The sequence below is a fragment of the Rhynchophorus ferrugineus genome, unplaced genomic scaffold, assembly GCF_030347505.1.
Source record: "Rhynchophorus ferrugineus isolate W39M unplaced genomic scaffold, kcgeb_rfMv2 rfM5, whole genome shotgun sequence".
Classification (NCBI taxonomy): domain Eukaryota; kingdom Metazoa; phylum Arthropoda; class Insecta; order Coleoptera; family Curculionidae; genus Rhynchophorus; species Rhynchophorus ferrugineus.
In genome coordinates, this window is record NW_027472584.1 from 2,172,416 (window position 1) to 2,460,773 (window position 288,358).

Here is a 288,358-nt window from a genome sequence, read left to right on the forward strand (position 1 = left end):
AGAGGTATTGCAATTTGGCAAACGGCAACGTAATTAGCATGCCGAATAATACTTGGAATGTGACTTGGAACTAAATCCCTAATTCAAAAGACCATTTTACATTTTCGGTCTAAGTTAAAAACAGAGCTTAAAGTGAAAAACTTCGATATCCCATATCTTGAAATCTATAAGAGATAATGCAATTTAGTAAACGACAACGTAATTAGCATGCCGAATATTACTTGGTATGTGACTTGGAACGAAATCCGTAATTCTAAAGCCCATTTTACAATTTCGGTCTATGATAAAAACAGAACCTACAGTGTAAAATTTCGTTAGCCCATATCTCGGAAACTATAAGAGGTATTGCAATTTGGCAAACGGCAACGTAATTAGCATGCCGAATATTACTTGGAATGTGACTTGAAACGAAATCCGTAATTCAAAAGAAGGTTTTACACTTTCGGTCTAAGTTAAAAACAGAGCTTAAAGTGAAAAATTTCGATATCCCTTATCTTGAAAACTATAAGAGATAATGCAATTTAGTAAACGACAACGTAATTAGCATGCCGAATATTACTTGGTATTTGACTTGGAACGAAATCCGTAACTCTAAATCCCATTTTACAATTTCGGTCTAAGATAAAAACAGAACCTAGAGTGTAAAATTTCGACAGCTTATATCTCGGAGACTATAAGAGATAATGCAATTTAGTAAACGACAACGTAATTAGCATGCCGAATAATACTTGGAATGTGACTTGGAACGAAATCCGTAATTCAAAAGAAGATTTTACAATTTCGGTCTAAGATAAAAACAGAGCCTAGAGTGCAATATTTCGTTAGCCCATATCTCGGAAACTAAAAGTGGTATTGCAATTTGGCAAGCGGCAACGTAATTAGCATGCTGAATATTACTTGGAATGCGACTTGGAACCAAATCCGTAATTCAAAAGGATATTTTAAAATTTCGGTCTAAGATAAAACAGAGCCTAGAGTGTAAAATTTCGACAGCTTATATCTCGGAGACTATAGGAGATAATGCAATTTTGTAAACGACAACGTAATTAGCATGCCGAATATTACTTGGAATGCGACTTGGAACGAAATCCGTATTTCACAAGACCAGTCCACAATTTTGGCTTAAGTTAAAAACAGATCCTAGAGTGTAAAATTCTGACAGCCTGTATCTTGGAGACCATAAGAGATAATGCAATTTCGTAAACGACAACGTAAGTAGCATGCCGAATATTACTTGAAATGTGACTTGAAACGAAATCCGTAATTCAAAAGAATATTTTACAATTTCGGTCTAAGATAAAAACAGAGCCTAGGGTGTAAAATTTCGTTAGCCCATATCTCGGAAACTATAAGAGGTATTGCAATTTGGCAAACGGCAACGTAATTAGCATGCCGAATAATACTTGGAATGTGACTTGGAACTAAATCCCTAATTCAAAAGACCATTTTACATTTTCGGTCTAAGTTAAAAACAGAGCTTAAAGTGAAAAATTTCGATATCCCATATCTTGAAAACTATAAGAGATAGTGCAATTTAGTAAACGACAACGTAATTAGCATGGCTAATATTACTTGGAATGCGACTTGGAACGAAATCTGCAATTCAAAAGGCCATTTTACAATTTCGGTCTAAGATAAAAACAGAGCCTAGAGTGTAAAATTTCGACAGCTTATATCTCGGAGACTATAAGAGATAATGCAATTTAGTAAACGACAACGTAATTAGCATGCCGAATATTACTTGGTATGTGACTTGGAACGAAATCCGTAATTCAAATGCCCATTTTACAATTTCGGTCTAAGATAAAAACAGAACCTAGAGTGTAAAATTTCGACAGCTTATATCTCGGGGACTCTAAGAGATAATGCAATTTAGTAAACGACAACGTAATTAGCAGGCCGAATATTACTTGGAATGTGACTTCGAACGGAATCCGTAATTCAAAAGAAAATTTAACAATTTCGGTCTAAGTTAAAAACAGAGCTTAAAGTATAAAATTTCGGTTGACCATATATCGGAAACTTTAAGGGATAATGCAATATAGCAAATGACAATGTAAATAATATGCCGAATATTACTTGGAATGTCACTTGGAACGAAATCCGTAATTCAAAAGAAGATTTTACAATTTTGGGCTAAGTTAGAAACAGATCCTAGGGTGTAAAATTTCGACAGCCTATATCTCGGAGACTATAAGAGATAATGCAATTTAGTAAACTCCAACGTAATTAGCATGCCGAATATTACTTGGATTGTGACTTGGAACAAAATCCGTAATTCAAAAGAAGATTTTACAATTTCGGTCTTATATAAAAACAGAGTTTAGGATGTAAAATTTCGTTAGCCCATATCTTGAAAACTATAAGAGGTATTGCAATTTGGCAAACGGCAACGTAATTAGCATGCTGAATATTACTTGGAATGCGACTTGGAACCAAATCCGTAATTCAAAAGGCCATTTTACAATTTAGGTCTAAGATAAAACAGAGCCTAGAGTGTAAAATTTCGACAGCTTATATCTCGAAGACTATAAGAGATAATGCAATTTAGTAAATGACAACGTAATTGGCATGCCGAATATTATTTGGAATGCGACTTGGAACGAATTCCGTAATTCAAAAGACCATATTACAATTTTGGACTAATTTAAAAACAGAGGCTAGAGTGTAAAATTTCTACAGCTTATATCTCGGAGACTATAAGAGATAATGCAATTTAGTAAACGACAACGTAATTAGCATGCCGAATATTACTTGGAATGTCATTTGAAACGAAATCCGCAATTCACAAGACTAGTCCACAAATTTGGCCTAAGTTAAAAACAGATCCTAGAGTGTAAAATTTCGACAGCCTATATCTCGGAGACTATAAGAGATAATGCAATTTAGTAAACGACAACGTAATTAGCATGCCGAATAATACTTGGAATGTGACTTGGAACGAAATCCGTAATTCAAAAGAAGATTTTACAATTTCGGTCTAAAATAAAAACAGAGCCTAGAGTGCAAAATTTCGTTAGCCCATATCTCGGAAACTATAAGTGGTATTGCAATTTGGCAAGAGGCAACGTAATTAGCATGCTGAATATTACTTGGAATGCGACTTGGAACCAAATCCGTAATTCAAAAGGCCATTTTACAATTTCGGTCTAAGATAAAACAGAGCCTTGAGTGTAAAATTTCGACAGCTTATATCTCGGAGACTATAAGAGATAATGCAATTTAGTAAACGACAACGTAATTAACATGCCGAATATTACTTGGAATGTCACTTGGAACGAAATCCGTAATTCACAAGACCAGTCCACAATTTTGGGCTAAGTTAGATACAGATCCTAGGGTGTAAAATTTCGACAGCCTATATCTCGGAGACTATAAGAGATAATGCAATTTAGTAAACGACAACGTAATTAGCATGCCGAATATTACCTGGATTGTGATTTATAACCAAATCCGTAATTCAAAAGGCCATTTTACAATTTCGGTCTAAGATAAAACAGAGCCTAGAGTGTAAAATTTTGACCGCCTGTACCTCAGAGACTATAAGAGATAATGCAATTTAGTAAACGACAACGTAAGTAGCATGCCGAATATTACTTGGAATGTGACTTGAAACGAAATCCGTAATTCAAAAGAAGATTTTACAATTTCGGTCTAAGATAAAAACAGAGCCTAGAGTGTAAAATTTCGTTAGCCCATATATCAGAAACTATAAGAGATATTGCAATTTGGCAAACGGCAACGTAATTAGCATGCCGAATATTACTTGGAATGTGACTTGAAACGAAATCCGTAATTCAAAAGAAGATTTTACAATTTCGGTCCAAGATAAAACAGAGCCTAGAGTGTAAAATTTTGACAGCTTGTATCACGGAGACTATAAGAGATAATGCAATTTAGTAAACGACAACGTAAGTAGCATGCCGAATATTACTTGGAATGTGACTTGAAACGAAATCCGTAATTCAAAAGAAGATTTTACAATTTCGGTCTAAGATAAAAACAGAGCCTAGAGTGTAAAATTTCGTTAGCCTATATCTCGGAAACTATAAGAGGTATTGCAATTTGGCAAACGACAACGTAATTAGCATACCGAATATTACTTGGAATGTGACTTGAAACGAAATCCGTAATTCAAAAGAAGATTTTACACTTTCGGTCTAAGTTAAAAACAGAGCTTAAAGTGAAAAATTTCGATATCCCTTATCTTGAAAACTATAAGAGGTAATGCAATTTAGTAAACGACAACGTAATTAGCATGCCGAATATTAATTGGTATGCGACTTGGCACGAATTCGGCAATTCAATAGGCCATTTTGCAATTTCGGTCTAAGATAAAAACAGAGTCTAGAGAGTAAAATTTTGACAGCTTATATCTCGGAGACTATAAGAGATAATGCAATTTAGTAAACGACAACGTAATTAGTATGCCGAATATTACTTGGAATGCGACTCGGAACGAAATCCGTAATTCAATAGGCCAATTTACAATTTCGGTCTAAGATAAAAACAGAGCCTAGAGTGTAAAATTTCGACAGCTTATATCTCGGAGACTATAAGAGATAATGCAATTTAGTAAACGACAACGTAATTAGCATGCCGCATATCACTTGGAATGTCATTTGGAACTAAATCCGTAATTCACAAGACCAGTCCACAATTTTGGCCTAAGTTAAAAACCGATCCTAGAGTGTAAAATTTCGACAGCCTATATCTCGGAGACTATAAGAGATAATGCAATTTAGTAAACGACAACGTAATTAGCATGCCGAATATTACTTGGAATGTGACTTGGAACGAAATCCGTAATTCAAAAGAAGATTTTACAATTTCGGTCTAAGATAAAAACATAGCATAGTGTGTAAAATTTCGTTAGCCCATATCTCGGAAACTATAAGGGGTATTACAATTTTTCAAACGGCAGATTAATTAGCATGCCGAATATTACTTGGAATGTGACTTGGAACTAAATCCCTAATTCAAAAGACCATTTTACATTTTCGGCCTAAGTTAAAAACAGAGCCTAAAGTGAAAAATTTCGATATCCCATATCTTGAAAACTATAAGAGATATTGCAATTTAGTAAACAACAACGTAATTAGCATGCCGAATTTTACTTGGAATGCAACTTGGAACGAAATCCGTAATTCAAAAGGCCATTTTACACTTTCGGTCTAAGATAAAAACAGAGATTAGAGTGTAAAATTTCGACAGCTTATATCTCGGAAACTATAAGAGATAATGCAATTTGGCAAACGGCAACGTAATTAGCATGCTGAATATTACTTGGAATGTGACTTGGAACTAAATCCCAAATTCAAAAGACCATTTAACAATTTCGGTCTAAGTTAAAAACAGAGCTTATAGAGTAAAGTTTCGGTTGACCATATATCGGAAACCTTAAGGGATAATGCAATTTAGCAAACGACAATGTAAATAACATGACGAATATTACTTGGTAGGTGACTTTGAATGAAATCCGTAATTCAAAAGCCCATTTTACAATTTCGGTCTAAGATAAAAACAGAGCCTAGAGTGTAAAATTTCGACAGCTTATATCTCGGGGACTCTAAGAGATAATGCAATTTAGTAAACGACAACTTAATTAGCAGGCCGAATATTACTTGGAATGTGACTTGGAACGGAATCCGTAATTGAAAAGAAAATTTAACAATTTCGGTCTAAGTTAAAAACAGAGCTTAAAGTATAAAATTTCGGTTGACCATATATCGGAAACTTTAAGGGATAATGCAATTTAGCAAACGACAATGTAAATAATATGCCGAATATTACTTGGAATGTCACTTGGAACGAAATCCGTAATTCACAAGACCAGTCCACAATTTTGGGCTAAGTTAGAAACAGATCCTAGGGTGTAAAATTTCGACAGCCTATATCTCGGAGACTATAAGAGATAATGCAATTTAGTAAACGCCAACGTAATTAGCATGCCGAATATTACTTGGATTGTGACTTGGAACAAAATCCGTAATTCAAAAGAAGATTTTACAATTTCGGTCTTAGATAAAAACAGAGCCTAGCGTGTAAAATTTCGTTAGCCCATATCTTGAAAACTATAAGAGGTATTGCAATTTGGCAAACGACAACGCAATTAGCATGCTGAATATTACTTGGAATGCGACTTGGAACCAAATCCGTAATTCAAAAGGCCATTTTACAATTTAGGTCTAAGATAAAACAGAGCCTAGAGTGTAAAATTTCGACAGCTTATATCTCGGAGACTATAAGAGATAATGCAATTTAGTAAACGACAACGTAATTAGCATGCCGAATATTACTTGAAGTGTCACTTGGAACGAAATCCGTAATTCACAAGACCAGTCCACAATTTTGGGCTAAGTTAGAAACAGATCCTAGGGTGTAAAATTTCGACAGCCTATATCTCGGAGAGTATAAGAGATAATGCAATTTAGTAAACGACAACGTAATTAGCATGCCGAATATTACCTGGATTGTGATTTGGAACCAAATCCGTAATTCAAAAGGCCATTTTACAATTTTGGTCTAAGATAAAACAGAGCCTAGAGTGTAAAATTTTGACTGCCTGTATCTCAGAGACTATAAGAGATAATGCAATTTAGTAAACGACAACGTAAGTAGCATGCCGAATATTAATCGGAATGTGACTTGAAACGAAATCCGTAATTCAAAAGAAGATTTTACAATTTCGGTCTAAGATAAAAACAGAGCCTAGAGTGTAAAATTTCGTTAGCCCATATCTCGGAAACTATAAGAGATATTGCAATTTGGCAAACGGCAACGTAATTAGCATGCCGAATATTACTTGGAATGTGACGTGAAACGAAATCCGTAATTCAAAAGAAGATTTTACAATTTTGGTCTAATATAAAACAGAGCCTAGAGTGTAAAATTTTGACAGCTTTTATCTCGGAGACTATAAGAGATAATGCAATTTAGTAAACGACAACGTAAGTAGCATGTCGAATAATACTTGGAATGTGACTTGAAACGAAATCCGTAATTCAAAAGAAGATTTTACAATTTCGGTCTAAGATAAAAACATAGCCTAGTGTGTAAAATTTCGTTAGCCCATATCTCGGAAACTATAAGAGGTATTACAATTTTTCAAACGGCAGCGTAATTAGCGTGCCTAATATTACTTGGAATGTGACTTGGAACTAAATCCCTAATTCAAAAGACCATTTTACATTTTCGGTATAAGTTAAAAACATAGCCTAAAGTGAAAAATTTCGATATCCCATATCTTGAAAACTATAAGAGATATTGCAATTTAGCAAACAACAACGTAATTAGCATGCCGAATTTTACTTGGAATGCAACTTGGAACGAAATCCGTAATTCAAAAGGCCATTTTACAATTTCGGTCGAAGATAAAAACAGAGATTAGAGTGTAAAATTTCGACAGCTTATATCTCGGAAACTATAAGAGATAATGCAATTTGGCAAACGGCAACGTAATTAGCATGCTGAATATTACTTGGAATGTGACTTGGAACTAAATCCCTAATTCAAAAGACCATTTAACAATTTCGGTCTAAGTTAAAAACAGAGCTTAAAGAGTAAAGTTTCGGTTGACCATATATCGGAAACTTTAAGGGATAATGCAATTTAGCAAACGACAATGTAAATAACATGCCGAATATTTCTTGGAATGTGACTTGGAACGGAATCCCTAATTCAAAAGACCATTTTCATTTTGGGTCTAAGTTAAAAGCAGAGCTTAAAGTGAAAAATTTCGATAGCTCATATCTTGGAAAATATAAGAGATAATGCAATTTAGAAAACGACAACGTAATTACAATGCCGAATATTACTTGGAATGTGACTTGGAACGGAATACGTAATTGAAAAGAAAATTTAACAATTTCGGTCTAAGTTAAAAACAGAGCTTAAAGTATAAAATTTCGGTTGACCATATATCGGAAACTTTAAGGGATAATGCAATTTAGCAAACGACAATGTAAATAATATGCCGAATATTACTTGGAATGTCACTTGGAACGAAATCCGTAATTCACAAGACCAGTCCACAATTTTGGGCTAAGTTAGAAACAGATCCTAGGGTGTAAAATTTCGACAGCCTATATCTCGGAGACTATAAGAGATAATGCAATTTAGTAAACGCCAACGTAATTAGCATGCCGAATATTACTTGGATTGTGACTTGGAACAAAATCCGTAATTCAAAAGAAGATTTTACAATTTCGGTCTTAGATAAAAACAGAGCCTAGCGTGTAAAATTTCGTTAGCCCATATCTTGAAAACTATAAGAGGTATTGCAATTTGGCAAACGACAACGCAATTAGCATGCTGAATATTACTTGGAATGCGACTTGGAACCAAATCCGTAATTCAAAAGGCCATTTTACAATTTAGGTCTAAGATAAAACAGAGCCTAGAGTGTAAAATTTCGACAGCTTATATCTGGGAGACTATAAGAGATAATGCAATTTAGTAAACGACAACGTAATTTGCATGCCGAATATTACTTGAAGTGTCACTTGGAACGAAATCCGTAATTCACAAGACCAGTCCACAATTTTGGGCTAAGTTAGAAACAGATCCTAGGGTGTAAAATTTCGACAGCCTATATCTCGGAGAGTATAAGAGATAATGCAATTTAGTAAACAACAACGTAATTAGCATGCCGAATATTACCTGGATTGTGATTTGGAACCAAATCCGTAATTCAAAAGGCCATTTTACAATTTTGGTCTAAGTTAAAAACAGAGCCTAAAGTGAAAAATTTCGATATCCCATATCTTGAAAACTATAAGAGATATTGCAATTTAGTAAACAACAACGTAATTAGCATGCCGAATTTTACTTGGAATGCAACTTGGAACGAAATCCGTAATTCAAAAGGCCATTTTACACTTTCGGTCTAAGATAAAAACAGAGATTAGAGTGTAAAATTTCGACAGCTTATATCTCGGAAACTATAAGAGATAATGCAATTTGGCAAACGGCAACGTAATTAGCATGCTGAATATTACTTGGAATGTGACTTGGAACTAAATCCCAAATTCAAAAGACCATTTAACAATTTCGGTCTAAGTTAAAAACAGAGCTTATAGAGTAAAGTTTCGGTTGACCATATATCGGAAACCTTAAGGGATAATGCAATTTAGCAAACGACAATGTAAATAACATGCCGAATATTACTTGGTAGGTGACTTTGAATGAAATCCGTAATTCAAAAGCCCATTTTACAATTTCGGTCTAAGATAAAAACAGAGCCTAGAGTGTAAAATTTCGACAGCTTATATCTCGGGGACTCTAAGAGATAATGCAATTTAGTAAACGACAACTTAATTAGCAGGCCGAATATTACTTGGAATGTGACTTGGAACGGAATCCGTAATTGAAAAGAAAATTTAACAATTTCGGTCTAAGTTAAAAACAGAGCTTAAAGTATAAAATATCGGTTGACCATATATCGGAAACTTTAAGGGATAATGCAATTTAGCAAACGACAATGTAAATAATATGCCGAATATTACTTGGAATGTCACTTGGAACGAAATCCGTAATTCACAAGACCAGTCCACAATTTTGGGCTAAGTTAGAAACAGATCCTAGGGTGTAAAATGTCGACAGCCTATATCTCGGAGACTATAAGAGATAATGCAATTTAGTAAACGCCAACGTAATTAGCATGCCGAATATTACTTGGATTGTGACTTGGAACAAAATCCGTAATTCAAAAGAAGATTTTACAATTTCGGTCTTAGATAAAAACAGAGCCTAGCGTGTAAAATTTCGTTAGCCCATATCTTGAAAACTATAAGAGGTATTGCAATTTGGCAAACGACAACGCAATTAGCATGCTGAATATTACTTGGAATGCGACTTGGAACCAAATCCGTAATTCAAAAGGCCATTTTACAATTTAGGTCTAAGATAAAACAGAGCCTAGAGTGTAAAATTTCGACAGCTTATATCTCGGAGACTATAAGAGATAATGCAATTTAGTAAACGACAATGTAATTAGCATGCCGAATATTACTTGAAGTGTCACTTGGAACGAAATCCGTAATTCACAAGACCAGTCCACAATTTTGGGCCAAGTTAGAAACAGATCCTAGGGTGTAAAATTTCGACAGCCTATATCTCGGAGAGTATAAGAGATAATGCAATTTAGTAAACGACAACGTAATTAGCATGCCGAATATTACCTGGATTGTGATTTGGAACCAAATCCGTAATTCAAAAGGCCATTTTACATTTTTGGTCTAAGATAAAACAGAGCCTAGAGTGTAAAATTTTGACCGCCTGTATCTCAGAGACTATAAGAGATAATGCAATTTAGTAAACGACAACGTAAGTAGCATGCCGAATATTAATCGGAATGTGACTTGAAACGAAATCCGTAATTCAAAAGAAGATTTTACAATTTCGGTCTAAGATAAAAACAGAGCCTAGAGTGTAAAATTTCGTTAGCCCATATCTCGGAAACTATAAGAGATATTGCAATTTGGCAAACGGCAACGTAATTAGCATGCCGAATATTACTTGGAATGTGACGTGAAACGAAATCCGTAATTCAAAAGAAGATTTTACAATTTTGGTCTAATATAAAACAGAGCCTAGAGTGTAAAATTTTGACAGCTTTTATCTCGGAGACTATAAGAGATAATGCAATTTAGTAAACGACAACGTAAGTAGCATGTCGAATATTACTTGGAATGTGACTTGAAACGAAATCCGTAATTCAAAAGAAGATTTTACAATTTCGGTCTAAGATAAAAACATAGCCTAGTGTGTAAAATTTCGTTAGCCCATATCTCGGAAACTATAAGAGGTATTACAATTTTTCAAACGGCAGCGTAATTAGCGTGCCTAATATTACTTGGAATGTGACTTGGAACTAAATCCCTAATTCAAAAGACTATTTTACAATTTCGGTATAAGTTAAAAACATAGCCTAAAGTGAAAAATTTCGATATCCCATATCTTGAAAACTATAAGAGATATTGCAATTTATCAAACAACAACGTAATTAGCATGCCGAATTTTACTTGGAATGCAACTTGGAACGAAATCCGTAATTCAAAAGGCCATTTTACAATTTCGGTCTAAGATAAAAACAGAGATTAGAGTGTAAAATTTCGACAGCTTATATCTCGGAAACTATAAGAGATAATGCAATTTGGCAAACGGCAACGTAATTAGCATGCTGAATATTACTTGGAATGTGACTTGGAACTAAATCCCTAATTCAAAAGACCATTTAACAATTTCGGTCTAAGTTAAAAACAGAGCTTAAAGAGTAAAGTTTCGGTTGACCATATATCGGAAACTTTAAGGGATAATGCAATTTAGCAAACGACAATGTAAATAACATGCCGAATATTACTTGGAATGTGACTTGGAACGGAATCCCTAATTCAAAAGACCATTTTCATTTTGGGTCTAAGTTAAAAGCAGAGCTTAAAGTGAAAAATTTCGATAGCTCATATCTTGGAAAATATAAGAGATAATGCAATTTAGAAAACGACAACGTAATTACAATGCCGAATATTACTTGGAATGTGACTTGGAACGGAATCCGTAATTGAAAAGAAAATTTAACAATTTCGGTCTAAGTTAAAAACAGAGCTTAAAGTATAAAATTTCGGTTGACCATATATCGGAAACTTTAAGGGATAATGCAATTTAGCAAACGACAATGTAAATAATATGCCGAATATTACTTGGAATGTCACTTGGAACGAAATCCGTAATTCACAAGACCAGTCCACAATTTTGGGCTAAGTTAGAAACAGATCCTAGGGTGTAAAATTTCGACAGCCTATATCTCGGAGACTATAAGAGATAATGCAATTTAGTAAACGCCAACGTAATTAGCATGCCGAATATTACTTGGATTGTGACTTGGAACAAAATCCGTAATTCAAAAGAAGATTTTACAATTTCGGTCTTAGATAAAAACAGAGCCTAGCGTGTAAAATTTCGTTAGCCCATATCTTGAAAACTATAAGAGGTATTGCAATTTGGCAAACGACAACGCAATTAGCATGCTGAATATTACTTGGAATGCGACTTGGAACCAAATCCGTAATTCAAAAGGCCATTTTACAATTTAGGTCTAAGATAAAACAGAGCCTAGAGTGTAAAATTTCGACAGCTTATATCTCGGAGACTATAAGAGATAATGCAATTTAGTAAACGACAACGTAATTAGCATGCCGAATATTACTTGAAGTGTCACTTGGAACGAAATCCGTAATTCACAAGACCAGTCCACAATTTTGGGCTAAGTTAGAAACAGATCCTAGGGTGTAAAATTTCGACAGCCTATATCTCGGAGAGTATAAGAGATAATGCAATTTAGTAAACGACAACGTAATTAGCATGCCGAATATTACCTGGATTGTGATTTGGAACCAAATCCGTAATTCAAAAGGCCATTTTACAATTTTGGTCTAAGATAAAACAGAGCCTAGAGTGTAAAATTTTGACTGCCTGTATCTCAGAGACTATAAGAGATAATGCAATTTAGTAAACGACAACGTAAGTAGCATGCCGAATATTAATCGGAATGTGACTTGAAACGAAATCCGTAATTCAAAAGAAGATTTTACAATTTCGGTCTAAGATAAAAACAGAGCCTAGAGTGTAAAATTTCGTTAGCCCATATCTCGGGAACTATAAGAGATATTGCAATTTGGCAAACGGCAACGTAATTAGCATGCCGAATATTACTTGGAATGTGACGTGAAACGAAATCCGTAATTCAAAAGAAGATTTTACAATTTTGGTCTAATATAAAACAGAGCCTAGAGTGTAAAATTTTGACAGCTTTTATCTCGGAGACTATAAGAGATAATGCAATTTAGTAAACGACAACGTAAGTAGCATGTCGAATATTACTTGGAATGTGACTTGAAACGAAATCCGTAATTCAAAAGAAGATTTTACATTTTCGGTCTAAGATAAAAACATAGCCTAGTGTGTAAAATTTCGTTAGCCCATATCTCGGAAACTATAAGATGTATTACAATTTTTCAAACGGCAGCGTAATTAGCGTGCCTAATATTACTTGGAATGTGACTTGGAACTAAATCCCTAATTCAAAAGACCATTTTACATTTTCGGTATAAGTTAAAAACATAGCCTAAAGTGAAAAATTTCGATATCCCATATCTTGAAAACTATAAGAGATATTGCAATTTAGCAAACAACAACGTAATTAGCATGCCGAATTTTACTTGGAATGCAACTTGGAACGAAATCCGTAATTCAAAAGGCCATTTTACAATTTCGGTCTAAGATAAAAACAGAGATTAGAGTGTAAAATTTCGACAGCTTATATCTCGGAAACTATAAGAGATAATGCAATTTGGCAAACGGCAACGTAATTAGCATGCTGAATATTACTTGGAATGTGACTTGGAACTAAATCCCTAATTCAAAAGACCATTTAACAATTTCGGTCTAAGTTAAAAACAGAGCTTAAAGAGTAAAGTTTCGGTTGACCATATATCGGAAACTTTAAGGGATAATGCAATTTAGCAAACGACAATGTAAATAACATGCCGAATATTTCTTGGAATGTGACTTGGAACGGAATCCCTAATTCAAAAGACCATTTTCATTTTGGGTCTAAGTTAAAAGCAGAGCTTAAAGTGAAAAATTTCGATAGCTCATATCTTGGAAAATATAAGAGATAATGCAATTTAGAAAACGACAACGTAATTACAATGCCGAATATTACTTGGAATGTGACTTGGAACGGAATACGTAATTGAAAAGAAAATTTAACAATTTCGGTCTAAGTTAAAAACAGAGCTTAAAGTATAAAATTTCGGTTGACCATATATCGGAAACTTTAAGGGATAATGCAATTTAGCAAACGACAATGTAAATAATATGCCGAATATTACTTGGAATGTCACTTGGAACGAAATCCGTAATTCACAAGACCAGTCCACAATTTTGGGCTAAGTTAGAAACAGATCCTAGGGTGTAAAATTTCGACAGCCTATATCTCGGAGACTATAAGAGATAATGCAATTTAGTAAACGCCAACGTAATTAGCATGCCGAATATTACTTGGATTGTGACTTGGAACAAAATCCGTAATTCAAAAGAAGATTTTACAATTTCGGTCTTAGATAAAAACAGAGCCTAGCGTGTAAAATTTCGTTAGCCCATATCTTGAAAACTATAAGAGGTATTGCAATTTGGCAAACGACAACGCAATTAGCATGCTGAATATTACTTGGAATGCGACTTGGAACAAAATCCGTAATTCAAAAGGCCATTTTACAATTTAGGTCTAAGATAAAACAGAGCCTAGAGTGTAAAATTTCGACAGCTTATATCTCGGAGACTATAAGAGATAATGCAATTTAGTAAACGACAACGTAATTAGCATGCCGAATATTACTTGAAGTGTCACTTGGAACGAAATCCGTAATTCACAAGACCAGTCCACAATTTTGGGCTAAGTTAGAAACAGATCCTAGGGTGTAAAATTTCGACAGCCTATATCTCGGAGAGTATAAGAGATAATGCAATTTAGTAAACGACAACGTAATTAGCATGCCGAATATTACCTGGATTGTGATTTGGAACCAAATCCGTAATTCAAAAGGCCATTTTACAATTTTGGTCTAAGATAAAACAGAGCCTAGAGTGTAAAATTTTGACCGTCTGTATCTCAGAGACTATAAGAGATAATGCAATTTAGTAAACGACAACGTAAGTAGCATGCCGAATATTAATCGGAATGTGACTTGAAACGAAATCCGTAATTCAAAAGAAGATTTTACAATTTCGGTCTAAGATAAAAACAGAGCCTAGAGTGTAAAATTTCGTTAGCCCATATCTCGGAAACTATAAGAGATATTGCAATTTGGCAAACGGCAACGTAATTAGCATGCCGAATATTACTTGGAATGTGACGTGAAACGAAATCCGTAATTCAAAAGAAAATTTTACAATTTTGGTCTAATATAAAACAGAGCCTAGAGTGTAAAATTTTGACAGCTTTTATCTCGGAGACTATAAGAGATAATGCAATTTAGTAAACGACAACGTAAGTAGCATGTCGAATATTACTTGGAATGTGACTTGAAACGAAATCCGTAATTCAAAAGAAGATTTTACAATTTCGGTCTAAGATAAAAACATAGCCTAGTGTGTAAAATTTCGTTAACCCATATCTCGGAAACTATAAGAGGTATTACAATTTTTCAAACGGCAGCGTAATTAGCGTGCCTAATATTACTTGGAATGTGACTTGGAACTAAATCCCTAATTCAAAAGACCATTTTACATTTTCGGTATAAGTTAAAAACATAGCCTAAAGTGAAAAATTTCGATATCCCATATCTTGAAAACTATAAGAGATATTGCAATTTAGCAAACAACAACGTAATTAGCATGCCGAATTTTACTTGGAATGCAACTTGGAACGAAATCCGTAATTCAAAAGGCCATTTTACAATTTCGGTCTAAGATAAAAACAGAGATTAGAGTGTAAAATTTCGACAGCTTATATCTCGGAGACTATAAGAGATAATGCAATTTGGCAAACGGCAACGTAATTAGCATGCTGAATATTTCTTGGAATGTGACTTGGAACTAAATCCCTAATTCAAAAGACCATTTAACAATTTCGGTCTAAGTTAAAAACAGAGCTTAAAGAGTAAAGTTTCGGTTGACCATATATCGGAAACTTTAAGGGATAATGCAATTTAGCAAACGACAATGTAAATAACATGCCGAATATTACTTGGAATGTGACTTGGAACGGAATCCCTAATTCAAAAGACCATTTTCATTTTGGGTCTAAGTTAAAAGCAGAGCTTAAAGTGAAAAATTTCGATAGCTCATATCTTGGAAAATATAAGAGATAATGCAATTTAGAAAACGACAACGTAATTACCATGCCGAATATTACTTGGAGTGTGACGTGGAACGAAATTCGTAATTCACAGACCAGTCTACACATTTGACCTAAATTAAAAACAGAGATTAAAGTGTAAAACTTCGACACCCTATATCGCGGAGACTATAAGAAGTGTTGCAATTTGGCAAACGGCAACTTAAATAGCATGCCGAATATTACTTGGAATGTGACTTTTAACGAAATCCGTAATTCAATAAACCATTTTCAATTTCGGTCTAAGTTAAGGCCAGAGCTTAAAGTGTTAAATTTTCGACAGCCTATATCTCGAAGACTATAAGAGATAATGCAATTTAGTAAACGCCTATGTAATTAGCATGCCGAATATTACCTGGATTGTGACTTGGAACCAAATCCGTAATTCAAAAGGCCATTTTAAAATTTCGGTCTAAGATAAAACATAGCTAGAGTGTAAAACTTTGACAGCCTGTATCTCAGAGACTATAAGAGATAATGCAATTTAGTAAACGACAACGTAAGTAGCATGCCGAATATTACTTGGAATGTCACTTAGAACTAATTCCCTAATTCAAAAGACCATTTAACAATTTCGGTCTAAGTTAAAAACAGAGCTTAAAGTGTAAAATTTCGGTTGACCATATATCGGAAACTTTAAGGGATAATGCAATTTAGCAAACGACAATGTAAATAACATGCCGAATATAACTTGGAATGTGACTTGGAACGGAATCCTTAATTCAAAAGACCATTTTCATTTTTGGTCTAAGTTAAAAACAGAGCTTAAAGTGTAAAATTTCCGTTGACCATATATCGGAAACTTTAAGGGATAATGCAATTTAGCAAACGACAATGTAAATAACATGCCGAATATTACTTGGAGTGTGACGTGGAACGAAATCCGTAATTCACTAGACCAGTCTACACTTTTGACCTAAATTAGAAACAAAGCCTAAATTTTAAAATTTCGACAGCCTATATCTCGGAAACTATAAGAGGTATTGCAATTTAACAAGAGGGAACGTAATTAGCATGTCGATTATTACTTGGAATGTGATTTGGAACGAAATCAGTAATTCACTAGACAATTTTACAATTTCGGTCTAAGTTAAAAACTGAGCCTAAATTGTAATACTTCCATAGCCCATATATCAGAAATTATAAAAGATAATGAAATTTCGTAAATGACATTGTAATTAGCGTGCCGAATACTACTTGGAATGTGAATTGAAACAAAATCCTTAATTCACAAGACCAGTCTACAATTTCTGTCTAAGTTAAAAACAGAGCTTAAAGTGTAAAATTTCGATTGACCATATATCGGAAACTAAGAGATAATGTAATTTAGCAAACGACAAAGTAATTAGCATGACGAAAATTACTCGGAATGCGACTTGGAACGAATTCCGTAATTCAAAAGACCATTTTACAATTTCGGTTTAAGATAAAAACAGAGCAAGAATGTAAAATTTCGTTAGCCTATATCTCGGAAACTATAAAAGGTATTGCAATTTGGCAAACGGCAACGTAATTAGCATGCCGAATATAACTTGGAGTGTTACGTGGAACGCAATCCGTAATTCAAAAGACCATTTTACAATTTCGGTCTAAGTTAAAATCTGAGCCTAAATTGTAATACTTCCATAGCCCATATATTAAAAATTATAAAAGATAATGAAATTTCGTAAATGACATTGTAATTAGCATGCCGAATACTAGTAGGAATGTGAATTGAAACAAAATCCTTAATTCACAAGACCAGTCTACAATTTTGGCCTAAGATAAAAATAGAGCCTAGTGTGTAAAATTTCGTTAGCCCATATCTCGGAAACTATAAGAGATAATGCAATTTAGTAAACGACAACGTAATTAGCATGCCGAATATTACTTGATATTTGACTTGGAACGAAATCCGTAATTCTAAAGCCCATTTTACAATTTCGGTCTAAGATAAAAACAGAACCTAGAGTGTAAAATTTCGACAGCTTATATCTCGGAGACTCTAAGAGATAATGCAATTTAGTAAACGACAACGTAATTAGCATGCCGAATATTACTGGGAATGTGACTTGGAAAGGAATCCGTAATTCAAAAGAAAATTTAACAATTTCGGTCTAAGTTAAAAACAGAGCTTAAAGTGTAAAATTTCGATTGACCATATATCGGAAACTAAGAGATAATGCAATTTAGCAAACGACAACCTTATTAGCATGTCGAAAATTACTCGGAATGCGACTTGGAACGTATTCCGTAATTCAAAAGACAATTTTACAATTTCGGTCTAAGGTAAAAACAGAGCAAGAGTGTAAAACTTCGTTAGCCCATATCTCGGAAACTATAAGAGGTATTGCAATTTGGCAAACGGCAACGTAATTAGCATGCCGAATATAACTTGGAGTGTTACGTGGAACGCAATCCGTAATTCAAAAGACCGTTTTACAAATTCGGTCTAAGTTAAAAACAGAGCTTAATGTGTAAAATGTCGATTGACCATATATCGGAAACTAAGAGATAATGCAATTTAGCAAATGACAGCGTAATTAGCATGCCGAATATTATTTGGAAAGTGACTTTTAACGATATCCGTAATTCAAAAAACCATTTTAAATTTCGGTCTAAGTTAAAACCAGAGCCTAAAGTGTAAAATTTCGACAAGCTATATCTCGGAAAACTATAAGAGGTATCGCAATTTGGCAAACGCCAACTTAATTAGCATGCCGAATATTATTTGGAATGTGACTTGGAACGAAATCCCTAATTCAAAAGACCATTTTACATATTCGGTCTAAGTTAAAAACAGAGTCTAAAGTGTAAAATTTCGATAGTCCATATCACGTAAACTATAAGAGATAATGCAATTTCGTAAATGACAATGTAATTAGAATGCCCAATATTACTTGGAATGCGACTTGGAACGAATTCCGTAATTCAAAAGACCATTTTACAATTTCGGTCTGAGATAAAAACAGAGCCTAGAGTGTAAAATTTCGATATCCCATATCTCGGAAAACTATAAGATATAATGCAATTTAGTAAACGAGAACGTAATTAGCATGCCGAATATTACTTGGAATGCGACTTGGAACGAATTCCGCAATTCAAAAGGCCATTTTACAATTTCGGTCTAAGATAAAAACAGAGTCTAGAGTGTAAAATTTTGACAGCTTATATCTCGGAGACTATAAGAGATAATGCAATTTAGTAAACGCCAACGTAATTAGCATGCCGAATATTACTTGGATTGTGACTTGGAACAAAATCCGTAATTCAAAAGAAGATTTTACAATTTCGGTCTTAGATAAAAACAGAGCCTAGAGTGTAAAATTTCGTTAGCCCATATCTTGAAAACTCTAAGAGGTATTGGAATTGGGCAAACGGCAACGTAATTAGCATGCTGAATATTACTCGGAATGCGACTTGGAACCAAATCCGTAATTCAAAAGGCCATTTTACAATTTAGTTCTAAGATAAAACAGAGCCTAGAGTGTAAAATTTTGACAGCCTGTATCTCGGAGACTATAAGAGATAATGCAATTTAGTAAACGACAACGTAAGTAGGTAACTCAAAAGAAGATTTTACAATTTCAGTCTAAGATAAAAACAGAGTCTAGAGTGTAAAATTTTGACAGCTTATATCTCGGAGACCATAAGAGATAATGCAATTTAGTAAACAACAACGTAATTAGCATGCCGAATATTACTTGGTATTTGACTTGGAACGAAATCCGTAATTCTAAAGCCCATTTTACAATTTCGGTCTAAGATAAAAACAGATCCTAGAGCGTAAAATTTCGACAGCTTATATCTCGGAGACTCTAAGAGATAATGCAATTTAGTAAACGACAACGTAATTAGCATGCCGAATATTACTTGGAATGTGACTTGGAAAGGAATCCGTAATTCAAAAGAAAATTTAACAATTTCGGTCTAAGTTAAAAACAGAGCTTAAAGTGTAAAATTTCGGTTGACCATATATCGGAAACTTTAAGGGATAATGCAATTTAGCAAACGACAATGTAAATAATATGCCGAATATTACTTGGATTGTGACTTGGAACGGAATCCCTAATTCAAAAGACCATTTTCATTTTTGGTATAAGTTAAAAACAGAGCTTAAAGTGAAAAATTTCTATAGCCCATATCTTGGAAAATATAAGAGATAATGCAATTTAGAAAACGACAACGTAATTAGCATGCCGAATATTACTTGGAGTGTGACGTGGAACGAAATCAGTAATTCACTTGACAATTTTACAATTTCGGTCTAAGTTAAAAACTGAGCCTAAATTGTAATACTTCCATAGCCCATATATCAGAAATTATAAAAGATGATGAAATTTCGTAAATGACATTGTAATTAGCGTGCCGAATACTACTTGGAATGTGAATTGAAAAAAAAATCCTTAATTCACAAGACCAGTCTACAATTTCGGTCTAAGTTAAAAACAGAGCTTAAAGTGTAAAATTTCGATTGACCATATATCGGAAACTAAGAGATAATGCAATTTAGCAAACGACAACGTAATTAGCATGCCGAAAATTACTCGAAATGCGACTTTTAACGAATTCCGTAATTCAAAAGACCATTTTACAATTTCGGTCTAATATAAAAACAGAGCAAGAGTGTAAAATTTCGTTAGCCCATATCTCGGAAACTATAAGAGGTATTGCAATTTGGCAAACGGCAACGTAATTAGCATGCCGAATATAACTTGGAGTGTTACGTGGAACGCAATCCGTAATTCAAAAGACCATTTTACAATTTCGGTCTAAGAGAAAAACAGAGCAAGAGTGTAAAATTTCGTTAGCCCATATCTCGGAAACTATAAGAGGTATTGCAATTTGGCAAACGGCAACGTAATTAGCATGCCGAATATAACTTGGAGTGTTACGTGGAACGCAATCCGTAATTCAAAAGATCATTTTACAAATTCGGTCTAAGTTAAAAATAGAGCTTAATGTGTAAAATGTCGATTGACCGTATATCGGAAACTAAGAGATAATGCAATTTAGCAAATGACAACGTAATTAGCATGCCGAATATTATTTGGAATGTGACTTTTAACGATATCCGTAATTCAAAAAACCATTTTAAATTTCGGTCTAAGTTAAGACCAGAGCCTAAAGTGTAAAATTTCGACAACCTATATCTCGGAAAACTATAAGAGGTATCGCAATTTGGCAAACGGCAACTTAATTAGCATGCCGAATATTATTTGGAATGTAACTTGGAACGAAATCCCTAATTCAAAAGACCATTTTACATATTCGGTCTAAGTTAAAAACAGAGCCTAAAGTGTAAAATTTCGATAGTCCATATCACGTAAACTATAAGAGATAATGCAATTTCGTAAATGACAATGTAATTAGAATGCCCAATATTACTTGGAATGCGACTTGGAAAGGATTCCGTAATTCAAAAGACCATTTTACAATTTCGGTCTAAGATAAAAACTGAGCCTAGAGTGTAAAATTTCGATATCCCATATCTTGAAAACTATAAGAGATAATGCAATTTAGTTAACGACAGCTTAATTAACAAGCCGAATATTACTTGGAATGTGACTTTTAAAGATATCCGTAATTCAAAAAACCATTTTAAATTTCGGTCAAAGTTGAAACCAGGGATTAAAGTGTAAAATTTCGACAGCCTATATCTCGGAAAACTATAAGAGGCATCGCAATTTGGCAAACGGCAACTTAATTAGCATGCCGAATATTACTTGGAATGTGACTTGGAACGGAATCCATAATTCAAAAGACCATTTAACAATTTCGGTCTAAGTTAAAAACTGAGCCTAAATTGTAATACTTCCATAGCCCATATATCAGAAATTATAAAAGATAATGAAATTTCGTATATGACATTGAAATTAGCATGCCGAATACTACTTGAAATGTGAATTGAAACAAAATCCTTAATTCACAAGACCGGTCTATAATTTTGGCCTAAGATAAAAACAGAGCCTAGCGTGTAAAATTTCGTTAGACCATATCTCGGAAACTATAAGATATAATGCAATTTAGTAAACGACAACGTAATTAGCACGCCGAATATTACTTGGAATGTGACTTGGAAAGGAATCCGTAATTCAAAAGAAAATTTTACAATTTCGGTCTTAGATAAAAACAGAGCCTAGAGTGTAAAATTTTGACAGCTTATATCTCGGAGACTATAAGAGATAATGCAATTTAGTAAACGCCAACGTAATTAGCATGCCGAATATTACTTGGATTGTGACTTGGAACAAAATCTGTAATTCAAAAGAAGATTTTACAATTTCGGTCTTAGATAAAAACAGAGCCTAGAGTGTAAAATTTCGTTAGCCCATATCTTGAAAACTCTAAGAGGTATTGGAATTGGGCAAACGGCAACGTAATTAGCATGCTGAATATTACTCGGAATGCGACTTGGAACCAAATCCGTAATTCAAAAGGCCATTTTACAATTTAGTTCTAAGATAAAACAGAGCCTAGAGTGTAAAATTTTGACAGCCTGTATCTCGGAGACTATAAGAGATAATGCAATTTAGTAAACGACAACGTAAGTAGGTAACTCAAAAGAAGATTTTACAATTTCAGTCTAAGATAAAAACAGAGTCTAGAGTGTAAAATTTTGACAGCTTATATCTCGGAGACCATAAGAGATAATGCAATTTAGTAAACAACAACGTAATTAGCATGCCGAATATTACTTGGTATTTGACTTGGAACGAAATCCGTAATTCTAAAGCCCATTTTACAATTTCGGTCTAAGATAAAAACAGATCCTAGAGCGTAAAATTTCGACAGCTTATATCTCGGAGACTCTAAGAGATAATGCAATTTAGTAAACGACAACGTAATTAGCATGCCGAATATTACTTGGAATGTGACTTGGAAAGGAATCCGTAATTCAAAAGAAAATTTAACAATTTCGGTCTAAGTTAAAAACAGAGCTTAAAGTGTAAAATTTCGGTTGACCATATATCGGAAACTTTAAGGGATAATGCAATTTAGCAAACGACAATGTAAATAATATGCCGAATATTACTTGGAATGTGACTTGGAACGGAATCCCTAATTCAAAAGACCATTTTCATTTTTGGTATAAGTTAAAAACAGAGCTTAAAGTGAAAAATTTCGATAGCCCATATCTTGGAAAATATAAGAGATAATGCAATTTAGAAAACGACAACGTAATTAGCATGCCGAATATTACTTGGAGTGTGACGTGGAACGAAATCAGTAATTCACTTGACAATTTTACAATTTCGGTCTAAGTTAAAAACTGAGCCTAAATTGTAATACTTCCATAGCCCATATATCAGAAATTATAAAAGATGATGAAATTTCGTAAATGACATTGTAATTAGCGTGCCGAATACTACTTGGAATGTGAATTGAAAAAAAAATCCTTAATTCACAAGACCAGTCTACAATTTCGGTCTAAGTTAAAAACAGAGCTTAAAGTGTAAAATTTCGATTGACCATATATCGGAAACTAAGAGATAATGCAATTTAGCAAACGACAACGTAATTAGCATGCCGAAAATTACTCGAAATGCGACTTTTAACGAATTCCGTAATTCAAAAGACCATTTTACAATTTCGGTCTAATATAAAAACAGAGCAAGAGTGTAAAATTTCGTTAGCCCATATCTCGGAAACTATAAGAGGTATTGCAATTTGGCAAACGGCAACGTAATTAGCATGCCGAATATAACTTGGAGTGTTACGTGGAACGCAATCCGTAATTCAAAAGATCATTTTACAAATTCGGTCTAAGTTAAAAATAGAGCTTAATGTGTAAAATGTCGATTGACCGTATATCGGAAACTAAGAGATAATGCAATTTAGCAAATGACAACGTAATTAGCATGCCGAATATTATTTGGAATGTGACTTTTAACGATATCCGTAATTCAAAAAACCATTTTAAATTTCGGTCTAAGTTAAGACCAGAGCCTAAAGTGTAAAATTTCGACAACCTATATCTCGGAAAACTATAAGAGGTATCGCAATTTGGCAAACGGCAACTTAATTAGCATGCCGAATATTATTTGGAATGTGACTTGGAACGAAATCCCTAATTCAAAAGACCATTTTATATATTCGGTCTAAGTTAAAAACAGAGCCTAAAGTGTAAAATTTCGATAGTCCATATCACGTAAACTATAAGAGATAATGCAATTTCGTAAATGACAATGTAATTAGAATGCCCAATATTACTTGGAATGCGACTTGGAAAGAATTCCGTAATTCAAAAGACCATTTTACAATTTCGGTCTAAGATAAAAACTGAGCCTAGAGTGTAAAATTTCGATATCCCATATCTTGAAAACTATAAGAGATAATGCAATTTAGTTAACGACAGCTTAATTAACAAGCCGAACATTACTTGGAATGTGACTTTTAAAGATATCCGTAATTCAAAAAACCATTTTAAATTTCGGTCAAAGTTGAAACCAGGGATTAAAGTGTAAAATTTCGACAGCCTATATCTCGGAAAACTATAAGAGGCATCGCAATTTGGCAAACGGCAACTTAATTAGCATGCCGAATATTACTTGGAATGTGACTTGGAACGGAATCCATAATTCAAAAGACCATTTAACAATTTCGGTCTAAGTTAAAAACTGAGCCTAAATTGTAATACTTCCATAGCCCATATATCAGAAATTATAAAAGATAATGAAATTTCGTATATGACATTGAAATTAGCATGCCGAATACTACTTGAAATGTGAATTGAAACAAAATCCTTAATTCACAAGACCGGTCTATAATTTTGGCCTAAGATAAAAACAGAGCCTAGCGTGTAAAATTTCGTTAGACCATATCTCGGAAACTATAAGATATAATGCAATTTAGTAAACGACAACGTAATTAGCACGCCGAATATTACTTGGAATGTGACTTGGAAAGGAATCCGTAATTCAAAAGAAAATTTTACAATTTCGGTTTAAGATAAAAACAGAACCTAGAGTGTAAAATTTCGACAGCTTATATCACGTAAACTATAAGAGATAATGGAATTTAGTAAACGAGAACGTAATTAACATGCCGAATATTACTTGGAATGCGACTTTGGACGAATTCCGCAATTCAAAAGGCCATTTTACAATTTCGGTCTAAGATAAAAACAGAGTCTAGAGTGTAAAATTTTGACAGCTTATATCTCGGAGACTATAAGAGATAATGCAATTTAGTAAACGACAACGTAATTAGCATGCCGAATATTACTTGGTATTTGACTTGGAACGAAATCCGTAATTCTAAAGCCCATTTTACAATTTCGGTCTAAGATAAAAACAGAACCTAGAGTGTAGAATTTCGACAGCTTATATCACGTAAACTATAAGAGATAATGGAATTTAGTAAACGACAATGTAATTAGCACGCCGAATATTACTTGGAATGTGACTTTTAACGAAATACGTAATTCAAAAAACCATTTTCAATTTCGGTCTAAGTTAAAGCCAGAGCCTAAAGTGTTAAATTTTCGACAGCCCATATCTCGGAAACTATAAGAGGTATTGCAATTTGGCGAGCGGGAACGTAATTAGCATGCCGATTAATACTTGGAATGTGATTTGGAACGAAATCTGTAATTCACTCGTAATAATAGTAATCTGTAATTTCGGTCTAAGTTAAAAACTGAGCCTAAATTGTAATACTTCCATAGCCCATATATCAAAAATTATAAAAGATAATGAAATTTCGTAAATGACATTGTAATTAGCATGCCGAATACTAGTAGGAATGTGAATTGAAACAAAATCCTTAATTCACAAGACCAGTCTACAATTTTGGCCTAAGATGAAAATAGAGCCTAGTGTGTAAAATTTCGTTAGCCCATATCTCGGAAACTATAAGAGATAATGCAATTTAGTAAACGACAACGTAATTAGCATGCCGAATATTACTTGGAATGTGACGTGGTACGAAATCCATAATTCACAAGAACAGTCCACAATTTTGGCCTAAGTTAAAAACAGATCCTAGAGTGTAAAATTTCGACAGCCTGTATCTCGGAGACTATAAGAGATAATGCAATTTAGTAAACGACAACGTAATTAGCATGCCGAATATTACTTGGAATGTGACTTGGAGCGAAATCCCTAATTCAAAAAACCATTTTACATATTCGGTCTAAGTTAAAAACAGAGCCTAAAGTTTAAAATTTCGACAGCCTATATCTCGGAGACTATAAGGGATAATGCAATTTAGTAAACAACAACGTAATTAGCATGCCGAATATTACCTGGATTGTGACTTGGAACAAAATCCGTAATTCAAAAGAAGATTTTACAATTTCGGTCTTAGATAAAAACAGAGCCTAGAGTGTAAAATTTCGTTAGCCCATATCTCGGAAACTATAAGAGGTATTGCAATTTGGCAAGCGGCAACGTAATTAGCATGCTGAATATTACTTGGAATGCGACTTGGAACCAAATCCGTAATTCAAAAGGCCATTTTACAATTTCGGTCTAAGATAAAACAGAGCCTAGAGTGTAAAATTTTGACAGCCTGTATCTCAGAGACTATAAGAGATAATGCAATTTAGTAAACGCCAACGTAATTAGCATTCCGAATATTACTTGGAATGTGACTTGAAACGAAATCCGTAATTCAAAAGAAGATTTTACAATTTCGGTCTAAGATAAAAACAGAGCCTAGAGTGTAAAATTTCGTTAGCCCATATCTCGGAAACTATAAGAGATATTGCAATTTGGCAAACGGCAACGTAATTAGCATGCCGAATATTACTTGGAATGTGACTTGAAACGAAATCCGTAATTCAAAAGAAGATTTTACAATTTCGGTCTAAGATAAAACAGAGCCTAGAGTGTAAAATTTTGACAGCCTGTATCTCGGAGACTATAAGAGATAATGCAATTTAGTAAACGACAACGTAAGTAGGTAACACAAAAGAAGATTTTACAATTTCAGTCTAAGATAAAACAGAGCCTAGAGTGTTAAATTTTGACAGCCTGTATCTCGGAGACTATAAGAGATAATGCTATTTGGTAAACGACAACGTAAGTAGGTAACTCAAAAGAAGATTTTACAATTTCAGTCTAAGATATAAACAGAGTCTAGAGTGTAAAATTTTGACAGCTTATATCTCGGAGACCATAAGAGATAATGCAATTTAGTAAACAACAACGTAATTAGCATGCCGAATATTACTTGGTATTTGACTTGGAACGAAATCCGTAATTCTAAAGCCCATTTTACAATTTCGGTCTAAGATAAAAACAGATCCTAGAGCGTAAAATTTCGACAGCTTATATCTCGGAGACTCTAAGAGATAATGCAATTTAGTAAACGACAACGTAATTAGCATGCCGAATATTACTTGGAATGTGACTTGGAAAGGAATCCGTAATTCAAAAGAAAATTTAACAATTTCGGTCTAAGTTAAAAACTGAGCTTAAAGTGTAAAATTTCGGTTGACCATATATCGGAAACTTTAAGGGATAATGCAATTTAGCAAACGACAATGTAAATAATATGCCGAATATTACTTGGAATGTGGCTTGGAACGGAATCCCTAATTCAAAAAACCATTTTCATTTTAGGTATAAGTTAAAAACAGAGCTTAAAGTGAAAAATTTCGATAGATCATATCTTGGAAAATATAAGAGATAATGCAATTTAGTAAACGACAACGTAATTAGCATGCCGAATATTACTTGGAATGTGACTTGGAGCGAAATCCCTAATTCAATAAACCATTTTACATATTTGGTCTAAGTTAAAAACAGAGCCTAAAGTGTAAAATTTCGATAGTAGATATCATGTAAACTATAAGAGTTAATGCAATTTCGTAAATGACAATGTAATTAGCATGCCGAATATTACTTGGAATGTGACTTGGAGCGAAATCCCTAATTCAAAAAACCATTTTACATATTCGGTCTAAGTTAAAAACAGAGCCTAAAGTGTAAAATTTCGACAGCCTATATCTCGGAGACTATAAGGGATAATGCAATTTAGTAAACGACAACGTAATTAGCATGCCGAATATTACTTGGATTGTGACTTGGAACGAAATCCGTAATTCAAAAGAAAATTTAACAATTTCGGTCTAAGTTAAAAACAGAGCTTAAAGTATAAAATTTCGGTTGACCATATATCGGAAACTTTAAGGGATAATGCAGTTTAGCAAACGACAATGTAAATAATATGCCGAATATTACTTGGAATGTCACTTGGAACGAAATCCGTAATTCACAAGACCAGTATACAATTTTGGGCTGAGTTAGAAACAGATCCTAGGGTGTAAAATTTCGACAGCCTATATCTCGGAGACTATAACAGATAATGCAATTTAGTAAACGCCAACGTAATTAGCATGCCGAATATTACTTGGATTGTGACTTGGAACAAAATCCGTAATTCAAAAGAAGATTTTACAATTTCGGTCTTAGATAAAAACAGAGCCTAGAGTGTAAAATTTCGTTAGCCCATATCTTGAAAACTCTAAGAGATATTGCAATTTGGCAAACGGCAACGTAATTAGCATGCTGAATATTACTTGGAATGCGACTTGGAACCAAACCCGTAATTCAAAAGGCCATTTTACAATTTAGTTCTAAGATAAAACAGAGCCTAGAATGTAAAATTTCGACAGCTTATATCTCGGCGACTATAAGAGATAATGCAATTTAGTAAACGACAACGTAATTAGCATGTCGAATATTACTGGGAATGTCACTTGGAACGAAATCCGTAATTCACAAGACCAGTCCACAATTTTGGGCTAAGTTAGAAACAGATCCTAGAGTGTAAAATTTCGACAGCCTATATCTCGGAGACTATAAGAGATAATGCAATTTAGTAAACGACAACGTAATTAGCATGCCGAATATTACCTGGATTGTGACTTGGAACAAAATCCGTAATTCAAAAGAAGATTTTACAATTTCGGTCTTAGATAAAAACAGAGCCTAGAGTGTAAAATTTCGTTAGCCCATATCTCGGAAACTATAAGAGGTATTGCAATTTGGCAAGCGGCAACGTAATTAGCATGCTGAATATTACTTGGAATGCGACTTGGAACCAAATCCGTAATTCAAAAGGCCATTTTACAATTTCGGTCTAAGATAAAACAGAGCCTTGAGTGTAAAATTTTGACAGCCTGTATCTCAGAGACTATAAGAGATAATGCAATTTAGTAAACGACAACGTAATTAGCATGCCGAATATTACTTGGAATGTGACTTGAAACGAAATCAGTAATTCAAAAGAAGATTTAACAATTTCGGACTAAGATAAAAACAGAGCCTAGAGTGTAAAATTTCGATAGCCCATATCTCGGAAACTATAAGAGATATTGCAATTTGGCAAACGGCAACGTAATTAGCATGCCGAATATTACTTGGAATGTGACTTGAAACGAAATCCGTAATTCAAAAGAAGATTTTACAATTTCGGTCTAAGATAAAACAGAGATTAGAGTGTAAAATTTTGACAGCCTGTATCTCGGAGACTATAAGAGATAATGCAATTTAGTAAACGACAACGTAAGTAGGTAACTCAAAAGAAGATTTTACAATTTCAGTCTAAGATAAAAACAGAGTCTAGAGTGTAAAATTTTGACAGCTTATATCTCGGAGACCATAAGAGATAATGCAATTTAGTAAACATCAACGTAATTAGCATGCCGAATATTACTTGGTATTTGACTTGGAACGAAATCCGTAATTCTAAAGCCCATTTTACAATTTCGGTCTAAGATAAAAACAGATCCTAGAGCGTAAAATTTCGACAGCTTATATCTCGGAGACTCTAAGAGATAATGCAATTTAGTAAACGACAACGTAATTAGCATGCCGAATATTACTTGGAATGTGACTTGGAACGAAATCCGTAATTCAAAAGAAGATTTTACAATTTCGGTCTAAGATAAAAACATAGCATAGTGTGTAAAATTTCGTTAGCCCATATCTCGGAAACTATAAGGGGTATTACAATTTTTCAAACGGCGGATTAATTAGCATGCCGAATATTACTTGGAATGTGACTTGGAACTAAATCCCTAATTCACAAGACCAGTCCACAATTTTGGCCTAAGTTAAAAACAGAGCTCAAAGTGTAAAATTTCGGTTCACCATATATCGGAAACTTTAAGGGATAATGCAATTTAGCAAACGACAATGTAAATAATATGCCGAATATTACTTGGAATGTGACTTGGAACGGAATCCCTAATTCAAAAGACCTTTTAACAATTTCGGTTTAAGTTAAAAACAGAGCTTAACGTGAAAAATTTCGATAGCCCATATCTTGGAAACTATAAAAGGTACTGCAATTTGGCAAACGGCAACGTAATTAGCATGCCGATTATTATTTGGAATGTGACTTGGAACGAAATCCCTAATTCAAAAGACCTTTTAACAATTTCGGTTTAAGTTAAAAACAGAGCTTAAAGTGTAAAATTTCGGTTGACCATATATCGGAAAATTTAAGGGATAATGAAGTTTAGCAAACGGCAATGTAAATAGCATGCCGAATATTACTTGGAATGTCACTTGGAACGAAATCCGTAATTCAAAAGAAGATTTTACAATTTTGGCCTAAGATAAAAACAGAGCCTAGAGTGTAAAATTTCGTTAGCCCATATCTCGGAAGCTATAAGGGGTACTGCAATTTGGCAAACGACAACATAATTAGCATGCCGAATATTACTTGTAATGCGACTGGGAACGAAATCCGCAATTCAAAAGGCCATTTTACAATTTCGGTCTAAGATAAAAACAGAGCCTAGAGTGTAAAATTTCGAGAGCTTATATCTCAGAGACTCTGAGAGATAATGCAATTTAGTAAACGACAACGTAATTAGCATGCCGAATATTACTTGGAATGTGACTTGGAACGAAATCCGTAATTCAAAAGGTCATTTTACAATTTCGATCTAAGATAAAACAGAGCCTAGAGTGTAAAACTTCGACAGCTTATATCTCAGAGACTCTGAGAGATAATGCAATTTAGTAAACGACAACGTAATTAGCATGCCGAATATTACTTGGTATGCGACTTGGAACGAATTCCGTAATTCAAAAGACCATGTTACAATTTTGGTCTAATTTAAAAACAGAGCCTAGAGTGTAAAATTTCGACAGCTTATATCTCGGAGACTATAAGAGATAATGCAATTTAGTAAACGACAACGTAATTAGCATGCCGAATATTACTTGGAATGTGACTTGGAACGAAATCCGTAATTCTAAAGGTCATTTTACAATTTCGATCTAAGATAAAAACAGAGCCTAGAGTGTAAAATTTCGACAGCTTATATCTCGGAGACTATAAGAGTTAATGCAATTTAGTAAACGACAACGTAATTAGCATGCCGAATATTACTTGGAATGTGACTTGGAACGAATTCCGTAATTCAAAAGACCATATTACAATTTTGGTCTAATTTAAAAACAGAGCCTAGAGTGTAAAATTTCGACAGCTTATACCTCGGAGACTATAAGAGATAATGCAATTTAGTAAACGACAACGTAATTAGCATGCCGAAAATTACTTGGTATATGACGTAAAACGAAATCCGTAATTCACAGACCAGTCTACACTTTTGACCTAAATTAAAAACAGTGCCTAGAGTGTAAAATTTCTACAGCTTATATCTCAGAGACTCTGAGAGATAATTCAATTTAGTAAACGGCAACGTAATTAGCATGCCGAATATTACTTGGAATGCGACTTGGAACGAATTCCGTAATTCAAAAGACCATATTACAATTTTGGTCTAATTTAAAAACAGAGCCTAGAGTGTAAAATTGGATTAGCCCATATCTCGGAAACTATAAGAGGTATTGCAATTTGGCAAACGGCAACGTAATTAGCATGCTGAATATTTCTTGGAATGCGACTTGGAACCAAATCCGTAATTCAAAAGGCCATTTTACAATTTCAGTCTAAGATAAAACAGAGCCTAGAGTGTAAAATTTCGACAGCTTATATCTCGGAGACTATAAGAGATAATGCAATTTACTAAACGACAACGTAATTAGCATGCCGAATATTATTTGGTATGTGACGTAAAACGAAATCCGTAATTCACAGACCAGTCTACACTTTTGACCTAAATTAAAAACAGAGCCTAGAGTGTAAAATTTCTACAGCTTATATCTCAGAGACTCTGAGAGATAATGCAATTTAGTAAACGACAACGTAATTAGCATGCCGAATATTACTTGGAATGCGACTTGGAACGAATTCCGTAATTCAAAAGACCATATTACAATTTTGGTCTAATTTAAAAACAGAGCCTAGGGTGTAAAATTTCGACAGCCTATATCGCGGATACTATAAGAGGTATTGCATTTGGGCAAACGGCAACTTAATTAGCATGCCGTATATTACTTGGAATGCGACTTGGAACGAATTCCGTAAATCAAAAGACCATATTACAATTTTGGTCTAATTTAAAAACTGAGCCTAGAGTGTAAAATTTCGACAGCCTATATCGCGGAAACTATAAGAGGTATTGCAATTTGGCATACGGCAACTTAATTAGCATGCCGAATATTACTTGGAATGTGACTTTTAACGAAATCCGTAATTCAATAAACCATTTTCAAATTTCGGTCTAAGTTAAAGCCAGAGCTTAAAGTGTTAAATTTTCGACAGCCTATATCGCGGAAACTATAAGAGGTATTGCAATTTGGCAAACGGTAACTTAATTAGCATGCCGAATATTACTTGGAATGTGACTTGAAACGAAATCCCTAATTCAAAAGACCATTTTACATTTTCGGTCTAAGTTAAAAACAGAGCTTAAAGTGAAAAACCTCGATATCCCATACATTGAAAACTATAAGAGATAATGCAATTTAGTAAACGAAAACGTAATTAGCATGCCGAATATTACATGGAATGCGACTTGGATCGAATTCCGTAATTCAAAAGACCTTTTTACAATTTCGGTCTAAGATAAAACAGAGCCTAGAGTGTAAAATGTCGTTAGCCAATATCTCGGAATCTATAAGATGTATTGCAATTTGGCAAACGGCAACGTAATTAGCATGCCGAATATTACTTGGAATGTGACTTGGAACTAAATCCCTAATTCAAAAGACCATTTTACCTTTTCGGTCTAAGTTAAAAACAGAGCTTAAAGTGAAATATTTCGATATCCCATATCTTGAAAACAATAAGAGATAATGCAATTTAGTAAACGACAACGTAATTGGCATGCCGAATATTACTTGGAGTGCGACTTGGAACGAAATCCGTAAATCAAAAGAAGATTTTACAATTTTGGTCTAAGATAAAAACAGAGCCTAGAGTGTAAAATTTTGTTACCCCATTCTCGGAAGCTATAAGGGGTACTGCAATTTGACAAACGGCAACGTAATTAGCATGCCGAATATTACTTGGAATGTGACTTGGAACGAAATCCCTAATTCAAAAGACCTTTTAACAATTTCGGTTTAAGTTAAAAACAGAGCTAAAAGTGTAAAATTTCGATTGGCCATATATCGGAAAATTTAAGGGATAATGCAGTTTAGCAAACGGCAACGTAATTAGCATGCCGAATATTATTTGGAATATGACTTGGAACGAAATCCCTAATTCAAAAGACCTTTTAACAATTTCGGTTTAAGTTAAAAACAGAGCTTAAAGTGTAAAATTTCGGTTGACCACATATCGGAAAATTTAAGACCATATTACAATTTTGGTCTAATTTAAAAACCGAGCCTAGAGTGTAAAATTTCGACAGCCTATATCGCGGAAACTATAAGAGGTATTGCAATTTGGCAAAGGGCAACTTAATTAGCATGCCGAATATTACTTGGAATGTGACTTTTAACGAAATCCGTAATTCAATATACCATTTTCAAATTTCGGTCTAAGTTAAAGCCAGAGCTTAAAGTGTTAAATTTTCGACAGCCTATATCGCGGAAACTATAAGAGGTATTGCAATTTGGCAAACGGTAACTTAATTAGCATGCCGAATATTACTTGGAATGTGACTTGAAACGAAATCCCTAATTCAAAAGACCATTTTACATTTTCGGTCTACGTTAAAAACAGAGCTTAAAGTGAAAAACCTCGATATCCCATACATTGAAAACTATAAGAGATAATGCAATTTAGTAAACGAAAACGTAATTAGCATGCCGAATATTACTTGGAATGCGACTTGGATCGAAATCCGTAATTCAAAAGACCATTTTACAATTTCGGTCTAAGATAAAACAGAGCCTAGAGTGTAAAATGTCGTTAGCCCATATCTCGGAATCTATAAGATGTATTGCAATTTGGCAAACGGCAACGTAATTAGCATGCCGAATATTAATTGGAATGTGACTTGGAACTAAATCCCTAATTCAAAAGACCATTTTACCTTTTCGGTCTAAGTTAAAAACAGAGCTTAAAGTGAAATATTTCGATATCCCATATCTTGAAAACAGTAAGAGATAATGCAATTTATTAAACGACAACGTAATTGGCATGCCGAATATTACTTGGAGTGCGACTTGGAACGAAATCCGTAAATCAAAAGAAGATTTTACAATTTTGGTCTAAGATAAAAACAGAGCCTAGAGTGTAAAATTTCGTTAGCCCATTCTCGGAAGCTATAAGGGGTACTGCAATTTGACAAACGGCAACGTAATTAGCATGCCGAATATTACTTGGAATGTGACTTGGAACGAAATCCCTAATTCAAAAGACCTTTTAGCAATTTCGGTTTAAGTTAAAAACAGAGCTTAACGTGAAAAATTTCGATAGCCCATATCTAGGAAACTATAAGAGGTACTGCAATTTGGCAAAGGGCAACGTAATTAGCATGCCGAATATTATTTGGAATGTGACTTGGAACGAAATCCCTAATTCAAAAGACCTTTTAACAATTTCGGTTTAAGTTAAAAACAGAGCTTAAAGTGTAAAATTTCGGTTGACCATATATCGGAAAATTTAAGGGATAATGCAGTTTAGCAAACGACAATGTAAATAGCATGCCGAATATTACTTGGAATGTCACTTGGAACGAAATCCGTAAATCAAAAGAAGATTTTACAATTTTGGTCTAAGATAAAAACAGAGCCTAGAGCGTAAAATTTCGTTAGCCCATTCTCGGAAGCTATAAGGGGTACTGCAATTTGACAAACGGCAACGTAATTAGCATGCCGAATATTACTTGGAATGTGACTTGGAACGAAATCCCTAATTCAAAAGACCTTTTAACAATTTCGGTTTAAGTTAAAAACAGAGCTTAACGTGAAAAATTTCGATAGCCCATATCTTGGAAACTATAAGAGGTACTGCAATTCGGCAAACGGCAACGTAATTAGCATGCCGAATATTATTTGGAATGTGACTTAGAACGAAATCCCTAATTAAAAAAACCTTTTAACAATTTCGGTTTAAGTTAAAAACAGAGCTTAAAGTGTAAAATTTCGGTTGACCATATATCGGAAAATTTAAGGGATAATGCAGTTTAGCAAACGACAATGTAAATAGCATGCCGAATATTACTTGGAATGCCACTTGGAACGAAATCCGTAATTCAAAAGAAGGTTTTACAATTTTGGTCTAAGATAAAAACAGAGCCTAGATTGTAAAATTTCGTTAGCCCATATCTCGGAAGCTATAAGGGGTACTGCAATTTGGCAAACGACAACATAATTAGCATGCCGAATATTACTTGTAATGCGACTGGGAACGAAATCCGCAATTCAAAAGGCCATTTTACAATTTCGGTCTAAGATAAAAACAGAGCCTAGAGTGTAAAATTTCGACAGCTTATATCTCAGAGACCCTGAGAGATAATGCAATTTAGTAAACGACAACGTAATTAGCATGCCGAATATTACTTGGAATGTGACTTGGAACGAAATCCGTAATTCAAAAGGTCATTTTACAATTTCGATCTAAGATAAAAACAGAGCCTAGAGTGTAAAACTTCGACAGCTTATATCTCAGAGACTCTGAGAGATAATGCAATTTAGTAAACGACAACGTAATTAGCATGCCGAATATTACTTGGTATGCGACTTGGAACGGATTTCGTAATTCAAAAGACCATATTACAATTTTGGTCTAATTTAAAAACAGAGCCTAGAGTGTAAAATTTCGACAGCTTATATCTCGGCGACTATAAGAGATAATGCAATTTAGTAAACGACAACGTAATTAGCATGCCGAATATTACTTGGAATGTGACTTGGAACGAAATCCGTAATTCAAAAGGTCATTTTACAATTTCGATCTAAGATAAAAACAGAGCCTAGAGTGTAAAATTTCGACAGCTTATATCTCAGAGAGATAATGCAATTTAGTAAACGACAACGTAATTAGCATGCCGAATATTACTTGGTATGCGACTTGGAACGAATTCCGTGATTCAAAAGAAGATTTTACAATTTTGGTCTAAGATAAAAACAGAGCCTAGAGTGTAAAATTTCGTTAGCCCATATCTCGGAAGCTATAAGGGGTACTGCAATTTGGCAAACGGCAACGTAATTAGCATGCCGAATATTACTTGGAATGTGACTTGGAACTAAATCCCTAATTCAAAAGACCATTTTACATTTTCGGTCTAAGTTAAAAACAGAGCTTAATGTGAAAAATTTCGATATCCCATATCTTGAAAACTATAAGAGATAATGCAATTTAGTAAACGACAACATAATTAGCATGCCGAATATTACTTGGAATGCGACTGGGATCGAAATCAGCAATTCAAAAGGCCATTTTACAATTTCGGTCTAAGATAAAAACAGAGCCTAGAGTGTAAAATTTCGACAGCTTATATCTCGGAGACTCTAAGAGATAATGCAATTTAGTAAACGACAACGTAACTAGCAAGCCGAATATTACTTGGAATGTGACTTGGAACTAAATCCCTGATTCAAAAGACCATTTTACATTTTCGGTCTAAGTTAAAAACAGAGCTTAATGTGAAAAATTTCGATATCCCATATCTTGAAAACTATAAGAGATAATGCAATTTAGTAAACGACAACGTAATTAGCATGCCGAATATTACTTGGAATGTGACTTGGAACGAAATCCGTAATTCAAAAGGTCATTTTACAATTTCGATCTAAGATAAAAACAGAGCCTAGAGTGTAAAATTTCGACAGCTTATATCTCAGAAAGATAATGCAATTTAGTAAACGACAACGTAATTAGCATGCCGAATATTACTTGGTATGCGACTTGGAACGAATTCCGTGATTCAAAAGAAGATTTTACAATTTTGGTCTAAGATAAAAACAGAGCCTAGAGTGTAAAATTTCGTTAGCCCATATCTCGGAAGCTATAAGGGGTACTGCAATTTGGCAAACGGCAACGTAATTAGCATGCCGAATATTACTTGGAATGTGACTTGGAACTAAATCCCTAATTCAAAAGACCATTTTACATTTTCGGTCTAAGTTAAAAACAGAGCTTAATGTGAAAAATTTCGATATCCCATATCTTGAAAACTATAAGAGATAATGCAATTTAGTAAACGACAACATAATTAGCATGCCGAATATTACTTGGAATGCGACTGGGATCGAAATCCGCAATTCAAAAGGCCATTTTACAATTTCGGTCTAAGATAAAAACAGAGCCTAGAGTGTAAAATTTCGACAGCTTATATCTCGGAGACTCTAAGAGATAATGCAATTTAGTAAACGACAACGTAACTAGCAAGCCGAATATTACTTGGAATGTGACTTGGAACTAAATCCCTGATTCAAAAGACCATTTTACATTTTCGGTCTAAGTTAAAAACAGAGCTTAATGTGAAAAAGTTCGATATCCCATATCTTGAAAACTATAAGAGATAATGCAATTTAGTAAACGACAACATAATTAGCATGCCGAATATTACTTGGAATGCGACTGGGATCGAAATCCGCAATTCAAAAGGCCATTTTACAATTTCGGTCTAAGATAAAAACAGAACCTAGAGTGTAAAATTTCGACAGCTTATATCTCGGAGACTCTAAGAGATAATGCAATTTAGTAAACGACAACGTAACTAGCATGCCGAATATTACTTGGAATGTGACTTGGAACGAAATCCGTAATTCAAAGAAGATTTTACAATTTTGGTCTAAGATAAAAACAGAGCCTAGAGCGTAAAATTTCTTTAGCCCATATCTCGGAAGCTATAAGGGGTACTGCAATTTGGCAAACGGCAACGTAATTAGCATGCCGAATATTACTTGGAATGTGACTTGGAACTAAATCCCTAATTCAAAAGACCATTTTACATTTTCGGTCTAAGTTAAAAACAGAGCTTAATGTGAAAAATTTCGATATCCCATATCTTGAAAACTATAAGAGATAATGCAATTTAGTAAACGACAACATAATTAGCATGCCGAATATTACTTGGAATGCGACTGGGATCGAAATCCGCAATTCAAAAGGCCATTTTACAATTTCGGTCTAAGATAAAAACAGAGCCTAGAGTGTAAAATTTCGACAGCTTATATCTCGGAGACTCTAAGAGATAATGCAATTTAGTAAACGACAACGTAACTAGCAAGCCGAATATTACTTGGAATGTGACTTGGAACTAAATCCCTGATTCAAAAGACCATTTTACATTTTCGGTCTAAGTTAAAAACAGAGCTTAATGTGAAAAATTTCGATATCCCATATCTTGAAAACTATAAGAGATAATGCAATTTAGTAAACGACAACATAATTAGCATGCCGAATATTACTTGGAATGCGACTGGGATCGAAATCCGCAATTCAAAAGGCCATTTTACAATTTCGGTCTAAGATAAAAACAGAGCCTAGAGTGTAAAATTTCGACAGCTTATATCTCAGAGACTCTAAGAGATAATGCAATTTAGTAAGCGACAACGTAACTAGCAAGCCGAATATTACTTGGAATGTGACTTGGAACAAAATCCGTAATTCAAAAGAAGATTTTACAATTTCGGTCTTAGATAAAAACAGAGCCTAGAGTGTAAAATTTCATTAGCCCATATCTCGGAAACTATAAGAGGTATTGCAATTTGGCAAACGGCAACGTAATTAGCATGCTGAATATTACTTGGAAAGCGACTTGGAACCAAATCCGTAATTCAAAAGGCCATTTTACAATTTCGGTCTAAGATAAAACAGAGCCTAGAGTGTAAAATTTCGACAGCTTATATGTCGGAGACTATAAGAGATAATGCAATTTAGTAAACGACAACGTATTTAGCATGCCGAATATTACTTGGAATGTGACTTGGAACGAAATTCGTAATTCAAAAGAAGATTTTACAATTTTGGTCTAAGATAAAAACAGAGCCTAGAGTGTAAAATTTCGTTAGCTTATATCTCGGGAGCTATAAGGGGTACTGCAATTTGGTAAACGGCAACGTAATTAGCATGCCGAATATTACTTGGAATGTGACTTGGAACTAAATCCCTAATTCAAAAGACCATTTTACATTTTCGGTCTAAGTTAAAAACAGAGCTTAATGTGAAAAATTTCGATATCCCATATCTTGAAAACTATAAGAGATAATGCAATTTAGTAAACGACAACATAATTAGCATGCCGAATATTACTTGGAATGCGACTGGGATCGAAATCCGCAATTCAAAAGGCCCTTTTACAATTTCGGTCTAAGATAAAAACAGAGCCTAGAGTGTAAAATTTCGACAGCTTATATCTCGGAGACTCTAAGAGATAATGCAATTTAGTAAACGACAACGTAACTAGCAAGCCGAATATTACTTGGAATGTGACTTGGAACTAAATCCCTGATTCAAAAGACCATTTTAAATTTTCGGTCTAAGTTAAAAACAGAGCTTAATGTGAAAAATTTCGATATCCCATATCTTGAAAACTATAAGAGATAATGCAATTTAGTAAACGACAACATAATTAGCATGCCGAATATTACTTGGAATGCGACTGGGATCGAAATCCGCAATTCAAAAGGCCATTTTACAATTTCGGTCTAGGATAAAAACAGAGCCTAGAGTGTAAAATTTCGACAGCTTACATCTCGGAGACTCTAAGAGATAATGAAATTTAGTAAACGACAACGTAACTAGCAAGCCGAATATTACTTGGAATGTGACTTGGAACTAAATCCCTGATTCAAAAGACCATTTTACATTTTCGGTCTAAGTTAAAAACAGAGCTTAATGTGAAAAATTTCGATATCCCATATCTTGAAAACTATAAGAGATAATGCAATTTAGTAAACGACAACATAATTAGCATGCCGAATATTACTTGGAATGCGACTGGGATCGAAATCCGCAATTCAAAAGGCCATTTTACAATTTCGGTCTAAGATAAAAACAGAGCCTAGAGTGTAAAATTTCGACAGCTTATATCTCGGAGACTCTAAGAGATAATGCAATTTAGTAAACGACAACGTAACTAGCATGCCGAATATTACTTGGAATGTGACTTGGAACGAAATCCGTAATTCAAAAGAAGATTTTACAATTTTGGTCTAAGATAAAAACAGAGCCTAGAGTGTAAAATTTCGTTAGCCCATATCTCGGAAGCTATAAGGGGTACTGCAATTTGGCAAACGGCAACGTAATTAGCATGCCGAATATTACTTGGAATGTGACTTGGAACTAAATCCCTAATTCAAAAGACCATTTTACATTTTCGGTATAAGTTAAAAACAGAGCTTAATGTGAAAAATTTCGATATACCATATCTTGAAAACTATAAGAGATAATGCAATTTAGTAAACGACAACATAATTAGCATGCCGAATATTACTTGGAATGCGACTGGGATCGAAATCCGCAATTCAAAAGGCCATTTTACAATTTCGGTCTAAGATAAAAACAGAGCCTAGAGTGTAAAATTTCGACAGCTTATATCTCGGAGACTCTAAGAGATAATGCAATTTAGTAAACGACAACGTAACTAGCAAGCCGAATATTACTTGGAATGTGACTTGGAACTAAATCCCTGATTCAAAAGACCATTTTACATTTTCGGTCTAAGTTAAAAACAGAGCTTAATGTGAAAAATTTCGATATCCCATATCTTGAAAACTATAAGAGATAATGCAATTTAGTAAACGACAACATAATTAGCATGCCGAATATTACTTGGAATGCGACTGGGATCGAAATCCGCAATTCAAAAGGCCATTTTACAATTTCGGTCTAAGATAAAAACAGAGCCTAGAGTGTAAAATTTCGACAGCTTATATCTCGGAGACTCTAAGAGATAATGCAATTTAGTAAACGACAACGAAACTAGCAAGCCGAATATTACTTGGAATGTGACTTGGAACTAAATCCCTGATTCAAAAGACCATTTTACATTTTCGGTCTAAGTTAAAAACAGAGCTTAATGTGAAAAATTTCGATATCCCATATCTTGAAAACTATAAGAGATAATGCAATTTAGTAAACGACAACATAATTAGCATGCCGAATATTACTTGGAATGCGACTGGGATCGAAATCCGCAATTCAAAAGGCCATTTTACAATTTCGGTCTAAGATAAAAACAGAGCCTAGAGTGTAAAATTTCGACAGCTTATATCTCGGAGACTCTAAGAGATAATGCAATTTAGTAAACGACAACGAAACTAGCAAGCCGAATATTACTTGGAATGTGACTTGGAACTAAATCCCTGATTCAAAAGACCATTTTACATTTTCGGTCTAAGTTAAAAACAGAGCTTAATGTGAAAAATTTCGATATCCCATATCTTGAAAACTATAAGAGATAATGCAATTTAGTAAACGACAACATAATTAGCATGCCGAATATTACTTGGAATGCGACTGGGATCGAAATCCGCAATTCAAAAGGCCATTTTACAATTTCGGTCTAAGATAAAAACAGAGCCTAGAGTGTAAAATTTCGACAGCTTATATCTCGGAGACTCTAAGAGATAATGCAATTTAGTAAACGACAACGTAACTAGCATGCCGAATATTACTTGGAATGTGACTTGGAACGAAATCCGTAATTCAAAAGAAGATTTTACAATTTTGGTCTAAGATAAAAACAGAGCCTAGAGTGTAAAATTTCGTTAGCCCATATCTCGGAAGCTATAAGGGGTACTGCAATTTGGCAAACGGCAACGTAATTAGCATGCCGAATATTACTTGGAATGTGACTTGGAACTAAATCCCTAATTCAAAAGACCATTTTACATTTTCGGTCTAAGTTAAAAACAGAGCTTAAAGTGAAAAATTTCGATAGATCATATCTTGGAAAATATAAGAGATAATGCAATTTAGTAAACGACAACGTAATTAGCATGCCGAATATTACTTGGAATGTGACTTGGAGCGAAATCCCTAATTCAATAAACCATTTTACATATTTGGTCTAAGTTAAAAACAGAGCCTAAAGTGTAAAATTTCGATAGTAGATATCATATAAACTATAAGAGTTAATGCAATTTCGTAAATGACAATGTAATTAGCATACCGAATATTACTTGGAATGTGACTTGGAGCGAAATCCCTAATTCAAAAAACCATTTTACATATTCGGTCTAAGTTAAAAACAGAGCCTAAAGTGTAAAATTTCGACAGCCTATATCTCGGAGACTATAAGGGATAATGCAATTTAGTAAACGACAACGTAATTAGCATGCCGAATATTACTTGGATTGTGACTTGGAACGAAATCCGTAATTCAAAAGAAAATTTAACAATTTCGGTCTAAGTTAAAAACAGAGCTTAAAGTATAAAATTTCGGTTGACCATATATCGGAAACTTTAAGGGATAATGCAATTTAGCAAACGACAATGTAAATAATATGCCGAATATTACTTGGAATGTCACTTGGAACGAAATCCGTAATTCACAAGACCAGTATACAATTTTGGGCTGAGTTAGAAACAGATCCTAGGGTGTAAAATTTCGACAGCCTATATCTCGGAGACTATAAGAGATAATGCAATTTAGTAAACGCCAACGTAATTAGCATGCCGAATATTACTTGGATTGTGACTTGGAACAAAATCCGTAATTCAAAAGAAGATTTTACAATTTCGGTCTTAGATAAAAACAGAGCCTAGCGTGTAAAATTTCGTTAGCCCATATCTTGAAAACTCTAAGAGATATTGCAATTTGGCAAACGGCAACGTAATTAGCATGCTGAATATTACTTGGAATGCGACTTGGAACCAAACCCGTAATTCAAAAGGCCATTTTACAATTTAGTTCTAAGATAAAACAGAGCCTAGAATGTAAAATTTCGACAGCTTATATCTCGGCGACTATAAGAGATAATGCAATTTAGTAAACGACAACGTAATTAGCATGTCGAATATTACTGGGAATGTCACTTGGAACGAAATCCGTAATTCACAAGACCAGTCCACAATTTTGGGCTAAGTTAGAAACAGATCCTAGAGTGTAAAATTTCGACAGCCTATATCTCGGAGACTATAAGAGATAATGCAATTTAGTAAACGACAACGTAATTAGCATGCCGAATATTACCTGGATTGTGACTTGGAACAAAATCCGTAATTCAAAAGAAGATTTTACAATTTCGGTCTTAGATAAAAACAGAGCCTAGAGTGTAAAATTTCGTTAGCCCATATCTCGGAAACTATAAGAGGTATTGCAATTTGGCAAGCGGCAACGTAATTAGCATGCTGAATATTACTTGGAATGCGACTTGGAACCAAATCCGTAATTCAAAAGGCCATTTTACAATTTCGGTCTAAGATAAAACAGAGCCTTGAGTGTAAAATTTTGACAGCCTGTATCTCAGAGACTATAAGAGATAATGCAATTTAGTAAACGACAACGTAATTAGCATGCCGAATATTACTTGGAATGTGACTTGAAACGAAATCCGTAATTCAAAAGAAGATTTAACAATTTCGGACTAAGATAAAAACAGAGCCTAGAGTGTAAAATTTCGATAGCCCATATCTCGGAAACTATAAGAGATATTGCAATTTGGCAAACGGCAACGTAATTAGCATGCCGAATATTACTTGGAATGTGACTTGAAACGAAATCCGTAATTCAAAAGAAGATTTTACAATTTCGGTCTAAGATAAAACAGAGATTAGAGTGTAAAATTTTGACAGCCTGTATCTCGGAGAATATAAGAGATAATGCAATTTAGTAAACGACAACGTAAGTAGGTAACTCAAAAGAAGATCTTACAATTTCAGTCTAAGATAAAACAGAGCCTAGAGTGTAAAATTTTGACAGCCTGTATCTCGGAGACTATAAGAGATAATGCAATTTAGTAAACGACAACGTAAGTAGGTAACTCAAAAGAAGATTTTACAATTTCAGTCTAAGATAAAAACAGAGTCTAGAGTGTAAAATTTTGACAGCTTATATCTCGGAGACCATAAGAGATAATGCAATTTAGTAAACATCAACGTAATTAGCATGCCGAATATTACTTGGTATTTGACTTGGAACGAAATCCGTAATTCTAAAGCCCATTTTACAATTTCGGTCTAAGATAAAAACAGATCCTAGAGCGTAAAATTTCGACAGCTTATATCTCGGAGACTCTAAGAGATAATGCAATTTAGTAAACGACAACGTAAGTAGGTAACTCAAAAGAAGATTTTACAATTTCAGTCTAAGATAAAAACAGAGCCTAGAGTGTAAAATTTCGACAGCTTATATCTCAGAGACCCTGAGAGATAATGCAATTTAGTAAACGACAACGTAATTAGCATGCCGAATATTACTTGGAATGTGACTTGGAACGAAATCCGTAATTCAAAAGGTCATTTTACAATTTCGATCTAAGATAAAAACAGAGCCTAGAGTGTAAAACTTCGACAGCTTATATCTCAGAGACTCTGAGAGATAATGCAATTTAGTAAACGACAACGTAATTAGCATGCCGAATATTACTTGGTATGCGACTTGGAACGAATTTCGTAATTCAAAAGACCATATTACAATTTTGGTCTAATTTAAAAACAGAGCCTAGAGTTTAAAATTTCGACAGCTTATATCTCGGCGACTATAAGAGATAATGCAATTTAGTAAACGACAACGTAATTAGCATGCCGAATATTACTTGGAATGTGACTTGGAACGAAATCCGTAATTCAAAAGGTCATTTTACAATTTCGATCTAAGATAAAAACAGAGCCTAGAGTGAAAAATTTCGACAGCTTATATCTCAGAGAAATAATGCAATTTAGTAAACGACAACGTAATTAGCATGCCGAATATTACTTGGTATGCGACTTGGAACGAATTCCGTGATTCAAAAGAAGATTTTACAATTTTGGTCTAAGATAAAAACAGAACCTAGAGTGTAAAATTTCGTTAGCCCATATCTCGGAAGCTATAAGGGGTACTGCAATTTGGCAAACGGCAACGTAATTAGCATGCCGAATATTACTTGGAATGTGACTTGGAACTAAATCCCTAATTCAAAAGACCATTTTACATTTTCGGTCTAAGTTAAAAACAGAGCTTAATGTGAAAAATTTCGATATCCCATATCTTGAAAACTATAAGAGAAAATGCAATTTAGTAAACGACAACATAATTAGCATTCCGAATATTACTTGGAATGCGACTGGGATCGAAATCAGCAATTCAAAAGGCCATTTTACAATTTCGGTCTAAGATAAAAACAGAGCCTAGAGTGTAAAATTTCGACAGCTTATATCTCGGAGACTCTAAGAGATAATGCAATTTAGTAAACGACAACGTAACTAGCAAGCCGAATATTACTTGGAATGTGACTTGGAACTAAATCCCTGATTCAAAAGACCATTTTACATTTTCGGTCTAAGTTAAAAACAGAGCTTAATGTGAAAAATTTCGATATCCCATATCTTGAAAACTATAAGAGATAATGCAATTTAGTAAACGACAACGTAATTAGCATGCCGAATATTACTTGGAATGTGACTTGGAACGAAATCCGTAATTCAAAAGGTCATTTTACAATTTCGATCTAAGATAAAAACAGAGCCTAGAGTGTAAAATTTCGACAGCTTATATCTCAGAGAGATAATGCAATTTAGTAAACGACAACGTAATTAGCATGCCGAATATTACTTGGTATGCGACTTGGAACGAATTCCGTGATTCAAAAGAAGATTTTACAATTTTGGTCTAAGATAAAAACAGAGCCTAGAGTGTAAAATTTCGTTAGCCCCTATCTCGGAAGCTATAAGGGGTACTGCAATTTGGCAAACGGCAACGTAATTAGCATGCCGAATATTACTTGGAATGTGACTTGGAACTAAATCCCTAATTCAAAAGACCATTTTACATTTTCGGTCTAAGTTAAAAACAGAGCTTAATGTGAAAAATTTCGATATCCCATATCTTGAAAACTATAAGAGATAATGCAATTTAGTAAACGACGACATAATTAGCATGCCGAATATTACTTGGAATGCGACTGGGATCGAAATCCGCAATTCAAAAGGCCATTTTACAATTTCGGTCTAAGATAAAAACAGAGCCTAGAGTGTAAAATTTCGACAGCTTATATCTCGGAGACTCTAAGAGATAATGCAATTTAGTAAACGACAACGTAACTAGCAAGCCGAATATTACTTGGAATGTGACTTGGAACTAAATCCCTGATTCAAAAGACCATTAAACATTTTCGGTCTAAGTTAAAAACAGAGCTTAATGTGAAAAAGTTCGATATCCCATATCTTGAAAACTATAAGAGATAATGCAATTTAGTAAACGACAACATAATTAGCATGCCGAATATTACTTGGAATGCGACTGGGATCGAAATCCGCAATTCAAAAGGCCATTTTACAATTTCGGTCTAAGATAAAAACAGAGCCTAGAGTGTAAAATTTCGACAGCTTATATCTCGGAGACTCTAAGAGATAATGCAATTTAGTAAACGACAACGTAACTAGCATGCCGAATATTACTTGGAATGTGACTTGGAACGAAATCCGTAATTCAAAAGAAGATTTTACAATTTTGGTCTAAGATAAAAACAGAGCCTAGAGCGTAAAATTTCTTTAGCCCATATCTCGGAAGCTATAAGGGGTACTGCAATTTGGCAAACGGCAACGTAATTAGCATGCCGAATATTACTTGGAATGTGACTTGGAACTAAATCCCTAATTCAAAAGACCATTTTACATTTTCGGTCTAAGTTAAAAACAGAGCTTAATGTGAAAAATTTCGATATCCCATATCTTGAAAACTATAAGAGATAATGCAATTTAGTAAACGACAACATAATTAGCATGCCGAATATTACTTGGAATGCGACTGGGATCGAAATCCGCAATTCAAAAGGCCATTTTACAATTTCGGTCTAAGATAAAAACAGAGCCTAGAGTGTAAAATTTCGACAGCTTATATCTCGGAGACTCTAAGAGATAATGCAATTTAGTAAACGACAACGTAACTAGCAAGCCGAATATTACTTGGAATGTGACTTGGAACTAAATCCCTGATTCAAAAGACCATTTTACATTTTCGGTCTAAGTTAAAAACAGAGCTTAATGTGAAAAATTTCGATATCCCATATCTTGAAAACTATAAGAGATAATGCAATTTAGTAAACGACAACATAATTAGCATGCCGAATATTACTTGGAATGCGACTGGGATCGAAATCCGCAATTCAAAAGGCCATTTTACAATTTCGGTCTAAGATAAAAACAGAGCCTAGAGTGTAAAATTTCGACAGCTTATATCTCAGAGACTCTAAGAGATAATGCAATTTAGTAAGCGACAACGTAACTAGCAAGCCGAATATTACTTGGAATGTGACTTGGAACAAAATCCGTAATTCAAAAGAAGATTTTACAATTTCGGTCTTAGATAAAAACAGAGCCTAGAGTGTAAAATTTCATTAGCCCATATCTCGGAAACTATAAGAGGTATTGCAATTTGGCAAACGGCAACGTAATTAGCATGCTGAATATTACTTGGAAAGCGACTTGGAACCAAATCCGTAATTCAAAAGGCCATTTTACAATTTCGGTCTAAGATAAAACAGAGCCTAGAGTGTAAAATTTCGACAGCCTATATCTCGGAGACTATAAGAGATAATGCAATTTAGTAAACGACAACGTAATTAGCATGCCGAATATTACCTGGATTGTGACTTGGAACAAAATCCGTAATTCAAAAGAAGATTTTACAATTTCGGTCTTAGATAAAAACAGAGCCTAGAGTGTAAAATTTCGTTAGCCCATATCTCGGAAACTATAAGAGGTATTGCAATTTGGCAAGCGGCAACGTAATTAGCATGCTGAATATTACTTGGAATGCGACTTGGAACCAAATCCGTAATTCAAAAGGCCATTTTACAATTTCGGTCTAAGATAAAACAGAGCCTTGAGTGTAAAATGTTGACAGCCTGTATCTCAGAGACTATAAGAGATAATGCAATTTAGTAAACGACAACGTAATTAGCATGCCGAATATTACTTGGAATGTGACTTGAAACGAAATCCGTAATTCAAAAGAAGATTTAACAATTTCGGACTAAGATAAAAACAGAGCCTAGAGTGTAAAATTTCGATAGCCCATATCTCGGAAACTATAAGAGATATTGCAATTTGGCAAACGGCAACGTAATTAGCATGCCGAATATTACTTGGAATGTGACTTGAAACGAAATCCGTAATTCAAAAGAAGATTTTACAATTTCGGTCTAAGATAAAACAGAGATTAGAGTGTAAAATTTTGACAGCCTGTATCTCGGAGACTATAAGAGATAATGCAATTTAGTAAACGACAACGTAAGTAGGTAACTCAAAAGAAGATCTTACAATTTCTGTCTAAGATAAAACAGAGCCTAGAGTGTAAAATTTTGACAGCCTGTATCTCGGAGACTATAAGAGATAATGCAATTTAGTAAACGACAACGTAAGTAGGTAACTCAAAAGAAGATTTTACAATTTCAGTCTAAGATAAAAACAGAGTCTAGAGTGTAAAATTTTGACAGCTTATATCTCGGAGACCATAAGAGATAATGCAATTTAGTAAACATCAACGTAATTAGCATGCCGAATATTACTTGGTATTTGACTTGGAACGAAATCCGTAATTCTAAAGCCCATTTTACAATTTCGGTCTAAGATAAAAACAGATCCTAGAGCGTAAAATTTCGACAGCTTATATCTCGGAGACTCTAAGAGATAATGCAATTTAGTAAACGACAACGTAAGTAGGTAACTCAAAAGAAGATTTTACAATTTCAGTCTAAGATAAAAACAGAGCCTAGAGTGTAAAATTTCGACAGCTTATATCTCAGAGACCCTGAGAGATAATGCAATTTAGTAAACGACAACGTAATTAGCATGCCGAATATTACTTGGAATGTGACTTGGAACGAAATCCGTAATTCAAAAGGTCATTTTACAATTTCGATCTAAGATAAAAACAGAGCCTAGAGTGTAAAACTTCGACAGCTTATATCTCAGAGACTCTGAGAGATAATGCAATTTAGTAAACGACAACGTAATTAGCATGCCGAATATTACTTGGTATGCGACTTGGAACGAATTTCGTAATTCAAAAGACCATATTACAATTTTGGTCTAATTTAAAAACAGAGCCTAGAGTTTAAAATTTCGACAGCTTATATCTCGGCGACTATAAGAGATAATGCAATTTAGTAAACGACAACGTAATTAGCATGCCGAATATTACTTGGAATGTGACTTGGAACGAAATCCGTAATTCAAAAGGTCATTTTACAATTTCGATCTAAGATAAAAACAGAGCCTAGAGTGTAAAATTTCGACAGCTTATATCTCAGAGAAATAATGCAATTTAGTAAACGACAACGTAATTAGCATGCCGAATATTACTTGGTATGCGACTTGGAACGAATTCCGTGATTCAAAAGAAGATTTTACAATTTTGGTCTAAGATAAAAACAGAGCCTAGAGTGTAAAATTTCGTTAGCCCATATCTCGGAAGCTATAAGGGGTACTGCAATTTGGCAAACGGCAACGTAATTAGCATGCCGAATATTACTTGGAATGTGACTTGGAACTAAATCCCTAATTCAAAAGACCATTTTACATTTTCGGTCTAAGTTAAAAACAGAGCTTAATGTGAAAAATTTCGATATCCCATATCTTGAAAACTATAAGAGATAATGCAATTTAGTAAACGACAACATAATTAGCATGCCGAATATTACTTGGAATGCGACTGGGATCGAAATCAGCAATTCAAAAGGCCATTTTACAATTTCGGTCTAAGATAAAAACAGAGCCTAGAGTGTAAAATTTCGACAGCTTATATCTCGGAGACTCTAAGAGATAATGCAATTTAGTAAACGACAACGTAACTAGCAAGCCGAATATTACTTGGAATGTGACTTGGAACTAAATCCCTGATTCAAAAGACCATTTTACATTTTCGGTCTAAGTTAAAAACAGAGCTTAATGTGAAAAATTTCGATATCCCATATCTTGAAAACTATAAGAGATAATGCAATTTAGTAAACGACAACGTAATTAGCATGCCGAATATTACTTGGAATGTGACTTGGAACGAAATCCGTAATTCAAAAGGTCATTTTACAATTTCGATCTAAGATAAAAACAGAGCCTAGAGTGTAAAATTTCGACAGCTTATATCTCAGAGAGATAATGCAATTTAGTAAACGACAACGTAATTAGCATGCCGAATATTACTTGGTATGCGACTTGGAACGAATTCCGTGATTCAAAAGAAGATTTTACAATTTTGGTCTAAGATAAAAACAGAGCCTAGAGTGTAAAATTTCGTTAGCCCATATCTCGGAAGCTATAAGGGGTACTGCAATTTGGCAAACGGCAACGTAATTAGCATGCCGAATATTACTTGGAATGTGACTTGGAACTAAATCCCTAATTCAAAAGACCATTTTACATTTTCGGTCTAAGTTAAAAACAGAGCTTAATGTGAAAAATTTCGATATCCCATATCTTGAAAACTATAAGAGATAATGCAATTTAGTAAACGACGACATAATTAGCATGCCGAATATTACTTGGAATGCGACTGGGATCGAAATCCGCAATTCAAAAGGCCATTTTACAATTTCGGTCTAAGATAAAAACAGAGCCTAGAGTGTAAAATTTCGACAGCTTATATCTCGGAGACTCTAAGAGATAATGCAATTTAGTAAACGACAACGTAACTAGCAAGCCGAATATTACTTGGAATGTGACTTGGAACTAAATCCCTGATTCAAAAGACCATTTTACATTTTCGGTCTAAGTTAAAAACAGAGCTTAATGTGAAAAAGTTCGATATCCCATATCTTGAAAACTATAAGAGATAATGCAATTTAGTAAACGACAACATAATTAGCATGCCGAATATTACTTGGAATGCGACTGGGATCGAAATCCGCAATTCAAAAGGCCATTTTACAATTTCGGTCTAAGATAAAAACAGAGCCTAGAGTGTAAAATTTCGACAGCTTATATCTCGGAGACTCTAAGAGATAATGCAATTTAGTAAACGACAACGTAACTAGCATGCCGAATATTACTTGGAATGTGACTTGGAACGAAATCCGTAATTCAAAAGAAGATTTTACAATTTTGGTCTAAGATAAAAACAGAGCCTAGAGCGTAAAATTTCTTTAGCCCATATCTCGGAAGCTATAAGGGGTACTGCAATTTGGCAAACGGCAACGTAATTAGCATGCCGAATATTACTTGGAATGTGACTTGGAACTAAATCCCTAATTCAAAAGACCATTTTACATTTTCGGTCTAAGTTAAAAACAGAGCTTAATGTGAAAAATTTCGATATCCCATATCTTGAAAACTATAAGAGATAATGCAATTTAGTAAACGACAACATAATTAGCATGCCGAATATTACTTGGAATGCGACTGGGATCGAAATCCGCAATTCAAAAGGCCATTTTACAATTTCGGTCTAAGATAAAAACAGAGCCTAGAGTGTAAAATTTCGACAGCTTATATCTCGGAGACTCTAAGAGATAATGCAATTTAGTAAACGACAACGTAACTAGCAAGCCGAATATTACTTGGAATGTGACTTGGAACTAAATCCCTGATTCAAAAGACCATTTTACATTTTCGGTCTAAGTTAAAAACAGAGCTTAATGTGAAAAATTTCGATATCCCATATCTTGAAAACTATAAGAGATAATGCAATTTAGTAAACGACAACATAATTAGCATGCCGAATATTACTTGGAATGCGACTGGGATCGAAATCCGCAATTCAAAAGGCCATTTTACAATTTCGGTCTAAGATAAAAACAGAGCCTAGAGTGTAAAATTTCGACAGCTTATATCTCAGAGACTCTAAGAGATAATGCAATTTAGTAAGCGACAACGTAACTAGCAAGCCGAATATTACTTGGAATGTGACTTGGAACAAAATCCGTAATTCAAAAGAAGATTTTACAATTTCGGTCTTAGATAAAAACAGAGCCTAGAGTGTAAAATTTCATTAGCCCATATCTCGGAAACTATAAGAGGTATTGCAATTTGGCAAACGGCAACGTAATTAGCATGCTGAATATTACTTGGAAAGCGACTTGGAACCAAATCCGTAATTCAAAAGGCCATTTTACAATTTCGGTCTAAGATAAAACAGAGCCTAGAGTGTAAAATTTCGACAGCTTATATGTCGGAGACTATAAGAGATAATGCAATTTAGTAAACGACAACGTATTTAGCATGCCGAATATTACTTGGAATGTGACTTGGAACGAAATTCGTAATTCAAAAGAAGATTTTACAATTTTGGTCTAAGATAAAAACAGAGCCTAGAGTGTAAAATTTCGTTAGCCCATATCTCGGGAGCTATAAGGGGTACTGCAATTTGGTAAACGGCAACGTAATTAGCATGCCGAATATTACTTGGAATGTGACTTGGAACTAAATCCCTAATTCAAAAGACCATTTTACATTTTCGGTCTAAGTTAAAAACAGAGCTTAATGTGAAAAATTTCGATATCCCATATCTTGAAAACTATAAGAGATAATGCAATTTAGTAAACGACAACATAATTAGCATGCCGAATATTACTTGGAATGCGACTGGGATCGAAATCCGCAATTCAAAAGGCCATTTTACAATTTCGGTCTAAGATAAAAACAGAGCCTAGAGTGTAAAATTTCGACAGCTTATATCTCAGAGACTCTAAGAGATAATGCAATTTAGTAAACGACAACGTAACTAGCAAGCCGAATATTACTTGGAATGTGACTTGGAACTAAATCCCTGATTCAAAAGACCATTTTAAATTTTCGGTCTAAGTTAAAAACAGAGCTTAATGTGAAAAATTTCGATATCCCATATCTTGAAAACTATAAGAGATAATGCAATTTAGTAAACGACAACATAATTAGCATGCCGAATATTACTTGGAATGCGACTGGGATCGAAATCCGCAATTCAAAAGGCCATTTTACAATTTCGGTCTAAGATAAAAACAGAGCCTAGAGTGTAAAATTTCGACAGCTTACATCTCGGAGACTCTAAGAGATAATGAAATTTAGTAAACGACAACGTAACTAGCAAGCCGAATATTACTTGGAATGTGACTTGGAACTAAATCCCTGATTCAAAAGACCATTTTACATTTTCGGTCTAAGTTAAAAACAGAGCTTAATGTGAAAAATTTCGATATCCCATATCTTGAAAACTATAAGAGATAATGCAATTTAGTAAACGACAACATAATTAGCATGCCGAATATTACTTGGAATGCGACTGGGATCGAAATCCGCAATTCAAAAGGCCATTTTACAATTTCGGTCTAAGATAAAAACAGAGCCTAGAGTGTAAAATTTCGACAGCTTATATCTCGGAGACTCTAAGAGATAATGCAATTTAGTAAACGACAACGTAACTAGCATGCCGAATATTACTTGGAATGTGACTTGGAACGAAATCCGTAATTCAAAAGAAGATTTTACAATTTTGGTCTAAGATAAAAACAGAGCCTAGAGTGTAAAATTTCGTTAGCCCATATCTCGGAAGCTATAAGGGGTACTGCAATTTGGCAAACGGCAACGTAATTAGCATGCCGAATATTACTTGGAATGTGACTTGGAACTAAATCCCTAATTCAAAAGACCATTTTACATTTTCGGTCTAAGTTAAAAACAGAGCTTAATGTGAAAAATTTCGATATCCCATATCTTGAAAACTATAAGAGATAATGCAATTTAGTAAACGACAACGTAACTAGCAAGCCGAATATTACTTGGAATGTGACTTGGAACTAAATCCCTGATTCAAAAGACCATTTTACATTTTCGGTCTAAGTTAAAAACAGAGCTTAATGTGAAAAATTTCGATATCCCATATCTTGAAAACTATAAGAGATAATGCAATTTAGTAAACGACAACATAATTAGCATGCCGAATATTACTTGGAATGCGACTGGGATCGAAATCCGCAATTCAAAAGGCCATTTTACAATTTCGGTCTAAGATAAAAACAGAGCCTAGAGTGTAAAATTTCGACAGCTTATATCTCGGAGACTCTAAGAGATAATGCAATTTAGTAAACGACAACGAAACTAGCAAGCCGAATATTACTTGGAATGTGACTTGGAACTAAATCCCTGATTCAAAAGACCATTTTATATTTTCGGTCTAAGTTAAAAACAGAGCTTAATGTGAAAAATTTCGATATCCCATATCTTGAAAACTATAAGAGATAATGCAATTTAGTAAACGACAACATAATTAGCATGCCGAATATTACTTGGAATGCGACTGGGATCGAAATCCGCAATTCAAAAGGCCATTTTACAATTTCGGTCTAAGATAAAAACAGAGCCTAGAGTGTAAAATTTCGACAGCTTATATCTCGGAGACTCTAAGAGATAATGCAATTTAGTAAACGACAACGTAACTAGCATGCCGAATATTACTTGGAATGTGACTTGGAACGAAATCCGTAATTCAAAAGAAGATTTTACAATTTTGGTCTAAGATAAAAACAGAGCCTAGAGTGTAAAATTTCGTTAGCCCATATCTCGGAAGCTATAAGGGGTACTGCAATTTGGCAAACGGCAACGTAATTAGCATGCCGAATATTACTTGGAATGTGACTTGGAACTAAATCCCTAATTCAAAAGACCATTTTACATTTTCGGTCTAAGTTAAAAACAGAGCTTAATGTGAAAATTTTCGATATCCCATATCTTGAAAACTATAAGAGATAATGCAATTTAGTAAGCGACAACATAATTAGCATGCCGAATATTACTTGGAATGCGACTGGGATCGAAATCCGCAATTCAAAAGGCCATTTTACAATTTCGGTCTAAGATAAAAACAGAGCCTAGAGTGTAAAATTTCGACAGCTTATATCTCGGAGACTCTAAGAGATAATGCAATTTAGTAAACCACAACGTAACTAGCAAGCCGAATATTACTTGGAATGTGACTTGGAACTAAATCCCTGATTCAAAAGACCATTTTACATTTTCGGTCTAAGTTAAAAACAGAGCTTAATGTGAAAAATTTCGATATCCCATATCTTGAAAACTATAAGAGATAATGCAATTTAGTAAACGACAACATAATTAGCATGCCGAATATTACTTGGAATGCGACTGGGATCGAAATCCGCAATTCAAAAGGCCATTTTACAATTTCGGTCTAAGATAAAAACAGAGCCTAGAGTGTAAAATTTCGACAGCTTATATCTCGGAGACTCTAAGAGATAATGCAATTTAGTAAACGACAACGTAACTAGCAAGCCGAATATTACTTGGAATGTGACTTGGAACTAAATCCCTGATACAAAAGACCATTTTACATTTTCGGTCTAAGTTAAAAACAGAGCTTAATGTGAAAAATTTCGATATCCCGTATCTTGAAAACTATAAGAGATAATGCAATTTAGTAAACGACAACATAATTAGCATGCCGAATATTACTTGGAATGCGACTGGGATCGAAATCCGCAATTCAAAAGGCCATTTTACAATTTCGGTCTAAGATAAAAACAGAGCCTAGAGTGTAAAATTTCGACAGCTTATATCTCGGAGACTCTAAGAGATAATGCAATTTAGTAAACGACAACGTAACTAGCATGCCGAATATTACTTGGAATGTGACTTGGAACGAAATCCGTAATTCAAAAGAAGATTTTACAATTTTGGTCTAAGATAAAAACAGAGCCTAGAGTGTAAAATTTCGTTAGCCCATATCTCGGAAGCTATAAGGGGTACTGCAATTTGGGAAACGGCAACGTAATTAGCATGCCGAATATTACTTGGAATGTGACTTGGAACTAAATCCCTAATTCAAAAGACCATTTTACATTTTCGGTCTAAGTTAAAAACAGAGCTTAATGTGAAAAATTTCGATATCCCATATCTTGAAAACTATAAGAGATAATGCAATTTAGTAAACGACAACATAATTAGCATGCCGAATATTACTTGGAATGCGACTGGGATCGAAATCCCCAATTCAAAAGGCCATTTTACAATTTCGGTCTAAGATAAAAACAGAGCCTAGAGTGTAAAATTTCGACAGCTTATATCTCGGAGACTCTAAGAGATAATGCAATTTAGTAAACGACAACGTAACTAGCAAGCCTTTATTACTTGGAATGTGACTTGGAACTAAATCCCTGATTCAAAAGACCATTTTACATTTTCGGTCTAAGTTAAAAACAGAGCTTAATGTGATAAATTTCGATATACCATATCTTGAAAACTATAAGAGATAATGCAATTTAGTAAACGACAACATAATTAGCATGCCGATTATTACTTGGAATGCGACTGGGATCGAAATCCGCAATTCAAAAGGCCATTTTACAATTTCGGTCTAAGATAAAAACAGAGCCTAGAGTGTAAAATTTCGACAGCTTATATCTCGGAGACTCTAAGAGATAATGCAATTTAGTAAACGACAACGTAACTAGCAAGCCGAATATTACTTGGAATGTGACTTGGAACTAAATCCCTGATTCAAAAGACCATTTTACATTTTCGGTCTAAGTTAAAAACAGAGCTTAATGTGAAAAATTTCGATATCCCATATCTTGAAAACTATAAGAGATAATGCAATTTAGTAAACGACAACATAATTAGCATGCCGAATATTACTTGGAATGCGACTGGGATCGAAATCCGCAATTCAAAAGGCCATTTTACAATTTCGGTCTAAGATAAAAACAGAGCCTAGAGTGTAAAATTTCGACAGCTTATATCTCGGAGACTCTAAGAGATAATGCAATTTAGTAAACGACAACGAAACTAGCAAGCCGAATATTACTTGGAATGTGACTTGGAACTAAATCCCTGATTCAAAAGACCATTTTATATTTTCGGTCTAAGTTAAAAACAGAGCTTAATGTGAAAAATTTCGATATCCCATATCTTGAAAACTATAAGAGATAATGCAATTTAGTAAACGACAACATAATTAGCATGCCGAATATTACTTGGAATGCGACTGGGATCGCAATCCGCAATTCAAAAGGCCATTTTACAATTTCGGTCTAAGATAAAAACAGAGCCTAGAGAGTAAAATTTCGACAGCTTATATCTCGGAGACTCTAAGAGATAATGCAATTTAGTAAACGACAACGTAACTAGCATGCCGAATATTACTTGGAATGTGACTTGGAACGAAATCCGTAATTCAAAAGAAGATTTTACAATTTTGGTCTAAGATAAAAACAGAGCCTAGAGTGTAAAATTTCGTTAGCCCATATCTCGGAAGCTATAAGGGGTACTGCAATTTGGCAAACGGCAACGTAATTAGCATGCCGAATATTACTTGGAATGTGACTTGGAACTAAATCCCTAATTCAAAAGACCATTTTACATTTTCGGTCTAAGTTAAAAACAGAGCTTAATGTGAAAAATTTCGATATCCCATATCTTGAAAACTATAAGAGATAATGCAATTTAGTAAACGACAACATAATTAGCATGCCGAATATTACTTGGAATGCGACTGGGATCGAAATCCGCAATTCAAAAGGCCATTTTACAATTTCGGTCTAAGATAAAAACAGAGCCTAGAGTGTAAAATTTCGACAGCTTATATCTCGGAGACTCTAAGAGATAATGCAATTTAGTAAACGACAACGAAACTAGCAAGCCGAATATTACTTGGAATGTGACTTGGAACTAAATCCCTGATTCAAAAGACCATTTTATATTTTCGGTCTAAGTTAAAAACAGAGCTTAATGTGAAAAATTTCGATATCCCATATCTTGAAAACTATAAGAGATAATGCAATTTAGTAAACGACAACGTAACTAGCAAGCCGAATATTACTTGGAATGTGACTTGGAACTAAATCCCTGATTCAAAAGACCATTTTACATTTTCGGTCTAAGTTAAAAACAGAGCTTAATGTGAAAAATTTCGATATCCCATATCTTGAAAACTATAAGAGATAATGCAATTTAGTAAACGACAACATAATTAGCATGCCGAATATTACTTGGAATGCGACTGGGATCGAAATCCGCAATTCAAAAGGCCATTTTACAATTTCGGTCTAAGATAAAAACAGAGCCTAGAGTGTAAAATTTCGACAGCTTATATCTCGGAGACTCTAAGAGATAATGCAATTTAGTAAACGACAACGAAACTAGCAAGCCGAATATTACTTGGAATGTGACTTGGAACTAAATCCCTGATTCAAAAGACCATTTTATATTTTCGGTCTAAGTTAAAAACAGAGCTTAATGTGAAAAATTTCGATATCCCATATCTTGAAAACTATAAGAGATAATGCAATTTAGTAAACGACAACATAATTAGCATGCCGAATATTACTTGGAATGCGACTGGGATCGAAATCCGCAATTCAAAAGGCCATTTTACAATTTCGGTCTAAGATAAAAACAGAGCCTAGAGTGTAAAATTTCGACAGCTTATATCTCGGAGACTCTAAGAGATAATGCAATTTAGTAAACGACAACGTAACTAGCATGCCGAATATTACTTGGAATGTGACTTGGAACGAAATCCGTAATTCAAAAGAAGATTTTACAATTTTGGTCTAAGATAAAAACAGAGCCTAGAGTGTAAAATTTCGTTAGCCCATATCTCGGAAGCTATAAGGGGTACTGCAATTTGGCAAACGGCAACGTAATTAGCATGCCGAATATTACTTGGAATGTGACTTGGAACTAAATCCCTAATTCAAAAGACCATTTTACATTTTCGGTCTAAGTTAAAAACAGAGCTTAATGTGAAAATTTTCGATATCCCATATCTTGAAAACTATAAGAGATAATGCAATTTAGTAAGCGACAACATAATTAGCATGCCGAATATTACTTGGAATGCGACTGGGATCGAAATCCGCAATTCAAAAGGCCATTTTACAATTTCGGTCTAAGATAAAAACAGAGCCTAGAGTGTAAAATTTCGACAGCTTATATCTCGGAGACTCTAAGAGATAATGCAATTTAGTAAACCACAACGTAACTAGCAAGCCGAATATTACTTGGAATGTGACTTGGAACTAAATCCCTGATTCAAAAGACCATTTTACATTTTCGGTCTAAGTTAAAAACAGAGCTTAATGTGAAAAATTTCGATATCCCATATCTTGAAAACTATAAGAGATAATGCAATTTAGTAAACGACAACATAATTAGCATGCCGAATATTACTTGGAATGCGACTGGGATCGAAATCCGCAATTCAAAAGGCCATTTTACAATTTCGGTCTAAGATAAAAACAGAGCCTAGAGTGTAAAATTTCGACAGCTTATATCTCGGAGACTCTAAGAGATAATGCAATTTAGTAAACGACAACGTAACTAGCAAGCCGAATATTACTTGGAATGTGACTTGGAACTAAATCCCTGATACAAAAGACCATTTTACATTTTCGGTCTAAGTTAAAAACAGAGCTTAATGTGAAAAATTTCGATATCCCGTATCTTGAAAACTATAAGAGATAATGCAATTTAGTAAACGACAACATAATTAGCATGCCGAATATTACTTGGAATGCGACTGGGATCGAAATCCGCAATTCAAAAGGCCATTTTACAATTTCGGTCTAAGATAAAAACAGAGCCTAGAGTGTAAAATTTCGACAGCTTATATCTCGGAGACTCTAAGAGATAATGCAATTTAGTAAACGACAACGTAACTAGCATGCCGAATATTACTTGGAATGTGACTTGGAACGAAATCCGTAATTCAAAAGAAGATTTTACAATTTTGGTCTAAGATAAAAACAGAGCCTAGAGTGTAAAATTTCGTTAGCCCATATCTCGGAAGCTATAAGGGGTACTGCAATTTGGGAAACGGCAACGTAATTAGCATGCCGAATATTACTTGGAATGTGACTTGGAACTAAATCCCTAATTCAAAAGACCATTTTACATTTTCGGTCTAAGTTAAAAACAGAGCTTAATGTGAAAAATTTCGATATCCCATATCTTGAAAACTATAAGAGATAATGCAATTTAGTAAACGACAACATAATTAGCATGCCGAATATTACTTGGAATGCGACTGGGATCGAAATCCCCAATTCAAAAGGCCATTTTACAATTTCGGTCTAAGATAAAAACAGAGCCTAGAGTGTAAAATTTCGACAGCTTATATCTCGGAGACTCTAAGAGATAATGCAATTTAGTAAACGACAACGTAACTAGCAAGCCTTTATTACTTGGAATGTGACTTGGAACTAAATCCCTGATTCAAAAGACCATTTTACATTTTCGGTCTAAGTTAAAAACAGAGCTTAATGTGATAAATTTCGATATACCATATCTTGAAAACTATAAGAGATAATGCAATTTAGTAAACGACAACATAATTAGCATGCCGATTATTACTTGGAATGCGACTGGGATCGAAATCCGCAATTCAAAAGGCCATTTTACAATTTCGGTCTAAGATAAAAACAGAGCCTAGAGTGTAAAATTTCGACAGCTTATATCTCGGAGACTCTAAGAGATAATGCAATTTAGTAAACGACAACGTAACTAGCAAGCCGAATATTACTTGGAATGTGACTTGGAACTAAATCCCTGATTCAAAAGACCATTTTACATTTTCGGTCTAAGTTAAAAACAGAGCTTAATGTGAAAAATTTCGATATCCCATATCTTGAAAACTATAAGAGATAATGCAATTTAGTAAACGACAACATAATTAGCATGCCGAATATTACTTGGAATGCGACTGGGATCGAAATCCGCAATTCAATAGGCCATTTTACAATTTCGGTCTAAGATAAAAACAGAGCCTAGAGTGTAAAATTTCGACAGCTTATATCTCGGAGACTCTAAGAGATAATGCAATTTAGTAAACGACAACGAAACTAGCAAGCCGAATATTACTTGGAATGTGACTTGGAACTAAATCCCTGATTCAAAAGACCATTTTATATTTTCGGTCTAAGTTAAAAACAGAGCTTAATGTGAAAAATTTCGATATCCCATATCTTGAAAACTATAAGAGATAATGCAATTTAGTAAACGACAACATAATTAGCATGCCGAATATTACTTGGAATGCGACTGGGATCGCAATCCGCAATTCAAAAGGCCATTTTACAATTTCGGTCTAAGATAAAAACAGAGCCTAGAGAGTAAAATTTCGACAGCTTATATCTCGGAGACTCTAAGAGATAATGCAATTTAGTAAACGACAACGTAACTAGCATGCCGAATATTACTTGGAATGTGACTTGGAACGAAATCCGTAATTCAAAAGAAGATTTTACAATTTTGGTCTAAGATAAAAACAGAGCCTAGAGTGTAAAATTTCGTTAGCCCATATCTCGGAAGCTATAAGGGGTACTGCAATTTGGCAAACGGCAACGTAATTAGCATGCCGAATATTACTTGGAATGTGACTTGGAACTAAATCCCTAATTCAAAAGACCATTTTACATTTTCGGTCTAAGTTAAAAACAGAGCTTAATGTGAAAAATTTCGATATCCCATATCTTGAAAACTATAAGAGATAATGCAATTTAGTAAGCGACAACATAATTAGCATGCCGAATATTACTTGGAATGCGACTGGGATCGAAATCCGCAATTCAAAAGGCCATTTTACAATTTCGGTCTAAGATAAAAACAGAGCCTAGAGTGTAAAATTTCGACAGCTTATATCTCGGAGACTCTAAGAGATAATGCAATTTAGTAAACCACAACGTAACTAGCAAGCCGAATATTACTTGGAATGTGACTTGGAACTAAATCCCTGATTCAAAAGACCATTTTACATTTTCGGTCTAAGTTAAAAACAGAGCTTAATGTGAAAAATTTCGATATCCCATATCTTGAAAACTATAAGAGATAATGCAATTTAGTAAACGACAACATAATTAGCATGCCGAATATTACTTGGAATGCGACTGGGATCGAAATCCGCAATTCAAAAGGCCATTTTACAATTTCGGTCTAAGATAAAAACAGAGCCTAGAGTGTAAAATTTCGACAGCTTATATCTCGGAGACTCTAAGAGATAATGCAATTTAGTAAACGACAACGTAACTAGCAAGCCGAATATTACTTGGAATGTGACTTGGAACTAAATCCCTGATACAAAAGACCATTTTACATTTTCGGTCTAAGTTAAAAACAGAGCTTAATGTGAAAAATTTCGATATCCCGTATCTTGAAAACTATAAGAGATAATGCAATTTAGTAAACGACAACATAATTAGCATGCCGAATATTACTTGGAATGCGACTGGGATCGAAATCCGCAATTCAAAAGGCCATTTTACAATTTCGGTCTAAGATAAAAACAAAGCCTAGAGTGTAAAATTTCGACAGCTTATATCTCGGAGACTCTAAGAGATAATGCAATTTAGTAAACGACAACGTAACTAGCATGCCGAATATTACTTGGAATGTGACTTGGAACGAAATCCGTAATTCAAAAGAAGATTTTACAATTTTGGTCTAAGATAAAAACAGAGCCTAGAGTGTAAAATTTCGTTAGCCCATATCTCGGAAGCTATAAGGGGTACTGCAATTTGGGAAACGGCAACGTAATTAGCATGCCGAATATTACTTGGAATGTGACTTGGAACTAAATCCCTAATTCAAAAGACCATTTTACATTTTCGGTCTAAGTTAAAAACAGAGCTTAATGTGAAAAATTTCGATATCCCATATCTTGAAAACTATAAGAGATAATGCAATTTAGTAAACGACAACATAATTAGCATGCCGAATATTACTTGGAATGCGACTGGGATCGAAATCCCCAATTCAAAAGGCCATTTTACAATTTCGGTCTAAGATAAAAACAGAGCCTAGAGTGTAAAATTTCGACAGCTTATATCTCGGAGACTCTAAGAGATAATGCAATTTAGTAAACGACAACGTAACTAGCAAGCCTTTATTACTTGGAATGTGACTTGGAACTAAATCCCTGATTCAAAAGACCATTTTACATTTTCGGTCTAAGTTAAAAACAGAGCTTAATGTGAAAAATTTCGATATCCCATATCTTGAAAACTATAAGAGATAATGCAATTTAGTAAACGACAACATAATTAGCATGCCGAATATTACTTGGAATGCGACTGGGATCGAAATCCGCAATTCAAAAGGCCATTTTACAATTTCGGTCTAAGATAAAAACAGAGCCTAGAGTGTAAAATTTCGACAGCTTATATCTCGGAGACTCTAAGAGATAATGCAATTTAGTAAACGACAACGTAACTAGCAAGCCTTTATTACTTGGAATGTGACTTGGAACTAAATCCCTGATTCAAAAGACCATTTTACATTTTCGGTCTAAGTTAAAAACAGAGCTTAATGTGAAAAATTTCGATATCCCATATCTTGAAAACTATAAGAGTTAATGCAATTTAGTAAACGACAACATAATTAGCATGCCGAATATTACTTGGAATGCGACTGGGATCGAAATCCCCAATTCAAAAGGCCATTTTACAATTTCGGTCTAAGATAAAAACAGAGCCTAGAGTGTAAAATTTCGACAGCTTATATCTCGGAGACTCTAAGAGATAATGCAATTTAGTAAACGACAACGTAACTAGCAAGCCGAATATTACTTGGAATGTGACTTGGAACAAAATCCGTAATTCAAAAGAAGATTTTACAGTTTCGGTCTTAGATAAAAACAGAGCCTAGAGTGTAAAATTTCATTAGCCCATATCTCGGAAACTATAAGAGGTATTGCAATTTGGCAAACGGCAACGTAATTAGCATGCTGAATATTACTTGGAATGCGACTTGGAACCAAATCCGTAATTCAAAAGGCCATTTTACAATTTCGGCCTAAGATAAAACAGAGCCTAGAGTGTAAAATTTCGACAGCTTATATCTCGGAGACTATAAGAGATAATGCAATTTAGTAAACGACAACGTAATTAGCATGCCGTATATTACTTGGAATGTGACTTGGAACGAAATTCGTCATTCAAATGAAGATTTTACAATTTTGGTCTAAGATAAAAACAGAGCCTAGAGTGTAAAATTTCGTTAGCCCATATCTCGGGAGCTATAAGGGGTACTGCAATTTGGCAAACGGCAACGTAATTAGCATGCCGAATATTACTTGGAATGTGACTTGGAACTAAATCCCTAATTCAAAAGACCATTTTACCTTTTCGGTCTAAGTTAAAAACAGAGCTTAAAGTGAAATATTTCGATATCCCATATCTTGAAAACTATAAGAGATAATGCAATTTATTAAACGACAACGTAATTAGCAGGCCGAATATTACTGGGTATGTGACGTGAAACGAAATCCGTAATTCACAGACCAGTCTACACGTTTGACCTAAATTAAAAACAGAGCCTAGAATGTAAAATTTCGACAGCTTATATCTCAGAGACTCTGAGAGATAATGCAATTTAGTAAACGACAACGTAATTAGCATGCCGAATATTACTTGGAATGTGACTTGGAACGAAATCCGTAATTCAAAAGGTCATTTTACAATTTCGATCTAAGATAAAAACAGAGCCTAGGGGGTAAAATTTCGACAGCTTATATCTCAGAGACTCTTAGAGATAATGCAATTTAGTAAACGACAACGCAACTAGCAAGCCGAATATTACTTGGAATGTGACTTGGAACTAAATCCCTGATTCAAAAGACCATTTTACATTTTCGGTCTAAGTTAAAAACAGAGCTTAAAGTGAAAAATTTCGATATCCCATATCTTGAAAACTATAAGAGATAATGCAATTTATTAAACGACAACGTAATTAGCATGCCGAATATTACTCGGTATGTGACGTGAAACGAAATCCGTAATTCACAGACCAGTCTACACGTTTGACCTAAATTAAAAACAGAGCCTAGAGTGTAAAATTTCGACAGCTTATATCTCAGAGACTCTGAGAGATAATGCAATTTAGTAAACGACAACATAATTAGCATGCCGAATATTACTTGGAATGCGACTTGGAACGAATTCCGTAAATCAAAAGGCCATATTACAATTTTGGTCTAATTTAAAAACCGAGCCTAGTGTGTAAAATTTCGACAGCCTATATCGCGGAAACTATAAGAGGTATTGCAATTTGGCAAACGGCAACTTAATTAGCATGCCGAATATTACTTGGAATGTGACTTTTAACGAAATCCGTAATTCAATAAACCATTTTCAAATTTCGGTCTAAGTTAAAGCCAGAGCTTAAAGTGTTAAATTTTCTACAGCCTATATCGCGGAGACTATAAGAGATAATGCAATTTAGTAAACGCCAACGTAATTAGCATGCCGAATATTACTTGAATTGTGACTTGGAACAAAATCCGTAATTCAAAAGAAGATTTTACAATTTCGGTCTTAGATAAAAACAGAGCCTAGAGTGTAAAATTTCGTTAGCCCATATCTTGAAAACTCTAAGAGGTATTGCAATTTGGCAAACGGCAAGGTAATTAGCATGCTGAATATTACTTGGAATGCGACTTGGAACCAAATCCGTAATTCAAAAGGCCATTTTACAATTTAGTTCTAAGATAAAACAGAGCCTAGAATGTAAAATTTCGACAGCTTATATCTCGGCGACTATAAGAGATAATGCAATTTAGTAAACGACAACGTAATTAGCATGCCGAATATTACTGGGAATGTCACTTGGAACGAAATCCGTAATTCACAAGACCAGTCCACAATTTTGGGCTAAGTTAGAGACAGATCCTAGAGTGTAAAATTTCGACAGCCTATATCTCGGAGACTATAAGAGATAATGCAATTTAGTAAACGACAACGTAATTAGCATGCCGAATATTACCTGGATTGTGACTTGGAACAAAATCCGTAATTCAAAAGAAGATTTTACAATTTCGGTCTTAGATAAAAACAGAGCCTAGAGTGTAAAATTTCGTTAGCCCATATCTCGGAAACTATAAGAGGTATTGCAATTTGGCAAGCGGCAACGTAATTAGCATGCTGAATATTAATTGGAATGCGACTTGGAACCAAATCCGTAATTCAAAAGGCCATTTTACAATTTCGGTCTAAGATAAAACAGAGCCTAGAGTGTAAAATTTTGACAGCCTGTATCTCAGAGACTATAAGAGATAATGCAATTTAGTAAACGACAACGTAATTAGCATGCCGAATATTACTTGGAATGTGACTTGAAACAAAATCCGTAATTCAAAAGAAGATTTAACAATTTCGGACTAAGATAAAAACAGAGCCTAGAGTGTAAAATTTCGTTAGCCCATATCTCGGAAACTATAAGAGATATTGCAATTTGGCAAACGGCAACGTAATTAGCATGCCGAATATTACTTGGAATGTGACTTGAAACTAAATCCGTAATTCAAAAGAAGATTTTACAATTTCAGTCTAAGATAAAACAGAGCCTAGAGTGTAAAATTTTGACAGCCTGTATCTCGGAGACTATAAGAGATAATGCAATTTAGTAAACGACAACGTAAGTAGGTAACTCAAAAGAAGATTTTACAATTTCAGTCTAAGATAAAAACAGAGTCTAGAGTGTAAAATTTTGACAGCTTATATCTCGGAGACCATAAGAGATAATGCAATTTAGTAAACATCAACGTAATTAGCATGCCGAATATTACTTGGTATTTGACTTGGAACGAAATCCGTAATTCTAAAGCCCATTTTACAATTTCGGTCTAAGATAAAAACAGATCCTAGAGCGTAAAATTTCGACAGCTTATATCTCGGAGACTCTAAGAGATAATGCAATTTAGTAAACGACAACGTAATTAGCATGCCGAATATTACTTGGAATGTGACTTGGAACGAAATCCGTAATTCAAAAGAAGATTTTACAATTTCGGTCTAAGATAAAAACATAGCATAGTGTGTAAAATTTCGTTAGCCCATATCTCGGAAACTATAAGGGGTATTACAATTTTTCAAACGGCAGATTAATTAGCATGCCGAATATTACTTGGAATGTGACTTGGAACTAAATCCCTAATTCACAAGACCAGTCCACAATTTTGGCCTAAGTTAAAAACAGAGTTTAAAGTGTAAAATTTCGGTTCACCATATATCGGAAACTTTAAGGGATAATGCAATTTAGCAAACGACAATGTAAATAATATGCCGAATATTACTTGGAATGTGACTTGGAACGGAATCCCTAATTCAAAAGACCTTTTAACAATTTCGGTTTAAGTTAAAAACAGAGCTTAACGTGAAAAATTTCGATAGCCCATATCTTGGAAACTATAAGAGGTACTGCAATTTGGCAAACGGCAACGTAATTAGCATGCCGATTATTATTTGGAATGTGACTTGGAACGAAATCCCTAATTCAAAAGACCTTTTAACAATTTCGGTTTAAGTTAAAAACAGAGCTTAAAGTGTAAAATTTCGGTTGACCATATATCGGAAAATTTAAGGGATAATGAAGTTTAGCAAACGACAATGTAAATAGCATGCCGAATATTACTTGGAATGTCACTTGGAACGAAATCCGTAATTCAAAAGAAGATTTTACAATTTTGGCCTAAGATGAAAACAGAGCCTAGAGTGTAAAATTTCGTTAGCCCATATCTCGGAAGCTATAAGGGGTACTGCAATTTGGCAAACGACAACATAATTAGCATGCCGAATATTACTTGTAATGCGACTGGGAACGAAATCCGCAATTTAAAAGGCCATTTTACAATTTCGGTCTAAGATAAAACAGGGCCTAGAGTGTAAAATTTCGACAGCTTATAACTCGGAGACTATAAGAGATAATGCAATTTAGTAAACGACAACGTAATTAGCATGCCGAATATTACTTGGTATGTGACGTGAAACAAAATCCGTAATTCAAAAGAAGATTTAACAATTTCGGACTAAGATAAAAACAGAGCCTAGAGTGTAAAATTTCGTTAGCCCATATCTCGGAAACTATAAGAGGTATTGCAATTTGGCAAGCGGCAACGTAATTAGCATGCTGAATATTAATTGGAATGCGACTTGGAACCAAATCCGTAATTCAAAAGGCCATTTTACAATTTCGGTCTAAGATAAAACAGAGCCTAGAGTGTAAAATTTTGACAGCCTGTATCTCAGAGACTATAAGAGATAATGCAATTTAGTAAACGACAACGTAATTAGCATGCCGAATATTACTTGGAATGTGACTTGAAACAAAATCCGTAATTCAAAAGAAGATTTAACAATTTCGGACTAAGATAAAAACAGAGCCTAGAGTGTAAAATTTCGTTAGCCCATATCTCGGAAACTATAAGAGATATTGCAATTTGGCAAACGGCAACGTAATTAGCATGCCGAATATTACTTGGAATGTGACTTGAAACTAAATCCGTAATTCAAAAGAAGATTTTACAATTTCAGTCTAAGATAAAACAGAGCCTAGAGTGTAAAATTTTGACAGCCTGTATCTCGGAGACTATAAGAGATAATGCAATTTAGTAAACGACAACGTAAGTAGGTAACTCAAAAGAAGATTTTACAATTTCAGTCTAAGATAAAAACAGAGTCTAGAGTGTAAAATTTTGACAGCTTATATCTCGGAGACCATAAGAGATAATGCAATTTAGTAAACATCAACGTAATTAGCATGCCGAATATTACTTGGTATTTGACTTGGAACGAAATCCGTAATTCTAAAGCCCATTTTACAATTTCGGTCTAAGATAAAAACAGATCCTAGAGCGTAAAATTTCGACAGCTTATATCTCGGAGACTCTAAGAGATAATGCAATTTAGTAAACGACAACGTAATTAGCATGCCGAATATTACTTGGAATGTGACTTGGAACGAAATCCGTAATTCAAAAGAAGATTTTACAATTTCGGTCTAAGATAAAAACATAGCATAGTGTGTAAAATTTCGTTAGCCCATATCTCGGAAACTATAAGGGGTATTACAATTTTTCAAACGGCAGATTAATTAGCATGCCGAATATTACTTGGAATGTGACTTGGAACTAAATCCCTAATTCACAAGACCAGTCCACAATTTTGGCCTAAGTTAAAAACAGAGTTTAAAGTGTAAAATTTCGGTTCACCATATATCGGAAACTTTAAGGGATAATGCAATTTAGCAAACGACAATGTAAATAATATGCCGAATATTACTTGGAATGTGACTTGGAACGGAATCCCTAATTCAAAAGACCTTTTAACAATTTCGGTTTAAGTTAAAAACAGAGCTTAACGTGAAAAATTTCGATAGCCCATATCTTGGAAACTATAAGAGGTACTGCAATTTGGCAAACGGCAACGTAATTAGCATGCCGATTATTATTTGGAATGTGACTTGGAACGAAATCCCTAATTCAAAAGACCTTTTAACAATTTCGGTTTAAGTTAAAAACAGAGCTTAAAGTGTAAAATTTCGGTTGACCATATATCGGAAAATTTAAGGGATAATGAAGTTTAGCAAACGACAATGTAAATAGCATGCCGAATATTACTTGGAATGTCACTTGGAACGAAATCCGTAATTCAAAAGAAGATTTTACAATTTTGGCCTAAGATGAAAACAGAGCCTAGAGTGTAAAATTTCGTTAGCCCATATCTTGGAAGCTATAAGGGGTACTGCAATTTGGCAAACGACAACATAATTAGCATGCCGAATATTACTTGTAATGCGACTGGGAACGAAATCCGCAATTTAAAAGGCCATTTTACAATTTCGGTCTAAGATAAAACAGGGCCTAGAGTGTAAAATTTCGACAGCTTATAACTCGGAGACTATAAGAGATAATGCAATTTAGTAAACGACAACGTAATTAGCATGCCGAATATTACTTGGTATGTGACGTGAAACGAAATCTGTAATTCACAGACCAGTCTACACTTTTGACCTAAATTAAAAACAGAGCCTAGAGTGTAAAATTTCTACAGCTTATATCTCAGGGACTCTGAGAGATAATGCAATTTAGTAAACGACAACGTAATTAGCATGCCGAATATTATTTGGAATGCGACTTGGAACGAATTCCGTAATTCAATAGACCATATAACAATTTTGGTCTAATTTAAAAACAGAGCCTAGAGTGTAAAATTTCATTAGCCCATATCTCGGAAACTATAAGAGGTATTGCAATTTGGCAAACGGCAACGTAATTAGCATGCTGAATATTTCTTGGAATGCGACTTGGAACCAAATCCGTAATTCAAAAGGCCATTTTACAATTTCAGTCTAAGATAAAACAGAGCCTAGAGTGTAAAATTTCGACAGCTTATATCTCGGAGACTATAAGAGATAATGCAATTTACTAAACGACAACGTAATTAGCATGCCGAATATTATTTGGTATGTGACGTAAAACGAAATCCGTAATTCACAGACCAGTCTAAACTTTTGACCTAAATTAAAAACAGAGCCTAGCGTGTAAAATTTCTACAGCTTATATCTCAGAGACTCTGAGAGATAATGCAATTTAGTAAACGACAACGTAATTAGCATGCCGAATATTACTTGGAATGCGACTTGGAACGAATTCCGTAATTCAAAAGACCATATTACAATTTTGGTCTAATTTAAAAACAGAGCCTAGTTTGTAAAATTTCGACAGCCTATATCGCGGATACTATAAGAGGTATTGCATTTGGGCAAACGGCAACTTAATTAGCATGCCGTATATTACTTGGAATGCGACTTGGAACGAATTCCGTAAATCAAAAGACCATATTACAATTTTGGTCTAATTTAAAAACCGAGCCTAGAGTGTAAAATTTCGACAGCCTATATCGCGGAAACTATAAGAGGTATTGCAATTTGGCAAACGGCAACTTAATTAGCATGCCGAATATTACTTGGAATGTGACTTGAAACGAAATCCCTAATTCAAAAGACCATTTTACATTTTCGGTCTAAGTTAAAAACAGAGCTTAAAGTGAAAAACCTCGATATCCCATACATTGAAAACTATAAGAGATAATGCAATTTAGTAAACGAAAACGTAATTAGCATGCCGAATATTACATGGAATGCGACTTGGATCGAATTCCGTAATTCAAAAGACCATTTTACAATTTCGGTCTAAGATAAAACAGAGCCTAGAGTGTAAAATGTCGTTAGCCCATATCTCGGAATCTATAAGATGTATTGCAATTTGGCAAACGGCAACGTAATTAGCATGCCGAATATTACTTGGAGTGCGACTTGGAACGAAATCCGTAAATCAAAAGAAGATTTTACAATTTTGGTCTAAGATAAAAACAGAGCCTAGAGTGTAAAATTTCGGTTGACCATATATCGGAAAATTTAAGGGATAATGCAGTTTAGCAAACGACAATGTAAATAGCATGCCGAATATTACTTGGAATGTCACTTGGAACGAAATCCGTAAATCAAAAGAAGATTTTACAATTTTGGTCTAAGATAAAAACAGAGCCTAGAGAGTAAAATTTCGTTAGCCCATTCTCGGAAGCTATAAGGGGTACTGCAATTTGACAAACGGCAACGTAATTAGCATGCCGAATATTACTTGGAATGTGACTTGGAACGAAATCCCTAATTCAAAAGACCTTTTAACAATTTCGGTTTAAGTTAAAAACAGAGCTTAACGTGAAAAATTTCGATAGCCCATATCTTGGAAACTATAAGAGGTACTGCAATTTGGCAAACGGCAACGTAATTAGCATGCCGAATATTATTTGGAATGTGACTTGGAACGAAATCCCTAATTCAAAAGACCTTTTAACAATTTCGGTTTAAGTTAAAAACAGAGCTTAAAGTGTAAAATTTCGGTTGACCATATATCGGAAAATTTAAGGGATAATGCAGTTTAGCAAACGACAATGTAAATAGCATGCCGAATATTACTTGGAATGTCACTTGGAACGAAATCCGTAAATCAAAAGAAGATTTTACAATTTTGGTCTAAGATAAAAACAGAGCCTAGAGAGTAAAATTTCGTTAGCCCATTCTCGGAAGCTATAAGGGGTACTGCAATTTGACAAACGGCAACGTAATTAGCATGCCGAATATTACTTGGAATGTGACTTGGAACGAAATCCCTAATTCAAAAGACCTTTTAACAATTTCGGTTTAAGTTAAAAACAGAGCTTAACGTGAAAAATTTCGATAGCCCATATCTTGGAAACTATAAGAGGTACTGCAATTTTGCAAACGGCAACGTAATTAGCATGCCGAAGATTATTTGGAATGTGACTTGGAACGAAATCCCTAATTCAAAAGACCTTTTAACAATTTCGGTTTAAGTTAAAAACAGAGCTTAAAGTGTAAAATTTCGGTTGACCATATATCGGAAACTTTAAGACCATATTACAATTTTGGTCTAATTTAAAAACCGAGCCTAGAGTGTAAAATTTCGACAGCCTATATCGCGGAAACTATAAGAGGTATTGCAATTTGGCAAACGGCAACTTAATTAGCATGCCGAATATTACTTGGAATGTGACTTTTAACGAAATCCGTAATTCAATAAATCATTTTCAAATTTCGGTCTAAGTTAAAGCCAGAGCTTAAAGTGTTAAATTTTCGACAGCCTATATCGCGGAAACTATAAGAGGTATTGCAATTTGGAAAACGGTAACTCAATTAGCATGCCGAATATTACTTGGAATGCGACTGGGATCGAAATCCGCAATCCAAAAGGCCATTTTACAATTTCGGTCTAAGATAAAAACAGAGCCTAGAGTGTAAAATTTCGACAGCTTATATCTCGGAGACTCTAAGAGATAATGCAATTTAGTAAACGACAACGTAACTAGCAAGCCGAATATTACTTGGAATGTGACTTGGAACTAAATCCCTGATTCAAAAGACCATTTTACATTTTCGGTCTAAGTTAAAAACAGAGCTTAATGTGAAAAATTTCGATATCCCATATCTTGAAAACTATAAGAGATAATGCAATTTAGTAAACGACAACGTAACTAGCATGCCGAATATTACTTGGAATGTGACTTGGAACGAAATCCGTAATTCAAAAGAAGATTTTACAATTTTGGTCTAAGATAAAAACAGAGCCTAGAGTGTAAAATTTCGTTAGCCCATATCTCGGAAGCTATAAGGGGTACTGCAATTTGGCAAACGGCAACGTAATTGGCATGCCGAATATTACTTGGAATGTGACTTGGAACTAAATCCCTAATTCAAAAGACCATTTTACATTTTCGGTCTAAGTTAAAAACAGAGCTTAATGTGAAAAATTTCGATATCCCATATCTTGAAAACTATAAGAGATAATGCAATTTAGTAAACGACAACATAATTAGCATGCCGAATTTTACTTGGAATGCGACTGGGATCGAAATCCGCAATTCAAAAGGCCATTTTACAATTTCGGTCTAAGATAAAAACAGAGCCTAGAGTGTAAAATTTCGACAGCTTATATCTCGGAGACTCTAAGAGATAATGCAATTTAGTAAACGACAACGTAACTAGCAAGCCGAATATTACTTGGAATGTGACTTGGAACTAAATCCCTGATTCAAAAGACCATTTTACATTCTCGGTCTAAGTTAAAAACAGAGCTTAATGTGAAAAATTTCGATATCCCATATCTTGAAAACTATAGGAGATAATGCAATTTAGTAAACGACAACATAATTAGCATGCCGAATATTACTTGGAATGCGACTGGGATCGAAATCCGCAATTCAAAAGGCCATTTTACAATTTCGGCCTAAGATAAAAACAGAGCCTAGAGTGTAAAATTTCGACAGCTTATATCTCGGAGACTCTAAGAGATAGTGCAATTTAGTAAACGACAACGTAACTAGCAAGCCGAATATTACTTGGAATGTGACTTGGAACAAAATCCGTAATTCAAAAGAAGATTTTACAATTTCGGTCTTAGATAAAAACAGAGCCTAGAGTGTAAAATTTCATTAGCCCATATCTCGGAAACTATAAGAGGTATTGCAATTTGGCAAACGGCAACGTAATTAGCATGCTGAATATTACTTGGAATGCGACTTGGAACCAAATCCGTAATTCAAAAGGCCATTTTACAATTTCGGTCTAAGATAAAACAGAGCCTAGAGTGTAAAATTTCGACAGCTTATATATCGGAGACTATAAGAGATAATGCAATTTAGTAAACGACAACGTAATTAGCATGCCGAATATTACTTGGAATGTGACTTGGAACGAAATTCGTAATTCAAAAGAAGATTTTACAATTTTGGTCTAAGATAAAAACAGAGCCTAGATTGTAAAATTTCGTTAGCCCATATCTCGGGAGCTATAAGGGGTACTGCAATTTGGTAAACGGCAACGTAATTAGCATGCCGTATATTACTTGGAATGTGACTTGGAACTAAATCCCTAATTCAAAAGACCATTTTACATTTTCGGTCTAAGTTAAAAACAGAGCTTAATGTGAAAAATTTCGATATCCCATATCTTGAAAACTATAAGAGATAATGCAATTTAGTAAACGACAACATAATTAGCATGCCGAATATTACTTGGAATGCGACTGGGATCGAAATCCGCAATTCAAAAGGCCATTTTACAATTTCGGTCTAAGATAAAAACAGAGCCTAGAGTGTAAAATTTCGACAGCTTATATCTCGGAGACTCTAAGAGATAATGCAATTTAGTAAACGACAACGTAACCAGCAAGCCGAATATTACTTGGAATGTGACTTGGAACTAAATCCCTAATTCAAAAGACCATTTTACATTTTCGGTCTAAGTTAAAAACAGAGCTTAATGTGAAAAATTTCGATATCCCATATCTTGAAAACTATAAGAGATAATGCAATTTAGTAAACGACAACATAATTAGCATGCCGAATATTACTTGGAATGCGACTGGGATCGAAATCCGCAATTCAAAAGGCCATTTTACAATTTCGGTCTAAGATAAAACAGAGCCTAGAGTGTAAAATTTCGACAGCTTATATATCGGAGACTATAAGAGATAATGCAATTTAGTAAACGACAACGTAATTAGCATGCCGAATATTACTTGGAATGTGACTTGGAACGAAATTCGTAATTCAAAAGAAGATTTTACAATTTTGGTCTAAGATAAAAACAGAGCCTAGATTGTAAAATTTCGTTAGCCCATATCTCGGGAGCTATAAGGGGTACTGCAATTTGGTAAACGGCAACGTAATTAGCATGCCGTATATTACTTGGAATGTGACTTGGAACTAAATCCCTAATTCAGAAGACCATTTTACATTTTCGGTCTAAGTTAAAAACAGAGCTTAATGTGAAAAATTTCGATATCCCATATCTTGAAAACTATAAGAGATAATGCAATTTAGTAAACGACAACATAATTAGCATGCCGAATATTACTTGGAATGCGACTGGGATCGAAATCCGCAATTCAAAAGGCCATTTTACAATTTCGGTCTAAGATAAAAACAGAGCCTAGAGTGTAAAATTTCGACAGCTTATATCTCGGAGACTCTAAGAGATAATGCAATTTAGTAAACGACAACGTAACCAGCAAGCCGAATATTACTTGGAATGTGACTTGGAACTAAATCCCTGATTCAAAAGACCATTTTACATTTTCGGTCTAAATTAAAAACAGAGCTTAATGTGAAAAATTTCGATATCCCATATCTTGAAAACTATAAGAGATAATGCAATTTAGTAAACGACAACGTAACTAGCAAGCCGAATATTACTTGGAATGTGACTTGGAACAAAATCCGTAATTCAAAAGAAGATTTTACAATTTCGGTCTTAGATAAAAACAGAGCCTAGAGTGTAAAATTTCATTAGCCCATATCTCGGAAACTATAAGAGGTATTGCAATTTGGCAAACGGCAACGTAATTAGCATGCTGAATATTACTTGGAATGCGACTTGGAACCAAATCCGTAATTCAAAAGGCCATTTTACAATTTCGGTCTAAGATAAAACAGAGCCTAGAGTGTAAAATTTCGACAGCTTATATGTCGGAGACTATAAGAGATAATGCAATTTAGTAAACGACAACGTAATTAGCATGCCGAATATTACTTGGAATGTGACTTGGAACGAAATTCGTAATTCAAAAGAAGATTTTACAATTTTGGTCTAAGATAAAAACAGAGCCTAGATTGTAAAATTTCGTTAGCCCATATCTCGGGAGCTATAAGGGGTACTGCAATTTGGTAAACGGCAACGTAATTAGCATGCCGTATATTACTTGGAATGTGACTTGGAACTAAATCCCTAATTCAAAAGACCATTTTACATTTTCGGTCTAAGTTAAAAACAGAGCTTAATGTGAAAAATTTCGATATCCCATATCTTGAAAACTATAAGAGATAATGCAATTTAGTAAACGACAACATAATTAGCATGCCGAATATTACTTGGAATGCGACTGGGATCGAAATCCGCAATTCAAAAGGCCATTTTACAATTTCGGTCTAAGATAAAAACAGAGCCTAGAGTGTAAAATTTCGACAGCTTATATCTCGGAGACTCTAAGAGATAATGCAATTTAGTAAACGACAACGTAACTAGCAAGCCGAATATTACTTGGAATGTGACTTGGAACTAAATCCCTGATTCAAAAGACCATTTTACATTTTCGGTCTAAATTAAAAACAGAGCTTAATGTGAAAAATTTCGATATCCCATATCTTGAAAACTATAAGAGATAATGCAATTTAGTAAACGACAACATAATTAGCATGCCGAATATTACTTGGAATGCGACTGGGATCGAAATCCGCAATTCAAAAGGCCATTTTACAATTTCGGTCTAAGATAAAAACAGAGCCTAGAGTGTAAAATTTCGACAGCTTATATCTCGGAGACTCTAAGAGATAATGCAATTTAGTAAACGACAACGTAACTAGCAAGCCGAATATTACTTGGAATGTGACTTGGAACTGAATCCCTGATTCAAAAGACCATTTTACATTTTCGGTCTAAGTTAAAAACAGAGCTTAATGTGAAAAATTTCGATATCCCATATCTTGAAAACTATAAGAGATAATGCAATTTAGTAAACGACAACATAATTAGCATGCCGAATATTACTTGGAATGCGACTGGGATCGAAATCCGCAATTCAAAAGGCCATTTTACAATTTCGGTCTAAGATAAAAACAGAGCCTAGAGTGTAAAATTTCGACAGCTTATATCTCGGAGACTCTAAGAGATAATGCAATTTAGTAAACGACAACGTAACTAGCATGCCGAATATTACTTGGAATGTGACTTGGAACGAAATCCGTAATTCAAAAGAAGATTTTACAATTTTGGTCTAAGATAAAAACAGAGCCTAGAGTGTAAAATTTCGTTAGCCCATATCTCGGAAGCTATAAGGGGTACTGCAATTTGGCAAACGGCAACGTAATTAGCATGCCGAATATTACTTGGAATGTGACTTGGAACTAAATCCCTAATTCAAAAGACCTTTTAACAATTTCGGTTTAAGTTAAAAACAGAGCTTAAAGTGTAAAATTTCGGTTGACCATATATCGGAAAATTTAAGGGATAATGCAGTTTAGCAAACGACAATGTAAATAGCATGCCGAATATTACTTGGAATGTGACTTGGAACGAAATCCGTAATTCAAAAGAAGATTTTACAATTTTGGTCTAAGATAAAAACAGAGCCTAGAGTGTAAAATTTCGTTAGCCCATATCTCGGAAGCTATAAGGGGTACTGCAATTTGGCAAACGGCAACGTAATTAGCATGCCGAATATTACTTGGAATGTGACTTGGAACTAAATCCCTAATTCAAAAGACCATTTTACATTTTCGGTCTAAGTTAAAAACAGAGCTTAATGTGAAAAATTTCGATATCCCATATCTTGAAAACTATAACAGATAATGCAATTTAGTAAACGACAACATAATTAGCATGCCGAATATTACTTGGAATGCGACTGGGATCGAAATCCCCAATTCAAAAGGCCATTTTACAATTTCGGTCTAAGATAAAAACAGAGCCTAGAGTGTAAAATTTCGACAGCTTATATCTCGGAGACTCTAAGAGATAATGCAATTTAGTAAACGACAACGTAACTAGCAAGCCTTTATTACTTGGAATGTGACTTGGAACTAAATCCCTGGTTCAAAAGACCATTTTACATTTTCGGTCTAAGTTAAAAACAGAGCTTAATGTGAAAAATTTCGATATCCCATATCTTGAAAACTATAAGAGATAATGCAATTTAGTAAACGACAACATAATTAGCATGCCGAATATTACTTGGAATGCGACTGGGATCGAAATCCGCAATTCAAAAGGCCATTTTACAATTTCGGTCTAAGATAAAAACAGAGCCTAGAGTGTAAAATTTCGACAGCTTATATCTCGGAGACTCTAAGAGATAATGCAATTTAGTAAACGACAACGTAACTAGCAAGCCTTTATTACTTGGAATGTGACTTGGAACTAAATCCCTGATTCAAAAGACCATTTTACATTTTCGGTCTAAGTTAAAAACAGAGCTTAATGTGAAAAATTTCGATATCCCATATCTTGAAAACTATAAGAGTTAATGCAATTTAGTAAACGACAACATAATTAGCATGCCGAATATTACTTGGAATGCGACTGGGATCGAAATCCCCAATTCAAAAGGCCATTTTACAATTTCGGTCTAAGATAAAAACAGAGCCTAGAGTGTAAAATTTCGACAGCTTATATCTCGGAGACTCTAAGAGATAATGCAATTTAGTAAACGACAACGTAACTAGCAAGCCGAATATTACTTGGAATGTGACTTGGAACAAAATCCGTAATTCAAAAGAAGATTTTACAGTTTCGGTCTTAGATAAAAACAGAGCCTAGAGTGTAAAATTTCATTAGCCCATATCTCGGAAACTATAAGAGGTATTGCAATTTGGCAAACGGCAACGTAATTAGCATGCTGAATATTACTTGGAATGCGACTTGGAACCAAATCCGTAATTCAAAAGGCCATTTTACAATTTCGGCCTAAGATAAAACAGAGCCTAGAGTGTAAAATTTCGACAGCTTATATCTCGGAGACTATAAGAGATAATGCAATTTAGTAAACGACAACGTAATTAGCATGCCGTATATTACTTGGAATGTGACTTGGAACGAAATTCGTCATTCAAATGAAGATTTTACAATTTTGGTCTAAGATAAAAACAGAGCCTAGAGTGTAAAATTTCGTTAGCCCATATCTCGGGAGCTATAAGGGGTACTGCAATTTGGCAAACGGCAACGTAATTAGCATGCCGAATATTACTTGGAATGTGACTTGGAACTAAATCCCTAATTCAAAAGACCATTTTACCTTTTCGGTCTAAGTTAAAAACAGAGCTTAAAGTGAAATATTTCGATATCCCATATCTTGAAAACTATAAGAGATAATGCAATTTATTAAACGACAACGTAATTAGCATGCCGAATATTACTGGGTATGTGACGTGAAACGAAATCCGTAATTCACAGACCAGTCTACACGTTTGACCTAAATTAAAAACAGAGCCTAGAATGTAAAATTTCGACAGCTTATATCTCAGAGACTCTGAGAGATAATGCAATTTAGTAAACGACAACGTAATTAGCATGCCGAATATTACTTGGAATGTGACTTGGAACGAAATCCGTAATTCAAAAGGTCATTTTACAATTTCGATCTAAGATAAAAACAGAGCCTAGAGGGTAAAATTTCGACAGCTTATATCTCAGAGACTCTTAGAGATAATGCAATTTAGTAAACGACAACGCAACTAGCAAGCCGAATATTACTTGGAATGTGACTTGGAACTAAATCCCTGATTCAAAAGACCATTTTACATTTTCGGTCTAAGTTAAAAACAGAGCTTAAAGTGAAAAATTTCGATATCCCATATCTTAAAAACTATAAGAGATAATGCAATTTATTAAACGACAACGTAATTAGCATGCCGAATATTACTCGGTATGTGACGTGAAACGAAATCCGTAATTCACAGACCAGTCTACACGTTTGACCTAAATTAAAAACAGAGCCTAGAGTGTAAAATTTCGACAGCTTATATCTCAGAGACTCTGAGAGATAATGCAATTTAGTAAACGACAACATAATTAGCATGCCGAATATTACTTGGAATGCGACTTGGAACGAATTCCGTAAATCAAAAGACCATATTACAATTTTGGTCTAATTTAAAAACCGAGCCTAGTGTGTAAAATTTCGACAGCCTATATCGCGGAAACTATAAGAGGTATTGCAATTTGGCAAACGGCAACTTAATTAGCATGCCGAATATTACTTGGAATGTGACTTTTAACGAAATCCGTAATTCAATAAACCATTTTCAAATTTCGGTCTAAGTTAAAGCCAGAGCTTAAAGTGTTAAATTTTCTACAGCCTATATCGCGGAGACTATAAGAGATAATGCAATTTAGTAAACGCCAACGTAATTAGCATGCCGAATATTACTTGAATTGTGACTTGGAACAAAATCCGTAATTCAAAAGAAGATTTTACAATTTCGGTCTTAGATAAAAACAGAGCCTAGAGTGTAAAATTTCGTTAGCCCATATCTTGAAAACTCTAAGAGGTATTGCAATTTGGCAAACGGCAACGTAATTAGCATGCTGAATATTACTTGGAATGCGACTTGGAACCAAATCCGTAATTCAAAAGGCCATTTTACAATTTAGTTCTAAGATAAAACAGAGCCTAGAATGTAAAATTTCGACAGCTTATATCTCGGCGACTATAAGAGATAATGCAATTTAGTAAACGACAACGTAATTAGCATGCCGAATATTACTGGGAATGTCACTTGGAACGAAATCCGTAATTCACAAGACCAGTCCACAATTTTGGGCTAAGTTAGAAACAGATCCTAGAGTGTAAAATTTCGACAGCCTATATCTCGGAGACTATAAGAGATAATGCAATTTAGTAAACGACAACGTAATTAGCATGCCGAATATTACCTGGATTGTGACTTGGAACAAAATCCGTAATTCAAAAGAAGATTTTACAATTTCGGTCTTAGATAAAAACAGAGCCTAGAGTGTAAAATTTCGTTAGCCCATATCTCGGAAACTATAAGAGGTATTGCAATTTGGCAAGCGGCAACGTAATTAGCATGCTGAATATTAATTGGAATGCGACTTGGAACCAAATCCGTAATTCAAAAGGCCATTTTACAATTTCGGTCTAAGATAAAACAGAGCCTAGAGTGTAAAATTTTGACAGCCTGTATCTCAGAGACTATAAGAGATAATGCAATTTAGTAAACGACAACGTAATTAGCATGCCGAATATTACTTGGAATGTGACTTGAAACAAAATCCGTAATTCAAAAGAAGATTTAACAATTTCGGACTAAGATAAAAACAGAGCCTAGAGTGTAAAATTTCGTTAGCCCATATCTCGGAAACTATAAGAGATATTGCAATTTGGCAAACGGCAACGTAATTAGCATGCCGAATATTACTTGGAATGTGACTTGAAACTAAATCCGTAATTCAAAAGAAGATTTTACAATTTCAGTCTAAGATAAAACAGAGCCTAGAGTGTAAAATTTTGACAGCCTGTATCTCGGAGACTATAAGAGATAATGCAATTTAGTAAACGACAACGTAAGTAGGTAACTCAAAAGAAGATTTTACAATTTCAGTCTAAGATAAAAACAGAGTCTAGAGTGTAAAATTTTGACAGCTTATATCTCGGAGACCATAAGAGATAATGCAATTTAGTAAACATCAACGTAATTAGCATGCCGAATATTACTTGGTATTTGACTTGGAACGAAATCCGTAATTCTAAAGCCCATTTTACAATTTCGGTCTAAGATAAAAACAGATCCTAGAGCGTAAAATTTCGACAGCTTATATCTCGGAGACTCTAAGAGATAATGCAATTTAGTAAACGACAACGTAATTAGCATGCCGAATATTACTTGGAATGTGACTTGGAACGAAATCCGTAATTCAAAAGAAGATTTTACAATTTCGGTCTAAGATAAAAACATAGCATAGTGTGTAAAATTTCGTTAGCCCATATCTCGGAAACTATAAGGGGTATTACAATTTTTCAAACGGCAGATTAATTAGCATGCCGAATATTACTTGGAATGTGACTTGGAACTAAATCCCTAATTCACAAGACCAGTCCACAATTTTGGCCTAAGTTAAAAACAGAGTTTAAAGTGTAAAATTTCGGTTCACCATATATCGGAAACTTTAAGGGATAATGCAATTTAGCAAACGACAATGTAAATAATATGCCGAATATTACTTGGAATGTGACTTGGAACGGAATCCCTAATTCAAAAGACCTTTTAACAATTTCGGTTTAAGTTAAAAACAGAGCTTAACGTGAAAAATTTCGATAGCCCATATCTTGGAAACTATAAGAGGTACTGCAATTTGGCAAACGGCAACGTAATTAGCATGCCGATTATTATTTGGAATGTGACTTGGAACGAAATCCCTAATTCAAAAGACCTTTTAACAATTTCGGTTTAAGTTAAAAACAGAGCTTAAAGTGTAAAATTTCGGTTGACCATATATCGGAAAATTTAAGGGGTAATGAAGTTTAGCAAACGACAATGTAAATAGCATGCCGAATATTACTTGGAATGTCACTTGGAACGAAATCCGTAATTCAAAAGAAGATTTTACAATTTTGGCCTAAGATGAAAACAGAGCCTAGAGTGTAAAATTTCGTTAGCCCATATCTCGGAAGCTATAAGGGGTACTGCAATTTGGCAAACGACAACATAATTAGCATGCCGAATATTACTTGTAATGCGACTGGGAACGAAATCCGCAATTTAAAAGGCCATTTTACAATTTCGGTCTAAGATAAAACAGGGCCTAGAGTGTAAAATTTCGACAGCTTATAACTCGGAGACTATAAGAGATAATGCAATTTAGTAAACGACAACGTAATTAGCATGCCGAATATTACTTGGTATGTGACGTGAAACGAAATCCGTAATTCACAGACCAGTCTACACTTTTGACCTAAATTAAAAACAGAGCCTAGAGTGTAAAATTTCTACAGCTTATATCTCAGGGACTCTGAGAGATAATGCAATTTAGTAAACGACAACGTAATTAGCATGCCGAATATTATTTGGAATGCGACTTGGAACGAATTCCGTAATTCAATAGACCATATTACAATTTTGGTCTAATTTAAAAACCGAGCCTAGAGTGTAAAATTTCGACAGCCTATATCGCGGAAACTATAAGAGGTATTGCAATTTGGCAAACGGCAACTTAATTAGCATGCCGAATATTACTTGGAATGTGACTTGAAACGAAATCCCTAATTCAAAAGACCATTTTACATTTTCGGTCTAAGTTAAAAACAGAGCTTAAAGTGAAAAACCTCGATATCCCATACATTGAAAACTATAAGAGATAATGCAATTTAGTAAACGAAAACGTAATTAGCATGCCGAATATTACATGGAATGCGACTTGGATCGAATTCCGTAATTCAAAAGACCATTTTACAATTTCGGTCTAAGATAAAACAGAGCCTAGAGTGTAAAATGTCGTTAGCCCATATCTCGGAATCTATAAGATGTATTGCAATTTGGCAAACGGCAACGTAATTAGCATGCCGAATATTACTTGGAGTGCGACTTGGAACGAAATCCGTAAATCAAAAGAAGATTTTACAATTTTGGTCTAAGATAAAAACAGAGCCTAGAGTGTAAAATTTCGTTACCCTATTCTCGGAAGCTATAAGGGGTACTGCAATTTGACAAACGGCAACGTAATTAGCATGCCGAATATTACTTGGAATGTGACTTGGAACGAAATCCCTAATTCAAAAGACCTTTTAACAATTTCGGTTTAAGTTAAAAACAGAGCTTAACGTGAAAAATTTCGATAGCCCATATCTTGGAAACTATAAGAGGTACTGCAATTTGGCAAACGGCAACGTAATTAGCATGCCGAATATTATTTGGAATGTGACTTGGAACGAAATCCCTAATTCAAAAGACCTTTTAACAATTTCGGTTTAAGTTAAAAACAGAGCTTAAAGTGTAAAATTTCGGTTGACCATATATCGGAAAATTTAAGGGATAATGCAGTTTAGCAAACGACAATGTAAATAGCATGCCGAATATTACTTGGAATGTCACTTGGAACGAAATCCGTAAATCAAAAGAAGATTTTACAATTTTGGTCTAAGATAAAAACAGAGCCTAGAGAGTAAAATTTCGTTAGCCCATTCTCGGAAGCTATAAGGGGTACTGCAATTTGACAAACGGCAACGTAATTAGCATGCCGAATATTACTTGGAATGTGACTTGGAACGAAATCCCTAATTCAAAAGACCTTTTAACAATTTCGGTTTAAGTTAAAAACAGAGCTTAACGTGAAAAATTTCGATAGCCCATATCTTGGAAACTATAAGAGGTACTGCAATTTTGCAAACGGCAACGTAATTAGCATGCCGAAGATTATTTGGAATGTGACTTGGAACGAAATCCCTAATTCAAAAGACCTTTTAACAATTTCGGTTTAAGTTAAAAACAGAGCTTAAAGTGTAAAATTTCGGTTGACCATATATCGGAAACTTTAAGACCATATTACAATTTTGGTCTAATTTAAAAACCGAGCCTAGAGTGTAAAATTTCGACAGCCTATATCGCGGAAACTATAAGAGGTATTGCAATTTGGCAAACGGCAACTTAATTAGCATGCCGAATATTACTTGGAATGTGACTTTTAACGAAATCCGTAATTCAATAAATCATTTTCAAATTTCGGTCTAAGTTAAAGCCAGAGCTTAAAGTGTTAAATTTTCGACAGCCTATATCGCGGAAACTATAAGAGGTATTGCAATTTGGCAAACGGTAACTTAATTAGCATGCCGAATATTACTTGGAATGCGACTGGGATCGAAATCCGCAATCCAAAAGGCCATTTTACAATTTCGGTCTAAGATAAAAACAGAGCCTAGAGTGTAAAATTTCGACAGCTTATATCTCGGAGACTCTAAGAGATAATGCAATTTAGTAAACGACAACGTAACTAGCAAGCCGAATATTACTTGGAATGTGACTTGGAACTAAATCCCTGATTCAAAAGACCATTTTACATTTTCGGTCTAAGTTAAAAACAGAGCTTAATGTGAAAAATTTCGATATCCCATATCTTGAAAACTATAAGAGATAATGCAATTTAGTAAACGACAACGTAACTAGCATGCCGAATATTACTTGGAATGTGACTTGGAACGAAATCCGTAATTCAAAAGAAGATTTTACAATTTTGGTCTAAGATAAAAACAGAGCCTAGAGTGTAAAATTTCGTTAGCCCATATCTCGGAAGCTATAAGGGGTACTGCAATTTGGCAAACGGCAACGTAATTGGCATGCCGAATATTACTTGGAATGTGACTTGGAACTAAATCCCTAATTCAAAAGACCATTTTACATTTTCGGTCTAAGTTAAAAACAGAGCTTAATGTGAAAAATTTCGATATCCCATATCTTGAAAACTATAAGAGATAATGCAATTTAATAAACGACAACATAATTAGCATGCCGAATATTACTTGGAATGCGACTGGGATCGAAATCCGCAATTCAAAAGGCCATTTTACAATTTCGGTCTAAGATAAAAACAGAGCCTAGAGTGTAAAATTTCGACAGCTTATATCTCGGAGACTCTAAGAGATAATGCAATTTAGTAAACGACAACGTAACTAGCAAGCCGAATATTACTTGGAATGTGACTTGGAACTAAATCCCTGATTCAAAAGACCATTTTACATTCTCGGTCTAAGTTAAAAACAGAGCTTAATGTGAAAAATTTCGATATCCCATATCTTGAAAACTATAGGAGATAATGCAATTTAGTAAACGACAACATAATTAGCATGCCGAATATTACTTGGAATGCGACTGGGATCGAAATCCGCAATTCAAAAGGCCATTTTACAATTTCGGCCTAAGATAAAAACAGAGCCTAGAGTGTAAAATTTCGACAGCTTATATCTCGGAGACTCTAAGAGATAGTGCAATTTAGTAAACGACAACGTAACTAGCAAGCCGAATATTACTTGGAATGTGACTTGGAACAAAATCCGTAATTCAAAAGAAGATTTTACAATTTCGGTCTTAGATAAAAACAGAGCCTAGAGTGTAAAATTTCATTAGCCCATATCTCGGAAACTATAAGAGGTATTGCAATTTGGCAAACGGCAACGTAATTAGCATGCTGAATATTACTTGGAATGCGACTTGGAACCAAATCCGTAATTCAAAAGGCCATTTTACAATTTCGGTCTAAGATAAAACAGAGCCTAGAGTGTAAAATTTCGACAGCTTATATGTCGGAGACTATAAGAGATAATGCAATTTAGTAAACGACAACGTAATTAGCATGCCGAATATTACTTGGAATGTGACTTGGAACGAAATTCGTAATTCAAAAGAAGATTTTACAATTTTGGTCTAAGATAAAAACAGAGCCTAGATTGTAAAATTTCGTTAGCCCATATCTCGGGAGCTATAAGGGGTACTGCAATTTGGTAAACGGCAACGTAATTAGCATGCCGTATATTACTTGGAATGTGACTTGGAACTAAATCCCTAATTCAAAAGACCATTTTACATTTTCGGTCTAAGATAAAAACAGAGCTTAATGTGAAAAATTTCTATATCCCATATCTTGAAAACTATAAGAGATAATGCAATTTAGTAAACGACAACATAATTAGCATGCCGAATATTATTTGGAATGCGACTGGGATCGAAATCCGCAATTCAAAAGGCCATTTTACAATTTCGGTCTAAGATAAAAACAGAGCCTAGAGTGTAAAATTTCGACAGCTTATATCTCGGAGACTCTAAGAGATAATGCAATTTAGTAAACGACAACGTAACCAGCAAGCCGAATATTACTTGGAATGTGACTTGGAACTAAATCCCTGATTCAAAAGACCATTTTACATTTTCGGTCTAAATTAAAAACAGAGCTTAATGTGAAAAATTTCGATATCCCATATCTTGAAAACTATAAGAGATAATGCAATTTAGTAAACGACAACATAATTAGCATGCCGAATATTACTTGGAATGCGACTGGGATCGAAATCCGCAATTCAAAAGGCCATTTTACAATTTCGGTCTAAGATAAAAACAGAGCCTAGAGTGTAAAATTTCGACAGCTTATATCTCGGAGACTCTAAGAGATAATGCAATTTAGTAAACGACAACGTAACTAGCAAGCCGAATATTACTTGGAATGTGACTTGGAACTAAATCCCTGATTCAAAAGACCATTTTACATTCTCGGTCTAAGTTAAAAACAGAGCTTAATGTGAAAAATTTCGATATCCCATATCTTGAAAACTATAGGAGATAATGCAATTTAGTAAACGACAACATAATTAGCATGCCGAATATTACTTGGAATGCGACTGGGATCGAAATCCGCAATTCAAAAGGCCATTTTACAATTTCGGCCTAAGATAAAAACAGAGCCTAGAGTGTAAAATTTCGGCAGCTTATATCTCGGAGACTCTAAGAGATAATGCAATTTAGTAAACGACAACGTAACTAGCAAGCCGAATATTACTTGGAATGTGACTTGGAACAAAATCCGTAATTCAAAAGAAGATTTTACAATTTCGGTCTTAGATAAAAACAGAGCCTAGAGTGTAAAATTTCATTAGCCCATATCTCGGAAACTATAAGAGGTATTGCAATTTGGCAAACGGCAACGTAATTAGCATGCTGAATATTACTTGGAATGCGACTTGGAACCAAATCCGTAATTCAAAAGGCCATTTTACAATTTCGGTCTAAGATAAAACAGAGCCTAGAGTGTAAAATTTCGACAGCTTATATGTCGGAGACTATAAGAGATAATGCAATTTAGTAAACGACAACGTAATTAGCATGCCGAATATTACTTGGAATGTGACTAGGAACGAAATTCGTAATTCAAAAGAAGATTTTACAATTTTGGTCTAAGATAAAAAGAGAGCCTAGATTGTAAAATTTCGTTAGCCCATATCTCGGGAGCTATAAGGGGTACTGCAATTTGGTAAACGGCAACGTAATTAGCATGCCGTATATTACTTGGAATGTGACTTGGAACTAAATCCCTAATTCAAAAGACCATTTTACATTTTCGGTCTAAGTTAAAAACAGAGCTTAATGTGAAAAATTTCGATATCCCATATCTTGAAAACTATAAGAGATAATGCAATTTAGTAAACGACAACATAATTAGCATGCCGAATATTACTTGGAATGCGACTGGGATCGAAATCCGCAATTCAATAGGCCATTTTACAATTTCGGTCTAAGATAAAAACAGAGCCTAGAGTGTAAAATTTCGACAGCTTATATCTCGGAGACTCTAAGAGATAATGCAATTTAGTAAACGACAACGTAACTAGCAAGCCGAATATTACTTGGAATGTGACTTGGAACTAAATCCCTGATTCAAAAGACCATTTTACATTTTCGGTCTAAATTAAAAACAGAGCTTAATGTGAAAAATTTCGATATCCCATATCTTGAAAACTATAAGAGATAATGCAATTTAGTAAACGACAACATAATTAGCATGCCGAATATTACTTGGAATGCGACTGGGATCGAAATCCGCAATTCAAAAGGCCATTTTACAATTTCGGTCTAAGATAAAAACAGAGCCTAGAGTGTAAAATTTCGACAGCTTATATCTCGGAGACTCTAAGAGATAATGCAATTTAGTAAACGACAACGTAACTAGCAAGCCGAATATTACTTGGAATGTGACTTGGAACTGAATCCCTGATTCAAAAGACCATTTTACATTTTCGGTCTAAGTTAAAAACAGAGCTTAATGTGAAAAATTTCGATATCCCATATCTTGAAAACTATAAGAGATAATGCAATTTAGTAAACGACAACATAATTAGCATGCCGAATATTACTTGGAATGCGACTGGGATCGAAATCCGCAATTCAAAAGGCCATTTTACAATTTCGGTCTAAGATAAAAACAGAGCCTAGAGTGTAAAATTTCGACAGCTTATATCTCGGAGACTCTAAGAGATAATGCAATTTAGTAAACGACAACGTAACTAGCATGCCGAATATTACTTGGAATGTGACTTGGAACGAAATCCGTAATTCAAAAGAAGATTTTACAATTTTGGTCTAAGATAAAGACAGAGCCTAGAGTGTAAAAATTCGTTAGCCCATATCTCGGAAGCTATAAGGGGTACTGCAATTTGGCAAACGGCAACGTAATTAGCATGCCGAATATTACTTGGAATGTGACTTGGAACTAAATCCCTAATTCAAAAGACCTTTTAACAATTTCGGTTTAAGTTAAAAACAGAGCTTAAAGTGTAAAATTTCGGTTGACCATATATCGGAAAATTTAAGGGATAATGCAGTTTAGCAAACGACAATGTAAATAGCATGCCGAATATTACTTGGAATGTGACTTGGAACGAAATCCGTAATTCAAAAGAAGATTTTACAATTTTGGTCTAAGATAAAAACAGAGCCTAGAGTGTAAAATTTCGTTAGCCCATATCTCGGAAGCTATAAGGGGTACTGCAATTTGGCAAACGGCAACGTAATTAGCATGCCGAATATTACTTGGAATGTGACTTGGAACTAAATCCCTAATTCAAAAGACCATTTTACATTTTCGGTCTAAGTTAAAAACAGAGCTTAATGTGAAAAATTTCGATATCCCATATCTTGAAAACTATAAGAGATAATGCAATTTAGTAAACGACAACATAATTATCATGCCGAATATTACTTGGAATGCGACTGGGATCGAAATCCGCAATTCAAAAGGCCATTTTACAATTTCGGTCTAAGATAAAAACAGAGCCTAGAGTGTAAAATTTCGACAGCTTATATCTCGGAGACTCTAAGAGATAATGCAATTTAGTAAACGCCAACGTAATTGGCATGCCGAATATTACTTGGATTGTGACTTGGAACAAAATCTGTAATTCAAAAGAAGATTTTACAATTTCGGTCTTAGATAAAAAGAGAGCCTAGAGTGTAAAATTTCATTAGCGCATATCTCGGAAACTATAAGAGGTATTGCAATTTGGCAAACGGCAACGTAATTAGCATGCTGAATATTACTTGGAATGCGACTTGGAACCAAATCCGTAATTCAAAAGGCCATTTTACAATTTCGGTCTAAGATAAAACAGAGCCTAGAGTGTAAAATTTCGACAGCTTATATCTCGGAGACTATAAGAGGTAATGCAATTTAGTAAACGACAACGTAATTAGCATGCCGAATATTACTTGGAATGTGACTTGAAACAAAATCCGTAATTCAAAAGAAGATTTAACAATTTCGGACTAAGATAAAAACAGAGCCTAGAGTGTAAAATTTCGTTAGCCCATATCTCGGAAACTATAAGAGATATTGCAATTTGGCAAACGGCAACGTAATTAGCATGCCGAATATTACTTGGAATGTGACTTGAAACTAAATCCGTAATTCAAAAGAAGATTTTACAATTTCAGTCTAAGATAAAACAGAGCCTAGAGTGTAAAATTTTGACAGCCTGTATCTCGGAGACTATAAGAGATAATGCAATTTAGTAAACGACAACGTAAGTAGGTAACTCAAAAGAAGATTTTACAATTTCAGTCTAAGATAAAAACAGAGTCTAGAGTGTAAAATTTTGACAGCTTATATCTCGGAGACCATAAGAGATAATGCAATTTAGTAAACATCAACGTAATTAGCATGCCGAATATTACTTGGTATTTGACTTGGAACGAAATCTGTAATTCTAAAGCCCATTTTACAATTTCGGTCTAAGATAAAAACAGATCCTAGAGCGTAAAATTTCGACAGCTTATATCTCGGAGACTCTAAGAGATAATGCAATTTAGTAAACGACAACGTAATTAGCATGCCGAATATTACTTGGAATGTGACTTGGAACGAAATCCGTAATTCAAAAGAAGATTTTACAATTTCGGTCTAAGATAAAAACATAGCATAGTGTGTAAAATTTCGTTAGCCCATATCTCGGAAACTATAAGGGGTATTACAATTTTTCAAACGGCAGATTAATTAGCATGCCGAATATTACTTGGAATGTGACTTGGAACTAAATCCCTAATTCACAAGACCAGTCCACAATTTTGGCCTAAGTTAAAAACAGAGTTTAAAGTGTAAAATTTCGGTTCACCATATATCGGAAACTTTAAGGGATAATGCAATTTAGCAAACGACAATGTAAATAATATGCCGAATATTACTTGGAATGTGACTTGGAACGGAATCCCTAATTCAAAAGACCTTTTAACAATTTCGGTTTAAGTTAAAAACAGAGCTTAACGTGAAAAATTTCGATAGCCCATATCTTGGAAACTATAAGAGGTACTGCAATTTGGCAAACGGCAACGTAATTAGCATGCCGATTATTATTTGGAATGTGACTTGGAACGAAATCCCTAATTCAAAAGACCTTTTAACAATTTCGGTTTAAGTTAAAAACAGAGCTTAAAGTGTAAAATTTCGGTTGACCATATATCGGAAAATTTAAGGGGTAATGAAGTTTAGCAAACGACAATGTAAATAGCATGCCGAATATTACTTGGAATGTCACTTGGAACGAAATCCGTAATTCAAAAGAAGATTTTACAATTTTGGCCTAAGATGAAAACAGAGCCTAGAGTGTAAAATTTCGTTAGCCCATATCTCGGAAGCTATAAGGGGTACTGCAATTTGGCAAACGACAACATAATTAGCATGCCGAATATTACTTGTAATGCGACTGGGAACGAAATCCGCAATTTAAAAGGCCATTTTACAATTTCGGTCTAAGATAAAACAGGGCCTAGAGTGTAAAATTTCGACAGCTTATAACTCGGAGACTATAAGAGATAATGCAATTTAGTAAACGACAACGTAATTAGCATGCCGAATATTACTTGGTATGTGACGTGAAACGAAATCCGTAATTCACAGACCAGTCTACACTTTTGACCTAAATTAAAAACAGAGCCTAGAGTGTAAAATTTCTACAGCTTATATCTCAGGGACTCTGAGAGATAATGCAATTTAGTAAACGACAACGTAATTAGCATGCCGAATATTATTTGGAATGCGACTTGGAACGAATTCCGTAATTCAATAGACCATATTACAATTTTGGTCTAATTTAAAAACCGAGCCTAGAGTGTAAAATTTCGACAGCCTATATCGCGGAAACTATAAGAGGTATTGCAATTTGGCAAACGGCAACTTAATTAGCATGCCGAATATTACTTGGAATGTGACTTGAAACGAAATCCCTAATTCAAAAGACCATTTTACATTTTCGGTCTAAGTTAAAAACAGAGCTTAAAGTGAAAAACCTCGATATCCCATACATTGAAAACTATAAGAGATAATGCAATTTAGTAAACGAAAACGTAATTAGCATGCCGAATATTACATGGAATGCGACTTGGATCGAATTCCGTAATTCAAAAGACCATTTTACAATTTCGGTCTAAGATAAAACAGAGCCTAGAGTGTAAAATGTCGTTAGCCCATATCTCGGAATCTATAAGATGTATTGCAATTTGGCAAACGGCAACGTAATTAGCATGCCGAATATTACTTGGAGTGCGACTTGGAACGAAATCCGTAAATCAAAAGAAGATTTTACAATTTTGGTCTAAGATAAAAACAGAGCCTAGAGTGTAAAATTTCGTTACCCTATTCTCGGAAGCTATAAGGGGTACTGCAATTTGACAAACGGCAACGTAATTAGCATGCCGAATATTACTTGGAATGTGACTTGGAACGAAATCCCTAATTCAAAAGACCTTTTAACAATTTCGGTTTAAGTTAAAAACAGAGCTTAACGTGAAAAATTTCGATAGCCCATATCTTGGAAACTATAAGAGGTACTGCAATTTGGCAAACGGCAACGTAATTAGCATGCCGAATATTATTTGGAATGTGACTTGGAACGAAATCCCTAATTCAAAAGACCTTTTAACAATTTCGGTTTAAGTTAAAAACAGAGCTTAAAGTGTAAAATTTCGGTTGACCATATATCGGAAAATTTAAGGGATAATGCAGTTTAGCAAACGACAATGTAAATAGCATGCCGAATATTACTTGGAATGTCACTTGGAACGAAATCCGTAAATCAAAAGAAGATTTTACAATTTTGGTCTAAGATAAAAACAGAGCCTAGAGAGTAAAATTTCGTTAGCCCATTCTCGGAAGCTATAAGGGGTACTGCAATTTGACAAACGGCAACGTAATTAGCATGCCGAATATTACTTGGAATGTGACTTGGAACGAAATCCCTAATTCAAAAGACCTTTTAACAATTTCGGTTTAAGTTAAAAACAGAGCTTAACGTGAAAAATTTCGATAGCCCATATCTTGGAAACTATAAGAGGTACTGCAATTTTGCAAACGGCAACGTAATTAGCATGCCGAAGATTATTTGGAATGTGACTTGGAACGAAATCCCTAATTCAAAAGACCTTTTAACAATTTCGGTTTAAGTTAAAAACAGAGCTTAAAGTGTAAAATTTCGGTTGACCATATATCGGAAACTTTAAGACCATATTACAATTTTGGTCTAATTTAAAAACCGAGCCTAGAGTGTAAAATTTCGACAGCCTATATCGCGGAAACTATAAGAGGTATTGCAATTTGGCAAACGGCAACTTAATTAGCATGCCGAATATTACTTGGAATGTGACTTTTAACGAAATCCGTAATTCAATAAATCATTTTCAAATTTCGGTCTAAGTTAAAGCCAGAGCTTAAAGTGTTAAATTTTCGACAGCCTATATCGCGGAAACTATAAGAGGTATTGCAATTTGGCAAACGGTAACTTAATTAGCATGCCGAATATTACTTGGAATGCGACTGGGATCGAAATCCGCAATCCAAAAGGCCATTTTACAATTTCGGTCTAAGATAAAAACAGAGCCTAGAGTGTAAAATTTCGACAGCTTATATCTCGGAGACTCTAAGAGATAATGCAATTTAGTAAACGACAACGTAACTAGCAAGCCGAATATTACTTGGAATGTGACTTGGAACTAAATCCCTGATTCAAAAGACCATTTTACATTTTCGGTCTAAGTTAAAAACAGAGCTTAATGTGAAAAATTTCGATATCCCATATCTTAAAAACTATAAGAGATAATGCAATTTAGTAAACGACAACCTAACTAGCATGCCGAATATTACTTGGAATGTGACTTGGAACGAAATCCGTAATTCAAAAGAAGATTTTACAATTTTGGTCTAAGATAAAAACAGAGCCTAGAGTGTAAAATTTCGTTAGCCCATATCTCGGAAGCTATAAGGGGTACTGCAATTTGGCAAACGGCAACGTAATTGGCATGCCGAATATTACTTGGAATGTGACTTGGAACTAAATCCCTAATTCAAAAGACCATTTTACATTTTCGGTCTAAGTTAAAAACAGAGCTTAATGTGAAAAATTTCGATATCCCATATCTTGAAAACTATAAGAGATAATGCAATTTAGTAAACGACAACATAATTAGCATGCCGAATATTACTTGGAATGCGACTGGGATCGAAATCCGCAATTCAAAAGGCCATTTTACAATTTCGGTCTAAGATAAAAACAGAGCCTAGAGTGTAAAATTTCGACAGCTTATATCTCGGAGACTCTAAGAGATAATGCAATTTAGTAAACGACAACGTAACTAGCAAGCCGAATATTACTTGGAATGTGACTTGGAACTAAATCCCTGATTCAAAAGACCATTTTACATTCTCGGTCTAAGTTAAAAACAGAGCTTAATGTGAAAAATTTCGATATCCCATATCTTGAAAACTATAGGAGATAATGCAATTTAGTAAACGACAACATAATTAGCATGCCGAATATTACTTGGAATGCGACTGGGATCGAAATCCGCAATTCAAAAGGCCATTTTACAATTTCGGCCTAAGATAAAAACAGAGCCTAGAGTGTAAAATTTCGACAGCTTATATCTCGGAGACTCTAAGAGATAGTGCAATTTAGTAAACGACAACGTAACTAGCAAGCCGAATATTACTTGGAATGTGACTTGGAACAAAATCCGTAATTCAAAAGAAGATTTTACAATTTCGGTCTTAGATAAAAACAGAGCCTAGAGTGTAAAATTTCATTAGCCCATATCTCGGAAACTATAAGAGGTATTGCAATTTGGCAAACGGCAACGTAATTAGCATGCTGAATATTACTTGGAATGCGACTTGGAACCAAATCCGTAATTCAAAAGGCCATTTTACAATTTCGGTCTAAGATAAAACAGAGCCTAGAGTGTAAAATTTCGACAGCTTATATGTCGGAGACTATAAGAGATAATGCAATTTAGTAAACGACAACGTAATTAGCATGCCGAATATTACTTGGAATGTGACTTGGAACGAAATTCGTAATTCAAAAGAAGATTTTACAATTTTGGTCTAAGATAAAAACAGAGCCTAGATTGTAAAATTTCGTTAGCCCATATCTCGGGAGCTATAAGGGGTACTGCAATTTGGTAAACGGCAACGTAATTAGCATGCCGTATATTACTTGGAATGTGACTTGGAACTAAATCCCTAATTCAAAAGACCATTTTACATTTTCGGTCTAAGATAAAAACAGAGCTTAATGTGAAAAATTTCTATATCCCATATCTTGAAAACTATAAGAGATAATGCAATTTAGTAAACGACAACATAATTAGCATGCCGAATATTATTTGGAATGCGACTGGGATCGAAATCCGCAATTCAAAAGGCCATTTTACAATTTCGGTCTAAGATAAAAACAGAGCCTAGAGTGTAAAATTTCGACAGCTTATATCTCGGAGACTCTAAGAGATAATGCAATTTAGTAAACGACAACGTAACCAGCAAGCCGAATATTACTTGGAATGTGACTTGGAACTAAATCCCTGATTCAAAAGACCATTTTACATTTTCGGTCTAAATTAAAAACAGAGCTTAATGTGAAAAATTTCGATATCCCATATCTTGAAAACTATAAGAGATAATGCAATTTAGTAAACGACAACATAATTAGCATGCCGAATATTACTTGGAATGCGACTGGGATCGAAATCCGCAATTCAAAAGGCCATTTTACAATTTCGGTCTAAGATAAAACAGAGCCTAGAGTGTAAAATTTCGACAGCTTATATCTCGGAGACTCTAAGAGATAATGCAATTTAGTAAACGACAACGTAACTAGCAAGCCGAATATTACTTGGAATGTGACTTGGAACTAAATCCCTGATTCAAAAGACCATTTTACATTCTCGGTCTAAGTTAAAAACAGAGCTTAATGTGAAAAATTTCGATATCCCATATCTTGAAAACTATAGGAGATAATGCAATTTAGTAAACGACAACATAATTAGCATGCCGAATATTACTTGGAATGCGACTGGGATCGAAATCCGCAATTCAAAAGGCCATTTTACAATTTCGGCCTAAGATAAAAACAGAGCCTAGAGTGTAAAATTTCGACAGCTTATATCTCGGAGACTCTAAGAGATAATGCAATTTAGTAAACGACAACGTAACTAGCAAGCCGAATATTACTTGGAATGTGACTTGGAACAAAATCCGTAATTCAAAAGAAGATTTTACAATTTCGGTCTTAGATAAAAACAGAGCCTAGAGTGTAAAATTTCATTAGCCCATATCTCGGAAACTATAAGAGGTATTGCAATTTGGCAAACGGCAACGTAATTAGCATGCTGAATATTACTTGGAATGCGACTTGGAACCAAATCCGTAATTCAAAAGGCCATTTTACAATTTCGGTCTAAGATAAAACAGAGCCTAGAGTGTAAAATTTCGACAGCTTATATGTCGGAGACTATAAGAGATAATGCAATTTAGTAAACGACAACGTAATTAGCATGCCGAATATTACTTGGAATGTGACTAGGAACGAAATTCGTAATTCAAAAGAAGATTTTACAATTTTGGTCTAAGATAAAAACAGAGCCTAGATTGTAAAATTTCGTTAGCCCATATCTCGGGAGCTATAAGGGGTACTGCAATTTGGTAAACGGCAACGTAATTAGCATGCCGTATATTACTTGGAATGTGACTTGGAACTAAATCCCTAATTCAAAAGACCATTTTACATTTTCGGTCTAAGTTAAAAACAGAGGTTAATGTGAAAAATTTCGATATCCCATATCTTGAAAACTATAAGAGATAATGCAATTTAGTAAACGACAACATAATTAGCATGCCGAATATTACTTGGAATGCGACTGGGATCGAAATCCGCAATTCAAAAGGCCATTTTACAATTTCGGTCTAAGATAAAAACAGAGCCTAGAGTGTAAAATTTCGACAGCTTATATCTCGGAGACTCTAAGAGATAATGCAATTTAGTAAACGACAACGTAACTAGCAAGCCGAATATTACTTGGAATGTGACTTGGAACTAAATCCCTGATTCAAAAGACCATTTTACATTTTCGGTCTAAATTAAAAACAGAGCTTAATGTGAAAAATTTCGATATCCCATATCTTGAAAACTATAAGAGATAATGCAATTTAGTAAACGACAACATAATTAGCATGCCGAATATTACTTGGAATGCGACTGGGATCGAAATCCGCAATTCAAAAGGCCATTTTACAATTTCGGTCTAAGATAAAAACAGAGCCTAGAGTGTAAAATTTCGACAGCTTATATCTCGGAGACTCTAAGAGATAATGCAATTTAGTAAACGACAACGTAACTAGCAAGCCGAATATTACTTGGAATGTGACTTGGAACTGAATCCCTGATTCAAAAGACCATTTTACATTTTCGGTCTAAGTTAAAAACAGAGCTTAATGTGAAAAATTTCGATATCCCATATCTTGAAAACTATAAGAGATAATGCAATTTAGTAAACGACAACATAATTAGCATGCCGAATATTACTTGGAATGCGACTGGGATCGAAATCCGCAATTCAAAAGGCCATTTTACAATTTCGGTCTAAGATAAAAACAGAGCCTAGAGTGTAAAATTTCGACAGCTTATATCTCGGAGACTCTAAGAGATAATGCAATTTAGTAAACGACAACGTAACTAGCATGCCGAATATTACTTGGAATGTGACTTGGAACGAAATCCGTAATTCAAAAGAAGATTTTACAATTTTGGTCTAAGATAAAGACAGAGCCTAGAGTGTAAAATTTCGTTAGCCCATATCTCGGAAGCTATAAGGGGTACTGCAATTTGGCAAACGGCAACGTAATTAGCATGCCGAATATTACTTGGAATGTGACTTGGAACTAAATCCCTAATTCAAAAGACCTTTTAACAATTTCGGTTTAAGTTAAAAACAGAGCTTAAAGTGTAAAATTTCGGTTGACCATATATCGGAAAATTTAAGGGATAATGCAGTTTAGCAAACGACAATGTAAATAGCATGCCGAATATTACTTGGAATGTGACTTGGAACGAAATCCGTAATTCAAAAGAAGATTTTACAATTTTGGTCTAAGATAAAAACAGAGCCTAGAGTGTAAAATTTCGTTAGCCCATATCTCGGAAGCTATAAGGGGTACTGCAATTTGGCAAACGGCAACGTAATTAGCATGCCGAATATTACTTGGAATGTGACTTGGAACTAAATCCCTAATTCAAAAGACCATTTTACATTTTCGGTCTAAGTTAAAAACAGAGCTTAATGTGAAAAATTTCGATATCCCATATCTTGAAAACTATAAGAGATAATGCAATTTAGTAAACGACAACATAATTATCATGCCGAATATTACTTGGAATGCGACTGGGATCGAAATCCGCAATTCAAAAGGCCATTTTACAATTTCGGTCTAAGATAAAAACAGAGCCTAGAGTGTAAAATTTCGACAGCTTATATCTCGGAGACTCTAAGAGATAATGCAATTTAGTAAACGCCAACGTAATTGGCATGCCGAATATTACTTGGATTGTGACTTGGAACAAAATCTGTAATTCAAAAGAAGATTTTACAATTTCGGTCTTAGATAAAAAGAGAGCCTAGAGTGTAAAATTTCATTAGCGCATATCTCGGAAACTATAAGAGGTATTGCAATTTGGCAAACGGCAACGTAATTAGCATGCTGAATATTACTTGGAATGCGACTTGGAACCAAATCCGTAATTCAAAAGGCCATTTTACAATTTCGGTCTAAGATAAAACAGAGCCTAGAGTGTAAAATTTCGACAGCTTATATCTCGGAGACTATAAGAGGTAATGCAATTTAGTAAACGACAACGTAATTAGCATGCCGAATATTACTTGGAATGTGACTTGAAACAAAATCCGTAATTCAAAAGAAGATTTAACAATTTCGGACTAAGATAAAAACAGAGCCTAGAGTGTAAAATTTCGTTAGCCCATATCTCGGAAACTATAAGAGATATTGCAATTTGGCAAACGGCAACGTAATTAGCATGCCGAATATTACTTGGAATGTGACTTGAAACTAAATCCGTAATTCAAAAGAAGATTTTACAATTTCAGTCTAAGATAAAACAGAGCCTAGAGTGTAAAATTTTGACAGCCTGTATCTCGGAGACTATAAGAGATAATGCAATTTAGTAAACGACAACGTAAGTAGGTAACTCAAAAGAAGATTTTACAATTTCAGTCTAAGATAAAAACAGAGTCTAGAGTGTAAAATTTTGACAGCTTATATCTCGGAGACCATAAGAGATAATGCAATTTAGTAAACATCAACGTAATTAGCATGCCGAATATTACTTGGTATTTGACTTGGAACGAAATCTGTAATTCTAAAGCCCATTTTACAATTTCGGTCTAAGATAAAAACAGATCCTAGAGCGTAAAATTTCGACAGCTTATATCTCGGAGACTCTAAGAGATAATGCAATTTAGTAAACGACAACGTAATTAGCATGCCGAATATTACTTGGAATGTGACTTGGAACGAAATCCGTAATTCAAAAGAAGATTTTACAATTTCGGTCTAAGATAAAAACATAGCATAGTGTGTAAAATTTCGTTAGCCCATATCTCGGAAACTATAAGGGGTATTACAATTTTTCAAACGGCAGATTAATTAGCATGCCGAATATTACTTGGAATGTGACTTGGAACTAAATCCCTAATTCACAAGACCAGTCCACAATTTTGGCCTAAGTTAAAAACAGAGTTTAAAGTGTAAAATTTCGGTTCACCATATATCGGAAACTTTAAGGGATAATGCAATTTAGCAAACGACAATGTAAATAATATGCCGAATATTACTTGGAATGTGACTTGGAACGGAATCCCTAATTCAAAAGACCTTTTAACAATTTCGGTTTAAGTTAAAAACAGAGCTTAACGTGAAAAATTTCGATAGCCCATATCTTGGAAACTATAAGAGGTACTGCAATTTGGCAAACGGCAACGTAATTAGCATGCCGATTATTATTTGGAATGTGACTTGGAACGAAATCCCTAATTCAAAAGACCTTTTAACAATTTCGGTTTAAGTTAAAAACAGAGCTTAAAGTGTAAAATTTCGGTTGACCATATATCGGAAAATTTAAGGGGTAATGAAGTTTAGCAAACGACAATGTAAATAGCATGCCGAATATTACTTGGAATGTCACTTGGAACGAAATCCGTAATTCAAAAGAAGATTTTACAATTTTGGCCTAAGATGAAAACAGAGCCTAGAGTGTAAAATTTCGTTAGCCCATATCTCGGAAGCTATAAGGGGTACTGCAATTTGGCAAACGACAACATAATTAGCATGCCGAATATTACTTGTAATGCGACTGGGAACGAAATCCGCAATTTAAAAGGCCATTTTACAATTTCGGTCTAAGATAAAACAGGGCCTAGAGTGTAAAATTTCGACAGCTTATAACTCGGAGACTATAAGAGATAATGCAATTTAGTAAACGACAACGTAATTAGCATGCCGAATATTACTTGGTATGTGACGTGAAACGAAATCCGTAATTCACAGACCAGTCTACACTTTTGACCTAAATTAAAAACAGAGCCTAGAGTGTAAAATTTCTACAGCTTATATCTCAGGGACTCTGAGAGATAATGCAATTTAGTAAACGACAACGTAATTAGCATGCCGAATATTATTTGGAATGCGACTTGGAACGAATTCCGTAATTCAATAGACCATATTACAATTTTGGTCTAATTTAAAAACCGAGCCTAGAGTGTAAAATTTCGACAGCCTATATCGCGGAAACTATAAGAGGTATTGCAATTTGGCAAACGGCAACTTAATTAGCATGCCGAATATTACTTGGAATGTGACTTGAAACGAAATCCCTAATTCAAAAGACCATTTTACATTTTCGGTCTAAGTTAAAAACAGAGCTTAAAGTGAAAAACCTCGATATCCCATACATTGAAAACTATAAGAGATAATGCAATTTAGTAAACGAAAACGTAATTAGCATGCCGAATATTACATGGAATGCGACTTGGATCGAATTCCGTAATTCAAAAGACCATTTTACAATTTCGGTCTAAGATAAAACAGAGCCTAGAGTGTAAAATGTCGTTAGCCCATATCTCGGAATCTATAAGATGTATTGCAATTTGGCAAACGGCAACGTAATTAGCATGCCGAATATTACTTGGAGTGCGACTTGGAACGAAATCCGTAAATCAAAAGAAGATTTTACAATTTTGGTCTAAGATAAAAACAGAGCCTAGAGTGTAAAATTTCGTTACCCTATTCTCGGAAGCTATAAGGGGTACTGCAATTTGACAAACGGCAACGTAATTAGCATGCCGAATATTACTTGGAATGTGACTTGGAACGAAATCCCTAATTCAAAAGACCTTTTAACAATTTCGGTTTAAGTTAAAAACAGAGCTTAAAGTGTAAAATTTCGGTTGACCATATATCGGAAAATTTAAGGGATAATGCAGTTTAGCAAACGACAATGTAAATAGCATGCCGAATATTACTTGGAATGTCACTTGGAACGAAATCCGTAAATCTAAAGAAGATTTTACAATTTTGGTCTAAGATAAAAACAGAGCTTAACGTGAAAAATTTCGATAGCCCATATCTTGGAAACTATAAGAGGTACTGCAATTTGGCAAACGGCAACGTAATTAGCATGCCGAATATTACTTGGAATGTGACTTGGAACGAAATCCCTAATTCAAAAGACCTTTTAACAATTTCGGTTTAAGTTAAAAACAGAGCTTAAAGTGTAAAATTTCGGTTGACCATATATCGGAAAATTTAAGGGATAATGCAGTTTAGCAAACGACAATGTAAATAGCATGCCGAATATTACTTGGAATGTCACTTGGAACGAAATCCGTAAATCAAAAGAAGATTTTACAATTTTGGTCTAAGATAAAAACAGAGCCTAGAGAGTAAAATTTCGTTAGCCCATTCTCGGAAGCTATAAGGGGTACTGCAATTTGACAAATGGCAACGTAATTAGCATGCCGAATATTACTTGGAATGTGACTTGGAACGAAATCCCTAATTCAAAAGACCTTTTAACAATTTCGGTTTAAGTTAAAAACAGAGCTTAACGTGAAAAATTTCGATAGCCCATATCTTGGAAACTATAAGAGGTACTGCAATTTTGCAAACGGCAACGTAATTAGCATGCCGAAGATTATTTGGAATGTGACTTGGAACGAAATCCCTAATTCAAAAGACCTTTTAACAATTTCGGTTTAAGTTAAAAACAGAGCTTAAAGTGTAAAATTTCGGTTGACCATATATCGGAAACTTTAAGACCATATTACAATTTTGGTCTAATTTAAAAACCGAGCCTAGAGTGTAAAATTTCGACAGCCTATATCGCGGAAACTATAAGAGGTATTGCAATTTGGCAAACGGCAACTTAATTAGCATGCCGAATATTACTTGGAATGTGACTTTTAACGAAATCCGTAATTCAATAAATCATTTTCAAATTTCGGTCTAAGTTAAAGCCAGAGCTTAAAGTGTTAAATTTTCGACAGCCTATATCGCGGAAACTATAAGAGGTATTGCAATTTGGCAAACGGTAACTTAATTAGCATGCCGAATATTACTTGGAATGCGACTGGGATCGAAATCCGCAATCCAAAAGGCCATTTTACAATTTCGGTCTAAGATAAAAACAGAGCCTAGAGTGTAAAATTTCGACAGCTTATATCTCGGAGACTCTAAGAGATAATGCAATTTAGTAAACGACAACGTAACTAGCAAGCCGAATATTACTTGGAATGTGACTTGGAACTAAATCCCTGATTCAAAAGACCATTTTACATTTTCGGTCTAAGTTAAAAACAGAGCTTAATGTGAAAAATTTCGATATCCCATATCTTGAAAACTATAAGAGATAATGCAATTTAGTAAACGACAACGTAACTAGCATGCCGAATATTACTTGGAATGTGACTTGGAACGAAATCCGTAATTCAAAAGAAGATTTTACAATTTTGGTCTAAGATAAAAACAGAGCCTAGAGTGTAAAATTTCGTTAGCCCATATCTCGGAAGCTATAAGGGGTACTGCAATTTTTCAAACGGCAACGTAATTGGCATGCCGAATATTACTTGGAATGTGACTTGGAACTAAATCCCTAATTCAAAAGACCATTTTACATTTTCGGTCTAAGTTAAAAAGAGAGCTTAATGTGAAAAATTTCGATATCCCATATCTTGAAAACTATAAGAGATAATGCAATTTAGTAAACGACAACATAATTAGCATGCCGAATATTACTTGGAATGCGACTGGGATCGAAATCCGCAATTCAAAAGGCCATTTTACAATTTCGGTCTAAGATAAAAACAGAGCCTAGAGTGTAAAATTTCGACAGCTTATATCTCGGAGACTCTAAGAGATAATGCAATTTAGTAAACGACAACGTAACTAGCAAGCCGAATATTACTTGGAATGTGACTTGGAACTAAATCCCTGATTCAAAAGACCATTTTACATTCTCGGTCTAAGTTAAAAACAGAGCTTAATGTGAAAAATTTCGATATCCCATATCTTGAAAACTATAGGAGATAATGCAATTTAGTAAACGACAACATAATTAGCATGCCGAATATTACTTGGAATGCGACTGGGATCGAAATCCGCAATTCAAAAGGCCATTTTACAATTTCGGCCTAAGATAAAAACAGAGCCTAGAGTGTAAAATTTCGACAGCTTATATCTCGGAGACTCTAAGAGATAGTGCAATTTAGTAAACGACAACGTAACTAGCAAGCCGAATATTACTTGGAATGTGACTTGGAACAAAATCCGTAATTCAAAAGAAGATTTTACAATTTCGGTCTTAGATAAAAACAGAGCCTAGAGTGTAAAATTTCATTAGCCCATATCTCGGAAACTATAAGAGGTATTGCAATTTGGCAAACGGCAACGTAATTAGCATGCTGAATATTACTTGGAATGCGACTTGGAACCAAATCCGTAATTCAAAAGGCCATTTTACAATTTCGGTCTAAGATAAAACAGAGCCTAGAGTGTAAAATTTCGACAGCTTATATGTCGGAGACTATAAGAGATAATGCAATTTAGTAAACGACAACGTAATTAGCATGCCGAATATTACTTGGAATGTGACTTGGAACGAAATTCGTAATTCAAAAGAAGATTTTACAATTTTGGTCTAAGATAAAAACAGAGCCTAGATTGTAAAATTTCGTTAGCCCATATCTCGGGAGCTATAAGGGGTACTGCAATTTGGTAAACGGCAACGTAATTAGCATGCCGTATATTACTTGGAATGTGACTTGGAACTAAATCCCTAATTCAAAAGACCATTTTACATTTTCGGTCTAAGATAAAAACAGAGCTTAATGTGAAAAATTTCTATATCCCATATCTTGAAAACTATAAGAGATAATGCAATTTAGTAAACGACAACATAATTAGCATGCCGAATATTATTTGGAATGCGACTGGGATCGAAATCCGCAATTCAAAAGGCCATTTTACAATTTCGGTCTAAGATAAAAACAGAGCCTAGAGTGTAAAATTTCGACAGCTTATATCTCGGAGACTCTAAGAGATAATGCAATTTAGTAAACGACAACGTAACCAGCAAGCCGAATATTACTTGGAATGTGACTTGGAACTAAATCCCTGATTCAAAAGACCATTTTACATTTTCGGTCTAAATTAAAAACAGAGCTTAATGTGAAAAATTTCGATATCCCATATCTTGAAAACTATAAGAGATAATGCAATTTAGTAAACGACAACATAATTAGCATGCCGAATATTACTTGGAATGCGACTGGGATCGAAATCCGCAATTCAAAAGGCCATTTTACAATTTCGGTCTAAGATAAAAACAGAGCCTAGAGTGTAAAATTTCGACAGCTTATATCTCGGAGACTCTAAGAGATAATGCAATTTAGTAAACGACAACGTAACTAGCAAGCCGAATATTACTTGGAATGTGACTTGGAACTAAATCCCTGATTCAAAAGACCATTTTACATTCTCGGTCTAAGTTAAAAACAGAGCTTAATGTGAAAAATTTCGATATCCCATATCTTGAAAACTATAGGAGATAATGCAATTTAGTAAACGACAACATAATTAGCATGCCGAATATTACTTGGAATGCGACTGGGATCGAAATCCGCAATTCAAAAGGCCATTTTACAATTTCGGCCTAAGATAAAAACAGAGCCTAGAGTGTAAAATTTCGACAGCTTATATCTCGGAGACTCTAAGAGATAATGCAATTTAGTAAACGACAACGTAACTAGCAAGCCGAATATTACTTGGAATGTGACTTGGAACAAAATCCGTAATTCAAAAGAAGATTTTACAATTTCGGTCTTAGATAAAAACAGAGCCTAGAGTGTAAAATTTCATTAGCCCATATCTCGGAAACTATAAGAGGTATTGCAATTTGGCAAACGGCAACGTAATTAGCATGCTGAATATTACTTGGAATGCGACTTGGAACCAAATCCGTAATTCAAAAGGCCATTTTACAATTTCGGTCTAAGATAAAACAGAGCCTAGAGTGTAAAATTTCGACAGCTTATATGTCGGAGACTATAAGAGATAATGTAATTTAGTAAACGACAACGTAATTAGCATGCCGAATATTACTTGGAATGTGACTAGGAACGAAATTCGTAATTCAAAAGAAGATTTTACAATTTTGGTCTAAGATAAAAACAGAGCCTAGATTGTAAAATTTCGTTAGCCCATATCTCGGGAGCTATAAGGGGTACTGCAATTTGGTAAACGGCAACGTAATTAGCATGCCGTATATTACTTGGAATGTGACTTGGAACTAAATCCCTAATTCAAAAGACCATTTTACATTTTCGGTCTAAGTTAAAAACAGAGCTTAATGTGAAAAATTTCGATATCCCATATCTTGAAAACTATAAGAGATAATGCAATTTAGTAAACGACAACATAATTAGCATGCCGAATATTACTTGGAATGCGACTGGGATCGAAATCCGCAATTCAAAAGGCCATTTTACAATTTCGGTCTAAGATAAAAACAGAGCCTAGAGTGTAAAATTTCGACAGCTTATATCTCGGAGACTCTAAGAGATAATGCAATTTAGTAAACGACAACGTAACTAGCAAGCCGAATATTACTTGGAATGTGACTTGGAACTAAATCCCTGATTCAAAAGACCATTTTACATTTTCGGTCTAAATTAAAAACAGAGCTTAATGTGAAAAATTTCGATATCCCATATCTTGAAAACTATAGGAGATAATGCAATTTAGTAAACGACAACATAATTAGCATGCCGAATATTACTTGGAATGCGACTGGGATCGAAATCCGCAATTCAAAAGGCCATTTTACAATTTCGGTCTAAGATAAAAACAGAGCCTAGAGTGTAAAATTTCGACAGCTTATATCTCGGAGACTCTAAGAGATAATGCAATTTAGTAAACGACAACGTAACTAGCAAGCCGAATATTACTTGGAATGTGACTTGGAACTGAATCCCTGATTCAAAAGACCATTTTACATTTTCGGTCTAAGTTAAAAACAGAGCTTAATGTGAAAAATTTCGATATCCCATATCTTGAAAACTATAAGAGATAATGCAATTTAGTAAACGACAACATAATTAGCATGCCGAATATTACTTGGAATGCGACTGGGATCGAAATCCGCAATTCAAAAGGCCATTTTACAATTTCGGTCTAAGATAAAAACAGAGCCTAGAGTGTAAAATTTCGACAGCTTATATCTCGGAGACTCTAAGAGATAATGCAATTTAGTAAACGACAACGTAACTAGCATGCCGAATATTACTTGGAATGTGACTTGGAACGAAATCCGTAATTCAAAAGAAGATTTTACAATTTTGGTCTAAGATAAAGACAGAGCCTAGAGTGTAAAATTTCGTTAGCCCATATCTCGGAAGCTATAAGGGGTACTGCAATTTGGCAAACGGCAACGTAATTAGCATGCCGAATATTACTTGGAATGTGACTTGGAACTAAATCCCTAATTCAAAAGACCTTTTAACAATTTCGGTTTAAGTTAAAAACAGAGCTTAAAGTGTAAAATTTCGGTTGACCATATATCGGAAAATTTAAGGGATAATGCAGTTTAGCAAACGACAATGTAAATAGCATGCCGAATATTACTTGGAATGTGACTTGGAACGAAATCCGTAATTCAAAAGAAGATTTTACAATTTTGGTCTAAGATAAAAACAGAGCCTAGAGTGTAAAATTTCGTTAGCCCATATCTCGGAAGCTATAAGGGGTACTGCAATTTGGCAAACGGCAACGTAATTAGCATGCCGAATATTACTTGGAATGTGACTTGGAACTAAATCCCTAATTCAAAAGACCATTTTACATTTTCGGTCTAAGTTAAAAACAGAGCTTAATGTGAAAAATTTCGATATCCCATATCTTGAAAACTATAAGAGATAATGCAATTTAGTAAACGACAACATAATTATCATGCCGAATATTACTTGGAATGCGACTGGGATCGAAATCCGCAATTCAAAAGGCCATTTTACAATTTCGGTCTAAGATAAAAACAGAGCCTAGAGTGTAAAATTTCGACAGCATATATCTCGGAGACTCTAAGAGATAATGCAATTTAGTAAACGCCAACGTAATTGGCATGCCGAATATTGCTTGGATTGTGACTTGGAACAAAATCTGTAATTCAAAAGAAGATTTTACAATTTCGGTCTTAGATAAAAAGAGAGCCTAGAGTGTAAAATTTCATTAGCGCATATCTCGGAAACTATAAGAGGTATTGCAATTTGGCAAACGGCAACGTAATTAGCATGCTGAATATTACTTGGAATGCGACTTGGAACCAAATCCGTAATTCAAAAGGCCATTTTACAATTTCGGTCTAAGATAAAACAGAGCCTAGAGTGTAAAATTTCGACAGCTTATATCTCGGAGACTATAAGAGGTAATGCAATTTAGTAAACGACAACGTAATTAGCATGCCGAATATTACTTGGAATGTGACTTGGAACGAAATTCGTAATTCAAAAGAAGATTTTACAATTTGGTCTAAGATAAAAACAGAGCCTACAGTGTAAAATTTCGTTAGCCCATATCTCGGGAGCTATAAGGGGTACTGCAATTTGGCAAACGGCAACGTAATTAGCATGCCGAATATTACTTGGAATGTGACTTGGAACTAAATCCCTAATTCAAAAGACCATTTTACCTTTTCGGTTTAAGTTAAAAACAGAGCTTAAAGTGAAATATTTCGATATCCCATATCTTGAAAACTATAAGAGATAATGCAATTTATTAAACGACAACGTAATTAGCATGCCGAATATTACTCGGTATGTGACGTGAAACGAAATCCGTAATTCACAGACCAGTCTACACGTTTGACCTAAATTAAAAACAGAGCCTAGAATGTAAAATTTCGACAGCTTATATCTCAGAGACTCTGAGAGATAATGCAATTTAGTAAACGACAACGTAATTAGCATGCCGAATATTAATTGGAATGTGACTTGGAACGAAATCCGTAATTCAAAAGGTCATTTTACAATTTCGACCTAAGATAAAAACAGAGCCTAGAGTGTAAAATTTCGACAGCTTATATCTCAGAGACTCTTAGAGATAATGCAATTTAGTAAACGACAACGTAACTAGCAAGCCGAATATTACTTGGAATGTGACTTGGAACTAAATCCCTGATTCAAAAGACCATTTTACATTTTCGGTCTAAGTTAAAAACAGAGCTTAAAGTGAAAAATTTCGATATCCCATATCTTGAAAACTATAAGAGATAATGCAATTTATTAAACGACAACGTAATTAGCATGCCGAATATTACTCGGTATGTGACGTGAAACGAAATCCGTAATTCACAGACCAGTCTACACGTTTGACCTAAATTAAAAACAGAGCCTAGAGTGTAAAATTTCGACAGCTTATATCTCAGAGACTCTGAGAGATAATGCAATTTAGTAAACGACAACGTAATTAGCATGCCGAATATTACTTGGAATGCGACTTGGAACGAATTCCGTAAATCAAAAGACCATATTAAAATTTTGGTCTAATTTAAAAACCGAGCCTAGAGTGTAAAATTTCGACAGCCTATATCGCGGAAACTATAAGAGGTATTGCAATTTGGCAAACGGCAACTTAATTAGCATGCCGAATATTACTTGGATTGTGACTTTTAACGAAATCCCTAATTCAATAAACCATTTTCAAATTTCGGTCTAAGTTAAAGCCAGAGCTTAAAGTGTTAAATTTTCGACAGCCTATATCGCGGAAACTATAAGAGGTATTGCAATTTGGCAAACGGTAACTTAATTAGCATGCCGAATATTACTTGGAATGTGACTTGGAACGAAATCCCTAATTCAAAAGACCATTTTACATTTTCGGTCTAAGTTAAAAACAGAGCTTAAAGTGAAAAACTTCGATATCCCATACATTGAAAACTATAAGAGATAATGCAATTTAGTAAACGAAAACGTAATTAGCATGCTAAATATTTCTTGGAATGCGACTTGGAACCAAATCCGTAATTCAAAAGGCCATTTTACAATTTCAGTCTAAGATAAAACAGAGCCTAGAGTTTAAAATGTCGTTAGCCCATATCTCGGAATCTATAAGATGTATTGCAATTTGGCAAACGGCAACGTAATTAGCATGCCGAATATTACTTGGAATGTGACTTGGAACTAAATCCCTAATTCAAAAGACCATTTTACCTTTTCGGTCTAAGTTAAAAACAGAGCTTAAAGTGAAATATTTAGATATCCCATATCTTGAAAACAATAAGAGATAATGCAATTTAGTAAACGACAACGTTATTGGCATGCCGAATATTACTTGGAGTGCGACTTGGAACGAAATCCGTAAATCAAAAGAAGATTTTACAATTTTGGTCTAAGATAAAAACAGAGCCTAGAGTGTAAAATTTCGTTAGCCCATTCTCGGAAGCTATTAGGGGTACTGCAATTTGACAAACGGCAACGTAATTAGCATGCCGAATACTACTTGGAATGTGACTTGGAACGAAATCCCTAATTCAAAAGACCTTTTAACAATTTCGGTTTAAGTTAAAAACAGAGCTTAACGTGAAAAATTTCGATAGCCCATATCTTGGAAACTATAAGAGGTACTGCAATTTGGCAAACGGCAACGTAATTAGCATGCCGAATATTATTTGGAATGTGAATTGGAACGAATTCCCTAATTCAAAAGACATTTTAACAATTTCGGTTTAAGTTAAAAACAGAGCTTAAAGTGTAAAATTTCGGTTGACCATATATCGGAAAATTTAAGGGATAATGCAGTTTAGCAAACGACAATGTAAATAGCATGCCGAATATTACTTGGAATGTGACTTGGAACGAAATCCGTAATTCAAAAGGTCATTTTACAATTTCGGTCTAAGATAAAAACAGAGCCTAGAGTGTAAAACTTCGACAGCTTATATCTCAGAGACTCTGAGAGATAATGCAATTTAGTAAACGACAACGTAATTAGCATGCCGAATATTACTTGGTATGCGACTTGGAACGAATTCCGTAATTCAAAAGACCATATTACAATTTTGGTCTAATTTAAAAACAGAGCCTATAGTGTAAAATTTCGACAGTTTATATCTCGGAGACTATAAGAGATAATGCAATTTAGTAAACGACAACGTAATTAGCATGCCGAATATTACTTGGTATGTGACGTGAAACGAAATCCGTAATTCACAGACCAGTCTACACTTTTGACCTAAATTAAAAACAGAGCCTAGAGTGTAAAATTTCTACAGCTTATATCTCAGAGACTCTGAGAGATAATGCAATTTAGTAAACGACAACGTAATTAGCATGCCGAATATTACTTGGAATGCGACTTGGAACGAATTCCGTAATTCAAAAGGCCATTTTACAATTTCGGTCTAAGATAAAACAGAGCCTAGAGTGTAAAATTTCGACAGCTTATATCTCGGAGACTATAAGAGATAATGCAATTTAGTAAACGACAACGTAATTAGCATGCCGAATATTACTTGGTATGTGACGTGAAACGAAATCCGTAATTCACAGACCAGTCTACACTTTTGACCTAAATTAAAAACAGAGCCTAGAGTGTAAAATTTCTACAGCTTATATCTCAGAGACTCTGAGAGATAATGCAATTTAGTAAACGACAACGTTATTACCATGCCGAATATTATTTGGAATGCGACTTGGAACGAATTCCGTAATTCAAAAGACCATATTACAATTTTGGTCTAATTTAAAAACAGAGCTTAGAGTGTAAAATTTCATTAGCTCATATCTCGGAAACTATAAGAGGTATTGCAATTTGGCAAACGGCAACGTAATTAGCATGCTGAATATTTCTTGGAATGCGACTTGGAACCAAATCCGTAATTCAAAAGGCCATTTTACAATTTCGGTCTAAGATAAAACAGAGCATAGGGTGTAAAATTTCGACAGCTTATATCTCGGAGACTATAAGAGATAATGCAATTTAGTAAACGACAACGTAATTAGCATGCCGAATATTACTTGGTATGTGACGTGAAACGAAATCCGTAATTCACAGACCAGTCTACACTTTTGACCTAAATTAAAAACAGAGCCTAGAGTGTAAAATTTCTACAGCTTATATCTCAGAGACTCTGAGAGATAATGCAATTTAGTAAACGACAGCGTAATTAGCATGCCGAATATTACTTGGAATGCGACTTGGAACGAATTCCGTAATTCAAAAGACCATATTACAATTTTGGTCTAATTTAAAAACAGAGCCTAGGGTGTAAAATTTCGACAGCCTATATCGCGGATACTATAAGAGGTATTGCAATTGGGCAAACGGCAACTTAATTAGCATGCCCAATATTACTTGGAATGTGACTTTTAACGAAATCCGTAATTCAATAAACCATTTTCAATTTCGGTCTAATTTAAAGCCAGAGCTTAAAGTGTTAAATTTTCGACAGCCCATATCTTGGAAACTATAAGAGGTACTGCAATTTGGCAAACGGCAACGTAATTAGCATGCCGAATATTATTTGGAATGTGACTTGGAACGAAATCCGTAATTCAAAAGAAGATTTTACAACTTTGGTCTAAGATAAAAACAGAGCCTAGAGTGTAAAATTTCGACAGCTTATATCTCGGAGACCCTAAGAGATAATGCAATTTAGTAAACGCCAACGTAATTGGCATGCCGAATATTACTTGGATTGTGACTTGGAACAAAATCCGTAATTCAAAAGAAGATTTTACAATTTCGGTCTTAGATAAAAACAGAGCCTAGAGTGTAAAATTTCGACAGCTTATATCTCGGAGACTATAAGAGATAATGCAATTTAGTAAACGACAACGTAATTAGCATGCCGAATATTACTTGGAATGTGACTTGGAACGAAATTCGTAATTCAAAAGAAGATTTTACAATTTTCGTCTAAGATAAAAACAGAGCCTAGAGTGTAAACTTTCGTTAGCCCATATCTCGGGAGCTATAAGGGGTACTGCAATTTGGCAAACGGCAACGTAATTAGCATGCTGAATATTACTTGGAATGCGACTTGGAACCAAATCCGTAATTCAAAAGGCCATTTTACAATTCCGGTCTAAGATAAAACAGAGCCTAGAGTGTAAAATTTCGACAGCTTATATCTCGGAGACTATAAGAGATAATGCAATTTAGTAAACGACAACGTAATTAGCATGCCGAATATTACTTGGAATGTGACTTGGAACGAAATTCGTAATTCAAAAGAAGATTTTACAATTTTGGTCTAAGATAAAAACAGAGCCTAGAGTGTAAAATTTCGTTAGCCCATATCTCGGGAGCTATAAGGGGTACTGCAATTTGGCAAACGGCAACGTAATTAGCATGCCGAATATTACTTGGAATGTGACTTGGAACTAAATCCCTAATTCAAAAGACTATTTTACCTTTTCGGTCTAAGTTAAAAACAGAGCTTAAAGTGAAATATTTTGATATCCCATATCTTGAAAACTATAAGAGATAATGCAATTTATTGAACGACAACGTAATTAGCATGCCGAATATTACTTGGTATGTGACGTGAAACGAAATCCGTAATTCTCAGACCAGTCTACACGTTTGACCTAAATTAAAAACAGAGCCTATAATGTAAAATTTCGACAGCTTATATCTCAGAGACTCTGAGAGATAATGCAATTTAGTAAACGACAACGTAATTAGCATGCCGAATATTACTTGGAATGTGACTTGGAACGAAATCCGTAATTCAAAAGGTCATTTTACAATTTCGATCTAAGATAAAACAGAGCCTAGAGTGTAAAATTTCGACAGCTTATATCTCAGAGACTCTTAGAGATAATGCAATTTAGTAAACGACAACGTAACTAGCAAGCCGAATATTACTTGGAATGTGACTTGGAACTAAATCCCTGATTCAAAAGACCATTTTACATTTTCGGTCTAAGTTAAAAACAGAGCTTAAAGTGAAAAATTTCGATATCCCATATCTTGAAAACTATAAGAGATAATGCAATTTATTAAACGACAACGTAATTAGCATGCCGAATATTACTCGGTATGTGACGTGAAACGAAATCCGTAATTCACAGACCAGTCTACACGTTTGACCTAAATTAAAAACAGAGCCTAGAGTGTAAAATTTCGACAGCTTATATCTCAGAGACTCTGAGAGATAATGCAATTTAGTAAACGACAACGAATGCGACTTGGAACGAATTCCGTAAATCAAAAGACCATATTACAATTTTGGTCTAATTTAAAAACCGAGCCTAGAGTGTAAAATTTCGACAGCCTATATCGCGGAAACTATAAGAGGTATTGCAATTTGGCAAACGGCAACTTAATTAGCATGCCGTATATTACTTGGAATGTGACTTTTAACGAAATCCGTAATTCAATAAACCATTTTCAAATTTCGGTCTAAGTTAAAGCCAGAGCTTAAAGTGTTAAATTTTCGACAGCCTATATCGCGGAAACTATAAGAGGTATTGCAATTTGGCAAACGGTAACTTAATTAGCATGCCGAATATTACTTGGAATGTGACTTGGAACGAAATCCCTAATTCAAAAGACCATTTTACATTTTCGGTCTAAGTTAAAAACAGAGCTTAAAGTGAAAAACTTCGATATCCCATATTTGAAAACAATAAGAGATAATGCAATTTAGTAAACGACAACGTAATTGGCATGCCGAATATTACTTGGAGTGCGACTTGGAACGAAATCCGTAAATCAAAAGAAGATTTTACAATTTTGGTCTAAGATAAAAACAGAGCCTAGAGTGTAAAATTTCGTTAGCCCATATCTCGGAAGCTATAAGGGGTACTGCAATTTGACAAACGGCAACGTAATTAGCATGCCGAATATTACTTGGAATGTGACTTGAAGCGAAATCCCTAATTCAAAAGACCTTTTAACAATTTCGGTTTAAGTTAAAAACAGAGCTTAACGTGAAAAATTTCGATAGCCCATATCTTGGAAACTATAAGAGGTACTGCAATTTGGCAAACGGCAACGAAATTAGCATGCCGAATATTATTTGGAATGTGACTTGGAACGAAATCCCTAATTCAAAAGACCTTTTAACAATTTCGGTTTAAGTTAAAAACAGAGCTTAAAGTGTAAAATTTCGGTTGACCATATATCGGAAAATTTAAGGGATAATGCGGTTTAGCAAACGACAATGTAAATAGCATGCCGAATATTACTTGGAATGTGACTTGGAACGAAATCCGTAATTCAAAAGAAGATTTTACAATTTTGGTCTAAGATAAAAACAGAGCCTAGAGTGTAAAATTTCATTAGCCCATATCTCGGAAACTATAAGAGGTATTGCAATTTGGCAAACGGCAACGTAATTAGCATGCTGAATATTATTTGGAATGCGACTTGGAACCAAATCCGTAATTCAAAATGCCATTTTACAATTTCGGTCTAAGATAAAACAGAGCCTAGAGTGTAAAATTTCGACAGCTTATATCTCGGAGACTATAAGAGATAATGCAATTTAGTAAACGACAATGTAATTAGCATACCGAATATTACTTGGAATGTGACTTGGAACGAATTCCGTAATTCAAAAGACCATATTACAATTTTGGTCTAATTTAAAAACAGAGCCTAGAGTGTAAAATTTCGACAGCTTATATCTCGGAGACTATAAAAGATAATGCAATTTAGTAAACGACAACGTAATTAGCATGCCGGATATTACTTTGAATGTGACTTGGAACTAAATCCCTGATTCAAAAGACCATTTTACATTTTCGGTCTAAGTTAAAAACAGAGCTTAATGTGAAAAATTTCGATATCCCATATCTTGAAAACTATAAGAGATAATGCAATTTAGTAAACGACAACGTAATTAGCATGCCGAATATTACTTGGTATGTGACGTGAAACGAAATCCGTAATTCACAGACCAGTCTACACTTTTGACCTAAATTAAAAACAGAGCCTAGAGTGTAAAATTTCGACAGCTTATATCTCAGAGACTCTGAGAGATAATGCAATTTAGTAAACGACAACGTAATTAGCATGCCGAATATTACTTGGAATGCGACTTGGAACGAATTCCGTAATTCAAAAGACCATATTACAATTTTGGTCTAATTTAAAAACAGAGCCTAGAGTGTAAAATTTCGACAGCTTATATCTCAGAGACTCTGAGAGATAATGCAATTTAGTAAACGACAACGTAATTAGCATGCCGAATATTACTTGGAATGCGACTTGGAACGAAATCCCTAATTCAAAAGACCATTTTACACTTTCGGTCTAAGTTAAAAACAGAGCTTAAGGTGAAAAACTTCGATATCCCATACATTGAAAACTATAAGAGATAATGCAATTTAGTAAACGAAAACGTAATTATCATGCCGAATATTACTTGGAATGCGACTTGGATCGAATTCCGTAATTCAAGAGACCATTTTACAATTTCGGTCTAAGATAAAAACAGAGCCTAGAGTGTAAAATTTCGTTAGCCCATATCTCGGAATCTATAAGGTGTACTGCAATTTGGCAAACGGCAACGTAATTAGCATGCCGAATATTACTTGGAATGTGACTTGGAACTAAATCCGTAATTCAAAAGGTCATTTTACAATTTCGGTCTAAGATAAAAACAGAGCCTAGAGTGTAAAACTTCGACAGCTTATATCTCAGAGACTCTGAGAGATAATGCAATTTAGTAAACGACAACGTAATTAGCATGCCGAATATTACTTGGTATGCGACTTGGAACGAATTCCGTAATTCAAAAGACCATATTACAATTTTGGTCTAATTTAAAAACAGAGCCTATAGTGTAAAATTTCGACAGTTTATATCTCGGAGACTATAAGAGATAATGCAATTTAGTAAACGACAACGTAATTAGCATGCCGAATATTAATTGGTATGTGACGTGAAACGAAATCCGTAATTCACAGACCAGTCTACACTTTTGACCTAAATTAAAAACAGAGCCTAGAGTGTAAAATTTCTACAGCTTATATCTCAGAGACTCTGAGAGATAATGCAATTTAGTAAACGGCAACGTAATTAGCATGCCGAATATTACTTGGAATGCGACTTGGAACGAATTCCGTAATTCAAAAGGCCATTTTACAATTTCGGTCTAAGATAAAACAGAGCCTAGAGTGTAAAATTTCGACAGCTTATATCTCGGAGACTATAAGAGATAATGCAATTTAGTAAACGACAACGTAATTAGCATGCCGAATATTACTTGGTATGTGACGTGAAACGAAATCCGTAATTCACAGACCAGTCTACACTTTTGACCTAAATTAAAAACAGAGCCTAGAGTGTAAAATTTCTACAGCTTATATCTCAGAGACTCTGAGAGATAATGCAATTTAGTAAACGACAACGTCATTAGCATGCCGAATATTATTTGGAATGCGACTTGGAACGAATTCCGTAATTCAAAAGACCATATTACAATTTTGGTCTAATTTAAAAACAGAGCTTAGAGTGTAAAATTTCATTAGCTCATATCTCGGAAACTATAAGAGGTATTGCAATTAGGCAAACGGCAACGTAATTAGCATGCTGAATATTTCTTGGAATGCGACTTGGAACCAAATCCGTAATTCAAAAGGCCATTTTACAATTTCGGTCTAAGATAAAACAGAGCCTAGAGTGTAAAATTTCGACAGCTTATATCTCGGAGACTATAAGAGATAATGCAATTTAGTAAACGACAACGTAATTAGCATGCCGAATATTACTTGGTATGTGACGTGAAACGAAATCCGTAATTCACAGACCAGTCTACACTTTTGACCTAAATTAAAAACAGAGCCTAGAGTGTAAAATTTCTACAGCTTATATCTCAGAGACTCTGAGAGATAATGCAATTTAGTAAACGACAGCGTAATTAGCATGCCGAATATTACTTGGAATGCGACTTGGAACGAATTCCGTAATTCAAAAGACCATATTACAATTTTGGTCTAATTTAAAAACAGAGCCTAGGGTGTAAAATTTCGACAGCCTATATCGCGGATACTATAAGAGGTATTGCAATTGGGCAAACGGCAACTTAATTAGCATGCCCAATATTACTTGGAATGTGACTTTTAACGAAATCCGTAATTCAATAAACCATTTTCAATTTCGGTCTAATTTAAAGCCAGAGCTTAAAGTGTTAAATTTTCGACAGCCCATATCTTGGAAACTATAAGAGGTACTGCAATTTGGCAAACGGCAACGTAATTAGCATGCCGAATATTATTTGGAATGTGACTTGGAACGAAATCCGTAATTCAAAAGAAGATTTTACAATTTTGGTCTAAGATAAAAACAGAGCCTAGAGTGTAAAATTTCGACAGCTTATATCTCGGAGACCCTAAGAGATAATGCAATTTAGTAAACGCCAACGTAATTGGCATGCCGAATATTACTTGGATTGTGACTTGGAACAAAATCCGTAATTCAAAAGAAGATTTTACAATTTCGGTCTTAGATAAAAACAGAGCCTAGAGTGTAAAATTTCGACAGCTTATATCTCGGAGACTATAAGAGATAATGCAATTTAGTAAACGACAACGTAATTAGCATGCCGAATATTACTTGGAATGTGACTTGGAACGAAATTCGTAATTCAAAAGAAGATTTTACAATTTTCGTCTAAGATAAAAACAGAGCCTAGAGTGTAAACTTTCGTTAGCCCATATCTCGGGAGCTATAAGGGGTACTGCAATTTGGCAAACGGCAACGTAATTAGCATGCTGAATATTACTTGGAATGCGACTTGGAACCAAATCCGTAATTCAAAAGGCCATTTTACAATTCCGGTCTAAGATAAAACAGAGCCTAGAGTGTAAAATTTCGACAGCTTATATCTCGGAGACTATAAGAGCTAATGCAATTTAGTAAACGACAACGTAATTAGCATGCCGAATATTACTTGGAATGTGACTTGGAACGAAATTCGTAATTCAAAAGAAGATTTTACAATTTTGGTCTAAGATAAAAACAGAGCCTAGAGTGTAAAATTTCGTTAGCCCATATCTCGGGAGCTATAAGGGGTACTGCAATTTGGCAAACGGCAACGTAATTAGCATGCCGAATATTACTTGGAATGTGACTTGGAACTAAATCCCTAATTCAAAAGACTATTTTACCTTTTCGGTCTAAGTTAAAAACAGAGCTTAAAGTGAAATATTTTGATATCCCATATCTTGAAAACTATAAGAGATAATGCAATTTATTGAACGACAACGTAATTAGCATGCCGAATATTACTTGGTATGTGACGTGAAACGAAATCCGTAATTCACAGACCAGTCTACACGTTTGACCTAAATTAAAAACAGAGCCTATAATGTAAAATTTCGACAGCTTATATCTCAGAGACTCTGAGAGATAATGCAATTTAGTAAACGACAACGTAATTAGCATGCCGAATATTACTTGGAATGTGACTTGGAACGAAATCCGTAATTCAAAAGGTCATTTTACAATTTCGATCTAAGATAAAACAGAGCCTAGAGTGTAAAATTTCGACAGCTTATATCTCAGAGACTCTTAGAGATAATGCAATTTAGTAAACGACAACGTAACTAGCAAGCCGAATATTACTTGGAATGTGACTTGGAACTAAATCCCTGATTCAAAAGACCATTTTACATTTTCGGTCTAAGTTAAAAACAGAGCTTAAAGTGAAAAATTTCGATATCCCATATCTTGAAAACTATAAGAGATAATGCAATTTATTAAACGACAACGTAATTAGCATGCCGAATATTACTCGGTATGTGACGTGAAACGAAATCCGTAATTCACAGACCAGTCTACACGTTTGACCTAAATTAAAAACAGAGCCTAGAGTGTAAAATTTCGACAGCTTATATCTCAGAGACTCTGAGAGATAATGCAATTTAGTAAACGACAACGAATGCGACTTGGAACGAATTCCGTAAATCAAAAGATCATATTACAATTTTGGTCTAATTTAAAAACCGAGCCTAGAGTGTAAAATTTCGACAGCCTATATCGCGGAAACTATAAGAGGTATTGCAATTTGGCAAACGGAAACTTAATTAGCATGCCGTATATTACTTGGAATGTGACTTTTAACGAAATCCGTAATTCAATAAACCATTTTCAAATTTCGGTCTAAGTTAAAGCCAGAGTTTAAAGTGTTAAATTTTCGACAGCCTATATCGCGGAAACTATAAGAGGTATTGCAATTTGGCAAACGGTAACTTAATTAGCATGCCGAATATTACTTGGAATGTGACTTGGAACGAAATCCCTAATTCAAAAGACCATTTTACATTTTCGGTCTAAGTTAAAAACAGAGCTTAAAGTGAAAAACTTCGATATCCCATATTTGAAAACAATAAGAGATAATGCAATTTAGTAAACGACAACGTAATTGGCATGCCGAATATTACTTGGAGTGCGACTTGGAACGAAATCCGTAAATCAAAAGAAGATTTTACAATTTTGGTCTAAGATAAAAACAGAGCCTAGAGTGTAAAATTTCGTTAGCCCATATCTCGGAAGCTATAAGGGGTACTGCAATTTGACAAACGGCAACGTAATTAGCATGCCGAATATTACTTGGAATGTGACTTGAAGCGAAATCCCTAATTCAAAAGACCTTTTAACAATTTCGGTTTAAGTTAAAAACAGAGCTTAACGTGAAAAATTTCGATAGCCCATATCTTGGAAACTATAAGAGGTACTGCAATTTGGCAAACGGCAACGAAATTAGCATGCCGAATATTATTTGGAATGTGACTTGGAACGAAATCCCTAATTCAAAAGACCTTTTAACAATTTCGGTTTAAGTTAAAAACAGAGCTTAAAGTGTAAAATTTCGGTTGACCATATATCGGAAAATTTAAGGGATAATGCAGTTTAGCAAACGACAATGTAAATAGCATGCCGAATATTACTTGGAATGTGACTTGGAACGAAATCCGTAATTCAAAAGAAGATTTTACAATTTTGGTCTAAGATAAAAACAGAGCCTAGAGTGTAAAATTTCATTAGCCCATATCTCGGAAACTATAAGAGGTATTGCAATTTGGCAAACGGCAACGTAATTAGCATGCTGAATATTATTTGGAATGCGACTTGGAACCAAATCCGTAATTCAAAATGCCATTTTACAATTTCGGTCTAAGATAAAACAGAGCCTAGAGTGTAAAATTTCGACAGCTTATATCTCGGAGACTATAAGAGATAATGCAATTTAGTAAACGACAATGTAATTAGCATACCGAATATTACTTGGAATGTGACTTGGAACGAATTCCGTAATTCAAAAGACCATATTACAATTTTGGTCTAATTTAAAAACAGAGCCTAGAGTGTAAAATTTCGACAGCTTATATCTCGGAGACTATAAAAGATAATGCAATTTAGTAAACGACAACGTAATTAGCATGCCGGATATTACTTTGAATGTGACTTGGAACTAAATCCCTGATTCAAAAGACCATTTTACATTTTCGGTCTAAGTTAAAAACAGAGCTTAATGTGAAAAATTTCGATATCCCATATCTTGAAAACTATAAGAGATAATGCAATTTAGTAAACGACAACGTAATTAGCATGCCGAATATTACTTGGTATGTGACGTGAAACGAAATCCGTAATTCACAGACCAGTCTACACTTTTGACCTAAATTAAAAACAGAGCCTAGAGTGTAAAATTTCGACAGCTTATATCTCAGAGACTCTGAGAGATAATGCAATTTAGTAAACGACAACGTAATTAGCATGCCGAATATTACTTGGAATGCGACTTGGAACGAATTCCGTAATTCAAAAGACCATATTACAATTTTGGTCTAATTTAAAAACAGAGCCTAGAGTGTAAAATTTCGACAGCTTATATCTCAGAGACTCTGAGAGATAATGCAATTTAGTAAACGACAACGTAATTAGCATGCCGAATATTACTTGGAATGCGACTTGGAACGAAATCCCTAATTCAAAAGACCATTTTACACTTTCGGTCTAAGTTAAAAACAGAGCTTAAGGTGAAAAACTTCGATATCCCATACATTGAAAACTATAAGAGATAATGCAATTTAGTAAACGAAAACGTAATTATCATGCCGAATATTACTTGGAATGCGACTTGGATCGAATTCCGTAATTCAAGAGACCATTTTACAATTTCGGTCTAAGATAAAAACAGAGCCTAGAGTGTAAAATTTCGTTAGCCCATATCTCGGAATCTATAAGGTGTACTGCAATTTGGCAAACGGCAACGTAATTAGCATGCCGAATATTACTTGGAATGTGACTTGGAACTAAATCCCTAATTCAAAAGAAGATTTTCAATTTTGGTCTAAGATAAAAACAGAGCCTAGAGTGTAAAATTTCGTTAGCCCATATCTCGGAAGCTATAAGGGGTACTGCAATTTGGCAAACGGCAACGTAATTAGCATGCCGAATATTACTTGGAATGTGACTTGGAACTAAATCTCTAATTCAAAAGACCATTTAACAATTTCGGTCTAAGTTAAAAACAGAGCTTAAAGTGTAAAATTTCGGTTGACCATATATCGGAAACATTAAGGGATAATGCAATTTAGCAAACGACAATGTAAATAACATGCCGAATATTACATGGAATGTGACTTGGAACGGAATCCCTAAATCAAAGGATCATTTTAATTTTTGGTCTAAGTTAAAAACAGAGCATAAAGTGAAAAATTTCAATATCCCATATCTTGAAAACTATAAGAAATAAAGCAATTTAGTAAACGACAACGTTATTAGAATGCCGAATATTACTTGGAATGTGACTTCGAACGGAATCCCTAATTCAAAAGACCATTTTCATTTTTGGTCCAAGTTAAAAACAGAGCTTAAAGTGAAAAATTTCGATAGCTCATATCTTGGATAATATAATAGATAATGCAATTTAGAAAACGACAACGTAATTACCATGCCGAATATTACTTGGATTGTGACGTGGAACGAAATCCGTTATTCACCGACCAGTCTACACTTTTGACCTAAATTAAAAACAGAGCCTAAAGTGTAAAATTTCGATAGCCCATATCGCGGAAACTATAAGAGTTATTGCAATTTGGCAAACGGCAACTTAATTAGCATGCCTAATATTACTTGGAATGTGACTTTTAACGAAATCCGTAATTCAAAAAAGCATTTTCAATTTCGATCTAAGTTAAAGCCAGAGCTTAAAGTGTCAAATTTTCGACAGCCTATATCTCGGAGACTATAAGAGATAATGCAATTTAGTAAACCCCTACGTAATTAGCATGCCGAATATTACTTGGAATGTGACTTTTAACGATATCCGTAATTCAAAAAACCATTTTAAATTTCGGTCTAAGTTAAAACCAGAGCCTAAAGTGTAAAATTTCCACAGCCTATATCTCGGAAAACTATAAGAGATATCGCAATTTGGCAAACGGCAACTTAATTCGCATGCCGAATATTAATTGGAATGTGACTTGGAACGAAATCCCTAATTCAAAAGACCACTTTACATATACAGTCTAAGTTAAAAACAGAGCCTAAAGTGTAAAATTTCGATAGTCAATATCACGTAAACTATAAGAGGTATTGCAATTTGGCAAACGGCAATGTATTCGCATGCCGAATATTGCCTGGAATTTGACTTGGAACGAAATCCCTAATTCAAAAGACCATTTTACATATCCGATCTAAGTTAAAACCAGAGCCTAAAGTGTAATATTTCGACAGTCTATATCTCAGAAAACTATAAGAGGTATCGCAATTTGGCAAACGGCAACATGATTAGCATGCCGAATATTACTTGGAATGTGACTTGGAACGAAATCCGTAATTCACTAGACCTGTCTACACTTTTGACCTAAATTAAAAACAGAGCCTAAAGTGTAAAATTTCGACAGCCTATATCGCGGAAACTATAAGAGGTATTGTAATTTAGCAAACGGCATCTTAATTAGCATGCCGAATATTACTTGGAAAGTGATTTGGAACGAAATCAGTAATTCACTTGACAATTTTACAATTTCGGTCTAAGTTAAAAACTGAGCCTAAATTGTAATATTTCCATAGCCCATATATCAGAAATTATAAAAGATAATGAAATTTCGTAAATGACATTGTAATTAGCATGCCGAATACTATTTGGAATGTGAATTGAAACAAAATCCTTAATTCACAAGACCGGTCTACAATTTTGGCCCAAGATAAAAACAGAGCCTAGTGTGTAAAATTTCGTTAGCCTGTATCTCTGAAACTATAAGAGATAATGCAATTTAGTAAACGACAACGTAATTAGCACGCCGATTATTACTTGGAATGTGACGTGGGACGAAATCCGTAATTCACAAGACCAGTTCACAATTTTGGCCTAAGTTAAAAACAGATCCTAGAATGTAAAATTTCGACAGCCTATATCTCGGAGACTATAAGAGATAATGCAATTTAGTAAACGACAACGTAATTAGCATGCCGAATATTACTTGGAATGTGACTTGGAACGAAATCCGTAATTCAAAAGAAGATTTTACAATTTCGGTCTAAGATAGAAACAGAGCCTAGAGTGTAAAATTTCGTTAGCCCATATATCGGAAACTATAAGAGGTATTGCAATTTGGCAAACGGCAATATATTAGCATGCTCAATATCACTTGGAATGCCACTTGGAACCAAATCCGTAATTCAAAAGGAAATTTTACAATTTCGGTCTATGATAAAACAGAGCCTAGAGTGTAAAATTTTGACAGCTTATATCTCGGAGACTATAAGAGATAATGCAATTCAGTAACCGACAACGTAATTAGCATTCCGAATATTACTTGGAATGCGTCTTGGAACGAAATCCGTATTTCACAAGACCAGTCCACAATTTTGTCCTAAGTTAAAAACAGATCCTAGAGTGTAAAATTTCGACAGCCTATATCTCGGAGACTATAAGAGATAATGCAATTTAGTAAACGACAGCATAAGTAGCATGCCAAATATTACCTGGATTGTGACTTGGAACAAAATCCGTAATTCAAAAGACCATTTTACATATCCGATCTAAGTTAAAACCAGAGCCTAAAGTGTAAAATTTCGACAGTCTATATCTCAGAAAACTATAAGAGGTATCGCAATTTGGCAAACGGCAACATGATTAGCATGCCGAATATTATTTGGAATGTGACTTGGAACGAAATCCCTAATTCAAAAGACCTTTTAACAATTTCGGTTTAAGTTAAAAACAGAGCTTAAAGTGTAAAATTTCGGTTGACCATATATCGGAAAATTTAAGGGATAATGCAGTTTAGCAAACGACAATGTAAATAGCATGCCGAATATTACTTGGAATGTGACTTGGAACGAAATCCGTAATTCAAAAGAAGATTTTACAATTTTGGTCTAAGATAAAAACAGAGCCTAGAGTGTAAAATTTCATTAGCCCATATCTCGGAAACTATAAGAGGTATTGCAATTTGGCAAACGGCAACGTAATTAGCATGCTGAATATTATTTGGAATGCGACTTGGAACCAAATCCGTAATTCAAAATGCCATTTTACAATTTCGGTCTAAGATAAAACAGAGCCTAGAGTGTAAAATTTCGACAGCTTATATCTCGGAGACTATAAGAGATAATGCAATTTAGTAAACGACAATGTAATTAGCATACCGAATATTACTTGGAATGTGACTTGGAACGAATTCCGTAATTCAAAAGACCATATTACAATTTTGGTCTAATTTAAAAACAGAGCCTAGAGTGTAAAATTTCGACAGCTTATATCTCGGAGACTATAAAAGATAATGCAATTTAGTAAACGACAACGTAATTAGCATGCCGGATATTACTTTGAATGTGACTTGGAACTAAATCCCTGATTCAAAAGACCATTTTACATTTTCGGTCTAAGTTAAAAACAGAGCTTAATGTGAAAAATTTCGATATCCCATATCTTGAAAACTATAAGAGATAATGCAATTTAGTAAACGACAACGTAATTAGCATGCCGAATATTACTTGGTATGTGACGTGAAACGAAATCCGTAATTCACAGACCAGTCTACACTTTTGACCTAAATTAAAAACAGAGCCTAGAGTGTAAAATTTCGACAGCTTATATCTCAGAGACTCTGAGAGATAATGCAATTTAGTAAACGACAACGTAATTAGCATGCCGAATATTACTTGGAATGCGACTTGGAACGAATTCCGTAATTCAAAAGACCATATTACAATTTTGGTCTAATTTAAAAACAGAGCCTAGAGTGTAAAATTTCGACAGCTTATATCTCAGAGACTCTGAGAGATAATGCAATTTAGTAAACGACAACGTAATTAGCATGCCGAATATTACTTGGAATGCGACTTGGAACGAAATCCCTAATTCAAAAGACCATTTTACACTTTCGGTCTAAGTTAAAAACAGAGCTTAAGGTGAAAAACTTCGATATCCCATACATTGAAAACTATAAGAGATAATGCAATTTAGTAAACGAAAACGTAATTATCATGCCGAATATTACTTGGAATGCGACTTGGATCGAATTCCGTAATTCAAGAGACCATTTTACAATTTCGGTCTAAGATAAAAACAGAGCCTAGAGTGTAAAATTTCGTTAGCCCATATCTCGGAATCTATAAGGTGTACTGCAATTTGGCAAACGGCAACGTAATTAGCATGCCGAATATTACTTGGAATGTGACTTGGAACTAAATCCCTAATTCAAAAGAAGATTTTCAATTTTGGTCTAAGATAAAAACAGAGCCTAGAGTGTAAAATTTCGTTAGCCCATATCTCGGAAGCTATAAGGGGTACTGCAATTTGGCAAACGGCAACGTAATTAGCATGCCGAATATTACTTGGAATGTGACTTGGAACTAAATCTCTAATTCAAAAGACCATTTAACAATTTCGGTCTAAGTTAAAAACAGAGCTTAAAGTGTAAAATTTCGGTTGACCATATATCGGAAACTTTAAGGGATAATGCAATTTAGCAAACGACAATGTAAATAACATGCCGAATATTACATGGAATGTGACTTGGAACGGAATCCCTAAATCAAAGGATCATTTTAATTTTTGGTCTAAGTTAAAAACAGAGCATAAAGTGAAAAATTTCAATATCCCATATCTTGAAAACTATAAGAAATAAAGCAATTTAGTAAACGACAACGTTATTAGAATGCCGAATATTACTTGGAATGTGACTTCGAACGGAATCCCTAATTCAAAAGACCATTTTCATTTTTGGTCCAAGTTAAAAACAGAGCTTAAAGTGAAAAATTTCGATAGCTCATATCTTGGATAATATAATAGATAATGCAATTTAGAAAACGACAACGTAATTACCATGCCGAATATTACTTGGATTGTGACGTGGAACGAAATCCGTTATTCACCGACCAGTCTACACTTTTGACCTAAATTAAAAACAGAGCCTAAAGTGTAAAATTTCGATAGCCCATATCGCGGAAACTATAAGAGTTATTGCAATTTGGCAAACGGCAACTTAATTAGCATGCCTAATATTACTTGGAATGTGACTTTTAACGAAATCCGTAATTCAAAAAAGCATTTTCAATTTCGATCTAAGTTAAAGCCAGAGCTTAAAGTGTCAAATTTTCGACAGCCTATATCTCGGAGACTATAAGAGATAATGCAATTTAGTAAACCCCTACGTAATTAGCATGCCGAATATTACTTGGAATGTGACTTTTAACGATATCCGTAATTCAAAAAACCATTTTAAATTTCGGTCTAAGTTAAAACCAGAGCCTAAAGTGTAAAATTTCCACAGCCTATATCTCGGAAAACTATAAGAGATATCGCAATTTGGCAAACGGCAACTTAATTCGCATGCCGAATATTAATTGGAATGTGACTTGGAACGAAATCCCTAATTCAAAAGACCACTTTACATATACAGTCTAAGTTAAAAACAGAGCCTAAAGTGTAAAATTTCGATAGTCAATATCACGTAAACTATAAGAGGTATTGCAATTTGGCAAACGGCAATGTATTCGCATGCCGAATATTGCCTGGAATTTGACTTGGAACGAAATCCCTAATTCAAAAGACCATTTTACATATCCGATCTAAGTTAAAACCAGAGCCTAAAGTGTAATATTTCGACAGTCTATATCTCAGAAAACTATAAGAGGTATCGCAATTTGGCAAACGGCAACATGATTAGCATGCCGAATATTACTTGGAATGTGACTTGGAACGAAATCCGTAATTCACTAGACCTGTCTACACTTTTGACCTAAATTAAAAACAGAGCCTAAAGTGTAAAATTTCGACAGCCTATATCGCGGAAACTATAAGAGGTATTGTAATTTAGCAAACGGCATCTTAATTAGCATGCCGAATATTACTTGGAAAGTGATTTGGAACGAAATCAGTAATTCACTTGACAATTTTACAATTTCGGTCTAAGTTAAAAACTGAGCCTAAATTGTAATATTTCCATAGCCCATATATCAGAAATTATAAAAGATAATGAAATTTCGTAAATGACATTGTAATTAGCATGCCGAATACTATTTGGAATGTGAATTGAAACAAAATCCTTAATTCACAAGACCGGTCTACAATTTTGGCCCAAGATAAAAACAGAGCCTAGTGTGTAAAATTTCGTTAGCCTGTATCTCTGAAACTATAAGAGATAATGCAATTTAGTAAACGACAACGTAATTAGCACGCCGATTATTACTTGGAATGTGACGTGGGACGAAATCCGTAATTCACAAGACCAGTTCACAATTTTGGCCTAAGTTAAAAACAGATCCTAGAATGTAAAATTTCGACAGCCTATATCTCGGAGACTATAAGAGATAATGCAATTTAGTAAACGACAACGTAATTAGCATGCCGAATATTACTTGGAATGTGACTTGGAACGAAATCCGTAATTCAAAAGAAGATTTTACAATTTCGGTCTAAGATAGAAACAGAGCCTAGAGTGTAAAATTTCGTTAGCCCATATATCGGAAACTATAAGAGGTATTGCAATTTGGCAAACGGCAATATATTAGCATGCTCAATATCACTTGGAATGCCACTTGGAACCAAATCCGTAATTCAAAAGGAAATTTTACAATTTCGGTCTATGATAAAACAGAGCCTAGAGTGTAAAATTTTGACAGCTTATATCTCGGAGACTATAAGAGATAATGCAATTCAGTAACCGACAACGTAATTAGCATTCCGAATATTACTTGGAATGCGTCTTGGAACGAAATCCGTATTTCACAAGACCAGTCCACAATTTTGTCCTAAGTTAAAAACAGATCCTAGAGTGTAAAATTTCGACAGCCTATATCTCGGAGACTATAAGAGATAATGCAATTTAGTAAACGACAGCATAAGTAGCATGCCAAATATTACCTGGATTGTGACTTGGAACAAAATCCGTAATTCAAAAGACCATTTTACATATCCGATCTAAGTTAAAACCAGAGCCTAAAGTGTAAAATTTCGACAGTCTATATCTCAGAAAACTATAAGAGGTATCGCAATTTGGCAAACGGCAACATGATTAGCATGCCGAATATTAATTGGAATGTGACTTGGAACGAAATCCGTAATTCAAAAGAAGATTTTACAATTTCGGTCTTAGATAAAAACAGAGCCTAGAGTGTAAAATTTCGTTAGCCGATATCTCGGAAACTATAAGAGGTATTGCAATTTGGCAAAAGGCGATGTAATTAGCATGCCGAATATTACCTGGAATGTGACTTGGAAAGAAATCCCTAATTCAAAAGACCATTTTACATTTTCGGTCTAAGTTAAAAACAGCGCTTAAAGTGAAAAATTTCGATATCCCATATCCTGAAAACTATAAGAGATAATGCAAATTAGTAAACGACAACGTAATTAGCATGCCGAATATTACTTGGAATGTGACTTGGAACGAAATCCCTAATTCAAAAGACCTTTTAACAATTTCGGTTTAAGTTAAAAACAGAGCTTAACGTGAAAAATTTCGATAGCCTATATCTTGGAAACTATAAGAGGTACTGCAATTTGGCAAACGGCAACGTAATTAGCATGCCGAATATTATTTGGAATGTGACTTGGAACGAAATCCCTAATTCAAAAGACCTTTTAACTATTTCGGTTTAAGTTAAAAACAGAGCTTAAAGTGTAAAATTTCGGTTGACCATATATCGGAAAATTTAAGACCATATTACAATTTTGGTCTAATTTAAAAACCGAGCCTAGAGTGTAAAATTTCGACAGCCTATATCGCGGAAACTATAAGAGGTATTGCAATTTGGCAAACGGCAACTTAATTAGCATGCCGAATATTACTTGGAATGTGACTTTTAACGAAATCCGTAATTCAATATACCATTTTCAAATTTCGGTCTAAGTTAAAGCCAGAGCTTAAAGTGTTAAATTTTCGACAGCCTATATCGCGGAAACTATAAGAGGTATTGCAATTTGGCAAACGGTAACTTAATTAGCATGCCGAATATTACTTGGAATGTGACTTGAAACGAAATCCCTAATTCAAAAGACCATTTTACATATTCGGTCTAAGTTAAAAACAGAGCTTAAAGTGAAAAACCTCGATATCCCATACATTGAAAACTATAAGAGATAATGCAATTTAGTAAACGAAAACGTAATTAGCATGCCGAATATTACTTGGAATGCGACTTGGATCGAATTCCGTAATTCAAAAGACCATTTTACAATTTCGGTCTAAGATAAAACAGAGCCTAGAGTGTAAAATGTCGTTAGCCCATATCTCGGAATCTATAAGATGTATTGCAATTTGGCAAACGGCAACGTAATTAGCATGCCGAATATTACTTGGAATGTGACTTGGAACTAAATCCCTAATTCAAAAGACCATTTTACCTTTTCGGTCTAAGTTAAAAACAGAGCTTAAAGTGAAATATTTCGATATCCCATATCTTGAAAACAATAAGAGATAATGCAATTTATTAAACGACAACGTAATTGGCATGCCGAATATTACTTGGAGTGCGACTTGGAACGAAATCCGTAAATCAAAAGAAGATTTTACAATTTTGGTCTAAGATAAAAACAGAGCCTAGAGTGTAAAATTTCGTTAGCCCATTCTCGGAAGCTATAAGGGGTACTGCAATTTGACAAACGGCAACGTAATTAGCATGCCGAATATTACTTGGAATGTGACTTGAAACGAAATCCCTAATTCAAAAGACCTTTTAACAATGTCGGTTTAAGTTAAAAACAGAGCTTAACGTGAAAAATTTCGATAGCCCATATCTAGGAAACTATAAGAGGTACTGCAATTTGGCAAAGGGCAACGTAATTAGCATGCCGAATATTATTTGGAATGTGACTTGGAACGAAATCCCTAATTCAAAAGACCTTTTAACAATTTCGGTTTAAGTTAAAAACAGAGCTTAAAGTGTAAAATTTCGGTTGACCATATATCGGAAAATTTAAGGGATAATGCAGTTTAGCAAACGACAATGTAAATAGCATGCCGAATATTACTTGGAATGTCACTTGGAACGAAATCCGTAAATCAAAAGAAATTACGTTAGCCCATTCTCGGAAGCTATAAGGGGTACTGCAATTTGACAAACGGCAACGTAATTAGCATGCCGAATATTACTTGGAATGTGACTTGGAACGAAATCCCTAATTCAAAAGACCTTTTAACAATTTCGGTTTAAGTTAAAAACAGAGCTTAACGTGAAAAATTTCGATAGCCCATATCTTGGAAACTATAAGAGGTACTGCAATTCGGCAAACGGCAACGTAATTAGCATGCCGAATATTATTTGGAATGTGACTTAGAACGAAATCCCTAATTAAAAAGACCTTTTAACAATTTCGGTTTAAGTTAAAAACAGAGCTTAAAGTGTAAAATTTCGGTTGACCATATATCGGAAAATTTAAGGGATAATGCAGTTTAGCAAACGACAATGTAAATAGCATGCCGAATATTACTTGGAATGCCACTTGGAACGAAATCCGTAATTCAAAAGAAGGTTTTACAATTTTGGTCTAAGATAAAAACAGAGCCTAGAGTGTAAAATTTCGTTAGCCCATATCTCGGAAGCTATAAGGGGTACTGCAATTTGGCAAACGACAACATAATTAGCATGCCGAATGTTACTTGTAATGCGACTGGGAACGAAATCCGCAATTCAAAAGGCCATTTTACAATTTCGGTCTAAGATAAAAACAGAGCCTAGAGTGTAAAATTTCGACAGCTTATATCTCGGAGACTCTAAGAGATAATGCAATTTAGTAAACGACAACGTAACTAGCAAGCCGAATATTACTTGGAATGTGACTTGAAACAAAATCCGTATTTCAAAAGGTCATTTTACAATTTCGATCTAAGATAAAAACAGAGCCTAGAGTGTAAAACTTCGACAGCTTATATCTCAGAGACTCTGAGAGATAATGCAATTTAGTAAACGACAACGTAATTAGCATGCCGAATATTACTTGGTATGCGACTTGGAACGAATTTCGTAATTCAAAAGACCATATTACAATTTTGGTCTAATTTAAAAACAGAGCCTAGAGTGTAAAATTTCGACAGCTTATATCTCGGCGACTATAAGAGATAATGCAATTTAGTAAACGACAACGTAATTAGCATGCCGAATATTACTTGGAATGTGACTTGGAACGAAATCCGTAATTCAAAAGGTCATTTTACAATTTCGATCTAAGATAAAAACAGAGCCTAGAGTGTAAAATTTCGACAGCTTATATCTCAGAGAGATAATGCAATTTAGTAAACGACAACGTAATTAGCATGCCGAATATTACTTGGTATGCGACTTGGAACGAATTCCGTGATTCAAAAGAAGATTTTACAATTTTGGTCTAAGATAAAAACAGAGCCTAGAGTGTAAAATTTCGTTAGCCCATATCTCGGAAGCTATAAGGGGTACTGCAATTTGGCAAACGGCAACGTAATTAGCATGCCGAATATTACTTGGAATGTGACTTGGAACTAAATCCCAAATTCAAAAGACCATTTTACATTTTCGGTCTAAGTTAAAAACAGAGCTTAATGTGAAAAATTTCGATATCCCATATCTTGAAAACTATAAGAGATAATGCAATTTAGTAAACGACAACATAATTAGCATGCCGAATATTACTTGGAATGCGACTGGGATCGAAATCAGCAATTCAAAAGGCCATTTTACAATTTCGGTCTAAGATAAAAACAGAGCCCAGAGTGTAAAATTTCGACAGCTTATATCTCGGAGACTCTAAGAGATAATGCAATTTAGTAAACGACAACGTAACTAGCAAGCCGAATAATACTTGGAATGTGACTTGGAACTAAATCCCTGATTCAAAAGACCATTTTACATTTTCGGTCTAAGTTAAAAACAGAGCTTAATGTGAAAAATTTCGATATCCCATATCTTGAAAACTATAAGAGATAATGCAATTTAGTAAACGACAACGTAATTAGCATGCCGAATATTACTTGGAATGTGACTTGGAACGAAATCCCTAATTCAAAAGACCTTTTAACAATTTCGGTTTAAGTTAAAAACAGAGCTTAACGTGAAAAATTTCGATAGCCCATATCTAGGAAACTATAAGAGGTACTGCAATTTGGCAAAGGGCAACGTAATTAGCATGCCGAATATTATTTGGAATGTGACTTGGAACGAAATCCCTAATTCAAAAGACCTTTTAACAATTTCGGTTTAAGTTAAAAACAGAGCTTAAAGTGTAAATTTTCGGTTGACCATATATCGGAAAATTTAAGGGATAATGCAGTTTAGCAAACGACAATGTAAATAGCATGCCGAATATTACTTGGAATGTCACTTGGAACGAAATCCGTAAATCAAAAGAAGATTTTACAATTTTGGTCTAAGATAAAAACAGAGCCTAGAGTGTAAAATTTCGTTAGTCCATTCTCGGAAGCTATAAGGGGTACTGCAATTTGACAAACGGCAACGTAATTAGCATGCCGAATATTACTTGGAATGTGACTTGGAACGAAATCCCTAATTCAAAAGACCTTTTAACAATTTCGGTTTAAGTTAAAAACAGAGCTTAACGTGAAAAATTTCGATAGCCCATATCTTGGAAACTATAAGAGGTACTGCAATTCGGCAAACGGCAACGTAATTAGCATGCCGAATATTATTTGGAATGTGACTTAGAACGAAATCCCTAATTAAAAAGACCTTTTAACAATTTCGGTTTAAGTTAAAAACAGAGCTTAAAGTGTAAAATTTCGGTTGACCATATATCGGAAAATTTAAGGGATAATGCAGTTTAGCAAACGACAATGTAAATAGCATGCCGAATATTACTTGGAATGCCACTTGGAACGAAATCCGTAATTCAAAAGAAGGTTTTACAATTTTGGTCTAAGATAAAAACAGAGCCTAGAGTGTAAAATTTCGTTAGCCCATATCTCGGAAGCTATAAGGGGTACTGCAATTTGGCAAACGACAACATAATTAGCATGCCGAATATTACTTGTAATGCGACTGGGAACGAAATCCGCAATTCAAAAGGCCATTTTACAATTTCGGTCTAAGATAAAAACAGAGCCTAGAGTGTAAAATTTCGACAGCTTATATCTCGGAGACTCTAAGAGATAATGCAATTTAGTAAACGACAACGTAACTAGCAAGCCGAATATTACTTGGAATGTGACTTGGAACAAAATCCGTAATTCAAAAGGTCATTTTACAATTTCGATCTAAGATAAAAACAGAGCCTAGAGTGTAAAACTTCGACAGCTTATATCTCAGAGACTCTGAGAGATAATGCAATTTAGTAAACGACAACGTAATTAGCATGCCGAATATTACTTGGTATGCGACTTGGAACGAATTTCGTAATTCAAAAGACCATATTACAATTTTGGTCTAATTTAAAAACAGAGCCTAGAGTGTAAAATTTCGACAGTTATATCTCGGCGACTATAAGAGATAATGCAATTTAGTAAACGACAACGTAATTAGCATGCCGAATATTACTTGGAATGTGACTTGGAACGAAATCCGTAATTCAAAAGGTCATTTTACAATTTCGATCTAAGATAAAAACAGAGCCTAGAGTGTAAAATTTCGACAGCTTATATCTCAGAGAGATAATGCAATTTAGTAAACGACAACGTAATTAGCATGCCGAATATTACTTGGTATGCGACTTGGAACGAATTCCGTGATTCAAAAGAAGATTTTACAATTTTGGTCTAAGATAAAAACAGAGCCTAGAGTGTAAAATTTCGTTAGCCCATATCTCGGAAGCTATAAGGGGTACTGCAATTTGGCAAACGGCAACGTAATTAGCATGCCGAATATTACTTGGAATGTGACTTGGAACTAAATCCCAAATTCAAAAGACCATTTTACATTTTCGGTCTAAGTTAAAAACAGAGCTTAATGTGAAAAATTTCGATATCCCATATCTTGAAAACTATAAGAGATAATGCAATTTAGTAAACGACAACATAATTAGCATGCCGAATATTACTTGGAATGCGACTGGGATCGAAATCAGCAATTCAAAAGGCCATTTTACAATTTCGGTCTAAGATAAAAACAGAGCCCAGAGTGTAAAATTTCGACAGCTTATATCTCGGAGACTCTAAGAGATAATGCAATTTAGTAAACGACAACGTAACTAGCAAGCCGAATATTACTTGGAATGTGACTTGGAACTAAATCCCTGATTCAAAAGACCATTTTACATTTTCGGTCTAAGTTAAAAACAGAGCTTAATGTGAAAAATTTCGATATCCCATATCTTGAAAACTATAAGAGATAATGCAATTTAGTAAACGACAACGTAATTAGCATGCCGAATATTACTTGGAATGTGACTTGGAACGAAATCCGTAATTCAAAAGGTCATTTTACAATTTCGATCTAAGATAAAAACAGAGCCTAGAGTGTAAAACTTCGACAGCTTATATCTCAGAGACTCTGAGAGATAATGAAATTTAGTAAACGACAACGTAATTAGCATGCCGAATATTACTTGGTATGCGACTTGGAACGAATTTCGTAATTCAAAAGACCATATTACAATTTTGGTCTAATTTAAAAACAGAGCCTAGAGTGTAAAATTTCGACAGCTTATATCTCGGCGACTATAAGAGATAATGCAATTTAGTAAACGACAACGTAATTAGCATGCCGAATATTACTTGGAATGTGACTTGGAACGAAATCCGTAATTCAAAAGGTCATTTTACAATTTCGATCTAAGATAAAAACAGAGCCTAGAGTGTAAAATTTCGACAGCTTATATCTCAGAGAGATAATGCAATTTAGTAAACTACAACGTAATTAGCATGCCGAATATTACTTGGTATGCGACTTGGAACGAATTCCGTGATTCAAAAGAAGATTTTACAATTTTGGTCTAAGATAAAAACAGAGCCTAGAGTGTAAAATTTCGTTAGCCCATATCTCGGAAGCTATAAGGGGTACTGCAATTTGGCAAACGGCAACGTAATTAGCATGCCGAATATTACTTGGAATGTGACTTGGAACTAAATCCCTAATTCAAAAGACCATTTTACATTTTCGGTCTAAGTTAAAAACAGAGCTTAATGTGAAATATTTCGATATCCCATATCTTGAAAACTATAAGAGATAATGCAATTTAGTAAACGACAACATAATTAGCATGCCGAATATTACTTGGAATGCGACTGGGATCGAAATCCGCAATTAAAAAGGCCATTTTACAATTTCGGTCTAAGATAAAAACAGAGCCTAGAGTGTAAAATTTCGACAGCTTATATCTCGGAGACTCTAAGAGATAATCCAATTTAGTAAACGACAACGTAACTAGCAAGCCGAATATTACTTGGAATGTGACTTGGAACTAAATCCCTGATTCAAAAGACCATTTTACATTCTCGGTCTAAGTTAAAAACAGAGCTTAATGTGAAAAATTTCGATATCCCATATCTTGAAAACTATAGGAGATAATGCAATTTAGTAAACGACAACATAATTAGCATGCCGAATATTACTTGGAATGCGACTGGGATCGAAATCCGCAATTCAAAAGGCCATTTTACAATTTCGGTCTAAGATAAAAACAGAGCCTAGAGTGTAAAATTTCGACAGCTTATATCTCGGAGACTCTAAGAGATAATGCAATTTAGTAAACGACAACGTAACTAGCATGCCGAATATTACTTGGAATGTGACTTGGAACGAAATCCGTAATTCAAAAGAAGATTTTACAATTTTGGTCTAAGATAAAAACAGAGCCTAGAGTGTAAAATTTCTTTAGCCCATATCTCGAAAGCTATAAGGGGTACTGCAATTTGGCAAACGGCAACGTAATTAGCATGCCGAATATTACTTGGAATGTGACTTGGAACTAAATCCCTAATTCAAAAGGTCATTTTACAATTTCGATCTAAGATAAAAACAGAGCCTAGAGTGTAAAATTTCGACAGATTATATCTCAGAGAGATAATGCAATTTAGTAAACGACAACGTAATTAGCATGCCGAATATTACTTGGTATGCGACTTGGAACGAATTCCGTGATTCAAAAGAAGATTTTACAATTTTGGTCTAAGATAAAAACAGAGCCTAGAGTGTAAAATTTCGTTAGCCCATATCTCGGAAGCTATAAGGGGTACTGCAATTTCGCAAACGGCAACGTAATTAGCATGCCGAATATTACTTGGAATGTGACTTGGAACTAAATCCCAAATTCAAAAGACCATTTTACATTTTCGGTCTAAGTTAAAAACAGAGCTTAATGTGAAAAATTTCGATATCCCATATCTTGAAAACTATAAGAGATAATGCAATTTAGTAAACGACAACATAATTAGCATGCCGAATATTACTTGGAATGCGACTGGGATCGAAATCAGCAATTCAAAAGGCCATTTTACAATTTCGGTCTAAGATAAAAACAGAGCCCAGAGTGTAAAATTTCGACAGCTTATATCTCGGAGACTCTAAGAGATAATGCAATTTAGTAAACGACAACGTAACTAGCAAGCCGAATATTACTTGGAATGTGACTTGGAACTAAATCCCTGATTCAAAAGACCATTTTACATTTTCGGTCTAAGTTAAAAACAGAGCTTAATGTGAAAAATTTCGATATCCCATATCTTGAAAACTATAAGAGATAATGCAATTTAGTAAACGACAACGTAATTAGCATGCCGAATATTACTTGGAATGTGACTTGGAACGAAATCCGTAATTCAAAAGGTCATTTTACAATTTCGATCTAAGATAAAAACAGAGCCTAGAGTGTAAAACTTCGACAGCTTATATCTCAGAGACTCTGAGAGATAATGAAATTTAGTAAACGACAACGTAATTAGCATGCCGAATATTACTTGGTATGCGACTTGGAACGAATTTCGTAATTCAAAAGACCATATTACAATTTTGGTCTAATTTAAAAACAGAGCCTAGAGTGTAAAATTTCGACAGCTTATATCTCGGCGACTATAAGAGATAATGCAATTTAGTAAACGACAACGTAATTAGCATGCCGAATATTACTTGGAATGTGACTTGGAACGAAATCCGTAATTCAAAAGGTCATTTTACAATTTCGATCTAAGATAAAAACAGAGCCTAGAGTGTAAAATTTCGACAGCTTATATCTCAGAGAGATAATGCAATTTAGTAAACTACAACGTAATTAGCATGCCGAATATTACTTGGTATGCGACTTGGAACGAATTCCGTGATTCAAAAGAAGATTTTACAATTTTGGTCTAAGATAAAAACAGAGCCTAGAGTGTAAAATTTCGTTAGCCCATATCTCGGAAGCTATAAGGGGTACTGCAATTTGGCAAACGGCAACGTAATTAGCATGCCGAATATTACTTGGAATGTGACTTGGAACTAAATCCCTAATTCAAAAGACCATTTTACATTTTCGGTCTAAGTTAAAAACAGAGCTTAATGTGAAAAATTTCGATATCCCATATCTTGAAAACTATAAGAGATAATGAAATTTAGTAAACGACAACATAATTAGCATGCCGAATATTACTTGGAATGCGACTGGGATCGAAATCCGCAATTAAAAAGGCCATTTTACAATTTCGGTCTAAGATAAAAACAGAGCCTAGAGTGTAAAATTTCGACAGCTTATATCTCGGAGACTCTAAGAGATAATGCAATTTAGTAAACGACAACGTAACTAGCAAGCCGAATATTACTTGGAATGTGACTTGGAACTAAATCCCTGATTCAAAAGACCATTTTACATTTTCGGTCTAAGTTAAAAACAGAGCTTAATGTGAAAAATTTCGATATCCCATATCTTGAAAACTATAAGAGATAATGCAATTTAGTAAACGACAACATAATTAGCATGCCGAATATTACTTGGAATGCGACTGGGATCGAAATCCGCTATTCAAAAGGCCATTTTACAATTTCGGTCTAAGATAAAAACAGAGCCTAGAGTGTAAAATTTCGACAGCTTATATCTCGGAGACTCTAAGAGATAATGCAATTTAGTAAACGACAACGTAACTAGCATGCCGAATATTACTTGGAATGTGACTTGGAACGAAATCCGTAATTCAAAAGAAGATTTTACAATTTTGGTCTAAGATAAAAACAGAGCCTAGAGTGTAAAATTTCTTTAGCCCATATCTCGAAAGCTATAAGGGGTACTGCAATTTGGCAAACGGCAACGTAATTAGCATGCCGAATATTACTTGGAATGTGACTTGGAACTAAATCCCTAATTCAAAAGACCATTTTACATTTTCGGTCTAAGTTAAAAACAGAGCTTAATGTGAAAAATTTCGATATCCCATATCTTGAAAACTATAAGAGATAATGCAATTTAGTAAACGACAACATAATTAGCATGCCGAATATTACTTGGAATGCGACTGGGATCGAAATGCGCAATTCAAAAGGCCATTTTACAATTTCGGTCTAAGATAAAAACAGAGCCTAGAGTGTAAAATTTCGACAGCTTATATCTCGGAGACTCTAAGAGATAATGCAATTCAGTAAACGACAACGTAACTAGCAAGCCGAATATTACTTGGAATGTGACTTGGAACTAAATCCCTGATTCAAAAGACCATTTTACATTTTCGGTCTGAGTTAAAAACAGAGCTTAATGTGAAAAATTTCGATATCCCATATCTTGAAAACTATAAGAGATAATGCAATTTAGTAAACGACAACATAATTAGCATGCCGAATATTACTTGGAATGCGACTGGGATCGAAATCCGCAATTCAAAAGGCCATTTTACAATTTCGGTCTAAGATAAAAACAGAGCCTAGAGTGTAAAATTTCGACAGCTTATATCTCGGAGACTCTATGAGATAATGCAATTTAGTAAACGACAACGTAACTAGCAAGCCGAATATTACTTGGAATGTGACTTGGAACAAAATCCGTAATTCAAAAGAAGATTTTACAATTTCGGTCTTAGATAAAAACAGAGCCTAGAGTGTAAAATTTCATTAGCCCATATCTCGGAAACTATAAGAGGTATTGCAATTTGGCAAACGGCAACGTAATTAGCATGCTGAATATTACTTGGAAAGCGACTTGGAACCAAATCCGTAATTCAAAAGGCCATTTTACAATTTCGGTCTAAGATAAAACAGAGCCTAGAGTGTAAAATTTCGACAGCTTATATGTCGGAGACTATAAGAGATAATGCAATTTAGTAAACGACAACGTATTTAGCATGCCGAATATTACTTGGAATGTGACTTGGAACGAAATTCGTAATTCAAAAGAAGATTTTACAATTTTGGTCTAAGATAAAAACAGAGCCTAGAGTGTAAAATTTCGTTAGCCCATATCTCGGGAGCTATAAGGGGTACTGCAATTTGGTAAACGGCAACGTAATTAGCATGCCGAATATTACTTGGAATGTGACTTGGAACTAAATCCCTAATTCAAAAGACCATTTTACATTTTCGGTCTAAGTTAAAAACAGATCTTAATGTGAAAAATTTCGATATCCCATATCTTGAAAACTATAAGAGATAATGCAATTTAGTAAACGACAACATAATTAGCATGCCGAATATTACTTGGAATGCGACTGGGATCGAAATCCGCAATTCAAAAGGCCATTTTACAATTTCGGTCTAAGATAAAAACAGAGCCTAGAGTGTAAAATTTCGACAGCTTATATCTCGGAGACTCTAAGAGATAATGCAATTTAGTAAACGACAACGTAACTAGCAAGCCGAATATTACTTGGAATGTGACTTGGAACTAAATCCCTGATTCAAAAACCATTTTACATTTTCGGTCTAAGTTAAAAACAGAGCTTAATGTGAAAAATTTCGATATCCCATATCTTGAAAACTATAAGAGATAATGCAATTTAGTAAACGACAACATAATTAGCATGCCGAATATTACTTGGAATGCGACTGGGATCGAAATCCGCAATCCAAAAGGCCATTTTACAATTTCGGTCTAAGATAAAAACAGAGCCTAGAGTGTAAAATTTCGACAGCTTACATCTCGGAGACTCTAAGAGATAATGAAATTTAGTAAACGACAACGTAACTAGCAAGCCGAATATTACTTGGAATGTGACTTGGAACTAAATCCCTGATTCAAAAGACCATTTTACATTTTCGGTCTAAGTTAAAAACAGAGCTTAATGTGAAAAATTTCGATATCCCATATCTTGAAAACTATAAGAGATAATGCAATTTAGTAAACGACAACATAATTAGCATGCCGAATATTACTTGGAATGCGACTGGGATCGAAATCCGCAATTCAAAAGGCCATTTTACAATTTCGGTCTAAGATAAAAACAGAGCCTAGAGTGTAAAATTTCGACAGCTTATATCTCGGAGACTCTAAGAGATAATGCAATTTAGTAAACGACAACGTAACTAGCATGCCGAATATTACTTGGAATGTGACTTGGAACGAAATCCGTAATTCAAAAGAAGATTTTACAATTTTGGTCTAAGATAAAAACAGAGCCTAGAGTGTAAAATTTCGTTAGCCCATATCTCGGAAGCTATAAGGGGTACTGCAATTTGGCAAACGGCAACGTAATTAGCATGCCGAATATTACTTGGAATGTGACTTGGAACTAAATCCCTAATTCAAAAGACCATTTTACATTTTCGGTCTAAGTTAAAAACAGAGCTTAATGTGAAAAATTTCGATATCCCATATCTTGAAAACTATAAGAGATAATGCAATTTAGTAAACGACAACATAATTAGCATGCCGAATATTACTTGGAATGCGACTGGGATCGAAATCCGCAATTCAAAAGGCCATTTTACAATTTCGGTCTAAGATAAAAACAGAGCCTAGAGTGTAAAATTTCGACAGCTTATATCTCGGAGACTCTAAGAGATAATGCAATTTAGTAAACGACAACGTAACTAGCAAGCCTTTATTACTTGGAATGTGACTTGGAACTAAATCCCTGATTCAAAAGACCATTTTACATTTTTGGTCTAAGTTAAAAACAGAGCTTAATGTGAAAAATTTCGATATCCCATATCTTGAAAACTATAAGAGATAATGCAATTTAGTAAACGACAACATAATTAGCATGCCGAACATTACTTGGAATGCGACTGGGATCGAAATCCGCAATTCAAAAGGCCATTTTACAATTTCGGTCTAAGATAAAAACAGAGCCTAGAGTGTAAAATTTCGACAGCTTATATCTCGGAGACTCTAAGAGATAATGCAATTTAGTAAACGACAACGTAACTAGCAAGCCGAATATTACTTGGAATGTGACTTGGAACGAAATCCGTAATTCAAAAGAAGATTTTACAGTTTCGGTCTTAGATAAAAACAGAGCCTAGAGTGTAAAATTTCATTAGCCCATATCTCGGAAACTATAAGAGGTATTGCAATTTGGCAAACGGCAACGTAATTAGCATTCTGAATATTACTTGGAATGCGACTTGGAACCAAATCCGTAATTCAAAAGGCCATTTTACAATTTCGGCCTAAGATAAAACAGAGCCTAGAGTGTAAAATTTCGACAGCTTATATCTCGGAGACTATAAGAGATAATGCAATTTAGTAAACGACAACGTAATTAGCATGCCGTATATTACTTGGAACGAAATTCGTCATTCAAAAGAAGATTTTACAATTTTGGTCTAAGATAAAAACAGAGCCTAGAGTGTAAAATTTCGTTAGCCCATATCTCGGGAGCTATAAGGGGTACTGCAATTTGGCAAACGGCAACGTAATTAGCATGCCGAATATTACTTGGTATGTGACTTGGAACAAAATCCCTAATTCAAAAGACCATTTTACCTTTTCGGTCTAAGTTAAAAACAGAGCTTAAAGTGAAATATTTCGATATCCCATATCTTGAAAACTATAAGAGATAATGCAATTTATTAAACGACAACGTAATTAGCATGCCGAATATTACTGGGTATGTGACGTGAAACGAAATCCGTAATTCACAGACCAGTCTACACGTTTGACCTAAATTAAAAACAGAGCCTAGAATGTAAAATTTCGACAGCTTATATCTCAGAGACTCTGAGAGATAATGCAATTTAGTAAACGACAACGTAATTAGCATGCCGAATATTACTTGGAATGTGACTTGGAACGAAATCCGTAATTCAAAAGGTCATTTTACAATTTCGATCTAAGATAAAAACAGAGCCTAGAGTGTAAAATTTCGACAGCTTATATCTCAGAGACTCTTAGAGATAATGCAATTTAGTAAACGACAACGCAACTAGCAAGCCGAATATTACTTGGAATGTGACTTGGAACTAAATCCCTGATTCAAAAGACCATTTTACATTTTCGGTCTAAGTTAAAAACAGAGCTTAAAGTGAAAAATTTCGATATCCCATATCTTGAAAACTATAAGAGATAATGCAATTTATTAAACGACAACGTAATTAGCATGCCGAATATTACTCGGTATGTGACGTGAAACGAAATCCGTAATTCACAGACCAGTCTACACGTTTGACCTAAATTAAATACAGAGCCTAGAGTGTAAAATTTCGACAGCTTATATCTCAGAGACTCTGAGAGATAATGCAATTTAGTAAACGACAACGTAATTAGCATGCCGAATATTACTTGGAATGCGACTTGGAACGAATTCCGTAAATCAAAAGACCATATTACAATTTTGGTCTAATTTAAAAACCGAGCCTAGTGTGTAAAATTTCGACAGCCTATATCGCGGAAACTATAAGAGGTATTGCAATTTGGCAAACGGCAACTTAATTAGCATGCCGAATATTACTTGGAATGTGACTTTTAACGAAATCCGTAATTCAATAAACCATTTTCAAATTTCGGTCTAAGTTAAAGCCAGAGCTTAAAGTGTTAAATTTTCGACAGCCTATATCGCGGAGACTATAAGAGATAATGCAATTTAGTAAACGCCAACGTAATTAGCATGCCGAATATTACTTGGATTGTGACTTGGAACAAAATCCGTAATTCAAAAGAAGATTTTACAATTTCGGTCTTAGATAAAAACAGAGCCTAGAGTGTAAAATTTCGTTAGCCCATATCTTGAAAACTCTAAGAGGTATTGCAATTTGGCAAACGGCAACGTAATTAGCATGCTGAATATTACTTGGAATGCGACTTGGAACCAAATCCGTATTTCAAAAGGCCATTTTACAATTTAGTTCTAAGATAAAACAGAGCCTAGAATGTAAAATTTCGACAGCTTATATCTCGGCGACTATAAGAGATAATGCAATTTAGTAAACGACAACGTAATTAGCGTGCCGAATATTACTGGGAATGTCACTTGGAACGAAATCCGTAATTCACAAGACCAGTCCACAATTTTGGGCTAAGTTAGAAACAGATCCTAGAGTGTAAAATTTCGACAGCCTATATCTCGGAGACTATAAGAGATAATGCAATTTAGTAAACGACAACGTAATTAGCATGCCGAATATTACCTGGATTGTGACTTGGAACAAAATCCGTAATTCAAAAGAAGATTTTACAATTTCGGTCTTAGATAAAAACAGAGCCTAGAGTGTAAAATTTCGTTAGCCCATATCTCGGAAACTATAAGAGGTATTGCAATTTGGCAAGCGGCAACGTAATTAGCATGCTGAATATTACTTGGAATGCTACTTGGAACCAAATCCGTAATTCAAAAGGCCATTTTACAATTTCGGTCTAAGATAAAACAGAGCCTAGAGTGTAAAATTTTGACAGCCTGTATCTCAGAGACTATAAGAGATAATGCAATTTAGTAAACGACAACGTAATTAGCATGCCGAATATTACTTGGAATGTGACTTGAAACGAAATCCGTAATTCAAAAGAAGATTTAACAATTTCGGACTAAGATAAAAACAGAGCCTAGAGTGTAAAATTTCGTTAGCCCATATCTCGGAAACTATAAGAGATATTGCAATTTGGCAAACGGCAACGTAATTAGCATGCCGAATATTACTTGGAATGTGACTTGAAACGAAATCCGTAATTCAAAAGAAGATTTTACAATTTCGGTCTAAGATAAAACAGAGCCTAGAGTGTAAAATTTTGATAGCCTGTATCTCGGACACTATAAGAGATAATGCAATTTAGTAAACGACAACGTAAGTAGGTAACTCAAAAGAAGAACTTACAATTTCAGTCTAAGATAAAACAGAGCCTAGAGTGTAAAATTTTGACAGCCTGTATGTCGGAGACTATAAGAGATAATGCAATTTAGTAAACGACAACGTAAGTAGGTAACTCAAAAGAAGATTTTACAATTTCAGTCTAAGATAAAAACAGAGTCTAGAGTGTAAAATTTCGACAGCTTATATCTCGGAGACTCTAAGAGATAATGCAATTTAGTAAACGACAACGTAACTAGCATGCCGAATATTACTTGGAATGTGACTTGGAACTAAATCCCTGATTCAAAAGACCATTTTACATTTTCGGTCTAAGTTAAAAACAGAGCTTAATGTGAAAAATTTCGATATCCCATATCTTGAAAACTATAAGAGATAATGCAATTTAGTAAACGACAACATAATTAGCATGCCGAATATTACTTGGAATGCGACTGGGATCGAAATCCGCAATTCAAAAGGCCATTTTACAATTTCGGTCTAAGATAAAAACAGAGCCTAGAGTGTAAAATTTCGACAGCTTATATCTCGGAGACTCTAAGAGATAATGCAATTTAGTAAACGACAACGTAACTAGCATGCCGAATATTACTTGGAATGTGACTTGGAACGAAATCCGTAATTCAAAAGAAGATTTTACAATTTTGGTCTAAGATAAAAACAGAGCCTAGAGTGTAAAATTTCGTTAGCCTATATCTCGGAAGCTATAAGGGGTACTGCAATTTGGCAAACGGCAACGTAATTAGCATGCCGAATATTACTTGGAATGTGACTTGGAACTAAATCCCTAATTCAAAAGACCATTTTACATTTTCGGTCTAAGTTAAAAACAGAGCTTAATGTGAAAAATTTCGATATCCCATATCTTGAAAACTATAAGAGATAATGCAATTTAGTAAACGACAACATAATTAGCATGCCGAATATTACTTGGAATGCGACTGGGATCGAAATCCGCAATTCAAAAGGCCATTTTACAATTTCGGTCTAAGATAAAAACAGAGCCTAGAGTGTAAAATTTCGACAGCTTATATCTCGGAGACTCTAAGAGATAATGCAATTTAGTAAACGACAACGTAACTAGCAAGCCGAATATTATTTGGAATGTGACTTGGAACTAAATCCCTGATTCAAAAGACCATTTTACATTTTCGGTCTAAGTTAAAAACAGAGCTTAATGTGAAAAATTTCGATATCCCATATCTTGAAAACTATAAGAGATAATGCAATTTAGTAAACGACAACATAATTAGCATGCCGAATATTACTTGGAATGCGACTGGGATCGAAATCCGCAATTCAAAAGGCCATTTTACAATTTCGGTCTAAGATAAAAACAGAGCCTAGAGTGTAAAATTTCGACAGCTTATATCTCGGAGACTCTAAGAGATAATGCAATTTAGTAAACGACAACGTAACTAGCAAGCCGAATATTACTTGGAATGTGACTTGGAACAAAATCCGTAATTCAAAAGAAGATTTTACAGTTTCGGTCTTAGATAAAAACAGAGCCTAGAGTGTAAAATTTCATTAGCCCATATCTCGGAAACTATAAGAGGTATTGCAATTTGGCAAACGGCAACGTAATTAGCATGCTGAATATTACTTGGAATGCGACTTGGAACCAAATCCGCAATTCAAAAGGCCATTTTACAATTTCGGTCTAAGATAAAACAGAGCCTAGAGTGTAAAATTTCGACAGCTTATATGTCGGAGACTATAAGATATAATGCAATTTAGTAAACGACAACGTAATTAGCATGCCGAATATTACTTGGAATGTGACTTGGAACGAAATTCGTAATTCAAAAGAAGATTTTACAATTTTGGTCTAAGATAAAAACAGAGCCTAGATTGTAAAATTTCGTTAGCCCATATCTCGGGAGCTATAAGGGGTACTGCAATTTGGTAAACGGCTAATTCAATAGACCATTTTACATTTTCGGTCTAAGTTAAAAACAGAGCTTAATGTGAAAAATTTCGATATCCCATATCTTGAAAACTATAAGAGATAATGCAATTTAGTAAACGACAACATAATTAGCATGCCGAATATTACTTGGAATGCGACTGGGATCGAAATCCGCAATTCAAAAGGCCATTTTACAATTTCGGTCTAAGATAAAAACAGAGCCTAGAGTGAAAATTTCGACAGCTTATATCTCGGAGACTCTAAGAGATAATCCAATTTAGTAAACGACAACGTAACTAGCAAGCCGAATATTACTTGGAATGTGACTTGGAACTAAATCCCTGATTCAAAAGACCATTTTACATTTTCGGTCTAAATTAAAAACAGAGCTTAATGTGAAAAATTTCGATATCCCATATCTTGAAAACTATAAGAGATAATGCAATTTAGTAAACGACAACATAATTAGCATGCCGAATATTACTTGGAATGCGACTGGGATCGAAATCCGCAATTCAAAAGGCCATTTTACAATTTCGGTCTAAGATAAAAACAGAGCCTAGAGTGTAAAATTTCGACAGCTTATATCTCGGAGACTCTAAGAGATAATGCAATTTAGTAAACGACAACGTAACTAGCAAGCCGAATATTACTTGGAATGTGACTTGGAACTAAATCCCTGATTCAAAAGACCATTTTACATTTTCGGTCTAAGTTAAAAACAGAGCTTAATGTGAAAAATTTCGATATCCCATATCTTGAAAACTATAAGAGATAATGCAATTTAGTAAACGACAACATAATTAGCATGCCGAATATTACTTGGAATGCGACTGGGATCGAAATCCGCAATTCAAAAGGCCATTTTACAATTTCGGTCTAAGATAAAAACAGAGCCTAGAGTGTAAAATTTCGACAGCTTATATCTCGGAGACTCTAAGAGATAATGCAATTTAGTAAACGACAACGTAACTAGCATGCCGAATATTACTTGGAATGTGACTTGGAACGAAATCCGTAATTCAAAAGAAGATTTTACAATTTTGGTCTAAGATAAAAACAGAGCCTAGAGTGTAAAATTTCGTTAGCCTATATCTCGGAAGCTATAAGGGGTACTGCAATTTGGCAAACGGCAACGTAATTAGCATGCCGAATATTACTTGGAATGTGACTTGGAACTAAATCCCTAATTCAAAAGACCATTTTACATTTTCGGTCTAAGTTAAAAACAGAGCTTAATGTGAAAAATTTCGATATCCCATATCTTGAAAACTATAAGAGATAATGCAATTTAGTAAACGACAACATAATTAGCATGCCGAATATTACTTGGAATGCGACTGGGATCGAAATCCGCAATTCAAAAGGCCATTTTACAATTTCGGTCTAAGATAAAAACAGAGCCTAGAGTGTAAAATTTCGACAGCTTATATCTCGGAGACTCTAAGAGATAATGCAATTTAGTAAACGACAACGTAACTAGCAAGCCGAATATTATTTGGAATGTGACTTGGAACTAAATCCCTGATTCAAAAGACCATTTTACATTTTCGGTCTAAGTTAAAAACAGAGCTTAATGTGAAAAATTTCGATATCCCATATCTTGAAAACTATAAGAGATAATGCAATTTAGTAAACGACAACATAATTAGCATGCCGAATATTACTTGGAATGCGACTGGGATCGAAATCCGCAATTCAAAAGGCCATTTTACAATTTCGGTCTAAGATAAAAACAGAGCCTAGAGTGTAAAATTTCGACAGCTTATATCTCGGAGACTCTAAGAGATAATGCAATTTAGTAAACGACAACGTAACTAGCAAGCCGAATATTACTTGGAATGTGACTTGGAACAAAATCCGTAATTCAAAAGAAGATTTTACAGTTTCGGTCTTAGATAAAAACAGAGCCTAGAGTGTAAAATTTCATTAGCCCATATCTCGGAAACTATAAGAGGTATTGCAATTTGGCAAACGGCAACGTAATTAGCATGCTGAATATTACTTGGAATGCGACTTGGAACCAAATCCGCAATTCAAAAGGCCATTTTACAATTTCGGTCTAAGATAAAAACAGAGCCTAGAGTGTAAAATTTCGACAGCTTATATCTCGGAGACTCTAAGAGATAATGCAATTTAGTAAACGACAACGTAACTAGCAAGCCGAATATTACTTGGAATGTGACTTGGAACTAAATCCCTGATTCAAAAGACCATTTTACATTTTCGGTCTAAGTTAAAAACAGAGCTTAATGTGAATAATTTCGATATCCCATATCTTGAAAACTATAAGAGATAATGCAATTTAGTAAACGACAACATAATTAGCATGCCGAATATTACTTGGAATGTAACTTGGAACGAAATTCGTAATTCAAAAGAAGATTTTACAATTTTCGTCTAAGATAAAAACAGAGCCTAGAGTGTAAACTTTCGTTAGCCCATATCTCGGGAGCTATAAGGGGTACTGCAATTTGGCAAACGGCAACGTAATTAGCATGCTGAATATTACTTGGAATGCGACTTGGAACCAAATCCGTAATTCAAAAGGCCATTTTACAATTCCGGTCTAAGATAAAACAGAGCCTAGAGTGTAAAATTTCGACAGCTTATATCTCGAAGACTATAAGAGCTAATGCAATTTAGTAAACGACAACGTAATTAGCATGCCGAATATTACTTGGAATGTGACTTGGAACGAAATTCGTAATTCAAAAGAAGATTTTACAATTTTGGTCTAAGATAAAAACAGAGCCTAGAGTGTAAAATTTCGTTAGCCCATATCTCGGGAGCTATAAGGGGTACTGCAATTTGGCAAACGGCAACGTAATTAGCATGCCGAATATTACTTGGAATGTGACTTGGAACTAAATCCCTAATTCAAAAGACTATTTTACCTTTTCGGTCTAAGTTAAAAACAGAGCTTAAAGTGAAATATTTTGATATCCCATATCTTGAAAACTATAAGAGATAATGCAATTTATTGAACGACAACGTAATTAGCATGCCGAATATTACTTGGTATGTGACGTGAAACGAAATCCGTAATTCACAGACCAGTCTACACGTTTGACCTAAATTAAAAACAGAGCCTATAATGTAAAATTTCGACAGCTTATATCTCAGAGACTCTGAGAGATAATGCAATTTAGTAAACGACAACGTAATTAGCATGCCGAATATTACTTGGAATGTGACTTGGAACGAAATCCGTAATTCAAAAGGTCATTTTACAATTTCGATCTAAGATAAAACAGAGCCTAGAGTGTAAAATTTCGACAGCTTATATCTCAGAGACTCTTAGAGATAATGCAATTTAGTAAACGACAACGTAACTAGCAAGCCGAATATTACTTGGAATGTGACTTGGAACTAAATCCCTGATTCAAAAGACCATTTTACATTTTCGGTCTAAGTTAAAAACAGAGCTTAAAGTGAAAAATTTCGATATCCCATATCTTGAAAACTATAAGAGATAATGCAATTTATTAAACGACAACGTAATTAGCATGCCGAATATTACTCGGTATGTGACGTGAAACGAAATCCGTAATTCACAGACCAGTCTACATGTTTGACCTAAATTAAAAACAGAGCCTAGAGTGTAAAATTTCGACAGCTTATATCTCAGAGACTCTGAGAGATAATGCAATTTAGTAAACGACAACGAATGCGACTTGGAACGAATTCCGTAAATCAAAAGACCATATTACAATTTTGGTCTAATTTAAAAACCGAGCCTAGAGTGTAAAATTTCGACAGCCTATATCGCGGAAACTATAAGAGGTATTGCAATTTGGCAAACGGCAACTTAATTAGCATGCCGTATATTACTTGGAATGTGACTTTTAACGAAATCCGTAATTCAATAAACCATTTTCAAATTTCGGTCTAAGTTAAAGCCAGAGCTTAAAGTGTTAAATTTTCGACAGCCTATATCGCGGAAACTATAAGAGGTATTGCAATTTGGCAAACGGTAACTTAATTAGCATGCCGAATATTACTTGGAATGTGACTTGGAACGAAATCCCTAATTCAAAAGACCATTTTACATTTTCGGTCTAAGTTAAAAACAGAGCTTAAAGTGAAAAACTTCGATATCCCATATTTGAAAACAATAAGAGATAATGCAATTTAGTAAACGACAACGTAATTGGCATGCCGAATATTACTTGGAGTGCGACTTGGAACGAAATCCGTAAATCAAAAGAAGATTTTACAATTTTGGTCTAAGATAAAAACAGAGCCTAGAGTGTAAAATTTCGTTAGCCCATATCTCGGAAGCTATAAGGGGTACTGCAATTTGACAAACGGCAACGTAATTAGCATGCCGAATATTACTTGGAATGTGACTTGAAGCGAAATCCCTAATTCAAAAGACCTTTTAACAATTTCGGTTTAAGTTAAAAACAGAGCTTAACGTGAAAAATTTCGATAGCCCATATCTTGGAAACTATAAGAGGTACTGCAATTTGGCAAACGGCAACGAAATTAGCATGCCGAATATTATTTGGAATGTGACTTGGAACGAAATCCCTAATTCAAAAGACCTTTTAACAATTTCGGTTTAAGTTAAAAACAGAGCTTAAAGTATAAAATTTCGGTTGACCATATATCGGAAAATTTAAGGGATAATGCAGTTTAGCAAACGACAATGTAAATAGCATGCCGAATATTACTTGGAATGTGACTTGGAACGAAATCCGTAATTCAAAAGAAGATTTTACAATTTTGGTCTAAGATAAAAACAGAGCCTAGAGTGTAAAATTTCATTAGCCCATATCTCGGAAACTATAAGAGGTATTGCAATTTGGCAAACGGCAACGTAATTAGCATGCTGAATATTATTTGGAATGCGACTTGGAACCAAATCCGTAATTCAAAATGCCATTTTACAATTTCGGTCTAAGATAAAACAGAGCCTAGAGTGTAAAATTTCAACAGCTTATATCTCGGAGACTATAAGAGATAATGCAATTTAGTAAACGACAATGTAATTAGCATACCGAATATTACTTGGAATGTGACTTGGAACGAATTCCGTAATTCAAAAGACCATATTACAATTTTGGTCTAATTTAAAAACAGAGCCTAGAGTGTAAAATTTCGACAGCTTATATCTCGGAGACTATAAAAGGTAATGCAATTTAGTAAACGACAACGTAATTAGCATGCCGGATATTATTTTGAATGTGACTTGGAACTAAATCCCTGATTCAAAAGACCATTTTACATTTTCGGTCTAAGTTAAAAACAGAGCTTAATGTGAAAAATTTCGATATCCCATATCTTGAAAACTATAAGAGATAATGCAATTTAGTAAACGACAACGTAATTAGCATGCCGAATATTACTTGGTATGTGACGTGAAACGAAATCCGTAATTCACAGACCAGTCTACACTTTTGACCTAAATTAAAAACAGAGCCTAGAGTGTAAAATTTCGACAGCTTATATCTCAGAGACTCTGAGAGATAATGCAATTTAGTAAACGACAACGTAATTAGCATGCCGAATATTACTTGGAATGCGACTTGGAACGAATTCCGTAATTCAAAAGACCATATTACAATTTTGGTCTAATTTAAAAACAGAGCCTAGAGTGTAAAATTTCGACAGCTTATATCTCAGAGACTCTGAGAGATAATGCAATTTAGTAAACGACAACGTAATTAGCATGCCGAATATTACTTGGAATGCGACTTGGAACGAAATCCCTAATTCAAAAGACCATTTTACACTTTCGGTCTAAGTTAAAAACAGAGCTTAAGGTGAAAAACTTCGATATCCCATACATTGAAAACTATAAGAGATAATGCAATTTAGTAAACGAAAACGTAATTATCATGCCGAATATTACTTGGAATGCGACTTGGATCGAATTCCGTAATTCAAGAGACCATTTTACAATTTCGGTCTAAGATAAAAACAGAGCCTAGAGTGTAAAATTTCGTTAGCCCATATCTCGGGAGCTATAAGGGGTACTGCAATTTGGCAAACGGCAACGTAATTAGCATGCCGAATATTACTTGGAATGTGACTTGGAACTAAATCCCTAATTCAAAAGACTATTTTACCTTTTCGGTCTAAGTTAAAAACAGAGCTTAAAGTGAAATATTTTGATATCCCATATCTTGAAAACTATAAGAGATAATGCAATTTATTGAACGACAACGTAATTAGCATGCCGAATATTACTTGGTATGTGACGTGAAACGAAATCCGTAATTCACAGACCAGTCTACACGTTTGACCTAAATTAAAAACAGAGCCTATAATGTAAAATTTCGACAGCTTATATCTCAGAGACTCTGAGAGATAATGCAATTTAGTAAACGACAACGTAATTAGCATGCCGAATATTACTTGGAATGTGACTTGGAACGAAATCCGTAATTCAAAAGGTCATTTTACAATTTCGATCTAAGATAAAACAGAGCCTAGAGTGTAAAATTTCGACAGCTTATATCTCAGAGACTCTTAGAGATAATGCAATTTAGTAAACGACAACGTAACTAGCAAGCCGAATATTACTTGGAATGTGACTTGGAACTAAATCCCTGATTCAAAAGACCATTTTACATTTTCGGTCTAAGTTAAAAACAGAGCTTAAAGTGAAAAATTTCGATATCCCATATCTTGAAAACTATAAGAGATAATGCAATTTATTAAACGACAACGTAATTAGCATGCCGAATATTACTCGGTATGTGACGTGAAACGAAATCCGTAATTCACAGACCAGTCTACATGTTTGACCTAAATTAAAAACAGAGCCTAGAGTGTAAAATTTCGACAGCTTATATCTCAGAGACTCTGAGAGATAATGCAATTTAGTAAACGACAACGAATGCGACTTGGAACGAATTCCGTAAATCAAAAGACCATATTACAATTTTGGTCTAATTTAAAAACCGAGCCTAGAGTGTAAAATTTCGACAGCCTATATCGCGGAAACTATAAGAGGTATTGCAATTTGGCAAACGGCAACTTAATTAGCATGCCGTATATTACTTGGAATGTGACTTTTAACGAAATCCGTAATTCAATAAACCATTTTCAAATTTCGGTCTAAGTTAAAGCCAGAGCTTAAAGTGTTAAATTTTCGACAGCCTATATCGCGGAAACTATAAGAGGTATTGCAATTTGGCAAACGGTAACTTAATTAGCATGCCGAATATTACTTGGAATGTGACTTGGAACGAAATCCCTAATTCAAAAGACCATTTTACATTTTCGGTCTAAGTTAAAAACAGAGCTTAAAGTGAAAAACTTCGATATCCCATATTTGAAAACAATAAGAGATAATGCAATTTAGTAAACGACAACGTAATTGGCATGCCGAATATTACTTGGAGTGCGACTTGGAACGAAATCCGTAAATCAAAAGAAGATTTTACAATTTTGGTCTAAGATAAAAACAGAGCCTAGAGTGTAAAATTTCGTTAGCCCATATCTCGGAAGCTATAAGGGGTACTGCAATTTGACAAACGGCAACGTAATTAGCATGCCGAATATTACTTGGAATGTGACTTGAAGCGAAATCCCTAATTCAAAAGACCTTTTAACAATTTCGGTTTAAGTTAAAAACAGAGCTTAACGTGAAAAATTTCGATAGCCCATATCTTGGAAACTATAAGAGGTACTGCAATTTGGCAAACGGCAACGAAATTAGCATGCCGAATATTATTTGGAATGTGACTTGGAACGAAATCCCTAATTCAAAAGACCTTTTAACAATTTCGGTTTAAGTTAAAAACAGAGCTTAAAGTGTAAAATTTCGGTTGACCATATATCGGAAAATTTAAGGGATAATGCAGTTTAGCAAACGACAATGTAAATAGCATGCCGAATATTACTTGGAATGTGACTTGGAACGAAATCCGTAATTCAAAAGAAGATTTTACAATTTTGGTCTAAGATAAAAACAGAGCCTAGAGTGTAAAATTTCATTAGCCCATATCTCGGAAACTATAAGAGGTATTGCAATTTGGCAAACGGCAACGTAATTAGCATGCTGAATATTATTTGGAATGCGACTTGGAACCAAATCCGTAATTCAAAATGCCATTTTACAATTTCGGTCTAAGATAAAACAGAGCCTAGAGTGTAAAATTTCGACAGCTTATATCTCGGAGACTATAAGAGATAATGCAATTTAGTAAACGACAATGTAATTAGCATACCGAATATTACTTGGAATGTGACTTGGAACGAATTCCGTAATTCAAAAGACCATATTACAATTTTGGTCTAATTTAAAAACAGAGCCTAGAGTGTAAAATTTCGACAGCTTATATCTCGGAGACTATAAAAGGTAATGCAATTTAGTAAACGACAACGTAATTAGCATGCCGGATATTATTTTGAATGTGACTTGGAACTAAATCCCTGATTCAAAAGACCATTTTACATTTTCGGTCTAAGTTAAAAACAGAGCTTAATGTGAAAAATTTCGATATCCCATATCTTGAAAACTATAAGAGATAATGCAATTTAGTAAACGACAACGTAATTAGCATGCCGAATATTACTTGGTATGTGACGTGAAACGAAATCCGTAATTCACAGACCAGTCTACACTTTTGACCTAAATTAAAAACAGAGCCTAGAGTGTAAAATTTCGACAGCTTATATCTCAGAGACTCTGAGAGATAATGCAATTTAGTAAACGACAACGTAATTAGCATGCCGAATATTACTTGGAATGCGACTTGGAACGAATTCCGTAATTCAAAAGACCATATTACAATTTTGGTCTAATTTAAAAACAGAGCCTAGAGTGTAAAATTTCGACAGCTTATATCTCAGAGACTCTGAGAGATAATGCAATTTAGTAAACGACAACGTAATTAGCATGCCGAATATTACTTGGAATGCGACTTGGAACGAAATCCCTAATTCAAAAGACCATTTTACACTTTCGGTCTAAGTTAAAAACAGAGCTTAAGGTGAAAAACTTCGATATCCCATACATTGAAAACTATAAGAGATAATGCAATTTAGTAAACGAAAACGTAATTATCATGCCGAATATTACTTGGAATGCGACTTGGATCGAATTCCGTAATTCAAGAGACCATTTTACAATTTCGGTCTAAGATAAAAACAGAGCCTAGAGTGTAAAATTTCGTTAGCCCATATCTCGGAATCTATAAGGTGTACTGCAATTTGGCAAACGGCAACGTAATTAGCATGCCGAATATTACTTGGAATGTGACTTGGAACTAAATCCCTAATTCAAAAGAAGATTTTCAATTTTGGTCTAAGATAAAAACAGAGCCTAGAGTGTAAAATTTCGTTAGCCCATATCTCGGAAGCTATAAGGGGTACTGCAATTTGGCAAACGGCAACGTAATTAGCATGCCGAATATTACTTGGAATGTGACTTGGAACTAAATCTCTAATTCAAAAGACCATTTAACAATTTCGGTCTAAGTTAAAAACAGAGCTTAAAGTGTAAAATTTCGGTTGACCATATATCGGAAACTTTAAGGGATAATGCAATTTAGCAAACGACAATGTAAATAACATGCCGAATATTACATGGAATGTGACTTGGAACGGAATCCCTAAATCAAAGGATCATTTTCATTTTTGGTCTAAGTTAAAAACAGAGCATAAAGTGAAAAATTTCAATATCCCATATCTTGAAAACTATAAGAAATAAAGCAATTTAGTAAACGACAACGTTATTAGAATGCCGAATATTACTTGGAATGTGACTTGGAACGGAATCCCTAATTCAAAAGACCATTTTCATTTTTGGTCCAAGTTAAAAACAGAGCTTAAAGTGAAAAATTTCGATAGCTCATATCTTGGATAATATAATAGATAATGCAATTTAGAAAACGACAACGTAATTACCATGCCGAATATTACTTGGATTGTGACGTGGAACGAAATCCGTTATTCACCGACCAGTCTACACTTTTGACCTAAATTAAAAACAGAGCCTAAAGTGTAAAATTTCGATAGCCCATATCGCGGAAACTATAAGAGTTATTGCAATTTGGCAAACGGCAACTTAATTAGCATGCCTAATATTACTTGGAATGTGACTTTTAACGAAATCCGTAATTCAAAAAAGCATTTTCAATTTCGATCTAAGTTAAAGCCAGAGCTTAAAGTGTCAAATTTTCGACAGCCTATATCTCGGAGACTATAAGAGATAATGCAATTTAGTAAACCCCTACGTAATTAGCATGCCGAATATTACTTGGAATGTGACTTTTAACGATATCCGTAATTCAAAAAACCATTTTAAATTTCGGTCTAAGTTAAAACCAGAGCCTAAAGTGTAAAATTTCCACAGCCTATATCTCGGAAAACTATAAGAGATATCGCAATTTGGCAAACGGCAACTTAATTCGCATGCCGAATATTAATTGGAATGTGACTTGGAACGAAATCCCTAATTCAAAAGACCACTTTACATATACAGTCTAAGTTAAAAACAGAGCCTAAAGTGTAAAATTTCGATAGTCCATATCACGTAAACTATAAGAGGTATTGCAATTTGGCAAACGGCAATGAATTCGCATGCCGAATATTGCCTGGAATTTGACTTGGAACGAAATCCCTAATTCAAAAGACCATTTTACATATCCGATCTAAGTTAAAACCAGAGCCTAAAGTGTAATATTTCGACAGTCTATATCTCAGAAAACTATAGGAGGTATCGCAATTTGGCAAACGGCAACATGATTAGCATGCCGAATATTACTTGGAATGTGACTTGGAACGAAATCCGTAATTCACTAAACCTGTCTACACTTTTGACCTAAATTAAAAACAGAGCCTAAAGTGTAAAATTTCGACAGCCTATATCGCGGAAACTATAAGAGGTATTGTAATTTAGCAAACGGCATCTTAATTAGCATGCCGAATATTACTTGGAAAGTGATTTGGAACGAAATCAGTAATTCACTTGACAATTTTACAATTTCGGTCTAAGTTAAAAACTGAGCCTAAATTGTAATATTTCCATAGCCCATATATCAGAAATTATAAAAGATAATGAAATTTCGTAAATGACATTGTAATTAGCATGCCGAATACTATTTGGAATGTGAATTGAAACAAAATCCTTAATTCACAAGACCGGTCTACAATTTTGGCCCAAGATAAAAACAGAGCCTAGTGTGTAAAATTTCGTTAGCCTGTATCTCTGAAACTATAAGAGATAATGCAATTTAGTAAACGACAACGTAATTAGCACGCCGATTATTACTTGGAATGTGACGTGGGACGAAATCCGTAATTCACAAGACCAGTTCACAATTTTGGCCTAAGTTAAAAACAGATCCTAGAATGTAAAATTTCGACAGCCTATATCTCGGAGACTATAAGAGATAATGCAATTTAGTAAACGACAACGTAATTAGCATGCCGAATATTACTTGGAATGTGACTTGGAACGAAATCCGTAATTCAAAAGAAGATTTTACAATTTCGGTCTAAGATAGAAACAGAGCCTAGAGTGTAAAATTTCGTTAGCCCATATATCGGAAACTATAAGAGGTATTGCAATTTGGCAAACGGCAATATATTAGCATGCTCAATATCACTTGGAATGCCACTTGGAACCAAATCCGTAATTCAAAAGGAAATTTTACAATTTCGGTCTATGATAAAACAGAGCCTAGAGTGTAAAATTTTGACAGCTTATATCTCGGAGACTATAAGAGATAATGCAATTCAGTAACCGACAACGTAATTAGCATTCCGAATATTACTTGGAATGCGTCTTGGAACGAAATCCGTATTTCACAAGACCAGTCCACAATTTTGTCCTAAGTTAAAAACAGATCCTAGAGTGTAAAATTTCGACAGCCTATATCTCGGAGACTATAAGAGATAATGCAATTTAGTAAACGACAGCGTAAGTAGCATGCCAAATATTACCTGGATTGTGACTTGGAACAAAATCCGTAATTCAAAAGACCATTTTACATATCCGATCTAAGTTAAAACCAGAGCCTAAAGTGTAAAATTTCGACAGTCTATATCTCAGAAAACTATAAGAGGTATCGCAATTTGGCAAACGGCAACATGATTAGCATGCCGAATATTAATTGGAATGTGACTTGGAACGAAATCCGTAATTCAAAAGAAGATTTTACAATTTCGGTCTTAGATAAAAACAGAGCCTAGAGTGTAAAATTTCGTTAGCCGATATCTCGGAAACTATAAGAGGTATTGCAATTTGGCAAAAGGCGATGTAATTAGCATGCCGAATATTACCTGGAATGTGACTTGGAACGAAATCCCTAATTCAAAAGACCATTTTACATTTTCGGTCTAAGTTAAAAACAGCGCTTAAAGTGAAAAATTTCGATATCCCATATCCTGAAAACTATAAGAGATAATGCAAATTAGTAAACGACAACGTAATTAGCATGCCGAATATTACTTGGAATGTGACTTGGAACGAAATCCCTAATTCAAAAGACCTTTTAACAATTTCGGTTTAAGTTAAAAACAGAGCTTAACGTGAAAAATTTCGATAGCCTATATCTTGGAAACTATAAGAGGTACTGCAATTTGGCAAACGGCAACGTAATTAGCATGCCGAATATTATTTGGAATGTGACTTGGAACGAAATCCCTAATTCAAAAGACCTTTTAACTATTTCGGTTTAAGTTAAAAACAGAGCTTAAAGTGTAAAATTTCGGTTGACTATATATCGGAAAATTTAAGACCATATTACAATTTTGGTCTAATTTAAAAACCGAGCCTAGAGTGTAAAATTTCGACAGCCTATATCGCGGAAACTATAAGAGGTATTGCAATTTGGCAAACGGCAACTTAATTAGCATGCCGAATATTACTTGGAATGTGACTTTTAACGAAATCCGTAATTCAATATACCATTTTCAAATTTCGGTCTAAGTTAAAGCCAGAGCTTAAAGTGTTAAATTTTCGACAGCCTATATCGCGGAAACTATAAGAGGTATTGCAATTTGGCAAACGGTAACTTAATTAGCATGCCGAATATTACTTGGAATGTGACTTGAAACGAAATCCCTAATTCAAAAGACCATTTTACATTTTCGGTCTAAGTTAAAAACAGAGCTTAAAGTGAAAAACCTCGATATCCCATACATTGAAAACTATAAGAGATAATGCAATTTAGTAAACGAAAACGTAATTAGCATGCCGAATATTACTTGGAATGCGACTTGGATCGAATTCCGTAATTCAAAAGACCATTTTACAATTTCGGTCTAAGATAAAACAGAGCCTAGAGTGTAAAATGTCGTTAGCCCATATCTCGGAATCTATAAGATGTATTGCAATTTGGCAAACGGCAACGTAATTAGCATGCCGAATATTACTTGGAATGTGACTTGGAACTAAATCCCTAATTCAAAAGACCATTTTACCTTTTCGGTCTAAGTTAAAAACAGAGCTTAAAGTGAAATATTTCGATATCCCATATCTTGAAAACAATAAGAGATAATGCAATTTATTAAACGACAACGTAATTGGCATGCCGAATATTACTTGGAGTGCGACTTGGAACGAAATCCGTAAATCAAAAGAAGATTTTACAATTTTGGTCTAAGATAAAAACAGAGCCTAGAGTGTAAAATTTCGTTAGCCCATTCTCGGAAGCTATAAGGGGTACTGCAATTTGACAAACGGCAACGTAATTAGCATGCCGAATATTACTTGGAATGTGACTTGAAACGAAATCCCTAATTCAAAAGACCTTTTAACAATGTCGGTTTAAGTTAAAAACAGAGCTTAACGTGAAAAATTTCGATAGCCCATATCTAGGAAACTATAAGAGGTACTGCAATTTGGCAAAGGGCAACGTAATTAGCATGCCGAATATTATTTGGAATGTGACTTGGAACGAAATCCCTAATTCAAAAGACCTTTTAACAATTTCGGTTTAAGTTAAAAACAGAGCTTAAAGTGTAAAATTTCGGTTGACCATATATCGGAAAATTTAAGGGATAATGCAGTTTAGCAAACGACAATGTAAATAGCATGCCGAATATTACTTGGAATGTCACTTGGAACGAAATCCGTAAATCAAAAGAAGATTTTACAATTTTGGTCTAAGATAAAAACAGAGCCTAGAGTGTAAAATTACGTTAGCCCATTCTCGGAAGCTATAAGGGGTACTGCAATTTGACAAACGGCAACGTAATTAGCATGCCGAATATTACTTGGAATGTGACTTGGAACGAAATCCCTAATTCAAAAGACCTTTTAACAATTTCGGTTTAAGTTAAAAACAGAGCTTAACGTGAAAAATTTCGATAGCCCATATCTTGGAAACTATAAGAGGTACTGCAATTCGGCAAACGGCAACGTAATTAGCATGCCGAATATTATTTGGAATGCGACTTGGAACGAAATCCCTAATTAAAAAGACCTTTTAACAATTTCGGTTTAAGTTAAAAACAGAGCTTAAAGTGTAAAATTTCGGTTGACCATATATCGGAAAATTTAAGGGATAATGCAGTTTAGCAAACGACAATGTAAATAGCATGCCGAATATTACTTGGAATGCCACTTGGAACGAAATCCGTAATTCAAAAGAAGGTTTTACAATTTTGGTCTAAGATAAAAACAGAGCCTAGAGTGTAAAATTTCGTTAGCCCATATCTCGGAAGCTATAAGGGGTACTGCAATTTGGCAAACGACAACAAAATTAGCATGCCGAATGTTACTTGTAATGCGACTGGGAACGAAATCCGCAATTCAAAAGGCCATTTTACAATTTCGGTCTAAGATAAAAACAGAGCCTAGAGTGTAAAATTTCGACAGCTTATATCTCGGAGACTCTAAGAGATAATGCAATTTAGTAAACGACAACGTAACTAGCAAGCCGAATATTACTTGGAATGTGACTTGAAACAAAATCCGTAATTCAAAAGGTCATTTTACAAATTCGATCTAAGATAAAAACAGAGCCTAGAGTGTAAAACTTCGACAGCTTATATCTCAGAGACTCTGAGAGATAATGCAATTTAGTAAACGACAACGTAATTAGCATGCCTAATATTACTTGGTATGCGACTTGGAACGAATTTCGTAATTCAAAAGACCATATTACAATTTTGGTCTAATTTAAAAACAGAGCCTAGAGTGTAAAATTTCGACAGCTTATATCTCGGCGACTATAAGAGATAATGCAATTTAGTAAACGACAACGTAATTAGCATGCCGAATATTACTTGGAATGTGACTTGGAACGAAATCCGTAATTCAAAAGGTCATTTTACAATTTCGATCTAAGATAAAAACAGAGCCTAGAGTGTAAAATTTCGACAGCTTATATCTCAGAGAGATAATGCAATTTAGTAAACGACAACGTAATTAGCATGCCGAATATTACTTGGTATGCGACTTGGAACGAATTCCGTGATTCAAAAGAAGATTTTACAATTTTGGTCTAAGATAAAAACAGAGCCTAGAGTGTAAAATTTCGTTAGCCCATATCTCGGAAGCTATAAGGGGTACTGCAATTTGGCAAACGGCAACGTAATTAGCATGCCGAATATTACTTGGAATGTGACTTGGAACTAAATCCCAAATTCAAAAGACCATTTTACATTTTCGGTCTAAGTTAAAAACAGAGCTTAATGTGAAAAATTTCGATATCCCATATCTTGAAAACTATAAGAGATAATGCAATTTAGTAAACGACAACATAATTAGCATGCCGAATATTACTTGGAATGCGACTGGGATCGAAATCAGCAATTCAAAAGGCCATTTTACAATTTCGGTCTAAGATAAAAACAGAGCCCAGAGTGTAAAATTTCGACAGCTTATATCTCGGAGACTCTGAGAGATAATGCAATTTAGTAAACGACAACGTAACTAGCAAGCCGAATAATACTTGGAATGTGACTTGGAACTAAATCCTTGATTCAAAAGACCATTTTACATTTTCGGTCTAAGTTAAAAACAGAGCTTAATGTGAAAAATTTCGATGTCCCATATCTTGAAAACTATAAGAGATAATGCAATTTAGTAAACGACAACGTAATTAGCATGCCGAATATTACTTGGAATGTGACTTGGAACGAAATCCCTAATTCAAAAGACCTTTTAACAATTTCGGTTTAAGTTAAAAACAGAGCTTAACGTGAAAAATTTCGATAGCCCATATCTAGGAAACTATAAGAGGTACTGCAATTTGGCAAAGGGCAACGTAATTAGCATGCCGAATATTATTTGGAATGTGACTTGGAACGAAATCCCTAATTCAAAAGACCTTTTAACAATTTCGGTTTAAGTTAAAAACAGAGCTTAAAGTGTAAATTTTCGGTTGACCATATATCGGAAAATTTAAGGGATAATGCAGTTTAGCAAACGACAATGTAAATAGCATGCCGAATATTACTTGGAATGTCACTTGGAACGAAATCCGTAAATCAAAAGAAGATTTTACAATTTTGGTCTAAGATAAAAACAGAGCCTAGAGTGTAAAATTTCGTTAGTCCATTCTCGGAAGCTATAAGGGGTACTGCAATTTGATAAACGGCAACGTAATTAGCATGCCGAATATTACTTGGAATGTGACTTGGAACGAAATCCCTAATTCAAAAGACCTTTTAACAATTTCGGTTTAAGTTAAAAACAGAGCTTAACGTGAAAAATTTCGATAGCCCATATCTTGGAAACTATAAGAGGTACTGCAATTCGGCAAACGGCAACGTAATTAGCATGCCGAATATTATTTGGAATGTGACTTAGAACGAAATCCCTAATTAAAAAGACCTTTTAACAATTTCGGTTTAAGTTAAAAACAGAGCTTAAAGTGTAAAATTTCGGTTGACCATATATCGGAAAATTTAAGGGATAATGCAGTTTAGCAAACGACAATGTAAATAGCATGCCGAATATTACTTGGAATGCCACTTGGAACGAAATCCGTAATTCAAAAGAAGGTTTTACAATTTTGGTCTAAGATAAAAACAGAGCCTAGAGTGTAAAATTTCGTTAGCCCATATCTCGGAAGCTATAAGGGGTACTGCAATTTGGCAAACGACAACATAATTAGCATGCCGAATATTACTTGTAATGCGACTGGGAACGAAATCCGCAATTCAAAAGGCCATTTTACAATTTCGGTCTAAGATAAAAACAGAGCCTAGAGTGTAAAATTTCGACAGCTTATATCTCGGAGACTCTAAGAGATAATGCAATTTAGTAAACGACAACGTAACTAGCAAGCCGAATATTACTTGGAATGTGACTTGAAACAAAATCCGTAATTCAAAAGGTCATTTTACAATTTCGATCTAAGATAAAAACAGAGCCTAGAGTGTAAAACTTCGACAGCTTATATCTCAGAGACTCTGAGAGATAATGCAATTTAGTAAACGACAACGTAATTAGCATGCCGAATATTACTTGGTATGCGACTTGGAACGAATTTCGTAATTCAAAAGACCATATTACAATTTTGGTCTAATTTAAAAACAGAGCCTAGAGTGTAAAATTTCGACAGCTTATATCTCGGCGACTATAAGAGATAATGCAATTTAGTAAACGACAACGTAATTAGCATGCCGAATATTACTTGGAATGTGACTTGGAACGAAATCCGTAATTCAAAAGGTCATTTTACAATTTCGATCTAAGATAAAAACAGAGCCTAGAGTGTAAAATTTCGACAGCTTATATCTCAGAGAGATAATGCAATTTAGTAAACGACAACGTAATTAGCATGCCGAATATTACTTGGTATGCGACTTGGAACGAATTCCGTGATTCAAAAGAAGATTTTACAATTTTGGTCTAAGATAAAAACAGAGCCTAGAGTGTAAAATTTCGTTAGCCCATATCTCGGAAGCTATAAGGGGTACTGCAATTTGGCAAACGGCAACGTAATTAGCATGCCCAATATTACTTGGAATGTGACTTGGAACTAAATCCCAAATTCAAAAGACCATTTTACATTTTCGGTCTAAGTTAAAAACAGAGCTTAATGTGAAAAATTTCGATATCCCATATCTTGAAAACTATAAGAGATAATGCAATTTAGTAAACGACAACATAATTAGCATGCCGAATATTACTTGGAATGCGACTGGGATCGAAATCAGCAATTCAAAAGGCCATTTTACAATTTCGGTCTAAGATAAAAACAGAGCCCAGAGTGTAAAATTTCGACAGCTTATATCTCGGAGACTCTAAGAGATAATGCAATTTAGTAAACGACAACGTAACTAGTAAGCCGAATATTACTTGGAATGTGACTTGGAACTAAATCCCTGATTCAAAAGACCATTTTACATTTTCGGTCTAAGTTAAAAACAGAGCTTAATGTGAAAAATTTCGATATCCCATATCTTGAAAACTATAAGAGATAATGCAATTTAGTAAACGACAACGTAATTAGCATGCCGAATATTACTTGGAATGTGACTTGGAACGAAATCCGTAATTCAAAAGGTCATTTTACAATTTCGATCTAAGATAAAAACAGAGCCTAGAGTGTAAAACTTCGACAGCTTATATCTCAGAGACTCTGAGAGATAATGAAATTTAGTAAACGACAACGTAATTAGCATGCCGAATATTACTTGGTATGCGATTTGGAACGAATTTCGTAATTCAAAAGACCATATTACAATTTTGGTCTAATTTAAAAACAGAGCCTAGAGTGTAAAATTTCGACAGCTTATATCTCGGCGACTATAAGAGATAATGCAATTTAGTAAACGACAACGTAATTAGCATGCCGAATATTACTTGGAATGTGACTTGGAACGAAATCCGTAATTCAAAAGGTCATTTTACAATTTCGATCTAAGATAAAAACAGAGCCTAGAGTGTAAAATTTCGACAGCTTATATCTCAGAGAGATAATGCAATTTAGTAAACTACAACGTAATTAGCATGCCGAATATTACTTGGTATGCGATTTGGAACGAATTCCGTGATTCAAAAGAAGATTTTACAATTTTGGTCTAAGATAAAAACAGAGCCTAGAGTGTAAAATTTCGTTAGCCCATATCTCGGAAGCTATAAGGGGTACTGCAATTTGGCAAACGGCAACGTAATTAGCATGCCGAATATTACTTGGAATGTGACTTGGAACTAAATCCCTAATTCAAAAGACCATTTTACATTTTCGGTCTAAGTTAAAAACAGAGCTTAATGTGAAAAATTTCGATATCCCATATCTTGAAAACTATAAGAGATAATGCAATTTAGTAAACGACAACATAATTAGCATGCCGAATATTACTTGGAATGCGACTGGGATCGAAATCCGCAATTAAAAAGGCCATTTTACAATTTCGGTCTAAGATAAAAACAGAGCCTAGAGTGTAAAATTTCGACAGCTTATATCTCGGAGACTCTAAGAGATAATGCAATTTAGTAAACGACAACGTAACTAGCAAGCCGAATATTACTTGGAATGTGACTTGGAACTAAATCCCTGATTCAAAAGACCATTTTACATTTTCGGTCTAAGTTAAAAACAGAGCTTAATGTGAAAAATTTCGATATCCCATATCTTGAAAACTATAAGAGATAATGCAATTTAGTAAACGACAACATAATTAGCATGCCGAATATTACTTGGAATGCGACTGGGATCGAAATCCGCAATTCAAAAGGCCATTTTACAATTTCGGTCTAAGATAAAAACAGAGCCTAGAGTGTAAAATTTCGACAGCTTATATCTCGGAGACTCTAAGAGATAATGCAATTTAGTAAACGACAACGTAACTAGCATGCCGAATATTACTTGGAATGTGACTTGGAACGAAATCCGTAATTCAAAAGAAGATTTTACAATTTTGGTCTAAGATAAAAACAGAGCCTAGAGTGTAAAATTTCTTTAGCCCATATCTCGAAAGCTATAAGGGGTACTGCAATTTGGCAAACGGCAACGTAATTAGCATGCCGAATATTACTTGGAATGTGACTTGGAACTAAATCCCTAATTCAAAAGACCATTTTACATTTTCGGTCTAAGTTAAAAACAGAGCTTAATGTGAAAAATTTCGATATCCCATATCTTGAAAACTATAAGAGATAATGCAATTTAGTAAACGACAACATAATTAGCATGCCGAATATTACTTGGAATGCGACTGGGATCGAAATGCGCAATTCAAAAGGCCATTTTACAATTTCGGTCTAAGATAAAAACAGAGCCTAGAGTGTAAAATTTCGACAGCTTATATCTCGGAGACTCTAAGAGATAATGCAATTCAGTAAACGACAACGTAACTAGCAAGCCGAATATTACTTGGAATGTGACTTGGAACTAAATCCCTGATTCAAAAGACCATTTTACATTTTCGGTCTGAGTTAAAAACAGAGCTTAATGTGAAAAATTTCGATATCCCATATCTTGAAAACTATAAGAGATAATGCAATTTAGTAAACGACAACATAATTAGCATGCCGAATATTACTTGGAATGCGACTGGGATCGAAATCCGCAATTCAAAAGGCCATTTTACAATTTCGGTCTAAGATAAAAACAGAGCCTAGAGTGTAAAATTTCGACAGCTTATATCTCGGAGACTCTATGAGATAATGCAATTTAGTAAACGACAACGTAACTAGCAAGCCGAATATTACTTGGAATGTGACTTGGAACAAAATCCGTAATTCAAAAGAAGATTTTACAATTTCGGTCTTAGATAAAAACAGAGCCTAGAGTGTAAAATTTCATTAGCCCATATCTCGGAAACTATAAGAGGTATTGCAATTTGGCAAACGGCAACGTAATTAGCATGCTGAATATTACTTGGAAAGCGACTTGGAACCAAATCCGTAATTCAAAAGGCCATTTTACAATTTCGGTCTAAGATAAAACAGAGCCTAGAGTGTAAAATTTCGACAGCTTATATGTCGGAGACTATAAGAGATAATGCAATTTAGTAAACGACAACGTATTTAGCATGCCGAATATTACTTGGAATGTGACTTGGAACGAAATTCGTAATTCAAAAGAAGATTTTACAATTTTGGTCTAAGATAAAAACAGAGCCTAGAGTGTAAAATTTCGTTAGCCCATATCTCGGGAGCTATAAGGGGTACTGCAATTTGGTAAACGGCAACGTAATTAGCATGCCGAATATTACTTGGAATGTGACTTGGAACTAAATCCCTAATTCAAAAGACCATTTTACATTTTCGGTCTAAGTTAAAAACAGATCTTAATGTGAAAAATTTCGATATCCCATATCTTGAAAACTATAAGAGATAATGCAATTTAGTAAACGACAACATAATTAGCATGCCGAATATTACTTGGAATGCGACTGGGATCGAAATCCGCAATTCAAAAGGCCATTTTACAATTTCGGTCTAAGAAAAAACAGAGCCTAGAGTGTAAAATTTCGACAGCTTATATCTCGGAGACTCTAAGAGATAATGCAATTTAGTAAACGACAACGTAACTAGCAAGCCGAATATTACTTGGAATGTGACTTGGAACTAAATCCCTGATTCAAAAACCATTTTACATTTTCGGTCTAAGTTAAAAACAGAGCTTAATGTGAAAAATTTCGATATCCCATATCTTGAAAACTATAAGAGATAATGCAATTTAGTAAACGACAACATAATTAGCATGCCGAATATTACTTGGAATGCGACTGGGATCGAAATCCGCAATCCAAAAGGCCATTTTACAATTTCGGTCTAAGATAAAAACAGAGCCTAGAGTGTAAAATTTCGACAGCTTACATCTCGGAGACTCTAAGAGATAATGAAATTTAGTAAACGACAAACGTAACTAGCAAGCCGAATATTACTTGGAATGTGACTTGGAACTAAATCCCTGATTCAAAAGACCATTTTACATTTTCGGTCTAAGTTAAAAACAGAGCTTAATGTGAAAAATTTCGATATCCCATATCTTGAAAACTATAAGAGATAATGCAATTTAGTAAACGACAACATAATTAGCATGCCGAATATTACTTGGAATGCGACTGGGATCGAAATCCGCAATTCAAAAGGCCATTTTACAATTTCGGTCTAAGATAAAAACAGAGCCTAGAGTGTAAAATTTCGACAGCTTATATCTCGGAGACTCTAAGAGATAATGCAATTTAGTAAACGACAACGTAACTAGCATGCCGAATATTACTTGGAATGTGACTTGGAACGAAATCCGTAATTCAAAAGAAGATTTTACAATTTTGGTCTAAGATAAAAACAGAGCCTAGAGTGTAAAATTTCGTTAGCCCATATCTCGGAAGCTATAAGGGGTACTGCAATTTGGCAAACGGCAACGTAATTAGCATGCCGAATATTACTTGGAATGTGACTTGGAACTAAATCCCTAATTCAAAAGACCATTTTACATTTTCGGTCTAAGTTAAAAACAGAGCTTAATGTGAAAAATTTCGATATCCCATATCTTGAAAACTATAAGAGATAATGCAATTTAGTAAACGACAACATAATTAGCATGCCGAATATTACTTGGAATGCGACTGGGATCGAAATCCGCAATTCAAAAGGCCATTTTACAATTTCGGTCTAAGATAAAAACAGAGCCTAGAGTGTAAAATTTCGACAGCTTATATCTCGGAGACTCTAACAGATAATGCAATTTAGTAAACGACAACGTAACTAGCAAGCCGAATATTACTTGGAATGTGACTTGGAACTAAATCCCTGATTCAAAAGACCATTTTACATTTTCGGTCTAAGTTAAAAACAGAGCTTAATGTGAAAAATTTCGATATCCCATATCTTGAAAACTATAAGAGATAATGCAATTTAGTAAACGACAACGTAACTAGCAAGCCGAATATTACTTGGAATGTGACTTGGAACAAAATCCGTAATTCAAAAGGTCATTTTACAATTTCGATCTAAGATAAAAACAGAGCCTAGAGTGTAAAACTTCGACAGCTTATATCTCAGAGACTCTGAGAGATAATGCAATTTAGTAAACGACAACGTAATTAGCATGCCGAATATTACTTGGTATGCGACTTGGAACGAATTTCGTAATTCAAAAGACCATATTACAATTTTGGTCTAATTTAAAAACAGAGCCTAGAGTGTAAAATTTCGACAGCTTATATCTCGGCGACTATAAGAGATAATGCAATTTAGTAAACGACAACGTAATTAGCATGCCGAATATTACTTGGAATGTGACTTGGAACGAAATCCGTAATTCAAAAGGTCATTTTACAATTTCGATCTAAGATAAAAACAGAGCCTAGAGTGTAAAATTTCGACAGCTTATATCTCAGAGGGATAATGCAATTTAGTAAACGACAACGTAATTAGCATGCCGAATATTACTTGGTATGCGACTTGGAACGAATTCCGTGATTCAAAAGAAGATTTTACAATTTTGGTCTAAGATAAAAACAGAGCCTAGAGTGTAAAATTTCGTTAGCCCATATCTCGGAAGCTATAAAGGGTACTGCAATTTGGCAAACGGCAACGTAATTAGCATGCCGAATATTACTTGGAATGTGACTTGGAACTAAATCCCAAATTCAAAAGACCATTTTACATTTTCGGTCTAAGTTAAAAACAGAGCTTAATGTGAAAAATTTCGATATCCCATATCTTGAAAACTATAAGAGATAATGCAATTTAGTAAACGACAACATAATTAGCATGCCGAATATTACTTGGAATGCGACTGGGATCGAAATCAGCAATTCAAAAGGCCATTTTACAATTTCGGTCTAAGATAAAAACAGAGCCCAGAGTGTAAAATTTCGACAGCTTATATCTCGGAGACTCTAAGAGATAATGCAATTTAGTAAACGACAACGTAACTAGCAAGCCGAATATTACTTGGAATGTGACTTGGAACTAAATCCCTGTTTCAAAAGACCATTTTACATTTTCGGTCTAAGTTAAAAACAGAGCTTAATGTGAAAAATTTCGATATCCCATATCTTGAAAACTATAAGAGATAATGCAATTTAGTAAACGACAACGTAATTAGCATGCCGAATATTACTTGGAATGTGACTTGGAACGAAATCCGTAATTCAAAAGGTCATTTTACAATTTCGATCTAAGATAAAAACAGAGCCTAGAGTGTAAAACTTCGACAGCTTATATCTCAGAGACTCTGAGAGATAATGAAATTTAGTAAACGACAACGTAATTAGCATGCCGAATATTACTTGGTATGCGACTTGGAACGAATTTCGTAATTCAAAAGACCATATTACAATTTTGGTCTAATTTAAAAACAGAGCCTAGAGTGTAAAATTTCGACAGCTTATATCTCGGCGACTATAAGAGATAATGCAATTTAGTAAACGACAACGTAATTAGCATGCCGAATATTACTTGGAATGTGACTTGGAACGAAATCCGTAATTCAAAAGGTCATTTTACAATTTCGATCTAAGATAAAAACAGAGCCTAGAGTGTAAAATTTCGACAGCTTATATCTCAGAGAGATAATGCAATTTAGTAAACTACAACGTAATTAGCATGCCGAATATTACTTGGTATGCGACTTGGAACGAATTCCGTGATTCAAAAGAAGATTTTACAATTTTGGTCTAAGATAAAAACAGAGCCTAGAGTGTAAAATTTCGTTAGCCCATATCTCGGAAGCTATAAGGGGTACTGCAATTTGGCAAACGGCAACGTAATTAGCATGCCGAATATTACTTGGAATGTGACTTGGAACTAAATCCCTAATTCAAAAGACCATTTTACATTTTCGGTCTAAGTTAAAAACAGAGCTTAATGTGAAAAATTTCGATATCCCATATCTTGAAAACTATAAGAGATAATGCAATTTAGTAAACGACAACATAATTAGCATGCCGAATATTACTTGGAATGCGACTGGGATCGAAATCCGCAATTAAAAAGGCCATTTTACAATTTCGGTCTAAGATAAAAACAGAGCCTAGAGTGTAAAATTTCGACAGCTTATATCTCGGAGACTCTAAGAGATAATGCAATTTAGTAAACGACAACGTAACTAGCAAGCCGAATATTACTTGGAATGTGACTTGGAACTAAATCCCTGATTCAAAAGACCATTTTACATTTTCGGTCTAAGTTAAAAACAGAGCTTAATGTGAAAAATTTCGATATCCCATATCTTGAAAACTATAAGAGATAATGCAATTTAGTAAACGACAACATAATTAGCATGCCGAATATTACTTGGAATGCGACTGGGATCGAAATCCGCAATTCAAAAGGCCATTTTACAATTTCGGTCTAAGATAAAAACAGAGCCTAGAGTGTAAAATTTCGACAGCTTATATCTCGGAGACTCTAAGAGATAATGCAATTTAGTAAACGACAACGTAACTAGCATGCCGAATATTACTTGGAATGTGACTTGGAACGAAATCCGTAATTCAAAAGAAGATTTTACAATTTTGGTCTAAGATAAAAACAGAGCCTAGAGTGTAAAATTTCTTTAGCCCATATCTCGAAAGCTATAAGGGGTACTGCAATTTGGCAAACGGCAACGTAATTAGCATGCCGAATATTACTTGGAATGTGACTTGGAACTAAATCCCTAATTCAAAAGACCATTTTACATTTTCGGTCTAAGTTAAAAACAGAGCTTAATGTGAAAAATTTCGATATCCCATATCTTGAAAACTATAAGAGATAATGCAATTTAGTAAACGACAACATAATTAGCATGCCGAATATTACTTGGAATGCGACTGGGATCGAAATGCGCAATTCAAAAGGCCATTTTACAATTTCGGTCTAAGATAAAAACAGAGCCTAGAGTGTAACATTTCGACAGCTTATATCTCGGAGACTCTAAGAGATAATGCAATTCAGTAAACGACAACGTAACTAGCAAGCCGAATATTACTTGGAATGTGACTTGGAACTAAATCCCTGATTCAAAAGACCATTTCACATTTTCGGTCTGAGTTAAAAACAGAGCTTAATGTGAAAAATTTCGATATCCCATATCTTGAAAACTATAAGAGATAATGCAATTTAGTAAACGACAACATAATTAGCATGCCGAATATTACTTGGAATGCGACTGGGATCGAAATCCGCAATTCAAAAGGCCATTTTACAATTTCGGTCTAAGATAAAAACAGAGCCTAGAGTGTAAAATTTCGACAGCTTATATCTCGGAGACTCTATGAGATAATGCAATTTAGTAAACGACAACGTAACTAGCAAGCCGAATATTACTTGGAATGTGACTTGGAACAAAATCCGTAATTCAAAAGAAGATTTTACAATTTCGGTCTTAGATAAAAACAGAGCCTAGAGTGTAAAATTTCATTAGCCCATATCTCGGAAACTATAAGAGGTATTGCAATTTGGCAAACGGCAACGTAATTAGCATGCTGAATATTACTTGGAAAGCGACTTGGAACCAAATCCGTAATTCAAAAGGCCATTTTACAATTTCGGTCTAAGATAAAACAGAGCCTAGAGTGTAAAATTTCGACAGCTTATATGTCGGAGACTATAAGAGATAATGCAATTTAGTAAACGACAACGTATTTAGCATGCCGAATATTACTTGGAATGTGACTTGGAACGAAATTCGTAATTCAAAAGAAGATTTTACAATTTTGGTCTAAGATAAAAACAGAGCCTAGAGTGTAAAATTTCGTTAGCCCATATCTCGGGAGCTATAAGGGGTACTGCAATTTGGTAAACGGCAACGTAATTAGCATGCCGAATATTACTTGGAATGTGACTTGGAACTAAATCCCTAATTCAAAAGACCATTTTACATTTTCGGTCTAAGTTAAAAACAGATCTTAATGTGAAAAATTTCGATATCCCATATCTTGAAAACTATAAGAGATAATGCAATTTAGTAAACGACAACGTAACTAGCATGCCGAATATTACTTGGAATGTGACTTGGAACGAAATCCGTAATTCAAAAGAAGATTTTACAATTTTGGTCTAAGATAAAAACAGAGCCTAGAGTGTAAAATTTCGTTAGCCCATATCTCGGAAGCTATAAGGGGTACTGCAATTTGGCAAACGGCAACGTAATTAGCATGCCGAATATTACTTGGAATGTGACTTGGAACTAAATCCCTAATTCAAAAGACCATTTTACATTTTCGGTCTAAGTTAAAAACAGAGCTTAATGTGAAAAATTTCGATATCCCATATCTTGAAAACTATAAGAGATAATGCAATTTAGTAAACGACAACATAATTAGCATGCCGAATATTACTTGGAATGCGACTGGGATCGAAATCCGCAATTCAAAGGCCATTTTACAATTTCGGTCTAAGATAAAAACAGAGCCTAGAGTGTAAAATTTCGACAGCTTATATCTCGGAGACTCTAAGAGATAATGCAATTTAGTAAACGACAACGTAACTAGCAAGCCGAATATTACTTGGAATGTGACTTGGAACTAAATCCCTGATTCAAAAGACCATTTTACATTTTCGGTCTAAGTTAAAAACAGAGCTTAATGTGAAAAATTTCGATATCCCATATCTTGAAAACTATAAGAGATAATGCAATTTAGTAAACGACAACATAATTAGCATGCCGAATATTACTTGGAATGCGACTGGGATCGAAATCCGCAATTCAAAAGGCCATTTTACAATTTCGGTCTAAGATAAAAACAGAGCCTAGAGTGTAAAATTTCGACAGCTTATATCTCGGAGACTCTAAGAGATAATGCAATTTAGTAAACGACAACGTAACTAGGATGCCGAATATTACTTGGAATGTGACTTGGAACGAAATCCGTAATTCAAAAGAAGATTTTACAATTTTGGTCTAAGATAAAAACAGAGCCTAGAGTGTAAAATTTCGTTAGCCCATATCTCGGAAGCTATAAGGGGTACTGCAATTTGGCAAACGGCAACGTAATTAGCATGCCGAATATTACTTGGAATGTGACTTGGAACTAAATCCCTAATTCAAAAGACCATTTTACATTTTCGGTCTAAGTTAAAAACAGAGCTTAATGTGAAAAATTTCGATATCCCATATCTTGAAAACTATAAGAGATAATGCAATTTAGTAAACGACAACATAATTAGCATGCCGAATATTACTTGGAATGCGACTGGGATCGAAATCCGCAATTCAAAAGGCCATTTTACAATTTCGGTCTAAGATAAAAACAGAGCCTAGAGTGTAAAATTTCGACAGCTTATATCTCGGAGACTCTAAGAGATAATGCAATTTAGTAAACGACAACGTAACTAGCAAGCCTTTATTACTTGGAATGTGACTTGGAACTAAATCCCTGATTCAAAAGACCATTTTACATTTTCGGTCTAAGTTAAAAACAGAGCTTAATGTGAAAAATTTCGATATCCCATATCTTGAAAACTATAAGAGATAATGCGATTTAGTAAACGACAACATAATTAGCATGCCGAACATTACTTGGAATGCGACTGGGATCGAAATCCGCAATTCAAAAGGCCATTTTACAATTTCGGTCTAAGATAAAAACAGAGCCTAGAGTGTAAAATTTCGACAGCTTATATCTCGGAGGCTCTAAGAGATAATGCAATTTAGTAAACGACAACGTAACTAGCAAGCCGAATATTACTTGGAATGTGACTTGGAACGAAATCCGTAATTCAAAAGAAGATTTTACAGTTTCGGTCTTAGATAAAAACAGAGCCTAGAGTGTAAAATTTCATTAGCCCATATCTCGGAAACTATAAGAGGTATTGCAATTTGGCAAACGGCAACGTAATTAGCATGCTGAATATTACTTGGAATGCGACTTGGAACCAAATCCGTAATTCAAAAGGCCATTTTACAATTTCGGCCTAAGATAAAACAGAGCCTAGAGTGTAAAATTTCGACAGCTTATATCTCGGAGACTATAAGAGATAATGCAATTTAGTAAACGACAACGTAATTAGCATGCCGTATATTACTTGGAATGTGACTTGGAACGAAATTCGTCATTCAAAAGAAGATTTTACAATTTTGGTCTAAGATAAAAACAGAGCCTAGAGTGTAAAATTTCGTTAGCCCATATCTCGGGAGCTATAAGGGGTACTGCAATTTGGCAAACGGCAACGTAATTAGCATGCCGAATATTACTTGGTATGTGACTTGGAACAAAATCCCTAATTCAAAAGACCATTTTACCTTTTCGGTCTAAGTTAAAAACAGAGCTTAAAGTGAAATATTTCGATATCCCATATCTTGAAAACTATAAGAGATAATGCAATTTATTAAACGACAACGTAATTAGCATGCCGAATATTACTGGGTATGTGACGTGAAATGAAATCCGTAATTCACAGACCAGTCTACACGTTTGACCTAAATTAAAAACAGAGCCTAGAATGTAAAATTTCGACAGCTTATATCTCAGAGACTCTGAGAGATAATGCAATTTAGTAAACGACAACGTAATTAGCATGCCGAATATTACTTGGAATGTGACTTGGAACGAAATCCGTAATTCAAAAGGTCATTTTACAATTTCGATCTAAGATAAAAACAGAGCCTAGAGTGTAAAATTTCGACAGCTTATATCTCAGAGACTCTTAGAGATAATGCAATTTAGTAAACGACAACGCAACTAGCAAGCCGAATATTACTTGGAATGTGACTTGGAACTAAATCCCTGATTCAAAAGACCATTTTACATTTTCGGTCTAGGTTAAAAACAGAGCTTAAAGTGAAAAATTTCGATATCCCATATCTTGAAAACTATAAGAGATAATGCAATTTATTAAACGACAACGTAATTAGCATGCCGAATATTACTCGGTATGTGACGTGAAACGAAATCCGTAATTCACAGACCAGTCTACACGTTTGACCTAAATTAAATACAGAGCCTAGAGTGTAAAATTTCGACAGCTTATATCTCAGAGACTCTGAGAGATAATGCAATTTAGTAAACGACAACGTAATTAGCATGCCGAATATTACTTGGAATGCGACTTGGAACGAATTCAGTAAATCAAAAGACCATATTACAATTTTGGTCTAATTTAAAAACCGAGCCTAGTGTGTAAAATTTCGACAGCCTATATCGCGGAAACTATAAGAGGTATTGCAATTTGGCAAACGGCAACTTAATTAGCATGCCGAATATTACTTGGAATGTGACTTTTAACGAAATCCGTAATTCAATAAACCATTTTCAAATTTCGGTCTAAGTTAAAGCCAGAGCTTAAAGTGTTAAATTTTCGACAGCCTATATCGCGGAGACTATAAGAGATAATGCAATTTAGTAAACGCCAACGTAATTAGCATGCCGAATATTACTTGGATTGTGACTTGGAACAAAATCCGTAATTCAAAAGAAGATTTTACAATTTCGGTCTTAGATAAAAACAGAGCCTAGAGTGTAAAATTTCGTTAGCCCATATCTTGAAAACTATAAGAGGTATTGCAATTTGGCAAACGGCAACGTAATTAGCATGCTGAATATTACTTGGAATGCGACTTGGAACCAAATCCGTAATTCAAAAGGCCATTTTACAATTTAGTTCTAAGATAAAACAGAGCCTAGAATGTAAAATTTCGACAGCTTATATCTCGGCGACTATAAGAGATAATGCAATTTAGTAAACGACAACGTAATTAGCATGCCGAATATTACTGGGAATGTCACTTGGAACGAAATCCGTAATTCACAAGACCAGTCCACAATTTTGGGCTAAGTTAGAAACAGATCCTAAGGTGTAAAATTTCGACAGCCTATATCTCGGAGACTATAAGAGATAATGCAATTTAGTAAACGACAACGTAATTAGCATGCCGAATATTACCTGGATTGTGACTTGGAACAAAATCCGTAATTCAAAAGAAGATTTTACAATTTCGGTCTTAGATAAAAACAGAGCCTAGAGTGTAAAATTTCGTTAGCCCATATCTCGGAAACTATAAGAGGTATTGCAATTTGGCAAGCGGCAACGTAATTAGCATGCTGAATATTACTTGGAATGCGACTTGGAACCAAATCCGTAATTCAAAAGGCCATTTTACAATTTCGGTCTAAGATAAAACAGAGCCTAGAGTGTAAAATTTTGACAGCCTGTATCTCAGAGACTATAAGAGATAATGCAATTTAGTAAACGACAACGTAATTAGCATGCCGAATATTACTTGGAATGTGACTTGAAACGAAATCCGTAATTCAAAAGAAGATTTAACAATTTCGGACTAAGATAAAAACAGAGCCTAGAGTGTAAAATTTCGTTAGCCCATATCTCGGAAACTATAAGAGATAATGCAATTTGGCAAACGGCAACGTAATTAGCATGCCGAATATTACTTGGAATGTGACTTGAAACGAAATCCGTAATTCAAAAGAAGATTTTACAATTTCGGTCTAAGATAAAACAGAGCCTAGAGTGTAAAATTTTGATAGCCTGTATCTCGGACACTATAAGAGATAATGCAATTTAGTAAACGACAACGTAAGTAGGTAACTCAAAAGAAGATCTTACAATTTCAGTCTAAGATAAAACAGAGCCTAGAGTGTAAAATTTTGACAGCCTGTATGTCGGAGACTATAAGAGATAATGCAATTTAGTAAACGACAACGTAAGTAGGTAACTCAAAAGAAGATTTTACAATTTCAGTCTAAGATAAAAACAGAGTCTAGAGTGTAAAATTTCGACAGCTTATATCTCGGAGACTCTAAGAGATAATGCAATTTAGTAAACGACAACGTAACTAGCATGCCGAATATTACTTGGAATGTGACTTGGAACGAAATCCGTAATTCAAAAGAAGATTTTACAATTTTGGTCTAAGATAAAAACAGAGCCTAGAGTGTAAAATTTCGTTAGCCCATATCTCGGAAGCTATAAGGGGTACTGCAATTTGGCAAACGGCAACGTAATTAGCATGCCGAATATTACTTGGAATGTGACTTGGAACTAAATCCCTAATTCAAAAGACCATTTTACATTTTCGGTCTAAGTTAAAAACAGAGCTTAATGTGAAAAATTTCGATATCCCATATCTTGAAAACTATAAGAGATAATGCAATTTAGTAAACGACAACATAATTAGCATGCCGAATATTACTTGGAATGCGACTGGGATCGAAATCCGCAATTCAAAAGGCCATTTTACAATTTCGGTCTAAGATAAAAACAGAACCTAGGGTGTAAAATTTCGACAGCTTATATCTCGGAGACTCTAAGAGATAATGCAATTTAGTAAACGACAACGTAACTAGCAAGCCGAATATTACTTGGAATGTGACTTGGAACTAAATCCCTGATTCAAAAGACCATTTTACATTCTCGGTCTAAGTTAAAAACAGAGCTTAATGTGAAAAATTTCGATATCCCATATCTTGAAAACTATAAGAGATAATGCAATTTAGTAAACGACAACATAATTAGCATGCCGAATATTACTTGGAATGCGACTGGGATCGAAATCCGCAATTCGAAAGGCCATTTTACAATTTCGGCCTAAGATAAAAACAGAGCCTAGAGTGTAAAATTTCGACAGCTTATATCTCGGAGACTCTAAGAGATAATGCAATTTAGTAAACGACAACGTAACTAGCAAGCCGAATATTACTTGGAATGTGACTTGGAACAAAATCCGTAATTCAAAAGAAGATTTTACAATTTCGGTCTTAGTTAAAAACAGAGCCTAGAGTGTAAAATTTCATTAGCCCATATCTCGGAAACTATAAGAGGTATTGCAATTTGGCAAACGGCAACGTAATTAGCATGCTGAATATTACTTGGAATGCGACTTGGAACCAAATCCGTAATTCAAAAGGCCATTTTACAATTTCGGTCTAAGATAAAACAGAGCCTAGAGTGTAAAATTTCGACAGCTTATATGTCGGAGACTATAAGAGATAATGCAATTTAGTAAACGACAACGTAATTAGCATGCCGAATATTACTTGGAATGTGACTTGGAACGAAATTCGTAATTCAAAAGAAGATTTTACAATTTTGGTCTAAGATAAAAACAGAGCCTAGATTGTAAAATTTCGTTAGCCCATATCTCGGGAGCTATAAGGGGTACTGCAATTTGGTAAACGGCTAATTCAAAAGACCATTTTACATTTTCGGTCTAAGTTAAAAACAGAGCTTAATGTGAAAAATTTCGATATCCCATATCTTGAAAACTATAAGAGATAATGCAATTTAGTAAACGACAACATAATTAGCATGCCGAATATTACTTGGAATGCGACTGGGATCGAAATCCGCAATTCAAAAGGCCATTTTACAATTTCGGTCTAAGATAAAAACAGAGCCTAGAGTGAAAATTTCGACAGCTTATATCTCGGAGACTCTAAGAGATAATCCAATTTAGTAAACGACAACGTAACTAGCAAGCCGAATATTACTTGGAATGTGACTTGGAACTAAATCCCTGATTCAAAAGACCATTTTACATTTTCGGTCTAAATTAAAAACAGAGCTTAATGTGAAAAATTTCGATATCCCATATCTTGAAAACTATAAGAGATAATGCAATTTAGTAAACGACAACTTAATTAGCATGCCGAATATTACTTGGAATGCGACTGGGATCGAAATCCGCAATTCAAAAGGCCATTTTACAATTTCGGTCTAAGATAAAAACAGAGCCTAGAGTGTAAAATTTCGACAGCTTATATCTCGGAGACTCTAAGAGATAATGCAATTTAGTAAACGACAACGTAACTAGCAAGCCGAATATTACTTGGAATGTGACTTGGAACTAAATCCCTGATTCAAAAGACCATTTTACATTTTCGGTCTAAGTTAAAAACAGAGCTTAATGTGAAAAATTTCGATATCCCATATCTTGAAAACTATAAGAGATAATGCAATTTAGTAAACGACAACATAATTAGCATGCCGAATATTACTTGGAATGCGACTGGGATCGAAATCCGCAATTCAAAAGGCCATTTTACAATTTCGGTCTAAGATAAAAACAGAGCCTAGAGTGTAAAATTTCGACAGCTTATATCTCGGAGACTCTAAGAGATAATGCAATTTAGTAAACGACAACGTAACTAGCATGCCGAATATTACTTGGAATGTGACTTGGAACGAAATCCGTAATTCAAAAGAAGATTTTACAATTTTGGTCTAAGATAAAAACAGAGCCTAGAGTGTAAAGTTTCGTTAGCCTATATCTCGGAAGCTATAAGGGGTACTGCAATTTGGCAAACGGCAACGTAATTAGCATGCCGAATATTACTTGGAATGTGACTTGGAACTAAATCCCTAATTCAAAAGACCATTTTACATTTTCGGTCTAAGTTAAAAACAGAGCTTAATGTGAAAAATTTCGATATCCCATATCTTGAAAACTATAAGAGATAATGCAATTTAGTAAACGACAACATAATTAGCATGCCGAATATTACTTGGAATGCGACTGGGATCGAAATCCGCAATTCAAAAGGCCATTTTACAAATTCGGTCTAAGATAAAAACAGAGCCTAGAGTGTAAAATTTCGACAGCTTATATCTCGGAGACTCTAAGAGATAATGCAATTTAGTAAACGACAACGTAACTAGCAAGCCGAATATTACTTGGAATGTGACTTGGAACTAAATCCCTGATTCAAAAGACCATTTTACATTTTCGGTCTAAGTTAAAAACAGAGCTTAATGTGAAAAATTTCGATATCCCATATCTTGAAAACTATAAGAGATAATGCAATTTAGTAAACGACAACATAATTAGCATGCCGAATATTACTTGGAATGCGACTGGGATCGAAATCCGCAATTCAAAAGGCCATTTTACAATTTCGGTCTAAGATAAAAACAGAGCCTAGAGTGTAAAATTTCGACAGCTTATATCTCGGAGACTCTAAGAGATAATGCAATTTAGTAAACGACAACGTAACTAGCAAGCCGAATATTACTTGGAATGTGACTTGGAACAAAATCCGTAATTCAAAAGAAGATTTTACAGTTTCGGTCTTAGATAAAAACAGAGCCTAGAGTGTAAAATTTCATTAGCCCATATCTCGGAAACTATAAGAGGTATTGCAATTTGGCAAACGGCAACGTAATTAGCATGCTGAATATTACTTGGAATGCGACTTGGAACCAAATCCGCAATTCAAAAGGCCATTTTACAATTTCGGTCTAAGATAAAAACAGAGCCTAGAGTGTAAAATTTCGACAGCTTATATCTCGGAGACTCTAAGAGATAATGCAATTTAGTAAACGACAACGTAACTAGCAAGCCGAATATTACTTGGAATGTGACTTGGAACTAAATCCCTGATTCAAAAGACCATTTTACATTTTCGGTCTAAGTTAAAAACAGAGCTTAATGTGAATAATTTCGATATCCCATATCTTGAAAACTATAAGAGATAATGCAATTTAGTAAACGACAACATAATTAGCATGCCGAATATTACTTGGAATGCGACTGGGATCGAAATCCGCAATTCAAAAGGCCATTTTACAATTTCGGTCTAAGATAAAAACAGAGCCTAGAGTGTAAAATTTCGACAGCTTATATCTCGGAGACTCTAAGAGATAATGCAATTTAGTAAACGACAACGTAACTAGCAAGCCGAATATTACTTGGAATGTGACTTGGAACTAAATCCCTGATTCAAAAGACCATTTTACATTTTCGGTCTAAGTTAAAAACAGAGCTTAATGTGAATAATTTCGATATCCCATATCTTGAAAACTATAAGAGATAATGCAATTTAGTAAACGACAACGTAATTAGCATGCCGAATATTACTTGGAATGTGACTTGGAACGAAATTCGTCATTCAAAAGAAGATTTTACAATTTTGGTCTAAGATAAAAACAGAGCCTAGAGTGTAAAATTTCGTTAGCCCATATCTCGGGAGCTATAAGGGGTACTGCAATTTGGCAAACGGCAACGTAATTAGCATGCCGAATATTACTTGGAATGTGACTTGGAACTAAATCCCTAATTCAAAAGACCATTTTACCTTTTCGGTCTAAGTTAAAAACAGAGCTTAAAGTGAAATATTTCGATATCCCATATCTTGAAAACTATAAGAGATAATGCAATTTATTAAACGACAACGTAATTAGCATGCCGAATATTACTGGGTATGTGACGTGAAACGAAATCCGTAATTCACAGACCAGTCTACACGTTTGACCTAAATTAAAAACAGAGCCTAGAATGTAAAATTTCGACAGCTTATATCTCAGAGACTCTGAGAGATAATGCAATTTAGTAAACGACAACGTAATTAGCATGCCGAATATTACTTGGAATGTGACTTGGAACGAAATCCGTAATTCAAAAGGTCATTTTAGAATTTCGATCTAAGATAAAAACAGAGCCTAGAGTGTAAAATTTCGACAGCTTATATCTCAGAGACTCTTAGAGATAATGCAATTTAGTAAACGACAACGTAACTAGCAAGCCGAATATTGCTTGGGATGTGACTTGGAACTAAATCCCTGATTCAAAAGACCATTTTACATTTTCGGTCTAAGTTAAAAACAGAGCTTAAAGTGAAAAATTTCGATATCCCATATCTTGAAAACTATAAGAGATAATGCAATTTATTAAACGACAACGTAATTAGCATGCCGAATATTACTCGGTATGTGACGTGAAACGAAATCCGTAATTCACAGACCAGTCTACACGTTTGACCTAAATTAAAAACAGAGCCTAGAGTGTAAAATTTCGACAGCTTATATCTCAGAGACTCTGAGAGATAATGCAATTTAGTAAACGACAACGTAATTAGCATGCCGAATATTACTTGGAATGCGACTTGGAACGAATTCCGTAAATCAAAAGACCATATTACAATTTTGGTCTAATTTAAAAACCGTGCCTAGTGTGTAAAATTTCGACAGCCTATATCGCGGAAACTATAAGAGGTATTGCAATTTGGCAAACGGCAACTTAATTAGCATGCCGAATATTACTTGGAATGTGACTTTTAACGAAATCCGTAATTCAATAAACCATTTTCAAATTTCGGTCTAAGTTAAAGCCAGAGCTTAAAGTGTTAAATTTTCGACAGCCTATATCGCGGAAACTATAAGAGGTATTGCAATTTGGCAAACGGCAACGTAATTAGCATGCTGAATATTACTTGGAATGCGACTTGGAACCAAATCCGTAATTCAAAAGGCCATTTTACAATTTCGGTCTAAGATAAAATAGAGCCTAGAGTGTAAAATTTCGACAGCTTATATCTCAGAGACTCTAAGAGATAATGCAATTTAGTAAACGCCAACGTAATTAGCATGGCGAATATTACTTGGAATGTGACTTGGAACGAAATCCGTAATTCAAAAGGTCATTTTACAATTTCGATCTAAGATAAAAACAGAGCCTAGAGTGTAAAATTTCGACAGCTTATATCTCAGAGACTCTAAGAGATAATGCAATTTAGTAAACGCCAACGTAATTAGCATGGCGAATATTACTTGGAATGTGACTTGGAACGAATTCCGTAATTCAAAAGACCATATTACAACTTTGGTCTAATTTAAAAACAGAGCCTAGAGTGTAAAATTTCGACAGCTTATATCTCGGAGACTATAAAAGATAATGCAATTTAGTAAACGACAACGTAATTAGCATGCCAGATATTACTTTGAATGTGACTTGGAACTAAATCCCTGATTCCAAAGACCATTTTACATTTTCGGTCTAAGTTAAAAACAGAGCTTAATGTGAAAAATTTCGATATCCCATATCTTGAAAACTATAAGAGATAATGCAATTTAGTAAACGACAACGTAATTAGCATGCCGAATATTACTTGGTATGTGACGTGAAACGAAATCCGTAATTCACAGACCAGTCTACACTTTTGACCTAAATTAAAAACCGAGCCTAGAGTGTAAAATTTCGACAGCTTATATCTCAGAGACTCTGAGAGATAATGCAATTTAGTAAACGACAACGTAATTAGCATGCCGAATATTACTTGGAATGCGTCTTGGAACGAATTCCGTAATTCAAAAGACCATATTACAATTTTGGTCTAATTTAAAAACAGAGCCTAGAGTGTAAAATTTCGACAGCCTATATCGCGGATATTATAAGAGGTATTGCAAATTGGCAAACGGCAACTTAATTAGCATGCCGAATATTACTTGGAATGTGACTTGGAACGAAATCCCTAATTCAAAAGACCATTTTACACTTTCGGTCTAAGTTAAAAACAGAGCTTAAAGTGAAAAACTTCGATATCCCATACATTGAAAACTATAAGAGATAATGCAATTTAGTAAACGAAAACCTAATTATCATGCCGAATATTACTTGGAATGCGACTTGGATCGAATTCCGTAATTCAAAAGACCATTTTACAATTTCGGTCTAAGATAAAAACAGAGCCTAGAGTGTAAAATTTCGTTAGCCCATATCTCGGAATCTATAAGGTGTACTGCAATTTGGAAAACGGCAAGGTAATTAGCATGCCGAATATTACTTGGAATGTGACTTGGAACTAAATCCCTAATTCAAAAGACCATTTTACATTTTCGGTCTAAGTTAAAAACAGAGCTTAATGTGAAAAATTTCGATAGTCCATATCACGTAAAATATAAGTGATAATGCAATTTCGTAAATGACAATGTAATTAGCATGCCGAATATTACTTGGAGTGTGACGTGGAACGAAATTCGTAATTCAATAGACCAGTCTATACTTTTGACCTAAATTAAAAACAGAGCCTAAAGTGTAAAATTTCGACAGCCTATATCGCGGAAACTATAAGATGTATTGCAATTTAGTAAACGACAACGTAATTAGCATGCCGAATATTACTTGGAATGTGACTTCGAACGGAATCCGTAATTCAAAAAAAATTTAACAATTTCGGACTAAGTTAAAAACAGAGCTTAAAGTGTAAAATTTCGGTTGACCATATATCAGAAATTTTAAGGGATAATGCAATTTAGCGAACGACAATGTAAATAATATGCCGAATATTACATGGAATGTGACTTGGAACGGAATCCCTAATTCAAAAGACCATTTTCATTTTTGGTCTAAGTTAAAAACAGAGCTTAAAGTGAAAAATTTCGATAGCTCATATCTTGGATAATATAAGAGATAATGCAATTTAGAAAACGACAACGTAATTACCATGCCGAATATTTCTTGGAATGTGACGTGGAACGAAATCCGTAATTCACCGACCAGTCTACACTTTTGACCTAAATTAAAAACAGAGCCTAAAGTGTAAAATTTCGATAGCCTATATCGCGGAAACTATAAGAGTTATTGCAATTTGGCAAACGGCAACTTAATTAGCATGCCTAATATTACTTGGAATGTGACTTTTAACGAAATCCGTAATTCAAAAAACCATTTTCAATTTCGATCTTAGTTAAAGCCAGAGCTTAAAGTGTTAAATTTTCGACAGCCTATATCTCGGAGACTATAAGAGATAATGCAATTTAGTAAACCCCTACGTAATTAGCATGCCGAATATTACTTGGAATGTGACTTTTAACGATATCCGTATTTCAAAAAACCATTTTAAATTTCGATCTAAGTTAAAACCAGAGCCTAAAGTGTAAAATTTTCACAGCCTATATCTCGGAAAACTATAAGAGATATCGCAATTTGGCAAACGGCAACTTAATTAGCATGCCGAATATTAATTGGAATGTGACTTGGAACGAAATCCCTAATTCAAAAGACCATTTTACATATCCGATCTAAGTTAAAACCAGAGCCTAAAGTGTAAAATTTCGACAGTCTATATCTCAGAAAACTATAAGAGGTATCGCAATTTGGCAAACGGCAACATGATTAGCATGCCGAATATTACTTGGAATGTGACTTGGAACGAAATCCGTAATTCACTAGACCTGTCTACACTTTTGACCTAAATTAAAAGCAGAGTCTAAAGTGTAAAATTTCGACAGCCTATATCGCGGAAACTATAAGAGGTATTGTAATTTAGCAAACGGCATCTTAATTAGCATGCCGAATATTACTTGGAAAGTGATTTGGAACGAAATCAGTAATTCACTTGACAATTTTACAATTTCGGTATAAGTTAAAAACTGAGCCTAAATTGTAATATTTCCATAGCCGATATATCAGAAATTATAAAAGATAATGAAATTTCGTAAATGACATTGTAATTAGCATGCCGAATACTATTTGGAATGTGAATTGAAACAAAATCCTTAATTCACAAGACCGGTCTACAATTTTGGCCTAAGATAAAAACAGAGCCTAGTGTGTAAAATTTCGTTAGCCTGTATCTCTGAAACTATAAGAGATAATGCAATTTAGTAAACGACAACGTAATTAGCACGCCGATTATTACTTGGAATGTGACGTGGGACGAAATCCGTAATTCACAAGACCAGTTCACAATTTTTTCCTAAGTTAAAAACAGATCCTAGAATGTAAAATTTCGACAGCCTATATCTCGGAGACTATAAGAGATAATGCAATTTAGTAAACGACAACGTAATTAGCATGCCGAATATTACTTGGAATGTGACTTGGAACGAAATCCGTAATTCAAAAGAAGATTTTACAATTTCGGTCTAAGATAGAAACAGAGCCTAGAGTGTAAAATTTCGTTAACCCATATCTCGGAAACTATAAGAGGTATTGCAATTTGGCAAACAGCAATATATTAGCATGCCGAATATTACCTGGAATGTGACTTGGAACGAAATCCCTAATTCAAAAGACCATTTTGCATATCCGATCTAAGTTAAAACCAGAGCCTAAAGTGTAAAATTTCGACAATCTATATCTCAGAAAACTATAAGAGGTATCGCAATTTGGCAAACGGCAACATGATTAGCATGCCGAATATTACTTGGAATGTGACTTGGAACGAAATCCGTAATTCAAAAGAAGATTTTACAATTTCGGTCTTAGATAAAAACAGAGCCTAGAGTGTAAAATTTCGTTAGCCGATATCTCGGAAACTATAAGAGGTATTGCAATTTGGCAAACGGCGATGTAATTAGCATGCCGAATATTGCCTGGAATGTGATTTGGAACGAAATCCCTAATTCACAGACCAGTCTACACGTTTGACCTAAATTAAAAACAGAGCCTAAAGTGTAAAATTTCGACAGCTTATATCTCAGAGACTCTGAGAGATAATGCAATTTAGTGAACGACAGCGTAATTAGCATGCCGAATATTACTTGGAATGTGACTTGGAACGAAATCCGTAATTCAAAAGGTCATTTTACAATTTCGATCTAAGATAAAAACAGAGCCTAGAGTGTAAAACTTCGACAGCTTATATCTCAGAGACTCTGAGAGATAATGCAATTTAGTAAACGACAACGTAATTAGCATGCCGAATATTACTTGGTATGCGACTTGGAACGAATTCCGTAATTCAAAAGACCATATTACAATTTTGGTCTAATTTAAAAACAGAGCCTAGAGTGTAAAATTTCGACAGTTTATATCTCGGAGACTATAAGAGATAATGCAATTTAGTAAACGACAACGTAATTAGCATGCCGAATATTACTTGGAATGCGACTTGGAACGAATTCCGTAATTCAAAAGACCATATTACAATTTTGGTCTAATTTAAAAACAGAGCCTAGGGTGTAAAATTTCGACAGCCTATATCGCGGATACTATAAGAGGTGTTGCAATTGGGCAAACGGCAACTTAATTAGCATGCCCAATATTACTTGGAATGTGACTTTTAACGAAATCCGTAATTCAATAAACCATTTTCAATTTCGGTCTAATTTAAAGCCAGAGCTTAAAGTGTTAAATTTTCGACAGCCCATATCTTGGAAACTATAAGAGGTACTGCAATTTGGCAAACGGCAACGTAATTAGCATGCCGAATATTATTTGGAATGTGACTTGGAACGAAATCCCTAATTCAAAAGACCTTTTAACAATTTCGGTTTAAGTTAAAAACAGAGCTTAAAGTGTAAAATTTCGGTTGACCATATATCGGAAAATTTAAGGGATAATGCAGTTTAGCAAACGACAATGTAAATAGCATGCCGAATATTACTTGGAATGTGACTTGGAACGAAATCCGTAATTCAAAAGAAGATTTTACAATTTTGGTCTAAGATAAAAACAGAGCCTAGAGTGTAAAATTTCCTTAGCCCATATCTCGGAAGCTATAATGGGTACTGCAATTTGGCAAACGGCAACGTAATTAGCATGCCGAATATTACTTGGAATGTGACTTGGAACTAAATCCCTAATTCAAAAGACCATTTTACATTTTCGGTCTAAGTTAAAAACAGAGCTTAATGTGAAAAATTTCGATATCCCATATCTTGAAAACTATAAGAGATAATGCAATTTAGTAAACGACAACATAATTATCATGCCGAATATTACTTGGAATGCGACTGGGATCGAAATCCGCAATTCAAAAGGCCATTTTACAATTTCGGTCTAAGATAAAAACAGAGCCTAGAGTGTAAAATTTCGACAGCTTATATCTCGGAGACTCTAAGAGATAATGCAATTTACTAAACGCCAACGTAACTGGCATGCCGAATATTACTTGGATTGTGACTTGGAACAAAATCCGTAATTCAAAAGAAGATTTTACAATTTCGGTCTTAGATAAAAAGAGAGCCTAGAGTGTAAAATTTCATTAGCGCATATCTCGGAAACTATAAGAGGTATTGCAATTTGGCAAACGGCAACGTAATTAGCATGCTGAATATTACTTGGAATGCGACTTGGAACCAAATCCGTAATTCAAAAGGCCATTTTACAATTTCGGTCTAAGATAAAACAGAGCCTAGAGTGTAAAATTTCGACAGCTTATATCTCGGAGACTATAAGAGATAATGCAATTTAGTAAACGACAACGTAATTAGCATGCCGAATATTACTTGGAATGTGACTTGGAACGAAATTCGTAATTCAAAAGAAGATTTTACAATTTGGTCTAAGATAAAAACAGAGCCTAGAGTGTAAAATTTCGTTAGCCCATATCTCGGGAGCTATAAGGGGTACTGCAATTTGGCAAACGGCAACGTAATTAGCATGCCGAATATTACTTGGAATGTGACTTGGAACTAAATCCCTAATTCAAAAGACCATTTTACCTTTTCGGTTTAAGTTAAAAACAGAGCTTAAAGTGAAATATTTCGATATCCCATATCTTGAAAACTATAAGAGATAATGCAATTTATTAAACGACAACGTAATTAGCATGCCGAATATTACTCGGTATGTGACGTGAAACGAAATCCGTAATTCACAGACCAGTCTACACGTTTGACCTAAATTAAAAACAGAGCCTAGAATGTAAAATTTCGACAGCTTATATCTCAGAGACTCTGAGAGATAATGCAATTTAGTAAACGACAACGTAATTAGCATGCCGAATATTAATTGGAATGTGACGTGGAACGAAATCCGTAATTCAAAAGTTCATTTTACAATTTCGATCTAAGATAAAAACAGAGCCTAGAGTGTAAAATTTCGACAGCTTATATCTCAGAGACTCTTAGAGATAATGCAATTTAGTAAACGACAACGTAACTAGCAAGCCGAATATTACTTGGAATGTGACTTGGAACTAAATCCCTGATTCAAAAGACCATTTTACATTTTCGGTCTAAGTTAAAAACAGAGCTTAAAGTGAAAAATTTCGATATCCCATATCTTGAAAACTATAAGAGATAATGCAATTTATTAAACGACAACGTAATTAGCATGCCGAATATTACTCGGTATGTGACGTGAAACGAAATCCGTAATTCACAGACCAGTCTACACGTTTGACCTAAATTAAAAACAGAGCCTAGAGTGTAAAATTTCGACAGCTTATATCTCAGAGACTCTGAGAGATAATGCAATTTAGTAAACGACAACGTAATTAGCATGCCGAATATTACTTGGAATGCGACTTGGAACGAATTCCGTAAATCAAAAGACCATATTACAATTTTGGTCTAATTTAAAAGCCGAGCCTAGAGTGTAAAATTTCGACAGCCTATATCGCGGAAACTATAAGAGGTATTGCAATTTGGCAAACGGCAACTTAATTAGCATGCCGAATATTACTTGGATTGTGACTTTTAACGAAATCCCTAATTCAATAAACCATTTTCAAATTTCGGTCTAAGTTAAAGCCAGAGCTTAAAGTGTTAAATTTTTGACAGCCTATATCGCGGAAACTATAAGAGGTATTGCAATTTGGCAAACGGTAACTTAATTAGCATGCCGAATATTACTTGGAATGTGACTTGAAACGAAATCCCTAATTCAAAAGACCATTTTACATTTTCGGTCTAAGTTAAAAACAGAGCTTAAAGTGAAAAACTTCGATATCCCATACATTGAAAACTATAAGAGATAATGCAATTTAGTAAACGAAAACGTAATTAGCATGCTAAATATTTCTTGGAATGCGACTTGGAACCAAATCCGTAATTCAAAAGGCCATTTTACAATTTCAGTCTAAGACAAAACAGAGCCTAGGGTTTAAAATGTCGTTAGCCCATATCTCGGAATCTATAAGATGTATTGCAATTTGGCAAACGGCAACGTAATTAGCATGCCGAATATTACTTGGAATGTGACTTGGAACTAAATCCCTAATTCAAAAGACCATTTTACCTTTTCGGTCTAAGTTAAAAACAGAGCTTAAAGTGAAATATTTAGATATCCCATATCTTGAAAACAATAAGAGATAATGCAATTTAGTAAACGAAAACGTAATTAGCATGCTAAATATTTCTTGGAATGCGACTTGGAACCAAATCCGTAATTCAAAAGGCCATTTTACAATTTCAGTCTAAGACAAAACAGAGCCTAGAGTTTAAAATGTCGTTAGCCCATATCTCGGAATCTATAAGATGTATTGCAATTTGGCAAACGGCAACGTAATTAGCATGCCGAATATTACTTGGAATGCGACTTGGAACCAAATCCGTAATTCAAAAGGCCATTTTACAATTTCAGTCTAAGACAAAACAGAGCCTAGAGTTTAAAATGTCGTTAGCCCATATCTCGGAATCTATAAGATGTATTGCAATTTAGTAAACGACAACGTTATTGGCATGCCGAATATTACTTGGAGTGCGACTTGGAACGAAATCCGTAAATCAAAAGAAGATTTTACAATTTTGGTCTAAGATAAAAACAGAGCCTAGAGTGTAAAATTTCGTTAGCCCATTCTCGGAAGCTATAAGGGGTAATGCAATTTGATAAACGGCAACGTAATTAGCATGCCGAATACTACTTGGAATGTGACTTGGAACGAAATCCCTAATTCAAAAGACCTTTTAACAATTTCGGTTTAAGTTAAAAACAGAGCTTAACGTGAAAAATTTCGGTTGACCATATATCGGAAAATTTAAGGGATAATGCAGTTTAGCAAACGACAATGTAAATAGCATGCCGAATATTACTTGGAATGTCACTTGGAACGAAATTCGTAATTCAAAAGAAGATTTTACAATTTTGGTCTAAGATAAAAACAGAGCCTAGAGTGTAAAATTTCGACAGCTTATATCTCAGAGACTCTGAGAGATAATGCAATTTAGTAAACGACAACGTAATTAGCATGCCGAATATTACTTGGAATGTGACTTGGAACGAAATCCGTAATTCAAAAGGTCATTTTACAATTTCGGTCTAAGATAAAAACAGAGCCTAGAGTGTAAAACTTCGACAGCTTATATCTCAGAGACTCTGAGAGATAATGCAATTTAGTAAACGACAACGTAATTAGCATGCCGAATATTACTTGGTATGCGACTTGGAACGAATTCCGTAATTCAAAAGACCATATTACAATTTTGGTCTAATTTAAAAACAGAGCCTAGAGTGTAAAATTTCGACAGTTTATATCTCGGAGACTATAAGAGATAATGCAATTTAGTAAACGACAACGTAATTAGCATGCCGAATATTACTTGGTATGTGACGTGAAACGAAATCCGTAATTCACAGACCAGTCTACACTTTTGACCTAAATTAAAAACAGAGCCTAGAGTGTAAAATTTCTACAGCTTATATCTCAGAGACTCTGAGAGATAATGCAATTTAGTAAACGACAACGTAATTAGCATGCCGAATATTACTTGGAATGCGACTTGGAACGAATTCCGTAATTCAAAAGGCCATTTTACAATTTCGGTCTAAGATAAAACAGATCCTAGAGTGTAAAATTTCGACAGCTTATATCTCGGAGACTATAAGAGATAATGCAATTTAGTAAACGACAACGTAATTAGCATGCCGAATATTACTTGGTATGTGACGTGAAACGAAATCCGTAATTCACAGACCAGTCTACACTTTTGACCTAAATTAAAAACAGAGCCTAGAGTGTAAAATTTCTACAGCTTATATCTCAGAGACTCTGAGAGATAATGCAATTTAGTAAACGACAACGTAATTAGCATGCCGAATATTATTTGGAATGCGACTTGGAACGAATTCCGTAATTCAAAAGACCATATTACAATTTTGGTCTAATTTAAAAACAGAGCCTAGAGTGTAAAATTTCATTAGCTCATATCTCGGAAACTATAAGAGGTATTGCAATTTGGCAAACGGCAACGTAATTAGCATGCTGAATATTTCTTGGAATGGGACTTGGAACCAAATCCGTAATTCAAAAGGCCATTTTACAATTTCGGTCTAAGATAAAACAGAGCCTAGAGTGTAAAATTTCGACAGCTTATATCTCGGAGACTATAAGAGATAATGCAATTTAGTAAACGACAACGTAATTAGCATGCCGAATATTACTTGGTATGTGACGTGAAACGAAATCCGTAATTCACAGACCAGTCTACACTTTTGACCTAAATTGAAAACAGAGCCTAGAGTGTAAAATTTCTACAGCTTATATCTCAGAGACTCTGAGAGATAATGCAATTTAGTAAACGACAGCGTAATTAGCATGCCGAATATTACTTGGAATGCGACTTGGAACGAATTCCGTAATTCAAAAGACCATATTACAATTTTGGTCTAATTTAAAAACAGAGCCTAGGGTGTAAAATTTCGACAGCCTAAATCGCGGATACTATAAGAGGTATTGCAATTGGGCAAACGGCAACTTAATTAGCATGCCCAATATTACTTGGAATGTGACATTTAACGAAATCCGTAATTCAATAAACCATTTTCAATTTCGGTCTAATTTAAAGCCAGAGCTTAAAGTGTTAAATTTTCGACAGCCCATATCTTGGAAACTATAAGAGGTACTGCAATTTAGTAAACGCCAACGTAATTGGCATGCCGAATATTACTTGGATTGTGACTTGGAACAAAATCCGTAATTCAAAAGAAGATTTTACAATTTCGGTCTTAGATAAAAACAGAGCCTAGAGTGTAAAATTTCGACAGTTTATATCTCGGAGACTATAAGAGATAATGCAATTTAGTAAACGACAACGTAATTAGCATGCCGAATATTACTTGGAATGCGACTTGGAACGAAATCCGTAATTCAAAAGAAGATTTTACAATTTTCGTCTAAGATAAAAACAGAGCCTAGAGTGTAAAATTTCGTTAGCCCATATCTCGGGAGCTATAAGGGGTACTGCAATTTGGCAAACGGCAACGTAATTAGCATGCTGAATATTACTTGGAATGCGACTTGGAACCAAATCCGTAATTCAAAAGGCCATTTTACAATTCCGGTCTAAGATAAAACAGAGCCTAGAGTGTAAAATTTCGACAGCTTATATCTCGGAGACTATAAGAGATAATGCAATTTAGTAAACGACAACGTAATTAGCATGCCGAATATTACTTGGAATGTGACTTGGAACGAAATCCGTAATTCAAAAGAAGATTTTACAATTTTGGTCTAAGATAAAAACAGAGCCTAGAGTGTAAAATTTCGTTAGCCCATATCTCGGGAGCTATAAGGGGTACTGCAATTTGGCAAACGGCAACGTAATTAGCATGCCGAATATTACTTGGAATGTGACTTGGAACTAAATCCCTAATTCAAAAGACTATTTTACCTTTTCGGTCTAAGTTAAAAACAGATCTTAAAGTGAAATATTTTGATATCCCATATCTTGAAAACTATAAGAGATAATGCAATTTATTGAACGACAACGTAATTAGCATGCCGAATATTACTTGGTATGTGACGTGAAACGAAATCCGTAATTCACAGACCAGTCTACACGTTTGACCTAAATTAAAAACAGAGCCTAGAATGTAAAATTTCGACAGCTTATATCTCAGAGACTCTGAGAGATAATGCAATTTAGTAAACGACAACGTAATTAGCATGCCGAATATTACTTGGAATGTGACTTGGAACGAAATCCGTAATTCAAAAGGTCATTTTACAATTTCGATCTAAGATAAAACAGAGCCTAGAGTGTAAAATTTCGACAGCTTATATCTCAGAGACTCTTAGAGATAATGCAATTTAGTAAACGACAACGTAACTAGCAAGCCGAATATTACTTGGAATGTGACTTGGAACTAAATCCCTGATTCAAAAGACCATTTTACATTTTCGGTCTAAGTTAAAAACAGAGCTTAAAGTGAAAAATTTCGATATCCCATATCTTGAAAACTATAAGAGATAATGCAATTTATTAAACGACAACGTAATTAGCATGCCGAATATTACTCGGTATGTGACGTGAAACGAAATCCGTAATTCACAGACCAGTCTACACGTTTGACCTAAATTAAAAACAGAGCCTAGAGTGTAAAATTTCGACAGCTTATATCTCAGAGACTCTGAGAGATAATGCAATTTAGTAAACGACAACGAATGCGACTTGGAACGAATTCCGTAAATCAAAAGACCATATTACAATTTTGGTCTAATTCAAAAACCGAGCCTAGGGTGTAAAATTTCGACAGCCTATATCGCGGAAACTATAAGAGGTATTGCAATTTGGCAAACGGCAACTTAATTAGCATGCCGTATATTACTTGGAATGTGACTTTTAACAAAATCCGTAATTCAATAAACCATTTTCAAATTTCGGTCTAAGTTAAAGCCAGAGCTTAAAGTGTTAAATTTTCGACAGCCTATATCGCGGAAACTATAAGAGGTATTGCAATTTGGCAAACGGTAACTTAATTAGCATGCCGAATATTACTTGGAATGTGACTTGGAACGAAATCCCTAATTCAAAAGACCATTTTACATTTTCGGTCTAAGTTAAAAACAGAGCTTAAAGTGAAAAACTTCGATACCCCATACATTGAAAACTATAAGAGATAATGCAATTTAGTAAACGAAAACGTAATTAGCATGCCGAATATTACTTGGAATGCGACTTGGATCGAATTCCGTAATTCAAAAGACCATTTTACAATTTCGGTCTAAGATAAAACAGAGCCTAGAGTGTAAAATGTCGTTAGCCCATATCTCGGAATCTATAAGATGTATTGCAATTTGGCAAACGGCAACGTAATTAGCATGCCGAATATTACTTGGAATGTGACTTGGAACTAAATCCCTAATTCAAAAGACCATTTTACCTTTTCGGTCTAAGTTAAAAACAGAGCTTAAAGTGAAATATTTCGATATCCCATATTTGAAAACAATAAGAGATAATGCAATTTAGTAAACGACAACGTAATTGGCATGCCGAATATTACTTGGAGTGCGACTTGGAACGAAATCCGTAAATCAAAAGAAGATTTTACAATTTTGGTCTAAGATAAAAACAGAGCCTAGAGTGTAAAATTTCGTTAGCCCATATCTCGGAAGCTATAAGGGGTACTGCAATTTGACAAACGGCAACGTAATTAGCATGCCGAATATTACTTGGAATGTGACTTGGAGCGAAATCCCTAATTCAAAAGACCTTTTAACAATTTCGGTTTAAGTTAAAAACAGAGCTTAACGTGAAAAATTTCGATAGCCCATATCTTGGAAACTATAAGAGGTACTGCAATTTGGCAAACGGCAACGAAATTAGCATGCCGAATATTATTTGGAATGTGACTTGGAACGAAATCCCTAATTCAAAAGACCTTTTAACAATTTCGGTTTAAGTTAAAAACAGAGCTTAAAGTGTAAAATTTCGGTTGACCATATATCGGAAAATTTAAGGGATAATGCAGTTTAGCAAACGACAATGTAAATAGCATGCCGAATATTACTTGGAATGTGACTTTTTTTTTTATTACTCTTCGTGAGTCCACAATCTGCCCTATTGGCAATAAGTATTTCTTCTGTTTATATTATATATACATGGCATGTAGAAAATCACTTCATTAAGCAATCTTCTGTACAAAATATTATCTTAATTAATTAGACTTATTCTAATGCTTATTCTAAACTCTACATATGTCCAGTAATCAGATCAGGTGGTGTTAAACGTTTTAGTCTACGCACTTCACTATCACGTCGCATATTTAGCTGATTAGCGAGTACATTGGGATGCACTGACACTCTTTCGAAGTACTTCACACAAACACGTTGGATTACACTCGTTATAGGTTCTAGAGGAATATCGCGTTGTATCACTTTATTTGAAATATAGTACGGAGCATCAACAATGGCACGCAACACCTTATTTTGGAACCGTTGAATGATGGATATATTAGATTTGCTAGCGGTACCCCATAATTGAATTCCATATGTCCAAATGGGCTTGAGTATAGACTCATACAGCAATACCTTGTTATCTAATGATAACTTGGATTTGCGCCCAATGAGCCAATACATTTGATATAATTTTAGTCCTAGTTGTTTCCGTTTAGAGAGTATGTGCTTCTTCCAGGTTAGGCGTCGATCTAAATGCATACCAAGATATTTAACATGCTCTGCTTGGGGGAGTTGACAATGATTGATATTTACTGGTGGACATGTTTTTCTACGCAGGGTAAACGTTATATGCGTGGATTTTGATTCATTGGCTTTAATGCGCCATGTCTTCAACCATAATTGTATTTGCTCCAGGTGGGTTTGTAGGTTTATTGATGCTGTGACTGGATCTTCATGGGATGCTAAGATTGCTGTATCGTCTGCATATGTTGCCACAGTAGTTATTTTTGTGGTGGGCAGATCAGCCGTATACAGAAGATACAGTACTGGACCCAGTACACTACCTTGCGGAACTCCTGAATATATGGGATTTAATTCGGTATGTTCATCGCCTTGATTTACGATAAAATGTCTGTCAGTGAGATACGATTTTAGTAGCTGATAGTCCGGATGAGGGAGAAGTTTCTTTAGTTTAACCTGCAAGCCCGTATGCCATACTTTGTCAAAAGCCTGAGATATGTCTAAGAAAGCAGCCGAGCAATATCTTTTGGCATTTAGGTCAGCGTTTATTTGGTTTACAAGTCTATGCACTTGTTCTATAGTCCCATGCTTGTTGCGAAAGCCAAACTGATGTTCTGGAATAATTTTTCTTTTTTCTATTATATAGTTTAGTTTTTTTATGTATAATTTCTCGAAAACTTTCGAGATTATTGGTAATAAACTTATAGGTCGGTAGGAGGTCACATCTTCTGGTATTTTTCCTGGTTTAAGTATCATTAATATTTTAGCTACTTTCCAGATACTAGGGAAGTAATTAATTCGTAGCATAGCATTAAAAATATATGTTAATAGTTTTATAGCCTTTTCAGATAGTTCTTTTAAAATTTTGCCAGTAATTAAGTCATAACCAGGAGCTTTTTTAATATTAATCTCTCTCATTATTGTATGTTTAACTTTTTTGACCGTTAATATCTCGTGCGGTAAATCCATTTGAAATGGCGAATCTAGAAAGCTAGTAATTTTATTTTCGTCATCTTTATGTAGCTGAGACTGGAAAGGTTTAAAAACATTTTTTAAGTGTTTTGAGAAAATGTCGGCCTTCTCTTTATTGCTTCTCGCCCAATTATTTTCGCTTGTTTTAATAGGTGGGTTATGCTGCTGGGATCTCCTAAGCTTTTTTGTTGCTTTCCACAACGAATAGTCTGTAGCCTCAGTTGATGTCAAGTTTTCTAGGTATTCTTGAATGCCTTGGTTTTGTTCAATTTGGATTAGATCTCTCAGCTCTTTTATGGCCCTATTAAATTTTCTTTTATTCTCTTCAGTCCTTTGCTGTTGCCAATTTCGTCGTAACTTTCTTTTTTCTGCTATCTTTTTCTGTATTGTACATGATATATGTGTATTTTTTCTTGGAAATGTTTCACTGTTGGGAGTCGCGGAATATGCTGCCTCCTGTATATTTTTTGTAAGATTTATTGCTGCTATTTCTATATCCATTTCAGTTTGTAACGGTAAGTTTAGAGAGATATTTTGGTCTAAGTTTTCTCTAAATGAGGGCCAGTTAGTTCTATTATTGCACAGAGAAGGGGGTTTATCTTTGATGGTAATTTTTGAAGAAATTGTTACTATTATTGGTGAATGATCAGAAGACAGGTCGAAACATGATTCTGCCTGACACTTTTTTGGATCAATATTTTTTGTAATACAGAAATCTATTGTATCTGGTTTTTTATTTCTGTCTGAAGGCCAATATGTTGGTTCACCAGTAGAGATATGTTGTAAGTTATCTTTCCTTATGGCTTTGAGCAGTTCTCTACCTTTTGAGGTTATTATTCTTGAACCCCACATTAAATGTTTTGCATTATAATCTCCTCCTGCTATAAATCTATTACCTAGCGTACTGAAGAATTCTTGAAATTGTTCTGCCTTGTTGTTATGTTTGGGTGGGCAATAAATCGCAGAAATTGTTAATGGTCCATGGGCTTCGTCTATGGTTATACTGGTGGCTTGCAGGTAGTCTTTGCGGAATTTTTCTTTTTCGAAATGCTTTATATCATCTCGAATTATTATGGCTGTACCTCCATGTGCTTTATCATCAGGGTGATTTGTATGATAAAGCTTATATTTAGGAACTTTCAGATAATTCTTGTCCGTAAAGTGTGTTTCGGAAACCATCATAACGTCAATATTTTGTTCATTTACGAACATTTTTAGTTCCCTGGCGTGTTGTTGAAGCCCATTGGCATTCCAGACGGCGATTTTGTAGCTATTGGTTTCAGGCATTAGGCAAGTTTGCTGACGACGGTTGTGAGTAGACCAAGCATCGTACTCATTTGATCCATTAGTTTGGCCATCATATTTTCTAATCTTGAGATGTTGCTAGTTTCAGTAGGTTGAGATATTGTCTCTCGTTTTTGTGCCGAACCATTTTCAACTATTTGGGCATAAGTTATGTCTGGTTGACTTGTTCTGGTGGGTAGTGGTAGATTGGTAGTAGTGGATTGTTTTTGTTGATGCCTTTTTTCCCTTAAGGCAGGATAGAGTTTCTGCTGTAGTTGCTTGTGAACTGCGCAACCCTTGTAGTTCGCTGGATGATTTCCGTTACAGTTAACACATTTCACTTTTTCATCGCGAACTTTACGAGTACAATCTCCTGTCTTATGTTCTCCTGCACATTTTACGCATCTATATGATTTGCGACAGTAAGTCTTTGTGTGCCCGTGCGCTTGACACCTTGTGCATTGTGGTATAATTCTTTTTATATGTGGTGGTTCGCATTTAATAATATTATTTTCCAATTTGGTGATTTCATACACCGCCTTATTATTTCCATTAGGTTTTATGTCTATATAAAACATAGGCAGAGGTTTTTTTGTCGTGTGATGTCGTATATTGTGAATATTTACGACCTCGTGGCCTTTTTCAGCTAGTGCTACCTTGATGGTGTTAAAGTCCGTCCCGTGATGTAATCCTTTTAATACGAATTTAAATGTTCTCTCGGATTTTGGCCTGAATGTATGGTATTGGGTATTTCTTTCATCCAATTCTTTAATAAGAACTTTAAAGTGATCCGCTTCGAACAATTGGATTTTAATTGTTTCATAGCTCACTGTTTTAATTGTGTAGTTCGTAGTAATGGTTTTCAATAAGTCATGGATATTTTTTATTATTCCTACCTTATAGACTGTTATTGGTGGTGGTTTCGGAACAACTTTTTCAGGGCTTGGTTGTATGTTCTCTTCAATTTCTTCCGACAGGTTGCTAAAACTGTTTTTTGTCTCTATCGGTTTCTGCAACCAATAGTCACTGATTCTTGTTTGTTTCCTCGCGATTTCTTCTTCTGGACTTCTCAATCGTTTTTTGTTAATGACTGTAGTCCATTCTGATGGTGGAGTTTGCGTTATTGCTGTTTGTTCTAATCTTATATCAAAGTGTGCAGGTGATTTGGTTGAATCGCTATGGTTTGCCATTTTTTAATTTTTAATATTTTATTTAATTTACTTCCAGAGGATAAAAAAATAAAATAAATACATTGTTTATTTCACGCACTTCATTTTTCACTTACGTTATTTTAGCACTAGTTTTTTACTATAAATACTATAAATGAATTTCAAAAGGACTGTTGTAAAATAAGATGAAATAATTTTAAACACTAATAAAAATGAGATGCAGCCCTTTTGTCTGGTCACGTAAACACGTATTCACTACACTTTAGGTCCACTGAGAGACGGATAGCCGCATCTGTTATGCGTTTTTAACACTCTATTAAATAACCGTAATAAAATACTGGGTTTTTTTTAAAAAAGGTATCCTTTTATAGCTTGGACCGTATTGAAAATACGTCTTCACCCTACGAAGGTTGGAATGTGACTTGGAACGAAATCCGTAATTCAAAAGAAGATTTTACAATTTTGGTCTAAGATAAAAACAGAGCCTAGAGTGTAAAATTTCATTAGCCCATATCTCGGAAACTATAAGAGGTATTGCAATTTGGCAAACGGCAACGTAATTAGCATGCTGAATATTATTTGGAATGCGACTTGGAACCAAATCCGTAATTCAAAAGGCCATTTTACAATTTCGGTCTAAGATAAAACAGAGCCTAGAGTGTAAAATTTCGACAGCTTATATCTCGGAGACTATAAGAGATAATGCAATTTAGTAAACGACAACGTAATTAGCATACCGAATATTACTTGGAATGTGACTTGGAACGAATTCCGTAATTCAAAAGACCATATTACAATTTTGGTCTAATTTAAAAACAGAGCCTAGAGTGTAAAATTTCGACAGCTTATATCTCGGAGACTATAAAAGATAATGCAATTTAGTAAACGACAACGTAATTAGCATGCCGGATATTACTTTGAATGTGACTTGGAACTAAATCCCTGATTCAAAAGACCATTTTACATTTTCGGTCTAAGTTAAAAACAGAGCTTAATGTGAAAAATTTCGATATCCCATATCTTGAAAACTATAAGAGATAATGCAATTTAGTAAACGACAACGTAATTAGCATGCCGAATATTACTTGGTATGTGACGTGAAACGAAATCCGTAATTCACAGACCAGTCTACACTTTTGACATAAATTAAAAACAGAGCCTAGAGTGTAAAATTTCGACAGCTTATATCTCAGAGACTCTGAGAGATAATGCAATTTAGTAAACGACAACGTAATTAGCATGCCGAATATTACTTGGAATGCGACTTGGAACGAATTCCGTAATTCAAAAGACCATATTACAATTTTGGTCTAATTTAAAAACAGAGCCTAGAGTGTAAAATTTCGACAGCCTATATCGCGGATACTATAAGAGGTATTGCAATTTGGCAAACGGCAACTTAATTAGCATGCCGAATATTACTTGGAATGTGACTTGGAACGAAATCCCTAATTCAAAAGACCATTTTACACTTTCGGTCTAAGTTAAAAACAGAGCTTAAGGTGAAAAACTTCGATATCCCATACATTGAAAACTATAAGGGATAATGCAATTTAGTAAACGAAAACGTAATTATCATGCCGAATATTACTTGGAATGCGACTTGGATCGAATTCCGTAATTCAAGAGACCATTTTACAATTTCGGTCTAAGATAAAAACAGAGCCTAGAGTGTAAAATTTCGTTAGCCCATATCTCGGAATCTATAAGGTGTACTGCAATTTGGCAAACGGCAACGTAATTAGCATGCCGAATATTACTTGGAATGTGACTTGGAACTAAATCCCTAATTCAAAAGAAGATTTTCAATTTTGGTCTAAGATAAAAACAGAGCCTAGAGTGTAAAATTTCGTTAGCCCATATCTCGGAAGCTATAAGGGGTACTGCAATTTGGCAAACGGCAAGTTAATTAGCATGCCGAATATTACTTGGAATGTGACTTGGAACTAAATCTCTAATTCAAAAGACCATTTAACAATTTCGGTCTAAGTTAAAAACAGAGCTTAAAGTGTAAAATTTCGGTTGACCATATATCGGAAACTTTAAGGGATAATGCAATTTAGCAAACGACAATGTAAATAACATGCCGAATATTACATGGAATGTGACTTGGAACGGAATCCCTAAATCAAAGGATCATTTTCATTTTTGGTCTAAGTTAAAAACAGAGCATAAAGTGAAAAATTTCAATATCCCATATCTTGAAAACTATAAGAAATAAAGCAATTTAGTAAACGACAACGTTATTAGAATGCCGAATATTACTTGGAATGTGACTTGGAACGGAATCCCTAATTCAAAAGACCATTTTCATTTTTGGTCCAAGTTAAATACAGAGCTTAAAGTGAAAAATTTCGATAGCTCATATCTTGGATAATATAATAGATAATGCAATTTAGAAAACGACAACGTAATTACCATGCCGAATATTACTTGGATTGTGACGTGGAACGAAATCCGTTATTCACCGACCAGTCTACACTTTTGACCTAAATTAAAAACAGAGCCTAAAGTGTAAAATTTCGATAGCCCATATCGCGGAAACTATAAGAGTTATTGCAATTTGGCAAACGGCAACTTAATTAGTATGCCTAATATTACTTGGAATGTGACTTTTAACGAAATCCGTAATTCAAAAAAGCATTTTCAATTTCGATCTAAGTTAAAGCCAGAGCTTAAAGTGTCAAATTTTCGACAGCCTATATCTCGGAGACTATAAGAGATAATGCAATTTAGTAAACCCCTACGTAATTAACATGCCGAATATTACTTGGAATGTGACTTTTAACGATATCCGTAATTCAAAAAACCATTTTAAATTTCGGTCTAAGTTAAAACCAGAGCCTAAAGTGTAAAATTTCCACAGCCTATATCTCGGAAAACTATAAGAGGTATCGCAATTTGGCAAACGGCAACTTAATTCGCATGCCGAATATTAATTGGAATGTGACTTGGAACGAAATCCCTAATTCAAAAGACCACTTTACATATACAGTCTAAGTTAAAAACAGAGCCTAAAGTGTAAAATTTCGACAGTCTATATCTCAGAAAACTATAAGAGGTATCGCAATTTGGCAAACGGCAACATGATTAGCATGCCGAATATTAATTGGAATGTGACTTGGAACGAAATCCGTAATTCAAAAGAAGATTTTACAATTTCGGTCTTAGATAAAAACAGAGCCTAGAGTGTAAAATTTCGTTAGCCGATATCTCGGAAACTATAAGAGGTATTGCAATTTGGCAAAAGGCGATGTAATTAGCATGCCGAATATTACCTGGAATGTGACTTGGAACGAAATCCCTAATTCAAAAGACCATTTTACATTTTCGGTCTAAGTTAAAAACAGCGCTTAAAGTGAAAAATTTCGATATCCCATATCCTGAAAACTATAAGAGATAATGCAAATTAGTAAACGACAACGTAATTAGCATGCTGAATATTTCTTGGATTGCGACTTCGAACGAAATCCGTAATTTAAAAGGCCATTTTACAATTTTGGTTTAAGATAAAAACAGAGCCTAGAGTGTAAAATTTCGACAGCCTATATCTCGGAGACTATAAGAGATAATGCAATTTAGTAAATAACAACGTAATTGGCATGCCGAATATTACTTGGAATTCGACTTGGAACGAATTCCGTCATTCAAAAGACCATATTACAATTTTGGTCTAATTTAAAAACAGAGCCTGAGTGTAAAATTTCTACAGCTTATATCTCGGAGACTATAAGAGATAATGCAATTTAGTAAACGACAACGTAATTAGCATGCCGAATATTACTTGGAATATCACTTGGAACGAAATCCGTAATTAACAAGACCAGTCCACAATTTTGGCCTAAGTTAAAAACAGATCCTAGAGTGTAAAATTTCGACAGCCTATATCTCGGAGACTATAAGAGATAATGCAATTTAGTAAACGACAACGTAGTTAGCATGCCGAATATTACTTGGAACGAAATCCGTAATTCAAAAGAAGATTTTACAATATCGGTCTAAGGTAAAAACAGAGCCTAGTGTGTAAAATTTCGTTAGCCCATATCTCGGAAGCTATAAGAGGTATTACAATTTGGCAAACGGCAACGTAATTAGCATGCCGAATATTACTTGGAATGTGACTTGGAACTAAATCCCTAATTCAAAAGACCATTTTACATATTCGGTCTAAGTTAAAAACAGAGCTTAAAGTGAAAAATTTCGACATCCCATATCTTGAAAACTATAAGAGATAATGCAATTTAGTAAACGAAAACGTAATTAGCATGCCGAATTTTACTTGGAATACGACTTGGAACAAAATCCGTAATTCAAAAGGCCATTTTACAATTTCGGTCTAAGATAAAAACAGAGATAAGAGTGTAAAATTTCGACAGCTTATATCTCGGAGACTATAAGAGATATTGCAATTTGGCAAACGGCAACGTAATTAGCATGCTGAATGTTACTTGGAATGTGACTTAGAACTAAATCTATAATTCAAAAGACCATTTAACAATTTCGGTCTAAGTTAAAAACAGAGTTTAAGTGTAAAATTTCGGTTGACCATATATCGGAAACTTTAAGGGATAATGCAATTTAGCAAACGACAATGTAAATAACATGCCGAATATTACATGGAATGTGTCTTGGAGCGGAATCCCTAAATCAAAGGATCATTTTCATTTTTGGTCTAAGTTAAAAACAGAGCATAAAGCGAAAAATTTCAATATCCCATATCTTGAAAACTATAAGAAATAATGCAATTTAGTAAACGACAACGTTATTAGAATGCCGAATATTACTTGGAATGCGACTTGGAACGAAATCCGTAATTCAAAAAGCAATTTTACAATTGCGGTCTCAGATATAAACAGAGCCTAGAGTGTAAAATTTCGACAGCTTATATCTCGTAGACTATAAGAGATAATGCAATTTAATAAACAACTACGTAATGAGCATGCCGAATATTACTTGGAATGTGACTTGGAACGAAATCCGTAATTCAAAGAAGATTTTACAATTTCGGTCTAAGATAAAAACAGAGATTAGAGTGTAAAATTTCGACAGCCTATATCTCGGAGACTCTGAGAGATAATGCAATTTAGTAAACGACAACGTAATTAGCACGCCGATTATTACTTGGAATGTGACGTGGGACGAAATCCGTAATTCACAAGACTAGTCCACAATTTTGGCCTAAGTTAAAAACAGACCCTAGAATGTAAAATTTCGACAGCCTATATCTCGGAGACTATAAGGGATTATGCAATTTAGTAAACGACAACCTAATTAGCATGCCGAATATTACTTGGAATGTGACTTGGAACTAAATCCCTGATTCAAAAGACCATTTTACATTTTCGGTCTAAGTTAAAAATAGAGTTAAAGTGAAAAATTTCGATATCCCATATCTTGAAAACTATAAGAGATAATGCAATTTAGTAAATGACAACGTAATTAGCATGCCGAATATTACTTGGTATGTGACGTGGAACGAAATCCGTAATTCACAGACCAGTCTAAACTTTTGACCTAAATTAAAAACAGAGCCTAAAGTGTAAAATTTCGACAGCCTATATCGCGGAAACTATAAGAGGTATTGCAATTTGGCAAACGGCAACTTAATTAGCATGCCCAATATTACTTGGAATCTGACTTTTAACGAAATCCGTAATTCAAAAAACCATTTTCAATTTCGGTCCAAGTTAAAGCCAGAGCTTAAAGTGTTAAATTTTCGACAGCCTGTATGGCGGAAACTATAAGAGGTATTGCAATTTGGCAAACGGCAACTTAATTAGCATGCCGAATATTACTTGGAATGTGACTTGGAACGAAATCCCTAATTCAAAAGACCATTTTACCTTTTCGGTCTAAGTTAAAAACAGAGCTTAAAGTGAAATATTTCGACATCCCATATCTTGAAAACTATAAGAGATAATGCAATTTAGTAAACGAAAACGTAATTAGCATGCTGAATATTACTTGGAATGTGACTTAGAATTAAATCCCTAATTCAAAAGACCATTTAACAATTTCGGTCTAAGTTGAAAACAGAGCTTAGAGTGTAAATTTTCGACAGCTTATATCTCGGAGACTATAAGAGATAATGCAATTTGGCAAACGACTACGTAATTAGCATGCCGAATATTACTTGGAATGTGACTTGGAACGAAATCCGTAATTCAAAGAAGATTTTACAATTTCGGTCTAAGATAAAAACAGAGATTAGAGTGTAAAATTTCGACAGCTTATATCTCGGAGACTATAAGAGATAATGCAATTTGGCAAACGGCAACGTAATTAGCATGCTGAATATTACTTGGAATGTGACTTGGAACTAAATCCCTAATTCAAAAGACCATTTAACAATTTCGGTCTAAGTTAAAAACAGAGCTTAAAGTGTAAAATTTCGGTTGACCATCGGAAACCTTAAAGGATAATGCAATTTAGCAAACGACAATGTAAATAACATGCCGAATATTACTTGGAATGTTACGTGGAACGGAATCCTCAATTCAAAAGACCATTTTACAATTTCGGTCTAAGTTAAAACCAGAGCCTAATGTGTAAAATTTCGACAGCCTGTATCTCGGAAAACTATAAGAGGTATCGCAATTTGGCAAACGGCAACTTAATTAGCATGCCGAATATTATTAGAAATGTGACTTGGAACGAAATCCCTAATTCAAAAGACCATTTTACATATTCGATCTAAGATAAAAACAGAGCCTAGAGTGTAAAATTTCGAGAGCCTATATCTCAGAGACTCTGAGAGATAATGCAATTTAGTAAACGACAACGTAATTAGCATGCCGAATATTACTTGGAATGCGACTTGGAACGAATTCCGTAATTCAAAAGACCATATTACAATTTTGGTCTAATTTAAAAACAAAGCCTAGAGTGTAAATTTTCGACAGCTTATATCTCGGAGACTATAAGAGATAATGCAATTTAGTAAACTACAACGTAACTGGCATGCCGAATATTACTTGGAATGTGACTTGGAACTAAATCCCTGATTTAAAAGACCATTTTACATTTTCGGTCTAAGTTAAAAACAGAGCTTAATGTGAAAAATTTCGATATCCCATATCTTGAAAACTATAAGAGATAATGCAATTTAGTAAATGACAACGTAATTAGCATGCCGAATATTACTTGGTATGTGACGTGGAACGAAATCCGTAATTCACAGACCAGTCTACACTTTTGACCTAAATTAAAAACAGAGCCTAAAGTGTAGATTTTCGACAGCCTCTATCGCGGAAACTATAAGAGGTATTGCAATTTGGCAAGCGGCAACTTAATTAGCATGCCCAATATTACTTGGAATGTGACTTTTAACGAAATCCGTAATTCAAAAAACCATTTTCAATTTCGGTCTAAGTTAAAGCCAGAGCTTAAAGTATTAAATTTTCGACAGCCTATATCGCGGAAACTATAAGAGGTATTGCAATTTGGCAAACGGCAACTTAATTAGCATGCCGAATATTACTTGGAATGTGACTTGGAACGAAATTCCTAATTCAAAAGACCACTTTACATTTTCGGTCTAAAATAAAAACAGAGACTAGAGTGCAAAATTTCGTTAGCCCATATCTCGGAATCTATAAGAGGTATTGCAATTTGGCAAACGGCAACATAATTAGCATGCCGAATATTACTTGGAATGTGACTTGGAACTAAATCCCTAATTCAAAAAACCATTTTACCTTTTCGGTCTAAGTTAAAAACAGAGCTTAAAGTGAAATATTCCGATATCCCATATCTTGAAAACAATAAGAGATAACGCAATTTAGTAAACGACAACGTAATTAGCATGCCGAATATTACTTGGTATGTGACTTGGAACGAAATCGGTAATTCAAAAGCCCATTTTACAATTTCGGTCTAAGATAAAAACAGAACCTAGAGTGTAAAATTTCGACAGCTTATGTGTCGGAGACTCTAAGAGATAATGCAATTTAGTAAACCCAACGTAATTAGCATGCCGAATATTACTTGGATTGTTACTTGGAACAAAATCCGTAATTCAAAAGAAAATTTTACAATTTCGGTCTTAGATAAAAACAGAGCCTAGAGTGTAAAATTTCATTAGCCCATATCTCGGAGACTATAAGAGATAATGCAACTTAGGAAACGCCAACGTAATTAGCATGCCGAATATTACTTGGAATGTGACTTGGAACGAAATCCGTAATTCAAAAGGTCATTTTACAATTTCGGTCTAAGATAAAAACAGAACCTAGAGTGTAAAATTTCGACAGCTTATATGTCGGAGACTCTAAGAGATAATGCAATTTAGTAAACGCCAACGTAATTAGCATGCCGAATATTACTTGGATTGTGACTTGGAACAAAATCCGTAATTCAAAAAACCATTTTCAATTTCGGTCTAAAGTAAAGCTAGAGCTTAAAGTGTTAAATTTTCGACAGCCTATATCGCGGAAACTATAAGAGGTATTGCAATTTGGCAAACGGCAACTTAATTAGCATGCCGAATATTACTTGGAATGTGACTTGGAACGAAATCCCTAATTCAAAAGACCATTTTACATTTTCGGTCTAAGTTAAAAACAGAGCTTAAATTGAAAAACTTCGATATCCCATACATTGAAAACTATAAGGGATAAAGCAAATTAGTAAACGAAAACGTAATTAGCATGCCGAATATTACTTGGAATGCGACTTGGATCGAATTCCGTAATTCAAAAGACCATTTTACAATTTCGGTCTAAGATAAAAACAGAGCCTAGAGTGTAAAATTTCGTTAGCCCATATCTCGGAATCTATAAGAGGTATTGCAATTTGGCAAACGGCAACGTAATTAGCATGCCGAATATTTCTTGGAATGTGACTTGGAACGAAATCCGTAATTCAAAAGCCTATTTTACAACTTCGGTCTAAGATAAAAACTGAGCCTAGAGTGTAAAATTTCGACAGCTTATATCTCGGAAACTATAAGAGGTACTGCAAATTGGCAAACGGCAACGTAATTAGCATGCCGAATATTATTTGTAATATGACTTGGAACGAAATCCCTAATTCAAAAGACATTTTAACAATTTCGGTTTAAGTTAAAAACAGAGCTTAAAGTGTAAAATTTCGGTTGACCATATATCGGAAAATTTAGGGATAATGCAATTTAGCAAATGACAATGTAAATCGCATGCCGAATATTACTTGGAATGTGACTTGGAACGAAATCCGTAATTCAAAAGAAGATTTTACAATTTTGGTCTAAGATAAAAACAGAGCCTAGAGTGTAAAATTTCGTTAGCCCATATCTCGGAAGCTATAAGAGGTACTGCAATTTGGCAATCGGAAACGTAATTAGCATACCGAATATTACTTGGAGTGTGACTTGGAACGAAATCCGTAATTCAAAAGGCCATTTTACAATTGCGGTCTAAGATAAAAACAGAGCCTAGAGTGTAAAATTTCATTAGCCCATATCTCGGAAACTATAAGAGGTATTGCAATTTGGCAAACGGCAACGTAATTAGCATGCTGAATATTACTTGGAATGTGACTTGGAAAGAAATCCGTAAATCAAAAGGTCATTTTAAAATTTTGGTCTAATTTAAAAACAGAGCCTAGAGTGTAAAATTTCGACAGCTTATATCTCGGAGACTATAAGAGATAATGCTATTTAGTAAACGACAACGTAATTAGCATGCCGAATATTACTTGGAATGTGACTTGGAACTAAATCACTGATTCAAAAGACCATTTTACATTTTCGGTCTAAGTTAAAAACAGAGCTTAAAGTGAAAAATTTCGATATCCCATACATTGAAAACTATAAGTGATAATGCAATTTAGTAAACGAAAACGTAATTAGCATGCCGAATATTACTTGGCATGTGACGTGAAACGAAATCCGTAATTCACAGACCAGTCTACACTTTTAACCTAAATTAAAAGCAGAGCCTAAAGTGTTAAATTTTCGACAGCCTATATCGCGAAAACTATAAGAGGTATTGCAATTTGGCAAACGGCAACGTAATTAGCATGCCGAATATTACTTGGAATGTGACTTGGATCGAATTCCGTAATTCAAAAGACCATTTTACAATTTCGGTCTAAGATAAAAACAGAGCCTAGAGTGTAAAATTTCGTTAGCCCATATCTCGGAATCTATAAGAGGTATTGCAATTTGGCAAACGGCAACGTAATTAGCATGCCGAATATTTCTTGGAATGTGACTTGGAACGAAATCCGTAATTCAAAAGCCTATTTTACAACTTCGGTCTAAGATAAAAACTGAGCCTAGAGTGTAAAATTTCGACAGCTTATATCTCGGAGACTCTAAAAGATAATGCAATTTAGTAAGCGACAACGTAACTAGCATGCCGAATATTTCTTGGAATGTGACTTGGAACGAAATCCGTAATTAAAAAGAAGATTTTACAATTTTGGTCTAAGATAAAAACAGAGCCCAGAGTGTAAAATTTCGTTGGCCCATATCTCGGAAACTATAAGAGGTACTGCAATTTGGCAAACGGCAACGTAATTAGCATGCCGAATATTATTTGGAATGTGACTTGGAACGAAATCCCTAATTCAAAAGACCTTTTAACAATTTCGGTTTAAGTTAAAAACAGAGCTTAAAGTGTAAAATTTCGGTTGACCATATATCGCAAAATTTAAGGGATAATGCAATTTAGCAAATGACAATGTAAATAGCATGCCGAATATTACTTGGAATGTGACTTGGAACGAAATCCGTAACTCAAAAGAAGATTTTACAATTTTGGTCTAAGATGAAAACAGAGCCTAGAGTGTAAAATTTCGTTAGCCCATATCTCGGAAGCTATAAGAGGTACTGCAATTTGGCAAACGCCAACGTAATTAGCATACCGAATATTACTTGGAATGTGACTTGGAACGAAATCCGTAATCCAAAAAGCCATTTTACAATTGCGGTCTAAGATAAATACAGAGCCTAGAGTGTAAAATTTCATTAGCCCATATCTCGGAAACTATAAGAGGTATTGCAATTTGGCAAACGGCAACGTAATTAGCATGCTGAATATTACTTGGAATGCGACTTGGAACCAAATCCGTAATTCAAAAGGCCATTTCACAATTTCGGTCTAAGATAAAACAGAGCCTAGAGTGTAAAATTTCGACAGCTTATATCTCGGAGACTATAAGAGATAATGCAATTTAGTAAACGACAACGTAATTAGCATGCCGAATATTACTTGGAATGTGACTTGGAACGAAATCCGTAAATCAAAAGGTCATTTTACAATTTCGATCTAAGATAAAAACAGAGCCTACAGTGTAAAATTTTGACATCTTATATCTCAGAGACTCTGAGAGATAATGCAATTTAGTAAACGACAACGTAATTAGCATGCCGAATATTACTTGGTATGTGACATGAATCGAAATCCGTAATTCACAGACCAGTCTACACTTTTGACCTAAATTAAAAGCAGAGCCTAAAGTGTAAAATTTCGACAGCCTATATCGCGGAAACTATAAGAGGTATTGCAATTTGGCAAACGGCAACTTAATTAGCATGCCAAATATTACTTGGAATGTGACTTTTAACGAAATCCGTAATTCAAAAAACCATTTTCAATTTCAGTCTAAGTTAAAGCCAGAGCCTAAAGTGTTAAATTTTCGACAACCTATATCTCGGAAACTATAAGATGTATTGCAATTTGGCAAACGGGAACGTAATTATCTTGCCGATTGTTACTTGGAAAGTGATTTGGAACGAAATCAGTAATTCACTTGACAATTTTACAATTTCGGCCTAAGTTAAAAACTGAGCCTAAATTGTATTACTTCCATAGCCCATATATCAGAAATTATAAAAGATAATGAAATTTCGTAAATGACATTGTAACTAGCATGCCGAATACTACTTGGAATGTGAATTGAAACAAAATCCTTAATTCACAAGACCGGTCTACAATTTTGGCCTAAGAAAAAACAGAGCCTAGTGTGTAAAATTTCGTTAGCCCATATCTCTGAAACTATAAGATATAATGCAATTTAGTAAACGACAACATAATTAGCACGCCGAATATTACTTGGAATGTGACGTGGGACGAAATCCGTAATTCACAAGACCAGTCCACAATTTTGGCCTAAGTTAAAAACAGATCCTAGAGTGTAATATTTCGACAGACTATATCTCGGAGACTATAAGAAATAATGCAATTTAGTACACGACAACATAATTAACATGCCGAATATTACTTGGAATGTGACTTGGAACGAAATCCGTAATACAAAAGAAAATTTTACAATTTCGGTAAAGTTAAAGCCAGAGCCTAAAGTGTAAAATTTCGACAGCCTATATAACGGAAAACTATAAGAGGTATCGCAATTTGGCAAACGGCAACTTAATTAGCATGCCGAATATTATTTGGAATGTGACTTGGAACGAAGTCCCTAATTCAAAAGACCATTTTACATATCCGATCTAAGTTAAAAACAGAGCCTAAAGTGTAATATTTCGATAGTCCATATCACGTAAACTATAAGAGATAATGCAATTTCGTAAATGACAATGTAACTAGCATGCCGAATATTACTTGGAATGTGAATTGAAGCAAAATCCGTAATTCACAAGACCAGTCTACAATTTTGGTCTTATTTAAAAACAGAGCATAGAGTGTAAAATTTCGACAGCTTATATCTCGGAGACTATAAGAGATAATGCAATTTAGTAAACGACAGCGTAATTAGCATGCCGAATATTACTTGGAATGTCACTTGGAACGAAATCCGTAATTCACAAGACCAGTCCACAATTTTGGCCTAAGTTAGAAACAGATACTATGGTGTAAAATTTCGACAGCCTATATCTCGGAGACTATAAGAGATAATGCAATTTAGTAAACGACAACGTAAGTAGCATGCCGAATATTACATGGATTGTGACTTGGAACAAAATTCGTAATTCAAAAGAAAATTTTACAATTTCGGTCTTAGATAAAAACAGAGCCTAGAGTGTAAAATTTTGTTAGCCCATATCTCGGAAACTATAAGATGTATTGCAATTTGGCAAACTGCAACGTAATTAGCATGCTCAATATTACTTGGAATGCCACTTGGAACCAAATCCGTAATTCAAAAGGAAATTTTACAATTTCGGTCTATGATAAAACAGAGCCTAGAGTATAAAATTTCGACAGCTTATATCTCGGAGACTATAAGAGATAATGCAATTTAGTAACCGACAACGTAATTAGCATGCCGAATATTGCTTGGAATGCGTCTTGGAACGAAATCCGTATTTCACAAGACCAGTCCACAATTTTGGCCTAAGTTAAATACAGATCCTAGAGTGTAAAATTTCGACAGCCTATATCTCGGAGACTATAAGAGATAATACAATTTAGTAAACGACAACGTAATTAGCATGCCCAATATTACTTGGTATGTGACTTGGAACGAAATCCGTAATTCAAAAGCCCATTTTACAATTTCGGTCTAAGATAAAAACAGAACCTAGAGTGTAAAATTTCGACGGCTTATATCTCGGAGACTCGAAGAGATAATGCAATTTAGTAAACGCCAACGTAATTAGCATGCCGAATATTACTTGGAATGCGTCTTGGAACTAAATCCCTGATTCAAAAGACCATTTTACATTTCCGGTCTAAGTTAAAAACAGAGCTTAATGTGAAAAATTTCGATATCCCATATCTTGAAAACTATAAGAGATAATGCAATTTCGTAAATGACAATATAATTAGCATGCCGAATATTACTTGGAATGTGACGTGGAACGAAATCCGTAATTCACTAGACCAGTCTACACTTTTTAGCTTAATTGAAAACAGAGCCTAAAGTGTAAAAGGTTGACAGCCTATATCGCGAAAACTATAATAGGTATTGTAATTTAGCAAACGGCAACTTAATTAGCACGCCGAATATTACTTGGAATGTGACTTTTAACGAAATCCGTAATTCAAAAAACCATTTTCAATTTCGGTCTAAGTTAAAGCCAGACCTTAAAGTGTTAAATTTTCGACAACCTATTTCTCGGAAACTATAAAATATATTGCAATTTGTAAACGGGAACGTAATTAGCTTGCCGATTATTACTTGGAAAGTGATTTGGAACGAAATCAGTAACTCACTTGACAATTTTACAATTTCGGTCTAAGTTAAAAACTGAGCCTAAAATGTATTACTTCCATAGCCCATATATAAGAAATTATAAAAGATAATGAAATTTCGTAAATGACATTGTAACTAGCATGCCGAATACTACTTGGAATGTGAATTGAAACAAAATCCTTAATTCACAAGACCGGTCTACAATTTTGGCTTAAGATAAGACAGAGCCTAGTGTGTAAAATTTCGTTAGCCCATATCTCTGAAACTATAAGATATAATGCAATTTAGTAAACGACAGCGTAATTAGCATGCCGAATATTACTTGGAATGTCACTTGGAACGAAATCCATAATTCACAAGACCAGTACACAATTTTGCCCTAAGTTAAAAACAGACCCTAGAGTGTAAAATTTCGACAGCCTATATCTCGGAGACTATAAGAGATAATGCAATTTAGTAAACGACAACATAATTAGCATGCCGAATATTACTTGGAATGTGACTTGGAACGAAATCCGTAATACAAAAGAAGGTTTTACAATTTCGGTCTAAGATAAAAACAGAGCCTAGGGTGTAAAATTTCGACAGCCTATATCGCGGATACTATAAGAGGTATTGCAATTTGGCAAACGGCAACATAATTAGCATGCCGAATATTAATTGGAATGTGACTTGGGACGAAATCCCTAATTCAAAAGACCATTTTACATATCCGATCTAAGTTAAAAACAGAGCCTAAAGTGTAATACTTCGATAGTCCATATCACGTAAACTATAAGAGATAATGCAATTTCGTAAATGACAATGTAATTAGCATGCCGAATAATACTTGGAATGTGAATTAAAGCAAAATCCGTAATTCACAAAGCCAATCTAAAATTTTGGCCTAATTTAAAAACAGAACATGGAGTGTAAAATTTCGACAGCTTATATCTCGGTGACTATAAGAGATAATGCAATTTAGTAAACGACAACGTAATTAGCATGCCGAATATTACTTGGAATGCGACTTGGAACGAATTCCGTAATTCAATAGACCATTTTACAATTTCGGTCTAAGATAAAAACAGAGCCTAGAGTGTAAAATTTCGTTAGCCCATATCTCGGAAACTATAAGAGGTATTGCAATTTGGCAAACGGCAACGTAACTAGCATGCCGAATATTACTTGGAATGTTACGTGGAACGGAATCCGCAATTCAAAAGACCATTTTACAATTTCGGTCTAAGTTAAAACCAGAGCCTAGAGTGTAAAATTTCGTTAGCCCATATCTCGGAAACTATAAGAGGTATTGCAATTTGGCAAACGGCAACTTAATTAGCATGCCGAATATTATATGGAACGTGACTTGGAACGAAATCCCTAATTCAAAAGACCATTTTACATATCCGATCTAAGTTAAAAACAGAGCCTAAAGTGTAATATTTCGATAGTCCATATCACGTAAACTATAAGAGATAATGCAATTTCGTAAATGACAATGTAATTAGCATGCCGAATATTACTTGGAATGTGAATTAAAGCAAAATCCGTAATTCACAAGACCAGTCTACAATTTTGGTCTAATTTAAAAACAGAGCATAGAGTGTAAAATTTCGACAGCTTATATCTCGGAGACTATAAGAGATAATGCAATTTAGTAAACGACAACGTAATTAGCATGCCGAATACTACTTGGAATGTGAATTGAAACAAAATCCTTAATTCACAAGACCGGACAACAATTTTGGCCTAAGATAAAAACAGAGCCTAGTGTGTAAAATTTCGTTAGCTGAAACTAATCTCTGAAACTATAAGAGAGAATGCAATTTAGTAAACGACAACGTAATTAGCACGCCGATTATTACTTGGAATGTGACGTGGGACGAAATCCGTAATTCACAAGACCAGTCCACAATTTTGGCCTAAGTTAAAAACAGATCCTAGAGTGTAAAATTTCGACAGCCTATATCTCGGAGACTATAAGAGATAATGCAATTTAGTAAACGACAACGTAATTAGCATGCCGAATATTACTTGGAATGTGACTTGGAACGAAATCCATAATTCAAAAGAAGACTTTACAATTTCGGTCTAAGATAAAAACAGGGCCTAGAGTGTAAAATTTCGTTAGCCCATATCTCGGAAACTATAAGAGATAATGCAATTTCGTAAATGACAATGTAATTAGCATGCCGAATATTACTTGGAATGTGAATTAAAGCAAAATTCGTAATTCACAAGACCAGTCTACAATTTTGGTCTAATTTAAAAACAGAGCATAGAGTGTAAAATATCGACAGCTTATATCTCGGAGACTATAAGAGATAATGCAATTTAGTAAACGACAACGTAATTAGCATGCTGAATATTACTTGGAATGCGACTTGGAACCAAATCCGTAATTCAAAAGGCCATTTCACAATTTCGGTCTAAGATAAAACAGAGCCTAGAGTGTAAAATTTCGACAGCTTATATCTCGGAGACTATAAGAGATAATGCAATTTAGTAAACGACAACGTAATTAGCATGCCGAATATTACCTGGAATGTGACTTGGAACGAAATCCGTAAATCAAAAGGTCATTTTACAATTTCGATCTAAGATAAAAACAGAGCCTAGAGTGTAAAATTTTGACAGCTTATATCTCAGAGACTCTGAGAGATAATGCAATTTAGTAAACGACAACGTAATTAGCATGCCGAATATTACTTGGTATGTGACATAAATCGAAATCCGTAATTCACAGACCAGTCTACACTTTTGACCTAAATTAAAAGCAGAGCCTAAAGTGTAAAATTTCGACAGCCTATATCGCGGAAACTATAAGAGGTATTGCAATTTGGCAAACCGCAACTTAATTAGCATGCCGAATATTACTTGGAATGTGACTTGGAACGAAATCCGTAAATCAAAAGGTCATTTTACAATTTCGATTTAAGATAAAAGCAGAGCCTACAGTGTAAAATTTTGACAGCTTATATCTCAGAGACTCTGAGAGATAATGCAATTTAGTAAACGACAACGTAATTAGCATGCCGAATATTACTTGGAATGCGACTTGGAACGAATTCCGTAATTCAAAAGACCATATTACAATTTTGGTCTAATTTAAAAACAGAGCCTAGAGTGTAAAATTTCGACAGCTTATATCTCGGAGACTATAAGAGATAATGCAATTTAGTAAACGACAATGTAATTAGCATGCCGAATATTACTTGGAATGTGACTTGGAACTAAATCCCTGATTCAAAAGACCATTTTACATTTTCGGTCTAAGTTAAAGCCAGAGCCTAAAGTGTTAAATTTTCGACAACCTATATCTCGGAAACTATAAGATGTATTGCATTTTGGCAAACGGGAACGTAATTAGCTTGCCGATTGTTACTTGGAAAGTGATTTGGAACGAAATCAGTAATTCACTTGACAATTTTACAATTTCGGTCTAAGTTAAAAACTGAGCCTAAATTGTATTACTTCCATAGCCCATATATCAGAAATTATAAAAGATAATGAAATTTCGTAAATGACATTGTAACTAGCATGCCGAATACTACTTGGAATGTGAATTGAAACAAAATCCTTAATTCACAAGACCGGTCTACAATTTTGGCCTAAGAAAAAACAGAGCCTAGTGTGTAAAATTTCGTTAGCCCATATCTCTGAAACTATAAGAGATAATGCAATATAGTAAACGACAACGTAATTAGCACGCCGAATATTACTTGGAATGTGACGTGGGACGAAATCCGTAATTCACAAGACCAGTCCACAATTTTGGCCTAAGTTAAAAACAGATCCTAGAGTGTAAAATTTCGACAGCCTATATCTCGGAGACTATAAGAGATAATACAATTTAGTAAACGACAACATAATTAGCATGCCGAATATTACTTGGAATGTGACTTGGAACGAAATCCGTAATACAAAAGAAGATTTTACAATTTCGGTCTAGGATAAAAACAGAGCCTATAGTGTAAAATTTCGTTAGCCCATATCTCGGAAACTATAAGAGGTATTGCAATTTGGCAAACGGCAACGAAACTAGCATGCCGAATATTACTTGGAATGTTACGTGGAACGGAATCCGCAATTCAAAAGACCATTTTACAATTTCGGTCTAAGTTAAAACCAGAGCTTAAAGTGTAAAATTTCGGTTGACCATATATCGGAAACTTTAAGGGATAATGCAATTTAGCAAACGACAATGTAAATAATATGCCGAATATTACTTGGAATGTGACTTGGAACGGAAACCCTAATTCAAAAGGACATTTTCATTTTTGGTCTAAGTTAAAAACAGAGCTTAAAGTGAAAAATTTCGATAGCCCATATCTTGGAAAATATAAGAGATAATGCAATTGAGAAAACGACAACATAATTACCATGCCGAATAATACTTGGAGTGTGACGTGGAACGAAATCCGTAATTCACAGACCAGTCTACATTATTGACCTAAATTAAAAACAGAGCCTAAAGTGTAAAATTTCGACAATCCATATCACGTAAACTATAATAGATAATGCAATTTCGTAAATGACAATGTAATTAGCATGCCGAATATTACTTGGAATGTGAATTGGAACGAAATCCGTAAATCAAAAGGTCATTTTACAATTTCGATTTAAGATAAAAGCAGAGCCTACAGTGTAAAATTTTGACAGCTTATATCTCAGAGACTCTGAGAGATAATGCAATTTAGTAAACGACAACGTAATTAGCATGCCGAATATTACTTGGAATGCGACTTGGAACGAATTCCGTAATTCAAAAGACCATATTACAATTTTGGTCTAATTTAAAAACAGAGCCTAGAGTGTAAAATTTCGACAGCTTATATCTCGGAGACTATAAGAGATAATGCAATTTAGTAAACGACAATGTAATTAGCATGCCGAATATTACTTGGAATGTGACTTGGAACTAAATCCCTGATTCAAAAGACCATTTTACATTTTCGGTCTAAGTTAAAGCCAGAGCCTAAAGTGTTAAATTTTCGACAACCTATATCTCGGAAACTATAAGATGTATTGCATTTTGGCAAACGGGAACGTAATTAGCTTGCCGATTGTTACTTGGAAAGTGATTTGGAACGAAATCAGTAATTCACTTGACAATTTTACAATTTCGGTCTAAGTTAAAAACTGAGCCTAAATTGTATTACTTCCATAGCCCATATATCAGAAATTATAAAAGATAATGAAATTTCGTAAATGACATTGTAACTAGCATGCCGAATACTACTTGGAATGTGAATTGAAACAAAATCCTTAATTCACAAGACCGGTCTACAATTTTGGCCTAAGAAAAAACAGAGCCTAGTGTGTAAAATTTCGTTAGCCCATATCTCTGAAACTATAAGAGATAATGCAATATAGTAAACGACAACGTAATTAGCACGCCGAATATTACTTGGAATGTGACGTGGGACGAAATCCGTAATTCACAAGACCAGTCCACAATTTTGGCCTAAGTTAAAAACAGATCCTAGAGTGTAAAATTTCGACAGCCTATATCTCGGAGACTATAAGAGATAATACAATTTAGTAAACGACAACATAATTAGCATGCCGAATATTACTTGGAATGTGACTTGGAACGAAATCCGTAATACAAAAGAAGATTTTACAATTTCGGTCTAGGATAAAAACAGAGCCTATAGTGTAAAATTTCGTTAGCCCATATCTCGGAAACTATAAGAGGTATTGCAATTTGGCAAACGGCAATGAAACTAGCATGCCGAATATTACTTGGAATGTTACGTGGAACGGAATCCGCAATTCAAAAGACCATTTTACAATTTCGGTCTAAGTTAAAACCAGAGCTTAAAGTGTAAAATTTCGGTTGACCATATATCGGAAACTTTAAGGGATAATGCAATTTAGCAAACGACAATGTAAATAATATGCCGAATATTACTTGGAATGTGACTTGGAACGGAAACCCTAATTCAAAAGGACATTTTCATTTTTGGTCTAAGTTAAAAACAGAGCTTAAAGTGAAAAATTTCGATAGCCCATATCTTGGAAAATATAAGAGATAATGCAATTGAGAAAACGACAACATAATTACCATGCCGAATAATACTTTGAGTGTGACGTGGAACGAAATCCGTAATTCACAGACCAGTCTACATTATTGACCTAAATTAAAAACAGAGCCTAAAGTGTAAAATTTCGACAGTCCATATCACGTAAACTATAATAGATAATGCAATTTCGTAAATGACAATGTAATTAGCATGCCGAATATTACTTGGAGTGTGACGTGGAACGAAATCCGTAATTCACTAGACCAGTCTACAATTTTGAGCTAAATTAAAAACAGAGCCTAAAGTGTAAAATTTCGTTAGCCCATATCTCTGAAACTATCAGAGATAATGCAATTTAGTAAACGACAACGTAATTAGCACGCCGAATATTACTTGGAATGTGACGTGGGACGAAATCCGTAATTCACAAGACCAGTCCACAATTTTGGCCTAAGTTAAAAACAGATCCTAGAGTGCAAAATTTCGACAGACTATATCTCGGAGACTATAAGAAATAATGCAATTTAGTACACGACAACATAATTAACATGCCGAATATTACTTGGAATGTGACTTGGAACGAAATCCGTAATACAAAAGAAAATTTTACAATTTCGGTCTAAGTTAAAGCCAGAGCCTAAAGTGTAAAATTTCGACAGCCTATATAACGGAAAACTATAAGAGGTATCGCAATTTGGCAAACGGCAACTTAATTAGCATGCCGAATATTATTTGGAATGTGACTTGGAACGAAATCCCTAATTCAAAAGACCATTTTACATATCCGATCTAAGTTAAAAACAGAGCCTAAAGTGTAATATTTCGATAGTCCATATCACGTAAACTATAAGAGATAATGCAATTTCGTAAATGACAATGTAACTAGCACGCCGAATATTACTTGGAATGTGACTTTTAACGAAATCCGTAATTCAAAAAACCATTTTCAATTTCGGTCTAAGTTAAAGCCAGAGCCTAAAGTGTTAAATTTTCGACAACCTATTTCTCGGAAACTATAAGATATATTGCAATTTGGCAAACGGGAACGTAATTAGCTTGCCGATTATTACTTGGAAAGTGATTTGGAACGAAATCAGTAACTCACTTGACAATTTTACAATTTCGGTCTAAGATAAAACAGAGCCTAGAGTGAAAAATTTCGACAGCTTATATCTCGGAGACTATAAGAGATAATGCAATTTAGTAAACGACAACGTAATTAGCATGCCGAATATTACCTGGAATGTGACTTGGAACGAAATCCGTAAATCAAAAGGTCATTTTACAATTTCGATCTAAGATAAAAACAGAGCCTAGAGTGTAAAATTTTGACAGCTTATATCTCAGAGACTCTGAGAGATAATGCAATTTAGTAAACGACAACGTAGTTAGCATGCCGAATATTACTTGGAATGCGACTTGGAACGAATTCCGTAATTCAAAAGACCATATTACAATTTTGGTCTAATTTAAAAACAGAGCCTAGAGTGTAAAATTTCGACAGCTTATATCTCGGAGACTATAAGAGATAATGCAATTTAGTAAACGACAACGTAATTAGCATGCCGAATATTACTTGGAATGTGACTTGGAACTAAATCCCTGATTCAAAAGACCATTTTACATTTTCGGTCTAAGTTAAAAACAGAGCTTAAAGTGAAAAATTTCGATATCCCATATCTTGAAAACTATAAGAGATAATGCAATCAAGTAAACGACAACGTAATTAGCATGCCGAATATTACTTGGTATGTGACATAAATCGAAATCCGTAATTCACAGACCAGTCTACACTTTTGACCTAAATTAAAAGCAGAGCCTAAAGTGTAAAATTTCGACAGCCTATATCGCGGAAACTATAAGAGGTATTGCAATTTGGCAAACGGCAACTTAATTAGCATGCCGAATATTACTTGGAATGTGACTTGGAACGAAATCCGTAAATCAAAAGGTCATTTTACAATTTCGATTTAAGATAAAAGCATAGCCTACAGTGTAAAATTTTGACAGCTTATATCTCAGAGACTCTGAGAGATAATGCAATTTAGTAAACGACAACGTAATTAGCATGCGGAATATTACTTGGAATGCGACTTGGAACGAATTCCGTAATTCAAAAGACCATATTACAATTTTGGTCTAATTTAAAAACAGAGCCTAGAGTGTAAAATTTCGACAGCTTATATCTCGGAGACTATAAGAGATAATGCAATTTAGTAAACGACAATGTAATTAGCATGCCGAATATTACTTGGAATGTGACTTGGAACTAAATCCCTGATTCAAAAGACCATTTTACATTTTCGGTCTAAGTTAAAAACAGAGCTTAAAGTGAAAAATTTCGATATCCCATATCTTGAAAACTATAAGAGATAATGCAATTTAGTAAACGACAACGTAATTAGCATGCCGAATATTACTTGGTATGTGACATGAATCGAAATCCGTAATTCACAGACCAGTCTACACTTTTGACCTAAATTAAAAGCAGAGCCTAAAGTGTAAAATTTCGACAGCCTATATCGCGGAAACTATAAGAGGTATTGCAATTTGGCAAACGGCAACTTAATTAGCATGCCAAATATTACTTGGAATGTGACTTTTAACGAAATCCGTAATTCAAAGAACCATTTTCAATTTCAGTCTAAGTTAAAGCCAGAGCCTAAAGTGTTAAATTTTCGACAACCTATATCTCGGAAACTATAAGATGTACTGCAATTTGGCAAACGGGAACGTAATTAGCTTGCCGATTGTTACTTGGAAAGTGATTTGGAACGAAATCAGTAATTCACTTGACAATTTTACAATTTCGGTCTAAGTTAAAAACTGAGCCAAAATTGTATTACTTCCATAGCCCATATATCAGAAATTATAAAAGATAATGAAATTTCGTAAATGACATTGTAACTAGCATGCCGAATACTATTTGGAATGTGAATTGAAACAAAATCCTTAATTCACAAGACCGGTCTACAATTTTGGCCTAAGAAAAACAGAGCGTAGTGTGTAAAATTTCGTTAGCCCATATCTCTGAAACTATAAGAGATAATGCAATTTAGTAAACGACAACGTAATTAGCACGCCGAATATTACTTGGAATGTGACGTGGGACGAAATCCGTAATTCACAAGACCAGTCCACAATTTTGGCCTAAGTTAAAAACAGATCCTAAAGTGTAAAATTTCGACAGCCTATATCGCGGAAACTATAAGAGGTATTGCAATTTGGCAAACGGCAACTTAATTAGCATGCCAAATATTACTTGGAATGTGACTTTTAACGAAATCCGTAATTCAAAGAACCATTTTCAATTTCAGTCTAAGTTAAAGCCAGAGCCTAAAGTGTTAAATTTTCGACAACCTATATAACGGAAAACTATAAGAGGTATCGCAATTTGGCAAACGGCAACTTAATTAGCATGCCGAATATTATTTGGAATGTGACTTGGAACGAAATCCCTAATTCAAAAGACCATTTTACATATCCGATCTAAGTTAAAAACAGAGCCTAAAGTGTAATATTTCGATAGTCCATATCACGTAAACTATAAGAGATAATGCAATTTCGTAAATGACAATGTAACTAGCATGCCGAATATTACTTGGAATGTGATTTGAAGCAAAATCCGTAATTCACAAGACCAGTCTACAATTTTGGTCTAATTTAAAAACAGAGCATAGAGTGTAAAATTTCGACAGCTTATATCTCGGAGACTATAAGAGATAATGCAATTTAGTAAACGACAGCGTAATTAGCATGCCGAATATTACTTGGAATGTCACTTGGAACGAAATCCGTAATTCACAAGACCAGTCCACAATTTTGGCCTAAGTTAGAAACAGATCCTATGGTGTAAAATTTCGTCAGCCTATATCTCGGAGACTAAGAGATAATGCAATTTAGTAAACGACAACGTAAGTAGCATGCCGAATATTACATGGATTGTGAGTTGGAACAAAATCCGTAATTCAAAAGAAAATTTTACAATTTCGGTCTTAGATAAAAACAGAGCCTAGTGTGTAAAATTTCGTTAGCCCATATCTCGGAAACTATAAGAGGTATTGCAATTTGGCAAACTGCAACGTAATTAGCATGCTCAATATTACTTGGAATGCCACTTGGAACCAAATCCGTAATTCAAAAGGAAATTTTACAATTTCGGTCTATGATAAAACAGAGCCTAGAGTGTAAAATTTCGACAGCTTATATCTCGGAGACTATAAGAGATAATGCAATTTAGTAACCGACAACGTAATTAGCATGCCGAATATTGCTTGGAATGCGTCTTGGAACGAAATCCGTATTTCACAAGACCAGTCCACAATTCTGGCCTAACTTAAATACAGATCCTAGAGTGTAAAATTTCGACAGCCTATATCTCGGAGACTATAAGAGATAATGCAATTTAGTAAACGACAGCGTAATTAGCATGCCGAATATTACTTGGAATGTCACTTGGAACGAAATCCGTAATTCACAAGACCAGTCCACAATTTTGGCCTAAGTTAGAAACAGATCCTATGGTGTAAAATTTCGTCAGCCTATATCTCGGAGACTATAAGAGATAATGCAATTTAGTAAACGACAACGTAAGTAGCATGCCGAATATTACATGGATTGTGACTTGGAACAAAATCCGTAATTCAAAAGAAAATTTTACAATTTCGGTCTTAGATAAAAACAGAGCCTAGTGTGTAAGATTTCGTTAGCCCATATCTCGGAAACTATAAGAGTTATTGCAATTTGGCAAACTGCAACGTAATTAGCATGCTCAATATTACTTGGAATGCCACTTGGAACCAAATCCGTAATTCAAAAGGAAATTTTACAATTTCGGTCTATGATAAAACAGAGCCTAGAGTGTAAAATTTCGACAGCTTATATCTCGGAGACTATAAGAGATAATGCAATTTAGTAACCGACAACGTAATTAGCATGCCGAATATTGCTTGGAATGCGTCTTGGAACGAAATCCGTATTTCACAAGACCAGTCCACAATTTTGGCCTAAGTTAAATACAGATCCTAGAGTGTCAAATTTCGACAGCCTATATCTCGGAGACTATAAGAGATAATACAATTTAGTAAACGACAACGTAATTAGCATGCCGAATATTACTTGGTATGTGACTTGGAACGAAATCCGTAATTCAAAAGCCCATTTTACAATTTCGGTCTAAGATAAAAACAGAACCTAGAGTGTAAAATTTCGACAGCCTATATCTCGGAGACTATAAGAGATAATACAATTTAGTAAACGACAACGTAATTAGCATGCCGAATATTACTTGGAATGCGTCTTGGAACTAAATCCCTGATTCAAAAGACCATTTTACATTTCCGGTCTAAGTTAAAAACAGAGCTTAATGTGAAAAATTTCGATATCCCATATCTTGAAAACTATAAGAGATAATGCAATTTCGTAAATGACAATATAATTAGCATGCCGAATATTACTTGGAATGTGACGTGGAACGAAATCCGTAATTCACTAGACCAGTCTACACTTTTTAGCTAAATTGAAAACAGAGCCTAAAGTGTAAAATGTTGACAGCCTATATCACGAAAACTATAATAGGTATTGTAATTTAGCAAACGGCAACTTAATTAGCACGCCGAATATTACTTGGAATGTGACTTTTAACGAAATCCGTAATTCAAAAAACCATTTTCAATTTCGGTCTAAGTTAAAGCCAGAGCCTAAAGTGTTAAATTTTCGACAACCTATTTCTCGGAAACTATAAGATATATTGCAATTTGGCAAACGGGAACGTAATTAGCTTGCCGATTATTTCTTGGAAAGTGATTTGGAACGAAATCAGTAACTCACCTGACAATTTTACAATTTCGGTCTAAGTTAAAAACTGAGCCTAAAATGTATTACTTCCATAGCCCATATATAAGAAATTATAAAAGATAATGAAATTTCGTAAATGACATTGTAACTAGCATGCCGAATACTACTTGGAATGTGAATTGAAACAAAATCCTTAATTCACAAGACCGGTCTACAATTTTGGCTTAAGATAAGACAGAGCCTAGTGTGTAAAATTTCGTTTGCCCATATCTCTGAAACTACAAGAGATAATGCAATTTAGTAAACGACAGCGTAATTAGCATGCCGAATATTACTTGGAATGTCACTTGGAACGAAATCCATAATTCACAAGACCAGTACACAATTTTGCCCTAAGTTAAAAACAGACCCTAGAGTGTAAAATTTCGACAGCCTATATCTCGGAGACTATAAGAGATAATGCAATTTAGTAAACGACAACATAATTAGCATGCCGAATATTACTTGGAATGTGACTTGGAACGAAATCCGTAATACAAAAGAAGATTTTACAATTTCGGTCTAAGATAAAAACAGAGCCTAGGGTGTAAAATTTCGACAGCCTATATCGCGGATACTATAAGAGGTATTGCAATTTGGCAAACGGCAACTTAATTAGCATGCCGAATATTAATTGGAATGTGACTTGGGACGAAATCCATAATTCAAAAGACCATTTTACATATCCGATCTAAGTTAAAAACAGAGCCTAAAGTGTAATATTTAGATAGTCCATATCACGTAAACTATAAGAGATAATGCAATTTCGTAAATGACAATGTAATTAGCATGCCGAATAATACTTGGAATGTGAATTAAAGCAAAATCCGTAATTCACAAAGCCAATCTACAATTTTGGCCTAATTTAAAAACAGAACATAGAGTGTAAAATTTCGACAGCTTATATCTCGGAGACTATAAGAGATAATGCAATTTAGTAAACGACAACGTAATTAGCATGCCGAATATTACATGGATTGTGACTTGGAACAAAATCCGTAATTCAAAAGAAAATTTTACAATTTCGGTCTTAGATAAAAACAGAGCCTAGTGTGTAAAATTTCGTTAGCCCATATCTCGGAAACTATAAGAGGTATTGCAATTTGGCAAACTGCAACGTAATTAGCATGCTCAATATTACTTGGAATGCCACTTGGAACCAAATCCGTAATTCAAAAGGAAATTTTACAATTTCGGTCTATGATAAAACAGAGCCTAGAGTGTAAAATTTCGACAGCTTATATCTCGGAGACTATAAGAGATAATGCAATTTAGTAACCGACAACGTAATTAGCATGCCGAATATTGCTTGGAATGCGTCTTGGAACGAAATCCGTATTTCACAAGACCAGTCCACAATTCTGGCCTAACTTAAATACAGATCCTAGAGTGTAAAATTTCGACAGCCTATATCTCGGAGACTATAAGAGATAATGCAATTTAGTAAACGACAGCGTAATTAGCATGCCGAATATTACTTGGAATGTCACTTGGAACGAAATCCGTAATTCACAAGACCAGTCCACAATTTTGGCCTAAGTTAGAAACAGATCCTATGGTGTAAAATTTCGTCAGCCTATATCTCGGAGACTATAAGAGATAATGCAATTTAGTAAACGACAACGTAAGTAGCATGCCGAATATTACATGGATTGTGACTTGGAACAAAATCCGTAATTCAAAAGAAAATTTTACAATTTCGGTCTTAGATAAAAACAGAGCCTAGTGTGTAAGATTTCGTTAGCCCATATCTCGGAAACTATAAGAGTTATTGCAATTTGGCAAACTGCAACGTAATTAGCATGCTCAATATTACTTGGAATGCCACTTGGAACCAAATCCGTAATTCAAAAGGAAATTTTACAATTTCGGTCTATGATAAAACAGAGCCTAGAGTGTAAAATTTCGACAGCTTATATCTCGGAGACTATAAGAGATAATGCAATTTAGTAACCGACAACGTAATTAGCATGCCGAATATTGCTTGGAATGCGTCTTGGAACGAAATCCGTATTTCACAAGACCAGTCCACAATTTTGGCCTAAGTTAAATACAGATCCTAGAGTGTCAAATTTCGACAGCCTATATCTCGGAGACTATAAGAGATAATACAATTTAGTAAACGACAACGTAATTAGCATGCCGAATATTACTTGGTATGTGACTTGGAACGAAATCCGTAATTCAAAAGCCCATTTTACAATTTCGGTCTAAGATAAAAACAGAACCTAGAGTGTAAAATTTCGACAGCCTATATCTCGGAGACTATAAGAGATAATACAATTTAGTAAACGACAACGTAATTAGCATGCCGAATATTACTTGGAATGCGTCTTGGAACTAAATCCCTGATTCAAAAGACCATTTTACATTTCCGGTCTAAGTTAAAAACAGAGCTTAATGTGAAAAATTTCGATATCCCATATCTTGAAAACTATAAGAGATAATGCAATTTCGTAAATGACAATATAATTAGCATGCCGAATATTACTTGGAATGTGACGTGGAACGAAATCCGTAATTCACTAGACCAGTCTACACTTTTTAGCTAAATTGAAAACAGAGCCTAAAGTGTAAAATGTTGACAGCCTATATCACGAAAACTATAATAGGTATTGTAATTTAGCAAACGGCAACTTAATTAGCACGCCGAATATTACTTGGAATGTGACTTTTAACGAAATCCGTAATTCAAAAAACCATTTTCAATTTCGGTCTAAGTTAAAGCCAGAGCCTAAAGTGTTAAATTTTCGACAACCTATTTCTCGGAAACTATAAGATATATTGCAATTTGGCAAACGGGAACGTAATTAGCTTGCCGATTATTTCTTGGAAAGTGATTTGGAACGAAATCAGTAACTCACCTGACAATTTTACAATTTCGGTCTAAGTTAAAAACTGAGCCTAAAATGTATTACTTCCATAGCCCATATATAAGAAATTATAAAAGATAATGAAATTTCGTAAATGACATTGTAACTAGCATGCCGAATACTACTTGGAATGTGAATTGAAACAAAATCCTTAATTCACAAGACCGGTCTACAATTTTGGCTTAAGATAAGACAGAGCCTAGTGTGTAAAATTTCGTTTGCCCATATCTCTGAAACTACAAGAGATAATGCAATTTAGTAAACGACAGCGTAATTAGCATGCCGAATATTACTTGGAATGTCACTTGGAACGAAATCCATAATTCACAAGACCAGTACACAATTTTGCCCTAAGTTAAAAACAGACCCTAGAGTGTAAAATTTCGACAGCCTATATCTCGGAGACTATAAGAGATAATGCAATTTAGTAAACGACAACATAATTAGCATGCCGAATATTACTTGGAATGTGACTTGGAACGAAATCCGTAATACAAAAGAAGATTTTACAATTTCGGTCTAAGATAAAAACAGAGCCTAGGGTGTAAAATTTCGACAGCCTATATCGCGGATACTATAAGAGGTATTGCAATTTGGCAAACGGCAACTTAATTAGCATGCCGAATATTAATTGGAATGTGACTTGGGACGAAATCCATAATTCAAAAGACCATTTTACATATCCGATCTAAGTTAAAAACAGAGCCTAAAGTGTAATATTTAGATAGTCCATATCACGTAAACTATAAGAGATAATGCAATTTCGTAAATGACAATGTAATTAGCATGCCGAATAATACTTGGAATGTGAATTAAAGCAAAATCCGTAATTCACAAAGCCAATCTACAATTTTGGCCTAATTTAAAAACAGAACATAGAGTGTAAAATTTCGACAGCTTATATCTCGGAGACTATAAGAGATAATGCAATTTAGTAAACGACAACGTAATTAGCATGCCGAATATTACATGGATTGTGACTTGGAACAAAATCCGTAATTCAAAAGAAAATTTTACAATTTCGGTCTTAGATAAAAACAGAGCCTAGTGTGTAAAATTTCGTTAGCCCATATCTCGGAAACTATAAGAGGTATTGCAATTTGGCAAACTGCAACGTAATTAGCATGCTCAATATTACTTGGAATGCCACTTGGAACCAAATACGTAATTCAAAAGGAAATTTTACAATTTTGGTCTATGATAAAACAGAGCCTAGAGTGTAAAATTTCGACAGCTTATATCTCGGAGACTATAAGAGATAATGCAATTTAGTAAACGACAACGTAAGTAGCATGCCGAATATTACATGGATTGTGACTTGGAACAAAATCCGTAATTCAAAAGAAAATTTTACAATTTCGGTTTTAGATAAAAACAGAGCCTAGTGTGTAAAATTTCGTTAGCCCATATCTCGGAAACTATAAGAGGTATTGCAATTTGGCAAACTGCAACGTAATTAGCATGCTCAATATTACTTGGAATGCCACTTGGAACCAAATCCGTAATTCAAAAGGAAATTTTACAATTTCGGTCTATGATAAAACAGAGCCTAGAGTGTAAAATTTCGACAGCTTATATCTCGGAGACTATAAGAGATAATGCAATTTAGTAACCGACAACGTAATTAGCATGCCGAATATTGCTTGGAATGCGTCTTGGAACGAAATCCGTATTTAACAAGACCAGTCCACAATTCTGGCCTAAGTTAAATACAGATCCTAGAGTGTAAAATTTCGACAGCCTATATCTCGGAGACTATAAGAGATAATGCAATTTAGTAAACGACAGCGTAATTAGCATGCCGAATATTACTTGGAATGTCACTTGGAACGAAATCCGTAATTCACAAGACCAGTCCACAATTTTGGCCTAAGTTAGAAACAGATCCTATGGTGTAAAATTTCGTCAGCCTATATCTCGGAGACTATAAGAGATAATGCAATTTAGTAAACGACAACGTAAGTAGCATGCCGAATATTACATGGATTGTGACTTGGAACAAAATCCGTAATTCAAAAGAAAATTTTACAATTTCGGTCTGAGATAAAAACAGAGCCTAGTGTGTAAAATTTCGTTAGCCCATATCTCGGAAACTATAAGAGTTATTGCAATTTGGCAAACTGCAACGTAATTAGCATGCTCAATATTACTTGGAATGCCACTTGGAACCAAATCCGTAATTCAAAAGGAAATTTTACAATTTCGGTCTATGATAAAACAGAGCCTAGAGTGTAAAATTTCGACAGCTTATATCTCGGAGACTATAAGAGATAATGCAATTTAGTAACCGACAACGTAATTAGCATGCCGAATATTGCTTGGAATGCGTCTTGGAACGAAATCCGTATTTCACAAGACCAGTCCACAATTTTGGCCTAAGTTAAATACAGATCCTAGAGTGTAAAATTTCGACAGCCTATATCTCGGAGACTATAAGAGATAATACAATTTAGTAAACGACAACGTAATTAGCATGCCGAATATTACTTGGTATGTGACTTGGAACGAAATCCGTAATTCAAAAGCCCATTTTACAATTTCGGTCTAAGATAAAAACAGAACCTAGAGTGTAAAATTTCGACAGCCTATATCTCGGAGACTATAAGAGATAATACAATTTAGTAAACGACAACGTAATTAGCATGCCGAATATTACTTGGAATGCGTCTTGGAACTAAATCCCTGATTCAAAAGACCATTTTACATTTCCGGTCTAAGTTAAAAACAGAGCTTAATGTGAAAAATTTCGATATCCCATATCTTGAAAACTATAAGAGATAATGCAATTTCGTAAATGACAATATAATTAGCATGCCGAATAATACTTGGAATGTGAATTAAAGCAAAATCTGTAATTCACAAAGCCAATCTACAATTTTGGCCTAATTTAAAAACAGAACATAGTGTGTAAAATTTCGACAGCTTATATCTCGGTGACTATAAGAGATAATGCAGTTTAGTAAACAACAACGTAATTAGCATGCCGAATATTACTTGGAATGCGACTTGGAACGAATTCCGTAATTCAATAGACCATTATACAATTTCGGTCTAAGATAAAAACAGAGCCTAGAGTGTAAAATTTCGTTAGCCCATATCTCGGAAACTATAAGAGGTATTGCAATTTGGCAAACGGCAACGTAACTAGCATGCCGAATATTACTTGGAATGTTACGCGGAACGGAATCCGCAATTCAAAAGACCATTTTACAATTTCGGTATAAGTTAAAACCAGAGCCTAAAGTGTAAAATTTCGACAGCATATATATCGGAAAACTATAAGAGGTATCGCAATTTGGCAAACGGCAACTTAATTAGCATGCCGAATATTATATGGAACGTGACTTGGAACGAAATCCCTAATTCAAAAGACCATTTTACATATCCGATCTAAGTTAAAAACAGAGCCTAAAGTGTAATATTTCGATAGTCCATATCACGTAAACTATAAGAGATAATGCAATTTCGTAAATGACAATGAAATTAGCATGCCGAATATTACTTGGAATGTGACGTGGAACGAAATCCGTAATTCACTAGACCAGTCTACACTTTTTAGCTAAATTGAAAACAGAGCCTAAAGTGTAAAATGTTGACAGCCTATATCGCGAAAACTATAATAGGTATTGTAATTTAGCAAACGGCAACTTAATTAGCACGCCGAATATTACTTGGAATGTGACTTTTAACGAAATCCGTAATTCAAAAAACCATTTTCAATTTCGGTCTAAGTTAAAGCCAGAGCCTAAAGTGTTAAATTTTCGACAACCTATTTCTCGGAAACTATAAGATATATTGCAATTTGGCAAACGGGAACGTAATTAGCTTGCCGATTATTTCTTGGAAAGTGATTTGGAACGAAATCAGTAACTCACCTGACAATTTTACAATTTCGGTCTAAGTTAAAAACTGAGCCTAAAATGTATTACTTCCATAGCCCATATATAAGAAATTATAAAAGATAATGAAATTTCGTAAATGACATTGTAACTAGCATGCCGAATACTACTTGGAATGTGAATTGAAACAAAATCCTTAATTCACAAGACCGGTCTACAATTTTGGCTTAAGATAAGATAGAGCCTAGTGTGTAAAATTTCGTTAGCCCATATTTCTGAAACTACAAGAGATAATGCAATTTAGTAAACGACAGCGTAATTAGCATGCCGAATATTACTTGGAATGTCACTTGGAACGAAATCCATAATTCACAAGACCAGTACACAATTTTGCCCTAAGTTAAAAACAGACCCTAGAGTGTAAAATTTCGACAGCCTATATCTCGGAGACTATAAGAGATAATGCAATTTAGTAAACGACAACATAATTAGCATGCCGAATATTACTTGGAATGTGACTTGGAACGAAATCCGTAATACAAAAGAAGATTTTACAATTTCGGTCTAAGATAAAAACAGAGCCTAGGGTGTAAAATTTCGACAGCCTATATCGCGGATACTATAAGAGGTATTGCAATTTGGCAAACGGCAACTTAATTAGCATGCCGAATATTAATTGGAATGTGACTTGGGACGAAATCCCTGATTCAAAAGACCATTTTACATTTTCGGTCTAAGTTAAAAACAGAGCTTAAAGTGAAAAATTTCGATATCCCATATCTTGAAAACTATAAGAGATAATGCAATTAAGTAAACGACAACGTAATTAGCATGCCGAATATTACTTGGTATGTGACATAAATCGAAATCCGTAATTCACAGACCAGTCTACACTTTTGACCTAAATTAAAAGCAGAGCCTAAAGTGTAAAATTTCGACAGCCTATATCGCGGAAACTATAAGAGGTATTGCAATTTGGCAAACGGCAACTTAATTAGCATGCCAAATATTACTTGAATGTGACTTTTAACGAATTCCGTAATTCAAAAAACCATTTTCAATTTCGGTCTAAGTTAAAGCCAGAGCCTAAAGTGTTAAATTTTCGACAACCTATACCTCGGAAACTATAAGATGTATTGCAATTTGGCAAACGGGAACGCAATTAGCTTGCCGATTATTACTTGGAAAGTGATTTGGAACGAAATCAGTAATTCACTTGACAATTTTACAATTTCGGTCTAAGTTAAAAACTGAGCCTAAATTGTATTACTTCCATAGCCCATATATCAGAAATTATAAAAGATAATGAAATTTCGTAAATGACATTGTAACTAGCATGCCGAATACTACTTGGAATGTGAATTGAAACAAAATCCTTAATTTACAAGACCGGTCTACAATTTTGGCCTAAGATAAAACAGAGCCTAGTGTGTAAAATTTCGTTAGCCCATATCTCTGAAACTATAAGAGATAATGCAATTTAGTAAACGACAACGTAATTAGCACGCCGAATATTACTTGGAATGTGACGTGGGACGAAATCCGTAATTCACAAGACCAGTCCACAATTTTGGCCTAAGTTAAAAACAGATCCTAGAGTGTAAAATTTCGACAGCCTATATCTCGAAGACTATAAGAGATAATACAATTTAGTAAACGACAACATAATTAGCATGCCGAATATTACTTGGAATGTGACTTGGAACGAAATCCATAATTCAAAAGAAGATTTTACAATTTCGGTCTATGTTAAAAACAGAGCTTAAAGTGTAAAATTTCGGTTGACCATATATTGGAAACTTTAAGGGATAATGCAATTTAGCAAACGACAATGTAAATAATATGCCGAATATTACTTGGAATGTGACTTGGAACGAAATCCATAATTCAAAAGAAGATTTTACAATTTCGGTCTAAGTTAAAAACAGAGCTTAAAGTGTAAAATTTCGGTTGACCATATATTGGAAACTTTAAGGGATAATGCAATTTAGCAAACGACAATGTAAATAATATGCCGAATATTACTTGGAATGTGACTTGGAACGAAATCCATAATTCAAAAGAAGATTTTACAATTTCGGTCTAAGATAAAAACAGAGCCTAGAGTGTAAAATTTCGTTAGCCCATATCTCGGAAACTGTAAGAGGTATTGCAATTTGGCAAACGGCAACGTAATTAGCACGCCGAATATTACTTGGAATGTGACGTGGGACGAAATCCGTAATTCACAAGACCAGTCCACAATTTTGGCCTAAGTTAAAAACAGATCCTAGAGTGTAAAATTTCGACAGCCTATATCTCGAAGACTATAAGAGATAATACAATTTAGTAAACGACAACATAATTAGCATGCCGAATATTACTTGGAATGTGACTTGGAACGAAATCCTTAATACAAAAGAAGATTTTACAATTTCGGTCTAGGATAAAAACAGAGCCTAGAGTGTAAAATTTCGTTAGCCTATATCTCGGAAACTATAAGAGGTATTGCAATTTGGCAAACGGCGACGAAACTAGCATGCTGAATATTACTTGGAATGTTACGTGGAACGGAATCCGCAATTCAAAAGACCATTTTACAATTTCGGTCTAAGTTAAAACCAGAGCTTAAAGTGTAAAATTTCGGTTGACCATATATCGGAAACTTTATGGGATAATGCAATTTAGCAAACGACAATGTAAATAATATGCCGAATATTACTTGGAATGTGACTTGGAACGGGATCCCTAATTCAAAAGGACATTTTCATTTTTGGTCTAAGTTAAAAACAGAGCTTAATGTGAAAAATTTCGATAGCCCATATCTTGGAAAATATAAGAGATAATGCAATTTAGAAAACGACAATGTAATTACCATGCCGAATAATACTTGGAGTATGACGTGGAACGAAATCCGTAATTCACAGACCAGTCTACATTTTTGACCTAAATTAAAAACAGAGCCTAAAGTGTAAAATTTCGACAGTCCATATCACGTAAACTATAAGAGATAATGCAATTTCGTAAATGACAACGTAATTAGCACGCCGAATATTACTTGGAATGTGACTTGGAACGAAATCCATAATTCAAAAGAAGATTTTACAATTTCGGTCTAAGTTAAAAACAGAGCTTAAAGTGTAAAATTTCGGTTGACCATATATTGGAAACTTTAAGGGATAATGCAATTTAGCAAACGACAATGTAAATAATATGCCGAATATTACTTGGAATGTGACTTGGAACGAAATCCATAATTCAAAAGAAGATTTTACAATTTCGGTCTAAGTTAAAAACAGAGCTTAAAGTGTAAAATTTCGGTTGACCATATATTGGAAACTTTAAGGGATAATGCAATTTAGCAAACGACAATGTAAATAATATGCCGAATATTACTTGGAATGTGAGTTGGAACGAAATCCATAATTCAAAAGAAGATTTTACAATTTCGGTCTAAGATAAAAACAGAGCCTAGAGTGTAAAATTTCGTTAGCCCATATCTCGGAAACTGTAAGAGGTATTGCAATTTGGCAAACGGCAACGTAATTAGCATGCCGAATATTACTTAGAATGTGACTTGGAACGAAATCCCTAATTCAAAAGACCATTTTACATATCCGATCTAAGTTAAAAACAGAGCCTAAAGTGTAATATTTCGATAGTCCATATCACGTAAACTATAAGAGATAATGCAATTTCGTAAATGAAAATGAAATTAGCATGCCGAATAATACTTGGAATGTGAATTAAAGCAAAATCCGTAATTCACAAAGCCAATCTACAATTTTGGTCTAATTTAAAAACAGAACCTAGAGTGTAAAATTTCGACAGCTTATATCTCGGTGACTATTAGAGATAATGCAATTTAGTAAACGACAACGTAATTAGCATGCCGAATATTATTTGGATTGTGACTTGGAACAAAATGCATAATGCAAAAGAAGATTTTATAATTTCGGTCTTAGATAAAAACAGAGCCTAGAGTGTAAAACTTCGTTAGCCCATATCTCGGAATCTATAAAAGGTATTGCAATTTGGCAAATGGCAACGTAATTAGCATGCCGAATATTAGTTGGAATGCGTCTTGGGACGAAATCCGTATTTCACAAGACCAGTCCACAATTTTGGCCTAAGTTAAAAACAGATCCTAGAGTGTAAAATTTCGACAGCCTATATCTCGGAAACTATAAGAGATAATGCAATTTAGTAAACGACAACGTAAGTAGCATGCCGAATATTACTTGGAATGTGACTTGGAACGAAATCCCTAATTCAAAAGACCATTTTACATATCCGATCTAAGTTAAAAACAGAGCCTAAAGTGTAATATTTCGATAGTCCATATCACGTAAACTATAAGAGATAATGCAATTTCGTAAATGACAATGTAATTAGCATGCCGAATAATACTTGGAATGTGAATTAAAGCAAAATCTGTAATTCACAAAGCCAATCTACAATTTTGGCCTAATTTAAAAACAGAACATAGTGTGTAAAATTTCGACAGCTTATATCTCGGTGACTTTAAGAGATAATGCAATTTAGTAAACAACAACGTAATTAGCATGCCGAATATTACTTGGAATGCGACTTGGAACGAATTCCGTAATTCAATAGACCATTTTACAATTTCGGTCTAAGATAAAAACAGAGCCTAGAGTGTAAAATTTCGTTAGCCCATATCTCGGAAACTATAAGAGGTATTGCAATTTGGCAAACGGCAACGTAACTAGCATGCCGAATATTACTTGGAATGTTACGCGGAACGGAATCCGCAATTCAAAAGACCATTTTACAATTTCGGTATAAGTTAAAACCAGAGCCTAAAGTGTAAAATTTCGACAGCATATATATCGGAAAACTATAAGAGGTATCGCAATTTGGCAAACGGCAACTTAATTAGCATGCCGAATATTATATGGAACGTGACTTGGAACGAAATCCCTAATTCAAAAGACCATTTTACATATCCGATCTAAGTTAAAAACAGAGCCTAAAGTGTAATATTTCGATAGTCCATATCACGTAAACTATAAGAGATAATGCAATTTCGTAAATGACAATATAATTAGCATGCCGAATATTACTTGGAATGTGACGTGGAACGAAATCCGTAATTCACTAGACCAGTCTACACTTTTTAGCTAAATTGAAAACAGAGCCTAAAGTGTAAAATGTTGACAGCCTATATCGCGAAAACTATAATAGGTATTGTAATTTAGCAAACGGCAACTTAATTAGCACGCCGAATATTACTTGGAATGTGACTTTTAACGAAATCCGTAATTCAAAAAACCATTTTCAATTTCGGTCTAAGTTAAAGCCAGAGCCTAAAGTGTTAAATTTTCGACAACCTATTTCTCGGAAACTATAAGAGATAATGCAATTTAGTAAACGACAACGTAATTAGCATGCCGAATATTACTTGGTATGTGACATAAATCGAAATCCGTAATTCACAGACCAGTCTACACTTTTGACCTAAATTAAAAGCAGAGCCTAAAGTGTAAAATTTCGACAGCCTATATCGCGGAAACTATAAGAGTTATTGCAATTTGGCAAACGGCAACTTAATTAGCATGCCAAATATTACTTGAATGTGACTTTTAACGAATTCCGTAATTCAAAAAACCATTTTCAATTTCGGTCTAAGTTAAAGCCAGAGCCTAAAGTGTTAAATTTTCGACAACCTATACCTCGGAAACTATAAGATGTATTGCAATTTGGCAAACGGGAACGCAATTAGCTTGCCGATTATTACTTGGAAAGTGATTTGGAACGAAATCAGTAATTCACTTGACAATTTTACAATTTCGGTCTAAGTTAAAAACTGAGCCTAAATTGTATTACTTCCATAGCCCATATATCAGAAATTATAAAAGATAATGAAATTTCGTAAATGACATTGTAACTAGCATGCCGAATACTACTTGGAATGTGAATTGAAACAAAATCCTTAATTTACAAGACCGGTCTACAATTTTGGCCTAAGATAAAACAGAGCCTAGTGTGTAAAATTTCGTTAGCCCATATCTCTGAAACTATAAGAGATAATGCAATTTAGTAAACGACAACGTAATTAGCACGCCGAATATTACTTGGAATGTGACGTGGGACGAAATCCGTAATTCACAAGACCAGTCCACAATTTTGGCCTAAGTTAAAAACAGATCCTAGAGTGTAAAATTTCGACAGCCTATATCTCGAAGACTATAAGAGATAATACAATTTAGTAAACGACAACATAATTAGCATGCCGAATATTACTTGGAATGTTACGTGGAACGGAATCCGCAATTCAAAAGACCATTTTACAATTTCGGTCTAAGTTAAAACCAGAGCTTAAAGTGTAAAATTTCGGTTGACCATATATCGGAAACTTTATGGGATAATGCAATTTAGCAAACGACAATGTAAATAATATGCCGAATATTACTTGGAATGTGACTTGGAACGGGATCCCTAATTCAAAAGGACATTTTCATTTTTGGCCTAAGTTAAAAACAGAGCTTAATGTGAAAAATTTCGATAGCCCATATCTTGGAAAATATAAGAGATAATGCAATTTAGAAAACGACAACGTAATTACCATGCCGAATAATACTTGGAGTGTGACGTGGAACGAAATCCGTAATTCACAGACCAGTCTACATTTTTGACCTAAATTAAAAACAGAGCCTAAAGTGTAAAATTTCGACAGTCCATATCACGTAAACTATAAGAGATAATGCAATTTCGTAAATGACAACGTAATTAGCACGCCGAATATTACTTGGAATGTGACTTGGAACGAAATCCATAATTCAAAAGAAGATTTTACAATTTCGGTCTAAGTTAAAAACAGAGCTTAAAGTGTAAAATTTCGGTTGACCATATATTGGAAACTTTAAGGGATAATGCAATTTAGCAAACGACAATGTAAATAATATGCCGAATATTACTTGGAATGTGACTTGGAACGAAATCCATAATTCAAAAGAAGATTTTACAATTTCGGTCTAAGTTAAAAACAGAGCTTAAAGTGTAAAATTTCGGTTGGCCATATATTGGAAACTTTAAGGGATAATGCAATTTAGCAAACGACAATGTAAATAATATGCCGAATATTACTTGGAATGTGACTTGGAACGAAATCCATAATTCAAAAGAAGATTTTACAATTTCGGTCTAAGATAAAAACAGAGCCTAGAGTGTAAAATTTCGTTAGCCCATATCTCGGAAACTGTAAGAGGTATTGCAATTTGGCAAACGGCAACGTAATTAGCATGCCGAATATTACTTAGAATGTGACTTGGAACGAAATCCCTAATTCAAAAGACCATTTTACATATCCGATCTAAGTTAAAAACAGAGCCTAAAGTGTAATATTTCGATAGTCCATATCACGTAAACTATAAGAGATAATGCAATTTCGTAAATGACAATGTAATTAGCATGCCGAATAATACTTGGAATGTGAATTAAAGCAAAATCTGTCATTCACAAAGCCAATCTACAATTTTGGCCTAATTTAAAAACAGAACATAGTGTGTAAAATTTCGACAGCTTATATCTCGGTGACTATAAGAGATAATGCAGTTTAGTAAACAACAACGTAATTAGCATGCCGAATATTGCTTGGAATGCGTCTTGGAACGAAATCCGTATTTCACAAGACCAGTCCACAATTTTGGCCTAAGTTAAATACAGATCCTAGAGTGTAAAATTTCGACAGCCTATATCTCGGAGACTATAAGAGATAATACAATTTAGTAAACGACAACGTAATTAGCATGCCGAATATTACTTGGTATGTGACTTGGAACGAAATCCGTAATTCAAAAGCCCATTTTACAATTTCGGTCTAAGATAAAAACAGAACCTAGAGTGTAAAATTTCGACAGCCTATATCTCGGAGACTATAAGAGATAATACAATTTAGTAAACGACAACGTAATTAGCATGCCGAATATTACTTGGAATGCGTCTTGGAACTAAATCCCTGATTCAAAAGACCATTTTACATTTCCGGTCTAAGTTAAAAACAGAGCTTAATGTGAAAAATTTCGATATCCCATATCTTGAAAACTATAAGAGATAATGCAATTTCGTAAATGACAATATAATTAGCATGCCGAATAATACTTGGAATGTGAATTAAAGCAAAATCTGTAATTCACAAAGCCAATCTACAATTTTGGCCTAATTTAAAAACAGAACATAGTGTGTAAAATTTCGACAGCTTATATCTCGGTGACTATAAGAGATAATGCAGTTTAGTAAACAACAACGTAATTAGCATGCCGAATATTACTTGGAATGCGACTTGGAACGAATTCCGTAATTCAATAGACCATTATACAATTTCGGTCTAAGATAAAAACAGAGCCTAGAGTGTAAAATTTCGTTAGCCCATATCTCGGAAACTATAAGAGGTATTGCAATTTGGCAAACGGCAACGTAACTAGCATGCCGAATATTACTTGGAATGTTACGCGGAACGGAATCCGCAATTCAAAAGACCATTTTACAATTTCGGTATAAGTTAAAACCAGAGCCTAAAGTGTAAAATTTCGACAGCATATATATCGGAAAACTATAAGAGGTATCGCAATTTGGCAAACGGCAACTTAATTAGCATGCCGAATATTATATGGAACGTGACTTGGAACGAAATCCCTAATTCAAAAGACCATTTTACATATCCGATCTAAGTTAAAAACAGAGCCTAAAGTGTAATATTTCGATAGTCCATATCACGTAAACTATAAGAGATAATGCAATTTCGTAAATGACAATGAAATTAGCATGCCGAATATTACTTGGAATGTGACGTGGAACGAAATCCGTAATTCACTAGACCAGTCTACAATTTTTAGCTAAATTGAAAACAGAGCCTAAAGTGTAAAATGTTGACAGCCTATATCGCGAAAACTATAATAGGTATTGTAATTTAGCAAACGGCAACTTAATTAGCACGCCGAATATTACTTGGAATGTGACTTTTAACGAAATCCGTAATTCAAAAAACCATTTTCAATTTCGGTCTAAGTTAAAGCCAGAGCCTAAAGTGTTAAATTTTCGACAACCTATTTCTCGGAAACTATAAGATATATTGCAATTTGGCAAACGGGAACGTAATTAGCTTGCCGATTATTTCTTGGAAAGTGATTTGGAACGAAATCAGTAACTCACCTGACAATTTTACAATTTCGGTCTAAGTTAAAAACTGAGCCTAAAATGTATTACTTCCATAGCCCATATATAAGAAATTATAAAAGATAATGAAATTTCGTAAATGACATTGTAACTAGCATGCCGAATACTACTTGGAATGTGAATTGAAACAAAATCCTTAATTCACAAGACCGGTCTACAATTTTGGCTTAAGATAAGATAGAGCCTAGTGTGTAAAATTTCGTTAGCCCATATTTCTGAAACTACAAGAGATAATGCAATTTAGTAAACGACAGCGTAATTAGCATGCCGAATATTACTTGGAATGTCACTTGGAACGAAATCCATAATTCACAAGACCAGTACACAATTTTGCCCTAAGTTAAAAACAGACCCTAGAGTGTAAAATTTCGACAGCCTATATCTCGGAGACTATAAGAGATAATGCAATTTAGTAAACGACAACATAATTAGCATGCCGAATATTACTTGGAATGTGACTTGGAACGAAATCCGTAATACAAAAGAAGATTTTACAATTTCGGTCTAAGATAAAAACAGAGCCTAGGGTGTAAAATTTCGACAGCCTATATCGCGGATACTATAAGAGGTATTGCAATTTGGCAAACGGCAACTTAATTAGCATGCCGAATATTAATTGGAATGTGACTTGGGACGAAATCCCTGATTCAAAAGACCATTTTACATTTTCGGTCTAAGTTAAAAACAGAGCTTAAAGTGAAAAATTTCGATATCCCATATCTTGAAAACTATAAGAGATAATGCAATTAAGTAAACGACAACGTAATTAGCATGCCGAATATTACTTGGTATGTGACATAAATCGAAATCCGTAATTCACAGACCAGTCTACACTTTTGACCTAAATTAAAAGCAGAGCCTAAAGTGTAAAATTTCGACAGCCTATATCGCGGAAACTATAAGAGGTATTGCAATTTGGCAAACGGCAACTTAATTAGCATGCCAAATATTACTTGAATGTGACTTTTAACGAATTCCGTAATTCAAAAAACCATTTTCAATTTCGGTCTAAGTTAAAGCCAGAGCCTAAAGTGTTAAATTTTCGACAACCTATACCTCGGAAACTATAAGATGTATTGCAATTTGGCAAACGGGAACGCAATTAGCTTGCCGATTATTACTTGGAAAGTGATTTGGAACGAAATCAGTAATTCACTTGACAATTTTACAATTTCGGTCTAAGTTAAAAACTGAGCCTAAATTGTATTACTTCCATAGCCCATATATCAGAAATTATAAAAGATAATGAAATTTCGTAAATGACATTGTAACTAGCATGCCGAATACTACTTGGAATGTGAATTGAAACAAAATCCTTAATTTACAAGACCGGTCTACAATTTTGGCCTAAGATAAAACAGAGCCTAGTGTGTAAAATTTCGTTAGCCCATATCTCTGAAACTATAAGAGATAATGCAATTTAGTAAACGACAACGTAATTAGCACGCCGAATATTACTTGGAATGTGACGTGGGACGAAATCCGTAATTCACAAGACCAGTCCACAATTTTGGCCTAAGTTAAAAACAGATCCTAGAGTGTAAAATTTCGACAGCCTATATCTCGAAGACTATAAGAGATAATACAATTTAGTAAACGACAACATAATTAGCATGCCGAATATTACTTGGAATGTGACTTGGAACGAAATCCATAATTCAAAAGAAGATTTTACAATTTCGGTCTATGTTAAAAACAGAGCTTAAAGTGTAAAATTTCGGTTGACCATATATTGGAAACTTTAAGGGATAATGCAATTTAGCAAACGACAATGTAAATAATATGCCGAATATTACTTGGAATGTGACTTGGAACGAAATCCATAATTCAAAAGAAGATTTTACAATTTCGGTCTAAGTTAAAAACAGAGCTTAAAGTGTAAAATTTCGGTTGACCATATATTGGAAACTTTAAGGGATAATGCAATTTAGCAAACGACAATGTAAATAATATGCCGAATATTACTTGGAATGTGACTTGGAACGAAATCCATAATTCAAAAGAAGATTTTACAATTTCGGTCTAAGATAAAAACAGAGCCTAGAGTGTAAAATTTCGTTAGCCCATATCTCGGAAACTGTAAGAGGTATTGCAATTTGGCAAACGGCAACGTAATTAGCACGCCGAATATTACTTGGAATGTGACGTGGGACGAAATCCGTAATTCACAAGACCAGTCCACAATTTTGGCCTAAGTTAAAAACAGATCCTAGAGTGTAAAATTTCGACAGCCTATATCTCGAAGACTATAAGAGATAATACAATTTAGTAAACGACAACATAATTAGCATGCCGAATATTACTTGGAATGTGACTTGGAACGAAATCCTTAATACAAAAGAAGATTTTACAATTTCCTTCTAGGATAAAAACAGAGCCTAGAGTGTAAAATTTCGTTAGCCTATATCTCGGAAACTATAAGAGGTATTGCAATTTGGCAAACGGCGACGAAACTAGCATGCTGAATATTACTTGGAATGTTACGTGGAACGGAATCCGCAATTCAAAAGACCATTTTACAATTTCGGTCTAAGTTAAAACCAGAGCTTAAAGTGTAAAATTTCGGTTGACCATATATCGGAAACTTTATGGGATAATGCAATTTAGCAAACGACAATGTAAATAATATGCCGAATATTACTTGGAATGTGACTTGGAACGGGATCCCTAATTCAAAAGGACATTTTCATTTTTGGTCTAAGTTAAAAACAGAGCTTAATGTGAAAAATTTCGATAGCCCATATCTTGGAAAATATAAGAGATAATGCAATTTAGAAAACGACAATGTAATTACCATGCCGAATAATACTTGGAGTGTGACGTGGAACGAAATCCGTAATTCACAGACCAGTCTACATTTTTGACCTAAATTAAAAACAGAGCCTAAAGTGTAAAATTTCGACAGTCCATATCACGTAAACTATAAGAGATAATGCAATTTCGTAAATGACAACGTAATTAGCACGCCGAATATTACTTGGAATGTGACTTGGAACGAAATCCATAATTCAAAAGAAGATTTTACAATTTCGGTCTAAGTTAAAAACAGAGCTTAAAGTGTAAAATTTCGGTTGACCATATATTGGAAACTTTAAGGGATAATGCAATTTAGCAAACGACAATGTAAATAATATGCCGAATATTACTTGGAATGTGACTTGGAACGAAATCCATAATTCAAAAGAAGATTTTACAATTTCGGTCTAAGTTAAAAACAGAGCTTAAAGTGTAAAATTTCGGTTGACCATATATTGGAAACTTTAAGGGATAATGCAATTTAGCAAACGACAATGTAAATAATATGCCGAATATTACTTGGAATGTGAGTTGGAACGAAATCCATAATTCAAAAGAAGATTTTACAATTTCGGTCTAAGATAAAAACAGAGCCTAGAGTGTAAAATTTCGTTAGCCCATATCTCGGAAACTGTAAGAGGTATTGCAATTTGGCAAACGGCAACGTAATTAGCATGCCGAATATTACTTAGAATGTGACTTGGAACGAAATCCCTAATTCAAAAGACCATTTTACATATCCGATCTAAGTTAAAAACAGAGCCTAAAGTGTAATATTTCGATAGTCCATATCACGTAAACTATAAGAGATAATGCAATTTCGTAAATGAAAATGAAATTAGCATGCCGAATAATACTTGGAATGTGAATTAAAGCAAAATCCGTAATTCACAAAGCCAATCTACAATTTTGGTCTAATTTAAAAACAGAACCTAGAGTGTAAAATTTCGACAGCTTATATCTCGGTGACTATTAGAGATAATGCAATTTAGTAAACGACAACGTAATTAGCATGCCGAATATTATTTGGATTGTGACTTGGAACAAAATGCATAATGCAAAAGAAGATTTTATAATTTCGGTCTTAGATAAAAACAGAGCCTAGAGTGTAAAACTTCGTTAGCCCATATCTCGGAATCTATAAAAGGTATTGCAATTTGGCAAATGGCAACGTAATTAGCATGCCGAATATTAGTTGGAATGCGTCTTGGGACGAAATCCGTATTTCACAAGACCAGTCCACAATTTTGGCCTAAGTTAAAAACAGATCCTAGAGTGTAAAATTTCGACAGCCTATATCTCGGAAACTATAAGAGATAATGCAATTTAGTAAACGACAACGTAAGTAGCATGCCGAATATTACTTGGAATGTGACTTGGAACGAAATCCCTAATTCAAAAGACCATTTTACATATCCGATCTAAGTTAAAAACAGAGCCTAAAGTGTAATATTTCGATAGTCCATATCACGTAAACTATAAGAGATAATGCAATTTCGTAAATGACAATGTAATTAGCATGCCGAATAATACTTGGAATGTGAATTAAAGCAAAATCTGTAATTCACAAAGCCAATCTACAATTTTGGCCTAATTTAAAAACAGAACATAGTGTGTAAAATTTCGACAGCTTATATCTCGGTGACTTTAAGAGATAATGCAATTTAGTAAACAACAACGTAATTAGCATGCCGAATATTACTTGGAATGCGACTTGGAACGAATTCCGTAATTCAATAGACCATTTTACAATTTCGGTCTAAGATAAAAACAGAGCCTAGAGTGTAAAATTTCGTTAGCCCATATCTCGGAAACTATAAGAGGTATTGCAATTTGGCAAACGGCAACGTAACTAGCATGCCGAATATTACTTGGAATGTTACGCGGAACGGAATCCGCAATTCAAAAGACCATTTTACAATTTCGGTATAAGTTAAAACCAGAGCCTAAAGTGTAAAATTTCGACAGCATATATATCGGAAAACTATAAGAGGTATCGCAATTTGGCAAACGGCAACTTAATTAGCATGCCGAATATTATATGGAACGTGACTTGGAACGAAATCCCTAATTCAAAAGACCATTTTACATATCCGATCTAAGTTAAAAACAGAGCCTAAAGTGTAATATTTCGATAGTCCATATCACGTAAACTATAAGAGATAATGCAATTTCGTAAATGACAATATAATTAGCATGCCGAATATTACTTGGAATGTGACGTGGAACGAAATCCGTAATTCACTAGACCAGTCTACACTTTTTAGCTAAATTGAAAACAGAGCCTAAAGTGTAAAATGTTGACAGCCTATATCGCGAAAACTATAATAGGTATTGTAATTTAGCAAACGGCAACTTAATTAGCACGCCGAATATTACTTGGAATGTGACTTTTAACGAAATCCGTAATTCAAAAAACCATTTTCAATTTCGGTCTAAGTTAAAGCCAGAGCCTAAAGTGTTAAATTTTCGACAACCTATTTCTCGGAAACTATAAGAGATAATGCAATTTAGTAAACGACAACGTAATTAGCATGCCGAATATTACTTGGTATGTGACATAAATCGAAATCCGTAATTCACAGACCAGTCTACACTTTTGACCTAAATTAAAAGCAGAGCCTAAAGTGTAAAATTTCGACAGCCTATATCGCGGAAACTATAAGAGTTATTGCAATTTGGCAAACGGCAACTTAATTAGCATGCCAAATATTACTTGAATGTGACTTTTAACGAATTCCGTAATTCAAAAAACCATTTTCAATTTCGGTCTAAGTTAAAGCCAGAGCCTAAAGTGTTAAATTTTCGACAACCTATACCTCGGAAACTATAAGATGTATTGCAATTTGGCAAACGGGAACGCAATTAGCTTGCCGATTATTACTTGGAAAGTGATTTGGAACGAAATCAGTAATTCACTTGACAATTTTACAATTTCGGTCTAAGTTAAAAACTGAGCCTAAATTGTATTACTTCCATAGCCCATATATCAGAAATTATAAAAGATAATGAAATTTCGTAAATGACATTGTAACTAGCATGCCGAATACTACTTGGAATGTGAATTGAAACAAAATCCTTAATTTACAAGACCGGTCTACAATTTTGGCCTAAGATAAAACAGAGCCTAGTGTGTAAAATTTCGTTAGCCCATATCTCTGAAACTATAAGAGATAATGCAATTTAGTAAACGACAACGTAATTAGCACGCCGAATATTACTTGGAATGTGACGTGGGACGAAATCCGTAATTCACAAGACCAGTCCACAATTTTGGCCTAAGTTAAAAACAGATCCTAGAGTGTAAAATTTCGACAGCCTATATCTCGAAGACTATAAGAGATAATACAATTTAGTAAACGACAACATAATTAGCATGCCGAATATTACTTGGAATGTTACGTGGAACGGAATCCGCAATTCAAAAGACCATTTTACAATTTCGGTCTAAGTTAAAACCAGAGCTTAAAGTGTAAAATTTCGGTTGACCATATATCGGAAACTTTATGGGATAATGCAATTTAGCAAACGACAATGTAAATAATATGCCGAATATTACTTGGAATGTGACTTGGAACGGGATCCCTAATTCAAAAGGACATTTTCATTTTTGGCCTAAGTTAAAAACAGAGCTTAATGTGAAAAATTTCGATAGCCCATATCTTGGAAAATATAAGAGATAATGCAATTTAGAAAACGACAACGTAATTACCATGCCGAATAATACTTGGAGTGTGACGTGGAACGAAATCCGTAATTCACAGACCAGTCTACATTTTTGACCTAAATTAAAAACAGAGCCTAAAGTGTAAAATTTCGACAGTCCATATCACGTAAACTATAAGAGATAATGCAATTTCGTAAATGACAACGTAATTAGCACGCCGAATATTACTTGGAATGTGACTTGGAACGAAATCCATAATTCAAAAGAAGATTTTACAATTTCGGTCTAAGTTAAAAACAGAGCTTAAAGTGTAAAATTTCGGTTGACCATATATTGGAAACTTTAAGGGATAATGCAATTTAGCAAACGACAATGTAAATAATATGCCGAATATTACTTGGAATGTGACTTGGAACGAAATCCATAATTCAAAAGAAGATTTTACAATTTCGGTCTAAGTTAAAAACAGAGCTTAAAGTGTAAAATTTCGGTTGGCCATATATTGGAAACTTTAAGGGATAATGCAATTTAGCAAACGACAATGTAAATAATATGCCGAATATTACTTGGAATGTGACTTGGAACGAAATCCATAATTCAAAAGAAGATTTTACAATTTCGGTCTAAGATAAAAACAGAGCCTAGAGTGTAAAATTTCGTTAGCCCATATCTCGGAAACTGTAAGAGGTATTGCAATTTGGCAAACGGCAACGTAATTAGCATGCCGAATATTACTTAGAATGTGACTTGGAACGAAATCCCTAATTCAAAAGACCATTTTACATATCCGATCTAAGTTAAAAACAGAGCCTAAAGTGTAATATTTCGATAGTCCATATCACGTAAACTATAAGAGATAATGCAATTTCGTAAATGACAATGTAATTAGCATGCCGAATAATACTTGGAATGTGAATTAAAGCAAAATCTGTCATTCACAAAGCCAATCTACAATTTTGGCCTAATTTAAAAACAGAACATAGTGTGTAAAATTTCGACAGCTTATATCTCGGTGACTATAAGAGATAATGCAGTTTAGTAAACAACAACGTAATTAGCATGCCGAATATTACTTGGAATGCGACTTGGAACGAATTCCGTAATTCAATAGACCATTTTACAATTTCGGTCTAAGATAAAAACAGAGCCTAGAGTGTAAAATTTCGTTAGCCCATATCTCGGAAACTATAAGAGGTATTGCAATTTGGCAAACGGCAACGTAACTAGCATGCCGAATATTACTTGGAATGTTACGCGGAACGGAATCCGCAATTCAAAAGACCATTTTACAATTTCGGTATAAGTTAAAACCAGAGCCTAAAGTGTAAAATTTCGACAGCATATATATCGGAAAACTATAAGAGGTATCGCAATTTGGCAAACGGCAACTTAATTAGCATGCCGAATATTATATGGAACGTGACTTGGAACGAAATCCCTAATTCAAAAGACCATTTTACATATCCGATCTAAGTTAAAAACAGAGCCTAAAGTGTAATATTTCGATAGTCCATATCACGTAAACTATAAGAGATAATGCAATTTCGTAAATGACAATGAAATTAGCATGCCGAATATTACTTGGAATGTGAATTAAAGCAAAATCCGTAATTCACAAGACCAGTCTACAATTTTGGTCTAATTTAAAAACAGAGCATAGAGTGTAAAATTTCGACAGCTTATATCTCGGAGACTATAAGAGATAATGCAATTTAGTAAACGACAACGTAATTAGCATGCCGAATACTACTTGGAATGTGAATTGAAACAAAATCCTTAATTCACAAGACCGGACTACAATTTTGGCCTAAGATAAAAACAGAGCCTAGTGTGTAAAATTTCGTTAGCCCATATCTCTGAAACTATAAGAGATAATGCAATTTAGTAAACGACAACGTAATTAGCACGCCGATTATTACTTGGAATGTGACGTGGGACGAAATCCGTAATTCACAAGACCAGTCCACAATTTTGGCCTAAGTTAAAAACAGATCCTAGAGTGCAAAATTTCGACAGCCTATATCTCGGAGACTATAAGAGATAATGCAATTTAGTAAACGACAACGTAATTAGCATGCCGAATATTACTTGGAATGTGACTTGGAACGAAATCCATAATTCAAAAGAAGACTTTACAATTTCGGTCTAAGATAAAAACAGGGCCTAGAGTGTAAAATTTCGTTAGCCCATATCTCGGAAACTATAAGAGATAATGCAATTTAGTAAACGACAACGTAATTAGCACGCCGATTATTACTTGGAATGTGACGTGGGACGAAATCCGTAATTCACAAGACCAGTCCACAATTTTGGCCTAAGTTAAAAACAGATCCTAGAGTGTAAAATTTCGACAGCCTATATCTCGGAGACTATAAGAGATAATGCAATTTAGTAAACGACAACGTAATTAGCATGCTGAATATTACTTGGAATGCGACTTGGAACCAAATCCGTAATTCAAAAGGCCATTTCACAATTTCGGTCTAAGATAAAACAGAGCCTAGAGTGTAAAATTTCGACAGCTTATATCTTGGAGACTATAAGAGATAATGCAATTTAGTAAACGACAACGTAATTAGCATGCCGAATATTACCTGGAATGTGACTTGGAACGAAATCCGTAAATCAAAACGTCATTTTAAAATTTCGATCTAAGATAAAAACAGAGCCTAGAGTGTAAAATTTTGACAGCTTATATCTCAGAGACTCTGAGAGATAATGCAATTTAGTAAACGACAACGTAATTAGCATGCCGAATATTACTTGGAATGCGACTTGGAACGAATTCCGTAATTCAAAAGACCATATTACAATTTTGGTCTAATTTAAAAACAGAGCTTAGAGTGTAAAATTTCGACAGCTTATATCTCGGAGACTATAAGAGATAATGCAATTTAGTAAACGACAACGTAATTAGCATGCCGAATATTACTTGGTATGTGACATAAATCGAAATCCGTAATTCACAGACCAGTCTACACTTTTGACCTAAATTAAAGCAGAGCCTAAAGTGTAAAATTTCGACAGCCTATATCGCGGAAACTATAAAAGGTATTGCAATTTGGCAAACGGCAACTTAATTAGCATGCCAAATATTACTTGGAATGTGACTTTTAACGAATTCCGTAATTCAAAAAACCATTTTCAATTTCGGTCTAAGATAAAGCCAGAGCCTAAAGTGTTAAATTTTCGACAACCTATACCTCGGAAACTATAAGATGTATTGCAATTTGGCAAACGGGAGCGCAATTAGCTTGCCGATTATTACTTGGAAAGTGATTTGGAACGAAATCAGTAATTCACTTGACAATTTTACAATTTCGGTCTAAGTTAAAAACTGAGCCTAAATTGTATTACTTCCATAGCCCATATATCAGAAATTATAAAAGATAATGAAATTTCGTAAATGACATTGTAACTAGCAGGCCGAATACTATTTGGAATGTGAATTGAGACAAAATCCTTAATTCACAAGACCGGTCTACAATTTTGGCTTAAGATAAAACAGAGCCCAGTGTGTAAAATTTCGTTAGCCCATATCTCTGAAACTATAAGAGATAATGCAACTTAGTAAACGACAACGTAATTAGCACGCCGAATATTACTTGGAATTTGACGTGGGACGAAATCCGTAATTCACAAGGCCAGTCCACAATTTTGGCCTAAGTTAAAAACAGATCCTAGAGTGTAAAATTTCGACAGCCTATATCTCGAAGACTATAAGACATAATACAATTTAGTAAACGACAACATAATTAGCATGCCGAATATTACTTGGAATGTGACTTGGAACGAAATCCATAATTCAAAAGAAGACTTTACAATTTCGGTCTAAGATAAAAACAGGGCCTAGAGTGTAAAATTTCGTTAGCCCATATCTCGGAAACTATAAGAGATAATGCAATTTAGTAAACGACAACGTAATTAGCACGCCGATTATTACTTGGAATGTGACGTGGGACGAAATCCGTAATTCACAAGACCAGTCCACAATTTTGGCCTAAGTTAAAAACAGATCCTAGAGTGTAAAATTTCGACAGCCTATATCTCGGAGACTATAAGAGATAATGCAATTTAGTAAACGACAACGTAATTAGCATGCTGAATATTACTTGGAATGCGACTTGGAACCAAATCCGTAATTCAAAAGGCCATTTCACAATTTCGGTCTAAGATAAAACAGAGCCTAGAGTGTAAAATTTCGACAGCTTATATCTTGGAGACTATAAGAGATAATGCAATTTAGTAAACGACAACGTAATTAGCATGCCGAATATTACCTGGAATGTGACTTGGAACGAAATCCGTAAATCAAAACGTCATTTTAAAATTTCGATCTAAGATAAAAACAGAGCCTAGAGTGTAAAATTTTGACAGCTTATATCTCAGAGACTCTGAGAGATAATGCAATTTAGTAAACGACAACGTAATTAGCATGCCGAATATTACTTGGAATGCGACTTGGAACGAATTCCGTAATTCAAAAGACCATATTACAATTTTGGTCTAATTTAAAAACAGAGCTTAGAGTGTAAAATTTCGACAGCTTATATCTCGGAGACTATAAGAGATAATGCAATTTAGTAAACGACAACGTAATTAGCATGCCGAATATTACTTGGTATGTGACATAAATCGAAATCCGTAATTCACAGACCAGTCTACACTTTTGACCTAAATTAAAGCAGAGCCTAAAGTGTAAAATTTCGACAGCCTATATCGCGGAAACTATAAAAGGTATTGCAATTTGGCAAACGGCAACTTAATTAGCATGCCAAATATTACTTGGAATGTGACTTTTAACGAATTCCGTAATTCAAAAAACCATTTTCAATTTCGGTCTAAGATAAAGCCAGAGCCTAAAGTGTTAAATTTTCGACAACCTATACCTCGGAAACTATAAGATGTATTGCAATTTGGCAAACGGGAGCGCAATTAGCTTGCCGATTATTACTTGGAAAGTGATTTGGAACGAAATCAGTAATTCACTTGACAATTTTACAATTTCGGTCTAAGTTAAAAACTGAGCCTAAATTGTATTACTTCCATAGCCCATATATCAGAAATTATAAAAGATAATGAAATTTCGTAAATGACATTGTAACTAGCAGGCCGAATACTATTTGGAATGTGAATTGAGACAAAATCCTTAATTCACAAGACCGGTCTACAATTTTGGCTTAAGATAAAACAGAGCCCAGTGTGTAAAATTTCGTTAGCCCATATCTCTGAAACTATAAGAGATAATGCAACTTAGTAAACGACAACGTAATTAGCACGCCGAATATTACTTGGAATTTGACGTGGGACGAAATCCGTAATTCACAAGGCCAGTCCACAATTTTGGCCTAAGTTAAAAACAGATCCTAGAGTGTAAAATTTCGACAGCCTATATCTCGAAGACTATAAGACATAATACAATTTAGTAAACGACAACATAATTAGCATGCCGAATATTACTTGGAATGTGACTTGGAACGAAATCCGTAATACAAAAGAAGATTTTACAATTTCGGTCTAGGATAAAAACAGAGCCTACAGTGTAAAATTTCGTTAGCCCATATCTCGGAAACTATAAGAGGTATTGCAATTTGGCAAACGGCAACGAAACTAGCGTGCCGAATATTACTTGGAATGTTACGTGGAACGGAATCCGCAATTCAAAAGACCATTTTACAATTTCGGTCTAAGTTAAAACCAGAGCTTAAAGTGTAAAATTTCGGTTGACCATATATCGGAAACTTTATGGGATAATGCAATTTAGCAAACGACAATGTAAATAATATGCCGAATATTACTTGGAATGTGACTTGGAACGGAATCCCTAATTCAAAAGGACATTTTCATTTTTGGTCTAAGTTAAAAACAGAGCTTAAAGTGAAAAATTTCGATAGACCATATCTTGGAAAATATAAGAGATAATGCAATTTAGAAAACGACAACGTAATTACCATGCCGAATAATACTTGGAGTGTGACGTGGAACGAAATCCGTAATTCAGAGACCAGTCTACATTTTTGACCTAAATTAAAAACAGAGCCTAAAGTGTAAAATTTCGACAGTCCATATCACGTAAACTATAAGAGATAATGCAATTTCGTAAATGACAACGTAATTAGCACGCCGAATATTACTTGGAACGAAATCCATAATTCAAAAGAAGATTTTACAATTTCGGTCTAAGTTAAAAACAGAGCTTAAAGTGTAAAATTTCGGTTGACCATATATTGGAAACTTTAAGGGATAATGCAATTTAGCAAACGACAATGTAAATAATATGCCGAATATTACTTGGAATGTGACTTGGAACGAAATCCATAATTCAAAAGAAGATTTTACAATTTCGGTCTAAGTTAAAAACAGAGCTTAAAGTGTAAAATTTCGGTTGACCATATATTGGAAACTTTAAGGGATAATTCAATTTAGCAAACGACAATGTAAATAATATGCCGAATATTACTTGGAATGTGACTTGGAACGAAATCCATAATTCAAAAGAAGATTTTACAATTCCGGTCTAAGATAAAAACAGAGCCTAGAGTGTAAAATTTCGTTAGCCCATATCTCGGAAACTGTAAGAGGTATTGCAATTTGGCAAACGGCAACGTAATTAGCATGCCGAATATTACTTAGAATGTGACTTGGAACGAAATCCCTAATTCAAAAGACCATTTTACATATCCGATCTAAGTTAAAAACGGAGCCTAAAGTGTAATATTTCGATAGTCCATATCACGTAAACTATAAGAGATAATGCAATTTCGTAAATGAAAATGTTATTAGCATGCCGAATAATACTTGGAATGTGAATTAAAGCAAAATCCGTAATTCACAAAGCCAATCTACAATTTTGGTCTAATTTAAAAACAGAACCTAGAGTGTAAAATTTCGACAGCTTATATCTCGGTGACTATTAGAGATAATGCAATTTAGTAAACGACAACGTAATTAGCATGCCGAATATTATTTGGATTGTGACTTGGAACAAAATCCGTAATTCAAAAGAAGATTTTATAATTTCGGTCTTAGATAAAAACAGAGCCTAGAGTGTAAAACTTCGTTAGCCCATATCTCGGAATCTATAAGAGGTATTGCAATTTGACAAACGGCAACGTAATTAGCATGCCGAATATTAGTTGGAATGCGTCTTGGGACGAAATCCGTATTTCACAAGACCAGTCCACAATTTTGGCCTAAGTTAAAAACAGATCCTAGAGTGTAAAATTTCGACAGCCTATATCTCGGAGACTATAAGAGATAATGCAATTTAGTAAACGACAGCGTAAGTAGCATGCAAAATATTACTTGGAATGTGACTTGGAACGAAATCCGTAATTCAAAAGAAGATTTTACAATTTCGGTCTAAGATAAAAACAGAGCCTAGAGTGTAAAATTTCGTTAGACCATATCTCGGAAACTATAAGAGGTATTGCAATTTGGCAAACGGCAACGTAATTAGCATGCCGAATAATACTTGGAATGTGACTTGGAACTAAATCCCTAATTCAAAAGACCATTTTACATTTTCGGTCTAAATTAAAAACAGAGCCTAGAGTGTAAAATTTCGACAGCTTATACCTCGGAAACTATAAGAGATAATGCAATTTAGTAAATGACAACGTAATTAGCATGCCGAATATTACTTGGAATGTGACTTGGAACGAAATCCCTAATTCAAAAGACCATTTGCTTATCCGATCTAAGTTAAAAACAGAGCCTAAAGTGTAATATTTCGATAGTCCATATCACGTAAACTATAAGAGATAATGCAATTTCGTAAATGAAATTGTAATTAGCATGCCAAATAATACTTGGAATGTGAATTAAAGCAAAATTCGTAATTCGCAAAACCAATCTACAATTTTGATCTAATTTAAAAACAGAACCTAGAGTGTAAAAATTCGACAGCTTATATCTCGGTGACTATTAGAGATAATGCAATTTAGTAAACGACAACGTAATTAGCATGCCGAATATTACTTGGATTGTGACTTGGAACAAAATCCGTAATTCAAAAGAAGATTTTATAATTTCGGTCTTAGATGAAAACAGAGCCTAGAGTGTAGAACTTCGTTAGCCCATATCTCGGAAACTATAAGAGGTATTGTAATTTGGCAAACGGCAACGTAATTAGCGTGCCGAATATTACTTGGAATGCGTCTTGGAACGAAATCCGTATTTCACAAGACCAGTCCACAATTTTGGCCTAAGTTAAAAACAGATCCTAGAGTGTAAAATTTCGACAGCTTATACCTCGGATACTATAAGAGATAATGCAATTTAGTAAATGACAACGTAATTAGCATGCCGAATATTACTTGGAATGCGACTTGGAACGAATTCCGTAATTCAAAAGACCATATTACAATTTTGGTCTAATTTAAAAACAGAGCCTAGAGGGTAAAATTTCTACAGCTTATATCTCGGAGACTATAAGAGATAATGCAATTCAGTAAACGACAACGTAATTAGCATGCCGAATATTACTTGGAATGTCACTTGGAACGAAATCCGTAATTCACAAGACCAGTCCACAATTTTGGCCTAAGTTAGAAACAGATCCTATGGTGTAAAATTTCGACAGCCTATATCTCGGAGACTATAAGAGATAATGCAATTTAGTAAACGACAACGTAAGTAGCATGCCGAATATTACATGGATTGTGACTTGGAACAAAATCCGTAATTCAAAAGAAGATTTTACAATTTCGGTCTTAGATAAAAACAGAGCCTAGAGTGTAAAATTTCGTTAGCCCATATTTAGGAAACTATAAGAGGTATTGCCATTTGGCAAACTGCAACTTAATTAGCATGCTCAATATTACTTGGAATGCCACTTGGAACCAAATCCGTAATTCAAAAGGAAATTTTACAATTTCGGTCTATGATAAAACAGAGCCTAGAGTGTAAAATTTCGACAGCTTATATCTCGGAGACTATAAGAGATAATGCAATTTAGTAACCGACAGCGTAATTAGCATGCCGAATATTACTTGGAATGCGTCTAGGAACGAAATCCGTATTTCACAAGACCAGTCCACAATTTTGGCCTAAGTTAAAAACAAATCCTAGAGTGTAAAATTTCGACAGCCTATATCTCGGAGACTATAAGAGATAATGCAATTTAGTAAACGACAACGTAAGTAGCATGCCGAATATTACATGGGTTGTGACTTGGAACAAAATCCGTAATTCAAAAGAAGATTTTACAATTTCGGTCTTAGATAAAAACAGAGCCTAGAGTGTAAAATTTCGTTAGCCCATATCTCGGAAACTATAAGAGGTATTGCCATTTGGCAAACTGCAACGTAATTAGCATGCTCAATATTACTTGGAATGCCACTTGGAACCAAATCCGTAATTCAAAGGAAATTTTACAATTTCGGTCTATGATAAAACAGAGCCTAGAGTGTAAAATTTCGACAGCTTATATCTCGGAGTCTATAAGAGATAATGCAATTTAGTAACCGACAACGTAATTAGCATGCCGAATATTAATTGGAATATCACTTGGAACGAAATCCGTAATTCACAAGACCAGTCCACAATTTTGGAATAAGTTAGAAAGAGATCCTATGGTGTAAAATTTCGACAGCCTATATCTCGGAGACTATAAGAGATAATGCAATTTAGTAATCGACAACGTAAGTAGCATGCCGAATATTACATGGATTGTGACTTGGAACAAAATCCGTAATTCAAAAGAAGATTTTACAATTTCGGTCTTAGATAAAAACAGAGCCTAGAGTGTAAAATTTCGTTAGCCCATATCTCGGAAACTATAAGAGGTATTGCCATTTGGCAAAATGCAACATAATTAGCATGCTCAATATTACTTGGAATGCCACTTGGAACCAAATCCGTAATTCAAAAGGAAATTTTACAATTTCGGTTTATGATAAAACAGAGCCTAGAGTGTAAAATTTTGACAGCTTATATCTCGGAGACTATAAGAGATAATGCAATTCAGTAACCGACAACGTAATTAGCATTCCGAATATTACTTGGAATGCGTCTTGGAACGAAATCCGTAATTCAAAAGCCCATTTTACAATTTCGGTCTAAGATAAAAACAGAACCTAGAGTGTAAAATTTCGACAGCTTATATCTCGGAGACTCTAAGAGATAATGCAATTTAGTAAACGCCAACGTAATTAGCATGCCGAATATTACTTGGAATGCGTCTTGGAACTAAATCCCTGATTCAAAAGACCTTTTTACATTTTCGGTCTAAGTTAAAAACAGAGCTTAATGTGAAAAATTTCGATATCCCATATCTTGAAAACTATAAGAGATAATGCAATTTCGTAAATGACAATGTAATTAGCATGCCAAATATTACTTGGAGTGTGACGTGGAACGAAATCCGTAATTCACAGACCAGTCTACATTTTTGACTTAAATTAAAAACAGAGCCTAAAGTGTAAAATTTCGACAGTCCATATCACGTAAACTATAAGAGATAATGCAATTTTGTAAATGACAATGTAATTAGCATGCCGAATATTACTTGGAGTGTGACTTGGAACGAAATCCGTAAATCAAAAGGTCATTTTACAATTTCGATTTAAGATAAAAACAGAGCCTACAGTGTAAAATTTTGACAGCTTATATCTCAGAGACTCTGAGAGATAATGCAATTTAGTAAACGACAACGTAATTAGCATGCCGAATATTACTTGGAATGCGACTTGGAACGAATTCCGTAATTCAAAAGACCATATTACAATTTTGGTCTAATTTAAAAACAGAGCCTAGAGTGTAAAATTTCGACAGCTTATATCTCGGAGACTCTAAAAGATAATGCAATTTAGTAAGCGACAACGTAATTAGCATGCCGAATATTTCTTGGAATGTGACTTGGAACGAAATCCGTAATTAAAATGAAGATTTTACAATTTTGGTCTAAGATAAAAACAGAGCCCAGAGTGTAAAATTTCGTTGGCCCATATCTCGGAAACTATAAGAGGTCCTGCAATTTGGCAAACGGCAACGTAATTAGCTTGCCGAATATTATTTGGAATGTGACTTGGAACGAAATCCCTAATTCAAAAGACCTTTTAACAATTTCGGTTTAAGTTAAAAACAGAGCTTAAAGTGTAAAATTTCGGTTGACCATATATTGGAAACTTTAAGGGATAATGCAATTTAGCAAACGACAATGTAAATAATATGCCGAATATTACTTGGAATGTGACTTGGAACGAAATCTATAATTCAAAAGAAGACTTTACAATTTCGGTCTAAGATAAAACAGAGCCTAGAGTGTAAAATTTCGACAGCTTATATCTCGGAGTCTATAAGAGATAATGCAATTTAGTAACCGACAACGTAATTAGCATGCCGAATATTAATTGGAATATCACTTGGAACGAAATCCGTAATTCACAAGACCAGTCCACAATTTTGGAATAAGTTAGAAAGAGATCCTATGGTGTAAAATTTCGACAGCCTATATCTCGGAGACTATAAGAGATAATGCAATTTAGTAATCGACAACGTAAGTAGCATGCCGAATATTACATGGATTGTGACTTGGAACAAAATCCGTAATTCAAAAGAAGATTTTACAATTTCGGTCTTAGATAAAAACAGAGCCTAGAGTGTAAAATTTCGTTAGCCCATATCTCGGAAACTATAAGAGGTATTGCCATTTGGCAAAATGCAACATAATTAGCATGCTCAATATTACTTGGAATGCCACTTGGAACCAAATCCGTAATTCAAAAGGAAATTTTACAATTTCGGTTTATGATAAAACAGAGCCTAGAGTGTAAAATTTTGACAGCTTATATCTCGGAGACTATAAGAGATAATGCAATTCAGTAACCGACAACGTAATTAGCATTCCGAATATTACTTGGAATGCGTCTTGGAACGAAATCCGTAATTCAAAAGCCCATTTTACAATTTCGGTCTAAGATAAAAACAGAACCTAGAGTGTAAAATTTCGACAGCTTATATCTCGGAGACTCTAAGAGATAATGCAATTTAGTAAACGCCAACGTAATTAGCATGCCGAATATTACTTGGAATGCGTCTTGGAACTAAATCCCTGATTCAAAAGACCTTTTTACATTTTCGGTCTAAGTTAAAAACAGAGCTTAATGTGAAAAATTTCGATATCCCATATCTTGAAAACTATAAGAGATAATGCAATTTCGTAAATGACAATGTAATTAGCATGCCAAATATTACTTGGAGTGTGACGTGGAACGAAATCCGTAATTCACAGACCAGTCTACATTTTTGACTTAAATTAAAAACAGAGCCTAAAGTGTAAAATTTCGACAGTCCATATCACGTAAACTATAAGAGATAATGCAATTTTGTAAATGACAATGTAATTAGCATGCCGAATATTACTTGGAGTGTGACTTGGAACGAAATCCGTAAATCAAAAGGTCATTTTACAATTTCGATTTAAGATAAAAACAGAGCCTACAGTGTAAAATTTTGACAGCTTATATCTCAGAGACTCTGAGAGATAATGCAATTTAGTAAACGGCAACGTAATTAGCATGCCGAATATTACTTGGAATGCGACTTGGAACGAATTCCGTAATTCAAAAGACCATATTACAATTTTGGTCTAATTTAAAAACAGAGCCTAGAGTGTAAAATTTCGACAGCTTATATCTCGGAGACTCTAAAAGATAATGCAATTTAGTAAGCGACAACGTAATTAGCATGCCGAATATTTCTTGGAATGTGACTTGGAACGAAATCCGTAATTAAAATGAAGATTTTACAATTTTGGTCTAAGATAAAAACAGAGCCCAGAGTGTAAAATTTCGTTGGCCCATATCTCGGAAACTATAAGAGGTCCTGCAATTTGGCAAACGGCAACGTAATTAGCTTGCCGAATATTATTTGGAATGTGACTTGGAACGAAATCCCTAATTCAAAAGACCTTTTAACAATTTCGGTTTAAGTTAAAAACAGAGCTTAAAGTGTAAAATTTCGGTTGACCATATATTGGAAACTTTAAGGGATAATGCAATTTAGCAAACGACAATGTAAATAATATGCCGAATATTACTTGGAATGTGACTTGGAACGAAATCTATAATTCAAAAGAAGACTTTACAATTTCGGTCTAAGATAAAAACAGAGCCTAGTGTGTAAAATTTCGTTAGCCCATATCTCTGAAACTATAAGAGATAATGCAATTTAGTAAACGACAGCGTAATTAGCATGCCGAATATTACTTGGAATGTCACGTGGAACGAAATCCATAATTCACAAAACCAGTACACAATTTTGCTCTAAGTTAAAAACAGATCCTAGAGTGTAAAATTTCGACAGCCTATATCTCGGAGACTATAAGAGATAATACAATTTAGTAAACGACAACATAATTAGCATGCCGAATATTACTTGGAATGTGACTTGGAACGAAATCCGTAATACAAAAGAAGATTTTACAATTTCGGTCTAAGATATAAACAGAGCCTAGAGTGTAAAATTTCGTTAGCCCATATCTCGGAAACTATAAGAGGTATTGCAATTTGGCAAACGGCAACGAAACTAGCATGCCGAATATTACTTTTAATGTTACGTGGAACGGAATCCGCAATTCAAAAGACCATTTTACAATTTCGGTCTAAGTTAAAACCAGAGCTTAAAGTGTAAAATTTCGGTTGACCATATATCGGAACCTTTAAGGGATAATGCAATTTAGCAAACGACAATGTAAATAATATGCCGAATATTACTTGGAATGTGACTTGGAACGGAATCCCTAATTCAAAAGGACATTTTCATATTTGGTCTAAGTTAAAAACAGAGCTTAAAGTGAAAAATTTCGATAGCCCATATCTTGGAAAATATAAGGGATAATGCTATTTAGAAAACGACAACGTAATTACCATGCCGAATGTTACTTGGAGTGTGACGTGGAACGAAATCCGTAATTCACAGACCAGTCTACATTTTTGACCTAAATTAAAAACAGAGCCTAAGGTGTAAAATTTCGACAGTCCATATCACGTAAACTATAAGAGATAATGCAATTTCGTAAATGACAATGTAATTAGCATGCCGAATATTACTTGGAGTGTGACGTGGAACGAAATCCGTAATTCACTAGACCAGTCTACACTTTTGAGCTAAATTGAACACAGAGCCTAAAGTGTAAAATTTCGACAGCCTATATCTCGGAAACTATAAGATGTATTGCAATTTGGCAAACGGGAACCTAATTAGCTTGCCGATTATTACTTGGAAATTGATTTGGAACGAAATCAGTAATTCACTTGACAATTTTACAATTTCGGTCTAAGTTAAAAACTGAGCCTAAATTGTATTACTTCCATAGCCCATATATCAGTGAGTGTATCTAGAGTGTAAAATTTCGACAGCTTATATCTCGGAGACTCTAAAAGATAATGCAATTTAGTAGGCGACAACGTAATTAGCATGCCGAATATAAAATTTCGACAGTCCATATCACGTAAACTATAAGAGATAATGCAATTTCGTAAATGACAATGTAATTAGCATGCCGAATATTACTTGGAGTGTGACGTGGAACGAAATCCGTAATTCACTAGACCAGTGTACACTTTTGAGCTAAATTGAAAACAGAGCCTAAAGTGTAAAATTTCGACAGCCTATATCTCGGAAACTATAAGATGTATTGCAATTTGGCAAACGGGAACGTAATTAGCTTGCCGATTATTACTTGGAAATTGATTTGGAACGAAATCAGTAATTCACTTGACAATTTTACAATTTCGGTCTAAGTTAAAAACTGAGCCTAAATTGTATTACTTCCATAGCCCATATATCAGTAATTATAAAAGATAATGAAATTTCGTAAATGACATTGTAACTAGCATGCCGAATACTACTTGGAATGTGAATTGAAACAAAATTCTTAATTCACAAGACCGGTCTACAATTTTGGCCTAAGATAAAACAGATCCTAGTGTGTAAAATTTCGTTAGCCCATATCTCTGAAACTACAAGAGATAATGCAATTTAGTAAACGACAACGTAATTAGCACGCCGAATATTACTTGGAATGTGACGTGGGACGAAATCCGTAATTCACAAGACCAGTCCACAATTTTGGCCTAAGTTAAAAACAGATCCTAGAGTGTAAAATTTCGACAGCCTATATCTCGGAGACTATAAGAGATAATGCAATTTAGTAAACGACAACGTAAGTAGCATGCCGAATATTACTTGGAATGCGTCCTGGAACGAAATACGTATTTCACAAGACCAGTCCACAATTTTGGCCTAAGTTAAAAACAGATCCTAGAGTGTAAAATTTCGACAGCCTATATCTCGGGGACTATAAGAGATAATGCAATTTAGTAACCGACAACGTAATTAGCATGCCGAATATTACTTGGAATGCGTCTTGGAACGAAATACGTATTTCACAAGACCAGTCCACAATTTTGGCCTAAGTTAAAAACAGATCCTAGAGTGTAAAATTTCGACAGCCTATATCTCGGGGACTATAAGAGATAATGCAATTTAGTAAACGCCAACGTAATTAGCATGCCGAATATTACTTGGATTGTGACTAGGAACAAAATCCGTAATTCAAAAGAAGATTTTATAATTTCGGTCTTAGATAAAAACAGAGCCTAGAGTGTAAAATTTCGTTAGCCCATATCTCGGAAACTATAAGAGGTATTGCAATTTGGCAAACGGCAACGTAATTAGTATATTGAATATTACTTGGAATGCGACTTGGAACCAAATCCGTAATTCAAAAGGCCATTTTACAATTTCGGTCTAAGATAAAACAGAGCCTAGAGTGTAAAATTTCGACAGCTTATATCTCGGAGACTATAAGAGATAATGCAATTTAGTAAACGACAAGGTAATTAGCATGCCGAATATTACTTGGAATACGTCTTGGAACGAAATCCGTATTTCACAAGACCAGTCCACAATTTTGGCCTAAATTAAAAACATATCCTAGAGTGCAAAATTTCGACAGCCTATATCTCGGAGACTATAAGAGATAATGCTATTTAGTAAACGACAACGTAAGTAGCATACCGAATATTACTTGGAATGTGACTTGGAACGAAATCCGTAATTCAAAAGAAGATTTACAATTTCGGTCTAAGATAAAAACAGAGACAAGAGTGTAAAATTTCGTTAGCCCATATCTCGGAAACTATAAGAGGTATTGCAATTTGGCAAACGGCAACGTAATTAGCATGCTGAATATTACTTGGAATGTGACTTGGAACTAAATCCCTAATTCAAAAACTATTTTACATTTTCGGTCTAAGTTAAAAACAGAGCTTAAAGTGAAAAATTTCGATATCCCATATCTTGAAAACTATAAGAGATAATGTAATTTAGTAAACGATAACGTAATTAGCATGCCGAATATTACTTGGAATGCGACTTGGAACGAATTCCGTAATTCAATAGACCATTTTACAATTTCGGCCTAAGATAAAAACAGAGCCTAGGGTGTAAAATTGCGTTACCCCATATCTCGGAAACTATAAGAGGTATCGCAATTTGGCAAACGGCAACTTAATTAGCATGCCGAATACTATTTGGAATGTGACTTGGAACGAAATCCCTAATTCAAAAGACCATTTTACATATCCGATCTAAGTTAAAAACAGAGCCTAAAGTGTAATATTTCAATAGTCCATATCACGTAAACTATAAGGGATAATGCAATTTCGTAAATGACAATGTAATTAGCATGCCGAATATTACTTGGAATGTGAATTGAAGCAAAAAACGTAATTCACAAGACCAGTCTGCAATTTTGGTCTAATTTAAAAACAGAGCCTAGAGTGTAAAATTTCGACAGCCTATATCTCGGAGACTATAAGAGATAATGCAATTTAGTAAACGACAACGTAAGTAGCATGCCGAATATTACATGGATTGTGACTTGGAACAAAATCCGTAATTCAAAAGAAGATTTTACAATTTCGGTCTTAGATAAAAACAGAGCCTAGAGTGTAAAATTTCGTTAGCCCATATTTCGGAAACTATAAGAGGTATTGCCATTTGGCAAACTGCAACTTAATTAGCATGCTCAATATTACTTGGAATGCCACTTGGAACCAAATCCGTAATTCAAAAGGAAATTTTACAATTTCGGTCTAAGATAAAACAGAGCCTAGAGTGTAAAATTTCGACAGCTTATATCTCGGAAACTATAAGAGATAATGCAATTTAGTAAACGACAACGTAATTAGCATGCCGAATATTACTTGGAATGTGACTTTTAACGAAATCCGTAATTCAAAAAACAATTTTCAATTTCGGTCTAAGTTAAAGCCACAGCTAAAAGTGTTAAATTTTCGACAGCCTATATCTCGGAGACTATAAGAGATAATGCAATTTAGTAAACGCCTACGTAATTAGCTTGCCGAATATTACTTGGAATGTGACTTGGAACGAAATCTGTAATTCAAAAGAAGATTTTACAATTTCGGTCTTAGATAAAACAGAGCCTAGAGTGTAAGATTTCGTTAGCCCATATCTCGGAAACTATAAGAGGTATTGCAATTTGACAAACGGCAATGTAATTAGCATGCCGAATATTACATGGAATGTGACTTGGAACGAAATCCCTAATTCAAAAGACCATTTTACATTTTCGGTCTAAGTTAAAAACAGCGCTTAAAGTAAAAAATTTCGACATCCCATAGCCTGAAAACTATAAGAGATAATGCAATTTAGTAAACGACAACGTAATTAGCATGCTGAATATTACTTGGAATGCGACTTGGAACGAAATCCGTAATTCAAAAGGCCATTTTACAATTTCGGTCTAAGATAAAAACAGAGCCTAGAGTGTAAAATTTCGACAGCTTATACCTCGGAAACTATAAGAGATAATGCAATTTAGTAAATGACAACGCAATTAGCATGCCGAATATTTTTTGGAATGTGACTTGGAACGAAATCCCTAATTCAAAAGACCATTTGCATATCCGATCTAAGTTAAAAACAGAGCCTAAAGTGTAATATTTCGAGAGACCATATCACGTAAACTATAAGAGATAATGCAATTTCATAAATGAAATTGTAATTAGCATGCCGAATATTACTTGGAATGTCACTTGGAACGAAATCCGTAATTCACAAGGCCAGTCCACAATTTTGGCCTAAGTTAGAAACAGATATTAGGGTGTAAAATTTCGACATCCTATATCTCGGAGACTATAAGAGATAATGCAATTTAGTAAACACCAACGTAATTAGCATGCCGAATATTACTTGGATTGTGACTAGGAACAAAATCCGTAATTCAAAAGAAGATTTTATAATTTCGGTCTTAGATAAAAACAGAGCCTAGAGTGTAAAATTTCGTTAGCCCATATCTCGGAAACTATAAGAGGTATTGCAATTTGGCAAACGGCAACGTAATTAGCATGCTGAATATTACTTGGAATGTGACTTGGAACTAAATCCCTAATTCAAAAGACTATTTTACATTTTCGGTCTAAGTTAAAAACAGAGCTTAAAGTGAAAAATTTCGATATCCCATATCTTGAAAACTATAAGAGATAATGCAATTTAGTAAACGCCTACGTAATTAGCATGCCGAATATTACTTGGAATGTGGCTTGGAATGAAATCCCTAATTCAAAAGATCATTTTACATATCCGATCTAAGCTAAAAACAGAGCCTAAAGTGTAATATTTCGATAGTCCATATCACGTAAACTATAAGAGATAAATCAATTTCGTAAATGACAATGTAATTAGCTTGCCGAATATTACTTGGAATGCGACTTGGAACGAATTCCGTAATTCAATAAACCATTTTACAATTTCGGCCTAAGATAAAAACAGAGCCTAGAGTGTAAAATTGCGTTACCCCATATCTCGGAAACTATAAGAGATATTGCAATTTGGCAAACGGCAACGTAACTAGCATGCCGAATATTACTTGGAATGTTACGTGGAATGGAGTCCGCAATTCAAAAGACCATTTTACAATTTCGGTCTAAGTTAAAAACAGAGCTTAAAGTGAAAAATTTCGATATCCCATACCTTGAAAACTATAAGAGATAATGCAATTTAGTAAACGAAAATGTAATTAGCATGCCGAATATTACTTGGAATGCGACTTGGATCGAATTCCCTAATTCAAAAGACCATTTTACAATTTCGGTCTAAGATAAAAACAGAGCCTAGAGTGTAAAATTTCGTTAGCCCATATGTCGGAAACTATAAGAGGTATTGCAATTTGGCAAACGGCAACGTAACTAGCATGCCGAATATTACCTGGAATGTGACTTGGAACGAAATCCCTAATTCAAAAGACCATTTTACATTTTCGGTCTAAGTTAAAAACAGCGCTTAAAGTGAAAAATTTCTATATCCCATATCCTGAAAACTATAAGTGATAATGCAATTTAGTAAACGACAACGTAATTAGCATGCCGAATATTACTTGGAATGCGACTTGGAAAGATTTCCGTAATTCGAAAGACCATTTTACAATTTCGGTCTAAGATAAAAACAGAGCCTAGAGTGTAAAATTTCGTTAGCCCATATGTCGGAAACTATAAGAGGTATTGCAATTTGGCAAACGGCAACGTAACTAGCATGCCGAATATTACTTGGAATGTTACGTGGAATGGAGTCCGCAATTCAAAAGACCATTTTACAATTTCGGTCTAAGTTAAAACCAGAGCCTAAAGTGTAAAATTTCGACAGCCTATATCTCGGAAAACTATAAGAGGTATCGCAATTTGGCAAACGGCAACTTAATTAGCATGCCGAATACTATTTGGAATGTGACTTGGAACGAAATCCCTAATTCAAAAGACCCTTTTACATATCCGATCTAAATTAAAAACAGAGCCTAAAGTGTAATATTTCAATAGTCCGTATCACGTAAACTATAAGAGATAATGCAATTTCGTAAATGACAATGTAATTAGCATGCCGAATATTACTTGGAATGTGAATTGAAGCAAAATCCGTAATTCACAAGACCAGTCTGCAATTTTGGTCTAATTTAAAAACGGAGCCTAGAGTGTGAAATTTCGACAGCTTATATCTCGGAGACTATAAGAGATAATGCAATTTAGTAAACGACAACATAATTAGCATGCCGAATATTACTTGGAATGTCACTTGGAACGAAATCCGTAATTCACAAGACCAGTCCACAATTTTGGCCTAAGTTAGAAACAGATCCTAGGGTGTAAAATTTCGACAGCCTATATTTCGGAGACTATAAGAGATAATGCAATTTAGTAGACGCCAATGTAATTAGCATGCCGAATATTACTTGGGATGTGACTTGGAACTAAATCCCTAATTTAAAAGACCATATTACATTTTCGGTCTAAGTTAAAAACAGAGTTTAAAGTGAAAAATTTCGATATCCCATATCTCGGAAAGTATAAGAGGTATTGCAATTTGGCAAACGGCAACTTAATTAGCATGCTGAATATTACTTGGAATGTGACTTGGAACCCTATTGGTAATTCGAAAGGCCATTTTACAATTTCGGTCTAAGATAAAACAGAGCCTAGAGTGTAAAATTTCGAGAGCTTATATCTCAGAGACTCTGAGAGATAATGCAATTTAGTATACGACAACGTAATTAGCATGCCGAATATTACTTGGAATGCGACTTGGAGCGAATTCCGTAATTCAAAAGACCATATTACAATTTTGGTCTAATTTATAACAGAGCCTAGAGTGTAAAATTTCGACAGCTTATATCTCGGAGACTATAAGAGATAATGCAATTTAGTAAACGACAACTTAATTAGCCTGCCGAATATTACTTGGAATGTGACTTGGAACTAAATCCCTAATTCAAAAGTCCATTTTACATATTCGGTCTAAGTTAAAAACAGATCTTAAAGTGAAAAATTTCGATATCCTATATCTTGAAAACTATAAGAGATAATGCAATTTAGTAAACGACAACGTAATTAGCATGCCGAATATTACTTGGAATGTGACTTGGAACGAAATCCGCAATTCAAAAGGCCATTTTACAATTTCGGTCTAAGATAAAAAGAGAGCCTAGAGTGTAAAATTTCGACAGCTTATATCTCGGAGACTGTAAGAGGTAGTGCAATTTAGTAAACGACAACGTAATTAGCATGCTGAATATTACTTTGAATGTGACTTGTAACTAAATCCCTAATTCTAAAGACTATTTTACATTTTCGGTCTAAGTTAAAAACAGAGCTTAAAGTGAAAAATTTCGATATCCCATATCTTGAAAACTATAAGAGATAATGCAATTTAGTAAACGCCTACGTAATTAGCATGCCGAATATTACTTGGAATGTGGCTTGGGACGAAATCCCTAATTCAAAAGACCATTTTACATATCCGATCTAAGCTAAAAACAGAGCCTAAAGTGTAATATTTCGATAGTCCATATCACGTAAACTATAAGAGATAAATCATTTTCGTAAATGACAATGTAATTAGCTTGCCGAATATTACTTGGAATGCGACTTGGAACGAATTCCGTAATTCAATAAACCATTTTACAATTTCGGCCTAAGATAAAAACAGAGCCTAGAGTGTAAAATTGCGTTACCCCATATCTCCGAAACTATAAGAGGTATTGCAATTTGGCAAACGGCAACGTAACTAGCATGCCGAATATTACTTGGAATGTTACGTGGAATGGAGTCCGCAATTCAAAAGACCATTTTACAATTTCGGTCTAAGTTAAAAACAGAGATTAAAGTGAAAAACTTCGATATCCCATACCTTGAAAACTATAAGAGATAATGCAATTTAGTAAACGAAAACGTAATTAGCATGCCGAATATTACTTGGAATGCGACTTGGATCGAATTCCGTAATTCAAAAGACCATTTTACAATTTCGGTCTAAGTTAAAAACGGCGCTTAAAGTGAAAAATTTCTATATCCCATATCCTGAAAACTATAAGTGATAATGCAATTTAGTAAACGACAACGTAATTAGCATGCCGAATATTACTTGGAATGCGACTTGGAAAGAATTCCGTAATTCGAAAGACCCTTTTACAATTTCGGTCTAAGATAAAAACAGAGCCTAGAGTGTAAAATTTCGTTAGCCCATATGTCGGAAACTATAAGAGGTATTGCAATTTGGCAAACGGCAACGTAATTAGCATGCCGAATATTTCTTGGAATGTGACTTGGAAAGAATTCCGTAATTCGAAAGACCATTTTACAATTTCGGTCTAAGATAAAAACAGAGCCTAGAGTGTAAAATTTCGTTAGCTCATATGTCGGAAACTATAAGAGTTATTGCAATTTGGCAAACGGTAACGTAATTAGCATGCCGAATATTTCTTGGAATGCGTCTTGGAATGGAATCCGTATTTCACAAGACCTGTCCACAATTTTGGCCTAAGTTAAAAACAGATCCTAGAGTGTAAAATTTCGACAGCCTATATTTCGGAGACTATAAGAGATAATGCAATTTAGTAAACGACAACGTAAGTAGCATGCCGAATATTACTTGGAATGTGACTTATAACGAAATACATAAATCAAAAAACCATTTTCAATTTCGGTCTAAGTTAAAGCCAGAGTTTAAAGTGTTAAATTTTCGACAGCCTATATCTCGGAGACCATAAGAGATAATGCAATTTAGTAAACGCCTACGTAATTAGCATGCCGAATATTACTTGGAATGTGACTTGGAACGAAATCTGTAATTCAAAAGAAGATTTTACAATTTCGGTCTTAGATAAAAACAGAGCCTAGAGTGTAAGATTTCGTTAGCCCATATCTCGGATACTATAAGAGGTATTGCAATTTGGCAAACGGCAATGTAATTAGCATGCCGAATATTACCTGGAATGTGACTTGGAACGAAATCCCTAATTCAATAGACCATTTTACATTTTCGGTCTAAGTTAAAAACAGCGCTTAAAGTGAAAAATTATGACATCCCATAGCCTGAAAACTATAAGAGATAATGCAATTTAGTAAACGACAACGTAATTAGCATGCTGAATATTACTTGGAATGCGACTTGGAACGAAATCCGTAATTCAAAAGGCCGTTTTACAATTTCGGTCTAAGATAAAAACAGAGCCTAGAATGTAATATTTCGACAGCTTATACCTCGGAAACTATAAGAGATAATGCAATTTAGTAAATGACAACGTAATTAGCATGCCGAATATTTCTTGGAATGCGTCTTGGAATGGAATCCGTATTTCACAAGACCTGTCCACAATTTTGGCCTAAGTTAAAAACAGATCCTAGAGTGTAAAATTTCGACAGCCTATATTTCGGAGACTATAAGAGATAATGCAATTTAGTAAACGACAACGTAAGTAGCATGCCGAATATTACTTGGAATGTGACTTATAACGAAATACATAAATCAAAAAACCATTTTCAATTTCGGTCTAAGTTAAAGCCAGAGTTTAAAGTGTTAAATTTTCGACAGCCTATATCTCGGAGACCATAAGAGATAATGCAATTTAGTAAACGCCTACGTAATTAGCATGCCGAATATTACTTGGAATGTGACTTGGAACGAAATCTGTAATTCAAAAGAAGATTTTACAATTTCGGTCTTAGATAAAAACAGAGCCTAGAGTGTAAGATTTCGTTAGCCCATATCTCGGATACTATAAGAGGTATTGCAATTTGGCAAACGGCAATGTAATTAGCATGCCGAATATTACCTGGAATGTGACTTGGAACGAAATCCCTAATTCAATAGACCATTTTACATTTTCGGTCTAAGTTAAAAACAGCGCTTAAAGTGAAAAATTATGACATCCCATAGCCTGAAAACTATAAGAGATAATGCAATTTAGTAAACGACAACGTAATTAGCATGCTGAATATTACTTGGAATGCGACTTGGAACGAATTCCGTAATTCAAAAGACCATATTACAATTTTGGTCTATTTTAAAAACAGAGCCTAGAGGGTAAAATTTCTACAGCTTATATCTCGGAGACTATAAGAGATAATGCAATTTAGTAAACGACAACGTAATTAGCATGCCGAATATTACTTATAATGTCACTTGAAACGAAATCCGTAATTCACAAGACCAGTCCACAATTTTGGCCTAAGTTAGAAATAGATATTAGTGTGCAAAATTTCGATAGTCTATATCTCGGAGACTATAAGAGATAATGCAATTTAGTAAACGCCAACGTAATTAGCATGCTGAATATTACCTGGAATGCGACTTGGAACGAAATCCCTAATTCAAAAGACCATTTTACATATCCGATCTAAGCTAAAAACAGAGCCTAAAGTGTAATATTTCGATAGTCCATATCACGTAAACTATAAGAGATAAATCATTTTCGTAAATGACAATGTAATTAGCTTGCCGAATATTACTTGGAATGCGACTTGGAACGAATTCCGTAATTCAATAGACCATTTTACAATTTCGGCCTAAGATAAAAACAGAGCCTAGAGTGTAAAATTGCGTTACTACATATCTCGGAAACTATAAGAGGTATTGCAATTTGGCAAACGGCAACGCAACTAGCATGCCGAATATTACTTGGAATGTTACGTGGAATGGAGTCCGCAATTCAAAAGACCATTTTACAATTTCGGTCTAAGTTAAAAACAGAGCTTAAAGTGAAAAATTTCGATATCCCATATCTTGAAAACTATAAGAGATAATGCAATTTAGTAAACGCCTACGTAATTAGCATGCCGAATATTTCTTGGAATGTGACTTGGAACGAAATCTGTAATTCAAAAGAAGATTTTACAATTTCGGTCTTAGATAAAAACAGAGCCTAGAGTGTAAGATTTCGTTAGCCCATATCTCGGATACTATAAGAGGTATTGCAATTTGGCAAACGGCAATGTAATTAGCATGCTGAATATTACCTGGAATGTGACTTGGAACGAAATCCCTAATTCAAAAGACCATTTTACTTTTTCGGTCTAAGTTAAAAACAGCGCTTAAAGTGAAAAATTTCTATATCCCATATCCTGAAAACTATAAGTGATAATGCAATTTAGTAAACGACAACGTAATTAGCATGCCGAATATTACTTGGAATGCGACTTGGAAAGAATTCCGTAATTCGTAAGACCATTTTACAATTTCAGTCTAAGATAAAAACAGAGCCTAGAGTATAAAATTTCGTTAGCCCATATGTCGGAAACTATAAGAGGTATTGCAATTTGGCAAACGGCAACGTAATTAGCATGCCGAATATTGCTTGGAATGTGACTTGGAAAGAATTCCGTAATTCGAAAGACCATTTTACAATTTCGGTCTAAGATAAAAACAGAGCCTATATATAGTCTCCGAGATATAAGCTGTGGAAATTTTACACTCTAGGCTCTGTTTTATCTTAGACCGAAATTGTAAAATGGCCTTTTGAATTACGGATTTGGTTCCAAGTCGCATTCCAAGTAATATTCAATATACTAATTACGTTGCCGTTTGCCAAATTGCAATACCTCTTATAGTTTCCGAGATATGGGCTAACGAAATTTTACACTCTAGGCTCTGTTTATATCTTAGACCGAAATTGTAAAATCTTCTTTTGAATTACGGATTTTGTTCCTAGTCACAATCCAAGTAATATTCGGCATGCTAATTAAGTTGGCGTTTACTAAATTGCATTATCTCTTATAGTCCCCGAGATATAGGCTGTCGAAATTTTACACTCTAGGATCTGTTTTTAACTTAGGCCAAAATTGTGGACTGGTCTTGTGAAATACGTATTTCGTTCCAAGACGCATCCCAAGTAATATTCGGCATGCTAATTACGTTGCCGGTTACTAAATTGCATTATCTCTTATAGTCTCCGAGATATAAGCTGTCGAAATATTACACTCTAGGCTCTGTTTTATCATAGACCGAAATTGTAAAATTTCCTTTTGAATTACGGATTTCGTTCCAAGTCACATTCCAAGTAATATTCGGCATGCTAATTATGTTGTCGTTTACTAAATTGCATTATCTCTTATAGTCTCCGAGATATAGGCTGTCGAAATTTTACACTCTAGGATCTGTTTTTAACTTAGGGCAAAATTGTGTACTGGTCTTGTGAATTATGGATTTCGTTCCACGTGACATTCCAAGTAATATTCGGCATGCTAATTACGCTGTCGTTTACTAAATTGCATTATCTCTTATAGTTTCAGAGATATGGGCTAACGAAATTTTACACACTAGGCTCTGTTTTATCTTAGGCCAAAATTGTAGACCGGTCTTGTGAATTAAGGATTTTGTTTCAATTCACATTCCAAGTAGTATTCGGCATGCTAGTTACAATGTCATTTACGAAATTTCATTATCTTTTATAATTTCTGATATATGGGCTATGGAAGTAATACAATTTAGGCTCAGTTTTTAACTTAGACCGAAATTGTAAAATTGTCAAGTGAATTACTGATTTCGTTCCAAATCACTTTCCAAGTAATAATCGGCAAGCTAATTACGTTCCCGTTTGCCAAATTGCAATATATCTTATAGTTTCGGAGAAATAGGTTGTCGAAAATTTAACACTTTAGGCTCTGGCTTTAACTTAGACCGAAATTGAAAATGGTTTTTTGAATTACGGATTTCGTTAAAAGTCATATTCCAAGTAATATTCGGCATGCTAATTAAGATGCCGTTTGCTAAATTACAAAACCTATTATAGTTTTCGCGATATAGGCTGTCAAAATTTTACACTTTAGGCTCTGTTTTCAATTTAGCTAAAAAGTGTAGACTGGTCTAGTGAATTACGGATTTCGTTCCACGTCACACTCCAAGTAATATTTGGCATGCTAATTACATTGTCATTTACGAAATTGCATTATCTCTTATAGTTTTCAAGATATGGGATATCGAAATTTTTCACATTAAGCACTGTTATTAACTTAGACCGAAAATGTAAAAAGGTCTTTTGAATCAGGGATTTAGTTCCAAGACACATTCCAAGTAATATTCGGCATGCTAATTACGTTGGCGTTTACTAAATTGCATTATCTCTTAGAGTCTCCGAGATATAAGCTGTCGAAATTTTACACTCTAGGTTCTGTTTTTATCTTAGACCGAAATTGTAAAATGGGCTTTTGAATTACGGATTTCGTTCCAAGTCACATACCAAGTAATATTCGGCATGCTACTTACGTTGTCGTTTACTAAATTGCATTATCTCTTATAGTCTCCGAGATATAGGCTGTCGAAATTTTACACCCTAGGATCTGTTTCTAACTTAGGCCAAAATTGTGGACTGGTCTTGTGAATTACGGATTTCGTTCCAAGTGACATTCCAAGTAATATTCGGCATGCTAATTACGTTGGCGTTTACTAAATTGTATTATCTCTTAGAGTCTCCGAGATATAAGCTGTCGAAATTTTACACTCTAGGTTCTGTTTTTATCTTAGACCGAAATTGTAAAATGGGCTTTTGAATTACGGATTTCGTTCCAAGTCGCATTCCAAGTAATATTCAGCATGCTAATTACGTTGTCGTTTACTAAATTGCATTATCTCTTATAGTTTTCAGGCTATGGGATGTCGAAATTTTTCACTTTAAGCGCTGTTTTTAACTTAGACCGAAAATGTAAAATGGCCTTTTGAATTAGGGATTTCGTTCCAAGTCACATTCCAGGTAATATTCTGCATGCTAATTACATTGCCGTTTGCCAAATTGCAATACCTCGTATAGTTTCCGAGATATGGCCTAACGAAATCTTACACTCTAGGCTCTGTTTTTATCTAAGACCGAAAGCTTATATTTCGACAGCTTATATCTCGGAGACTGTAAGAGGTAGTGCAATTTAGTAAACGACAACGTAATTAGCATGCTGAATATTACTTGGAATGTGACTTGGAACTAAATCCCTAATTCTAAAGACTATTTTACAATTTCGGTCTAAGTTAAAAACAGAGCTTAAAGTGAAAAATTTCGATATCCCATAGCCTGAAAACTATAAGAGATAATGCAATTTAGTAAACGACAACGTAATTAGCATGCCGAATATTACTTGGAATGTGACTTGGAACTAAATCCCTAATTCAAAAGACTATTTTACATTTTCGGTCTAAGTTAAAAACAGAGCTTAAAGTGAAAAATTTCGATATCCCATATCTTGAAAACTATAAGAGATAATGCAATTTAGTAAACGCCTACGTAATTAGCATGCCGAATATTACTTGAAATGTGGCTTGGAACGAAATCCCTAATTCAAAAGACCATTTTACATTTCCAATCTAAGCTAAAAACAGAGCCTAAAGTGTAATATTTCGATAGTCCCTATCACGTAAACTATAAGAGATAAATCAATTTCGTAAATGACAATGTAATTAGCATGCCGAATATTACTTGGAATGCGACTTGGAACGAATTCCGAAATTCAATAGACCATTTTACAATTTCGGTCTAAGATAAAAACAGAGCCTAGAGTGTAAAATTGCGTTACCGCATATCTCGGAAACTATAGGAGGTATTGCAATTTGGCAAACGGCAACGTAACTAGCATGCCGAATACTACTTGGAATGTTACGTGGAATGGAGTCCGCAATTCAAAAGACCATTTTACAATTTCGGTCTAAGTTAAAACCAGAGCCTAAAGTGTAAAATTTCGACAGCCTATATCTCGGAAAACTATAAGAGGTATCGCAATTTGGCAAACGGCAACTTAATTAGCATGCCGAATACTATTTGGAATGTGACTTGGAACGAAATCCCTAATTCAAAAGACCCTTTTACATATCCGATCTAAGTTAAAAACAGAGCCTAAAGTGTAATATTTCAATAGTCCATATCACGTAAACTATAAGAGATAATGCAATTTCGTAAATGACAATGTAATTAGCATGCCGAATATTACTTGGAATGTGAATTGAAGCAAAATCTGTAATTCACAAGACCAGTCTGCAATTTTGGTCTAATTTAAAAACAGAGCCTAGAGTGTAAAATTTCGACAGCTTATATCTCGGAGACTATAAGAGATAATGCAATTTAGTAAACGACAACATAATTAGCATGCCGAATATTACTTGGAATGTCACTTGGAACGAAATCCGTAATTCACAAGACCAGTCCACAATTTTGGCCTAAGTTAGAAACAGATCCTAGGGTGTAAAATTTCGACAGCCTATATCTCAGAGACTATAAGAGATAATGCAATTTAGTAGACGCCAATGTAATTAGCATGCCGAATATTACTTGGGATGTGACTTGGAACTAAATCCCTAATTTAAAAGGCCATATTACGTTTTCGGTCTAAGTTAAAAACAGAGTTTAAAGTGAAAAATTTCGATATCCCATATCTCGGAAAGTATAAGAGGTATTGCAATTTGGCAAACGGCAACTTAATTAGCATGCTGAATATTACTTGGAATGTGACTTGGAACCCTATTGGTAATTCAAAGGGCCATTTTACAATTTCGGTCTAAGATAAAACAGAGCCTAGAGTGTAAAATTTCGACACCTTATATCTCGGAAACTATAACAGATAATGCAATTTTGTAAACGACAACGTAATTAGCATGCCGAATATTACTTGGAACGAAATCCGTAATTCAAAAGGTCATTTTACAATTTCGATCTAAGATAAAAACAGAGCCTAGAGTGAAAAATTTCGACAGCTTATATCTCAGAGACTCTGAGAGATAATGCAATTTAGTATACGACAACGTAATTAGCATGCCGAATATTACTTGGAATGCGACTTGGAGCGAATTCCGTAATTCAAAAGACCATATTACAATTTTTTTCTAATTTATAACAGAGCCTAGAGTGTAAAATTTCGACAGCTTGTATCTCGGAGACTATAAGAGATAACGCAATTTAGTAAACGACAACTTAATTAGCCTGCCGAATATTACTTGGAATGTGACTTGGAACTAAATCCCTAATTCAAAAGTCCATTTTACATATTCGGTCTAAGTTAAAAACAGAGCTTAAAGTGAAAAATTTCGATATCCTATATCTTGAAAACTATAAGAGATAATGCAATTTAGTAAACGACAACGTAATTAGCATGCCGAATATTACTTGGAATGCGACTTGGAACGAAATCCGCAATTCAAAAGGCCATTTTACAATTCCGGTCTAAGATAAAAAGAGAGCCTAGAGTGTAAAATTTCGACAGCTTATATCTCGGAGACTGTAAGAGGTAGTGCAATTTAGTAAACGACAACGTAATTAGCATGCTGAATATTACTTGGAATGTGACTTGGAACTAAATCCCTAATTCTAAAGACTATTTTACATTTTCGGTCTAAGTTAAAAACAGAGCCTAAAGTGAAAAATTTCGATATCCCATATCTTGAAAACTATAAGAGATAATGCAATTTAGTAAACGCCTACGTAATTAGCATGCCGAATATTACTTGGAATGTGGCTTGGAACGAAATCCCTAATTCAAAAGACCATTTTACATATCCGATCTAAGCTAAAAACAGAGAATAAAGTGTAATATTTCGATAGTCCATATCACGTAAACTATAAGAGATAAATCAAGTTCGTAAATGACAATGTAATTAGCTTGCCGAATATTACTTGGAATGCGACTTGGAACGAATTCCGTAATTCAATAAACCATTTTACAATTTCGGCCTAAGATAAAAACAGAGCCTAGAGTGTAAAATTGCGTTACCCCATATCTCGGAAACTATAAGAGGTATTGCAATTTGGCAAACGGCAACGTAACTAGCATGCCGAATATTACTTGGAATGTTACGTGGAATGGAGTCCGCAATTCAAAGGACCATTTTACAATTTCGGTCTAAGTTAAAAACAGAGCTTAAAGTGAAAAACTTCGATATCCCATACCTTGAAAACTATAAGAGATAATGCAATTTAGTAAACAAAAACGTAATTAGCATGCCGAATATTACTTGGAATGCGACTTGGATCGAATTCCCTAATTCAAAAGACCATTTTACAATTTCGGTCTAAGATAAAAACAGAGCCTAGAGTGTAAAATTTCGTTAGCCAATATCTCGGAATCTATAAGAGGTATTGCAATTTGGCAAACGGCAATGTAATTGGCATTCTGAATATTACCTGGAATGTGACTTGGAACGAAATCCCTAATTCAAAAGACCATTTTACATTTTCGGTCTAAGTTAAAAACAGCGCTTAAAGTGAAAAATTTCTATATCCCATATCCTGAAAACTATAAGTGATAATGCAATTTAGTAAACGACAACGTAATTAGGATGCCGAATATTACTTAGAATGCGACTTGGAACGAATTCCGTAATTCAATAAACCATTTTACAATTTCGGCCTAAGATAAAAACAGAGCCTAGAGTGTAAAATTGCGTTACCCCATATCTCGGAAACTATAAGAGGTATTGCAATTTGGCAAACGGCAACGTAACTAGCATGCCGAATATTACTTGGAGTGTTACGTGGAATGGAGTCCGCAATTCAAAAGACCATTTTACAATTTCGGTCTAAGTTTAAAACGGAGATTAAAGTGAAAAACTTCGATATCCCATAACTTGAAAACTATAAGAGATAATGCAATTTAGTAAACGAAAACGTAATTAGCATGCCGAATATTACTTGGAATGCGACTTGGATCGAATTCCGTAATTCAAAAGACCATTTTACAATTTCGGTCTAAGATAAAAACAGAGCCTAGAGTGTAAAATTTCGTTAGCCCATATCTCGGAATCTATAAGAGGTATTGCAATTTGACAAACGGCAATGAAATTAGCATGCTGAATATTACCTGGAATGTGACTTGGAACGAAATCCCTAATTCAAAAGACCATTTTACATTTTCGGTCTAAGTTAAAAACAGCGCTTAAAGTGAAAAACTTCTATATCCCATATCCTGAAAACTATAAGTGATAATGCAATTTAGTAAACGACAACGTAATTAGCATGCCGAATATTACTTGGAATGCGACTTGGAAAGAATTCCGTAATTCGAAAGACCATTTTACAATTTCGGTCTAAGATAAAAACAGAGCCTAGAGTGTAAAATTTTGTTAGCCCATATGTCGGAAACTATAAGAGGTATTGCAATTTGGCAAACGGCAACGTAATTAGCATGCCGAATATTTCTTGGAATGTGACTTGGAAAGAATTCCGTAATTCGAAAGACCATTTTATAGTTTCGGTCTAAGATAAAAACAGAGCCTAGAGTGTAAAATTTCGTTAGCTCATATGTCGGAAACTATAAGAGGTATTGCAATTTGGCAAACGGCGACGTAATTAGCATGCCGAATATTTCTTGGAATGCGTCTTTGAATGAAATCCGTATTTCACAAGACCTGTCCACAATTTTGGCCTAAGTTAAAAACAGATCCTAGAGTGTAAAATTTCGACAGCCTATATTTCGGAGACTATAAGAGATAATGCAATTTAGTAAACGACAACGTAAGTAGCATGCCGAATATTACTTGGAATGTGACTTGGAACGAAATCCATAATTCAAAAGAAGATTTTACAATTTCGGTCTAAGTTAAAAACAGAGCCTAGAGTGTAAAATTTCGTTAGAACGTATCTCGGAAACTATAATAAGTATTGCAATTTGGCAAACGGCAACGTAATTAGCATGCCGAATATTACTTGGAATGTGACTTGGAACTAAATCCCTAATTCAAAAGACCATTTTACATTTTCGGTCTAAATTAAAAACAGAGCTTAAAGTGAAAAATTTCGATATCCCATATCTTGAAAACTATAAAAGATAATGCAATTTAGTAAACGACAACGTAATTGGCATGCCGAATATTACTTGGAATGCGACTTGGAACGAAATCCGCAATGCAAAAGGCCATTTTACAATTTCGGTCTAATATAAAAACAGAGCCTAGAGTGTAAAATTTCGACAGCTTATATCTCGGAGACTGTAAGAGATAATGCAATTTAGTAAACGACAACGTAAGTAGCATGCCGAATATTACTTGGAATGTGACTTATAACGAAATACGTAAATCAAAAAACCATTTTCAATTTCGATCTAAGTTAAAGCCAGAGTTTAAAGTGTTAAATTTTCGACAGCCTATATCTCGGAGACCATAAGAGATAATGCAATTTAGTAAACGCCTACGTAATTAGCATGCCGAATATTTCTTGGAATGTGACTTGGAACGAAATCTGTAATTCAAAAGAAGATTTTACAATTTCGGTCTTAGATAAAAACAGAGCCTAGAGTGTAAAATTTCGTTAGCCCATATCTCGGAATCTATAAGAGGTATTGCAATTTGGCAAACGGCAATGTAATTGGCATTCTGAATATTACCTGGAATGTGACTTGGAACGAAATCTCTAATTCAAAAGACCATTTTACATTTTCGGTCTAAGTTAAAAACAGCGCTTAAAGTGAAAAATTTCTATATCCCATATCCTGAAAACTATAAGTGATAATGCAATTTAGTAAACGACAACGTAATTAGCATGCCGAATATTACTTAGAATGCGACTTGGATCGAATTCCGTAATTCAAAAGACCATTTTACAATTTCGGTCTAAGATAAAAACAGAGCCTAGAGTGTAAAATTTCGTTAGCCCATATCTCGGAATCTATAAGAGGTATTGCAATTTGACAAACGGCAATGTAATTAGCATGCTGAATATTACCTGGAATGTGACTTGGAACGAAATCCCTAATTCAAAAGACCATTTTACATTTTCGGTCTAAGTTAAAAACAGCGATTAAAGTGAAAAATTTCTATATCCCATATCCTGAAAACTATAAGTGATAATGCAATTTAGTAAACGACAACGTAATTAGCATGCCGAATATTACTTGGAATGCGACTTGGAAAGAATTCCGTAATTCGAAAGACCATTTTACAATTTCGGTCTAAGATAAAAACAGAGCCTAGAGTGTAAAATTTCGTTAGCCCATATGTCGGAAACTATAAGAGGTATTGCAATTTGGCAAACGGCAACGTAATTAGCATGCCGAATATTTCTTGGAATGCGTCTTGGAACGAAATCCGTATTTCACAAGACCAGTCCACAATTTTGGCCTAAGTTAAAAACAGATCCTAGAGTGTAAAATTTCGACAGCCTATATCTCGGAAACTATAAGAGATAATGCTATTTAGTAAACGACAACGTAAGTAGCATGCCGAATATTACTTTGAATGTGACTTGGAACGAAATCCGTAATTAAAAAGAAGATTTTACCATTTCGGTCTAAGATAAAAACAGAGAGTAGAGTTTAACATTTCGTTAGCCCATATCTCGGAAACTATAAGAGGTATTGCAATTTGGCAAACGGCAATGTAATTAGCATGCCGAATATTACCTGGAATGTGACTTGGAACGAAATCCCTAATTCAAAAGACCATTTTACATTTTCGGTCTAAGTTAAAAACAGCGCTTAAAGTGAAAAATTACGACATCCCATAGCCTGAAAACTATAAGAGATAATGCAATTTAGTAAACGACAACGTAATTAGCATGCTGAATATTACTTGGAATGCGACTTGGAACGAAATCCGTAATTCAAAAGGCCGTTTTACAATTTCGGTCTAAGATAAAAACAGAGCCTAGAATGTAATATTTCGACAGCTTATACCTCGGAAACTATAAGAGATAATGCAATTTAGTAAATGACAACGTAATTAGCATGCCGAATATTACTTGGAATGCGACTTGGAACGAATTCCGTAATTCAAAAGACCATATTACAATTTTGGTCTAATTTAAAAACAGAGCCTAGAGGGTAAAATTTCTACAGCTTATATCTCGGAGACTATAAGAGATAATGCAATTTAGTAAACGACAACGTAATTAGCATGCCGAATATTACTTGGAATGTCACTTGGAACGAAATCCGTTATTCACAAGACCAGTCCACAATTTTGGCCTAAGTTAGAAATAGATATTAGGGTGCAAAATTTCGACAGCCTATATCTCGGAGACTATAAGAGATAATGCAATTTAGTAAACGCCTACGTAATTAGCATGCTGAATATTACCTGGAATGTGACTTGGAACGAAATAACTAATTCAAAAGACCATTTTACACATCCGATCTAAGCTAAAAACAGAGCCTAAAGTGTAATATTTCGATAGTCCATATCACGTAAACTATAAGAGATAAATCAATTTCGTAAATGACAATGAAATTAGCATGCCGAATATTACTTGGAATGCGACTTGGAACGAATTCCGTAATTCAATAGACCATTTTACAATTTCGGCCTAAGATAAAGACAAAGCCTAGAATGTAAAATTGCGTTACCACATATCTCGGAAACTATAAGAGGTATTGCAATTTGGCAAACGGCAACGTAACTAGCATGCCGAATATTACTTGGAATGTTACGTGGAATGGAGTCCGCAATTCAAAAGACCATTTTACAATTTCGGTCTAAGTTAAAAACAGAGCTTAAAGTGAAAAACTTCGATATCCCATAACTTGAAAACTATAAGAGATAATGCAATTTAGTAAACGAAAACGTAATTAGCATGCCGAATATTACTTGGAATGCAACTTGGATCGAATTCCGTAATTCAAAAGACCATTTTACAATTTCGGTCTAAGATAAAAACAGAGCCTAGAGTGTAAAATTTCGTTAGCCCATATCTCGGAATCTATAAGAGGTATTGCAATTTGGCAAACGGCAATGTAATTAGCATGCTGAATATTACCTGGAATGTGACTTGGAACGAAATCCCTAATTCAAAAGACCATTTTACTTTTTCGGTCTAAGTTAAAAACAGCGCTTAAAGTGAAAAATTTCTATATCCCATATCCTGAAAACTATAAGTGATAATGCAATTTAGTAAACGACAACGTAATTAGCATGCCGAATATTACTTGGAATGCGACTTGGAAAGAATTCCGTAATTCGAAAGACCATTTTACAATTTCAGTCTAAGATAAAAACAGAGCCTAGAGTGTAAAATTTCGTTAGCTCATATGTCGGAAACTATAAGAGGTATTGCAATTTGGCAAACGGCAACGTAATTAGCATGCCGAATATTTCTTGGAATGCGTCTTGGAACGAAATCCGTATTTCACAAGACCAGTCCACAATTTTGGCCTAAGTTAAAAACAGATCCTAGAGTGTAAAATTTCGTTAGAACATATCTCGGAAACTATAAGAGGTATTGCAATTTGGCAAACGGCAACGTAATTAGCATGCCGAATATTACTTGGAATGTGACTTGGAACTAAATCCTTAATTCAAAAGACCATTTTACATTTTCGGTCTAAATTAAAAACAGAGCTTAAAGTGAAAAATTTCGATATCCCATATCTTGAAAACTATAAAAGATAATGCAATTTAGTAAACGACAACGTAATTGGCATGCCGAATATTACTAGGAATGCGACTTATAACGAAATACGTAAATCAAAAAACCATTTTCAATTTCGGTCTAATTTAAAAACAGAGCCTAGAGTGTAAAATTTCGACAGCTTATATCTCGGACACTGTAAGAGATAATGCAATTTAGTAAACGACAACGTAATTAGCATGCCGAATATTACTTGGAATGTGACTTATAACGAAATACGTAAATCAAAAAACCATTTTCAATTTCGGTCTAATTTAAAAACAGAGCCTAGAGGGTAAAATTTCTACAGCTTATATCTCGGAGACTATAAGAGATAATGCAATTTAGTAAACGACAACGTAATTAGTATGCCGAATATTACTTGGAATGTCACTTGGAACGAAATCCGTAATTCACAAGACCAGTAAACAATTTTGGCCTAAGTTAGAAACAGATATTAGGGTGTAAAATTTCGACAGCCTATATCTCGGAGACTATAAGAGATAATGCAATTTAGTAAACGCCAACGTAATTAGCATGCCGAATATTACTTGGATTGTGACTAGGAACAAAATCCGTAATTCAAAAGAAGATTTTATAATTTCGGTCTTAGATAAAAACAGAGCCTAGAGTGTAAAATTTCGTAAGCCCATATCTCGGAAACTATAAGAGGTATTGCAATTTGGCAAACGGCAACGTAATTAGCATATTGAATATTACTTGGAATGCGACTTGGAATCAAATCCGTAATTCAAAAGGCCATTTTACAATTTCGGTCTAAGATAAAACAGAGCCTAGAGTGTAAAATTTCCACAGCTTATATCTCGGAGACTATAAGAGATAATGCAATTTGGTAAACGACAAGGTAATTAGCATGCCGAATATTACTTGGAATACGTATTGGAACGAAATCCGTATTTCACAAGACCAGTCCACAATTTTGGCCTAAGTTAAAAACAGATCCTAGAGTGTAAAATTCCGACAGCCTATATCTCGGAGACTATAAGAGATAATGCTATTTAGTAAACGACAACGTAAGTAGCATGCCGAATATTACTTGGAATGTGACTTGGAACAAAATCCGTAATTCAAAAGAAGATTTACAATTTCGGTCTAAGATAAAAACAGAGACTAGAGTGTAAAATTTCGTTAGCCCATATCTCGGAAACTATAAGAGGTATTGCAATTTGGCAAACGGCAACGCAATTAGCATGCTGAATATTACTTGGAATGTGACTTGGAACTAAATCCCTAATTCAAAAGACTATTTTACATTTTCGGTCTAAGTTAAAAACAGAGCTTAATGTGAAAAATTTCGATATCCCATATCTTGAAAACTATAAGAGATAATGCAATTTAGTAAACGAAAACGTAATTAGCATGCCAAATATTACTTGGAATGCGACTTGGAACGAAATCCGCAATTCAAAAGGCCATTTTACAATTTCGGTCTAAGATAAAAACAGAGCCTAGAGTGTAAGATTTCGTTAGCCCATATCTCGGAAACTATAAGAGGTATTGCAATTTGGCAAACGGCAATGTAATTAGCATGCAGAATATTACCTGGAATGTGACTTGGAACGAAATCCCTAATTCAAAAGACCATTTTACATTTTCGGTCTAAGTTAAAAACAGCGCTTAAAGTGAAAAATTTCGACATCCCATAGCCTGAAAACTATAAGAGATAATGCAATTTAGTAAACGACAACGTAATTAGCATGCTGAATATTACTTGGAATGCGACTTGGAACGAAATCCGTAATTCAAAAGGCCATTTTACAATTTTGGCCTAAGTTAAAAACAGAGCCTAGAGTGTAATATTTCGACAGCTTATATCTCGGAGACTATAAGAGATAATGCAATTTAGTAAACGACAACGTAAGTAGCATGCCGAATATTACTTGGAATGTGACTTGGAACGAAATCCGTAATTCAAAAGAAGATTTACAATTTCGGTCTAAGATAAAAACAGAGACTAGAGTGTAAAATTTCGTTAGCCCATATCTCGGAAACTATAAGAGGTATTGCAATTTGGCAAACGGCAACGCAATTAGCATGCTGAATATTACTTGGAATGTGACTTGGAACTAAATCCCTAATTCAAAAGACTATTTTACATTTTCGGTCTAAGTTAAAAACAGAGCTTAATGTGAAAAATTTCGATATCCCATATCTTGAAAACTATAAGAGATAATGCAATTTAGTAAACGACAACGTAATTAGCATGCCAAATATTACTTGGAATGCGACTTGGAACGAAATCCGCAATTCAAAAGGCCATTTTCAATTTCGGTCTAAGATAAAAACAGAGCCTAGAGTGTAAAATTTCGACAGCTTATATCTCGGAGACTGTAAGAGATGGTGCAATTTAGTAAACGACAACGTAATTAGCATGCCGAATATTACTTGGAATGTGACTTGGAACGAAATCCGTAATTCAAAAGAAGATTTTACAATTTTGGCCTAAGTTAAAAACAGATCCTAGAGTGTAAAA